This window comes from Xiphias gladius, chromosome 15, assembly GCF_016859285.1.
Source record: "Xiphias gladius isolate SHS-SW01 ecotype Sanya breed wild chromosome 15, ASM1685928v1, whole genome shotgun sequence".
Classification (NCBI taxonomy): domain Eukaryota; kingdom Metazoa; phylum Chordata; class Actinopteri; order Istiophoriformes; family Xiphiidae; genus Xiphias; species Xiphias gladius.
Window position 1 is genome coordinate 19007817 of NC_053414.1, and position 231700 is coordinate 19239516.

At 41.8% G+C, this 231700-nt stretch overlaps 10 protein-coding genes, 2 long non-coding RNA genes and 3 pseudogenes across 33 annotated transcripts; 9 read left to right on the forward strand and 6 right to left on the reverse strand.

The window, feature by feature from the left end:
• The first annotated feature begins 14236 nt into the window (after nt 1–14236).
• fdx2 (ferredoxin 2) lies at nt 14237–18801 on the forward strand. Its single transcript, XM_040146714.1, has 5 exons — nt 14237–14444; nt 14793–14844; nt 17114–17220; nt 17318–17405; nt 17521–18801. Exons 1-5 carry the CDS (start codon nt 14258–14260, stop codon nt 17675–17677), a joined length of 591 nt encoding a protein of 196 aa, XP_040002648.1. The 5' UTR covers nt 14237–14257; the 3' UTR covers nt 17678–18801.
• Nucleotides 18802–18895: 94 nt separating this feature from the next.
• Nucleotides 18896–26441, forward strand: zglp1 (zinc finger GATA like protein 1). 3 transcript variants are annotated; one of them, XM_040146711.1, is made up of 6 exons: nt 19902–19917; nt 20365–20428; nt 20607–22064; nt 22170–22282; nt 23457–23550; nt 25243–26441. In XM_040146711.1, exons 3-6 carry the CDS (start codon nt 20620–20622, stop codon nt 25373–25375), a joined length of 1785 nt encoding a protein of 594 aa, XP_040002645.1. In that variant the 5' UTR covers nt 19902–19917; nt 20365–20428; nt 20607–20619; the 3' UTR covers nt 25376–26441. The 3 variants fall into 3 exon arrangements, with proteins under 3 accessions (XP_040002644.1, XP_040002646.1, XP_040002645.1); XM_040146710.1 differs by lacking the exons at nt 19902–19917; nt 20365–20428 and adding an exon at nt 18896–19229; XM_040146712.1 differs by lacking the exons at nt 19902–19917; nt 20365–20428 and adding an exon at nt 19239–19385.
• A 1265-nt stretch (nt 26442–27706) lies between these two features.
• LOC120800549 (forkhead box protein D2-like) lies at nt 27707–28896 on the forward strand. Its single transcript, XM_040146736.1, has one exon. It carries the CDS (start codon nt 27707–27709, stop codon nt 28622–28624), a length of 918 nt encoding a protein of 305 aa, XP_040002670.1. The 3' UTR covers nt 28625–28896.
• Nucleotides 28897–32650: 3754 nt separating this feature from the next.
• Nucleotides 32651–39510, reverse strand: LOC120800665 (annotated as a pseudogene).
• Nucleotides 39511–39930: 420 nt separating this feature from the next.
• Nucleotides 39931–40953, forward strand: LOC120800666 (annotated as a pseudogene).
• Nucleotides 40954–46514: 5561 nt separating this feature from the next.
• On the reverse strand, nt 46515–47204 carry LOC120800674 (annotated as a pseudogene).
• A 20317-nt stretch (nt 47205–67521) lies between these two features.
• Nucleotides 67522–75828, forward strand: lyl1 (LYL1 basic helix-loop-helix family member). Of its 3 annotated transcripts, none has more exons than XM_040145956.1 (5): nt 67522–67846; nt 67943–68198; nt 69548–71108; nt 72675–72772; nt 73540–75828. In XM_040145956.1, the coding sequence occupies exons 3-5, from the start codon at nt 70360–70362 to the stop codon at nt 74058–74060; spliced, it is 1368 nt and encodes a 455-aa protein (XP_040001890.1). In that variant the 5' UTR covers nt 67522–67846; nt 67943–68198; nt 69548–70359; the 3' UTR covers nt 74061–75828. The 3 variants fall into 3 exon arrangements, with proteins under 3 accessions (XP_040001890.1, XP_040001891.1, XP_040001889.1); XM_040145957.1 differs by having other exon boundaries at nt 67522–67737; XM_040145955.1 differs by having other exon boundaries at nt 67522–68198.
• Nucleotides 75829–77262: 1434 nt separating this feature from the next.
• Nucleotides 77263–82724, reverse strand: LOC120800682. The gene is made up of 8 exons (XM_040146954.1): nt 82392–82724; nt 81939–82049; nt 81442–81564; nt 80606–80972; nt 80448–80507; nt 80178–80329; nt 79935–80087; nt 77263–79726 (listed from the first exon to the last, which is right to left on the reverse strand). Exons 1-8 carry the CDS (start codon nt 82722–82724, stop codon nt 78146–78148), a joined length of 2880 nt encoding a protein of 959 aa, XP_040002888.1. The 3' UTR covers nt 77263–78145.
• Nucleotides 82725–85191: 2467 nt separating this feature from the next.
• On the reverse strand, nt 85192–92544 carry LOC120800608. 7 transcript variants are annotated; one of them, XM_040146833.1, is made up of 9 exons: nt 92462–92544; nt 89290–89430; nt 88791–88830; nt 88346–88461; nt 88026–88082; nt 87557–87940; nt 86088–86210; nt 85515–85944; nt 85192–85413 (listed from the first exon to the last, which is right to left on the reverse strand). In XM_040146833.1, the coding sequence occupies exons 2-8, from the start codon at nt 89356–89358 to the stop codon at nt 85900–85902; spliced, it is 834 nt and encodes a 277-aa protein (XP_040002767.1). In that variant the 5' UTR covers nt 89359–89430; nt 92462–92544; the 3' UTR covers nt 85192–85413; nt 85515–85899. The 7 variants fall into 7 exon arrangements, with proteins under 7 accessions (XP_040002767.1, XP_040002765.1, XP_040002763.1 ...); XM_040146831.1 differs by lacking the exon at nt 92462–92544 and adding an exon at nt 90602–90885 and having other exon boundaries at nt 89290–89414; XM_040146829.1 differs by lacking the exon at nt 92462–92544 and adding an exon at nt 90602–90885.
• A 402-nt stretch (nt 92545–92946) lies between these two features.
• LOC120800607 (heme oxygenase-like) lies at nt 92947–95190 on the forward strand. Its single transcript, XM_040146827.1, has 6 exons — nt 92947–93105; nt 93279–93338; nt 93866–93977; nt 94107–94322; nt 94457–94729; nt 94880–95190. Exons 2-6 carry the CDS (start codon nt 93286–93288, stop codon nt 95066–95068), a joined length of 843 nt encoding a protein of 280 aa, XP_040002761.1. The 5' UTR covers nt 92947–93105; nt 93279–93285; the 3' UTR covers nt 95069–95190.
• A 673-nt stretch (nt 95191–95863) lies between these two features.
• Nucleotides 95864–100529, reverse strand: rnf11a (ring finger protein 11a). The gene is made up of 3 exons (XM_040147488.1): nt 100079–100529; nt 98988–99160; nt 95864–97946 (listed from the first exon to the last, which is right to left on the reverse strand). The coding sequence occupies exons 1-3, from the start codon at nt 100175–100177 to the stop codon at nt 97775–97777; spliced, it is 444 nt and encodes a 147-aa protein (XP_040003422.1). The 5' UTR covers nt 100178–100529; the 3' UTR covers nt 95864–97774.
• Nucleotides 100530–101991: 1462 nt separating this feature from the next.
• On the forward strand, nt 101992–104615 carry LOC120800357 (branchpoint-bridging protein-like). 2 transcript variants are annotated; one of them, XM_040146421.1, is made up of 4 exons: nt 101992–102195; nt 103285–103452; nt 103535–103684; nt 103773–104615. In XM_040146421.1, the coding sequence occupies exons 1-4, from the start codon at nt 102193–102195 to the stop codon at nt 103836–103838; spliced, it is 387 nt and encodes a 128-aa protein (XP_040002355.1). In that variant the 5' UTR covers nt 101992–102192; the 3' UTR covers nt 103839–104615. The 2 variants fall into 2 exon arrangements, with proteins under 2 accessions (XP_040002355.1, XP_040002354.1); XM_040146420.1 differs by lacking the exon at nt 101992–102195 and adding an exon at nt 102233–102513.
• Nucleotides 104616–109064: 4449 nt separating this feature from the next.
• nfixa (nuclear factor I/Xa) lies at nt 109065–218953 on the reverse strand. Of its 10 annotated transcripts, XM_040147047.1 has the most exons (14): nt 218848–218953; nt 211519–211602; nt 181453–181984; nt 129614–129676; nt 129205–129279; nt 128757–128880; nt 128245–128280; nt 127739–127866; nt 126358–126432; nt 121784–121912; nt 118272–118441; nt 116240–116387; nt 113872–113960; nt 109065–110341 (listed from the first exon to the last, which is right to left on the reverse strand). In XM_040147047.1, the coding sequence occupies exons 1-14, from the start codon at nt 218848–218850 to the stop codon at nt 110327–110329; spliced, it is 1671 nt and encodes a 556-aa protein (XP_040002981.1). In that variant the 5' UTR covers nt 218851–218953; the 3' UTR covers nt 109065–110326. The 10 variants fall into 10 exon arrangements, with proteins under 10 accessions (XP_040002981.1, XP_040002982.1, XP_040002987.1 ...); XM_040147048.1 differs by lacking the exon at nt 128245–128280; XM_040147053.1 differs by lacking the exon at nt 121784–121912.
• Nucleotides 132785–134608, forward strand: LOC120800751. Its single transcript, XR_005709013.1, has 3 exons — nt 132785–132863; nt 133448–133505; nt 134581–134608. It is a non-coding gene; the product is annotated as an uncharacterized LOC120800751 (long non-coding RNA).
• A 123-nt stretch (nt 218954–219076) lies between the features above and the next one.
• On the forward strand, nt 219077–223771 carry LOC120800750. 2 transcript variants are annotated; one of them, XR_005709011.1, is made up of 2 exons: nt 219077–219181; nt 222569–223771. It is a non-coding gene; the product is annotated as an uncharacterized LOC120800750 (long non-coding RNA). The 2 variants fall into 2 exon arrangements; XR_005709012.1 differs by lacking the exon at nt 219077–219181 and adding an exon at nt 219199–219291.
• The last annotated feature ends 7929 nt before the right edge of the window (nt 223772–231700 follow it).

Sequence of the window (231700 nt, forward strand, 5' to 3'; positions counted from 1 at the left end):
ATTTAGCAAGCTAGTTAGAGCTCTTGAACTCTTGTAACCGTTGAGCTAGAGCGATTGTGCCTGACTGGTGGTAGCACTTTCCCGGCATGCTAATGTGTTAGCAATTAGCTTGTCAGCTAGAGTAGTTCACCGAGCCTGAGAACAACGGGTCACTAGGTCACAACTTCTCTGTGCCGCTTTTCGGTGTGGCCAGGCCTTTGAAATGCATTTTTACACAGAGCGAGGTCTGTGGATTTTGTCACTCAGCCACAAGTTCAGATCACTCTGGAGCTGTATGGTGGATTACTGACAGCAAAAAGAAAAACATAAAGTGACCAATGAACCAATCCATGCTGTCATCATCTTAACGATGCAAACTGTAAAGCTAGCTGAGTCCCACTACTCTGTGTAAATAAACTGTGTTGTTCAGTCCTCCTAGACAACTGGAGCCATTACCAGCTACCGCAGAAACCCAATGCTCTCTCTTTATTAAAGATTGCCTTCATCCACGGTCATTTTCCTAAGCCCCTCTACTCCCTCCTCTCCATCCCTTCCTCCCTTTCTCCTCCAATCTCATTCTTTGTGGGTTTTGGGTTGGCGAGTGCTAGGCGTCACAGAAATTGAGGCCCACTGTTTCTCTCACCCTCTCCCTCTCTCTCTCTCTCTCATTTTTTCTCTTTCTTACTGCTCCCCCCTTCTCTCTCTCTCCCTCCTTCCCTCCCTCCCTTTCTCGGGACTGGGCGTTAACGTTCTTTAAAAAAAGGCCTTGCCAAAGCACATGTCAGAGAGAAACAATGAAGGAAGGTTAGTTTGAGAGAAAACACAGGAAGCCAAGATGTATAGACTCCAACGGGCATGTACCCCAGTAAGAGTGTGAGCCAGCCAGAGGAGAGTGTGGTTCGTGGGTGCGGCCCACCGGGCTTTCTACCCAGGAACAGAGTGATTTACCTCACACAGACAGAACCCGCTGAACTGAAAACACACAGAAACATTCACTCAGACACTTGCCAGAACAATAACACACACACATTGATTCTCTAAATTCTCCATTTCCTTTTGTTCTCCGACTACATTTCATGAAAGCAAATCACCATAAATGGTCCAGAAAATTCTCCCCTATTTCGACTCTAACTTTTGATAGATCAGCAGATAGTTAATGGAAACCTGCAGGGACAGATAAGGAGTAAGCATGGTGTCAAGGGTGGAGGGCACACACAAACACACACACACACACACACACACACACACACACACACACACACACACACACACACACACACACACACACACACACACACACACACACACACACACACACGCACACACACACGCAACATTTTATGACCAGTATATGAGTGTAGGAGGGCAAATGGACCCCTGTAGATGTCAATGAAGGAAGTCTTTGTTGATAACAGTGATGGATGATTTTCTCAGGCGTATGAAGTTGTAGATTGTATCTGTTTTATACAGACCTAAAGCTGGGTCTGTGGGAGATGGGAAAAATGCCACACTCCATTCATCATGTGAGGAAAAGAGGAGAGAAGGTCAGAGGGAAAAGGAGAGAGGAAAGAAAGAGATACTAGTGTTTGAACATAAGTTGTTTATGGTGAGTCCTGCTCCTTACATGGGGCTGTCCACTGAAGGCCTTTCAACATAGTAACATGAAACACATGAAAATGGGAGTTGGGAAGAGAACAAGAGTAATCTTTGGCACAGTGGGAGTTATAGAGTCACGAGGGAGGGCAGTGTGTGTAACTGGCATATCCTCCCACTCTGCGGTTTCATGTGAATCATTAAGAGGAGTTTACAGAAGAATTGCAACTCTAGTTCTCACACATGTACTTTTTATTGTAGCTGTTTTACAAACTCACAGAATGAACCTGCTAAAAGGACACATGGTGTTTTTCATCTCCATGCTGCTCCAGCTTGCACGCTTGGTATTGTGGCTCCTCATCAAGCATGTCTTCATATTATACACAGATGGCAAGGCTGACCTCTCGGGTGGAGGCATCCCAAACCAAAAGGCACAAACTATTCATCTTCTTTGCAGGGAAAAACTTACATCAGTAAAAAATTCAGATTTCAAAAAACATCTGCTCGGAGTTGCTTCAAACTGTGCTGGATGGGTCTGACTGACAGCCAGCCACCTCTGTGTGCCACTGACACTTGGCATTTGCAACACAGGAGAGGTCACGGGGGAGAGTTTAAGGTGGCAAAGTGCCAGCAATCAGGAAACATGAGCCAAGACGCCATGCTGCTGGACCAAGCATCTGTCCTTCAAACACAGCTGCCAGCAGTTATGACAATACACAATCTGCAACCTGTCTGTGTAAAACAAAAACAAATTTACACCAAAACTGAAGTCGACCCGTATATGGAGCACCTAAAGTGACAAAATGTAGTCCAAGATGGTCAAATAAGCCAAAAATATAACTGGATCAATAAATAATATTGTTAGTTAAATAACATGCACAAACCCTCCAACTACATGTTTCCATTGTAGTCGTTGACGAAAAAAGGAGCATGCATTTGAAGATAACATTATGAAGATGGAAGCCTGTTGCCTGTGTAAAATGCCTTTGCTGCTGTTTTGCAGTGATGCTACAGCAGTATACCGTATGTATGGCTGATTAACATTACATGGACTGCAAATAATGATTATTTCCTAACTGATTTATAGATTAATTTATAGATTAATCTGAGCATTCATTTCTCAATTAACTGACGAATCATTTTGTCCATAAAATGTCAGGAAATAGTGAAAAAAATGCCTTTTATAATTTCCCACAGCCCAAGTTGACGCCCTCAGATGTTTTTTGTCTGACTAAGCGTCCAAAACCCAACCTATTCAGTTTGCTACAGTATCATGTGCGATTAAGAAAAGCATCAAATCCTCACATTTTAGAAACTGGAACCTGCACGTAGACATTTCTGCTTGAAAAAATGTATAAAACGGTTATTTGATCACCAAAAATAGTTGCTGATTAACTTTCTGTTGATCGACTAATCGTTTAATCGACTAATTCTTGCAGCTCTAGTGCAATGGCTGGGATAGTTTTATGACAAATGTTAGCTTCAGCTAATAAGCCTGCTGAAAATGATGATCCTCGGTGGGTTTAGCTACGAGTGCTTTCAGTTAAGCTAGCTAGCAAAACAAGTGTCTCGACTGCTCCACTCATATTACACACACAAAAACCCCTGAAACAAAAACTGAAAATTTGATGAGGAAAATGGAAAATGATGCATGGGGAAAATAGGAAAGAGACAACTGATTAAATGTACCAAGAGAACAAAAAAGGAATGACTTCTGTTGAAAAGTGAGACAGTGAAAGATAAGCAGAGGAGTAAAATGATGTAAAAAAATATATTTTAACTAACTCACTAAGAGAAACTTTGATATGTTAGGTGAGGAAATGCTTTGAGGAAAGTGCAAAAGTAATTTCCAATGAATTCTTTCCATACAGGGAATTTCCACATGGTGGTGGGTTAGTATTAGACTTGTCTAAATTGTATATCTTCTGTGTCAGTGGAATGTGCAGCAATGCCACACCCCTTTCATCTACTGTACACAGCCCTGACTATGAGAAATAAAACCCCGGATCTACACAGCAACCTTAATTAAAAAACAGATTAGCGATGGGATTTTTGTCAAATGACTGTGCTACCATAGAACTGACTGACATCTCTGTGGCTAACCTTCCAGTAAAGATACAGTCATTACACTGTCTTTTCCTTTTTTTTTTTCTTTTTTTTGTATGTAATCAACTTTGTCTATTAAAGTTATCTGTTTAGTTATTAATCTGTTTATTTTCATCTTAATCATCTGTTTGCACTTTTGACTTCTCTGTAAAGAATTTTTCCAGCATTTGTTGTTTTTTAAATATGATCTATAAATAACTCAAAATGACTTGACTTGACTAAGAGTCTGACTGCTTGTTTGCACGTGTGTATGCACGTGTTTATTTTAGTCTTAATGAAGTAATTTGACCAGGTGCTGCTTTATAGACTTGAGAGAGAGGATGAGGTAAGTGTATCAGGATAATTAAAGGCCCCTGTGTATGTATGTGTTAGTGCAGCAGGGGTTTGTACGCTCATTTCTTTGTCTGTCTGAGTCTGACTACTTGTTTGGATGTGTGCAGTGTGAGTGTTCGTGTCTTGGAATGTGTATGACTAAAGCTGCGCTGTGCACTGGTCTGATGTTGGAGTGACAGACACAAATAGTAGCGTCTGACACACCTGTTCACGCCATGTCACCTCCTGAAGTGTCTGGTTTTGGTTCTACTCAATTATGAGGGGACCCTAAAGACAGATATACTGTATGTTTCTGTGAATACACTTCACTATAAGGCGATAAACAAGTGATTAAGCACCACATGTGACTGAAAAACCCCTCCTGGTTGCGTGCGTTTACAGTGTGGGTATACATCATTCGGTTGACAGCAAGTGTGTCTGTGAATGTGTCAGCAGGAAACCCCAAGGTAATAACTCACACAGTGAAATGACATGAGCTGCTGTGATGCCCAGTGCAGATACACTATCCCGGCTGAGGTGATGCCGTTCACTGCTGCAACTTTTCCAGAAAAAACCACACCAGACCGTTCAACTGCCACCTGCCAAGCCTTTATCATCACCTCCCTGTCCTGGTGTAAAAGTGTGTGTGTATGTGTGTGTGTGTGTGTGTGTGTGTGTGTGTGTGTGTGTGTGTGTGTGTGTGTGTGTGTGTGTGTGTGTGTGTGGACATGCAGGGGAAGGGGTGCAACGTGGCCACTGGTAGACTATAAAGTGAAGGAATCAGTTTAAAGAATTTTCTCATATTAATGGTGCAAAGAGCAAAAGTGACGGAAAAGCTGGTGGAAGGCAGATGTGTGTGTGTGCGTGTGTGTGTGTGTGTCTTAATTTCCATAATGAAAATCATGCATACCATTAATTATTTCCGCACAATGAGCACAGTCTTACCAATATGATAGTCTGTGTTACGTTCATTTACTTAACAAATTATTATCTCAAATGAAAGGAAAGCGTTGGCTGTTCTTTGGATCACACCTCATGTAATGTAATATCTTTTTCAGTGCACATGTCTGGTCTGAAACCACAATATAATGAGTGTTAGGTGCCAGTGTAAACTAGATGACTTTCCAGAGTTTGATTTGACCCAGTTGGGCCTTTTGTATTCTTCTCTTGCACGCTCTCCGATCCATCTCCCTATAAATCTGTCCTGTCTTAATCCTTCTCCAGCCTGCCGCACAAACCCCTGAGATGTAAAAAGAATGAAGGCTTTGTTTAAGTTTGCTTAAGCGCTGCTTAAATCTCAAATCATCACAGCTTTCTTACAGCTTGGAGAGACTAATCTTCTCACATGTCTTCAACTGCAGCAGAGCTTTCAGTACAAACACCAACATCAGAGAGAGACCTAGATTAAATCTGAAGCCCAAAAGAGAAAATCCTCTGCAGCTCGTTCAAGCTCTGTCAAGACAGCAAAACAAATTCACTGAAGAATTGTGTGTATGCCGAACTTCATATGATTCCACACATGTTGGGATCTTTGAAATACAGGCGGTGCTTTTTATTGTCTTTCAGTAGTCTGTTGAGTTTTCTTTACTTTTTAGCACAGCAAATAAAATGAAATGGATGAATTTTTCACATTTAGACAATCAAAATCAGAGAGGAGAAACTAATTCGGAATCAAAGACAACTTGCCTACATCAGACATGTGAAATAGGTGCCAAGATTTCCTCACATTAGGCTGTCAGATATTATTTAACTTAAGATTTCACACAACCTCTTAAAGGGTCAGTTCACCCACATTACAAAAAGAAAAAACGTAATGCAAAACTTACCACAACCTCACTCACCTTAAGTGGTACATTTTTAGATTCATTTGTCCAGGTTTTAAATAATCTGCCTGTTTTCTGCTGTCACCCCAACACAACGGAGGTGCATGGAATTTCTTTATGATGTTCACAGCACTGAGGCAACATTTTAAAAGTTCAACAGCAACAAATCGTTGCAGACTCATTGGCCCTTTACTCTTGATAATCCACAGAAAGCTGGCAACAATTTTCATTAGGACTTTTTCTTCAGTATAAGTAGTATAAATCAAAACTGCTCATAGACTAAAGATTTATTATCCTGAGGACAATGACTGCAATGAATCCATCAAAATGTTTTTATGTGTGTGTATCGCTTTTTTACGGGGTCACATTTAGGTGCCAGATTAGATTTTAAATTACTTATTTAGGAATTGCATGTGTGTGTACCAGTGTGAGCATTCATGTGCCTATTATGGACAGAGACAGATCCCAGACCGGCCTACGCCACGTCCTGAGTTGTCTCTTATCATCTCTGCTGTGCAATGATAAAGCCCCGAGCTCCAGATAATAACAACCCCAACATGTGCAATACACACTCAAACCACACACACACAATCAAAAGAAAAACATACCACATTTGGATTATAAACAGGACTAGACTTAATCAATGCTGTTTTTTTTTTCCCTTAAAATTTTGCAGTTGATTTTAAACGTGTTCCTGAGGATTTCCCTTTCAAGGAAATAAAACAATAAATGCTTGGAAATCTGAGTACGTACAGTTATCATGAATATACTCTGATGCCTGCTGTCAAGTTATGCAACAGTAAAACAACATTTGAGCCACACACAAAATAGGTTTCCTGTCCCATGCTGCTTTGGGTTGTTTCAGTCTGCGACCAGCACTGATAACACTGTCTAGACTGGCTATTCTGCAGACACGACTGTCTGATTCATAAAAGGAAAGAAGAAAAAAAAGGGCTTGTGTTTTGTTTTGGTCATGCACCGGATGTAGGATGGGGGATCAGAAATGGAAAGGGAGAATGTACAGGGTGTAGAAGAGAGACAGAAGTGAAGTACACCAGGACAAGCAGAAATTATGTACTGAGTCTTGATGTGTCTGATACCAGAGTGACGCTTTTTGCAAAAGTTTTTGAGGCCACAAGAGGAAGATAAGACTTTAAATGCACCTAACACATTAAAATAATCATCAGACCATCAGGTATGCATACACCCCGATGCCATCCATGCATATAGTGCATGCAGAATAGTACATGCTTGGAAAGGAAGAAGGCAGAGTGGAAAATTCACAAGTAGAAAGTGAGCATCAATTTCTTCCCTGAATCTTTTGTTTCCCTGTCTGCTCTTTTGGAGCCCAAGGCAGAAAAATGTAGCTGTACCATGAAGTGGAAAGAAATTATTAAAGAATATGATCTGCGTGTAAAGATGCAAACAAAAAAACAAATCCAAATGGACCCAGAAAACAAGACAGATGCGAGACTTTGTAAGGCGCTGATGTTCGGTTTGGCCAAGTAGGCAAACCAAAACCAGATTCTGTTCATGTTGGTTTGGTTTGTGAGTCTGGACTCCCTCTGTCTTAAATACAGTGTAACCTGACATTCTGAGAATTGTTAGTGCTCAGCTAGATCCGCAATTAAGTTAGACAGAGTGGGGTTGTGTGCTCGCACATCCTGGCATGGCATGCACCCATACTTTTATTGTGTTTTTAATTGAATGAAAATTACTCGTAAAAGTAAAAGCAAACAACTGTGAACACGAACATGGTGTTTTCTAAAGGCCATTCAGTCATTTTGAAATATATTGTTGACATGAAGAAAATTTACTGCTGCAATGAAACGTTGTACTTGGATCATGTGGAGTAAAACAGTCGAGTTAGTCACAGAGTTAACACCTCTCAGTCCCCAGAGAGACATTGTACTCTGTTTTGGACTAAATGTTTCACAGAGTATAGGTCTGAATCATGGAGGGTCAATTACAGTCACTTTTGCAGCCATAATTCAGCAACAAAACACAGAACTCCACGAACAGACAGACAGACATACACACATGCAGGCAAGCAGCCAATCATTTTAATTTGGACTAAAGTGCTTGTAGACACATATACGGTACTGTGCAAAAATTTTAGGTTTAGATGTTTAGATTTTTATGCATCATGCTGTACCATCAGGGAGGTGTCTGATGGGTAACAAATTCATTCTGCAGCATGACAAAGACCCCAAACATAAAGCCAGATTCATGAAGAACTATCTTCGAACTATCTAGGAGTCCTGCAACAGATGGTCTGGTCCTCAACATCATGGAGTCAGTCTGGGATTCCATGGAGAGACAGAGGACACAGACAGCCTGAATCCACAGAGGAACTGTGGCAAGTTCTCCGAGATGCTTGGAACAACCTGGCTGCCAGGTAAAACTTGAAGAACTGTGCAGAGGCGTGCCTTGGAGAATCGATGCAGTTTTGAAAGGCAAAGGGTGGTCACACCAAATACTGGACTTTGTGTGAAGTTAATTGATAAATTAAAACTATTCATGGCATTATATTTTGAAAGCATGCTCACTTTACTTTTACTGCCTAAAACTTTTGCACAGTGCTGTACACTGCATCTGCATACACATGAACAAGTTGATCTACATAATGTAACGTAATGCTATCTCATGCTCTCTTGCACTCTCCGTCTCATACACACACATAAACACACACTCTATGTTCCAGTAGAAGTGGCTTTTCCCTACCTGCTGTCAACAAAGAGAGGAGGCCTGGAGCTGCTCTCCCTCCCCAAGGAGCTTGTCAATCATTCTGCTGCCATGACAACAGGAGTAGGCCTGTGGTTGGCTCACAATTACACTATAAATGTCTTATGGTCATCCAAAGCCTGATAGAGCTTATTCCTCTGTGCCATAGACCTCAAATGTCTTCCACCTTCAGTAGGAAAGAATGGGCCCGAGGCTGAGTTGCACAGATAGAGCAGGGAAGTTGGAGAATCCTGAGAGATTCACAATTGCATTGTTGGTTTTGGTCTTTTTGTGGGATTTATTGACAATACGAAAAGTGGGGAATAACACCAGCCTTTTCTTTTTAGCTTAAATTTAAGTTGGCAAGACAATCTCACCACAAGGTCTATGTAGGCTAGTAGCTGTTCTTGAGCACTAATATGTATTAATCTACCATGGAAATCCCTAACAAATGCATTATTTACTCTGCAGTGTTTGCTAAAATCTGTTGCTGTTTTCAGCAGTTTTATGACATTATTTAACTTAAAAAAAAAAAATGCAAGTATATACTGGTGACCTATTTTTTATAGAATTTACTTGGAAGAAATGGGCTCGGCAGACAGGCTGGCATGCTATATAGAATATAGCATGCCTTATTCTTTAAATGTTAGGAAATTTTATCAGCATACTGTATATCCCTCTTCAACGGGCGTTTTATTTTAAACTCTTATCAACATTCCACAAACTTTTTACCAAAATAAGCAGCAAAAAAGCCTAATTGGAGAAGATCCATGACTTCCTTGGTGTGTTAGGATTTGTTGACATGATTCGTTGAACCACAATGACCTCCCTAGTCTTTGACCCCTCTGTGCTGCCTTTCTTTATCTGGTGTCAAAGGTCAACAGTCAGCGGTCAACGCTGTCTATCACAGTCCAGACGGCAGTTGCTGAGACCACAGACTGAAACCACTGAACCACATCCAGACCTCAAGCTAAAACAAACATCTCACTGCTGCCTGCTGTGCAGTTTTTAGAATTGTGTGTCATTAATTCCTATTTTAGGGGGAGACTCCTAAAATATTCCTACCTTTAAATGTGTGACTCACAAAAGAGAGAGTGTCACAGACGTTTAAACATCACAAAAGTTTGAGTAAGAGGTTTGTTTTCCCTGTAATAATGCCAGCTCCAAGGCTATGGCTGTGTTTACTCACACTCCCTTTTGTCTGGCTGAGAAATAAGCATTCCCACACAGCAGATGAAGCATGAAAGGGCATAGGGCACTTTTTTTGTTTAGTTTTGTTTACCTGTTTCTAATTAGTTACTCCCAGAAGCATCTGTGAGTCACCTGAGAAAAGGGAGTCATGACATGGCTTGCATAATGCTGATAATGCTAGTCATGTAAACAACTGCATGTACGCACACACACACAGACACACGCTAACACACACACACACACACACACACACACACACACACACACACACACACACACACACACACACACACACAATAAGATCATATGATAAGATTACAGTAAATGGAACTCAATGGTTCAGACATGTCCTATCGAAAATAAATTCTCCTCTAGATTCTCTAGACGCTCAGCAGGATGTCAGCTTTAAAGTTGTTAAATGTTACATTAACATTTCAAGGAAATCTGTTTTTTTCATTCGCTGGGCACCAGGTCAAAAGGAATCTCCACATTTAGTTTTGGGCTGTAGATGTTTGCTTGCACTTCTCTGCGTCATTCAAAGATACTTTAAAGGCAATGTTAATCCATGAAATATCCAAACTCTGCACTCCTTTAAAAGCACCCATCTGACATCCATCTAACTCTGAGCAGACTGTTCCCAAGGGAGGGCAGTAAAACAAGGGAAACCAAAAGAAACAGTTGCTGTCATTCAACTTGGTGGCCTAATATAGTGTAGACCATCATGGCAGATGATGTACTTACAGTAAAGCCTGAACCAGCATTAAATGTGGTGAGTAACGTGCATGCAGAGAAATTAGTTAACATGCAAGAGACATTTGCAATCATTCACACACTCTTACACACTTTGAAACACCTTGCATTCCAACTTCAGACATTTTCATGTTTTGACTTTATTAATATTCATTATTTTCTACCATTTCTACAAACCTCTCAGCCTTTAAACCCTTTTAAGCACCAGGGAAGGGCGTTTAGGAAGGGTGGACCTCAGCCACAAGCCCTTTGGTTTCTACTGAATATGTAAAACTTTAAAGACGGGTCCCAAATATATAGTTAGTTCTTTAAGAATTTCCTAAATCAGTTGGGTTCTGCGATTTTTCACAGAAAAAACAATCAAACAGGAATGAATACCGAATTTTCTGCAAACTATTTTCAGCTGTGGATTAATAAACACTAGGTGCTCCAGTGAGTACTTATGGCAGCAGGACGATGTGTGTGGGATTGAATCAAAATAAATTACAGTGCCCGTGTTTATTGTAATGAAGAAACATGTCACCGTGTGGTTCACTGATGTGTTTATAATAGCTATGGACAACTATGGGTCTACAGAAGAATTAGCCAGGTCAGGCTTTGGCTACACAGACAATACTATTTAGTGGCGATTTGTTGAAAATTACCAGAGAATTGCATAAAAGTATAGAATAATGAAAGACTTACCTTTTAAAAGAAGTTAATAGAAACCTGTTTTTGTGGTTGCAAATGGTGACTTAAAAAAAAGTATATATCTTTAAATAACAAGAAGTAACGAGAATACTCACTGTAAATCCTCAGTGAGTGGCAAGGTGGGAAAAGATTACAGCATCAAAAAAAGTAATGGGAGCACTGATGGGAGTGAATGAACGGCACCCAAAGGACTGCTTGTAAATGTTGTGTTTTTTCATCCTTTATATGTCCTTGGAAACATTAGCTGTTCATAATACACATGGTATACTCTGGGGAGATTCATCAGATCACTATATCACTGCTAAAATGTCCACACATGTGCGGGCTCTGGATGAGGGACGTGTTAGAAGAGTGCTTGTGATCTGTGTGTGAATGTATTTCATGTGCGTGTCTGCTTTAAGAAGTGTCTCGTTTAAGTATTTCAGTGTGAATGGCTTAAGGAAGTTAGAATGTGTGTGTGTGTGTCTGTATGGGAGTGTATGAGTTATTGTACTGCATAGTCATCAGGGAGTGAGGGGGAATGCAATCTGAAGGAACTGCTAGGGGCCACTTTATATCCAAGTCAAGCGTGTAACAACCTCCAGCCACCACACCTCTTCATACACACACACACACACACGCACACACATACACACACCTGCAGGACCAGAGGACGGGAAGGTCCAATGATATACTAAGTGCTCTGACTTCACAGACACACAGGTAAACTGTCCCTGGACACTAATCCCATGCAGGTGTGTGTGTGTCTGAGAGTACATACTTGAAAGAGTAATTGTGTTTCATTATGTGGATTCAGAGTATAGAAAGTGCAATAATCTATATACCAGTGAGTTAAATCCCAGCACTCACTATTAAATAAAAACGTAGACATGAGAGTGCCCCATTTACTTTTTGTGGCCATCCACATGGGAGGAACCTCACCAGTCAGATACAGATGGGGGTTAGTATACATTTTAAGACCAACTTTAAGAGCGTGCTTTTCCCTGAAAGCACAGATCATTAACAAAAACTGAATCAGATTTCATGTCTAGGTTTGTCTTCCTCTACAGCAAAACATGTACTTACGGTTGTGTGATACTGGTGAGCATGGAGGTTAACCCTGGATGGGACTTTGTGGAAATATGAAATATTTTGTCTGGGGAAGACCCACTTCCTTACCTGGAACATGACTTTAATAGGTTTAGACTGGTCAGAACTGCAGCTGCAACAAAATACAGTAGCAACAAATGTAGTATGCTTATGTAAAGTAAGAGCATTCAGATTCAATTTATATAGTTAGAGGTAGATTATTATAATGTATTCTATAAAATTGGATCATAATTAGTGACGTAAATTGAGGTAGAACTAATTTGAGTCAGTGAAGTGAGATAAATGCAGTGGAGGTTTTTATAGGCTACTTTATTTATCCCTTAGGGGCAGTTTGGTTTAAAGACAGAGGCCAAACGGAATAGAAAAGCAGCAATGAATAAAACATTGACAATAAATTAAGAAAATTATGCAAATAAACAGGTTGATGCCCTGTCACATTTGTCGTCATCACTTATCACTGAAAACATATTGAGAAAGATGAGAAAATGAGAAGAAAGAAGAAATCAGAAAAGTCCAGTCTCATTCACAGCTGGTAACAGACCAAATAACATGCTGATGTGGTGAAATAAGTATTCAAATCTCTTACCTCATTTTATTTCATTCTCAGTTCTACTTAAGTTATAGTCCATCACTATTATTGGCAAAATTAGGTATCAAAAATAAAAGTACTGGTCGCAGAATGGCCTCTTTTAAATTGTTTTATTATTTTACATTTTACATTATTATAATTATTATTATACTATTATTTTTGATGCATTAACATTTAAACAGTATTTTAAACTTGTAGTTGGTCATAGTGGAGCCACTCTCGAGGAGGTAGGCATATCATTGTCAAAGTCTAAAATCAAGAGATGCCTTCATGAATGTATATGCAGAGGGTTTACCACAAGGTGCAAACCACTGGTAACACTCAAGAACAGAAAGGCCAGATTAGATTTTGCCAGAAAACCTCTGAAAAAGCCTGCCCAGTCCTGGAACAGGATTCTTTGGACGGATGAAACCAAGATTAACTTGTACCAGAATGATGGAAAGAGAAGAGTAGGGAGAAGGAAAGGAAGCACTCATGATCCGAAGCTTTCCTCATCATCTGTCAAACATGGTGTTATGGCATGGGCATGTATGGCTGCCAATGGAACTGGGTCACTGGTGTTTATAGATGATGTGACTGCTGATAGAAGCAGCAGGATGAATTCTGAAGTGTATGGCGCTATAGTACCTGCTCAGATTCAGCCAAATGCTGCAAAACTGACAGGACGGTGCTCCACAGGACAGATGGATAATGAACCAAAACGTGCTGCCAAAGCAACCCAAGAGTTTCTCGAGGCAAAGAAATTTAATATTCTTCAATGGCCAAGTCAGTCACCTGACCGTAACCCAACTGAGCACGATTTTCACTTCCTGAAAACAAAACTGACAAAACAAGCAGCAAATGAAGGCGGCTGTAGTAAATGCCTGGCAAAGCATCTCAAGGGAGGAAACTCAGCATTTGGTTATTTCCATGGGTTCCAGACTTCAGGATGCAAAGGATTTTCATCCAATATTAAAAATAATCCTTATAATTATGTTGGTTTGTCTAATTACTTTTGAGCCTATGCAAATTGAGGGATGGTTAATGAATGGTTAATGTGCTATTTTTGTTAACTAAGTACATTTACTCAAGTAATGCACTTAGGTACAAATAGGTACAATTTTGAGGTACAGTATTTGTACTTGAATATTTCCATGTTATGCTACTTTATACATCCAAATCACTACATTTCAGTGGGAAAGTACTTCATGTTGATGATACTTCTAAAGGACTAATGCAAGACTTTCGTTTGCATATTTAAAGTATGGTATGACTGCTTTTACTGTAGGAAAAGGTCGAGCGATGTTTGTGCGCTTGCTCCCTGTGCAGCCAACAGCGCCCTCTGCTGTCGGGGCGTATTACGCCAGATACGTCACGCCGCCAGCGCTCTTTTCCCATTGGCCGACTTCGACAATGTGACCAAAACAGAATCATGGCGGCCGCAACGGCAGTCCGGTCGAGCGTGGGGCTGACTTTGAGACTTTCTCGAGTTATACCGGACTGTACCACATGTCCCCTGTACAGGCTAAAGAGCTGTGTGAACAGTGTGGCTAATCTAAACAGGAGTGGTTCCTTTGATAGCTTCCGGACGATAAATCGACATCTGCAGACGAGTATAGGTGAGTGGTGCAGTTTGCTAACGCGTTTAGCCTTAATCAGACGCTGGTCAAACACTCGACTCTTATTTGTTTACGATAAGTCTGAATAAGTGGTAATATGTTATCTATATTTTTTGCTAGATTTAAAGTTACGTTTGCCAGCAAAGTTTTGCTTGCAGTCGGTCGAAAGAGTTCAGCAGTTAAAGTCGATAGTCCGCTCAATAACACTTGTGTAACTTCACTTTAGCCTTCCCAGATGGGGTTGTGAAACTTTGTGCAACAAGTCAAAGATCCCCCTTATCCTTTACGGTCAGGAGGAGCTGCTCTCACCACATCACTCTCCTGATGACAGTGCTTCTTTTTCCAAAGGTCTTTACCACAGTGAGGAGGGGAGCTCCAATGCAGAGGACCCAGAGGATGTGTAAGTTTACTCGGGGCTTTTTATTGTCAATCGGTGCGGTGTTGTCATTTGGTATGAATCAATGCACACATCATGCTTTTAATCAGAGCTGTACCGCTACAACAACTACTCTTTAACACTGAAACTCTGAAGGCTACATTTGATCTGCAGGGAAGGAAAGTTAAAATTGTTGCCCAGTCATGCTAAACTTGCATTTTTTTTCCCCCCACATTGACCACATCCTGAACTCTGACTGAACCAGCAGATTACATTTAATCTAAAAAACAGCTAGTACTCTAAACCAGCAGTCTACATAGGATCCATCTGAAGGACAAAATGGTCTAACTACACACATATGTATGTGTGTGTACAGCTCTGGAAAAAATTAAGAGCCCACTGCAAAATGATAAGTTTCTTAGATTTAACTATTTATAAGTATGTGTTTGAGTAAAATGAACATTTGTTTTATTTTATAAAACTACTGACAATATTTCTCCCAAATAAAAATATGGTCCTTTAGAGCATTTATTTGCAGAAAATGACAAAGATGCAATGTTTTCACACCTCAAATAATGCAAAGAAATAAAGTCCATATTCATTTTTAAACAACACAATAATAATGTTTTAACTAAGGAAGAGTTCAGAAATCAATATTGATTTTCAGTCAGCTTTCATATGTCTTGGGATGCTCTCCACCAGTCTTCCACATTGCTGTTTGGTGACTTTATGCCACTCCTGGCACAAAAAAATCCAAGCAGCTCAGCTTTGATGGCTTGTGACCATCCATCATCTTCTTGATCACATTCCAGAGGTTTTCGAAGGGGTTCAGGTCTGGAGATTGGGCTTGCCATGACAGGGTCTTGATCTGGTGCTCATCCACACCTTGATTGACCTAGCTGTGTGGCATGGAATATTGTCCTGTTGGAAAAAAAAAAACAATCTTCAGAGTTGGGGAACATTGTCAGAGCAGAAGGAAGCAAGTTTTCTTCCAGGATAACCTTGTCCTCGGCTTGATTCATGCATCCTTCGCAAAGACGCATCTGCCCGATTCCAGCCTTGCTGAAGCACCCCCAGATCATCACCGATCCTCCCCCAAATTTCAGTGGGTGCGAGACACTGACTTGTAGGCCTCTCCAGGTCGCCGTCTAACCATTAGACGATCAGGTGTTGGGCAAAGCTGAAAACTGGACTAATCAGAGAAGATGACCTTACTCCAGTCCCCTATGGTCCAATCCTTATGGTCTTTTGAAAACTTCAGCCTGGCTCTTCTTTGCTTCTCATTGATGAAGAGCTTTTTTTCTAGCTTTACACGATTTGACCACTGCCCCTAGGACCCTGTTTCGAACCGTTCTCGCCGTGCACTTCATCCCAGCTGCCATTTGCCATTCTTTTTGTAGGTCACTTGATGTCATCCTACGGTTGCTGAGTGACATTCGAATGAGTTGACGGTCATCCCAGTCAGTGGAGAGTCGTTTTCGCCCTCTGCCGGTCTGTAGCTTTGTTGTCACCAATGTCTGCTGCTTGACCTTTTTCTTATGAACCGCTGTCTTACAAAGCAACCTCATGCTCAATGCATCCCTCTGCCAGTAAAGCCAGAATTTAACCTCTCTTTTCCTCACTCAAAACTTCCCTTTTGCCACGGTCAATAGTTATTTTTTTTTTTATTCCAATTACTTTCGAGGTACTACTAGTAATGTTTTTGCCATCCAGCTGGTCCTATTGCAAGAGGATAGTGATGACCACAGCAGTGGTTTTTATACTTTTGCTTGATAAATTAGATTTGGTTCAGGTGATCACCTAATCAGTAACTCATTAAGTAGAATGAGGTGTGCTTGTGTTGGAATTCAACTGACACTGGAAGGGAATGGCTGTCATACATGTAGAGATGCCGATTTCAGAAAAATTTGCAGTGGTCCTTAATTTTTTTCCAGAGCTGTCTGTCTGTGTCTGTGTCTGTGTGTGTGTGTGTGTGTGTGTGTGTGTATGTGTGTGTGTGTTTGTGTGTGTGTGTGTGTATACATGTGTGTGTGTGGATGTATATGGATATATGTGTATGGATAAAGATATAGATATATATATAGATAGATATAGATAGATGTATGGATATGGATATATATGTGTATATATGTGTGTGTGTGTGTATAAATCTATCTATCTATCTATCTATAGATAGATATATAGATATAGATATATATAGATATGTCCAGATAGATAGATATATATCTGTTTGGGTTAAAGGCACAAGATATTTTATAAGTCTTTCAAAGAGGCTTTCTTGTTTGCTGTTTAGGGTAAATGTGGTGTATATAGATCGATCTGGCCAGAGGATCCCAGTTAAGGCCAAAGTGGGAGATAATGTTCTGTATCTGGCTCACAAGCATGGGATTGACCTGGAAGGTGAGGATTTTACACAGTTAAAGCTCTCTGTTAAATACTTCATTGAAGCATGGTTTTAAGACAAATATTGCTAATTATGTGTACCTGTTTTATTTAGGAGCCTGTGAGGCATCGTTGGCCTGCTCAACATGTCAAGTCTATGTGAGCGAAGCCCATTTCGACAAACTGCCAGAACCTCTTGAGCGGTAGGTCTGCTGCTGAGGACATCTTCTTTAACCACGACATTTGAATTTCAACAAATGTGTGTGACGAGGTGAAAGGAAGTTCACTGTGAATATTGACAGATTTGTTGGTTGTTAGGGAGGATGACATGCTGGACATGGCACCCATGCTTCAAGAGAACTCCCGGCTTGGATGCCAGATCATTCTCACTGCTGAGCTGGATGGCATTGAGCTCACCTTGCCCAAAGTCACCAGAAACTTCTATGTGGACGGCCATGTTCCCAAACCTCACTGAGAAGAGGCACAAATGATAAAGAGAAAAATGAGAAGGTGTTGCTGTGAGCTAGACACCATGTGTGCTGGTTGAGTGAGGGGGTGACCATGAAGAGATGCATGGCTAGGACAGTAAAGTCCGTAGCAACTCCCAAGATGTCTTGCCAACTGACAAATTCCAGAGTTAATGATGAGATTACGCATAGTCAGACACTGAGTCTCACTGAAGGTGAAATTAATGGTTACTACCAAAAAAAAAAAAACTGTGATGGTTTAACTGATACAGTATTTATTTATGTGGCGCATTCTCATGCCCAATTTAAGACACCATTCAATCTCACAAACTGTTCTTTGTTAAAACATCAGAGGATTTAAGAGACATTTGATGAATTTGTCATACTTTGCTAAGAATTTTTTAACCAAGTCCATCTTTGTGCCCTTGAATGGAACATTCCTTGTTACAGCTCATATACGCACAAGTATCACATGAAGATGTTCTTACTCATTTTGACCAGTCCATCATTTTCACCCAGATTCACTTGTCAGATATTGTATGCATTACATTTATTTTCATTTTTATGTACCAAGTTCATTCGTAGGCGTTTCGATGACTAATCAATATGTTCTCAGTGACTTTATTTAGCCTATGTCATAAACCTCAAAAGAGTTTTCTTCTGCTTCGTACTGCAGCCAGATACAGAAGAAGAAGCCATATGTTATAACGAAGTGTGTCTGAAAGAAAACGAGTTGCCTGGAACTTTGCAGGTTGGGCTCTCAACAAGTCAGAGTACAGACTGTTAAAACTTGAATTTTATTCACTACAAACCCTTCAAAACCTATTCAGTTGAGTTGTTTCAAATATCAAATGAAAATGCATTCTAAAGCACTTCCTGTCTGATGCCAGCAGTAATGGCTTGAGTAGTTGATCTGGTTCAGGTGTGCTTGGATCCAGAGCAGGATGGGGGTGGAGACAAGTCTGTTATGAAGCTGGTTGGCTTTAGTTACCATGGAATAAGTTTACCACATCTACCCTTGTTAGGTCTACTGTACTGGTCCAATTTACGCACAAATATAAGTGAATTGTGTATACCATGTCTTAGAAATTAAAATTATTCAAAGCTGTGCAATAAAATCAGTTTTAAAAAGCGTTTTTGTACACTGGCCTCATTACCCAGCAACCCTTAAACACTTACTATAAAGGACTCAGAGGGGACAAAAACTAAGTTTCCATAGATTTATCCAGACTTAAATAACCAAAGCATGTCATTGCTATAACGGCGATATGCCATTGTTGGTACAAGGCCCCACACCTTTACCCAGCAAATATCTAAAAAAGGCACATGTGTTGTTGCAAAAAGCGTTCTGCTGCAGCAGCTACCAAGCGAAACTGGCGCGTGTAGCGGGCAACCCTTTTATGCCGTGGCAGGTGTAATCTAGCAAACCAAGAACACCCGCGCAACTCCGCCTGGTCCAAAACAACAGCAGCCGGTCATAGCAACCCACTCCATCGGCTCGAGTTCCCAGAGAGTCGGCACACTTCATTGATTAGCCGATGATCGATTCCAGGATCTAAGGTGAGCACCAGCAGTGCAGCCCCGGCTGGTTAACTGGGTGGACTTTCCATGTTGAATTTGATCTTGCCCACATTTTGAACTGCTCCTCTCCGGGCTTAAATGATAAAGGCGTGGTTGGCCATAGAGGCCTGGATAAGTCAAAACATAGACATAAAGGTGAGGATCGGTGAACTTGAATACAGGGCCCACCTGCTGGGTGAGCGTCGTGAGTCAGAATATGCGACTGTGGAACTTATAACTGTGCGCTTCAGACTGCCAGTAGATTTAACACATCAAATCAGATCAGCTGTAAAAATCGTCCACCGACTGGAATATGTGGTGTTGACCAGCACTCTATGTTTTGAGTGGTCCAAGGTATTAAGGCCTAAGTAAAGTCATAGCCCATTGATGTATATATGAGAGGATCAATGTGGAGTTTATAGACAGTTTCAGTTAATGTCATGTGCGTGTAGGAACGCGACCCCCCCCACCCCACTATAGTCAGGTTTAATCGTTGTTTATCTTAATGCCGATTAACACTTTGCCAGTAAACCTCCGACCTGCTTCTGTGCTCGCGACACCCAAACTCAAGACACCCGCGAGAATCTTCGACTCTCTAGAACACCAAGAGCTACATTTGTGTTCTAGAACACCTTAAAACTACACCGGAGGCCCGTTTTTTGTTGTTGTTGTTGTTACATCCCTTCCGGTGAGTTAAATGAGTTACATTTTAACAAAAGGCCACACTTTTCTTAAAACGGGCGGCTTCGCGTCACGTCTATTTTCATGGAAAATGACAGCTCGGCCTTGTTAAGCTTTTACATAACAAAAAGAAAAACAACAACCAAAAATAAACCAGCTGGTTCCCGTCAGCCCACATGGGCTACAACAACGCGGGCCCTTTGTTTTCAGGAGTACATTACATTTTTAAGGCAAATATCCCAAACTCTCAGGTTCATGTGGTCACTACTGACACCGTTGTCCACGGTCAACAGGAAAAGGTCAACCGGGCCGTAGCACTAGCTTGTGTCTATCGTCACAGCGGTATTTGCGTGCGCGAGTAGCTCGTGTAGCCCAATTAAAGGCGCTGCAGATATTAACACGCCTCAAATGATGTCACGTTCTATGCTGTGCCGATGTTTGAAATTCCATTTAGCCTCCGACCACTCGGGCGCGTTCGTGTGAAGCAGTGTCCACCTACCACGTCACGTCACAGAGCTGTGAGTAGTTCACTTGACAAACTTTTAGTAGCCTAAAGAGGTAGAACTATACAGTGTTTTACAGGGGAGAAAAAAAACCCCCCAAAGATTAGGGAAAAGTCTGAAAAATAAACAAGCAAGCTTTTGATCATCCCCTACTGCTGATCTAAAGGCTGTTTGTTTTTTATTTATGATGCAGACACTGCCTCATCATGAGCACAGGACCAAGGGCACAAGCTGCCTTTATCCAAGGAAACCAGAGCACGGCGGAACAAGATGCCTCGCACCCTGCACTCTTCTACCTTTTCCAAGAAGTTTCCAGGCTAACATCTCCTGCCCACAGCAGTTTCCTGGAAACAAACTCGCCCTCCAAGTGGCTTAATGAGAAATCTAGGCAGGATAATTTCATTGTTAGAAAGGAGGAAGACGATGAATGTTTATTTCAAACCTTTAATTGTTCCCGCCATCACGGTTTGTCTGGTATGTTGAATTATAATCAGGTGAACAAAGTGAAGGGGGAAAGCCACAGCAGCAAGGTTAAAACTTTGGTTGAGCCACATCACGAATGTAACAGCCCCTGGAAAGTGCTGAGTCTGATCAACCTGCAGTGTGAGAAGCTCCTGCATCGAAGTGATGTAGAGGAGTCAGACCCGGGTTCGGTATCATCTACCACAAGATTAGGCCACCCGACAGCCAAGTCATCGACTGCTGCAGCAGATGTTACAGAACAGGGAGTTAGAATTGACAGTGTAAATGCCGAATACACTTTAAGGCCATCTCTTCTTAACTATAGGAGGCAAGAAATCCCAGGCTCTGTCAGTCATGTGGAAGATGTGAGAGGGCATTGCAGCGGAGGAGCCTGTAATTATAAACCACAGTGCTGCGTGAAAGGCCTCAAGGTGGGCTGTAGTGTTCAACCACAGACCGCTGAAAAAATAGACACTGTTATAACAGAGCTGGTGGAGGAAAATGCAACAGCATCTTCTCAACCTCAACACAGGGACAAAAGGGAGGTCAGGTTAACTGTTAACAGGCAATTGGAGTGGAAGAATGAGTGTTTCTCTACTGAACCGGATTTTTTTAATGTACCCTTCTCTGAAAATGCCTTGTCACAAGCTGATATCCCCAATGATTCCCTTAATACCCAGCTGACTTCTAAATCCAATGAAGATACAAGTTTAGCTCTGTCAAAGACGGCACTATCACTAGACTACAATGCAAACATTGCTTTGACTACAGAGCCCCCATGTGACACCCAGCTGCCACCTCCGAGCGCCATCCTGGCGTCTTCACCATCAGCATCTCTCTTCTTTAGGTGTCACTCACACCTAAAAAAAGATAACAACGTCACAGGATCTAAACCAGGATGTTTACATGCTCCCGTAGAGGAAAAATCACCCCCAGTCGAACAACTGAAATCCTCAAGCTATAATGTGCCCTCTGCGACGTTAAAAGCAGAACCCAGGCCAGTGGAAAGGGAGGAAATTGCTCCTCCGCCTTCCAAGCAGTGGAGAACCAAGACTCCAAGAAAACAGCCTCATCCCAGGCGGAGTGTTGACATCCAAGACTCAGACATCCAGGGAGTGACGTTCAGGATGGGCACAGAGCTGGACGACAGCAGGGAAGAGTGTCGGCTCCTCATAACTTCAAAGTACAGGTACTGACAAATTTATTACATTTTTGTGTGGGAATTTAGAAGATGGTGGTGTAAACTTAAAGTCACACACACTATTTTTGTCTGCTGCGTGCCTACCCATTACAGCAAGGAGCTCTGCAGGAGTGAAAGAAAGCCGAGGCTGAGGACACGAACATCCCAGAAATCCCTTAAAACTTGCAGCTCCGATGAGGAGAGTGACCCGACAGCCACTGTTTCCAGTGAGTAACACTTGGGTGTCTGCACTGTTCAGTGAAGCTGATGTCAGTTGATGTTGACCTTACCACACGCTCTCCAAGCACCAATGTGGAGTCCTACAATTTCGAACAATTGTCTTATTAATAAAATGTTAATGAATCATGCTAAGTCAAGTCAAGTTCATTTCATTCATTGAGCCCAATGTCACAAGTTTGTCTCCGAAAGCTTTACAGCCTGTATAATACAGGGAGAAAAGCGAAAAGGGGAAAAACTGTAACAAGTGTAATAATTTTAACGAGTTTCAGGCACATGTCCAAATGTAAATGCTACTATGTTATATGTTTTAAAATGAAAGCAACAGCAGCATTACACTCTAGTTGAAATAAGTGTCATGAGGATTATGTATTTGTACGAAATGCCAATTCCTCCACTAGGGGGAGCCACCGCATCAAAGCATGTAAGTCGACAGCATCACTTAGGACAGGTGTTAGACATTTGATAAGTATTTAGGGAAACTGCTGTGTAAACATTTTAAGACCGTTAATGGGTATCATGGGAACTAGCCTTAAGGCCAAGCAGTAAATTCAGAGAAAACGAAGTAGAAATGGATTATAAATTCAAACCTGCGATTTTGACACAGTGTTTTTAGTCGCACTATTTCAGATAGGAATATCAGAATTTACTTTAAGCCATTTCAGATTCATTGCAGCAATTAACATCTGTTCTCCCCAACACATTTGAAATGACAAATCTTTAAAATTTGACATTTTGCATATTCTTCTCCTATTTGTCTTTAAAAAAAAAAAAAATAAAATAAAAACACGAGCAAGTGTTTATCTCTAACATTCAGAGACCAGACAGCTAAGACTCTTATCTGACACCAACAAAATATACAGCCTTATTCTGTTAAGTTAGTCACTAACTAGAAAATGATCCAAAGATATTACAGTTAACTTTTGCATTCACTGTAAGAATGTGAAGTTGTATATCTTTTACAGATATAGAATGACATCAAATAATGCATAACACCTTCAAGGTCATACAAATATCTTATCGCTGAAATGTATCGTAAATGTCCTGAAAACTTTTTGGCTGCATAACAAGTACTTTCTTTCTTTTTTCTTCTTTTTGTAAGTACATTTCAGTTTAAAATTACCTAAACACGAACTAAAGATGTTTTTCTTTCTGTTCCATCAGAGGGTAAAGTTTGTGCATCATGCTGCACAAGTAGGACCCCCATGTGGAGAGATGCAGAGGATGGGACCCCACTCTGTAATGCTTGTGGGATAAGGTAGCTCATATTAATACTACTGGCTGTTAAATATTTTTTAAAACACATACATTAAGCTGTGTCACTATGGCAACAAGTACAGTCCTGGTTGAAATTATTGGCACCCTTGAATCTTACGTACGGAATCTAGAATGTCTTCAGAAATAAATGCAAATAAATAATCTGAATATTTATATAATAAATATATATAAAATGTCCAAAGTTATTGGGGGGAAAAAATGCTTTCGCATAGTGAAATAAAAATACAGACATAAAATGTACGCTTGACACAATTATTGGCATACTTTTGATTAGTTTCTCAAACAAAATAAAAAAACAAATAAGACTCACCTCTGCTTAATTTTCAGTGTATACATGACCTGAATTAACCACTGAATGATGGATTTACTGCATAAAAAGGGACAGATTGTTTCCAGTTTCTTTTTCACAATGGCAAAGATGAGAGCTGTCTGAGAGCATCAGAAGTGCTGTTATCAAAAAACATAAGGCAATCGCCAAAGATCCTGAAATCCCTGTTTCAACAGTTCCTAATGTTATCAAGAAGTTTCACAGTCATAAAACAGTTGAGACACTTCCAAGACCCACGTCTTGGAAGTGTCTCAACTGTAAGTGTCTCAACAAGCTAAGAAGAAACTCAATGAGAGAAGTCTGTGAAGGTTGATGTGGATTGTGGAAAAAACACCACATCTACACCGCAAAATCTAAAGAGCTTCAGGCTGACCTGGAGCAATCTGGAGTGGCTGTCTCAGCCCGTACCATACGCAGCACACTAAACCAAGTGTAGGGCTCCACTACTCAAAGAAAGGCACAAAAGGCAAGACTCATGTTGGCAAAAACTTTCATAGATAAGCCACAGGCTTTATGGGATAATGTTATATGGACAGATGTAACTAAAGTAGAGCTCTTTGGGAATGTAGTGCATCAGTTTGTTTACAGGCAACAAAATGAAGCCCATACGGACCTACAGTAAAACATGGTGGAGGTTCTATCCTGCTGTGGAGCTGCTTCGTTGCCTCTGGTACTGGAGGCATTTATTGTATCAAAGGAATGATGAAATCAGAAGATTGCCAAGGCATTTTAGAGCAAAATGCGTTAGCCAGTGTCAGAAAACTAGGTCTGAGATGAAGGTCTTGGGTCTTTAAGCACAAAAAAATAGTTGAAAGGGAAAACAGAGACTGTTTTAAACTGGCCAGCAGTGAGCCCTGATCTAAATCCCATTGAAAACCTTTGGAGAGAGCTGAAATCTGCCACTGCAAAAAGGACTCCTGAAAACTTAAATGAGCTTGAAGGCATAGCAGTGGAGGAGTGGGAGACACTACCAGCAGCAGGAATACTTTAGATGGCTACAAGAAACATTGAGAGGCTGCCATTGTTGCCAAATGTTCTTCAATCAAATATACATTTTGTGTTTATATTATTCTATTACTATGCAAGTTTTTTTTTTTTTTTTTTTTTTTGGTCCAGTAACTTTGGACATTTTATTATAATATTTTGATTATACAAAATTGGTTGATTTGCATTTATTTCTGAATATATTCTAGATTCTGTACTTAAAATTCAGGGCTGCCAATAATTCGGCGATTGATCCTTAACTTTCCAGCATTTATTGTGATTCCTGAACATTAAATATGAAAAAAAGAAAGGAGTTTAATCACCCCTGTATTTTTTATTTCTTTTTTTATTTTTAATAAGGTATAAGAAGTACAGAGTGCGCTGTGTCAACTGCTGGCATATCCCTAGGAAAGAGGGCAACTCCAACTCATGCTGCCTCAAGTGTGGAAACTTGGTGAAGCTGACCTCAGCTCAGCGGAAACACACCACCTAGGGAACATACACGGAGCAAAGGTTTTTATGTTCACATGTGACAGAGTTGTGCACACACACTTGCACACAACAGTTCAAGACTATATACTCTCTGCCCCTGTAGGTCTTAGTCCTCCACAATTCGCTACAGATTTGAATGCTAAAATGAAGGACCAGCTCCAGCCTCTTGTATTTTACTTGACTCAGGGTATTTAAATAAGTTTTCCTGCTACAATGTTGCACCTCAGGCTCAGAAGTCATTTGCTTCAGCCCTATGGTTGCTCTCAAGGTGCTTTGTACATCATGGGAAAACATTAACAGGTAAAAAAACAAAAAAAAGAAAATGTAAAACTAAAATCCTCTGAAATTCTGTGCTCAACACCTAAAAATGGAGGACGTCTAAAAATGATCTGTACTTCAGCCTTTAGTGCACTGACCCTATTTGTGCAACCTAACCTGCATGTAGCATGTGTGACAGAGCTTATACAGTCGAGGGGTTTGTTTTTCGTCTATTTACAAAAAGACGGATACACTGAGCACATGGCACAGACAGAGTTTGTAGCAGAGCTGAGAATAATTTGGGACAAATAAATGGGAAATACTGTAGTGCTACTATAAGAGCTAGACACATGCAGTGGAAAGTTGAGTCATAATTGTTGACAGTTTTCATCTAAATAGCTTCAGTGTCGCCTGTGTTTAATGGCCAGCAGTGCCCGACAGCTGCAATAGAAAGTTATTTCTGTTCAGGACCAAAAACTGCAACCTGAGCTCGGTGCTGTGTTCACTCTTATTAACTGCAGAACAATTTACTTCTCTTGACCGTGACAGCGAGGCTGTGCCCAGTTCAGCAGACATACGTAGTTACACAAGTTAAATTAAGTTATTTATTTTTGTTGTCTTCATCATCCTTTCTAATTGTGTTGTTGGTGTTTTGGGGGGTTGTGTTTTTCTTGGTGTTTATTTGGGTTGTTGTTTGTTAATTGCTGCACCGATTTCCTTAGCATTGCTGTTTTCTGAAGGGGAAAAAAAAAAAAAAAAGCATTTTGTGTGAGCTTGCATGGTCTGTATTAAAGTCAGTATGAAACATCCAGTTTCTTTCCTGGCTCTTTCATGTGTGTAGCTACATACGTAGGACCCAGGCTGGATATAAATACCCTTACTAAAAAAAATGCAATCATTAGAAAATAGTATAATAGTTTCGGAGAGGTATGCATATCACATTAACTATACTTTGAGGTACAGGGAAGAATTGTTCATTAATGAGACTTACCACAGTTTCCTCAGCCCACCCTGCAGTACGGGCCTGTGTGCCAAGTGGGTGGCCTCACACGGATTGATACAGTGCAGCTATTATTTCAAAATGGATTACGTATTCTTCTTATTGGAAACAGCCAGAGAGAGAGAGAGAGAGAGAGTCGCCTCTCTCACCATGAGCCAAAAACCATCCAGCAACGAGGAGCCCCGAAGGAAATGAGCGCCGTGTAAGCCAAGAATAGAAACAAGCTCCATAAAATTAATGCGCTTGTTTCATTTTCACATTAAATATATTTCGGTCCAAAACAGCTTCACCTGCCTCGGTCATTTCGACATCATTTTAAAACCATAAATGCACAGTGATCTAAAATCCCTGAGTGCATTTACTCGAGTACTGAACTTCAGGTCAGTTTTGCGATCCTTCTCTTATACTTCTACTCTTCTACATTTCACAGGCTAATATTTCACCGTTTACTCGACTACGTTTATTTGACAGCTGCAGTTACTTTGTGGATCAAGTTTTTTTTTTTTTTTTCCATATAAAATATTCGATCAGTTTATAAAATCGGATTAATTGCTACAGATTAAACTGGCTCCACATTCACCCAATGCATCATAAAAAAGGAGCTCACAAATTAATGCATTAGTGATGATAATCCAATAATAACATGTCTTATTAGAAACAGACTCCGTTGAGGGGCCATTTTGCTTAATGTACGTTTTATTCACTATAAATCTAGATAAATATAAAAGTTCCATTTCACCGTGGTGATGACGAGCCCATTGAAACGAGTGGACGATCATCGCGATCATCAATCAATGGTCACTGTCATAGTCCGAGACTCTCGGTCGTCAGTCAGGGCTCGCTGCTCTCGGCTGGTATCTGCTGTTTTGATGGAGACGGACTTTGCAGGAGGAGGAGGAGGAGGAGGAGGAGGAGGGGGAAGTTTGGAGTGGGAGGCTGAAACGTCGAGGACTGCGGTCGGATGCGCAGCTTTTTGTGAATGAAAAGGCAGAAGGGGGCCTGCGCCTGTTCTGTCTTTGACAGGCGCCCGCCTCGCACGTTGGGGTCGCCGTACCAGCGGACACTCTGAGGACTATGACCCTGGACTGCGTACTCATGGAGGAGACGGACGTTGACGTGGAGGGACAGACAGGCGGTAGTGAAGATGCGAGGAGCACCTATTTTTCACTCTTAACTAGTACGAACGCAGACTCGGAGCACAGCGCTTCATCCTTGACTCCTGAATCGCGGGAGCGGGGAGACTTTGCTGTCCGGCTGCAGGACGGTCCGGGCAAGAGAACCGCCTCGGTGAAGCCCCCGTACTCGTACATCGCTCTCATCACCATGGCCATCCTCCAGAGCCCCAAGAAGAGACTCACCCTCAGTGAGATATGTGATTTTATCAGCCAGCGCTTTGTGTATTATCGGGAGAGGTTCCCGGCGTGGCAAAACTCAATCCGCCACAACCTGTCTCTGAATGACTGCTTTGTCAAAATGCCCCGGGAGCCTGGGAATCCCGGGAAGGGAAATTACTGGACCCTGGATCCCATGTCGGCCGACATGTTTGAAAACGGGAGCTTTCTGCGGCGGAGGAAACGCTTCAAGAGGCAACATTTCTATTTGGGAACCCCGAAGGACTCCAGCGCGCAGGAGCGCGGCCTCGTGCCAGTTTTTCCTGTCCTCGGAGCGCACAGGGTGGGTTCCTGTCTCCAGGGTCCCGATGTGTACCGCGATCTGGGCATTGGGAGCCGTGTAAGCTCCCACGCTAGTTCCAACATCCCACCTGTGAGCAGCATCATACCTGCGCTCTCCTCGCTCCTCTCCAAGAATTTCCCCTCTTGTCTAGCCTTTGAACATTTCGACCCGGGTCGCTGCGCCCTCGTCCCGCCTTTGGCTCCGAACTCCTCGTTCATGCCTCCCGCCCCGCTGCACGGAATGATCGCCAACTACCCTGTTACTCAGTTGTCCAGCTTTCCCACTGGGATTCTTAAAATTTCGTCCGATTTAATTTAATTGAACGGTGCCCCCCTCGCACGCCGCGAACTCGCGGAGAAATGAGCGGAAACTTCTTTCCCTTCAGCCTCAGAATAAACTCTCGGTACTTTACATAAAAATACTACAGATTTTAGCGTCGGCCCAAGCTTGCAAACAGGCCAGTACGTTTAGTTCTGTTGTTTGCTCGAGGCAAATGTGTTTGAATAACCGGTATTTTAAAGGCTCCTAAAATGTTTGGAATAAAAAGTGATGGAATTTGCACCGTGCCTGTGCAATTTGAATTTAATGTCACGGGGTTTATCATGATCATAAACACTATCAAATAATGTCGGCCTGTAGCCCATATTCAAGGCTACTTTTTGAAATATTTTTATTGCATGTTTTAGATATCTATCGTTTTTTAAAACTTAATGATTAATTTATTTACTTAAATGAAATGTTTGTGCGAACTGAAGCGCACCAGAGAGGGAGAAAAAAAATGTAACACCATGTAAATTACTGTTTCCGTATTCCTAATATAATTTCATACAAGAACAATAACAACAGCAATATTATCATAATGTTAAACACACACACACACACACACACACACACACATTTTATTTTGCTGTGGATGGTGTATCGGCTTTGTTATAAGTTATGAGTGGGATGTCAACGCCGGAGATCAAAAGATCTGAAGATACATTTGGACAGTTTCTCTCTCCCTCCCTTGTTTATTGGTTATTATTGGGTGTGCGTGCGTGTGTGATTTTTTTTTTTTTTCTTTCTCCACGTCGTGTTTGAAGGAGGGCCCGCCTAAGTCAAAACAGGCCCTTCATGTTACCACACATTCTGGTCTTGTCAGTCTCCGCAGCTTAAATAAGTAGCACATGGCCGTAGCAGTGTTTGCTCTGTCCACTGTCAGCATGGCTGTGAAACACATCTGGTCATCTGGCCGTCAGGTGTTGTTACAAGTTAAAAACTCTGCCTGCGCTGGTTTTCATAGCGTGCACTTGGTGCTGTTTGTTTTGTCAGGTGGAAACATGAGATTTTCAGTGTGCGTGGAAGAAGAATGCAGCAACTGAAAAGCACACAATCCTAATTTTATATAAATACTGTAAATGTAAAGGCATGAGCGGTAAAATATATTGAAGGATAAAAGGTAATCATTATGCAGAATGGCATCTTTCAGAGTCATGCATTTATGTATATTATCACCATTTTTATGTTGTCCCTTCAAGTCGAGTTTATCTGTTAGCTGCATTAAGATCATCATATATGTTTTCCCAATGCAAGATGCCAATAGCTATTTGTGAAGTAACTACAGCTGTCATATAAATGAAACTGAGGAAAAAGCACAACATTCATAATTTATTAAACATTTGCATCTGTGTGTGTGTGTGTGTGTGTGTGTGTGTGTGTGTGTGTGTGTGTGTGTGTGTGTGTGTGTGTGTGTGTGTGTGTGTGTGAGAGAGAGATTTTAAGAGTGTGAAGCACGATGAGTGTGCAAGCAGATGCAAAACTGACCTAAACAATGGAAATGTTGTTGACATTAAAAAGCAGTATGATGGATTAATGGGGTGTTAGAAGAAATCTGCAGTGGCGATTGTTAATCTGCTTTTCCTGCAGAGGGTTCCCCTGTCAAGCCCATTAATGCATAGTAACATTCCTCAACAGGGGTGAAGAAACCCAAGCTTTACATGCGGTATCTATAATAAACATGCATTTTCTTCTATTTTTCAGCTTTAAAATTTGACCTTTGACATTTAAAATATCTCCACTGTCTGAAATATGTGAAGGTGCAAGGGCTTTTATTTCAATCACTCTCCCTAGGTTAAACACATTTTTTCAGTTTAATACAGTTTTGCATTTTTTTTTTTAAGAGCGAAAAAAGTACAGTCAATTTACAATCCACGCTGGCTAAGACGATGGGAACATTTTTTTGCACTGCAGTTACCTTTATCGGCTCGAGAAGGAAACTAGCTAAATGTGTGGAGGATATCTCTCCCGGGATTTAACTGCTGGTTTAAGACTTACGTGGTTCACAGAAGATCCCCTCTCACCTGCAAACAGGCAAACACCTAAATAGACCCTCAGGGAGCAGTTTGCTTTTCCTGGCACGCTCGGTCATATTTGACTTTTATTCAATTACAGCACACATGCACGCTCACAGTCCTCTCCTCCCTCTTCATGGAGTGTGGCTCATTAAAGTCAGTCAGTCAAGTGTGAGCCACAGCCCCTGAGACGAGCTGTAGCACGAGCCCCGTGACAGGAGGTATGATGGAGTGTGTATATTTGAACAAAGGGGGACCCCTCTCCAATCCCTAAAAGCTGCAGAGCCACCCATGAGCTCATAATTTATGCATCGGTCTGTGCAGAAAGAGAGAGAGTTTATTGAAAGAGTGGCATGGAATGGCAAAAGTGTGGAAGCCCATTTTGACCAGTACAAGAAAAAAATGAAAAGATGAAACTTTAGTCACGATAAAAATAAAATGCTCATAGTAAATCAAAAGTATGAGATATAGAGTCAAAGGTTTGACTTACTATCTCATAATTTCAATTTAGTAAATCAAAAGGTTGACATTTTATTACATTGTTTCGATTTACCAGGAGCCTTTTTTTTCAGTCGTGACTAACTGCATTTGTACTCTTCTTTACCTGGTGTAAATGGACTTCCATTCAAAAGACAAAGAAAGTGAGTGCAACATGTGGAGAAAAAAAAATCCACAAGGCCGAGAGGGAATGAAAGAGGACTATAAGGTAAAGGGGACAATCCCATTTATTTCCATAGACAACTTTTCATCCAAACAACAACGATCAGAAATGCTCAATAGATCCTGGGCTCTCTTTCAGAGCTGTTGGATGGCTGACAGGGACAAATGTATCTGATTATAGTCAGGGCTCAACAGCGATAGCAGAAAACGAGAGGATTGTAAAAATAGTCCTATTTTCTCCAGCTGTGCTCAACCTCCAAACAAGCGGACACTGAAAGCAGCCAAAGCAGAGAGCCGGAGACATGACGTAACCAACTCACCCTCAGTCACCCATTAACTCATCCAACACATTTGAGAATTTGTCTTTGTGTGTGTTTCTGTGCTTTGTTCAGTCAAAGGTTTAGCATGTTTGACCATTTTTACCACACATCTCCGGAAAACGAATTTATCGGTCAACAGACCACACACAGAGGGAAGATTCACAGTTGGACTGAGAAGAAGAAAAACCCGTCTGGAGAAGTGAACCGGGGGCAAGCAGCTGGACCTCTACAGGTTTTTGTGACATTCTTTGATGAAGGGACATTTGATTTCAATTTTTCTTTTTTTTTGTTCTCATGCAACTTGCTGCTGGCACTGGTGATTTTTTTTTCTTTGGCATCTTCCCCACCCTGTATCACCTGAATTCTTAACATGACCTAAAGGGCCATTTCAATCAAATTACAAAATGCATATTTTATCACTTAGTATATGGCGTCTGGTTATATAGATATTTTCAAATTCAATTCAGTTTACTTTCTGGATAATCCACTCATTACGGTACTGTTTTCCAGGGAGTCACAGGTACATACAGTATATTAACAAGACTAAGAGTCCAAAGCCAGTGGAAAAAACTTTTAGAAATGTTCTTCTAAGTAGACTGTTTCCATGCATTTTTTCTTGCAAGTGAAGGCTACACATTTGCTTAAAAAATGTGAAAAACTGGAGAAGGAGGGAAGGATTTGGATTTGATTTACCATATAATCTGCACATGAATATTCCAGACACTTGAATGTCTCAAACCAAAATAAGTGTCATATTAGACACCTATTACAATTATTACTAGATCTAAATGATGGAAAATCGTCAAAACCCATAATACAATGGTGATTTCATGAATGAGAGTTGAAAGCGGCTGACTACTCAAAGTGACTGAGTAAACTCTAGACTGGCGGACCAACTTGATATGAGCAACAATACCCACCTCAGTGGCACGGGTAAAACTTGAGAAAATATTGTTACCGTTGTCAAAATGTAGACAATCACTGAATTTTGTCTTTTTAAAATTATGTTATCTGGTTTAATTTAGCCTGCTTCACAGCTTGTTTTCCTGGATCAGCATGAGTTGATGTTTGTGCTTCAGCTTCAAGCCCTTTACCTGTAAAAAAAAACAAAAACAACTGCATACATCAATTTTTTGTGTGAGCTAGTGTTTGGAATACAGTGCATTCAGAAAGTACTCAGACCCCTTCACTTTTTTCAGATTTTATGTTGCAGCCTTATACTAAAATTGTTTAAATTAATTTTTCCCCTTGTCATCCTACACTCAATACTCCATAATGACAAAGCAAAAACATAATTTTAGAAATTTTTGCAAATTAATTTAAAAGGAAAAAATTGTAATATCACATTGACAAAAGTATTTAGACCCTTTACAATGACACTTGAAATTTAATCCAGGTGCCTCCCATTTCTCTTGGTCCTCTTTGAGATGTTTCTACACCTTGACTGGAGTCCACCTGTGGTAAATTTAATCGATTGGAGCCAAGACATGAGGTTGAAGGAACCGCCTGCAGAGCTCAGAGACAAGATTGTGTCGAGGCACAGATCTGGGGAAGGTTACAAAAAATTTCTGCTGCTTGAAAGGTTCCCAAGGGCATAGTGACCTCCATGAATCTTCAATGGAAGAAATTTGGACCAACCAGGGCTCTTCCTAGAGCTGGCCGCCCGGCGAAACTGAGAAATCAGGGAGAAGGGCCTTGGTTAGAGAGTTGACCAAGAACCTGATGGTCAGTCTGGCTGAGCTCCAGAGATCCTGTGAGGAGATTGAGAAACTTTCAGAAGGACAATTATCACTGCAGCACTCCACCGATCTGGGCTTTATGGTGGAATGGCAAGATGGAAACCTCTCCTCACTGCAAGACACATGAAAGCTGCTTGGAATTTGCAAAAAGCACCTAAAGGACGCTGTCTGTGAGAAACAAGATTCTCTGGTCTGATGAAACCGAGATTGAACTGTTTGTCCTCAATTCTAAGCATCATGTCTAGAGGAAACCAGACACCGCTCATCACCTCCCCATTACCATCCCAACGGTGATATCCTTAATGAAAACCTGGTCCAGAGCGATCAGAACCTCAGACTGGGCTGCAGGTTCACCTGAGTGGACGTTTCTGGAGACACCTGAAGATGGCTGTCCACCAATGGTCCCCATCCAGGCTGACAGACCTTGAGAGGATCTGTGGAGAAGAATGGCGTAAAAAGAAACCAAATCCAGGTGTTTAAAGCTTGTCGTGTCATAGCCAAGAAGACTCAAGGCTGTAATCGCTGCCATAGTTGCTTCAACCGAGTACTGAGTAAAAGGTAAAAGGTAAAAGAGATATTTCAATTTTTCCTTCTTTAATAAATTTTCAAAAATTTCCCAAATTCTGTTTTTGCTTTTTCATTATGGGGTATTGAGTGTAGATTGATGAAGGGAAAAATTAATTTAAATAAGGCTGATACATAACAAAATGTGAAAAAGTGAAGTGGTCTGAATACCTCCTGAATGTACTGTAGTAACTCCATCATCTGAAGAACTATCAGCTATTAAGACACGAGAATTTCCATGTATTATCCTGTAAACCCTCTCTAATTGGTCTTGCCTCTGTTCATTGAAGCTAGCATACAAAACTCCATTTGCTGAAGATACAAAATTACAACACTGCTGTCTTCTTTTACTGACGTTTAGTTACTTAGTGACAAACCGCTCAAAGTGGGTATTATTCAGGGGCTAAAGAAAAAATCTTCTGGGCTACAGCCCCGAATGCCCAGGCCAGGCAACACCTGTCTACAGCCATGCTAGTGGCTCTGTGAGGCTGTGGGCACAGCCAGCAAAAAAAACAGAATTATTTCAAAAGGCTGCAAATGAAGTTGGCAAAGTAAAAATAGGAATTACATTAAACAATTGTTTTTTAAATTCACTTTATTGAAAAATGTACAATTAGCCCTCTTCAAATTCCCTCATCAGTTTTCCGTGTCTGGGTCGCAAAACGTTCTGTTACTGTTAATCCATCCCCAGCTAGAGTTAGACTTTACATCAGTATTGGAGTTGATTATACAGAAACAATGGAACTTTTTGTATCTGACATTAACTCAGATGTTCTGGGATTATGTTACAGATGTTTAAATAACTATTTCTTGCTGTAAATATAAAAATATTTTTTTAGTATAATTTCTTTGAATTCAGCCAACACGTCAATTTGCAATTGCAACCTTATTTCTTTATATGCAGCTGAGGTTTATATTCCAAATGTACTGGTGTAATAAAATTTCTAGGCTGCAGTGTTCATAATTTACTACTTCATGCAGTATTGATCTTTGTGGATGTACTGCACAGCTTCCGCCACCAGGTGGTGCCTTTCTGTAAGTAAATCAAAGGAAATCAAGGTGCTCGCTGTGGGCGGAGTCAATCGTCGGACCCCGCCCACATTGAGCCCACAATGCAATGAGGAGTACGTGGATGACGTTGCTAGATGAAACGTGACAAAAAGTCAGAGGATCACCACGTCATTAGCACCGATTTAAAAAAGACAATTAATACAATTACTTTAATTCAGTCCGCTGTCTATTTGCAGAAATGCTCTTAATGTTCACGACAGTGCCTCAAGATCAGGTAATAAAGCAGGACAAACCTTTATCTCGTCAGTTGATATTGTGCTTTTGTGCGTATTGCCATATACCTAAACAGAGTTACAGTTATCAAGATTGCTACAACCTTATTGCTACATAGTGAATATATTGGTGATGTATTAAGGACAGAGGGCTTGACTGCAACAAAGGCTCGTTTTATAAGAGACAGTTATTTTTCCAACCCAGCCAATTTTTCCGTTAAAAACAGGAAACAGAAGTTTCCCACTTCTTTTAAATCAGTATAACTTTTGACTTTTAACTTTTAACTCTTGACTGATATGTAAACAACTTGTGATGGGATTTTTTTGTTACATCATCAATACAAGGAAAATCCATTCATTTGTTATTAAAAGAATAGTTAGACATCCTCGGAAAAATTCTTATTTGCTTTTTTGCAATGAGCTAAATAAGAGGGGGAATACTGTGACTCATAAAGTATGGACCTAGAGCCAGAATACAGTTAGCTTAGTTTAGCATAAAGCCTGTAAACGGGGGAATCAGCAAGCCTGGCTCTGTCCAGAGTCCAAAAACACAGCCTGCCAACACAGCTAAAGCTCAATAAACAACGTGTCATGTCTGGTATGTTTAATCTGTACATAAACAGAAATACCAAAACCAAAAAGTTGTGGTTTTACACGGAGTTATGTGCTTTACTTATTTCTTGGCAAACATTAGCCAAACACAGGGACTTCCTGAAATCTTATTGTGACCTTGAGGCAGAGACTCCATTGTACCGGAGACCAATTATACTTTAATGTGTTTAATAACTGATAATAAATGTACATAATTGCAGACTTGATAGCTTATTTTTAAATTACAAACTTTTAAGCCTTTATCAACAAATAACCACTGATCTATTACTAATAGCTGATGCTAATAATTGTGCAATTCTGCTAATTCTGCCTGATCTTAGCTCAGCTTCTCATACTGTTGATAATGTGATTTTGTTGGATCACCTTGAAAAATGGGTTGGCTTTTTCAGTAGTTGTTGTAGATGCCTCCTCTTCAGGGGGCTCTCTGACCCACGGTGGTCCCCAAGGCTCCATCCTTGGTCCCCTTTGGTTCTCCATTTACATGCTCCCACTAGCACGTTATCCACCAACACAAGATTCATTATCTTTCTTGTACGGCTGACACTCAGATCCATGTCCCATTAAAAAACAATGAATAAGGCAACCTACATCACCTAATCACATTTTCTTTCACAAATCAAGTACTGGATGTCCTAAAAATTCCTCCAGCTAAATTTAAATAAATCAGAATTAACTGTATTTGTCCCTCCAAAGTCCATATTCTTTTTAAAGAACAATCTTGGCTCCTTGTCTATTTATATCAAACCTGCAGCCAGACACCTGGGTGTATATTTGGACGGTGATCTCTCCTTTGACAAACAAGTCAGAAGCATTGTCCAACCATGCTTCATCCAATTGAGGAGCATTTCAAATACCAGGTCCTTTCTCCCTTGCAGTTATCTTGAGAAGGTCATCCATGCATTATATATCTTTGTGTCTTGACTGTTGTTACTCATTGTGAACCAGGTTAAGTCAAAAAACTATCTCAAGCCATCAGTTATTACAAAATGCAGCTGCTAGGCTTGAAATAATTCAAAAAGATATCAGTATTGGCTCCGTTCTGGCTTCTCTTCAATGGTTACCAGTCGGCTTTAGAATTGATTTTAAGATTTTACTGATCACCCCTATACCCCTTCATGGCTTGGCTCTGAGCTATTCTGCTGAATTGCTGCTTCCCTATGAGCCGGAGCGCAGCCTCAGATCCCAGTAAGTCTTGGCTCAAGACTAAAGGTGACTACAATTTTGCACTCAGGGCTCCTCAGCTCTGGAGCGCCATGCCTGATGATCTGAGACCTGCAGAATCAGTGACATCTTTTAAATCACCCCTTAAAACTTGTTAAAACTTATTATTTATTATATTGTTAGGTATTTTATTTTTTTATCTGTACCTTTAGTGAATTACTTCTACTTAGTGTTATTGTATTGAATTATTTTATCTGGATTTACCTGCGTAAAGCACTTTGTAACTCTGTTTTTGAGAAGTATTTAATTAATAAAGTTTATTATTTAAAAACTCCAGGCATGATGGCTTTAAGAAAGTGATAGGGAGTATCAATCTGGGAATGATCGTGAAGTCTTGCGAGGCCTAAAATTCACTGATGAAGTTACTCACTAAAATATAACATATAAGCCAACTTGATCTGAGTCACTGTTGCATTTCCATTGGAAACAGGAAGAATACTTTTCCTGCTGCTTTTGTTTTTGGCAGAACATCAGTTTCTTGTGAGTGGAAATTGTGAGAAGAAACCATTGTTACTGTAAAACTATTACACGGTCCCATTCATTTTTCAGAAACAAACTTTAATTATTTTACATAAGAAACATTAAGCTCCCTTTGAATATTACATCTACTGAATTACACATCATTAGTAACAATGGAGTCTCAGCATATTATACACACTTTTCATGGTTGGTTAAAAAAATCAAAGTCATTGAAAGTTTCATATTAGATAGTAGCAATGATTTGTTTTTACTCTCCAATGCCTTGCTTGACCTTCTTGTAGCTAAAAATCACAGATGCTATCTGCTCAATTCCTTTCTTCTCCCCACACTACTTTAGACATGCAAACCAACCAACAGCAATGTAAGCCAGGTCTGAGTAACCACTGGGTCCACGGTTAATGATTCAGGGTTCGCACCACGCATTTAGATTCTGTGGAGATTGTTCAGTTAAACTCCTAAATGACTCCTTTTACACACATCACTTGGATGAGTGAAGCGCAACCACTTGTTTTGGTTCTGGCTTGGGTCACCCTCTGTATTTGTATCTTCAGTTTGAGCTGGAAAGGAGACCACACTTCCCTGACAGCCTCTCTAACAACATGTACCGTAACATTTTAACGAGCTTTCCAGCACTGCTCATCCTGGAAAAGCCCACCATCTCTGGTACCCGTCTGAGTAAGCGTTTTTAACACAGATGAAAAACAGGAAAATTGTTCTGCTGGTCTTTTCATACACCGTGCAGGGGCTAATAGGACAGTGTCCATCAATATGTTCCTCTTTCACTTCTTTGGGATCTGACCACTAGAAAAGATATTATTCAGAGGTGTGTAAATTTGAAGATTTGATGGAGTTAAAAACAGTACTGCATATTCACATGTAATTTAGCCATGAAACTATTGCTGGGGTTGATTACCTCATTTGTCTTCATATCAGGGGAATCCTTCTTCAGCTTTCCGGCCTTAATTACCAGCTTTTCAGTACTGGTATCATCAGCAGTCTTCCGCTGTAAAGGTTTGAAGAGTTTCGCTTTCTCTGTCGTAGAAAAGAGCAGGAATCCTGTACAGACATCCTTCATGAGCTGTAAAGACTGGTTGGAACTTCCTTAAAGGTACATTACCCACAGTTAGTGTCCGTGTATAAAATGATCACTCAATAGACAAGAAAGACTTGCAGTGTGTTGCTGAGGGTTTTATAAGACTTGGTGGCTGCAGTTTGTGAATGAGTGAGGGGTCTTCATTGTTCACGTATGAAGAAATTACTAATTTTTAATGGGTTGAACTGTTTCTTCAGGCAATAAGAAATGAAAAGGAAATAAATATCCACCTGGAAGCTGGAGCAGGACTAGCAAACCTCTCTTAAATTTGGGGCCTGTCCTGCCTCTTGATTTTGTGCTGCCTGTCTTTCCTACGCTGAAAGTCTCTCTCATGCATCTTGCTGCACTCTGTCCGGACATCTTTACCTTTCTGCACTCCTTCCAGGTTGAAGGGGGATTAGGATAGTTCCTTTGAACTGACAGTAAACATATCAAATGTGCAGTATAGAGGAAGAATATCTAAAATAAAATCACTTGTATGGTAATTTTCAAAATATTTACCATTAACTGACAATGAGCTCAATCTTCTTTGTAAAAACTTTCCTTGTTAAAGGAGTTATTAAAAGCTGCTCAACAATACACCCTAACCTCTCGTTGTCACACGTTACCCCGTGTGCTTAGTAAGGCAATTTATACTGATTTGAGATGATAAATCAAAGTGTAATTTGCTCGTTTATTGCTACTGCTACTTCTTAATGCTTAGAAAGTGAAGACTGTTTAAGTAATTTTCTAATATGCAATGCACTTTCCACACACATCTACGCATGTGTATAACGTGTGCAATATAATAACTGATCTCAGAACGGCGGAAGCTGAGTGAAAGGCAGCTTGACAAGCACACTGTAGCTATCTATAAACAGCCACCTGGCAAAGATCCCAGGATTATCCACAATGCGCATGCATAAACGTCCCCGAAATGCTGCTACCCCCTCTGCTTGACAAGCCCAAACCTCTGTCAATAGGACGTGGCCACACCCACGAAAATGACAGAAATGATAAGGCTGGTGGTCAACCTAGCTTCCAGAGACCATAGCCTACTGCGACCACAAGAGGGCAGTAAATTACAAGATGAATGCAAACAGGCAATATCAGATCTTATATCAGATCTTTATGGGACAGAGATGTAAGGAGAAATATCACTTCCACTTCGGTATCATTCTAATTGAGATCTATTTTTAGCTTTAACTGGTCAAGTACTGCTTGCCTTGCTTGTCCTGACGGAACGCCACTGATATTCACTAAATGTAAATAGGATTTCACTGCAACAGTATGACTTGTACTACACAGAGGAAGAGGCACATATTGATGGACACTGTCCTATGAACCCTTGCCCAGTGTATGAAAAGACCAGCCAAACACTTTTCCTGATCTCTGTTTAAGGTGCTGCCTCAGACCATTGGCAGATAATACATTTCACCAACTAGAGATCATCTTGCGAAGGAATCACACCAGCCGCAACGCCCATCAACATGTTGATGATCTGACCCATGAGTAGTCAGTAACCATTACTAGATTATGACATGAGTTCTCAGTAGTCATCCATCTTTGAACTAGGCCTTCATTTTGATCTCAACTACACACCAGTTAAGTTTCATGACTGCTTCTTGCACAGTTGTGACGCCATCATGTTGACAAAATCACTCCACAGACAGGCACCTGCCAAAGTATTCAAAACCACCACAGTGGTAGTTCCTGCTACGACCTCATTTTATCATGATGACACACACACACACGCACACACACACTCTGGCAAGGTGAAAATAATACCAGCCTTGGTGTTGCGGCTGGTAACAAGGCCTGTTTCTGCTACATCACGAGTGGGAATCTTGGACATAGTTGGACAAATTTGATGGACACACTGTGTGAAATCAAGAACTGGGCCAAGTTTGGTGTTGGGCCAGGTCATGGTCTTTAAATGAAGGATGGTAGATTGATTGTACCTGTTTATGCTGTTCCCAATAATGCTGTTGTCTTATGATATGTAGTTGCTCTACTCCACATGCAATCACCCTGTACAGTGATGAAACTGGCAGTTGGCAAAATGCATAAACAGTGTATAAATGGCTGTAGTGAGGGAGACTATGGAGTGGAAGCTGTCAGTGACCAAGTAATGTGTGTAAAAGGAGTCATTTAGGAGTTTAACTGAACAATCTCCACAGAATCTAAATGCGTGGTGCGAACCCTGAATCATTAACCGTGGACCCAGTGGTTACTCAGACCTGGCTTACATTGCTGTTGGTTGGTTTGCATGTCTAAAGTAGTGTGGGGAGAAGAAAGGAATTGAGCAGATAGCATCTGTGATTTTTAGCTACAAGAAGGTCAAGCAAGGCATTGGGGAGTAAAAACAAATCATTGCTATTATCTAATATGAAACCTTCACTGACTTTGATTTTTTTAGCCAACCATGAAAAGTGTGTATAATAATATGCTGAGACTCCATTGTTACTAATGATGTGTAATTCAGTAGATCTAATGTTCAAAGGGAGCTTAATGTTTCTTATGTAAAATAATTAAAGTTTGTTTCTGAAAAATGAATGGGACCGTGTAATAGTTTTACAGTAACAATGGTTTCTTCTCACAATTTCCACTCACAAGAAACTGATGTTCTGCCAAAAACAAAAGCAGCAGGAAAAGTATTCTTCCTGTTTCCAATGGAAATGCAACAGTGACTCAGATCAAGTTGGCTTATGTGAAAGGCAAGTCTATCATTAACATCACATCACTAATTTGTTAAATATAAAATAGTCACGTACATTTTTTTAAGCCCAATATTATGGTAGAAATTTACTGTTGGGTGAAAATGACTATGTTGCCTTCTTCATTGGTTTTTTCAAACTTTATTTATGGGTTTTTCAGAAAATATACACTCAAATATATAAGCAAAGACAGGCTCATCGGCACTGACACAAGGGTAAGGCACTTATTTCTGCCAAATCATCCTGAGTTAGTAAAGCATCACCTATAGCTGGACCTGATACTTAGAATAAAAAGGATAGATAATTGAGAGGGAGCAGATCTGTTATAGTATCTGTGGAGTGCTTGTAATAGAATTAAGGATAGCACTTCTTGATCCAAGTTGTGAATGATGGCGGCTTGTCAGCTTCCAAATGCGGAGAACAAGTCTGCGGGCCTGTAGTGAAGTTATACTGATTTAAAAGAAGTGGGAAACTTCTGTTTCCTGTTTTTAACGGAAAAATTGGCTGGGTTGGAAAAATAACTGTCTCTTATAAAACGAGCCTTTGTTGCAGTCAAGCCCTCTGTCCTTAATACAACACCAATATATTCACTATGTAGCAATAAGGTTGTAGCAATCTTGATAACTGTAACTCTGTTTAGGTATATGGCAATACGCACAAAAGCACAATATCAACTGACGAGATAAAGGTTTGTCCTGCTTTATTACCTGATCTTGAGGCACTGTCGTGAACATTAAGAGCATTTCTGCAAATGGCTCCTATAGACAGTGGACTGAATTAAAGTAATTGAATTAATTGTCTTTTTTAAATCGGTGCTAATGACGTGGTGATCCTCTGACTTTTTGTCACGTTTCATCTAGCAACGTCATCCACGTACTCCTCATTGCATTGTGGGCTCAATGTGGGCGGGGTCCGACGATTGACTCCGCCCACAGCGAGCACCTTGATTTCATTTGATTTACTTACAGAAAGGCACCACCTGGTGGCGGAAGCTGTGCAGTACATCCACAAAGATCAATACTGCATGAAGTAGTAAATTATGAACACTGCAGCCTAGAAATTTTATTACACCAGTACATTTGGAATATAAACCTCACCTGCATATAAAGAAATAAGGTTGCAATTGCAAATTGACGTGTTGGCTGAATTCAAAGAAATTATACTAAAAAAATATTTTTATATTTACAGCAAGAAATAGTTATTTAAACATCTGTAACATAATCCCAGAACATCTGAGTTAATGTCAGATACAAAAAGTTCCATCGTTACTGTATAATCAACTCCAATACTGATGTAAAGTCTAACTCTAGCTGGGGATGGATTAACAGTAACAGAACGTTTTGCGACCCAGACACGGAAAACTGATGAGGGAATTTGAAGAGGGTTAATTGTACATTTTTCAATAAAGTGAATTTAAAAAACAATTGTTTAATGTAATTCCTATTTTTACTTTGCCAACTTCATTTGCAGCCTTTTGAAATAATTCTGTTTTTTTTGCTCCCCGTGCATTCCAGTCCATTCATTATTTTGTGAAATATAGGTCATCTATTAATTTTGATAAATCTTAAACTTTGTAAAATCTTTAAACATTGGTTTAAGACTATACCATTCATCATATGACACCTTCTACCTGTATTGTGTTTTGTTCTTGCTGCCTTTTTCGATCTTACCACCTCTCTTCTTCAGACTGGTGAGTGAATGCCATACATTACATGGATTCAGTATGCAAATATTTTCAGGTCAGGCTGGCTGCAGTGAAACAAGTGATTTTAAGGATGCAATTGAAAAGTTTTCATAATGCTCAAGACACTTGCGGCATTTGAAAGTTCTACCTGTGGGTGCTTTTGAGGGGCCACTGGGTGCTCTTGAGGGGCATCTTGGTGCTCATCAGGGGCCACTGGATGCTGTTGGTATGTAAAGTGCTTCAGAAACTGTGCTCTGTTGATTATTGTTGCCGTGTAATAGCAACAATGAAAGGCTATTGCATTTCTACAACTCAAGCCACACTTTATGATTGTGAACCTCTAAAAAAAGAGGAATAACAAAAAAGAGACAAGTTATAAAATTAAATAAAATTAAATACATTGTGCTGTAACTGTGAAAAAATAGGGCAAATCAACAAACCTGAATGTCAAATATATACATTAAACAAAGGAAGAAATAGTACCTCTGTGTCTCACTGTAGCATGACCTTTGATGTGGTTGGTGTCCATATAATGTGCAGAAGGGGCGTTGATGAAGTTGACTGCGGCTGCATTTTTCTATTTTGGGACTCTCGCCCTCCAATAACACACTGTCTGTCTCTCTATACAATAAGACAATAACATTAGTGCAGTGGTTGGTTATATACCACATCACTGGTTTAACATGAATATTACAAAGTAAATTATACTTAATGACAGTCTCACTTACTTCCATGGTTTATATTTTTATCCCTGTGGGTTCGGTTCAAGTAAGGTGCGCTTTTGTTGACATTCGATGCCTTCGACATGAATCTCTAGTGAACTTGGAACAGACGGGAAGGGCTGTTTTCCACCCACACTGAACACAGCCTGAACTGCACACTGCAATATTTCAGTCCGTTGGTTTATGACCAATTGATTTTCCGATGACAATACAACCAGCCTCAGCTGTACTTTGCATTTAGTGGTTTATTAGCAAATGTTAGCATTTTTACATACTATTCTAAGCTTGTGAACATTGTACAAACTGTACCAGGCTAAACATCAGCATGCTTCTAGCTCAAAGCACAGCTGTGCCTACAGCCTCACAGACTCATAGTCACCTGTGACTCCCTGGAAAACCGTACTGACACTGAGTGAATTAACAGAGTAAACTGAATTGAATTTGAAAACATCTGTATGACCAGACGCCATATACTAAGTGATAAAATATGCACTTTGTAATTTGATTGAAATGGCCCTTTAGGTCATGTTAAGAGTTCAGGTGGTACAGGGTGGGAAAGTTGCCAAAAGAAAAAAAAACATCACCAGTGCCAGCAGCAAGTTGCATGAGAATAAAAAAAAGATTAATTGAAACCAAATATCCCTTAAATAATGTCACAAAGTCTGTAGAGGTCCATCTGTTTTATCCCAGTTTGCTTCTCCAGACGGGTTTTTCTTCTTCTCAATCACTGAACCCTCTGTGTGTCATTTGTTGACCAACAAACTAGTTTTCTGGAGATGCGTGGTAAAAATGCTAAACCCTTCACTGAACAAAGCACAGACACACACACAAAGACAAATTTTCAAACATGTTGGATGAGTTAGAGGATGAGCTGGTTACAACATGTCTCCGGCTCTCTGCCTTGGCTGCTTTCAGCGTCCGCTTGTTTGGAGGTTGAACATGGCTGAAGAAATTACACTGCAAAAAAAAGTCTGTTGTATTTACATGAAATAAACATGTACATCTGTTGCAAATATTAAGGTTATGTTTACTCAAAATGATTTATTTATGTTCAATATACTTAATTCTTACTTGTTAAACCAATTTGACTTGTTTATGTTAATCTAAAGCTTTTCTTTAATGTTAAGTATATTCAATTACCCTATGTTAAAGCAACATATTTTAAGACTACTGCCAAAATTGGCCCATTTTGAGATAACCATTTTCTAAAATTCAAGATCACTACATTCTGTATATCCTACTAGCTGGCAGGCTGTTCCATGGTGGTTCAATAACTAGATTTTTTAAAATTTATCAAAATATGTGGATACATTCTGAAACTACCGAACCCCAACAATTATACTCACCTTGTACTCTCACCGGATTTTGTGGGTTCTTACTGAGATAGGCACACAGCCCCTAAAACAAAAAGAACAAAAACATGATCATGCAAGATCAGTGTCATCGGACGAGGCAAGGGGAATACGCAGGGCAACAGATATGATTCCTTTTTCCTCGATCAAATGTGTGCGCAAACGAAACAGTCCTTTTTTTTTTCCAGAATGCACCCAATGCAACCATTACTTCAACCGTGGGATCCAAAATGCTCTGCAGTTTAAACCTATCTGTCCTGCTCCCTTTTTCGAACAGCTTCAGACGTCTGCCAGACAGGACATCGAGCTGTGAGCGGAGGTACATACTTGCTGCACTCAACACCTCCCATGTACTGCAGTTTTTCAGTTGTCACAGTAGGTTTCACAGTAAGTAAAAACACCTCTTGATTTCATAAATACATCGGGGGGAGGGGGATAACAATGCATATTGTTTCATTTCCACTTGATACCGGCACTTCATGTTAGGTCCTGATCATACCCGGCATTAACATGCGTCTTGGGTGGATCCGCACACAACTGGACAGCTCCAAGTACAGGTGTGAATAATCCCAAGACGCATTGAGGACGCACTGAGATCTGACCACTCAGACCACATCCGGAGGTGGTCTCGGCCACACATGGCCGCATTGTTTTAGAAATGTGTACGCAAATGGTTCCTGGGCCACACTGAAGGACCGCGTACTCAACTGACGTCCCCTGCGTAAGCAGATGTACGTACTCATTCGTAAACAAATCAAGTCGCACAAATAGTGTAAACTGTCGTTGCCTGCTACGTCCGAAAGTTTCAAAAAGCCCAGAGAGATATATCGTGAATGCGCCAAACATCTTGGGCGATTTGGTTTGCCTTGAACGCGCCAGAAAGGCAGGAGAAGTGCATTGCTACCTCCCACTGGTTAAAAACGACAACGCATCTGGTCTTTGAAGTACGAATTTCCATATAGACTGGGGCGGCGAGATCTGACCAGTGACCTGTCTTGTGACCTGAGAGATTTAGAGCCAGTTTAAAATTGACATCCCTAGGAACTAAAATGCTTGCACTATAGAGCCATCACCAGTATTAAAAAAAAATGCAGTTGCACTGTGTAATTTTTATTAATATGCCCCCGCCTGATTTAACTAAATGAGCAGTTCACGTCTCATTTTCTCAATTTAGGAAAACAGAAAAAAAGCTAAGTTATTATGTGATCTATCAGTCTCTGAAAGCTGCTGAGGTAAACCAGACAGATTCTGACGTTCCTTATCTCATTATCACTTTAGTTATCATGGTGGTATAAACAGTTTTCTCGCTCATTGAATGTATGGTCTATGTGTCTGTAGTTGCTGTAGGTAATACTTCATCACAGGATCATTTTTTTTTCAGAGGTTAACGCTACATGCAGCCTACATAAGTAAAAATTGGGGCATTTGAATGTCAAAGAAGAATGACACTTATTGTGAGTTGTCACACTCGACGAGGTCGAGTTTCACAGTGCTTCCTACACTCCATGCAAACCAACCGTCATCAATGTAAACCTGGTCTGAGTGACCACTGGGTCTCCAGTGGTTGATCGAGGGTTTGCTCTGTGTGGTGGGATCCTGTGGGGATGTGTTCAGTTACACTCCTAAATTAATCCTTTCACACTTACTCCACTTGGGTGGACAAAGAGCAGCCACTTGTTTGGGTTATGGCTTGGGACACCCTCTGTATTTGCATCTTCACTTTGCCCTGAAAGGAGACCACACTTCTCTGACAGCCTGTGCATAGTTCAGCAAGCTTCGCAGAACTGCTCAGTTTGGAAAAATCATCTCCATTATTGTCGCTGACAGCTTCCACTCGACAGCCTCCCTCACTGCGGGCATGGCAGTAGATGGACCTGATGCCTTTGTCGTTAGAAACCTCTGCCATTTCACAGTCAACTGAATTTGTATTAAATTTTGAAGCATATTGCCAAATTGCCACGTGTTGCCCTTATCGTCACTATACAGACAGAGTGCATAGGGAGTAGAGCAACTACATATGATAGAACAACAGCATGAGTGGGAGCAGGAAACCAAAGCATAAACAGGACCAAAAACCCTACCCGTCTCTGTCTGAAGACCATGGCCTGGCCAAACAGCAAATGTGGCCCAGTCCACAAGTCAAATCAGTTACTTTGCTCAAGTTTTGGCCAGCTTCAGATGCAGCAGGGACCGACCTTGTTGCAGCCCCAACCATATCTGCCACTGCTCTGAGACAGTATCTGCAACACAGATGAAAAGGAGTAGAAGAGACTTGAGCTGCTCAGCAAAATAGACCCGGATACTGAAGCTGGGAAACGAGTGGACACACGCACACACCGGCTAAAATGGCAGTGGATCACGTCTGGCAGCCGCAACGCAGACCCTCTGTGCATTGGTAATATACTGAAGTAAAGGCTTCATGAAATGGCCAATAGGGAAGTGATTTTTACATTTTAGAGGTGGGTTACATGGAATTTTAACAGACCACATCAATTCTAAAATAGGACTGTCTAAAACCTGTAAAATTGTACCTGCTTGTAGAGAAAATGGCAGTAATACATGCACAGTTCTGCTTTGCATGAAGGAGTTTTCTGGTCCAGATTTTTTGCTGCATCACATAGTCTTACTTACATATCGATTTAAAGGCAAGTGTTGAGAGTCCAACGTGTGCTGAAGTCTTTGAATAATAATTGTCACTAATTGAATCTTAGATGGATTATAACTCGAGAAAAACATCCTTGAAGGCAGTTGTTCCTGTACTGCAAGAAAGAGAAAGTAAGATCTGTTGGAAGAGCTGCTCCCTGAAAGCTTCTGCAGTGCCATACAACGCTATGCTGTGTGCTGCACTGTGTACCACCCTGCAGCCCATAAATATCACAAATATCCCCCTTTCCTCTCCTCCTCCCATTTCCCTGCTTCTCCTCCCTCCAAACCACTCTGCCCTGCTGCTCTGTATCCACTCCTGCCTCCAGTGCTCATAAAAAAGTAGAGCTGACAGGTGCTGGAGACCCAAGCCAGGGATACGAGAGGGGGGTGGGGTGGAGGGCTCATTAATAACTTCTGACTTGATAATTCTTGAGTAATTTTGGATCAAAAACATCTCAACTCCAGACTCTTTCCAAACATATTCACAACAGCAGCTGCCATTGGATTCAAACTGGGTAGTTTGAACTGGTTTTTAGGAAACAAAAGTAGAAGAATCAGCAAAAATAAAGAGCTTTGAGGTCTGTGTAACGGGAAGGAGAAGTAAACGGGAGTAGCAGGGAAGGGAGAAGTAAGACGGAGGCAGGGGCAAGTTCAGTGTGTCTATAGGAGCTTTGTTATGTTAGTGTAAGTCTGAAACATCGCTTCTCCTCCTCCTCTATCAGGTCTCTAACCTTATACTGTACTGGTCAGCTGATGCAGGGTTTGCAGTGAGAACTTAGAGGAGCTGGATGACTTTTTTTTTCTGCTGTTGTGCTGTGTTGAAAAGCCTCCCGTTTAAGCATGCAGCGAAGGACCACCCTGGTTGACTCTCTGCACCCATAAAAGCACACTCTCATTCATCCCTGCTTGGTCTTTCCTGTGCTCATATATGAGCTTTTGAACTTTTTTTGTAGTTGGTTGCCTTTTTCTGTTTCCTAATTTTGTCTGTGTGCATCATGCTGGTCTTGCAAGTTGGTAATGATGAATCCAAGGCTCTTGCAGGTCAAGCGAATCATATCTTCATTACCTCTCAAACAAAACAACAATCCCCATTGCCATTGATCAGTCAGTTATCTCACCAAGTACGGCACAGCAAGGCCAGAGGGGTGATGATGCTAAAGCCCTTTCACACTGAAAGTGCACAGTAAGTGCTAGTTAGGCATGTTAGAGTGTTAGCGATTGTGGGAGAGGAGGTGCTCTTGGAAAAGATGAGTCTTAAATAGTTTACTGAAGACAGAGAGGGGATGCCCCTCCTTGGATAACATTTGGTAGCTCATTCCACCATCAGGGAACCACAAACAAGAACAGTCTGGACTGTGATTCTCTTGTGTTCAAGGATGGCAATGCCAGATGGTGTCCCTTGGAGGAACAGTGGCCGAGAATGAGAATGAGCCTGTATGATTGAGTTCAAGTAGATCGGTGCAGACCCAGAAGTCACTCTGTGGGCAAGCATTAGTGACTTGAATTTGATTTGTGTGCCTATGGGTAGCCATTGGAGGTCAATGAGCAGTGGCATGACGTGTGCCCTTTTAGGCTGATCAAAACCAGTCGCATCATACTGCTCTGGATGATCTGTAAGAATTTCACTGTGCTGAAGGGAAACCTGCTAGAAGGGTCTCCCTTCACACACAGGGAAACCTGCCTTAAGATTGTTGCGGACCAAGTACACCTCTTCATGGCAACGGTATTCCCTGATAGCAGTGGCTTATTTCAGCAGGATAATGCGCCCTGCCACACTGCAAAAATTGCTCAGTAATGGTTTGAGGAACATGACAGAGTTCAAGGTGTTGTGGCCTCCAAAATCCCCAGACCTCAATCTGATCATTCATCTGTGGGATGTGCTGGAAAAACCAGTCCTATCCATGGAGGCCCCACCTTGCTACTTACAGGACTTAAAGAATCTGCTGCTTACGTCTTGGTGCCTGATACCATAGGACAACTTCAGAGGTCTTGTGGAGTCGATCCCTTGACAGGTCAGGGCTGTTTTGGTAGCATAAAGAAGACCTACGCAATATTAGGCAGGTGGTTTCAATGTTGTGGCTGATCGGTGTATACATTAATTTTATCAACTTTTGTGGAAAATCAGTTGAGAAACTGTTTACAGATTAAAAAAAACAAACAGGAAAGGCTGTTTTCAGCTATTGTAGCAATTTAAATGCTTGACAAATAAAGGTACTTCATCATATCGATAGAAAGATCATATAATATATCCTATTATGCCATTAAGAAGTCCTGCTCATTCATTTGTGGCATTGCTCACCATGTCCTAATACTCTCAGAGATATTTAAATAATAGCTGCCACCAGAACCAGATCAGCCCACTATGCTGCCCAGAAGCAAAAATTAGCTGTTGGCATACTACTGACCCCCTGTTTTTCCCATTCTGTCTATTGTGTACAGTATAAATTAATCAATTTTCTTTTAACTCAATTAAACACAATTTTATTCAGGAATATGCTCATTGTAAGTACAATATAAACTTCTATAATGAAGGCCTCTTCAATTAGATTTTAACCAAGGGTCCCTCTACAAGACGAGGCTGCAAAATTAGGTAGCACAGGTCTCACCATAAGGACCCAAACAGCATATCTTTATCAGCTTCTTACTATGAGTGATGGAGTTTTAATTGAGAACACTTTTTTTTTGGCCTAGTTTAGAATAGTTTTAGTTATTTCACATGAGGGGGCCAGCCCTATAGACGCAAATGTTCCTTGACTGACTGAGTGAGATAGCGAGTGAATGAGTGAGTGATAAGTTACACAACTGGTCAGCCAAATGCTGTGTGACTAAGGTCTGAAGTTACAGCATTGGTTGGCTGGCCGAGTGTTGGAGTTTCCCCATTGGTCGTTGCTCTTTCAAAATAGATTGGCGCAAACAGTTTCTATTGCGTCATCATCAAGAGTTCACAGGCAGTGTTGCCAATTTACCACCTTTGACTCTAGATTTACCAAGTTTTCACCGAGTAAGTTTTCTTCACAGAAGCACCTAGCGAAAAATCTAGCGACTTTTTGGACAAACCTTAGCTACTTTCAGTAGAAGAGAGTCACCAGTGTTGCCCTGTAAGTGCAAGGTCGATTTTTCCCTCTGCAGGCACACCTCACTATGCATCTTATTCAATTCACCGCACAGCAGCTACCTAGATGTGAATGAGCTTCTAACTTTCTCTCTGAGTGATCATTATACAAGTAAATATTGACAAAAACACAGCACAGCTGTTTTCTTTAACTTATGTGTATGGTGATTTTGTCAGATGACATCCCTGGTTATAAAATCAGGATTTCAGCAGTGCAGAGCAGCAGCTTGGAAATGAGTTGGAAGTGACTGCTGTTTAACATGTAGTCTTAATGGGCCGCGTTTCAGTCACGATTTCATACTTGTTCCGTTGTCTGACAGCAGAAAAGAAAAAATGTAAATGAGAACAGCTTTATTGGGAATCTGGCTGCATATGTGAGCACAGAGAGTAGGAGAAAAGCAAACAGATGAAGGGCGGTCCAGCCACATACTAGTTTTTGACCCTGTCTTGTTTTCTGAGCTCTTCTCACTGGTTTGAAGTGGGAAGGTCTCTGTTTGAAAAGGTCAGGATTTAGCAACAGCTGAATCACAATGTGATGACAGTTGGTGGGTTGCTCGGTTACTTTCAGTCATATCTGATCAGACCACACCCACACAGTCCTGATGGAGCAGATTAGCAATGTTTTTGAGTGTTAAACACTTAACAAATAAAATGTTTTTTTGTTTTTTTTTACTTTGTTGAACGTCATAGTCATGAATCTTAAGTGTTGTGGAGAAATACTATAGAAAAGAAAATACTGTCGAAAATAATAAATACTAGACAAGATACTATGGTAATGATTTCATGGGATTTAGGGCCCCTATCATTCCAGTTTATATTTTGTTTTAGTGCATACAGTTTAACACATTTGTCATTAAATACATTTTAAGAAACTTCATGTTCAGAAACCACATTTTGAACATGAAGTCTTCAGGGACCCTGAGGATCTAGGGCCACATGGCAGTGCCCAATGATAATCCAGCATTGGATTCCACAGTATAAACGATATACAGTTTACAAAGCTATATTGGCCCACGGCATATACCATATTTGCACTGTATCTGCACTTAACTTCATGTCTCATAAACCGACTGTGCTGTATCTATTTTCTGTGCTCTTAAAAGTTATTGGTGATCCGAAAAAAAGGTCAGAACAAAAGAGTAATGTCAGAACCACGGAACAAAGATATGGAAACAATCTGCGATACATTCCCCATATACTGTATTGACAACTTGTAACAGAAATAAGTGAATGTGCAGGCCAGAGTCGTCTGTACAAACTTAGCACAGCCCCTTTGAACCATAATCTCCCAAATGTTCACTCACACAGCAGAAGGCCTCCCTAAGTGGAGCACTTTCAGAAACCACACAATGCTAGGATTCACTTCAAAAACAATAAGAATACGAAGCAAGGCTGATGCACATGTGTGGAGAAGCAGACTCTTACATAAAACTAAAAAAATGACTTAGTTGAAAGACATGAAAGCTGAATATGTCCCAGCATATGGTTGCCAGATTTGTAGCAGATTTCTGACTATACAAATACACAAATACAACCTTTCCTGGTTTTTGGGTGAGGAAGGATGAATAGGAGGGGGATAAGGATGTGAAGGAGTCTGTCTCATTTCAGACTGCTAGTGACATGTGACTCATGTACATGCAATTCTGCGTGTGTGCGTGTGTATGAAATCTGACAGACAGCTCCATTGCCAGCAATACGTGCTTTGAATCCGATGCTCATCTGTTACTGCAGCAGAGTAGAAAGATCCCGTCTGTCAAGCTGTGTGTTTCTATGAAATGCTCAGTATTTGTTAATGTTAGCTGCAGTAATGATTTATGTGGTGGAATGAAAGGAAAATGACAGATGAAAAAAAAAAAAAAAAAGGATCCATGCTTCAGTCAAAAGTTGAGTGTACTTTTTATTCTGATTTGTCTGCCAAAGCAAACAGGTAATAAAAGTACAAGAGTTGCGTCTTCATGGAAATATCTGACAAATTATTTTAATAAAGCAAAGTTGATGGTAGCCTACACAGGGAGAAAGTGTGTGGCATGTAATATTCTTCCATGTGTGGAAAAGAGCAGACTTGTGTTGCGTTAGCTGCACGGACCTCGGTTCACAGGAATGATTAGCAAGCACTGCTTATGTGCAGATTGTAAATGGTGGGAGCATCACAGTTTATAGATGACTGCCTCTCATATATTGAAGATACGTTTGTGAGTCCTACAGGGCTCTCACACACTAATGCATGGGTTCTACCTTTGGTAGTCGTTTTGATTAGCGAAACATGCAAAAATGAGAAACTGACAAACTGATTTTATGTTGCAAATCAAAGGTCTATCAATCTAAGATTGTATTCATGTTAGTCCTGTTTGGGAGGGGTTGTTTTGTTTTTTTGTTTTTTTTGGCATACCTCAGTTGCAGGTGAGGTATGCATCCTGCAGTCAACATGACAGCTCCAGGAGCGGTCGTTAGGAGCAGTTAATTTAAAGCGGCTATAATCAATATTTTTATAATAACAACATATCAAATGACAATGTGAAAACAATGTGACAGTGTGAAAGAAGTCACTCTTAGTGATGAACCTACAGAGAATTATTAGCCAAATCTGCTCTATAGTGAGTTTCAGCTCATTGTGCAGCCTGCAACTTTACTGTTTTAGTTGTTTTCAGTGAAAAAAACTTCTGCAAACCCTTTTGTACACTACCTGCTCAGCACCAAAGCGTAGACAGACACACTTAATGACTAGCTGGTGAGTATGGTGGAGTATTTAGTAACTAAAGAGCCAGATATTTCCCTCAGGAGTTGTTGGAGACCAAAATCAGAGCTTAAACAGAGTGATGTTCACCAGATGGACACGAACATGTCAAATGAATGACAATGTTGTTCTGTAGCTGGTATATGTGTAAATAAGCAAGTGTTTGCTTACACGTTTGCTATATCAACTTAAAAGGTGATGACATGTTGTGTTCACAACTTGTTTCTGCTGTTCCTAAGAGACCAGAAAAATCAGTTTAGTGTTTGACATGTCGATGACAGACATATGCTAATATAAGAGTTGTTATTTCTGCGATCAGACTTAAAAGACCCTGTATAGCTTCATCAGTTTAATTAACACTTGTCAGCATTTTCCTGCCGCTATTTTTCTGGCTCTTTCACAGACGATGACATATTCATTCCTGAACCCACATCCTAAGCTTCGATTGACTGTGTTGTCTAGGGAAAACAACTGTCAAAGACCCCAGCACCATATGTACGTGAATTGCTTAGAGGACAGATTTCTGCTTTTGTGTCAGATGTTGCCTAAGATGTACCCTAGAGGATAGTATTAGTTACATCGTTCACACCCCGAGCCAAAAGACATTTTGTCCAGGTTTGAGGCTGCCACCACCCCTAAGTATTTGCCTCCTACACATTAGTACTCTGGATAGAGAGTAGAGATATAGTAGAAATGCTTATAACACTTACACTTTACAGATGGTAAGAGATGCTTAACACTTCATGAACTTTATAGATATGTATAGCCACACTCATGTACACACACGGGCCTAAAAACCCACACGAGCCCACACACTTCTCATATCAGTAAGCTTCTCTATATTCAGAATCCAAGTAATTACATGAGATAACACTGTGTTTTTAGAGGAATCCAGGCACTTTATTTCCCAGATTCGATTGCTCTATAACTTGTGCGAAAAAGGTAAGTTTCACCGCTCAGCTCCGTAAGAACAACAACTATTACAGTGCCAAGTGGAATAAAACCTAATAGCACCCAATAACCAGAGCATCAACGAAAATAAGTTTTAACAGTGCCAGGTAACACACCTCACCATCGTAGCTTTGCTGGAGTCAACGTGGATTGAGGCCTCAGTTACTGTAATCCACGTGTGTTTGCCTTTCCATGCTCGCTGGTTTAACTTAATTAATTATTATGAGAGAGAGCTCTGCGGTCAACTGAGCCAGCGGGGAGAAGTATGAAGGATCAGGTAAAGGCCCTGTAGGGAAAGGGCAAAAACTTAAAAGGTGCTACATTTAGGTTTTTGCTAGCATCAAACCATCAAACCTCATTCCTTCACTAAGCAAGAGCTGTTTCCAGCTGTGGAAAGCAACGCCAATGTTAACTCTTGTTGTGGTTCTATTTCTATCACTTCTATCACTGTTTTTCTTTGCCCTCTGGGCAGCGCTCCATCTTCATCCTCTCGTGTTTGACTGAGGGCAGACTGGACACTACAGTGACTCACTATTGCCTCTTAAGCTACAACGCGGGACAGGATGGGCTAGCTGGTTAGCATGCTAGCTGGTTAGCATGCTAAATTCAGTAGATATCTCTGCAACACAATAAATAGACGTCTTTGACATAACGTCCAAACTTTTATTTCTTCACATTCTGTCAATGCTTTTAGTTCATTTTTGAATGTTTTAAATTAAAAGACTTAAATGTAGCACCTTAAATGGAAATAGGATCTATATAAACACAAACTCTTCTTTATGTGGTGTTCTATGGCCAGGAACTGATTGTGTTTTTGTCATTTAGGCGGGCAATTTTAATGTCGTGCTGTGTAGCAAGCCACATCTTTATCCTGTTAAACTTTATTAATTTGGCTTCAGCTTTCATCCAGAGTTTATAGCCCTTCAGAATGCCTGAATCCCAGAGGCATGGCTTGTTGAACAGGGCTCACCCACTGTTAGCTATGTAAACAGCTGTAAACCACACACACACACACACACACACACACACACACACACACACACACACACACACACACACACACACACACACACACACACACACACACACACACATGCACTGCAGAGGAAAGGAACAGTGAATCCATAGGAACTGAGAAAAGATACTCAACCAAAGCTGAACCTCAAAGGGGCACTGTTTAAGCATCACGTTTACTGGCCAAATGCAGGAATTGAACACTGCAAATATTCAGAGGTGAGGTTAGAAAAGTTTGACATGTTTATACTATATGTTTCAGAAGGCGGGGTACAAGTTCTAATCAAAGTAATGAAAAATGTCACAGTTTGAGTCATTTGTAATTCATTTAGTAGTTTTAACACAATAATTCAGCATTGGGCAACATGTTTGTATAAGACTGAATGTCGATTCTTGACTTTGGAATCAGTAGCTGACAAAACAATCTCACCACAAGGTCCATTTATGATCATATCCTACACTCCTCCTCGGTAGATGGAGTTTGTCCTGCTGTTGTGGAATTGTAGGTATTCTTCTGAGCAGGGTTTGTGTGATACGATTGTATCGTTTTGTCGACCTTTAGCTGGCGACAGAAAAATAATGTTACCATACATTGTATTTCAATAAAAAAATTATGTATTCTGACTTTTTAGGCACCTGGTTTTCTTTATTATATATTTATAATAAATAGAATCAGTTTGGTATATTTAACTATATATGCATATGTAATGATATCTTGACGTGATCAGATTTGATTCAGAATGTGAGTTTTTGAACATTGTACAAGATGCTAAGCCATCAGATGTGTGTTTGTTCAGGTAGCACTAAAGCATTAAAAGTAGAAATTACAAAAGTAAATATAGAAGATCAAAAAAATCCAGAGATAAAAACATATAAATATATGCAATATTTTTACGTGTATTTTTAAAAATAAGTATAAAAATGCTGTCGAGTTAGGCATTTATGATGTTTTGTAGGTTAGAAGTAGAAAAGTGTACTACTGGAAGAAGACTACTTAATTTTTTATCATGTTTAATACCAAAAACTATCATAATTACTTTACATAGGGTTAAAATCCATATTAAAATCAGTCTTTTTTTCCTGTGGAAGTTCAACCTGCTCATTCCCTCCTATCAACACCTTCCTAAAACACACACACACACACACACACACACACACACACACAGTAACTGGACATGTTTTGACAGGTGGTCATCACTGGTTTATACTGTATAATAGCAGCCTACACAAGTTCCTCCGGGAACGGAAGAAGAGATGGAAAGAGAGAGCGAGTGTTTGTGTGTGTGGATATGTTTGTGTCATGAATAAAACCAAATGACAGACAACCAGAGCAAACACACACGCGCACACACAGAAAAAGTCGAGAGAGCCTCACTCTCCTTCTTGATTGAGCAAGAGGCAGAGTGTTATTTCAGTCACAATGTGTCCAGTTGTCACTGAGCCCCGAGACCAAAAGCCTTTTCATTCCCTTCGCTCTTTTTTCATAAACCACCAGACCTCACATCTGGCGGACAGATGTCTATCTCTCCTCCATCTCTTGTTTTCTCTATCTCTCTATCCTTCATTTTCCTTTAGGCAGGCCTGGTGTTAATTCCCCTCTCCTCCACCTGGTCCAGACCACCCACACACTGAGCGATGCAGCAGCGGCCCACCAGCAGAGAGCATGTGCGTGCGTGCGTATGTGTGTATGTGTGTGCATGTGTGTGCGTGTGTGTGTGGCAGTGTGTATTACACAACATCATGCGGACAAAAGAAGAATTGTACTTGCATTTACACAGAGGCAATAATAAAACGCAGAAAAATGGAAATGAAAAAACATAAATTATTGGTGTACAAATCAAATGAATTCTGTTTATATGTTTCTGACAGCTCATAAACGTGATGATCAAATCCTGCCAGTTTATAACTGTAACAAAAATATCATGGGACTCAACTTGACAATCCCCAGTTTACAAACAGTCCAAGTTGATATACAGTATGGAAATATGGGCAGAAAACAACAGTGTCTAATTTTTTCTTTAAGAGAGTGGAAGCACTTGTTCAGGCTGGTGAGTCAAGGCTTTTTCCACAAGAAGCAGGAAACTTCAGTTTCACCATGTTGATTTAAAAATATTAATATCATAATATATAATATATAATTATATCTTAACTTACATGCAAAATGTTCTAAATTACGGAGTGAAAGGATCACAAAAATTTTCATCATTATCTTTGTGTAAATGGCATGGATTGATGTTTTCCTTCATCGTTACACTATTATGATTGTAAGTGCTGAGTATCTTGCAGGAGAACTGTTGCCCTTTTAAATCATACACCTAACGATGCATCAGCAGGCTAAAAAGATTTACAAGAAATACTGTATTATTCTTGGTTTAACATGAGCTTTTCCTGTTTTTAAAGTAATCTCATAATAATAAGAAGTGTAATGAGGACTATACGCATCCCATACTGTGACAAATACACAGAAAAAAATACCTAAAGCTGGCAATATATCTCTCCAAAATCTCAAGCAAGTGGCTCGGAGGTTGCAGAAGTTTAATCATTAACCTTTGTCTCCATCTAGTGGTGAAGTGACAGAAGCACAAAAACAATAAAATCTACACCGTGTAAAAGTGAGAGACACATCAGCTGCATCTTCCTCTTACATTTCAGTAACTGAAATAGTGAAAACCCATGCTGTGTTCGCAAAATATCAGCAGTACGGATGTTAACAGGCATATATGCAGACATATGCAGAGGCTGGCCTTGTGGGTTTAAAGACTTTGAAGAAGATATCTAGATGCTCAGCTTGCAAGTTGGCCTGCATTTATCCTACTGAAGTGCCTCAGAGCAAATCACCTCACACAGATCATCTCCAGGGATGTTACTGTTTCATTATTTTTATTGCTGTTTTATAGTTATCGCTGCACTATTACTGGGCTGAATATGGTTTATATTGACAGTAAATAAGGTCAAATCCCGAGTACTGAATCTGCTGTATAACCCTGCGGATCAAAATTCCTTACAGGGAAATGTACAGAAGACAAGTGGAGATTCAGAATTATGACAAGAGACTGGTGCAGATTGGGTTAATGACTGGAGACTCTAGATTTCACCAGACCGGCAGGTTGAGGAAAAGTGAAACAGTAGCACATGCTACTCCCTAATTAACACTACTGAGGTGCCCTTGAGCATGAACCTGGACTCACAACTGCTCCAACAGATGCTCAGGGGCCAACAGAGCAGACTTGGCCTTGGTCATGGCCCTGGTATTCTGTTGAATATGTGGGTCTTTTTTGCAACCTGTTGCTATGTGTAACCCTCGATTCTGGTGAAAAGCAGGTATAGAAATATCCTTCCAAGGCAGTAAATGATGACTATACCCACATGCATTTTGAAATTTGGGACAAAGCTCAAGTAAGTCAGATCATGTGTTGGACAGCGAAGGGAAAACAGAACAATGGTTATGATGAGACAGTATAACGTCCATTATTTTACCAAAACCTGACAAAAGTACCTCTTATCCGTACAAGCTGATTGCAGAACCTATGATGTCAGTAATTCTAAAATGATGGATTTGGCTCTGAGGGTGAATGTAACTGTTTGAGTGTGAACAAGGTGTCTCTTAGTAGTGGAGTAGGAGGCAACCCCTGTATTTCAGAGTGATTCAGTCAGACTGACAGATACAGTTTGGTATGTTTCTTATGACAAGGGAGAGTTGTGTACATTAGTGTGTGTGTGTGTGTGTGTGTGTGTGTGTGTGTGTGTGTGTGTGTGTGTGTGTGTGTGTGTGTGTGTAAAAACAGAGGAGGTGGTTGCTATATTAAAAAGGGTTCCCAGCTCTCATTCATATACAATAAAAGAGCCGCAGATTATGTAAAACAAAAGCATTTTAGATAAGAAAGCAAACTGCATGTAGCCTTAATCCAAAACAAATAATCAAGTCCAGAGCGAGGGAGCTCCAAACAGGAACTCATATATTTTGAATTAGCAGTGAAAAGTGAGGGAGAAAGTGGAAAAGTGATGCTGTGTTTCCTATTATTGCAGGATGGGGGCTGACAACAGGGCCGAGTCCCTCCGCCACACTGTGAACACACCAATGGAATTTGGATGGCGGCAGTGCTGATGATGAGAAATATGAGAGAGGAACAGACAATGCGCTGTTGTTCCACGCAGTGTCATCGTGACCCACACACACACACACACACACACACGCACACCCACACACACACACACACACACACACACACACACACACACACACACACACACACACACACACACACACACACACGCACACACATAAAAATGCACAGTTTATGTATGTGTGCTTGGTCAAGAAAACAAACTCAGCCGTGCCCTATTAGGACACACACTTCTGGCACTCTTATGCAGTGAACACACACACACACACACACACACACACACACATGAATATACACATACACACTCACACAGGCTATTGTCAGTGCACATCTCATATGGAAATAATTGTAGCTGTGTTGCCAAAAGTGGAAGTGGATGCGTGTTGGCTGTTTGAAAAGTCGCAGTGCACTCGTAAAGCTCTGCACGTAATCCCGCGCAGGTGATGACGCTTCAGCGTCAATGGTCAGACTGAGGCCTTGAGGTCAAACGAGTCACCCCAGTCCTCCCAGTGAGAGGTACTGGGCTGGCTCTCAGCTGTGGCATCTCATCTCCTGTTCATATTTACTGACCTTTGCACTCTGATGAAACCCAAATGAAGAATCAACTTGGGCTAAAATTATCTTGAAAAAGTCTCAACCTAGTGCTGATTTTCTTCATACATGTACTGTTTCCTACAGTATAACCACATTTTACAGTTAGAGTGCTCATCAGTTGCATGGCACTAATACTCTCTCAGGTTTGGTTATATGTATGTTTGCCACAGGGCAGTATAATTCTACCAGCCTGTGTGGTGGTTAGATTTCTCTTCTTTTACTCAAACGGACAGTACCATCAAGCTACACTGAGTATTTATTATTGAGGATATAATATTATTTTAAGAGCAAATGTGCAATGGGAAAAACAGAGAATGGAGAAGTGATTAAACTTGTACTACAATCAAAAAGTAGTAAAAATAAGGGGTTGAAAAATAAAATGAGACAGAGAGTAAAATAAATGAGTAAATAAAGTTTTGATTTATTATATAAACTTATTGGATGTAAATAAAATAATAAAAAGGCTTTCTCTTTTGTCAGTTCCGGGGCTCCGTACACTCATCTCCTTTTAACTGGATAAAAAGGTTGATGCCGTACAAAAAATATATATATTCAGTAAACTGCATTTTTAGGTATTCATTTACTTTTAGACTTTACTTTCATAATTTATGTCTGATGGAATTTGCTATGTTCTAGGAGGAATAAAAAAAATAGTTCCAAAGACGAGGTCTTACTGCAATGTGTTAATAATTAAAAATCAAATGCACCAGCTAACATATCTAGCTCCAGCTGAGCCTTCTCCCAGACTTATATTTACGCCTTCAGCAAAAATAGTAAAAGTCTCCTCATCTTCCTCAGACAGCCTTTAAAGCATGATCAGTAGCTAAACGACTGTACTCATGGGTCAAAAGTGCCAAGAGTTGCCTATTTATCCTCAGTATCAGTAAATATTTTCCTCAGTGACAGTGCACTGCTTGTGCACCCACGCTATGCGTGTACAAAATTAAATGATTTTTTAATCAATTTTGGGAATTGTACGAACAGAGTGTCATACTCTTTGTACTTGTGAAAGGCCATGCCTTGAATCACGGCTTTGTAATTGTTGCGCTCCTCGTGAAAACAAGTTGCTGTGCTGCTTTTTTGGCTCCTGTACAACTGCTGACGCGGAATGTACAGTATGTGTGCAATCAAGGAAACTATTGATTGAGCCCATTATGCTCTGATTAGCCTGCCAGCCACTCTCTCCCTCCCAGCTGGGAGACAATAAAGGAACCCTTTCTCTCCCCTCCCAGTATCTATTTCACTTAACTTTCTTTTTGTCTCCATATACTTTCTTTCTCATCCTTCTCTAAATTTTCTTCCACCTCCCTCCCTTCTGATCAGTAGGGCCTTTGATTCATTTTTGTTTTAGAAATGTATGTATATATGAGGTTGTGGAGCATCTGTTCCCTTACACCTGTGGCTGTGGCAGACATATCCTGTTTGGAAAAAGGCTCATCAAACACCCAATCCACCCGTTTGCACACCCCTCTACCCTGTAACTCTCTCCCTACTAAAAGCCCCCACAACCCTCCTCCCCCTCAGCTCTGCCAAACCAGGAAGTGTGCACAGGAAACAGCTGTCCCTCACGTCCGCCCGCTCGCCCCTTGCCAGGTGCATCCTGGGAATGGAGCGATGTGTGACCGTCGACATGTGGCTGACACTGTATGAGGTGTCGTTACAGTAATCAGGATCACCGTGAACCTTATACAGCAAGAAGATAAAAATAAAGCTCCCTGCTATCTACTCAGCTGTTTTAAGTTCTATTTGTGAAGCAAGTCTTTGTTGGAAACATCCAACTAAATCTACAGTTTCAGGGCCTTGATGCTACAGGGCAGTAATGAGGATAAAATGAATAAGTTATGTTTGATCTGCTTGAGATGAAGTGGATACACTTGTCTCACAAATGATCGCTTCTTGTCAATTTAAAGGGGAACTCCAGCAATTATGCTCATCGAAGACTGTTTACAGGTGTTGGGGAGTGCCATTACGAATGTGAAAAAGGAAGAGTGTGTGCCAAAAACAAATATATTTTTTCTTGGTGTAACAGTATAGCTGCAATAATGCTCCTCACTGACTCACAAATAATGTCTTCAACTCAACTTTTTCTTTAGTTATTTGAACAGATGCAACCAGGTCGTTCCTGAAACGTACTTTTTTCTTTATTCTCATACATATTTCAGGGCAGAAAAAAAAAAATACTGTCCAAACTTGTTTGCTTTAAGTCTTTTTCATCTACAAGACTATTTTAATATCTTACAACAAATTCAAAATAAATCTGTTTGCTCATGTTCCTGTTGTTTTAATAATATTTCAACATGCTCCTGAACTGTTTTTCCAGTAATCCTTTTGGTACCTGTAGTTTAAGCAAACACCGGCTGTTTGCTGATATAGTAGACACAGAGTCTATGTCATGTTAATGTAGGCAGTTGAGATCAGACTCAAGGCTGGCGGTGTAAACCCATCCTCACGTTTTGCCCTAAATCTTCACCACAACCTGAAACTCCTCAAGCTGTCTCTACTGTTGCTGGAGGGCTGGTCTCCAGGACAATCAGGAAAAATAAACAGAGTTGACATCTGTTGCAGCGGAGAAGGAGAGAGAGCGTCTGTCCCGACCGGCGCTCGCAGCATTGTTTGTCACTTTCTCCATGAAATGCATTGCGAATAGTGCCTCAAACAATTAGGTTCCAGTGATCCCTATCGCCAACATACAATAGTGTTTATATGACGTGGAGGAAACATGGCCATGGAGCCCACTTTGGGGAGTGTGTATGTGTTTTCTTGGGCATGTGCATGTGTGTGTATGCGCTCAGTGTATGTTCATCTGACATTTAAGACTCTGAGCTCACACTGTATTCTCCCATGGTGAAAAATATTTCTGGACCAAATGAATATTGCTTTTAAAAATTCAAAACTTGTGTTTTCTCTGTGGCCTATTATTTAACTCACCAGTTGCTCTTAGTTTTTAAAGTGAAACTATGTAACTTTTAAAAGAAGAAATTAAACAATCATCCTTTTACAAATGAAAATCTTAATTCACAAGCAATAAGATGTAACTCACTCAAATCAAGACCATTAAGGGTTTTTCCACCATAGCCTTACTTGGTGTGATATGACGAGCTAATGTTAGCGAACTTTACATCAATCAATGTGTAACTAACATTTCTTTATCAGTTTTTGGATTTCTCTACTGGTTAAAAAGTATTTCAGCTCAGTCACGTCACCTGATGGTGACGTCGTTAAATTAAATGAATTGAGCATTTGGGCAAATGAAAAGATATTTAATGTGCTGTTAGCGGTCATGTAATTGGTGTCCACAGCTCAGCAAAAGTTATTCAGAAAAAACTTTTTCGAACCAATTTAAAAGCACAGTCACACCAGAAAGTGGCAGAGCAAAATTCATCCGCATGTCTCTGTGAAATATTTCAGTATAGAAGCTTTGTGATATATGGATTCCTCGCAGGGATAGTTGGTGAACTGTTGTAGGAGACAAGCTGACTGCTAACACATTAGCCATCCAGGGACACACTATCACTAGTGAGTCACAAAAACTCCCTGAGCTTTTTTCCATTTTCTGTCACCTTGTGTTATACAATAAAGGCTTGCTGAAGAAGAAAAAAAGACAGAAATCTTGCCAACTGTCAATGGGCAAGGTTGTTAATCTGGTTGCAAACAGGACAGCATAAGTTCCACCAGTTTAATCATAAGATGTAGCCTATTTGTACCAATGACTGTACATAAAGATGGACGACATGACACCTCCCCAAAAGTGAAGCCAAAACATCTCAATCACCCACTGGTGGCTTGCTGCAGTATAAGTCATAAACCCCGCCCCCTCCATGTTTGCACATGGAACACAGGACAAAATTTAAAAAAAATCAAAGAACATGTCAAATAAATTTTACCCAAATACGGTTTCTGTCATTTTAGGTAGTTCGTATTACGCTGATGTCTGTTCGAGTCTTAATTTTTCTGATAAGTTTGCTTTTAATGAGTTATTTGATGCTATAAGGAGGTGGTTTGGCGTTATGATTGACAGCTGTGTGTGTGCTCTCGATTGAGTCAGGCGGGTGTATGGGTGGGACCTTGATACTGTGGCGCGATCCACTGATCACTACTGCGCAGACCAGGTCTCCAAATGATGTCACCAGCGCAAGATGGCAGGCACCTGTATCTTCTTTGGCTTCATATCTGTACAGCGGGAGGAAGTGGAGATGCACCACCCATCATCTTCCCTGATTTGTACAATCAACTCTTGTCTGAAAACCATTTTCATTTTGGAATCTACACACATTCACACACACACACACACACACACACACACACACACACACACACACACACACACACACACACACACACACACACACACACACACACATTAAGAGAGAGAACCTTTACATTTACCTTAATTTTTACTGAAGTCTCCAGGCTATTTTAATAAATAGCCTGTCCCTGGCTGTCACGCATAGTACACACAAACACACACACACACACATTTCAGTCATGCACAAAGGTTCCCCCATCGATACTCATATTATTGAGTGGGGTATTTTGTGGTAGCCAGGAGGAGGGTGTGACAGCGTGGCTCTGAGATTAAAACAGTCCTTTCTTGATTTCTTCCTCACTCAAGGGAGAAGCGGAAGCTGTCTGTTATCGTTTGTTTCTATTATTATTATTCCCCATTTACAGTTTGGCTGTTCACACGGGGCCTTAAATGACAGAGTCAACGATTTGTCTAATGTATCTTTTCACTTTCCAGGGAGGTGCACAGAAAACAGTGACTGTCAGATGAGAAGTCAGGGTTGTTACAGTAAGAGGGGGGAAACCCAAGACGTACACTAATTTTTTGTCCAACAGATCACAGGTTTTCATCTGAGTCACCTTACAATACAGGAAGAACTATTGTAACATACTGTGACCAACAGCTTCTTAAAAGTTAAAGCATTTAAGAGGCTTTTGCAGCCAAAAGTGCATTCTCAAACCATTTGGAGTCTAGGTTCAGTTTGGTTAATTTTTGCCATTTTTCTGTGCACTTATTTTTTTCTTTGTATAGCACATTAAATACTGTCTATACCCCACACACATGGTATGTGTTTTTCATCACAAACTCAACTTATCATTTTGTCGATTCAACAAACTTGCCTGCACAGCAGCCTGTAAAAATCTCTTCACCATTTATGCTCACAAATGCAGCAGAAAAAAAGAAATAAGAATATGATGTCTATTTGAGTGTTAAGTGCTTTAATCCCAACACACATCATCTTTTCCATCATAAATCAGTTGAATTCTATTCAAAACAATTATTTCACTGCATGTAAATGTGACAACAGAAATAAAACTATAACACAATCCATTTACATGTGAAGTGTTTTTATTCTAATCCGTCTATGCCTACAAAATATTAATGACAAAACACTTGAAGGCTCATTTTAATCATTCTGTCTTTGGAAAAATGTATTTATTTATCTGTGTTTGATTTCGTAGCAGTACTTGCAGCCACAAATAATTATGAACGGTCAGTGAATGAAACAAAGCTTAGCTTAGCTGCGTTTAGGGGCAATTTGCATTTGAGTCGTATAGGCACAAAATGAACGCCTGTACAGATCCAAAACCGACTGATAAGACAATGTGACAATATTAGATCAATTTACTTTTAACAGGAGCTTATAAAGCACAGGAAATGCTAATCCCAAAGGATATCTCTCTGTCCCTTGTGTAGCTTTTTATATGTTTCAGGCAAATTCATGCCACATCTGCAGGCGCAACGGTGCCACTACAACGTTATTCTCGCACACAGAGTGTGATCAACTGGAACCACAGCTGCCAGACGCAAAAGAGTGTGACAGACCAATAGATGACACTGTCTGCACCCTGATTATACATAGACTATTGTTAATTTCAGCATGTTCACACCCCAGGGCAGTTTATTGTTTATAATGATGGAGATGATGATGGTGATGACGATGACGATGATGATGGTACATGACAGATTTGTTGAGCACTTGCTGACCAAACTGCTTTCTTTCCCAGGACCTTGAAGGTCACGTAACTGTAAAGCCTTATAATGTTTGTCTTTCAGTTTGTCTAAGAAGGAAATGACTGAGGGAATGTAAAAGAGGTGTTGACCCTGAGGTTGAGAGTCACACAGAAAGAGAGAGAGAGAGAGTGAATATTAATGGGTGAGCGCAGAGGAAAATGGGTGAGAGATAGATTTAGGAAGGAAGTTTGGGGGCACTTGGAGAGGAAAGTTACCATGATGACGACTTGTGTATTGGTCATCAGTGGCACAGGTGTGCTCTGATGTCATAAGAGAAAAGCTCCACCCGGGACCCAAAATCTGTCTCGAGTCCGATGAATAATGACCATTCGTGTTTCTATAATGTTGTCACTAATATACTGATGGAGATTAGGGCTGCAACTCACAATCATTTTCATTATGGATTAATCTGCCTATTATTATCTTGATTTAAGTGATTAACCATTATGTCTAGCCTTCAAAGTGTTGGAAAATAGTGAAAAGTGCTCATCATGATTTCCCAGAGCCCCGCGGTGACATATTCATATTGTTTGTTTTGGATGCCTTACGATCCAAAACCTGAATATATTTACTTTACTATCATATATATAAAAGCAAAATATCAAATCATCAGATTTCAGATCAGTTAATTGACTAAATGGGGTAAGAACCAGGTGAGACAATCAGCTTCAATAAAAGAAAAGCTCGATTCAGGCACTCTCTGCTCGTCACATCAATTTGTCCCAAATCTGGTGAATAAAATATATTTGTGTCTTTATGCAATTCTGCTACAAATACATATCATCGGGGACTTTTCCACTTTTAATCAACAAATAAAATCAAACTTTAACAGCAGAAATTTTTAAACAAAGATGTTACACTAGGTGATTCCCCCAGTAATTGTCTTACTTGTGGCATTGTCTATATGTGCACATTCGCTGTATGTGTGCGTGTATGCACGCGTGTACAGATGAGCATAAGCACGTGTGTACAGTACATCATTGTCCGTTTATTATATTGTGATATAAGTGCAGTTGCGGATATTTTCTTGGAATCCGTTCAGGTCCCTTCAAAGAGAGGGACTGACCGGTCTTGTGTCGTGTGTGTGCGTACATGCATGAAGGCATAAGCCTGCTCGTGCGTGTGAGTTAGTGGTGTGTTATGAAAAGTGTGTGTGTGTGTGTGCTGGTATTGCTGGTGGAGTGGGAGGAGGAGGGGTGGTGGAGGTTTCTTATCTACAGGCCACAGGCAGCTTTTCAGGCTCTTATCAGCAGCCACCATATTGTACTAGCACATCCTCTTGTCCAGCAGAGAGCGGAAAACTCTCCTTGCGACATGGTTCCCTCTCTCTCCCTCTCTCCCTCTCTCTCTCTCTCCCACCTCACATTTGCCAGTACCAGAGCTCTCCGACTGGCAACCACCTAGAGCATTGTGTCCTCCTGGCGAAGAGAGTGAGAGATAGACAGGACAGAAAAAGAGGGAGAGAGAGAGTGACAGAGGTGAGAATGACATATGGACAGGAGGGATGGAAGAAACCCGCACCATCCATCTCCATGCTTTGAGTGTGTCTGCGTTCAAAGGAGCAACTTCACAACAAAAAACAAATATGTACGGTGGGACTGTCTTCCCGTCTCAGTCTGTCTTCATTTCTTTGTGAATATCTGGGACTTGTATTATTTTTTATTTCTCATCATTAATTTTCAGAGGGACTCATCTGAGTATGAGGAGTTATTCTGAGTCGTGTCAGACACTTTGGCTCCAGTTCTGACCTCAGAGACTGACAGACAGACAGTGACAGGCTGCAGTGGAGTGTGAGCGACCTGAAGGAGGAGGAGGAGGAGGAGGAAGAGGAGGACATTAAACACTGAGGAGATACAACATGTGCGTTCACAGATCACTCTGACTCTGACGGATTTTGTATGACAAACAGATGAGCCACGCTGGATGTCATAATGTATCTGTGAGTACCCAAGGTTACTTAACTTTTTATTTTATTTTGCATAACTCATGTTTTAGTACATGAGAGGTTTGAAACAATTCGTTTAAATCATAATAATAAACATTTGATAGAGGTTTCTGTCATAGGTGCCATATGTCATATAAAGTAAATTTGTTAAAATATTCTAGCCATGTATATAAATCTGTTGATAATAAAAACTTTGGTGATTTAGTGGTAAATAGATGAAGATAGAAATTAAAATAAAATCATGTACACTGATTAGATGGATGGCCATTTATTAACTCACACACTGTTCTGCAAAAAAATGTATTATATTTTTAAGAGACAGTCTACTCTTTGCAGTAAATATACAATATATTTTACATAATGACACAATAACAAATACATGTATTCAAAAAAAAGAAAAGACAAATATTGGACAAATATAAAATCTGGTCTAATTAAATAACTAATTATTAATAATTAAGGAAGAATACTTTTACTTATATATTGGCAGCAGAAAGGTTTATCAAATTTATCAAAAATGTTTAATTTGAGTAAATGATACAAACTATTAGACAGCTTGTTGTGAAGAAATGTGCAAGTTAAACTGCCCAAGGATGCAGGCTTGACTTGAAAATGCATTGAGCTATATCATCGATACTACACCAAAATATATGGGTAGTTGTAACTATTTTGTTTCTTAACTACCCCAGCGAAATGGTTAAAAACGTATTCTTTCGGCGCAAATAACCCTGTAGTGCTCAATATTTAACACTGAAACATTTTAAATATCCCTCTATAACTCTGTTAGTTGCTCTAAAGGTTCTTTTAACTAAGATATTTTAGTAAATGTAAAACTGCCGCAAAATCGATTTTACATAAACCTACGAATGCCTCTACACATCACTGTGAAAAACGGAACTGTCAAAAAATAAAGTCTCGACCACTAGAAAAGACAAAACAGGAACAACTGTGATCGCATAACCTGAGGAATCATAAGAGTTTTATGCCTTGCAGTGCAGAGTACAGACAAATGTAGAAGTACAACAGCAAGTCCACTTGATGTCCAGCATTTTAACATGCCATCAGAACTGCAGTATGAGCTGAATCTGTACATTTCCATGGACTGAATTTAGATTTAAACTGTAGAACAACTTCCACTGAGGATTCCCCCGACAACAACTACTCGTTACATTTTAGTACAAACTCTTGTGGTGTTTCTGTGCACATTTTGACCTTTTAGCACATTTTCACATCTTATTGCCTTTACTAAATATACAACAAATTAAAAATATATACATATATGTATATATATATATATATATATCCTGAGTGCCTTTTTAAAAAAAATTTCTTTTGTTCAACAGACTCTTTGATATCCATCCGATCGTCAGTGGTCTGGGACATTTTGAATGCTAAAAAGGATTTTGACTCACATCCTCAAAATACATACAGACAGACATATGGACAGACAGACTCATTAAGAGAAGCCACTGGAGACTCATTCAAGGTAGAATCTGCTACTCAGGATGTACTGTAAGAAAAATACAAACATTCAGTTCAAATCAGACCACGAAAACATGCTCCATGCTGCACCTAGAGACAATACCACAGAAGTAGCCCTTCATTCATGATTACAGCTCACAAAAATGAAAAACAATTAGTTTCACTGGAACGGACTCACGTTTACTCACTCTCCAGATACAGTGACAATCAGACGGCAGCCAGCGTAGGTAGGAATGACGGGTAATAAGGCTGGATCAGAGTGTAGCTGTAGCTCCATCCAAGGCACATATAATCTGGATTGACAGATTAAAAACTCACATGCTGACCCAAACAACAATAAGAGCACCTGATGGATTTCGAGTTGGAAGGAAAATCTACATTTTTAGTGAGGTAGAGCAGAAAAATATTGCAAAATCTGCAGGAAAGTGGAACAAAGGAAGAGGAAATAAAGGGTTATCAGTTGCCTTTTTGGAAAAGACACATAGACTTGGCTAGGAGAGTTTTAAAGGGTTCTGTAGGACTAGCTGCAGGTGGTACACATGAACATGTTCGTTACTCTCATACACATGTAAAGACACCACAGGGACAAGACACTCTGAAACACACTCACGGCACAAACGCTGGGAAGCTGAGAGGAACAAGAGCTTGGGATTCCCCCAGAGACTTCACCACCATGATGGAAAAGCTGAACCCCACCGGCCCACCTGCCTCACCCCCTGACCTACCTCGCCCCTCTTCCTCCGCTTCCTCTGCCTCCTCCCCAATCTGTGCGTCCGTGGATAAGCACAGTCCCCCCCAGAACCGCACTTTAGCATCCTCAGACGCTATCAGCAGCCAGCATCCTGCTACCAAGACAGGGCACACGGATGTCCCCACCGCTGACTTGATTCCGTCCTCCGTCACCACAACGACGGTGTTAACCAATTACCACGCAGATAAAGCTGCTTCACCTGAGCCCAATTTCATGGAGACCAAGCAAGAGCAGGAGGAGAAGCAAGGAGGACCAATGACCACCGCGGCCCCTGCTGCTTCTGCCAACAGGTCCCCGACTCTCTCCTCTCCCCCTCCGCTCCTCCCAGCACCAGCCAAGACCTCACCGTGTCCTGTCCCACCTCCAACCTCCACATCATCTCTCCCCACATCCTCATCATCCTCTCCTCTTCCTCCCCACATTCCAGTCATCAGTCTCGGTCACAGCAAGCCCCCGCTGCCGCTCCCCAACACCCCTTTGACTGCCCTCCATCCAATTCCCAGCCTGCTACATGGGCCTCATGGGGACATTCGCCGCAGCCAGCTGAAATGTTTGCCTGTGGCAAGCCCTGGAGGCCCCGGAACTTCTGGAGGTCCAGGAGGCCCTTCAGCTCCCTCCCCAGGGCCCCTGTTGTCTCAGCAGTTCCTGCCTGGTCACCCCTTCTTCACCAGGTGAGATTTGCCCTTTTTGCATTCATCTATTTTGCCATTGTTTCCCAGCGTTTTTTCCTTATGACCTCAGTTTATACTTATACTGTTTATACCGCTTGTCAAACATTGCATATCAGAGGGTGAGCAGATTGATTTTCCCTTCTCAGATTGTTTCATCTGAATAATTTCTGGATGCCTACAGATTTGCTATCTATTCCACAAGAAAGAGAAACAGTGATTGGTGAAAAGTCAGAAAACGATCAACATAATTGTATGTTTTCATCACACTTGCAACACCTCAGGTTTATCTTGTGACACCAAGGAGGGGTTCTGACCCCAAGGTTACGAACCACAACGTTAGCAGACAATACTGATGGTGTTATCCAATATCCAGATGTTATGAGCTGACAGTGTATTAAGTAACCTTGTTCATGACCTGTCAAATAATGCTGGATATTGCATTTGAACCTGTGTCTGAATTATGTAACATCTTTATATGACTTCAGCTCCCTACAGAACATCATGCAGTATATAAAATAAGACAATCAAATGCCACAGACTCATGCACCTCCTTTTTTTTTTTTTTTACAAACAGATGTGTGACACTAAACTATAGCATTTACTGCAATATGGCTTCCTGAGTTGTTAATAGTAATTATGATGCCTCTTCGTTGGTCACAATGCCAAGTTTCTGTTTCATATGAAACTTCAACTGCTGGGATTTCATGACTTCCCATTGTGATTAATAGCGGCTGCGCTGCACGGTTATGTGAAATTGACAGCAGGATGTGTGCTGTTATGTAGGGACCTCACATTTCTCACGTTAAATTTGTTCATCAGAACCCTTGGTTACTGAGGACGAAGTTGCATTATTTAATTTTTTTGTTTGCATCTAGTATCAAAAACTTATCAACCTATATCACTTTTGAAACTCTACACCCAGTTTTAATTGCAGCTAAATTTAGCCGTTGAACTGACAAAAGCCAACAGACCAGAACTCTTAAAGCTCATTTTGGGCTTGAAGAATTGGCAACTGATGTTTTACACTCATGAAGAAAAGCATTCGCCAAAGTCCTCCTACTGTTCATCTATTCTCTACTCCAAAAAGGATTATCCACAAGGTTTCTTTCTGTAACAGACCAGATCATCTATGTTAAATAAAAATTACTTTTTTTTTCTCCACTGCGGTTACATCTATGGCTTCTCTATCTGTCATGGAGGTCTGGGAATAAGATTCCCTCCACACTTCTCTCTGGTTTGTTTGTAGCAGGAAGCATTGATGTATTTCATCCCCCTGAAGAAGAATCAGCTAGTACCCAGGTTTAATGAGACTGGGCTAAAAAACAGCATGCACACTCTATCAACGCCACCAACATAATCGCACCTCAGTTAATAGCTTCCACCATCTTCTTGCTTTCTCCATCCATTCTCTAAGATTTCCCTCTATTTGGTGTTATTTAAGACAAGAGATGCCAGAACGACCTACACTGTTTTTATATTTAGCTGCATTTTATTTTTCAGGTTGATTGTGCATCCAGTTACGTAAATGTCACATTTTCACACATTTTGCTGTATTTTTACCTCTAGTTCTTACCTGGGTCCCTCAGGAGGAAACTATGGTGTCATCAACAACAGTCGGATCAAGAGACGACCCTCGTCACACTTTGAGGTGGAGATCAATGAATGTGAGTTTCTCTGCATCAAACTACAAAATCACACATTGATATCAGTATAGCCACAGTTACTGTAGATAAATGGTTGCATTTTTTCAGAGTTTGTTGGTGGAATTTGCTGCCCACAGCATGGAAAATGAAGTTTAATATTTAAGGTATTTAAAGGATAAGGTTGGCGATATTCTGCATTTTTCTCATTGTCATCAAATCCTGTGAAAAAAACACCAACAATGTGTTAGATCATCTCTCAATACTCGTCTACTTCTACCCAAGCCTACTGGTTTCTGCTGCAGATGTAAATCTTTAAAAATGGATCTCAAATACATACTAAATAATTCCCTAAAACAGCTGGCAACTGTAGATTTTAGCAATCATTGCTCAAACAGGCGTAAAAAGCACATGTGTTGGAGGTTTAGGTTCACTGGTGGATAAATACACATTTGGTACTCTACTGAGTATTTACAGCAGGACTCAGTTTACAGTCTGTGGGACTGACTCACATTTAAACTACAGTTTACATGTTCATGGTAGTAATGGAAACTAATGCGCCGGTGTGGCTCATTGATGTGTTTTCAATATTTTTGGAAAATTGATAGATTTCTATTGCACAGAGAAATCAGGCCATCAGGCTTTGGCTACTTGTTCGTTCTGTTGGATCAATGCATTGTTGGTTTTGGTGTTTTACTGGGATTTACTGACACTAAGAAAAATATAAAATGTACATTAATTTATCCATTAAGGCCGCGAACACATACGCAGTGTTTATGTGTGTCCAACAGGCCCCCCTCAGAAACTCGCTCGCCGTGTCTTCACCAACAGCCGTGAGCGCTGGCGACAGCAGAACGTGAACGGAGCTTTCTCTGAGCTCAGAAAACTCATTCCCACACACCCGCCTGACAAGAAGCTCAGCAAGAATGAAATCCTTCGTCTGGCTGTGAAGTACATCAACTTCTTGGTCACTCTGCTCAATGACCAGGCCCAGGACAAGAGCAGGGACTCAGCCGAGGATGAGGCTGAGGATGAGGGTACCGCATCAGGGTTGGACGGTAATAAACTGAACCCTCTTTTTCAGTCCCACGCTGCCCTGCCATCTTCAGCCGCCATGGTGGCGGTCCACAGAGACAGAGACTCAACTGACTCAGTCATCGCCCTGGCTAATTCCCCAGCAACGTCCAGTTGCTATGGTGACACCGATAGTGAGGAAAGCTTTGGGGCTAAGAACTCTTTGGTGACCGAAGGCATTCTGGGAAAGGTCAAGGGTCAGATAAGGATGGTGGCAGCAACAAATGATGAACGGTGACACCAAAGAGAAGCAAAAAAAGATATGTGCTGAGTTAAATAAGTTAAATGTCACACTGACGGACAAGACGAGACAGGATACACAATCGTCTCAAAGTGTGTCAGGGGCCATTGTGGTTCTCTCTTCAGTCACACAGTGCTTGAAGATCAACTCCCAAGTAGTCTGAATAAGTAGGAGATGGATTTCTGATGATATTTTGTAGTTTTTACTGTCTGTTTTTTTCAGTGGTGTGCAAACATTGAGTGTGAGGCTCTGTGTTTTAGTAAAATACTGAAATATGCTCTGGGCAGGCTTCTTTCCTTTGTTCCTTTTGTTCTTTTGTTAAACATTACACGTCAGTGTCAAACCATTTAAATCCATAACATGAATGAATTATGCAAAACAGCATCCTGGAAATCTAATTAGATTGCCTCAGGCTGGATTTATGTAGCTGTGCGTTAACATGTTTTAATAAGTAAAATCTAATAATCCTTTCTCTGCCAAGAAATTCAGGATCTTGAATTACCCCTCTGTAGTCCCACAGAAATGTAAAATCTCTCACAAGACGGTTAAAAGTCTGATTTGAAAAAGTCGGACTAAATGCAGCCTAAGAAGTTCACATGTAAATAATCAGGATTTCCCCACTACAGTTATGGTAACTACGAGTGCCACCTATTCGATTGTGCCTGTAGAGAAATGCACAACATGCACTCACGGATCGAAGTTGCAGTTTTTAATTTTCCTGCTGTCTTACTGTCAGAGAAACAGGGCCGATGGTCCCACCCTGACATTGTGACACACTTGTACCAGACAGAAATAAAGTGTGTTTTAGTTTGCTGTTCCTTATTTGACATCCTCTTATTGCGCTCCAAAGACTGCTCTTTGTCAGCACGATTTCTCAACACTTCCAAATGTTTTGCTGCTTTCAGTTCGGGGGAACATTTATGTATCCTCAAAGTGTTAGTAAGTAGTAATTTCAGTGTGAGATGATGTCAGTTATAAAAATGCAGTGCTATTAGATTAGGATTATGATAGGGATGGAACTTGGATGGGAATGTAACTCTTTTAACTTAACTTTTGAATATTCATTTTTAACATAAGTCATGTGCCCATATGTTCATAACCCAATGCAACAAATTTGTCACCACATATTATATGGGCTGGATAGCCAAAGCCAAACTCCATGTTGTTTGTTTGTGCTTTCCACCAGGATGACTGATTGATAACGGTACTTTTAACAAGGGAAAATAAAAATAGTGGGTGGTGTGACACCCTGAAGTTGGATCAAACCGTCCGCTGACATTACTGTGACAATCCCAGCCCTGGAAGAAAGAAAAAGAAAAACTGTTGCCTTAACGGTCATCACATGAACTGTTGGCGTTTTCCCAGGCAGCGGATTTGAGGAGGAATGTTGCACATGTATTGTACATGTTTTTGATGTGTTTGTGCATACTGTATGTGTGTGTGCAAGTGACCAAGTGGATGAAGTAAAGCATTAGCAAAAGACTGATGTAACAGCAACATTTGTAGGTGTGTGGTTATGTGTGAGGAAGGTCAGGGTGGTCAGGGTGGATGTTGGATGCGGTTAGAGCTGGGCTTCGGCATGGTGGGGGATTGTATAAGTGAAAAGTTGGGGGGTACAATTGCAGCTGTGCGATGGTGCTGGTGTCTCTTTGCCTGCAAGCTTGGCTCTATCAAGTGGCCAGGAAACGCCTACAGTTAGTGCTGTCTCATTGACGGCCAACGAGTTTCCTGGAAGAGGGGTGGTGGCGTCGTATGTATGCGTGTGTGTGTGTGTGTGTGTGTGTGTGTGTGTGTGTGTGTGTCTGTGTCTATGTTTAATGGGTTTTTGGACATGTGGGGTGCCAACTGCTGCATGGAAGAAGGGAGTGCCGAAAAACAGAAAGAGAAAACAGCCACCAGGATGCTCTGGGAACCCCTATACACCCGGTTTCGGGACCACACAACAGGAAGAGTGGCTTTCACAACATTGCTACGGCTGCTTCTGCCCGCTCTGCTGTGCCAGACTGGTGTGTCCCCTCCCTGCTTTGCTCTGAAACCACAGAGAGGATTACAGACGGATGCAGGGGTCACACAAATTAAAGGAGTACTGCAGTGTTCTGCAACTGTACACTTTAAAGTTTTTGCCAGTTTTTTGTAGCGACACGATTGACAAACTCTCATAAAAGGCCAGTGTCATGTGTATTACAGGCTAAACCAATACTTTTTTTTTTTTTTCACAGCAGACATTTTTTGCCAGTCACAGCAGAAAAAACAAAGGTGTAACTGACAACATTAAAAACGGCCACATTCCAGTTACATGAGCCAGTTCCAGGGTCCTTGTACTGTGCATACCGACTCACTGTTATGGCTTACTGAGTCTCTTGATGGACCTGAGCCTTCACTAAAGCCACTATAATCTATATTTTTACAATCTATCAAATGACAATATAAAAACATTGTGGCCACCTACAGAGAATTATCACCTGAATCTGCAGCTCTTCTCAGTTTACAGAGCTTTATAGTGAATTTCAGCTCACATTTACCATTTTGGTTCACTCCCATCCCTCTCACAGGGTAGTTTTTGGATGCAGCAGGCAGCTGCTTTCTGATATAAACTGTAAGGTGTTTATTCAGTGTGAAAATGCTAGGAACTCCTTCTTACTTCTGAAGTGAATCCTGTTGCCGACACTCACTTTTTAACCCTTATTGTAATCTCTTTAAATTAGGTCATTAAAATCAACAAAACATCACATTTTGTCTAAATTCATCTGCTCAGCCTGTTTAGAGGAAAATAGGAGTTTTTCTCATACGTTGTTTTTTGTTTGTTTGTTTGTTTTGTTTTGTTTTGTGGATCTAGAGTATTTTATATTAAATATTGCAGTGATGTACAATATTGGTCAAAATGGAACTTTACGTTAGTGGGGGGGTGTTAACCTTCTCACTTTCTTCTGATACAGGAGGCTGAGCAGGCTGATGCTCGCCAGGCTGGAACTTAGAGATAATGGCCTTGCCTCCACCCCGTCTCTTCCAACCCTCTGTTGTGCCCCTCTTGCCATCAGAGTTACACCCACATGCACACAGAAATGCCAGTAGCTGTATTTTGCCAGTCACGAACAGACTAAACCTGCACATCTCGTGAGGAGTGGTAATGCTAGAAGGTTCTTGGTCTTCATGCCACTTTAGCTTGCCGACAGTGAGGAAACAAAACTAGTCATTGTAGAGTGAGAATATTTTAATATATAATAACAATATTAAGTTTTTGTAAAACAGATCATACTTGCAACAACATTCTTGAGACCTCTTGGTTTAAAGTTTGAAAACAACAACACTCAATACAGACATAAGAGCAATAATTTCATAATGAATGTTTTTTTAATTAAGTATTGAGGAAGATTAAACTATTACGTGAAAGTGCTGAGTGACTGATGTACGGTACAGCATGCGTATCATATAACTTGCTGAAAGACTTATAAAACTTTACTGTATACACTTAGTGATGGGTGGGAAATAATACATTGCCGGTTAAAGACTTGGCAAAATTAAGAATTGCATTACTTTTTTCTTAGAGAATTTGACACACCTTAAAAACTGTTTATAAGCAACTAAATACTTTTCATGTGCCCTAGCAAACCTATGTAGCCAAGTTAATACGAGTTCGTTTTTGCCAAAATCTAGAAATTTATTTTCATATATATATTGCTAGGACGGCCCAAATATCAGCTTTATTTAGTGTAGGTGATATTCACCCTTTTTAAAAAGTCACAAACATCCTCCTCCATTAACTAGTGGAATGAAACTAATGAGAATACTGGGATAAAACTGAATGATTAGAATCACCTCAACGGCTTGTTTCTAAAATAGTTTATCCAATTTGATATTAGTATTTTCAAAGAACCCTTTTCTGCATTTCTGTGAAGAAAGAAAGAAACAAAGAAAGGCTCACAGAAAAGTGTCTTTTTCTAAGATCACCAAGTTTTCAAAATAAGAGTCAAAAAAGATTTGGCACTGTTTTTGAATTACATATTCTGATGGTACTAACTCACTGCAAAAGTCATGTTTTTACATTTGTTATCTACCTTTATAAGCATGCTCCATTCAGTTGTTCATTCAGTTTTCAGTACTTTCACTCCTTGTTTTACCATTGAGTCCACACTGTCGTTCACGGTTCTCTCCACTTTTTTTGCAGCTTCATCTGTCTTTTCTAACATGTTTCTGTTGCTGAGTTTTCGTCTGCCCACTTCAGTTAACACCGATCCAGCTGCTGCACCGGCAGCTCCGCCAATGACACCCCCCAAAAACACACCAAGCAGGAGACCCAGCAACGCACCCCCGATGACTACCTTGGGCACCTGATTAGCAGTAGTCCCCATTTTCTCCCACACTGAGCTCTCAGACACCATTTTGGCCCCTGCTTTGGCCCCAGAACCCACCTTCTCCCACACCGGACTCTGTGCCACCTTCTTTGCACTGGCACCGATTCCAGCTCCAACTCGCATATAACTGTCAGCCACCAGTTTAGCTCCAGTTTTGGCCCCAGATCCGACTTTTCCCCACATAGGACTCTGCGCCAAATTCTTTGCCCCGGCTCCGATCCCAGCCCCGACATGCATGGATCTTTCTGCCATTAGTTTGGCCCCTGAACCAACTTTTTCCCACATGGGACTTGCTGATGCTGCTTTTGCTCCAGATCCCACCCATGCAGAACCATCCGCCACCACCTTGGGCACTCTATCTCCTACTAGTTTGGACACATGTCCGGCACTAGCTCCCACCTTCCCCCACACGGAACTATCAACCACCATCTTCTGGACGTTTTGTGCTCCGCTGCCAACTGTCCCCCACACTGGACTACTTTTCACCTTCTTTGCTCCCTCACTGACCCACACAGAGCTATCTGCCAACAGTTTGGGTAACATTTTTGCACTAGACTCCATTTTCTCCAAAATGGAATTAAGGAGTGACGGGGACAAGCTCGAAAGCGTAACAGGAGGAAGGCTCTCGATATTCATGGTTCTTACACTCATCTCTGCCTCATCCCTCGTTTTCTCAATCTCATCTTCTCTCACTTCCTCTTCCATCTCAGCCACAGGCTGCATGTAGGGATAGAATACAAGCCTCTCAGAGCTTAGTTGTCCATTGTCTCCTAGTTTTTCTTGCTCTAGCTTTTTGCCTCTTTTCTCCCTTGCTATCTCTACCTGTTTCTGCCTCACTCGGTTCTCTGCCTCCTGAAAAGCAGGACAAGAATAACACTGTCCTCCAGCCTCCTTCACTGTCTGCTCCACCTTCTCTAGCAGCTCCGCCACATTCCCCCTCTCCCTCCCACCTTCTCCATTCTCCATAACATGAAACCTGTCCCGACATTTCTCAACCAGGTTTAACAAATCCCCCCCCTGACTGGCAATGTATGCCTCCACGCTCTTGTTTCCTGCCTTCCCACTTGCCCTCAGTCGATCTGCGTAGGTAAAGAGGACCAGAGTGTGTTTCTGGACTGCTTCTGGGCCAAACACAGTTTCGAGGGCCCTGAGTGCCTGGAGCTCAGTCTTTGCAGGCTGGTCTAAGGGGACGCACAGGAGGAAGGCGTGGGGACCAGGACTGGACAAAGCAACACAGGAGGAGATCTGAGCTCGCACCTCATCTGGAGTATGCTCTGAATAGAACCAGTCTGGGGTATCCACCACTGCCACCTGCAGGTGAGAGAGGAGACACATGCAGCACTATAAAAACAAAGTCAAAAGATGGGAAACCTGCCAGATTCTATTGTTTTATCACACAAAACAAGAAGAGGGCGTCAAAGATTAGATTTTTGGGGTTTTGGCACATGGTGGAATCAGTGAAAGGAAAATGGAAAAAAAAAGGGCAAATGACATCTCAGTAACCTTTTAAAACACTAACCCTTCTTCCTTCAACCAGTGCTTTCTTTTTCTCACAATCCTGAGTGATGGCTATGAGGCTGTCCGGGTGCGACTTAAACTCCTCCCGCCCCAGGATGTTGTTGCCAGCTGCACTCTTCCCTGCTCCAGATCGCCCAAGCAGCACCAGACGCAGCTCCGGAGAGGACGAGGAGGATGAGGAGGATGAGGAGGATGAGGAGGATGAGGAGGATGAGGGGAATGTGATGGGAGAAGTAGCAAAGGCTGATGAGGAGGGGGAGGAGGATAAGGGGAGTGAGGAAGGAGAGGCAGGCAAGGTTGGGGAGGAGGGGGAGGGGGAGAAGACAGGCGAAGGAGGAGAAGCAGTAGGAAACGCCTCAGGAAAACTCTCTTCTAAGCTGTTGATTCTGTTATGAACTGAAAACAATCAGGTGAAATCAAGAGTTTAATATGGAAAAATGGTAATTATTTTTAAACTTCATATAAGCAAACTTTCAAGTGTTATAATATGAGACAGTCAGGTCCTGTGACTTACAAGTAGTGGTCATTTTTGGAGTTGATTTAACCTCAGACATTTGTGAGAGCATAGCTCCATCTACAGAGGAAAACGAGTAAATGTGAGTCCTACAGATTTTCTGCTTTTTTTTTATGATATTGTGATATGGAACAAAAGTGGGATCCATTGGCATTTACCTGCATTCAGTTTGAAACTGGGTGTCCTCTTCACCTGCCTGTCATCGTCCAGCTCAGAATATGACTTTCGCTCTGGTACTGGAGTTGAATGAAGCCCTTGACTTACACCCACTCTTCCGTCCATCTCATCCCTCTCTTGTCTCCTTCTCCTCTCCAAGGCGATGCTGTACTCCCCTCCTCTATCAATACTCCTCTGTGTTTCTGTGTTCGTGATGCGCGTTGATGCGACCGTCTCTCTTCTTTCTTCCTTTTGAGCTCTGTAACTTTCCAGAAGTTCTTTTTTTCTCTCTTTCACTCGTTTCTCCAGCTCTCTCTCCTGGACTGTTTTCATGTGGTATACCCCATTTTGCTGCACCATATTGTCCACCTGTTACATAAAAAACAAAAAATAACTGACAGACTGTATACAATTGAAATGTCACATTTTATAATTCCTGCATTGTGGGAGGAATACCCATGTCAGTCAAAGTTACAATATTATTAACCAGAACACTGATACCCAAACCGGTCCTGACGAGGGGCCAGTCCTGACAGGGCACCCTGGCTGGGTGTGATTGTATGGGTGTTGCTGGGAAAACTACAGCATGCTCATACAAAAACAATTATAACGACTCCAACACATGCAGCATGCAATAAAACTGAATTGCCTAAAAACGTTCGACAAAATCTAAAAATCCACTGTACCTCATTACCCCATTCCAAGTGTTTTTAAGTACACAAAAAAACTGACAAAATTGTGAGATGACTATTGATACTCATTATGAAAACAGATATGTCATTAGCAATGCAAATTCAATATTGAAGCTATTCTGTAAGTCGTTCTTTTTCTGTCTTACCTTCTCCAGCAGCTCACGGACCTGCTCCCTGTCCTGTCGCTGACGATTATTGATGACATGGCACCTCCCCCCACAGCGCTCGATTATCTGCCTCAGCCCTGGGTGTTCTTTCTGCAGGTATTCCTGTGGGAAAGTTTGGTTTGTGTGAATTTAAACTTGCAATGGTTTGCCTCTCTCCTGCTTCTAAAACCAGCGGCTGATTAGTCCAAATTTGATACAATGAATGGTGAGGAAATGCTGCAAGGATGTTTGAAGGAGAAGCTGCAGTCAGTATGAATTGCATCCCCATAAAAATCAACGGTTAAAATCGGGTATGATAGCACACTGACAAAAAAGGGGCAAGTAACGTGTTTTACTTGTAGTGCACTGACCCAGCAGCAAGATTCACTAAAAGGCAAATTTCTGCCCTACTTTTTCAAATATTGCATGGTACCAAAGTGTATACAAAAGTTTAAATAAAGATGGCTAGAAAGAGGCCAGGTGTACATCTCAAATACCTCCACTGTTCTCCCCATCAAGTAGTCCCCACAGGTAAGCAGCACCAGGGTGTGATCCAGTGACTCCTCCCCAAACACCTCCTCCAGCATTGCAGGCACACAACTCTCCATCTAGGAACACCAGGGAAAGAGGGAGAAGAAGAGAAAAATTCATTATCAGTATATTAATTGATAAGTGCACTGCCACCGTGAAAGAAATTTACCTTGACACTGTGATAGAAATTATTCATATTATATATTGGCTATATTTTGTTCATTGTCGTTTGATCAGACCCTTTCATCTTCAAAAGGAAACATGGATGAATACATATTAGGAAACACAAGAATGTGACTTTTAAAATGACTTCATTCCGAAGAGTTATTTTCCTCCACTTCCAGATGTCATCAGTGATTACAAGGGATGAAATTAAAAGAAAAACAAAAACAAAAAAACATACAAAGACTAAAACCAACCTCTGTGAACTGGCTAACTGGCACCAGCAGCAAAATACCATGTGGACCTGGTGCTGCTAGATTCATTGCTCGCTCTGTCTCCTTCCTGACACTGTCCTCCATCTTGCCGCCGTTCCAGTACCATCTCGGCGCCTCCACCAGAGTCACATTCCTGCCCTCAGAGAAGCCCTGTCGCAGCTGGCAGCTCCTGGAGGCAATGGGTGAGATGGGGGCCAGCTGGCCGAGGATAGTGTCTGCTGATGATGTCTTTCCACATCCAAGGTTCCCCAAAAGAACAAGTCGCAGTTCTAAGGGCGAGGACCCATGGTAGCGCCCGCTGAAGTTTTCATTCATAGCTGAAAAGAGAGAAAGGATGACGAAGAGGTCAGATGTGCCAATTCAGTACCAAAGATTACTGTCCCTATTTGGTAGGCAGCTACTGTCTATGAAGACTTTGAGAAGCTGAAGCCGCATGAAAATACGACTGGAAAAACTGAGAACTGGACAGACTGAGTAATAAACACAAGAACGTTTTGATGTGCATTTCATCTGTAATTATGCGATGCCTTTCCTATCTGTCCTGAGTTTCTGCTTTTGTCCCAGAGTTAAAAGATGTCTATTTATTTAGTTTCCTTACCTATTTTTCTATGTATTCACCCTAACCTCTCATATGTTGTGTATGGGTTAATAAGAACTAAAATAACTGATAATGGCTGTGCTCTCACTCAGCGATGCATTCATTTCACCAGAACCTCTCTTACCTCTGTCAACACATCTTAATTTTCGCAGTGTGCATAATATGCCACACCTTGTCAGTCCTGTCGAACTACATTCTGCCTGGACTTTTTAATTAGAGTGATATGCAAACATGTACAAAACACATGCACCTACAAATGCACAAAAAAAGAATATCCCCAACATATGGCATTGCAAGTTCACTAAGACACCACAGAACAGTGCAGTATTTCATAAAGACTGCACACATTTAGCCTTGAAGTGAAACTCAAACTTGGCATTGAACTAGTATGAAAGTAAAGAGTATTTGTGCTGTAGTATGTTCAAAGCTGACATAACACTGGCAACCCTTTGCTCAGACCTATGCACAGCTGGTATAAATACACAATGCACATTACATACATGGGTAAATTCTGGTGACCAAAATAAAATGGCCTGCAAAGCTTGTGTGATTGATTATAATCGATAATTTACTGCAACAGTTAACTCCCACTTACTCGTAAATAGATGCATTATACGAACTAGAGGAAACGTACTTACTCAGCCTTGTGAGGTCACGGATGCTGTGTTCATGTGTTATGGTCTCTGAGTGCTCTGTTTGTTCAGTTGGCACTGAACTATGTCTCTCATCCAGGCAACATCAGTAGATGTTGGCTCCCAGTCGACTACTGACAGTAGCCTCTGCAGGTGAGGTTCCCCGTCTCAGGGAAGTGCCTGTCTTACCACTCCCAATTTTGAACACATGCACACACTCGTAAGAATATTTTTTCGTGCACAACAGGTTTCTTTGTTTGCAGGCTGCTAAGAATTCCAAGATGGGGTGGAGGAGATGTGTCTCAGGGCAAATGTGAATCATTCAACCTAAGTTTTATCTACCACACCCACGAAGCATCAAACCCCATGGATGTCTGTCAAATAAGCTGTCATTTCAGGTTTATAGTCATTAAGGTTAGTAAAAGTAAAAAACACCTGTACATATTCCGATATGCTGCCAGTGGTGGGAGAAGTATTCAAATCCTTACTAAGTACCAATACAGCAATGTAAAAATAATCCATTACAAGTAGAAGTCCTGCATGAAAAATCCTACTTAAGTAAAAGTACATGAGTATTAACAGCAACAAGTAGTTACAGTATTAAAGTACAAGTACTGGTTAGGACCCTCTGACTGATATGATATAATTAGATTATTAATACTGAAGCATCAGTGTGTAAACAGCATGTTATTGTTGCAGCTGCTGTAGGTGGAGGTAGTTTGAACTACTTTATATACAGTTTTATACACAGAGACACCAGATAAGGGGTCGTGAGATGATTAATGGGAGAGGAAAGAAGGAAAAAAAAAAAGGTTGTGATTCACAAATCTGTCTTCAGGATCTTTGATAAGATATGGGATCATTTGAACATTTATTTAAATTAAACCATGTGAGGAGTTTACAGGGAAAAATCCCTATATGATGGAGCTGTTAACAACTCATAGACATCTGAAATGTGACCCCCGGCTACACACTGCTTTTTGTAAGACATCAGGGGCCAAAAAGGTCAGAAACCACTGGTTTTTAACAATGTGTTGTATTTTAAAAGCTTGTTCTATTATCCATTGTGTAAAATCTTCATCTTAAAAGCAACTAGTAACTAAATCTGTCAAATAAATATAGTGGAGTAGAAAGTCCAATTTTTTCCTCTGAAATGTAGAGGAGTGGAAGTATAAAGTAGAATAAAATGGAAATACTCAAGTAAAGTACCTCAAAACTGTACTTCAGTACAGTACTTGAGTAGATGTACTTAAGTTATTTTCCACCACCGTATGCTGCAGTAGTCATCCCGAGGCAGGACTGAGAGCAGGTCCCAGACAGACATGACAAATTGACAGTATAAATAGGACCTTCTCTCTGCTTGTGTTGTGTGTCAGTGTCAGAGGGGAACCCGCTAAATTGTTCTTTGCAGTTTCATCCTTCATAGTGCATAAAACCCTTGAAGCCTCAAGCTTCAATTCTTCAGAGTCCGGGCCTTTTGGATCATCTAGGAAATGTTTTTAAAATCACAGGCGTTGAATTTATTGCTAATTAGAGCAATTACAGACAGATAATTGACCTCATTATGAAATTTGTCTTACAGTTACATTTCAAAAGTAAAGATTTACAGTACGAACCAGAGGTGATTTAGTAATTTATAAAACCACATGGAATTGGCTTTAATCTCTCATCATATATTTAGGCTGACATCAGTCAAGTGGTTATGTTGCAGAATTACAGATCTGGAAACACAAACACCTACAGCTTGAGCTCCTGATGAGCTCCGGTCTCCCATCTAGAAAAAAAAAAAAAATTACTGGTATAAATTACGACTTAAATGCACAGGGAATAAGATAAGCCGTTACATGTCTGAAAATTTAGAAAACGTTGAATCACCTATGGTTGCTCTTGGCTTATTGGAAGAGCTCGTCAATGCAACGATCACACATGTAAAGGAGAAATTAATTAATTAATGAGTGGCTTCTGCATCTCAACTGTCTCCTATGAAGTGTCACTATTCTAATGAAGAAAAGTTAGGGAATTTAGTGTTCAAATATATCTTTTAATTAAACAACCAATACAAAAATGTTAACTGATACATTCAAGTAAACTTACATACTTGTACGTAACACAAAAATAAAGTGTAAAGTGCAAACAAATATTCTTTTAGAACAAAATAGATACATATTGAAATAGATTTTCTATATGTAAACTAACCTAAAGTGTCTTTCAGCATATGAGAACTTGCTGTGTATGTGGCCAGTGGGGTCTTCATCATCAGTCACAGCCCAGGCATCACATAAGAGATGTTTTCCATAGTTGAGGCCTTAAGTAAGAAATAATAAAAAACAAATGTTTCCTCCTGAAGTCCTAAAATGCTGGCTGAACAATCATGTCAGTTGTGCACATGTACAACTTGTGGACAATATGCGGTGTGCGTGTGCACGGCCAAGTGTCAGTGCCTCTCACCATTGTGTGTTTTGTGCAGCTCCTGAGCTCTGGTATCTGTGCGGTCAGGCAGATTAGAGGAGCCAAGGCACACACTAGGGAGTCCAAGAGCAGAGACAAGCTACTGGACATGCACACCATTTTCTGCAGAGACACATAAAGAGGCCGAAGATTCCTTAATGCAATGAATATGCTGCATGTTCTCCAGAGGCTAAATGAAATGCCCCCCTCTTGATCCTGATCTTAGTTAGTCATTAGACAGAGGAATGTAGCAAAAACACATGTTCGTGTCAACGCTGGAGCAGACTAACCAGTCAAGTGTTTTAAATTTTAGGACTGCATTATCTCACAGCCTTCAAAATGTCTTTCCACAACTTTTCCCAAGATACTATTTGTACAAATTAGTTGTTCATTTTCAAAATCTTTAAAAGAAAACAACTCTGAATATATTCACCCTTCTACAGTAACAGGTATATTGTAATAGAAACACAGTTATTTCTGTAGTTTCTTAATTTCATCTGTAATCATAAATACATAAAAACTGTTTAACACTTTCTTGGATTTTTAAATATATTTTTGACTACGCATAATATATTCTCTTAAATGATGAGGGGAAAAAAAAAAAAAAAAAAAAAAAATCAGCCGTACTATAAGCAGATCCATTTAAACATAAAAAATAAATTTAAAAAAGCCTGAATAAAGAGCAGTTTTCGACACTTGGTGGGAGGAACATTGTCTGATTTCCTGTACCTCAAAACCCACTGTAAACAGCTTCAGAAACTGTTCACTGTTCACGTAATTTAATTTTGTCCTGTGGCTTTTATGTGCATTGAATGTAAATTAAGTGTTGTTTGATGTACACCTTAGATGGGTGCAAAAGAAAACAAGATCACGCAAAAGTTGGATTTTAACTTTTGTCTTATAATGTACAAATATCAAAACAACAGGTACCTTCTGGGAGTTTTAACTAATCAAAATTAGATTGATGTTTCGGTATATTTTTCAGCTCAAGGATGAAAACTGACTTTTTTTTTTTTTTAAATTACAAAATATTGTGCGAGTATTGTTTTCAACTCTATCTTGCTCATTGTGTATTTTTGTCCCCCAAAATCCATATGCCTTTGTAGTTTTAATTTGGTTGGGATACTGCTGGATGTCTGGTATAGCGAGCTGAACTCACTAATCTCCAGTTGTTGTATTTGCCCACTCATTTGCTCAGCCACTGTGCCAGATAGGCATGACATCCCCCATCTGTGTCAGTTTAAAATGTTAATAGAGAAAGATGACAAAACATGTAGTACTATGGGTTCATGAAGCAACACTTAGGGTTACATCGTGATTTGAAAGATTCAAAGTGTGAATGCAGAGCCGCTTTGTTATATTTGTAATACACTCACAGTATCAAAGAAAGCACCATTGACCAGCATTCAATAAAAATCAAGCCCAAGGTTTTGAGAAAATTTTGTTTTATCTTCTCTGAATCTACTTACATCTGTCTCCTGAAGATGGTGTCCAATCAGGGACAAGGACTCTCCCAGGAGGTGTAGGTGAGCTGCAGCACTGACTGGATTCCTATCAGAGCAGCCAGGACTCTTGGATGTGGATCTGAGAGTGGCCCAGGCTGAGCCAGTGGGACTGCACATGGAACTAATGGGAGTACAGGTGTCAGTCATGGGGCCAGATACCGCTGGATTACCTATAGAGCTAACTGTAGTGGCCACAGTTGCCACTGAACTTGGAAGAGGTATGAACGGACAAGCTCTGTGGGTTCCTGGAGTAACAGGAGGGGTGACAGGTCTGGTAATGGTACAGTCTGCTATGTTGTGCTGGTCATCTAAATACACCAGGTACTCTAGCATGGAGCTTGAACTTGCCTGGGAGAAACGCACAGGTAGAAAAATGATGATGAGTACAAGTCAAGGCAGAAAGTGTTCTTAGACGAATCTTTTGGACAATTACCCGATCAATGCTGCCCTCTGCTGTGCAACATGAATGCAACACGTCGTCTTGGATATCCTGTGAGAGAGTTCATACACTATATTAGTCCTGAGGCTAGAAAGGATGGGTGAAATCACAGCCAGTTTATATCAATCCTGAGCAATGAAGAGTTTTAACAGCTGTGGATTTGTATTGATCATTCATTTTGAGTAAAGTTTTTACTAACAAGAGTCTCCAGCCAAAGTTTGTCTGGCCTCTTTGATGATTACATTTTTATCGATCTTCTTACGATGCAAAAATGGATTTAATCCTATGTTCTCACATCTCATATATTCTCTCACCTCTCCTCCCCCTCCTCCTCTGTCTCCCCACCTGTCATGTGGCATACACACTGGATAGGCAGGCAGGAAGCCCGCAAACTCAGCTCCATAGAGGTCAGGCTCAGTTGCACTGTTACCTGCACTTAGGGAGGTTAGAAATGACAAATTTTACTTTAATTAATACCTTACAATTTTAGGTATGATTCACAAGCTAGGCCAAAACCTGACATCCCGATCTAGTTATTTATATACAGATTATTTATAAAATTACATACGGTGTGATAAAAGATTTTTTCTGCAATGTACCTTGTATTCATATGTGATTACAGACTGTTTTCCCATTATACATTTCCTCATCTAATGAAATGTCCCCTTTCTGCACCCTTAGACACTGTGGTCTTTTAATAAAATTATAATAAAATTAAATTACATAAACAGAACTTTACCCTCAAAGTTTACACCTTACCAGACTGTTGTCTCATCTTACTGAGGGTGCCTTTTGGTTCCTGAAAAAGTTGAATAATAAGCCATCCTATTTAAGGTAACCAGGGAAACTCACAATACAATCATAGTATTTTGCCCACATCAACAATGGTACCATGATAAAGTGATTGTAACAGTCTTTAAAAATACATTTATAATAACTGGGAAAGTGAAGAGGAAAACATAACCCTGCATTGTCATAACAAAAAAAGGGCACACCATTCAAATTAACTTTGAGTTCTATAGTTTCATAGAAAGCTGAGATGAGACAGCTTGTACCAAACTGCACAGTATGAGCCTACACACAGCCATAAACTTTTAAAAGGCTGCCACAAAGTAGCAAAGTTCAGCAAAATTCAACAAGATTGATGCCAGTGCATCAATACGGTAAGGCTTGGAAATTGGATGTGTATTATGATTGGTCTCAACCCCACATCACAGTTCAGTGTTGAAATTCAGTTGCAGCGGAAAGATCATTTCACCTTGTAAGGCCTCGTCGTGCCATGTTCCTCAACATCTGACTCTGGTTCCTCCAGGTCCTCCACATCCATCACAAAGTAACTGCGAGACTTTTTCTTCTCCCTCTAGCTGCGTCCACTCACCAGGCCTGCTTTGCCATCCACCTATACAGGCAGCAGTGAGAGGGAGAGGGAGTCAGACAGCGGCAATATTGAGTATAACATAGATGGAAAAAAACGAGGTCCAGTTAAGACTGTAAGCAGAGTTGCAACGATTAGTTGATTAGTCATTCTGATGCTCGATTAACCACTATACTAATTTTTCAAGTAAAAATGCCATACACCTGTTGGTTCAAGCGTATTTCTGAAATGTGAGGATTTAATGCTTTTCTTTGTCATACATGAGTGTAAATTGAATATCTTTGGGTTTTAGACTGTTGGTCGGACATGAGAAAATATTCAGTATATTAATTGGTAATGAAAATCGTTAGTTGCAGCCCTAATTTTAAGGGAAAGTGTTGCTTCGAAAATAAATAAATAAAATAACGTTAAAGTATAACTAGAAAACTTTTCAAACTTATTATGCTGATGCTACTGTTTGTGTAACCCTATTTGAATATGTGGCAAAAAGTGAGGGTTAACAAAATGTATTCTGCTAAAACGTGTATGAATTTAGCAGGGCATGATTGCTGAAAATATGGCACTGGCACCTGGGCCAGTGAATGGACCATTACCTGTCAATTTCAACTTTACAGTATTGTGGTATGCATCTGGAAGCAAAAAATGAGAGAAAATAAGACAGTTGTAGTTGCAGTGTTGCCAGATTGGATGGTTATGCGGCCCCGGCCTTCTTCATTAATTGGACAGGGACAGTTTATTTGGGCGGGTTTTTCCCCAATGGTATCATTATTTCGGATACCCATCGTAACTAAACGCCCATTAAATGCATTTAGAAATGAAAGAAAATAGATGCTTGAGACCTTGCCTGGGAATCATCAGATTTTTAACTTTTCTGCAGCATCAAAGCAATCCAGTGATGGTTATCTGAAAACCCATGAGCACACTCCAAACAGGAACTGCTAATAGCTAATTCGGCGTATTATTTTTTCCCCCCTGAATGTAAACAAATATATACGCCGACTGGAAAGGTTATAGGCACCGACTGAGCTACTTATTATCGGTCAAACGTCTGGCAACACTGGCTAGCAGCTTGGTCACTGACTTTATTGCTTTAATGCTGCTGATAAAACCGGGTGAACTTGGGACTGACGGTTCCTCCCCTGATACGATAGATATGTTCAGATATGAGGTACCAGGTTTTTACCGAGCTCTGCACCTGTTATCCGAGGCAAATCGAGACCAACGCACACGGAAGTGAGCTGAGGACAGGCTGTTCGTGTCGGCGTATTTCAGGTCCAAAGTTTAGTCGTCGGCGTTTTCCCGTTACACGCTGTGAATGGCACCGTGGGACTGAAACTTCCCCAGAAGCTAACGTTCATTTTAGGAAACCTTTTGTGTGGGCGCATGCGTCTACTTGAACAACGAAAAAACCGTGTAGCCGACGACTTGTAGTAAAAGCCTCAGCTCCGTAGCATCTTATTCGCCGGCAGCCTCGGGTTAACTCACTGAACGGCGTGAGGGAGAAACTGCCGATTCACGTTTAGCACTCCTCCGGGCCCTCCCTCCTCCCCTTCCCCCGCCGTCGGTCTCTCTGCTGAGCCAGGCTAGACCAGGGCGAAGATTGGCAGACTTAACGGATCACCGGCCATGACGTGGAACTGCCGCTGGCCGAGCAGACGCACGTTAATGATTCGCCAGTTCCAAGCGACACATTTCTCGTGTGCTCGGCAGAGCGCACACGTCCGCCAAGGCCAGTGCCAAATAACATACACCGGACTTCTGAGGAGGGGGGGGGGGATCCTAATTCATTGTAATGGTCTGGATCTGTCGCGAAATTGAAAGGGCCCATCCACCAAGTTCGGTGCAAAATCGGTTCTGTACTTTTTGCGTAATCCCGCTGACAACAGCCCAACAAGCAGAGACGGGTGATTCCTCCGAATACATGTTTTTGATCTTTGCAGATTATTAATATGCATTCAAATGTGCGCAATTTTAAAATATCATTTTTATGCGGGCCTTTACTCAATGGGAGTATTTACACTCCATGACCAAAATATGCATGTCCTTATATGTCCTTATACTTCTGCTATTGTGGGTTGAGTTTGGCCCCTTGTTTCCGGTTAAGAAAATCTTTGATATCGGTCATATTTTAGCAAAGTCAAATCAGTTTTTATTCAGCCTATGTATCCCAGAAATTACAAATCACAAATTTGACTCAAAGGGCTTCTCGATCTTCGCAACATATGACACCACATATACAAATAGGCATTATTGTCTTTCCTGTTTCAACATGAAATGCACCTGTGCTCAAAGGGGGATCCAGAAAGAAATGGTTTTCCAAAGAAATCTGACTGGCCAGCACAGAGCCCTGACCTCAACCCCATCCAGCACTTTGGGAATAACTTTTGGGAACGTCAACTGCAAGCCAGGCCTCATCACCCAACACCGTTGCCTGACCTCCCTGATGCTCATGTGGCTGGATGGGAGCAAATCTCTGCAGCCAGTGTAGAGGTTTTTACATCAGTACAGTCTGGGGATGAGGCAGTCACATATAAGTTTTATGTTCAGGTGAAGTACAGTTGGTGATTTCGGGGCCATTACTAAGTTTTTATTTTGTCTCGTCTTGACTGTTGTAACTCCGTCTTCACCTGCCGGTTGCTCACAAGTAGCCCAAAAATGCTGCTGCTAAGCTTTTAAACTGGTCGTCAGAAAGATTTTGATTTCTTTGCATTGTCTCCCCATCAAATTCAGAATTCAATTCAAAGTTCGCTCCAGGCTTAAAACTAAAGGAGTCTTTTGAGCTTTTTGCTCCTTCATTTTGGAACTCTGGAGAGAGTCCAAAACGTTTTACCATTTTTTAATCTATTTTACAGAATGAACACGTCATGATGAATGCTGCACAGTTATATTTTTTAAAATCTGAGCTGTTGGTGTAATTTTATGAGTTCTGTCATTGACTTCAATTTAAATAAATGAAAGAAGTTTGGGCAGAATTATAGCAAAGCAGCTTGTTTGGTCCCATCCTTTAAAATACATGTAGCCTCCACTCCCTGACATTGCACTGCATCTACTGTACCTGTATACGTTCCCGGGATGACCTCTTGTCCTACTGAAACTTTTTCTTTTCATGTGAAGGTTGTTAGCCTCAGTAATCTAGTAATGGGCTTAAACTTGTTTCTTATGAGCTGAAAACTGCGGCTCTATCATCTTGATACAGTCATGTGATTGATTTTCTCCATGATTAGTCACTGTTTCAACACTTCCTCCCTCTCCGCCTTCAGAAACTCACGCTGTCATGTTTAGAGTCGGCTCCTCCTCTCCTCTGGTTCAACTTTGGAATTCCAAATCTGCACTGTCACGTTTAGCCCTCCTCCCTCCGGTTTTTCCAGGGCACTACTAAAACTTCCTTACTCATGCTAAGTCCCTCCCTCAGCATTTTTCCTAGCCGTGGTCAGAGTTGCTACATCATGTTAACCCTCCTCCCTCCTACTATTTTTGCTGAAGTTGCCAGATCATGTTTAGCTGAGGTTTTGTGACTCTTGAGTTCCTGTTTTCATTCAGCTGATGGAGGGAGGAGACAGAGGAGCAGGGTATAAAAAAGGGAGAAGACTGTACTGCAGACACACACAGCACAAACAGCACTGGACCATCAGAGACGAAACAGTGAATCACTGTGGACCTAGATCAAACTACCAAACCTGAAGGACTTTATCCTAACTGGTGAGTAAAACACATTATTTACATTGCTGTTTTTTTCTCATACTTTGAATTTCGTAGCCTCATGTTGATGTTTTATACCTCTCGAATCACTGTATAGTGTTGATGATCGTGCTAGCAGACGTTTTATGTTCCATAAAGTCATATTTCTGACATTTGTAAAAAAAACCTTCCAGGGCCAAAATGGAGACAGATCAGAAGACTCAGCAGACAACTGCAGGACAGATGACAGACAGGTAGGAATGAGCAGCACTTGGATCTCTAAGTCCTCTCTCCAAACTCATTCACATTGTGGATAATACCAATCTGTGACATGGTCTTAGAATTCTAAGTGTTCAAACTGGATTTAGTTTTACTGTGCACAGAGAAATTTTTTTTTAATTTAATGTCATTAAACCAGATTGTGTTGATCATATTTGCATTAGTGCTGCAGCGACCAAATGTAGGTCTCTAGTACAGTATGTGTAGACTTTATGTTTGTGCTTGTGAAGTTTTATCAGCTGCATGTTGCCTACATTAGAGAAACATCTGCAGGGGAAGTGATTCATACAATGTATTCACATAATTTAACTCTACTTTGGAGTTCTCTACTTTCCTTATGTTTATTTAGTTCCGACCTCTCTAAACCCCTTCACTGCTTTTCTGTCAATGGTGCCAAGCACAGTAACCATGGTGAATCATGACTGTGATCAGAAAGTACCTATTTTCAATACAATCAAAAGTTGATCTTTCTGTCTTGACTGTGATTCATTTCTTTTTGCAGGGATCTGTCAGAACAAATCAAAAAGGTGACTAAAGAGAGTCACGTCAGGGCAGAAAACACAGAAATTATGCTGAGCTTCCAGAGGGGACAAGTCACCCTTGCACAATATAAGGTAACATACAGTAGTACAGCTCAAATATTTAAATAATTTTACTTTTTCAAACCTTTACGTATGGTGGTTTAGTGGATACTGGGGTCCGGTGGCTTTTGGTCTGACACCGCCTCTCCTCCTTCTCTTCAGCTCCTCCTGTGCTCGCTGTACGAGATCTACCAGGCCCTGGAGGAAGAGATGGACAGGAACTCCAACCACCCTGGTGTCGCACCCATTTATTTCCCCGCTGAACTGGCCAGGGTGGAGTCCATCGAGAAAGACCTGGAATACTTCTACGGCCCGGACTGGAGAGAGAAGATTGTTGTCCCTGCAGCCACTAAAAGATACTGCCACAGACTCAGACAGGTTCGTTGCATCATATCATACATGTTACACATGCTTATTTAAACACAATTCTTTAATTCATATGTAAATGCATCTCTGCTCGTCTCCTTGGTGATACTGAAATAACACTCTTCATCCCTGATTTTTTTTTCCAGATCGGTAAAGAAAATCCTGAATTTCTGATTGCCCACGCTTACACCCGGTACCTCGGTGACCTGTCTGGAGGGCAGGTCCTGGGTCGAATCGCCCAGAAGTCCATGGGGCTTAAGAGCAACGAGGGTCTGTCGTTCTTTGCCTTCCCCGGAGTCTCCAGCCCCAACCTGTTCAAACAGCTCTACCGCAGCCGGATGAACAGCGTGGAGCTGACGGAGGAGGAGAGGAATGGCGTGCTGGAGGAGGCCGTCAGAGCCTTCGAGTTTAACATTCAGGTGAGGAGCAGTGATGGTTAAGCAGAGTGAGAAACCTGAAAGCAGAAATGTCACTTTGCTGACAATTCTACCTTACAAGTCAACCTTTTCCCTTGCAATTGCTTATGAAGTTACAAGCAGCCGATAAACGCTCTTGCCTTTGTTTTACAGGTCTTTGATGATTTACAAAAGATGCTGAGTGCCACCGAAAATCAGCTGCAGAATGGTACAGCACACTCCAAACCAGTGCAGGCAATCCAGACCCCTGGAGCCATCATCAGCACTTCCCCACTGCTGAAGATGGTCCTGGGACTCTTTGTGGCTCTGGCTACCGTCAGTATGGGAATCTATGCTTTTTAGAGACAATGCACAACTATAAATACCATGTATAGATCTGTTGCTGTTAAGATTTTATGATTTTTACTTTTGTGCTGTAAGATTATTAAAAACCATTACCTGGTTATAATTTTGTAAGATTTTAACTGTCTGTAAAAAAACAAAATATTGTGTAATATTTTTGTAATTTAACAGAGAACCACATTTATATGTACATTGAATGTAATGGCTTTTTAATTTTACAATTTTTATGAAGAATGCGTTAAATTTTGAAATATGTATGCTTTTAATACTGTAAATGTTATTTTTTTAATAAAATATTTTGTTGAAAGAAAATTCTCTGTCTCTTGCAATTTTGTGAAGTATCTGTATGTGCTTGGGTTGGCACTGTTCACGCATGCTATTTTGTTGTAATGGGTATGACACTGATGTTCACGGTCCAGCTGGTTGACATTTCCACTAATGTTTTGGCATCTGACTATGTGCCAGCTGTTCATCTGGCCCTTGGACTTATAATGGTCCCTGTTCATGAGATTGCACAATTACTGCACACAATTGCTTATAAGCACGGGTGGTGATGATTTTTTTTCATTACTGATTAATTTCTTAATTAACATTAAGAAATCAATCCATCAATCTTTGTCTAATTAATCAAGCAAAAAAAACAATCTGTAATCAAATCCAATGTAGATTTATGTAGTGTAATGCAGTGTTATGTAATGTAGATTGATTTTTGTCAGTCCACTGACTGGCAAAGTGTTTCACCTGAAACAATGCAACATATCCGTATTAGTCAAGAATTGTAATTTATTCCATGGATTCAACTACAACACCACATTCAAAACTGCTCTATAAATGAAACGGTCTGTCCATATCGCATGTTTCCCCTCGTACAGCGAGTTGGTACAAATAAGTTGTTAGGAATGGGAGTCACAGCCATTTAATTGAACAAATTTGGTAACTGGAGTCACTAAGCAGTGTTCCAGCTGTTGTGTGATTACGTCCTGTCACAATCAATTAATGCTAGTGTTCATATAAGTTAAAAAGGACCTATGATTTAGCCAAATAAAAAGAAACCATGCTTGTTCGCCACAGTGACCTCTTCCGCTTTAATACATATGTAAGAAACAGCACACCCGTGTAAAATTTGGTATTCCACTTTTATTGTGTTTTCATGATTTTCCTAAAACCTGTGCACTGGCGGCACACACATTATAAATTAAAACACAAAATGACTTAACAGCAGCCAGAGCAAACTTCTGGCTTCATCCTAGGCCTGTTTGACAGTGACAAAAATCAGTACAGTGCTGGTATCTGTCTCTCCCTAGAGGATGACTGAAAAAAAGCAAAAGTCATGTCAGAAATGATTGTACTTCACTGGAAGTGACTTACCTCAATCGTAAAAGGCACAGCAGCCTGAGTGAATCAGAAATGTCCTCTTATTTTCACTTACACTGTCCAAATCCTTAAAAGCTGAAATAATTCTTTACATTCAAGATACATTTCTTTCTACTGCTGTGGCTTCTCTGTCACATTTTTACTTGTTTGTGCTATACATTATGCGGTCAGTACCAAAAGATATAAGAATTTTGTTGGACCAGACCCAGGAGCTCTGGAAATGCATCACTTGCTGTAGGAAAGCCATCAACACAAAACAAAATCCAACAGCTTCACACTAGAAAAAGAGCGGTAAATACAACAGGGTTTACAACTGACGGGGTTAATTCACAACGTTAGCTACTTCAACATGCCAATCTCCGCTAACCATCCCCTCAGAACACACACACACACACACACACATACACACACATATCAAAACATACAATCATCTATGAAATCTCTAAGCTACATAGTGCCAGATGAGGGGTATCCCAAGGTGCTTTAAGAGGGACTGCACAGCATATCTTGTCTTTGTAAATGTCACTGACAGTAAACAATGAAAAGGGACCACTAAGGACTGGTTTTTCAAAACAAAACAAATAGCACAAACCCGAGGCAAAGCAAAGGACAGGATCCATATTGTGGAAAGGCAAAAAAACGCAATCCATATTCATAAAAGCAGCTTCAAATAAAAAACAGTACAGACAACAAAACCTAGTCAAATAAAATAGAACCAATCTTCAGATATCTCCAAAAGCTGAAATAATGATTCTCATGAATTATGATGCGACCTCTTCACATATCTTTGCTCAGAAAACTTGAATTATTTTTCTGTGATTTAATGACTGCATTTCAGCGGGGAGGCCTGGGTTTATGTGACATTCAAGGCCATGGGTTCTTCTGAAAACCACAGAACTTTCACTTCATGTTTTCACTTCAGTTCCTGCATTTTCTCATTTGATATAACATATTGCACATTATGTCTTGAAAGGTGAAGTAAATGACATTGATGACATGCATTTAATCACCATAAAAAAAAAAATCACAAATTAAATTTGACTGTCAGTCATAAAAAAGTGAAATTACTTTGCAGTAATATTTTGCTACTTGTACAGCTCTCCATATTCTTCATCTAGCTTGATTTGGCACATTGTCCTACTATTAACAGCAACGAGTCAGACCTAAGCGATGTACTGTAGGGCACAGTTTTCCACATCTGACTGCATCCTAAAACACCTTCCAAAAATCTGCATAATGCCACATCAGCTCGGCTACCTGTCTGAACAGCTAGGACAGTTTTGGCTAAAAAGGTGCGGTTACTTTTAGGCAGGAGCAGCCACCTGGGGCTGCTCAGATGGTTTCGTAAGTGGACAGCAGGGCTGCATCTACCGGCTCCATGCAGGAGGGGCAGGTGAAGGAGCGCATCAGCCATGGGTCAATGCAATCCACGTGGTAGATGTGAAGGCAGGGCAAGAACCGAATGGGATCGCCATACTCAAAATCCATCATGCAGATCACACACCTGTAGGAGAGAGAAACTCATTGTCTATCTTATTCATCTTCAAACATGAAGAAAACAAGAAGAAAACTGTAAAATTAGGTCAGGTTATTCACTTTTACAAATTTTTAAACAGAATACAAGAAAACTGCCACGAGCAGTGTTAAAAATGAACATCCTCATTGATCTAAATGCCCATTTCAACCAACAGCAAGTATGACTACAATTTGTGTGTCATAATAATATCAGACATCATTCAATTTAGTTTTTGCCAAATTACCAAATGATTTATATTAATCATTTACCCAATAATTTTTCCTAAAACTCATCTCAGTGGTATAAACTTTAGATGAAATTTACTGACAAGTGGGTGAGGATATGGTAAAAAGAAGAAACAAGGGGTAGATCGCTCCTTTATTCCAGGCTGCCTCATGTTGAAGGTATCCAATGTACTAATAGGTTAAGCACCTGATATGACATTCAATAGTCATAGGTCCATGTATAGCTTATCACCACAACAGTGGTGGTAGGGCTGTGCATCTGTGCATGCTGTAAACGTTTTTGCCGTTGACCAAAACCCTACATTATTTTAGTCAGTGAGCACTTTATTCACTTAATATGATGTGATCACTTTCTGACCTGTTAGAGCCATTTATATAATAGATACATATTTGTACATACTTTATAGTTTGCAGTATTTAATTTGCAGCTTTATAATTTAATTGAAGTATGCTAAACTAGGACCAGTGGTGACTGCAGCCAGCTATGGCTTCTGATAGGATAAAGGGTATAACAAACTGTGATTGTTAGTTTATTTAGAGCCTGGAGATCACACTAGTCTTTGACTGTGCGTTATGTTCTTATAGTGCTTAGGTGACTGAGCCAAACAACAGTGACTTATCTTTCCAAAGACTTTAGGCGACAGCTTTATTTAAAAATGGTAATAAAATGAACCCGGCCCATTATATTCCATCAACACCACATGAAAATTAAAAAAAAAAAAAAAAAGAGAATTAAAAAAGACCAAACATATAATGGGACGAGTTTTGCTTATTAAAGACTCACTCTTTAACTTTTTTGTCAGAGGGGTCGGAGCCTGGGTCAAAGATGCCTCTGGGCAGGTGCTGAATGAGACCGATACGCTGGGCAATGCGAACCTGCTCCTCCTCAGTCAACTGGCTGGCCAGACGACTCTCACCTGGGGTGGGATGGTACACTGGCACTGGTCGGGTGCGCTCCTGAAAAGAAGGGACAGAGGAAAACCTGCGTCATCTATGAAGCAAGCCCTCTTGGAAGGGGGATTTTACATATACAGAAGAACAAGGAGAACGAGGAGACCCGCAACATCATGGAGTCAGTCTGATAACATGAAGAGTCAGAAGACAATGAGACAGCCTGAATCCACAGAGGAACTGTGGCAGATTCTACAAGATGCTTGGAACAACCTACCGGCCAAGTACCTTGAAAAACTGTGCAGAGGTGTGCCGTGGAGAACTGATGCTGATTTGATTTAGGTTTTTCCCTCTTTACTGCACTTTGTATGGAGTTAATTGATAAATAAAATCTATTCATGGCAATACTTTTGAAAGCATCCTCACTTTACTTTTAGTGTCTAAAACCTTTACACAGTGCTGTATGTCAGTGTTCCTGTTGCATTACAGGCTGAAACATACTGGATTTCTGAGGCTTATACCGAAATTGATCATGTCAGTTTGGTTTGTTTTCATAGTAATTTGGAGGACATGAAACACCACGATGTTCCTGTGCTTTTGTCAATACTAGGAGAATGGCCAACTTATGAGCAGTGAAGGATGACATAAACACACTGTTGTCTGGGATTTTGGTTGTAACAGTCTTTTAAAATATATCTTATTTGATGTCTGCATTATAGTTACGGCTAGATCCAGTTTTCTGAATGTGCAGCACAATGTGACAATGCCTCCCCCAACTTTTCTAACACAACCAATTTACGATAATTTACAGTATGTAAATGTTGCTTTGCAGATACCGAGATTCTACAGTCTGCAGTATGATGGCAGGTATAACAATCCCCATCACTGATTAGTGGACTTTATGGTAATGGATTATTAAAAGTAATGAGGTGAAATGCTCTTAAATCCCCGGAGTGTATTTAACTTGAGCCCAGGGCTGCTCACCTGGTAGGGCGGCGGAGGCTCTCCGGGCAGACTGCCCCCCTCGGACTCGTTCAGCAGCGACAGGTCATCCGCCCCTTGCGAAAACAGACAGTTCCCCATTGAACTGAGACCACCATGAGAGGCTCGACTTGTTTCTGAGGCTGGCACCGACACTTAGCGAGTGTCAACTGGAGCTAAGCTAACTCACTGCAGTCTGAACGATTTGGCTTGGCGTTGGCTTAGCTAGCTGTTAGCTGGTAGTTTGTTGACATTCCGTGAAGAGCTAAAAGGAAAATCGACGGGAGAAGCGACGTCGCTCACTCGCCCAGTGCTGAGTTGTACGGTGACTGGTAAAACAACCGGTGACTTAGATTTTAACCGTAACAATAATGTGATTTTTCGTGTTGCATTCTTGTGTTTACAAAAAAAAAAAGAAAATACAGAACGGAAATACCGTCATCAGGAAGCTTGCATACTGTCAGAGTAGACAATCAAAATAAAAGCAGGGACTTTTAAAATTTAAGAACTTGCTATTAAGTACTAATATATCCCTCAGGGGGAATTTGAGTGCTATATTTTCTCTTGTGAAAACATTGAGTCAACAGATCATTTGTTTTATGACTGTATGTATAGCAAAACATTTTGGGATGATGTTCATTACTAAGATACTTGGATGGACTGATTTTACAAGGAATTGTTTTTACATTTTTGGTATCATCTGGAAAGACAAAGGACATGAGCTGGTCCTACATAATATTATCATACTATCATTAGTAAATTCTATCTGCATAAGTCAAGATTCAGAAAAGTAAACCATCCCTCTTACCTTTCATAAAGAATCTGTCTATTAACTTTGGTCTGTCTGATAAACCCCTAGTACATACCTCCGATAACCCTTTTTTTTGTCTCTCTTTTTCTTTTTTGTGAACTTTTATCTAGCTCTGTCTGGTGCCTATACATCTGTACAATTAATTTTTAAATGCCATAATGGTTGTAAATTGTTATGTTCATTGTGTTGATGAATTTAAAAAAAAAAGTTATTTGATGAAATGATACACACAATATAAAAATATTATAGGAAATTATCAAAGAAAGAGATGCAGGTTATATTTTCTAAAGGCAGATCAATTCTGATTTACTAATTTTAATGTATTGTAATGAAATGTATCTGTGGTCTCAATATGTTATTCAGCTGTAGTTTGAAGGGAAAAAAAGTTGATTGGATTGGTTGACAGATGATCAGGATCATGAGCAAAAACAAACAAACAAAAATCAAAGAAAACGAAAAATTGTAATCAGGACATCCCTACTTTTTAACTGATGTCTGTGACATTTTTAAAATGTCAGACATTTCCCACAACCCAAAATGAAAGAAAAAGCATCAAACCCTCACATTTTAGAAGCTGGAACCAGCAAATATTTGGCATTTTTGCTTAAAAAAATAACTAAAGTGATTATTAGATTAAGAAAATGTTTGCTAATTAAAAAGAAGAAACAAGAGGTATATCGCTCAATAGTCATAGGTACATGTATAGCTTATCACCACAACAGTGAGGTAGGGCTGTGCATCTGTGCATGCTGTAAACGTTTTTGGTGTTGACCAAAATCCTACATTATTTTAGTCAGTGAGCACTTTATTCACTCAATGTGATGTGATCACTTTTTGACCTGTTAGAGCCGTTTATATTTATCGGTTACAGATTAATCTTGGGATAGAGCAGGGGTCAAGAAGAGTATTCTTTATTTTTAATTTTATTATTAATGAATAAATGTATTTATTTATTTCATATAATGCACTTTTTTTTGTCTCTTGGAACCCAAATTCAACGTTTGTGAGGCTAATGCTTTTATTCTGAAGGACTGTTACCGGATGTACAGAAAAAAATTCTCGCACAGCCCCCTCCACCTGCCCCCCCCCCCGCCCCCCGGCGACGCCAGAGGTTTGCAGCCGCTCGATAGAAACTGCATCTTCGTTTGCATAACGTGCGAAGAAAACGTCCCCGTAATTTTGTCGGTTAAAGTTGTGAGCGGAGCGGAATTTTCCGGTTTGTGACGATCTGCCTGCGTTCCGTCCTGCTCCGTTTCCGTCCAGGGCGAATTTTATTGATTGAAGAGAGACTTGAAAGGGCTTAGAAATGGTAAGAAGAGGCGACACATGCTGTACCATGGCGAAAAGTTAGCCCCACTGTAAGAAATAGCTTTGTGTGGCGACATAAAACAGCTACTGTTGTCATACTTGGGGCAGTTAGCTTCTGCGGTGTTGTGTGATGGGCTGAGCCTGTTTAAACACCGCATCGAGCGGCCGGAAAAGGGGACACATTTTCTACATCCTAAACATGCCAGGCAACACACCTGACGGGTCGCACGTTTCGTGAGTCAGTGCAGTCGCGAACCTGCGAACCTGGAGGGGTATTCTCCCGCCGTTACCACGCGGAGACGACGACAAAATGCGATATGTAATCAAGCTAAAAAAAAATATCGGCAGTTATCTCCATCAGAAAGTGTAGCTCCTGATCGCTCGCGTTAACGGGCCACATCTGCAAGCGGGCCAAACGGGAATAAGGGGTTTGCAAGGCTCGGCAGGGAGACTTGTAACGTTATCTTGAGTTTTAAAACCAGTCTCGTGTCGAAGTCTTCATTTATCTGTTCAGTGACCGCAGGTCGTCCCTCCTCTCCCCTGCAGCTGGCTGCCAGCCTCACCGCTCTTCCTTCATGCCATTGGTTGATTTGGAATTTGAGAGGTTGTCACTGAGAAGCTGGAGTATACTGAACTCCTTTAATTTGATTATATTTAATATTATTTATATATATATATAATTAATATATTAATTTCAGTCAGTGTTTTGCACACACACAAGTTTATTAACAGGTGAGTACAGCAAGCGGAGAAGGAGATGAGGGACTGGTGAAAACAGGTGTCTTTGAATCAGAAGATTTGAATCAGCCTTAAAAGCCACCCATGCTAAATACATGTGCAGTTGTTGAGTGTAAACACCTCCTTGTGTTATCATTAACCCCCTGGATTTCCAGAAATATTACAGAGGACATGACCACCTTATCCCCAGTGGTAGTTACTGCCCCTCAGTACTAGATACTCATTTAGTTTAGAATATGGACAGACGACCCCTGTATCATATTTCAGTTTTCCAGAAAGACCAGTCAGAAAATTCACTGTCAGACAGAGACTAGTGGATACAGGATGATTCTGTCACTCTTCATACGTTTAGGCCACAGCTCCTCCTCCACCACCAGCGCCGCCACCGCCGGCACTGCCAGGAAACCTGGCTCCTAAAACCCCTCCCAAACCGCACCCTCAGCCTGCTGCAATACCTTTTAACGGGTACCCTCCCATCCAAGAGACGTTTCCTTCACCAGAGACTCTACCTGATGCTCAGGTAAGTGTCTCCACCACCATCTGGAGTTAATATTGGTGTGAGAACCTTGAAAGATCTCATTGTGAAACCTCTCCACATCCAGGGTGAAGAAGCTCCTCCACTTTTCCAAGTGCAAAATGGCTCCCTATCTCAGTCGCCAGAAGGACAAGAAGACGTTCCCTCTGAGAGTGAAGAGAAATGCCATCCAGTGCAGGAAACTGACCCTGCACCACAGGCACTTAATGGTCCACAGGTAGATTATCTTTAAGTAGATGTTCTTTTTCGCTTTCCCTATCACGTAAAACGTAGGAAATAACCATTCAGTTTCTTTCTTTCTCAAGGTAACAGAGCAGCAGGATGAACAAGCTACTCACATGGACCCGGCTGGAGAGGGACAACTGGCCTGAGGCACTAACGTTAACTAAAAACTACTTTTACCAGCACCGGAAAATGGCGCTCTGAACTTCACCTGAAACATTGTAACTAGGTGTAATTGAGAAAGCACATTGTTTTATGTTCTGGCTTTGTTTCTTTCGTACAAATTTCAGCCATATAATGTTATAGTGCCTTTGAGAAACTTTGAACTGAAATGAGCTGAAAGATAGATATTTTAGTGACATAAAAATAAAAATCTAAAGTAAGCTTAATGTAAATAACATCCAAATTCTAAAATATTAGGACTGAGTAAAAGCACTTCTATTGTATATAGTTTCCACTATTTATTATTTAAAGGGAAACTTTACACAAAAAGCCCTGTTTCATCATCATTGTTAGTACTACTCAGTGAAAAACGGTCTGCGTTACAAACTCGGGGTGTGGAATCTGAAAGACGTGGACATTTGTCGGGCGGGGATATCGGCTGAATTAAGGGAATTGTGGTTTTGTCTTGGAGCTATACCTACACTACTTGAAGTCAGGATTTCTCGGCCACTGCCGTTTCAAATTTAACCATTCTGTTTTAATCTGTCTCTCATGAGTTCCCCAATTCTATGGAATTATATGCAATACTAAATCGTGGAGTTACCCTGTTATTTACAGTATATACTCTAAGGTTATAGTACTTAAATCCCAAGTAACATCGCTTGGGATTATTGATGTCGTTTTGTTGTTTATTGTATTGCACATTTTGACCGAATTTTTTTTTTTTTTTTGACTTTCCAAAATGTTTCCATAAATTAAACTCCAGCCTGCTTGGAACATTCACAATTTCTTTGCGTTACTGCTTCAAGGAAATCTTGAAAATACTTTGGTGGTAGTGCTTTAGTCCCCATATGTAGGATTTAACAAAGAGTCTACAGCCATGCTAGCAGCAGAGCAGTACTAAATGAATATATGCTGATCTTTAGCTGGTATGTTTACCATGTTTACCATCTTAGTTTAGTGTGCTAGCATGCTAACATTTGCTAGTTTAACGCTAAACACAAAGTGCAGCTAAGGCTGATGGGAATGTCTGTTTTACAGGTATTTGGGCAAAAAGCCAAATACTGGACAGATATCAATTTTAACCTGATACTAGACAAAAAGTCAGGGATCACTGTGATTATTACATTCATCATGTAGGGACCACGAATCTGTGTCCCAAATTTCAGCATCCATTCAATCGTTATTGAGACATTTCACTCAAAACCAAATGCTGGCACTAGAGGAAGTGTCATTTATTTTTCACTGTATAAGTGAAAACTTTGACCTGCTGTTGGCGCTAGATGAGAAGTCAGTGGATGGATGTGTATACCGAGTTTCATGGTGATCCATCCCGTAGTTTGGGTATTTCAATCATGACCGAAGAGGTGGTCTCTCAGACAGACCAACATTGCTATCCACGGAGCCACGATTCTAGTGTGGCTAAAATCCCTGGATTCTACTTAGTTACATGAAGACGATTGTACTGGCATTTGCTCATTAGCATAGCGTATGTCTGCTATATCATGTGATTAATGCAGGACATCAGGCAGCTCCAGAGCTGATTCTTTATTTTAGGCATTAGGCTATAGAAAGAAAGACATGGCACAGCAAGATGGTACAGTCAAGAACATCCTTTTTATTCAATCAGGTGCTGCTCTTCTCAAACTGTGTTTTTCTTCTTATGGAAAAGAAACTGTAATTAACACATGCATTTCACCTAGAGCTCTGGGGGTGTTCTCACAAAGAAGTGGTGCTGCACTGAGGGTGTAGACAGAGGCATAGAAGAGCTGGGAGTAAGGGGGCCTAGGGTGCTGCCTATTACACCAATAACCATACACGCTTAAGAAGATAAAGAACAAAATAGACAACAGAACGAGGACGCGGAGCAGTCCAGCATGAGGTGGTCAGAGGAGAAAAATGGAGGGACTTCCCTGAATCCTCAAAAATCTGAGAGATCAGGTTCATGCTGGCCTTTTAACTATCTGGTTGTTGTGCTGTAAATGGCTAATACTGCTGGGAGTTTCACTGTGTGAAACCCGCTGTGAACAAAAATACTTCACTTTAAAAGATTGGTTTGAATGGATGTGGGATATGTCCTGGAAATGCAACACCCCCTCTTTCAGCCTCATGCAGGACAAGTCCGGTTATAAGGTGCTTGTAGCTTTCATTTACAGTTTGAGGCACCCTCAAAGAGAGCCGAAACGACAGCATACCCTGATAGCAAATATTAAAAGAAAACCCAAATTAAAAGGAAACAAAAAAGAGGGGGAATAAAACGAAGCCAAAAAATAAATAGCTAAAACAAAAGAGCAAACTCTTATCCTAGTCCAAGCAGCCCCTTTCCAACATCCCAAAGCAGTTCATCCAGCCCTCTCAACCCCATTAATCTTCTATGTAAACCTCTTCAACCCAAACCCCTGAACCCCTGTTGTCCCTTCCTAACCCACCCAAGGACACCCCCAAAAGCCCATCAGCGTAATTTGTTCACTTACATTAGCTGTTGAATGGAGAAGCTGAAGAAGATGGGTATGGTAATACAATGTGAAGCATACAGACAAGAATAACATGTGAGCTAACTGCATTCTGCTCAGACAAAAGTTTTTCGGCAATATTTTTTTTTTTCACCCTCCCAACAGGGGAGAGGGCAGGAGAGAGAGAGAGAGAGAGAGAGAAACAGAGAGTGACGGACACACAGTTACAGACTACTCCAGTGTCTAAGAGAAAACAGACAGTGGAGACAGAGGGGAAGAAAAAAAGCAAGAGCTGAACGAGAACAAGTTTTTTTGCCTTTTCAAAAATTTTTTTTGTCATCATTTATCAATAAAAAGTAAAGAACTAATTCACACCAGTTTCCTTTTGTACTATATATATATATATATACGGCTTTTGAAAAGGAAGAGAGGATATAGGGGAGGTACAATGGAGGGGATTCATTTCGAGCCGGAGGAAAAAGTTGTCCCTGAGCGCTGAGTGGGTGACAACTTTTTCTCTCCTTGCAGCACTCAGGGGCAACCTGCTACCTCGAGCCATTTCGAAAAAAAGGGCGATCTGGATTACAAAATGGAGTCTGTGAACAAAAGGCACTTTTAAGGGACAACCTTTAACTGCTGGGAAACTATACACTACAGCACAAGCACTATAAGAGTCATTTACAGAGGAGGGGGTGGAACAGGGGAGAGGCCCACCTGGCTGCCTGTTTCATAAATGGTTCAGACCTCAAATTTTTGCCTGGATTTTTCAGCTACTTTTTGCCCCTTTTTCTGTTGTTTCTGTGATCTGTTCAGGAGACGAAAGGTCTTAACATAATACTCTTTCCACTTCAACTCAGGTGTCTCAACACAACCTGCTGAGCTCTTTCCAGCTCTAGATTCAGAAATTTATTAAGATGATCATGGGAATAAAAAGATTTCTGGATGTGAAGCATCTCCCACAGCACAGGGAGGAACTTGGTATGCATTTATGCCAATGCGGGTGATAAAAATGAATTTTATTGGGAGGATTTTTTATTTGTTTCTGTTTTTGCTGGTGAGTTTCAGGCAGTGCATGGGTAAGTTATCTGAAGAGTTTCTTAGGCTTGAAAATTAAGGGGTTTTTTTTCTAAAGGTTGAACCAAAATGCCTTTTGTGTCACAACCTTAGGAATAGGAACCTCTCCCCCCGCTCAATACAAATAGAAGAAGAATACAAATAGAGAGAGGGATAATGCTGTTTCCTAAATGGTCTGTTACTTTTGTTCATTACCATTCATTTATAATAGTTCTGAATGTACTTTATAGTGTTAAAGCACCAGTTTTCATCTGATGATAGAGAATTTTTTTTCTGAAGTTGTGTAGATTTTTTTTTCCTTCAGCCCTCCCACATTTTTATAAACAAATGATTACACATAAAACATTAAAAAAAGAGACAAAAGGAAATAAAAACAAATACCCCCAACTTACAAAGACTAGGATTTTTCATGGCCCTCTGGTTTAGAGTCCCGGAGCTTACGGACTTGAAACAAATACATTTTTTTTCTCTTTTCTCTTAGCTTTCTTAAAAATCTCTAACAGACAAACACAATGATCTACCCAATGCATTGCACGTGGCTCAATCGACACATATTTTCTCAATAATAATACTTTCCATCAAAAAACAAACACTTTTTTCTTCTTCAAACCTACTGTCGATTTTTGACATGTTCATCTAGGTATTATAATGCTGCGCTGCAGATGGCGATGGCGTGTGTCGTTTGATTCGTACTGGTAACAGTAAGGTGGATGTTACTGAAACGGGTCGTGGGGGGAAGGTGAGAGTTCAGAAAATAACTAGACTGCCAACAAGCTCATGTAGTAAAAGTTAAAAAGGAGCATATATCATAAATATATATGTATAAGATCTCTCTCTCTGTCTTTACAAAAAAGTTTGCAGTCCTCTATAAAGATCTGTCCTAGGCCAATGGTTTCCACATGCACCAACGCTACCATTCCCTGTAGCTTAAGCTTATATGTGGGAAGAGAACCTGAAGTCAAGTTTATTACTAATTGCATGAAGGGAATACAGAGGCACTTTCATATATTGTTATAGTCTTGATATATGGTTTTAGTACATAGAGCTAATGTTTCTAGAGAGGCTGAGAACAGGGTCTCATCCCTGTGTACTATCCCTGCAAAACAGAACCAACAGCTAGGCAGTCCAGTTATTTTGTGAGGTCGGCTTTTGTTGGATCGTGTCATGATGAAAATAATACCAATAGCAATTTCAATGAGAACATTTACATAGAAAAAATATCTCAAATTAAAAAGACAAATCTTAAGTGAATGAAAAACCATTAACAAAGGCAGTTTGGAGAACCAAATATAAAGGCTTCCCTTTATTAGTTTATGTCAGGTTGTTGATAGTGTTAGTGTACATTTTAATGTGTGTGTCTCTGTGTGTGTGTGTGTGTGTGTGTGTGTGTGTGTATGTGTGTGTGTGTGTGTATGTGTGTATTCCTCTGGGTTTTCCTGTGACTGGACTAAGGGATACAGGGTGAAGCAATGCAAGGGATGCATGTGATAAGCTGTTGTTACTGTGCTGTCCATACGTGAGAGAGATTTGAGAAACTGCTGCTACTGTTTCGTTGAAATCTGTTTCGCTGAAATTTGCGCATGATACTTAACGTATTACTGCAATCTAACAGAAAATGTTATGACATGCAAGAGAAGGTTAAAACAATCCAAGTGAGACAAAACCAAAACCAAATCCGGCAAGAAGGAAAAAAAAAAAAAAACGCAAGAAAACACCTACAAACAAAATGAAAGCTAATAATATGAAGCTGATGCTGCGTGTGCATTCCTGTAAATTAAATTCCATGTCTATGAATAATAACAATATGATATTGTGAGTGGTTGTTTGACAGACTATTCTAGAGAGGATGGTCTGTATGTACTGTATGCAAGCGTGAGCGTGTTAGTTTGTGAGCGTGTGCGTATGTGTGCTGCATGTTTCAGGGCCTAGACTCGAATGTCAACACAGCCACATTCCTGCCGTGGCAGCCAGCCTCGATTCACTTCTCTAATCGCTCATCTGACCATCGATGTGCAATACTGTTCATCCCTTATTAAAAATTAATAGTGCATAGGTGAGGGGACGAAAGAGCACATGTGGAGTTAGTGTTATGACTGTCTGTCGTGTGTTCACTCGCTCGCACTCGCCTCATGGCTATCACTTCTCCCACAGCAGGACGCCCTGATACTTTGACAGGTAAACAAAGACCAGCCACTTAGTGCATATATGTCACACCATCGGGTGGTGTCACCATGATTGGCCAATCAGAAATGAAAGAGGCTCAGGGCTGAGCGAATGAAGCGGCAGAGTGTGGCAACACACAGGCGTGTGGCTGTGGTTTCGGTCTGGACCCTGAGCAGCACTGAGCTCCAGGTGAGGTGGCAGGGGATGTGATTTGGGTGGGACCATGGACCTGGAGGTGAGTTGGGTGGAGAAATACATAGATATGGAGGCATGCAATTTGGGTGGAAATCTTTTCAACTTGCACATCCGACTTCATCATTTACCACTACTTGTTCTTTTTGGATCTCCCAGCCAATGCATGGAGTTTCATTGTGGAGACAACAAAATGGAAATAAAACATAAAAAAAGAAACAACAAATGTATAATTGGTCATTTGTCAGGTTACCATATTGCGTTTCCTTTCTGACATTTTCGTGGTGTGTGTGAGACAGTTCCTCATCTTCCTCTTCCTCCTCCTTGCTTTCTGAGTCTGTCCACTCAATCTCATTGAAACCTCCTGGATAAAGGGGGACGAACGTTCCTGTTCAAATTGTGTTGGATTGGGAGTCCTCTAGGGGCAGGGTGGGGTTTTTTGGGGTTCTGTAGTAGTACTTTGAATAGTGTTGGCGAGAGAGAAAGACCTTTTTAGTGTCAGCAGTCTGTTCTTAATCAGCAGTGAGTGTGTTTGTTTTTCAAATTTCCAATTTTCATGACACAATTTTAGCTGTTGATTCAGAGAGGCCTTGTCAGAGGAACCAGGACTGTGGAGGAGAAAAGAAAAGAAAGTTGGTTTTTAAACAACATCTGCAGATATCCATTTAGATTCAGGCTCGATTCTCATCAGTCTCGAGCTGCAGCATACAGTGCAAAAAAAAAAAACCCAAACAAACACAAAGTGAAAAAGACAGAAAGAAAAGAAAACTTACGAACACGCATGCACGCACGCGCGTACGCACACGCACACACATACACACACACACCGTTATTGTTATGAATGAAGGAGGTAGAATTGGTGGGACATAACAGAATAAGAAAAGGTATGAAGTACGAACACAGTACAGCACTGTACACGGTTAACTTTGAAGCATGGTATAAATCGCTGACCTCCACAAGACCACAAGGTCATAAGATATATCTGAGGTTGCATCGTGATTAACAGGACAGGAGCCAGAAAAACCTGCTGCTGCACAAAATTATGTTTTTCTTTCTTTTTAGACAATAATTTAATCTTTGCCTTTTGCCACTGAATAACTGGATAATTCCCCCTCTTCAGGCCTCTGAAAATAAAAGTAAGAGACAAATTGCTCTGTAATGTAACTGCTCACATCCAGGAGGCATATGCAAGCAGAAACAAGGAGTCGCAAGTAGACATTCATTTGTTTTGAAGGATCACAGGCAAAACAGTTTGGGAACCAGCAGTGTAAATAATCCTTCATCCACTAGGGGGCCACCTACTACTCCTTTTCTCTTTCACTTCTGTACTTGCTGAGCTCAGCTGTCCCGCACAGTGTTGAAAAAGTTACCACCTCAACTTAACCACTTGCTGTTCTTAGGAGGGCTGACTGGCTTTTTACTTATTAAAAACACTTGTGTTATTTCAGAGCTACACATAGCATTGTGGCAGCAGTTTTTGTATCCGTCTGAATGGCTTTCCAGTGAGCAAACACAAGACTATAACCGCTCTGTCATGCACTACCAGTTTACATGTAAGGCGATCCTCCTAATATGTCTCTGCTCTTTGGGCCCGAGTGGTCTCGGGCTACACTGTAAAGCTATTGAGGGCAGCTACTCCAGGGATCCAGTTTCTCAGTTTGATAAGAGGGCAGAATGGAGGCTTTGGCACCGGCTGCGCTGTTCTGGCTGCTTCTGACATTCCACAGGCCTCGGCCCGGGGAGAGCAGCGAATCACCCCATCTTCAACAGCAAACTCTCTGTTGTCCCCCATTCTAGCAAACTCAGAGAAAGCTTTTACCCCCCTCAACCTCCATCTATCCTCCACCACCGCTGCCTCCCTCCTTCCTACCCATGATTCTTTGGTGTTTGTAGATAACTCCTCCTCCTGGCTTCAACTTCCCTTAAACCCCTTCTCTTTTCCTCTCCCTCTCTTACTCCGGCTCTCCCAATGTAATCCTTGGCAGTGGAAAGTGACCCCCCTTCTCTCTCTCTAACCCCCCTTCAAGTCCAAGTTCAACTGCCTATGACATCATGTCTGGTTGCTGCGGGCAACCAGACAGCCGGGACGTGACTGTGGAGTGCAGCGAGCTTCAACTAACTCCCTCTCTCTTTTTTCCCTCCCTTTCTCTCAGTCCCTCTTACTTTTTTCATACACGCTTCCCTATCTCCCTCGCTCTTCCTGCATAGCGGAGGTCTCACCACCAGAGAGCTCCTCAGTCCAGCTTTTCTCTGCGTCTTGAGCTGACAGCAGTGGGAAGACTCTCTCCCTCTGTCTTGGCTAGTTGGCTAGCAGGCGGCGAGGCGGGCTGGCAGGGCCATCGTCTGAACCTCTCCATATGCCAGAGAACAGCAGGACAGGCAGAGACCTCTGTTACTCACTCTGGCTGAGGCTGTTACTGACCTACTAGGCTCAGCTAACTGCGAGCAGTTGATACCGTTGCCCAGGTTCTCGCTATGTGTGCAGCAAGATCCGGCAGAAATGTTCAAAGGGGACATTTTTCTATAATGTTTGATAAGCAATAGCAGGAGATAATAATCATTCTGAACAGATGTAAGCTGTTGTAATACCCCTGTTGTTTTTTTAGGAGAGAAAATGAGGGGCAAGAGTTTTGGCACAGGGCTGAAGCAATGTGTGTGTGTGTGTGTGTGTGTGTGTGTGTGTGTGTGTCTGTGTGTGCATAGGCGCTAACACACATTTGGATGATGTGTGGATGTCCCCTCAGTGCCAGGGCTACATCTGTGGGAGAGTGGTGCAGGTGTGGGAGCCTGAAAATACTAGAGGGAGTAGCAGGCGGAGAGAGGGACAGAAAGGGAGAGATGGTGGGCTGCTGATGTATAAGGGGAGGGAAGGAGGGGGTAGGAGGGCGGGGGGCGGTTGGGGCAGCCGAGCAGAGCTGTGCCGAGGAGGAATGCAAATTGTTTCCATGTGTGGGGAGGACAGGAGAGCCGAGTTGGCTGCAGGCAGGTGCGGTTAGCCCCTAATGAGAAAAGTTGTGTTGGTGATGGAGGAGGCCCAAGACACTGCAGCCCAGTTACAGAGCGCAGCCAAAGCTGAAACCACAATGTAGTGCACTACTGGCCTCACACGCTGCACTAATACACACTGTGGGGCCTAGCAGAGATAAATCAACATTGCTGGAGCTGAAACTAACTGGCACTGCTTACATTCATTGTAGGGAAACTACTGTGGTGCAAAAAACTGTAAACCAATACTGAAACTAAAGGCCTTGATACATGGGCAACACTTTTGTGTCATGGAGGGCTAGTTTGCAAACAAGTGATCAGCAATACCAGTATGCTACATAATTTCTACCCTGGTCCATTATAATATCCCCCATCAAGCATTTCCTGGATGGCAATGTGTAACGTGAACAAGTACAATGTCAACTCAAACAAGCAGCACATTTTTCAAGGTTGTAGCATGTGGTAAGAGGCTTTAAAACTGGTATCAGCTTATAAAGGTCTTTTGAAATAGCGTTTTGTTAACACAATCCTAACTCAAGGTCTACTCACTAGCATTTTCCAGAGATTTTAGTTGAATCACATGGTCTGCGTCAGCGGATAAAGTTTTCATTGAGATGGATATATCAACATGCAAACTCACAACATCTTATCTTCGTCAACAGCTACTGAGCTTGAAAATCAACAGATCTGTCTCCATGAACACTGAGCAAATTTCATTCGCTGATGATGACACGTGTGATATGATTGCAAACTCTGGAAAAAGCTAGCAAGTTGATTCTGAGTTTGGATTATGTTGTCAAAATACTAAAGTCCCGATGCAGATAACAGTTATGGGTTTAAAGTAGAAAAATATCCATGCAGTTGATCATCACTGGTGCCATGGGCGGAATCACTGACTGTAGCAGGTTGCTAATGCAGAGCCATTGTCTGAGTTTTCCATCTGTTTCACGGCCTTTGCTCTGAATGACATGCTTGTCCCTTTAAACCCGAAGATGCCTGAATTAACGGTGTGCTGGGAAGTCGCACCTACGTACAGCACTGTGCAGTCACGCTTGCAGATAGTAATGAGGGAAAAGGAAGAAAAGACATAAAAACACAGGAGGAGGAGGTGGGTGGGTGGATGTCGATTAAATGAGGGAGGTTGGCGGGGTACCTGAGTCTGCTGGGGGATATTCAGAAAGTTGTCCCGTGTTCCGATGCCGACAAACCGGTTGGGAGCTGTGGAGCCTGGCGTGGAGTATGCTATAAAGAGAGAGACAAGTGTGTACATGCTTTTACACATACACATACACACTGAGCTTATAGTTGAGTTTGATGCTCTCATCATCGTCATCTATATATATTACTATAATATTAACTCACTACAGGACTACGAATCACTGTCAAATGAATTATTGGGAAAAGACAGTAAGGGTCAGGGATACTGATGCCCTATTAGTCATATGAGTGATTGGTTCATGCTGCGGGCAGGTTCTTTGCTATTTTCACTTAACCATTTAATCTGTGGTTAACAAGGGGGTGTAAAGTCTGTAATGATTAGCGCTAACATGAAGAAGCTATTTCCTGCAAATCTGGCTACACTGTTAGTCACAGACGCTCCTCAGCAACCCCTGGCCTCAGTAATAAGCCATCATAATCATAGAAAAACCACTGAGGACTCACTGTGGACTTAATAAAAGGGTGACCGATGGAGGAACTCTATTCATCACCAGTGGTAACCAATGCTCCGTTTAAATTTAATAGGCTAAGAGGAGCATCTTGCCTATAAAGTGACACCATTCAGTGATGCCACAGGATCAAATTTAGGGCAGTTGTGCTCACTGGACTCCAACATGGCAGCTGAGTAGAACTTTTGCTCTGCATGACTTGAGTGAGGTTGTGGGGATGGGGATGTGTGGGGGTGACAGTGAAAGGGCTGGAAACTGATGCATGAGTGAGGGTGAGAGTGCATCATGTGCATGTGTGTGTGTTTTTCTTATGACTGTAGTTACGATATCTTGAGAATCAGAGACAAAATTATAGAGGGAAGAAAAAAAAATACAGTCATAACAGTCACCGGAATGAGAAAAGAGACTGAAATTACGATATTTATTTATATTGATGTTCATATAAATAAATAATAAAGTGACACGTTAATCTGAGAGAGTTGGAAGGGGGAGGGGAGGAAAGGTTGATAGGACAGGAAGAGGAGAAAAACTCAAAACAAAAAGAGGAGAAGGTGCCCCGGTTGCTCCGTCCAGTGCCCCCTCTTGGTGTGCCTCTCCCATGGCCCGACTCTCGCCCCGCACCTGTCTGGGTGGAACCAACCAAAGCCTCACCGCTCCCTTAAGACACTCCTTTCTCCCGCTCCCCCAGTATCGCACTAATTAGACAGGTTTGATTAGATTTTATCATTCATGTTTAGAGAGACTGGGTTGGTCTTGTTATACTGTGATTTCTATGTTTTTTGTTGTTCTCAATTTTTAATTGTTGTGAGATTTGTGTGAAAGTGGCGAGGGGATTGGGTGGGTAAAGTGGGGCATGATGTTTTTTTGGAGTCCACGCCAACTGCCCTAATTTTGTTCCCTTAAAAAGAAAAAAAGAGAGAAATAAAGGAAAAGAAAGGAGGATATGAGAAAGGAGAATATGAGAATATATCGAATAAAGAAAAGAACAAAGCAAAAAAGAAATGAGAGAAGGGGGTAGATTGTATTGCCGCTGTCACAGACACGCAAGGTCTGTGTTGATCAAAGGCTTGCGGCTACAGAGGCAACGTGCACAGGGCCCTGCTCTGCTCTGCTCCCCCCAAACTACAAAACACATCAAAAAGAAGTGAGAGAGACTACAGTGCCTCTTGTGGTGCTAGCAGGAAACCCAACACCAGAGAGAGAGCAAAAGAGAGAGTAAAAAGATTTTTAGGAAAGAGGAGGAAGAAGACTGGGAAGGCTTGCAAAGACATGAAGAGAGAAAAGGAGCCTGAACTTCAGAGCAAGTTAGAGCAAGAGATACAGAAGAGCTTGAAAGAGGATCTCTGGTTTGGCAAAGGCGTGGCTTCTGCCTCGTCAGAATTGGATCTCGCTGGTAAAGTACAGTACAGTACAGTACTGTGGCGTACAGTCCATAAGGTGATGGATGAAATAGGAGTGAAGCTTCTGGGGCTGCTGAGTGTTTGACTGAGCAGACTGCAACCTTACTGGAAGCAGAGGGCCAGCTAAACTTAGAAAAACTACAGCAGCAGTAGTCATTGTAGAAGTCCCAGATCTGTGCTTTTCCAGTAGTAGTACTACAAGATTACAGAAAAAAGCCCAGTGTAGCTGCAATGCACAGAATTACAGGGACTTCTATGATGACTAAATCTGCTCTAGCACCATAGACTTGATGTAGTATTCCTTGGGACAGAGGACAAATTAGCTGCCAGCTAAGAGCTAATCAACCTACGGGAGACTTAAACTGGTTTGGACCGGCCTTTGTCAGAAGTCTGTGGGGAGACTGGAGCAGTGATGGGGGTTTGTGGAGGGGAGTGGGAGTGGGGGGTGACTTACACGGAGATGCGGGTGAGCTGAGTCCGCCGTCAGTGGGCGTGCTGATGGTTTTAGAGTCGGGCATGGGGAGGGGCACAGGGCGCGCCACCGGGGGTGGCGGGGGCAGCAGGAAGGAGCCCGGCATTTTGCTCTGGCCACCTCCATTAGGCTGCAGATGGACCATACAGACAGGGTGAGCAGGACACACCCCGAGAATATACAGTGCACAGGGAGCCAGACACACACGCACACGCACACACAAACAAACACACACACACACGCAGGCACACACGCACGCACACACACGCACACACACACGCACACAAAAGTCACTCTCAGAGAGTCCCATGTAAGGGTAAGACGCATATATAGACAGACATCAACAGCATCCTCTCAAGTAGTTTTACATACACTGACCAATGAAGACACACACACACACACTTGCACACAGGGACATGAGAGATAACCAAACTCACACAATTTTAAAATAAAACACACAAAAATATCAGACAGTCTGGCCAAAAGTAGTGAGGTAAATAAGAAGTGGAAAAGTGATGAACATTGTCACACAAAAGGGGAAAAGAAAAATGGAGCAGTCACAAGGGAAGTTGTTATAGTGGAATGTAAGAATTTAAAAAAGGAGGGAAAATCAGCAATGTTTCAGGGTGTCTGTGTAAGTGTGCAGTGTATGTGCGTGTACAATTTTACAGTTTTTACTGTGTCTTTTGTTGTTGAAGTAATGAGAACAAACGATAATAGGACATGTGATGTGTGATAAGTGGTTTTAAAGTTGCTCAGAAGGCCAAGTTTACAGTAGAGGTTTACAGTACTACCAGCACACTGCACCTTAACAAATGTGTATCAAAATAGTTCTGAAATATCCCCATGAGGCCAGTCGACGTATAATGTGCCTATGCTTTGATGTTTGGAAACTGTAACTTTCAACATGAGTCTGGGCATGTTATTGGCATTATCAAAGGGGCACCTCCCTGCACTGATGTTTGACTGAATTAGGCCCATGATACCTCAAAAAAGCTCAACGGTGTCCCAGAAACATCCCCTTCTGTGCCTCATCCGCTTGTGCAGTTTGTTTCCTCCTCATCCACAACCACACACTAGCTTCTGTAGCTTAACCTGACACATGGTGTGTTTTAATAACGAATTTGTCATAGTGTGTTACTTTCATATAATTGTATAGATAACTATTTTATGTTACATATGTATATTACTTAATCTTCTACCATATATTGTGCAGAGAAAATGATTAGAGACTGAGTAAGATGTGCCGCTTGAGAGAAAATCATAGTGGAGAGTAAAGGAATGTCTCTAAAAATGGCAGAGGGTCAATGAGGGCTTGTTAAACAAGTATTGCATCAGGAGTCTTAAATGTCTGCTTCAGGTTTCTTCCACGAGTACCTAACTCTCCAAACACTGCCGGTCTCAATCCGTCTTCAAGTTCCTTACCGGCCTCTTTCATGTTTACATCCTTGCTTCCCTATAGTAAATCATCTGCCAGTTTCCATACCTACCCTATGTCCTGTCCGCCTAGAGGGCTTTTTGATATTTTCTTCCTGAACACAACTGGCAGGCAAGATCTTCTCCTACCTTACTGTGGGAGAAGGCATTACATTATATGTTGAACCAAAGATGAGTCCAATGTGGTTCACCCAGTTCTCTCCAGGTGAGTTTTTTCTAATGTTTAATCACATCTGACTGCCTCCTCCTGTTGAGGCATTTGCCCTAAAGCCATTTTCCTCTTCCCTGTTGAATTTGCTTCACCTCATAAAGATTTCTATTCCTTGTTTTAGGATAACTTGACCTTGTTGCACCTGTTTATCTGACAAGTTATATATGAAACGATGTAGCAGTAAGTGTCTATATAATTATGATGCTGTTTTTTTCTTGTAGACTTGCTTTCGGTAGTTCTGCATCTTCTTCAGTATATTCCACACAAATAAACTGACTTCTAATCAGTGTCCACTTTTCTTTTATGTCAGTTTGCAACCATCCCACTATCACATCACCTTTCTTGATGAACCCAAAGATCACTTACCTGTGCGCTGGGCTGTCCTGTGCCGTCAGTGCACACAAACTGCACAAACTCCTTAAGCGGGTCCTGGTGGTGATGGTAGCGTATGGTGGGGTGGGTGAAGTACGGGCTGGACTGCTGGATGATGGAGGAGGAGGGGAAGTGCAGGGCTGAGGCTGAGGCACGGGGACTCCCTGGGGAGAAAAGCAAGAAGGAGGGATAGGAAACAGGAATGGGAAAGGGAGAGGGAAAGAAGAAGAGGAAGAGGAACGTGAGGAGAAGATACAAGAAAGACCAAAAGTGGGGAAAAATACAATGAGGCTCAGATCATTCTAGTCTCTTTCTACTCAAACACAGCACGCATATTAAGCATACATAACGCTCTAGACAGTGATATTCAGTACATTAACATACACACCTATGACAGTATATAAGACATGTATATGTTTTAATTAAGCACTAACACAGCTGGCATCAAAGTCCAGTTTGCCGCTTAGGCCTATTATTGTCATAACACAGAAAATAGCTGTGACATTCTCTTGTGGTTGACTGACTGAAGTTGTTCTGCTTACAAATGACTGGCATTATCCCCAGCTAGTGGGAAACATCTGGTCCCATTCAGTTTATAAATCAGCCCACTAGATTTCTCTGTACCTCTGGCCTGGCATTACTACACATGGACACACACTTTCACAGTACCCATACAAGCTAGAGTTTGTTACAGTATTTTCTGCCTTCTGCTCCTTATCCATTTCTCTCTCTCTCTCACACACACACACACACACACACACACACACACACACACACACACACACACACACACACACACACACACACACACACACACACACACGGACCACTGGGGCATGACAGATCCCCACACACATACTGAATTTTTCCACTTTTGTTTTATTGCTTGTCGGTGATGTGTAATCAATCAGCAGCATATCATTGCTGTGCGGTTCTGCCCAGTAGTTTGAAGCTTGAGAGAGAATCTCCCCTCTGCTCCCAATCGACCACAAAACACCTCCCGGAGACATTAGTCAGACAGCCCCACATGCGCGCACACGCACGCACACACACACGCACGCACGCACGCACGCACGCACACACACGCACGCACACACACACACACACACACACGGCTCCACTGTCTGTCTTGTCTGCTGAGATTCTATGGCTTTGGCAATTTGGCACACCAAACTAAAGAGGCAAGCTGCTAGGTGAGGGAAGCCTGGCGAACAAGCATCTGTGATTATGTCTGTCACCTACTATCTCTTGTGTATAGTATACTCACAAAGTCTGTAAGTGCATGTTCGTTCAAACTTTTGTATTTTTGTATTGGTGTCCTTGTCTTTTTGTGTGTGTTTGGTTTTGAGTGAATGTGAATTTTTTACCTCTCTTGGTTTGTATGTTTTCTTGGTCTCTCTCTGTATGAATGTGATGCTATGTCTGTTGCAGCTTACGTGTCTTTGTACATATATTGGTGCACGTGTAACCGCTGCCAAAATGGCAGACTCTCCAGACTAGTATAATCAGACAACAGTCAACCTGGCAGCTCTCCATGTCAGTCCGGAGCCAAAAACAGGACATAAACTATCCCTACCCATGAACACCAGCACTTACTACACCTATACAAGAGCTAACAGCTCGAGTCCATCCAAGTCAAGCCATGATTGCTAACTGCGTCTTCCCCCTCTCTGTCTACCCCCATTTCTCTTTTCATCCCTCTCTCCGTCCTCCCTCCCATCATCCTCCAGTCTCTTTATAGAACCAAGGCCTCCGAGGGACATTCCATTTGGATGGCAGCCATTTTAGCACAGAGAGTCCTCCGCAAGAGGGTAAATTTACACACGCACGTGTGTGTGAGTGTTTGTGTGTGTAACTGTGTGTATGTGCACAAATGCACCCATACACAATCTCTAAATACTGTCTCATCACAGCCTCTCTATTACATGAAAACCTCTCAGCCAACGGTCCACATACACAGTTAGTTGGAGACCAAAGAAACCTGAGCTAGTCCCTCACACCTCTTCAACTCACGCACAAAACAGAGAAGCAAATTTCAGAAATCAACTCGAACGTAAAATTCAATCTGGTGTTCTGGATTCTCCAGGGGGTATGGGACTGCTCTGTTTAGATAAACAACGTGGCTTAATGGTGTGAGATCCGGCCTGGACTACATTTTCTAAATATACCGAGGGGAGCTCCGCAAGTAAAATTCAATACGTTTCAGCACGGAGGGCAATGAGTCCAAATGACCTTTACATGGTAGGTCTGGTTTGGCTGTGGACCAAACCATCCCTTTGAGAGACAAATGGAATGAGAGGGAGAGAGAGAGAGAGGACATATTTATTCCTTTGAAAAGTGAGACCAGCCTTCAGGAACTTGTTGGCAAACTTGAGATCCTGGAGACTTTGGGAATTCTCTGACTAGAGATGGACAAACCATGTCGGTTATCCTATAGGATTCAAAAGCTCTTTTGAGGACTACTTGCCCTTAGTGACTCTGTTGAAACAAGAACTTGGAAACGCTGGAGCTTACACTAAGAATTTTATCCACTACAGTGTGCGTCCGTCCCACTTCATGCGTTCAGATTCACTATCAACCCCTGCTCCTTCTTCCTTCTCATTTTCATACCTGTATTTGCTCTATATGCTCAAGAAAATCTAATCTGTGTCTGAATGTAAAAGAAAAACAAAAAAAAATAAACAGTAGTTGGCTTTAAAAACTGGAGTGCACTATGGTAAAGCAACAAACCCAGTGGTAACCTAGTGCTTATATGCATTTTCCCTTTAGCTGTCTTGTTCTTGCCTATATAATAAAGAGTTTTTACATTTTCACTTCAGACAGTGTGTCATGGAGATTTTTTCCTTGGTATGTCAACTGTTTTGACCATTTAGAGAACGAATTTTGTATGTACAGGACAGAAAAGTGTTTGGCCTTATTATAACATAATTAAACTTTTAAGTGCGCTGATAGCTCCATCTGGTAAGTTACACACCCAGTCAAGTTCATTATATCAAAATAAACAGTTTTGTCAGTTTAAATGCAAGAACTGACTTCTAAACACATTGTAAGAAATGCAGGAAGCAGTAAGATGTGAGGCAAATCAGTCACAAAGGCATGGAGGTAGCAATGGTACCATGCAATGACAATATTAAAACAAACAGGCACGAAGATGGTTGTAAAAATGGATGGATGGAGAGATGCTGAAAGAGAGAGAGAGAGAAATTTATGCCAAGCCATGATGATAGCAGTAACACTGAACCGGTGAAACTCTGCGGGCATATTGCTTCTCAGCAGTTGAAGCTGTAGGATTGGAAAGTTTTGTTCTGCTTTCTCAGCAAGTAGGTTTAGCATTTTCATTTTCAGTCACACGGTTGCAAAATGAATTTTGTTTGTTTCCAGGGAAGTTTTGGGGTGTAAATATGGCAATCTAGGATCAAGTTTGACACTCCCTTTCCTTCTCTCTCTTTTTCAGATTTTGAAGGGGGGGGGGTTTGGGGTTGTTGGGTTCATGGCAGGGCTCTCACCTGGTCTCACTCCTGCCAGCACAGGCAGCGGGTGGTGTGTGAACGCCATGCGGGGGGACCTCGTCTGGGAAGTCAGGGCGTTGAAATCAAACTTCCCCGGCTTCTTAAGTGAACCAGGCGAGGACAGTCCTGGCGAAAAAAAAAATGGGATCAACAAAAAAAGTGGGGGGAAGAGGGAGGAAAAGAGAGAGGTGGTTTTAATCAACAAAATGTTGGTTACTTAATTGGCTACACTAAAAAATAAAAAAAATTTAAAAAATTAAATTAAATTTAAAAAAAAAAAAATCAGTCTGATTCTTATTGAAGGGGATTTGAGAACAATCATGATTTTCTGATTAGATTGTTTAGTTTCTTCACTGCTTGATGGCAGTGCATTGCTCCCTATCCTTATGGCTGTTGGTCATTCACTCCCGACAGTTTCAATGAGTCAGTCAGAGGACTCTGTAAATGATGCAGTCAGAAAGCATAAAGATGTTGAAAAGACCCAAGAAATCTTGACTGTTAATCATGGGGTTTTGCTGCTCTTAGGCTGTAATAACTCATTCAGAGATTCCCAACTCCCAGCTTTGTAGTCATATAATATGGACTGAGCAATATTTCATGGCCTAAGAGCATATCTTCAAAGTAAAAAAGGGGAAAAACAGCTAAAGCCAATCTGAATCTGGTCTTTGTTTCAGAGCCAAAGCACATCTGTAGCTATAATAAACTCTTCTGTGCCACTGTATGTTTTTCTGTCTCATCTCTTTCTTTCTGTTTCTCTCTCTCGTTCAGGTGCCAACTCCAGGCTTTCTCTGTGTATGAGCATGGTCACCATACAGCCACAGTCAACTAGTTGTGGTCTGGCTTCAGTGAAGCTCACAGGCTGGCTGCACGAGAAGAAGGCTTCATTCAGAAATAGCACACACTGTACAGTATGGACACGGCAGCTGTTGAGTGCGAAAGACAAGCAGACGGACAGAGAGAGGAGACAGAGGGAGAGAGAGACAGAGAGAGGCGAGAAGAACGTGGGAGACATGAAAATATGCAAGGGAGCGAGAGAGCAAAGCAGAACCTGTGAAAAATGCAGCAGTGTCTTGTTTTTCAATGCGTTGCTCTGACGACATGTATGAAATTGGAATGTCATAAGATGTTAAATATGGTTATTATCTCTCGCTCACACACACTCACACACTCGATGTCTGAACACACTCGAAAGCACAAGCACATGTTCAATCAAAAAAAAACAAAGACCCTTACTACCACGTTTAACTCATGAAACAGACAAATTTCTTCCTGAGTAAGTTTTCTTCTAATCTTCCTAACAAGTGAGTGATGTGATAATGTTCTCTTTTTAAACTTTTTTTAGCCTGTTGTTTTGCAGTCTATTTCTGTGGCCCCTCCGCATCAAAAAAGGCATTAAATACGATTCCTCCTCAGTTCTCCAGCTGGAGACGTGTGAAAGTCTATGGGAGTGTGGGGGCGTGTAAAACCTTCCCTCCCTGTGTGAAAGAGTTAAGTCTCAAGCAGGTGGGAGTGAATATGTGTGAACCATTTATGTCTTTAGCAGACATATATTTCTTTTTTTTCTCCCCCCACTACAGTGGGAGTGTGGGGGCGTATTGTTCTGTCAGACAAATTCCAAGCATGAAGACAACCCCGATCCCACTTCTGACACCAGTAGTTAGCAGTGATTGCTATGACACTGTCACACTGGTGGGAGCAAACTTGAAATAAGAACAGTCTGCAGACACTTTAACAAGGAAAGGCACCCAGAGGGGAGAGCTGGGAAAGACTGAGATTCGGAAGAAATTGTGAAAACCAGAACCTTATAGATTAAACCATTATGGTTTCAGAGAGGTAGTTATGTACTTTAATTTTCGAAAGTATATTGTAAAACATAAGTATAAAAATCTGAGCCAGGAAAGATCTGCTGAAGACTGACATCTGTATACACAGGTAGTTCTAGCACTGTCACTATCCCTAAGTTAATATGAAAGACAATATCTCAGTATTTCAGAGAGTGCAACGTCTGATCCGGTTTGTCTGTGTGTGTGTGTGTGTGTGTGTGTGTGTGTGTGTGTGTGTGTGTGTGTGTGTGTGTGTGTGTGTGTGTGTGTGTGTGTGTGTGTGTGTGTGTGTGTGTGTATGTGTGTGTGTCACAACTGCACTGTTTCCTCTCCTGGCAAGCCTTAGTATTTCACTGGCAACCAATCAAGCGCTCCCATGATGACCCTTCTGTCTCTTTGCACTAACAGGCCTGCCACCAGATGCGCCTCTGAAGCACACACAGAAGCAGACACAAACACAGACGTACACGCACACACACACACACACACACACACACACACAAACACACAGTTGGAAAAGACAGGAGATAGTGATTTAAACAAGTGAAAAAAAGTCAGGGAGTTCTCCTCTCTCCAGTGATTTAAAGCACATATGTAAGTCCAGCCGTATCCCTCTATGGGCCTGTAACATCTAACTCAAAGCCCCAAGCAAGGCCCCCACTACCATAAGTCTCTGGTGTCTCAGGAAAATTTCCCAATCATTTGGAACTAATATGAAATCATGGTTGTTTCATTTGCCTCCACTAACCTCCCCCACCCCTCTTCTAGCCCCTGTGGAGCAGATGTCTCCAGCATCCTCACAGATCCCAAGGCTACACATACACGGAAACACCATCTGGGACCATGCTTCAGCTGTGCATGTGTGTGTGTGTGTCTATGTGGGCTGTGTGATACGTGTGCAGAAATCAATCGTGTGTGTATCTGAATGTAACCGTGTTTGTTTGATTTATATGTATGAATGCATCTTCATACAATTGTGTGTGTGTTCTGTTGGTTATGGAGGAAGTCAGAGGGAGTACATAGTGCTTTGGACAGACGGTGAGGCACACCTGTGTGTGTATGTTTTCTGTTTTTTTTAGAAACCCCTTGGTTTGTTTGTGAGTGTGTGTGTGTGTGCTTGCTTGTTTACATACCCCCAACCTGGACAGGAATTCCCAGATGAGCTTTGCCTGTGGCAGGTGGGATCCTTTGGAAAATCGGATACACACCGTACCAAAATCGCACATTCTCTGCTTGCTCCATCCTTGTGCTCCCGTACCTATCGGTTTCTCCTTTTTGCCTTGGATTCTCAAGCGTGAAATATGGTATTTATATTTTCTGGTAGCTACTGTTTAAAACTATTTCCAACCTCACACAAAATTAAGAAAAATGGCTGATAATTACAAAATGTTTTGGCTTTCTAATTTTTCAGTTGGATTATGTAAATAAATTGGTAAAGGGTCCAGATTTGCATGCTATTCTACACCTCTATTTGCCAAACTCATTAGGAGGTGTACAAGGCTATGTGCTGCACTTTGGAGAGTAAGGGGCTGGTACACATACACAGAGAGGAAGAGAGAGAGCGGGAGAGAGACAGGAAAAAGATGGGAAGTGAGGCTCTGGTGCACTAAGGCGTGCAGCAGACTCTGTTGTGGCTCTGATGAGCAGCCTCTTAATTACATTTACAGCTAAGTGGAGCAGGAGCATGAGAGCAGCCGCTGAGGCTCGAGTGAGAGTAGACTGGGGCAAAACCTAAACAGGGCTCTTGGCTTCTTTTGTTCACATCCTGACAACCTCTCTCTCTCATTAGCTATCACCATTTAAGTCTTCTTCTCTCCTCTCTTCCCGCTCTCACCTCCCATCCACTTGCCTGCTTTCTGCTTCTCTCTCCTCCTCCTCTCCTCTGACATGTTTTCTCCCTCCCCAGGGTCCTTCCTGCTGTACACGTTTTCAATTAGACAGAAGGGAGACAGGGATGGAGGGTTGAAGGGAGAGCTAGGGAGCAGGAGGAAGGGTTTTACACCTCTGATCCACAGACGGTAAGCGTCTTAATGAGGGATTTGAAGCAAGGGAGGGATGGAGCGACAGAGGGATGGAGGCAAGGCAGGCACCTGAACACCTGCAGGGGTGGGGAGTATGATAAGCATGTGTGTTTCAATGTGTGAACGTCTGCATATGAGAGGGGTTGGAAGTGTGTGAGTCACTGTATCTGTGTGAGGGTGTCTATGTATGTACAGTATATGTGCATGTCTGACATCTGTCAGTTAACGTGCTGCTGGGAGGACCGACTTCAGGGAGATAAAGCCAGGAATATTAGGTGAGCTTCTTGTAGCCTCATGTTTCACACAGAAAGTAAAGCCTGAAATGAATAATCCTTTACAATCCTACTACCGAACATCACAGGAAATGTAATGTCAATAAAAGAAACTTTAAACAGCAGCAATGACATCAATCTGATAACAACTAAACATTACTGAGGTGAATACACAAGTATAGTCCCATTTTTGTGCACGCTATCTTTGTTCTTACCACAGACATTCATACAATTCACATACAAACACACACACATACAGTATGTATAATAAATATGTATACATATTATATATATATACATATATATACATATATATACATATACATACATATGTATATATATGTATATATAATATATATACATATGTATACATACGCATACACAGAGGAATGACTGAGCTACATAAAGGCTGGTAAATAGCAAATATATATGAGTGTAATCAATGTTGTTCTAACCATGGTAAGGAAACTGCACGCCATCGTTTTCATGTTTTATCTTCCTCTCCTGCACACTCGCCAAATGGTGCTGCACTGAAAGTGGAGAAGGGTATTGTTAACAATGAGATAGGGGAAGAGTGAAAAAGAGACAGAGACAGAGAGAGAGAGAATGAAAGGAACAGGGAGAGAGGTAAGAGTGAACATTTGTGTATGAAGGAGCTGGAGGTAACTGACACGAAATCAGGTAAACTGTATGTTTGACTATGGCTTTAAGGTGATGGTGAGGAAGCCTTGGGATTTGGGAGTGAGGACTCAAGTGAAGTGAACAAGAGAGGGTTTTTCTTTGCATTATTGGGTTCTTGGAGGGATGAGGTAGAATAAAGAGGGTAATGTCCAAAGCTGAATCACAGAGGTAGTGGTTACTGCCAAAACAATGGAAACACCAACATAAAGCCTTACTACAGGCTCCTGTAAGCTGTTATTTCATCCTTGATGCATCTTGGCACTTATATTCCCAGTGTCTGGAGCTATTTGGTGGAGAGCATTTAGCACCATTTATCCATGATAAATTCAATTTTCTGGGGTTATAGTGACGGTGTTGAAAATATTCTGACCAAAAAATGGCACAGACTGTAATTTAAAATATTTTGATGCTTTTAAACCCATTTACTGAACAATAAAGGAAGAGACTATTCCAATTGGTCTAAAATAGCCTCAGCGTAAGGTGAGAGTGATGACTGTGTAATGTTTTCATTGCCAATTATGTTTTTTCTTGATGAGATCTAAACCTGGCCTTTCATTATTTATCTAAGGCTCCTTTATTTTGGCAGGTATCCTTATGTCTTCGTCATAGACTGAGACAAATCTGAGAAAATCATGTATTTTTAAACATTTGTATTTCTATAAGTTTACATATATTTACATGCTTAAATATATGGCAGGGTATTACATATTTCAACTTCTTTAGTGCTTCTTATTCATATTGCTAGATACTGTGACCAATAGATCCTGGTCAGTCATGGTCATAGCTTTAAATATTAGATAAATTAAGCACTCCTAATGTTTGTTATTTCTCAGCAAATTATCAGTTGGTTAGTATGAGCTGCAATCCTAGGTGCTGCTGTTTCTGTAAGTGGTATAATAGTCAGATTAGGGGACAGGGTCTTGAGGAAGGTGGCATTTGGTTGAGTGGGAGGTTCTGAGGGCTGTCCAGGGCTGTGTGCATCACCAGAGGGAAGGTACTGTAAGTGACTGAGGTAGGGTGTGAGGAAGAGACAAAGTCAGATGGAAGCATCACTTTGGACTTTGGTGTTGGTGGGGTGGGGGTCAGGCAGGAGTGGGAAAACTTTCATGATGCTCGCTTAGTGGGTGAAAGGTGTGGGTTGGGATAAGGGGGTACCTGCATCCATGTCATTGGGCCACGCGCTGGACTGGGAGGAGCTGGCAGCAGGCGAGCGTCCAGGGTAGAAAACATCATCTGTGGGGCTCTCCAGCTCACTGTCATCTAATGACTTCCTCTTGGTGGAGCTGAGGGTATGGAGAGGATGTTTGGAGGGTGGAGGAGAGGTGGGAGGCAGAAAGTATGGATCAAGTAAAAAAAAAAAAAAAACCTTGCAAAGATAACAACTTAAAAGTAATCATATAAACAAGCATTTAAAGATTTAAAGAGGCTTCAGGTTTTGCATCTTAGTGGAAACAATAGTACTATTACAAAGTCTTGGAGCAGAACAGACATAAAGCACATGATATGTCAAAACCACAAATGAAAAAGGAGGAAACGGAAAGAAAAGTTAGAGAGTAGAAACAGCCACACAGTATGACTCTCTCTCTATGTGTGTGTGTTTCTGTGTGTTTTTCTGTGCATGTGTCTTATTAGTTTGTGTCTTTGTAGGTGTTTATAACTACCTCCGTGGAAGGTTTGCGTACAACTCCACCTCAGACCTAAAGTGACAGCAGATGACAGAGGTAAGAGGAGAGAAAGAGACAAGTTAAGAAAGACACAAAGAGGAAACAGCAGAAAGAGCCATCACACATCACATACAGAGGAGAACAGCTAACAAAGAGAGACATACACATATATACAGTGAAGAGGTTCAGGACAGATTCCAAGAGTGGGAATGGGCTGTGGTACTAGAAGTCATTCACAGCAAGAAACCTCAATGAAATGGTGCACTTAACTTGCTAGTAACGTCACCCTTGCGATAACAAGCGATATACCATTGGCAAATATTACTGTGACTTCACACTTTCCTCCAGTCTGCCAGTGGCATCACATTGAATCATATGCCAGGGTAGCACTGCTAAAGCCACAAGGTGGCTTCACGGACAAGGGATTCTACTAATGGCAACCAGCTGGACACCTCCATACACCTGTAGACTAATGTTGTCTGTGTGGAATTATAGCTCGGACTGTGTACCTGGTGGAAGGAGGGGAGGTGAGGGAGCGTCGCCCCAGAGCCACCTGGTTGATGTTGTAGTAGCTAGGACTGCTGTCCAGGTCAGCCAGTGAGAAGTTAGGACCTGATGCTGTGGCTACAGGAGCTAACAGGGAGAAAAATAAAAGAAAGTGGGGGGAGGCAAGGAATGAGTTGAGATGATATGTATATTCCAGAGATATTCAAGAGATTTTCAGTGAAGGAACATAGTCATTCATAGAGTTACACTGTGTCTCAATAGTACCTATACTCAAAAAGTATACACTGGATAGTACTGGGCTCCTTCAGTAAACATCAAATTAAAATTGAACCTTTTTTTTTTTTTTTTTGGCAGTTTTTGTCCAAATCACAAAACAAATGTACTTCAAGCCAGAAATCATACTGTAGGTACTGTATTCGTTCCTCTGTGTGTAGTGTTTTTACTACTTACTCTGTGACACTCTGACAAGCTCTGCCACATTCCACACCCCTGAGGTGACGAAGCAGTCCTGGAAACTCAGGTGCCCTGCGCAGAAAAGGATGTGATCAGGACTTACATAGACACATCAAAGCAGCAGAGAGGTGAGGTAAAAAAAAAAAAAAAAACTGTATCAGAAATTCATGGAATTGTGTTTGGAACAAACAAAATTTTTAAAGAGAAAAACAAAAAAGGAACCCTGAAAATCCCATCCCTTTGAGAGGGCGACCATCTGCAACTATGTTTGTGGATCAACATCTGTGTGAGTGTGTTTGCTAATTGGATCCGTAATTGGAATATGTTAAGACTGATAAGCATGATGGAATCAATTCTAGTATGCTGATTTGACAGTGTTTGGACATGGATACGTGTGTGTACCTACCATTGGGCGGTGGTTTAATGTCTGTATCCCCCTGTTGGCTGGAGCTGTCTGATTGTCCCGATTCTGCAGAGAAACAGAGGGGGGATAGTTAGGATCAGGTTTATATGCTAAAAAACTAATAACTGGGAAGTGTACAATGTCTCGATGAATCATAGCTATGTATCCATGTGGCCAAGACTGTGATATTTAAGGTGTTAGAGGGAATAAGAGTGACTGGCAGGGTGTGCTGGGGTATGGTATACATTTTGTGAGTGTATGTGTGTGTGTGTGTGTGTGTGAATTGACACATTTTTCTGTGACAGTATCTAAGAATGTTCTCTCCCATCTCCCTCCTGACTTAAGGTGCAATGATTTACAGTGTGCTGCTATGCCATTTAGTATCTAACCACGCAATCATATCCCTCTCCCTAATCCTATTTAATACCTTCTTGCTGGTAGGGATTTAGTCTGCGTAAACAGAGCACCTTACACATACATACACACACACAAATATGATCACACAGCCACACAACCATGCACAAACTCTCTCAATCCGTTTCTTCTAATTTAATACATGTTGTAATCATTGCCTGGATACATACACATGAATGCATAAACACTCACATTAACCCTGTGAAAAGGCTGACCATGCCAGTCTGGCTGGCCTGGGGGATTTGAGATAGAGTATCTTAAAGTAGAGGCAAAACTGTTCCTGTCTTGGGATCAAATGACACCAGAGCAACACAAACAAATGCACACACACATCTGAACAAACACACACCTGTTATGACTGGTCTAGGAAAGCATTGGGGCTTCACACAAAAGAGCAGACACAAACATGCCAAGTCTTGGCAACAAAGGGCCACAATTAGACCTGGAAGAGCTACAGGCAGAAAGGGGAGGTTGCAAGATGAGGTTTTGTAATATGAGTCCTGGGAGTTGGTCTAGAGAGGGTGCATTCTTGTCCAGGCCGTGAAAAAGATGTCAGATGTGTCTATGCATATATGTTTATGAATACTTGACACATGCTTGGCAGCTGTACATATTTCCTCGATCTTTGTGACCACATGTATGAGTTGGTGAATGAGACTGATCTCCATATCGGGGACCAGTGTGGTGTGGGGGCTAATGCTGCTGACCATTCATTCAGGCCTAGCTAGGGTGTAGCTAGCTAGCAAGCTAGCTAAAGGAGGTGTTTATCTGCAGGCTGTAGGTGATAACAGAGCACACAGACTCCTGCCAACAGCACTTGCCTTGCAGCCACACTAAGCCACAGATTACTGAGCAGAAACAATAACAGACCTGTCTCGCTGCCTACGAAGCACTGCTTATCCACAGAGAGAGGGGCGAGACAGACGAGAGTGAGAATGAAAGAAAGAAAGAGACCAGAATCGAAAGAGAGCTTCTTTTTCCCCTCTCTTCACATGCAGAATCTCCCGCACTCCTCTGTCTCTCACTGGCTGGGTGTAATCCTGGCAGCCATCTTAGAGCTTGGCAGCCATCTTAGCATTGGCGGTAGCGCCACATTCCAGCTAACTGACGGCACTCACTCCAAACATACGAGGCTGCGCCCCCGCCGCGCACGCACCCAGACACATTCAAACACACACACTCATACGTGGACAAACACTGAGGTACACACTCAGAGTAAACATATATGATGGCCAATGAAAGCTGTTGAGAAAACAACCTGACTTCAATGGACTTTATACCGTCGTGTAGTATTTCACCACAGGGCTCTACAATATTGTAAACACTCTATTTCTCACACCATACATGCACTGGTTGGATACACAGCCACCTTACTGTATGTGCAGTATGCTTGAGAGATATCTCATAGTGTAATGTGTAAGTTACAGAGTATGATTTCCTGCCACAAAACTTCACAAGGCTTCAAGAGAACATACTAGCAGCACTCGATGTTCAGTTATGTTCATTTTGCAAGTGAAGAAAGTTACAAATTTGCTGATCCTGGTACCTGCTAAATGTTTAAAAAAAATCTGCAATATATAAGGAACAGAAATGGATCCAGGATCTTATTTTTTTTCTTGTTTACTAAAATAACAAGTTCAGGCCTTCTTACAATACCCAATTGACACCATGGAGCATTGTGCAATTGACCATGGAACTCCTATCTCTATTATATTTTTCTTTGGAGGCCTTTACAATACCATAATATCCCCTACTTTTTAATCATGTACTGTATATTACTGAGTAGCAGAGAGAGTTTTTTCAATGTGGACATAACACTTTTTGGACAAATCCTGCACATGGCAACCCTGCCCTTGGTGTTTCTTAAATTGCCTTTTGTTGGCCTGTCATGACCCTGATATGTTCTGCTGCTTTCCAGAGGTGTAAAAGACAAGAGTGAAAACTGAGGCTCATGATAGATAAAAGACCGTCAGGCAGATAAGTGCAGTACAGTAGCAGGGACACTGATAGCTGTCCTCAACATCACCCTGAAGTCGAGCAGCGAAACCACATCAGTTCTCAAATCACATAAGACAAAAGAGTACATTTTCTTGGTTGACAGCAGATACAATGACTTTTTATTTTTTAATTTGAAATTAATTTCAATTCTAATAGAATAAGTTTTGATCATATGTTCTGTGCCCTGTACAGAGAAAGAGTTTACTTGGCTCTTGAAGAGCTGCCATGGAGACTGTACAAGGAGATGACCTGGCTTGATACTGACTGACTTTCAACAGTTCTGGCACTAGTTTTATGAGCTCAGGCAGCTTAGCCAACTAACACTGTGCTTGCAACACAGCACTACATCATTCTCTGGAAATCAGTGCCACTGTAGAGTTCAACAGTGCATCATATAGCTTTGTAGAGAAGTGAGGAATATGGGGGAGATGAGGTAAGACGGAGGAGGTCTGTTTGGTGATTATCACTGCTCTGCCAGCTGCAGCCTACAACAGCAGCAGAACCCCCCCCGCCAAGCCTCCTAACCACACATCCAGCCCCTTATCTTCCCACCACAGCCCCCCAAAGCCCTCCCTTCAGCAACCCCAATCATAGTCTTGCAGACCCCCGGATCCCCGTCCACCTCCACCGCCAGCAACCTCATCTCTAACCTCAAACCTTTCAGCCTACCCTGCAGCCCTCTCAAACCAGTGAATTAAAAAAACTACGCACAGAAAAAAAAAAAAAAGAGTGTAAACAGTGTGGCCTGATGAGGTAAACATATAAACAAGAAGCACATGTAGGACTGTTAGGGCTGTGGAATCCTCTTGGATGAGAGGTGAAACGTCTTCAGGAGTCTCATGTAAGTCCAGTTGCTTTCATAAAGCACTTAGAAATACCATGACCTGGATGACTGAAAATGTTCACAAACAAACTGGGTATTCCCCTCCAACTTGGTCTAAATTTTAAAGTTTTAGTAAATATTTTACTTTTTACTCAGTTTCTCAATTGCACTCATTTGTATTCAATAATGTGAAAAGGGCCTGAAGCATCCTGCAAGTGAGGAAGAGAATTCTGAGGTTGCAAGTCAGTAAGTAAATTTAAGAAGCAAATTTTCAACAAATGATCAGAAAAGACTGAAGATTCATGCTCTTATGCTACTAAATCTTGCTCTGTATTGTAGAGCCAAAGTAAATGAAGGGCTGGTATAGAAAGTAAGATCCAGTTCTAATAAGATGAAAAGATTGGGATCATTTTTGTGGGGGTAGGCAGAACAAAACCTATGCTAATATTGGACCTAAATTTGACATGTAGCAACAAAGACAGCTAAATGTTTGCTAACACATTAGTCCTTTAGCACTTGATAAATTGAAAAATCAAGGCTGTTTGTTGTAAGTTTGTGCTGAGAGTCTGCTTTCTAACTGCCGTCGCTCTTTGTGGTTGCAGCTTAATGACGGCTGCCATCATTGGTTGCTGATTGCAGAATTTCCCTACAGGCTCCAGGGTAAATCTCACGACCCCACCACAATCAACATGGCCTTGACATACAGTACTGTACCCCCCCCCACACACACACACACACACACAGTGGTTGCTCTCTCCCTCTCACAATCCTTCCATCTATCACTGTGTGGCTTAACTCTTACTGTCTCTCTGACATCCAGCACATATTTCTGTGGCTTTTCTCTGCATCAGTTCCATCTGTACTGCATTCTCCTCATCATCATTTTTGTCTTGTGTGACGTTCTCATCCGGTCTTCTATAAGCACCTCCATTCCTGTTCTCAACCTACGCAACTAATCATTTTCAAACTCCACCTCATCCTCTTCCATTCATTACTTGCATGACTCTACTCTTTTCTGTGATCCCCTGCTGCACTGTTGATCTCCGGGGTCAGAGAAGAAAAACTTGTCTTTTACATTGTTTATCAAAGCAACCCACCATCCATCGGTTGTGGATGAGATTTTGGCTCAGTGACCTGTTGGATTCTGCTGTTGACCGACTGGTGATAGGGGTCAGGCAGAGTTGCCAGGCAGTCATTCTTCGTGGCCAGCAGAAAGCCAGCGGGGCAGAGTAAAGCAGGGAACTAAAGCTCTGCTGAGAAAAGCCCAGATTAAAACACATTCGAACAAAACCTTAAAGCACTGCGCACCCTTCAGTTAAAGACAAAACGGAAAATGCACAAATTACATTTCTGTGGAAATGTAGGAGTTGATGATTGTAAACATGTCACAAAAACAAAATAAAAGTCAAGGTCAAAATTGAAAGAAGTGACAAGTGGGCTCTGCAGTGGCGGTTTGACAGATTCATAAACAGTGCTGGTCATTTATGAGTATGTGCAGTACAGGCATGCACACCCCTAACATCAACATACAAACCAACAAGTGAACTAATGTACTCTGTAGCCACATCAAACCAGTGTGTGTCCATATGCGCGTGCATGCATGTGTGTAACTACATGTATGTGCACATATGGTCGGTTCACACAGATTCCCCTCCTTGCTGGAACAAATGTCAACTCTACTCTCCCCCTCCTTCTCCTCTTCCCCCTCTCCTCTCTTCTCCTCCCCAAAACACAGGATAACGCGGTACAGCCTCCCAATTGGGTTTCGCTTAAGAGGTTTATCGGTATGTTGCTAAACATTCTGACCTTTTTTTAATCCTTAATGCGCTTAAAATGTTCCAAACCCTCCTAATCCCCCTGGCTATCCCACACAGATGTTCAGTCAGCTCTTTTATTGGACGTTATTTTATTATTTTTTTCCTTTTTATTTATGTATATTTTTTTTCTGTTTTATTTTTTAATTATTTAAGTCTGTGTCATACGAGGGTATATTTCTGTTTCACTGTGTTAAGAAGTCTTTATCATAGCTACTGTTTAGTGTATGTGTGTGCGCGTGTGTGTGCGCGTGCGCTGTAATGCTTTTGTCCTAAAAGTGTTAACCAGATCCCCATGCAGTGAACCAAGAAGTGTGAATGTGACCTTTTCAAATGTTTACTGTTAGAAACAAATTCTTATGTTACTTAAGTTACTTAGAAGTGAAACTTGAAATCTTAAAAAGGCATAAAAGAATAAAAATGTCAGTGGAAACTGAAAAATTCTATGATGAAATTAGGTATTGTGTGTGTATCATAACATCCTGTTTGCACTGATGTATGTACAAATCTATATATGCACAAACCTTTGTATGTACGTACAAATGAATGTATGTATGTATGCATGTGTGTCAGTTTGTATTTGTGTGCCTGTATCACTGTGCCACTGTGCCAGGCAAGCAGGCTGTGTGGCGAGGTGGCAGAGTACGGCTCTGTGTGAGTGTGTGTGTGAGTGTGTGAGTGTGTGTGTGTGTGTGTGTGTGTGTGTGTGTGTGTGTGTGTGTGTGTGTGTGTGTGTGTCTGTGTGTGTGCGTGTGTGTATGCGCGTGTGAGTGGAGCAGGTGTGCCTGGCCGCCCTGCGCAGCTTGCTGCCCATCTGTGCTCCCGTCTGTGTGCCGCCTGCGCCTACGCTCTGCCAACAGCACCACACCATGGCAAGAAGACCCAGGAGAGGGAGATGCTGAGAGATGAGGGGAGGGATGGAAAGAAAGAGAGAGAAAGATGGAGGGGAGGAGGTGGAGAAGAGAGGAGTGAGGGAGGGAGCAAGAGGGGGATTACAAGGCTGGGAGTATAGAGGATAGGAAAGGAAGCGAAAGAAAGTGGGAGAGAGAAAGGGAGGGGGTTATGGGTCTAGAGGGTATGCATGAACTCGCAGGGATAGGTGGAGTGGGTGATAGTGAGAGGGTGGGGTGCTGAGTGGAGGTTTGGGGGATATGACACTGGCTGGATGCCCATACATACCCCCCCCCCCCCCTTCTTTATCCAATCCCTCCTTCCCGTTGTCCCTCCCTCTCTCCATTCATCCTCTTATCCTCACCCCACAATCACCTCTTGGCTCCGTCAGTGCAGATTACCGTGGACCTGTGTGACACAGCTACACAGTATTCTGTAATGTTTCTTCATCTCTGGGTTGGGACCCAACAGTGGGTTGTATGGGCTGCCTAAAAATGGTACCTCGAGTCTTTCTTGAGAGACGTTTATATAAAGATATTGGCTTTGTAAAGTTACCAGGGTTTTCCCAAGCTGCCACAATATAAGATAGGTTAAGCATTAGGCTGTAGGCTCAGAGGTGGTATCCCCAAAACAGGGTAGATTATATTAGACTACCCAGTGGTGTATAAAAATGAATTTTGAGAAATTCCAAGAGTGAGAGCATGAAAACCCAAAGTATACCAGTTACACCAATTATATGTCCTTCATTACTGTATATGGTAAAAATGGCAAATAAAAGAAATTCAGACTTTTGTTAAAAGGGTTCAAAGTCAATGGATATATTCTGCATACCAAAGTTGAACTCAGTCATTTGCATCATTTAAAGTAAGTAAAATGCTTTCTCAGAGGGGTGTAAAATGACTTCCCATGGGAGTTATGAACTCAAGTACAGGATGTGTAAATCTACTGTTATGTGTGTGTGTTTGAAATAGGCCTGCTTTGGAAGTGTAAAACTCTCTGTTGTTGCTATACGTTGGGTTCTTCTGCCTCAGGCTGTCTGGCCCCATGACATCAACATTCACTTAACATCAAGTTAAGTCTAAAGTAAAGGTTTGATACTCAACTCCCACCATTAGATCAGTTTAATTTGAATCTTCTTCTTTAACAAGGTGGCCCAAAAAACCAGTTTACCAAGGTTTAGAATATTTTTTTTCTCAACTAACCCTCCATCAACCACTTCACTATACTGAGCTGAAAATGAGTCATGGATTTGGTATCCACACACATGTCATGGCTTGTTTCCTTACATCTGAGCAAATTAAACAATGCGTTGTGTTAACATTGCCAGAATTGGGAGCTTGTCAGCTTGTTCTATGTTGCGTATGTTGACACAAAAATTAATTCAGAAATTAAGAATAAAACAACATCAGGATAATTATTTTGTACTGGTAAAGGGGGAAATCTGGGGTATGGAATAACTATGTTATTGCCAAGAGTGACAAGATAACTGAGTAATGTGCTGAATGTTCACCCAAAAAAAAAAAAAAATAAAAATAATAATTATAAAATAACATATGTTGTTGCACACTATCTATTTGTATGCCCTCATGAAAATTTGGGATTGAATCAAATTTGAAATCATTATATGGTTCAAAACTCATCATCGATCACATTTGTATGCAAAATTAAAAACTTTATGATAAAACACATGAATATGTTCACTCCAGCCGAATTTTGCATACAAATGTGAACGATGATCCAGGACCAAGATTTTTTTATTATGGTCCAGTCTGAATTTATGCAAATAGTTGGCGTAGGACTATATGGGAAATCATCTATCTGCAACTCTATATTTAGAACTCCACGTTCTGGGTTTTCCCTGTTTGTTGGTAATTTACGTCAGGTGCAATTTATGTAGGAAGGTTGTATCCAAGACAGACAGTAACAATATAAGCAAACCTGGAATTCGTTCAGGAGCCCTATGTAAAACTAAACAGGAGACTACGGTATATTATATATGTTGTAATTTCCTTCAGGTAGCTCAAAACATTTAGTGAGGAAATAATAGAATAATGACCCTGTTAAGTTCCCCATTTGGTTACTGTGATCATTGCTATGCAAAGCGGTCACAGATGCTTCCAACAGAACTGTGATTCATAATTAATATGGATAGTTGAGTGTAAATGGGATTCTGTGCTTTGGAGTCATGCTGACAAGACTTGCTTTTGGACAGTCGCTCAAAGTCCTGAAGGACCGCAAGGGCTCAACGAGCGAGAATCCTACTTAATCAGATACAAGAAGACACACAGCCTCACACATAAACACACACAGCCTGACACACACACAAACATGGAAACACACAGTTCTACAAATGTACTCTTCGAGTTGCCACGTGGCAGGGAGAGAAAAGCAGACAAGGCATTGATATGAAGTGCCACTGACTAAGCTGTTTAAATTTGAATGCATCAGACTCTTTAATTTTGAGTGGGAGAATTATTTTAAAAAGTCACATTCACATGTAATGAAGTAATTAAAAGGAACATATAAGGAAAAAGTGCAAAAGTGTTGAATTAATGGCTTTAGCTTGTGTGCATGTGTGTATAAATTTGTTTTACTGTATATGACTATGAGCATTTTGCATTCATGGACGTCTAAACTGCTTCATTTGCAGAGGCTCGAGCATACTGCATGTGTGTGTGTGTGTGTGTGTGTGTGTGTGTGTGTGTGTGTGTATGGCTGAGGCTGGGGGCCCCCAGCACGGTTCACGACCCAGCCTAACAGAGTGTGAACGTCCCCCTGCCGAGCTGATACTGATATAACTGTCCTGTAAGTGGTGTTGACACCAGCATTATTACCCTGTCAACCTCCATCTCTACTCAGCTTAAAGGAGTCAACCGGGGCGGGGGCCTGAGCGTGTTAAGGACCAGTGTCTCTGCATAGCCCTGCTCCAGCCCAAATAAATACAGCTGCACAAAGGCCGGAAAGGGAAAGAGAAGGGGAATGCAGGGGAGGGAGGAGGAAGGAGGAAGAAGGGGGGCTAATGGGGGGTACATTTACTCTCGCCGCTACCTACACGGCTTTCACAAGATACAAACATCAGAGAGACACACACTTGCTGAAGGGGCGGCTGCAGTAGGGGGTTATCACCACCAGGTGGCATTTTCCTGGCACATGGAGAGCATGGTGAAATGCAAATAAAGCAACAAGGCCTTGGGCCAGGCTTCTCAGCTAGCTCAGACTTAACTCTCTAGACTGTAGAGAGAGGCAGGCCAGGAGTGGAGAGAAAGGAAGACAAAGAAATGAAAAGGGATAGAGATGTGATGTGAATAAAATCAAAGTGAAATATGGAGCCATGAATATTATTGAGAAGGAGTCTATACATTCTGCATTGTGCCCTTGGATAGCAAGATCCAACACATAGTGTACACTCTATCATGTTCAAAGAAAGTGTTTTAAATCAAAATGCCTTACACTCTGCAGCATCAGGAGCTGAATGCTGTAAGACAAAGAGGCAGTTAGAGAGGGGAAAACCTACCAGAAAGTACAGAGACACAAAGATATGTGAGCTGAGGGAACGTGGATTTGCAAGAGAACAGAACATGGTCAGAAAATGAAAAAAAAAAAAAAAAAAAAAACCACATAGCACTGTGACAGAATGCGTGTTTGCGGCAGAAGGAAACAGCAATAAAAGAATGAGAAAACTTTGCAAAAAGAAAGCAGAGAGAAAATAAATTACAAGGGGAGTCTGGGACAATTTATACGGCACAGCAGAGTATGAGAATAACAAAACTGTACATTAATTTGACATTTCACAGCATTGTTTCATGTTAAGATTTGCAGTATCCAGCACAATCTATTAAACATAAACTCTTAACTTTAGAGGAATACAAGACAGTGGTTGAGAGAACAGCAGCAAGCAGCAAAAAGATTAAAGACTGATAAGTGCTTGCGAGACTTGGAGTAAAGTAATCCAGTAGCATTGCCCAGAGCAGTTGGGTGCAGCTTTGCAAAAAAGAAAGCTGGAAATGTTGCAGAGAAAGTACAGTACAGAGCTGAGTATAGAGCTGGGGACCGAGGGAAGGCTTGTGTTGAGACTTGGATTTCTCCTCCCTCGGTCCCTCTTCCTGCTGGCCCAGATACACACTGTGGGTCTTTGTGCTGAGGCTGTTACATACACTTCCTGTCTGGCGAGCAGAGGGGTGCTTTAAGGTAAGCCTCTCCCATGTTCTAGCACTGGAACTGTCATTCTCTCTATTCCTCTCTTTTCCTGTGTTATACTTCATATTTTTCGCTTTACCTGTATCCATCTGTGTGGTTCCAACACATCATTCATTTCAATTTTTGAACAACTTACACGTTTTGCTTTCTGCCCACATCTTCCATATTTAACATCATATTTGTTTAGAGTGTTATCTTTTACTGCCCACTTTCACTGGTACTCTTGTGCTCATTTTTATCTCCCAAACTCTTTGCATTTCTTTACAAGTTACATAAAAGAAAGTGAATTACACTAATAGAAGGCTAGTGCACTCGCACAGCCAAGGACACGTCGATAAGAGTGAGAAAACATCCTCAGCACAGACACCCATGCACACACACGCACACACGCACACACACCCGCAAAGTGATACTGAGCAAGGCTGCCAACTCCTCCAAAAGCACCACTGAGATAACAGTGATAACAAACATTCTTCCTGCAGCCAAGTCTTTTTCTCCTGAGGAACACTTCAATGAAAATTCAGAGTAAATGTGCCACTTTATGAACATAACAATACCTCAATAAGTCAGCTGGGTGAATGTGCTGCATTGGAAAGCAAGAAACCCAATTACAGAGGAAGTCTTAAGTTCTTTGCTCCAGAGAAATGCAGTGATCAAAGTACAGAGAGAACTCATCCATTTGAATGCATTTGAAAATAATGATTGTTCAGTTGGGAATGCACAAAAGTCATAATCAAAATTATTTTCTGTTGGAAAAAACTTTTCAGTGTATTATGAATTACGTCATATATTTAAAAACTTGGAACTGTGTGATTTCAATAAACTGTAAACATATAAACACAATGTTTAATTGAGTTCCAAAGAGATACGGGCAGGTATATACAGTAGGCATTAGACAGTGTTGCTTCCTGCTGGGTTGTACACATACAGTGCAGCACTCAGTGGGCTGGACATTGACACAATATGTGTCTCACTGGGAAGTACGGACAATCCAAGTGACTCAATCCTGCCAATCAGTGCCAAGAGGACAGAGGGAGGGTGGGAGGCAGAAAGTAAGAGGGCTTTAGGAGGTGGGTGGGAGGGAATCAAAAGAAAGCGAGGAGCGGGTTTGCTAGCAGGAGGAGGAAAGGAGCTGTTGGAAAGCACAGGAGGAGAATGAAAACAGTGAAGGATTTAAAGACGGCGTATATTATATTGTATATATACATGGAAGAAAACCCCAGGAGAGCAAACCTGATCAAAGAGGTCATGCTGTCATGTTGACAACACACACGCACACACACACACACATACCCGCAGAAGAGCGGAAGGACATGGAGCTGGTGCTGCCAAGCGGTGGTTACCTTTGACCCTTTGGCACGGTAGCTGGAGATGATGCCAGCCAGACAGCTCAGTGCAGGAAGTAGAGCAAACAGTGTGTTTGAACGTCCTTATGTCTGTGTGTGTGTGTGTTTGTGTGTATTTGTGTGTACACAGGGGTGTGGACACACATTGGCCAATCATAGCCATGAAGTCAGATCGTATGAGCAAATGAAAGCAAAGTTTGACGAGGTTGACAAGGGCTGATGTTCGCTCATTTTGCGCCATGTCAATATGTATTAGTGTTGGTGGTTGTGTGCAATTGTATTAGTGTGTCTGTGTGTACGCTGATGTGTCTGGGTGTGTTTAAGTGTTGCTATGCAGACTGAGGATTAAAGACCACATAGGAAGAATGTAGGTGAGGTGAGGAGAGGAGAAGAGAGGACAGGAGAGGACAAAAGAGGAGAGGCGATGAGAGGGGTTGGCAGGGGAATGGCAGAGGAGACAGACTGTGAACTTGTGCCCTTGAGTGCCAGGTCTCAGGGGCAGACCTAGCATCTTATCAAGTCGGTATCAACCACACATAAACACAATACATGTAAGAGATGAAAGAGTGACATGTAGCTTGGTAATGTTCACACACTTTACATAAGCACATATACATGCACACACACTCTTTGTCCATTGTGTGGCCTGGTGAGGGCAGAAGGAGAGAGTGCCGAGGGGCGAAGGGTGAGGTCATGTGAGGGAGTTGGAGCCAGGCGCGACAGACAGCCTGAAGTCAGCCCAGTAGTCAGCATCACCAATGGGAGACCCTGCGTGGATGTGCTTGTTTGTCTGTGTGTCTTTGGATGTGATCCTTAATGCAGCTGAGGGCCACAAGCACAGATAAATTGGTTGAATTTCCATGTGTGCATGGAAGTAGAAAAAAATGAATGAAACGGGTCTGTGAATGAACAAGCTGCCTGAAGCATTCTAAGCAAAACATTCAACCAGGAAATTCCTCCTAACTACATCACCCAAACACAGGTGTCGCCACAAATGCTATTAAAAGCGGGGTAAAACAATTAAGAACAAGGGATTATTCAAAGAGATGGGTGATGGGTGGGTAAAACTATCATACACATATACAGAAATGTTCCAACACACAAAAAAAGCTGCACATGAAAAAAATGAAAGAGAGGACTACTAATTGAGGAGCGGATGGTTTACCAAACAACTGAACATGCATAAAAATCCCTTAGTCAATATATCTCTAAGAGAAAGACACAGGATAAAAAACAATGCACAAACAATGTCAACAAGCTAATCCAACAAATGGTGACGATTGTAACCCTAAGAGCTAGGATAGCGCCGAACAGCTTGGAGTCCAAACAAACAAGTGATGGCACCGACACAGACAATCATTAAAATAATCAGGATGTAGATGTACGGGAAAGCAGACCACCATCTGTCTGGCTGTATAGGTGCTCACTGGGGAGCGGCATCGCTGCCACATAGGGTCAATGTGTGTGTGAGAGAGAGTGAGTGAGTGAGTGAGTGAGTGAGTGAGTGACTGAGTGAGTAAGTCAAAGAGAAAAGGAGATGAAACACACCTGAGATTTGTGTTTATGAGTGGCCAATATATATGTACACACACGCACATATTTTCTTCTCATAACCTTTTGCCATCTTCACTCTCTGTCTCCAGAAAAGAGCACTCAGTCTGGGCAGAAGACAGCAGGCGACTCAAAGGCTTGTGCCAGACAACAGAGGCCTACAGTCTTTTTAGAGTTTGGATCCCAGACAAAGCAATGTGTGTACCCACAGAGCACAAGACACTAAAACACCACACACTGAACATTTGTATATGTGTATGTATGGGTCTCTGTCTTCATTTGTCTGCTCTCTTCAGCCATTTCTTTTTCTTTCACCCCTTCCTTTTTCTTTTGTCGTCTAGCTTCACCTCAGTCAGACCAGATAGGCATTCATCTACTGATTGATCTTGCTGAGTGTATTTGCTTGTGTGTTTATGTAAGGATCACATCCCCCCACCACCTCGCAGCGTTTAGCCTGTAAGCCCATCCCGCTTAACGTCTCTCACTAATTCTAATTCTAAATCTAATTCACCTCCTTACCACAATCACCCCACACATCATCCCTGTACTCGGCCCCAGCTAAGCCACACACAAACACACACACACACACACACACACACACACACACACACACACACACACACACACACACACACACACAAACAATATCTGACTGACCACATGGCAACTGAACCAGGGTATTTGACTCTGCTGTATAGTTGATCCATATTAATAGTGCTTTGCTTATCTTCAGCCTATGACCCTAACCAATTAAATTTAGTGTAACACCACATCCAACCCCTGCCAAAACATACAGGTATGGCCTTCCCACAAACACACCCGATACTCATTTTGGATTCTGACACAGGGCAAAAGAACATAAACATAAACAATATATTAATACCACAGTTTATTATTCTCTTCACCAAGTTACTAAAATTCATTAAACAGACATATGGCCTTTTATCCACACTATATAGAGCTATAAAACGGGAAGCAACGTGTGTGTGCGCAGGGGAGAAGTTGTGTGTGAGCAGACCTGATCCCCAGTAATCTAACCAGTGATGTAATGCCTGGTGCAGCCACCATAATATGTTACATAACCTTATAACAGGCTTACATACCCTAGGGTTCACAGGGTTCATTCTAAGTATGAATGGCTGTTCTGTCATGACCAGATGTATAATGATCAAGATATAAAATAATTCAATAATCAATAATGAGCTATTGAAATCAACAAGACATCAGTTTTCATGTTACTGAAGACACTGAAGAATTCCCACTCTACACTGCTGAATAGCTTGATTATGTGAAAATCAAGTAGGAACAATCAGCCCAGAGTATTTTCAAAAAGTGTCAAGAGTCTTCATGCAGCTCCACTCTGAAGAGGACCTGTTATAAAGACCTAGCTCAACTAAGGTCGATTAGATTCAGAGCAGCAGATTTACACAAATGGCTACATTCAGCCCCCAAAATGGCTATAGTCAAATCAGTATTAACATACCCACTCACAGCATACCTCATCGGCCCCCAACTGTCCTTAGCTTAGAGGGAAAAGCTTTTGATTTGGTTGTGACTGGCAGCTCATGTAAACACTGCATCAGCCAGTGAGCAATGGTGGAGACTGGGAGAGAGTTGAACGCCTGCCAAAAGCTGCAAAGCCAAGTTTGGCCCTATAGCACTCTGTGCGTGTGTGTATGTATATGTGTGTGTGCATGTGTGGTGAAAAGAGGGTTTGTACTGTATGTGCAGGCATGAGTGTGTACATACAGTATGTGAGCACATGTGTGTCTGTGTTTAACCCATTTATGTAACTGACAGGGTCCCTGGGTTCAAGCAAATTTAAAGACTGAGCAAGCAAGCAAGAAAGGCAGAGAGAGAAAGAGGTAGAGGAAGGAGCTATACGCGGAGGGTGAAAAGGGGGGCAGGCTCGCAAGTTCTGCCAAAATAAAAAAAAATTGTAGGAATGAGGTGGGTCGAGAATCATAAGGAAAGACAGCAAAGTGGAAGGAAGGAAAATGTAGGAGTATAGACTTCAGGGTGGATAAAGGAGAGAGAGAAAAGGAGAAAGAAAACCCTCCATTTTTCCACTGCTTCCCATGTTTCCAAGCACAGGACTCTTACTCAAAAGTGCCGACACAAAGCAACAGGCACCTGACAAAAGGATTTTGATGAAGGAAGTTTGACGAAGCAGCGGCTGAACAGACTTTCGAGGCCAGACACTGGGCTGTTTGGACGACACTCTGCAAAGAGATTAGGACACTAAGATGTTGCCCTTGACAGAGAGGAGGGGAGAGAGTCAGACAGAGAAGAGAGTGTGAGAAAGTGTTAGGAGAATGAAAGACCAGGAAGAAAGACAGGGAACCGGCGACAAAAAAGGAAGAGAAGAGACAAAAAGCATGAAAGTGAGAGAGAGGGAGAAAAAAGACAGAGAGGGAAAGAGGGAGAGGGAGAGGGAGAGAGAGAGAGAGAAAGAGAGAAGCATGATGGCTTGTTTCTGGTGGGACTCCAAGAGCCAGCATCTGTTTGGCTGGGGCTCAGAAAAGTCTAGTGTTTCACCCTGCAGCGCCCGGGGGAATGCTATTCCAGGCTGCATGGGCTTCTATGAAAAACAGCTTTATGTGGAAAAGGGGAGATGGAGGGAACCGGAGAAAGAGAGGCAACAAGGGAAGGAAGGAGAGCAGGACTGAGAGGAAGGAGGGAGGGAGGGAGAGGGACAGAGAGGAAGAAGAGGAAGCGAGAAAGTGGGAAGAAGAAAGGAGTAACATACGGGGAAGAGATGAAATTATAAGGAATGGAGTCTGAGTAAGAGGAAGATGATGAATGACAAAGTACAGTGGTTTATGAGATATTTAGAAAATGACAAAAAGTGAAAATGAGAGAAAGGACAGAAACAAAGCACAGAGGAAATTGGGGCCATGCTTTTGTCTGTCAATTTCACCTGTTTACATTCGTTATTCAAGCACACCCCAAAAGCCCCTACTTATTCAAAACTCAAAAAAGCGGGGATGGGGGCTCAAAGAGGCAAGCCCAAAAAAATAAATAAATAAATACACATGCACACGCACGCACGCACGCACACACACGCACACACATGCACACACACACACACACACACACACACACACACACACACACACACACACACACACATATTCACGTACTGGATTTTGTCCCTCCTTGGCATCTGGGCTAGGCCAGCTGTGTTGTGGCTCTCAGCCCCGGGCCTCCTCACCTGTCAGTCAGAAGGCTGAAACCCCCAAGGGACAACAAACAGCTGGCAGACAGGTGCTGCTGCCGTCCACCTCCCAAACCAAAACCGGTGTGTGTCTGTGTGTGTGTTTGTGTGGAGATGCATGCTTGTACACTGATAACTGGGTATTCCTTCATCTCTGAGTGTATATATACAGTGTGGACAGGCACAAACAAACATGTCATAGCAAATCTACGGCTTCTTTGGAGAGACAGACATATAGGCAGTCAATCAGTATCTGGTTGCAAAAGCCAAAACACTCTACTGCTCCACAGCAAAGCGAGATATGCTAAATGATGTTGGTACCATGTGTGCGTTTTTCTTTCTTTTTTTTGGGGGGGGGGGGCTTAATCAAGAGCAGAGGCACTTTCCCCTGGAAATACAATGAGAGAAAACAGAGTTTACATGAGCTAATTGACAGAGAGCGGGAGGGAGTAGAGGAAGGAGAGACGAATGAACGAATGAGGGAAGTTGGAAGGGAAGAAAATAAACATACAGGGGAGTTAGAGCGTGGAGATAAATGGAGACGAGAGAGACAGAAAGAATGGCGCGTTAGTGTGACGGAATGAAATACTGAAAATGTGCTTTTCATTTCTTGATACCTCACCACCACCCTCTCTCTGCCTCTAACCCTACGTTACCGTTTCCTGTCCTTTGTTCTCCTTCTGTCTCTCTTGCTTCCATCCCCAACCGCATGACTCTGTTTTATTATATGTTTCGATAATACAAGTCATGCAGTACACGTGTACTAAAACACACTGATTCTTGTATGTTAAGTCCCAATTGAATTCTACAGTGGAACAACTCCCCTCTCTCTCCCATCTCTCCATCTAACACCCTCTAGATCCCACTGGAACACATAAGCCTGTACTATCCCAGTGCTATCAGCTTTGGGGGGATTTCAGTCATTTTAAGGCATTTCATTTGTCCGGCCGGGATTGATGTTGAGCAAAGCAGCTCCCAAAACCACCAAACCCTCACATAAAGCTGTTCAGCGATGGCTGAGAAGATACCAAACAGAGAGAGCTCGACAGATAGACAGAGAAAGACAGAGAGATGGTTGTTGGGAGGTGTGAGATGACCAGAAAGTCTTGTGACTGAAATTAATGTGGAAAAGTTACCAGATTGATCCCATGTCCAGCCGTTCTTTTTTTTTTTTTGTTGGTTGAAGTGTTGAGGTTTTACTGTGGTTTTACGCAGGGTGGACTGGTATAAAACTTCTACCAGCAGTTAATTGGGGAAATAATAATTAATCACATTCTTTATCCACCAATTAAGATGAGGATTATGGCAAATTTACCGAAAGTACTTTGTAATAAATGATGCACTGATGCATATTTCTCTATTTTGTCTCTTTTCAAGTGCAAAAGTAAAAAAACCCAACAAAAACTTTGATTGTATTATAAAACACTGTTGATGATAAGGCTTTCTTTTTCTAATTATCAACAAATCGAATGCAAAGACCGAAACCAACAGTCCGTCTTCACTTTTCAACTTTGCTACCCTATCTGTGGTACACAGTCTCAAGCCCATCCGTTTCTACTGTAGATGTAAATCTTCACGAATTTGTAGATTCACAAATTTGTAGATTTGTAGATCCTTTTTTTAAAGGCTGAGTAATTTCTTGAAATAGCTAGGCAGCTCTTCATGCTTGTTCATCATAATGAAGTGACACAGTTACCCAGTGCAAAAGTGTGGTGCACTGATATGTTTTTAATAACTTTTTTACAACAATTAAGGACTACAGTATGACACACGGACAATACTTGTTAGTAGGATCAATTAATTGTTGGTTTCGATCTTTTAATGGAATTTGTTGACAGTAAGAAAAATACAGAATGTCACCAGCTTTATCCTTTGAGCATGGCACTCAATCGCCACACCGCTCCACACATCAATCAACAGTACAAGGCAGTGGTTGTACTGGACAGCTCTCAGGTGTGTTAAATGATTCCTCCACTTGTACATACTCCTCCAGGCCACTGCCATAAATGAAAACACATAATCAGTCAATCTGCCTGGTTGAATAAGAGTTAAAGAAAACCACATAACACCGCTACAGACCCAGCATTCTGCATCACCTCAAAGGCTGGGGCTTCTCATGTTATCTCAAAGAAACACATCATTACTCTTCTCCATTCAGCTCTTTCTGTTTTTAAGTGTCTCCCTAAGGTGAGGCTTTCTCTAGAAAACTGCAATATCCCACGTAAGTGACTGGTTTGAGCTTACAAGTGCATTAGCGTTATCTCTGGCTGTGTAGCTCTTCTGGCAATTTATAGCCTAAGACCTTCACAGTGAGTAAAGAGAAGATGATTGCAGACAGTGATAAAGAAAAGACTTCACAAGAGCCCACTGTTGGAGGTTAGAGACTGAAGAAACAGTATAACATTTTCTATATTTTTCATTCATTTGTCAAAACCAAAATGAAACCCTTCCAAGACAATGCTAACCTATTTATTCTTTTCTATTTTAATCTTGACTGCATGTTCTTCAAATACCAGACAAGGGTGAAACTTAAGGGCCCAATGAAAGATGTAAACAAACTGAACTGCCTAAAAATGACAACTTTTTTCACATTTTTAATATTACTTTGAGCTATCAAAATAATATCCTAACAGTATATTAAAAGTAATTAGAAATGTGGTTTGTTAACATATGAAAGTTTTGTTACAGGGTTTACAGTTGTCGCTAAGTCGTCACTTTCCAGGCTGTTTTCAATTGTTATCAATACGTATTGGTTAAAAAACCAAGTCATCTGGTCTTTCGTTGTCAGGAAGAGAGACAGATGATGACACACAAATTTAAACTGACATGTTTGTGGGGAATTCATCCTTCCATGAAGGAATGAATCTTCGTTCTTGAGACCAAGTGGACGTTTGTGCCAAATTTGAAGAAATTCCCTCAAGGTGAGATATCGCGTTCACGAGAATGGACAGATGGATAGACGGACAACCCGAAAATATTATGCCTCTGGCCACGGCTGTCACAGCACGGATGTATAAAAACCACATGACAAAATCTGCAAATAAAGAATTTGCATCAGAGGAAGTTAAGACACACTTACACACTTAAACACACTCATTCACAGAGCCATATGGGCCATAGCATAAATGAGTTGGCTGTTTTAATGAGCGCTGTTGAATGAATGTTTACTGCTAAGCAGAAACCGTCTGCACTCATCAACACTCTCTCTCTCTGTGTTCTGTGATGAAACAGCCATATGATTTCACTTATCCACGGCCTTGGTCTGAGAGTCTCTAGACTGGGGATAGTGACGAACTAATAATCCCCCTTTCCTGCAATTATCCTCCTCCCCCTTCTCCATCATTCTCTCCCTCTCTCTTAATTCTTCTCTTTCCCCCTCAATCACAGCTCAGCTTTGCCTACTCCTCTTTTCCCCTCACTCAAATTCTCTGTTTATTTCTGTTTCACAAGCTAACCTCTCCCTATCTCAAACATATTCAGTCTTATTTTTTTCCAGTCCTTTGTCCACTCTATGCAAACATTTATGATTACACCTAATTTTTGATATCCAGACTCACTCTTTCTCCTTTGTGTATAACCTGCTTTCCCTTTCTCTTCCAGCCTATCGGGGAAAGCAGACTGAAGGAATGAGAATACAGTATGTGTGTCCCATGGTTTATATAGATAGGTTACTAAATTCCACATCCTGTTACACAATCCTGCAGATGTGTGCTGTATGGGACTGTGTTTACCTCCAGAATAGGTGCTCATTTTTACATGAAAGAAAGAAAGAAAGAAAGAAAGAAAGAAAAAAGAAAAAGAAAGAAAGAAAAAAACAAAGAAATAAAGAAAGAGAAGAAAAAAAGACTTGTGATTTTTCAAAACCACTGCAAACAATCAAAATCCAATGCATCTCAATGAGAAGAGGGTCTTGATATAACAGGTCACGCCTGTGTCTTTCAATGACTGGTTACAACTGGTTCCAATATAACAATAAAGTTGAGTAGAGGACTGTATGAAGTCAACAACATGCTGATGGCTTGTGACAGACAGCGCCGTTAACAGAGGTGGTGATGTAATCCACTCAGGGGCTTTGTGGCGAAACTACTGACGCCCTCACTGATTGTCTCTCTGATGGGAGACAGCAGGCAGAAAAGGAGACAAGAGAAGGAGGAGGAGAAAGGAGGTATGGTTAATGTGAAATAAAAAGTTTATGACATACTGTGTTAGAGTTCACTCTGACATCAGGTTCATGCATGCGGTATTAGCACTCACTCCCATGCTTGTTCTAATCAATGTGCGTGATCAATAAGCCTGTGTCTGACTGTTTAGCTCAGGCTGGCTGGTGGTCAGTGCTCAGCCAGAAATCAAACAGCTCAGCCTGGAGCCTAAGGCCCGGTAAGGCCATATTATTAGCTCTTGAGTTGGGTTAACAGCAGCAGATCCTCCTGCTTTGGCTCCTTAACAGTTGATAGTGATTATTTGAGCTTATTGACACGCTAATGGTGAATCAGGGCTGTGAGGGATTGTTTAGAGAGGATTACTGACTGAAGTAGTGGGGATATAGGGACCATGACGACAGCAGTGGTGATGTTGATAATGGAGCCAAGCTGATCATTACTGGGATAGAAAATAGGAGAAAGGCAAGAGATTTACACTTCGGGATGGAGAGAGAGAGAAACGCAGAGAAGGAGGGAGAAAGGAAAGGAAGAGATACAGTATAAGGTGTAATGCAGATCTTTCTGTTAGTGCTAGGAATCACAGGTTAACCCACAATACAATACTATGAAGGCATTTTAAATCATCATAAGAATGGTAATACAATACAAGCAATTCTGTGACATGTGATTTACTTAGGGCTGGATATCGATCTTCAGTACTTTTTGGGTATTGATCAAAATATGTCCATAGCACCGAGTGTAAGAGACGATCAAATACCAAAAGTTGGCGTCAGATTCTTTGACTTGTTACTTTATTCTTTGATTGGATATTTACGGATTTAATAATGATTTTGCTCATTTTAATCCATATTTCATTTAGAAGAGGTTTTATGCAGCTGCCTCAGGTGAAGAATTATATTAAGCACTGATGCATTTGAGTTTGGCTTATTTTGTTAAATAGAAACGAAAAACACTTTTTTAATCCTCAATTTGAAGTATCAAAAAACTTCCTTTTGGTATTGGTATTGAAGCTGAGGTATCAGTGCCAGTTTGGAAAATTTTCAAACTATACTGAGCCTTGCTTCCATGAAAATAATATAAAATTCATCATGATGTCTAAACAAAATATACTCATAAAATGGAAAAATAAACTTTCAGAAAGCGGAAATCAAGAAGAAAACGCTAGACTGTATTACAATTTAATGCAATAAGGATTATTTGTCTCACCCCTACTTTCTACTGTATGCAACTTTGTATTTTGCTTGTGGTCATTGTTGAATGTACACAACTTACAGCCAAAGACCTCATATGCTCAATGAATGAGTGTACGGACTGACTACTTGAAGCAGAACACAGCAGCGCGCAGGCCGAGCTGAGATGCCGAGCTGATCAAACGCAAGGTGGAGTGACTCGCTCAGATTAACTCTCCTCTGGCTTTTCAAACAACACTGACAGACGCATACCCCTCCGCACTCTCGTTTGTCAGAGATCTATTCCTGCACTTAAAGCAGACTCTTTCCATAACCCCCCCCAACACACACACACACACACACACACACACACACACACACACACACACACACACACACACACACACACACACACACTCAAACGGCTTACGCTACCTTTGTCACCTCCCACACACTGGTTATCTCCAAGGACACAAAACCCACAAGATCCCCTACCCAATTTCCACGCATGCAGCCTAAATGGAGCTGTAAGCAGGCATTAAGCCTGACGGGGAGAAAGGGAACAGGGAAAAAAAAATTACCAATGCTGGAGAAAAGGAGGAGGAGATGGAAGGAGGAAAGTAGGAAGAAAGGGAGGGGAAGGAGGGAAGAAACAGGAGGTGGATTTCTATTTAACACACTGACTTTCATCTTTGCTTTACTACATACTTACGCAGGGTTTTTTGGGGAAGGTTTATGCTCTCTGGTTTGTGCACACACGAATGCTCCCCCTCCTCATCCAGACAGACAAAGACACAATGAACCCTCTGTACTTTCTACACCGGGGGGACACGCACAAAAATACCACCGCAATTCCTGCCAGATTTAAGAACGTCTTGGTTGCTAGCCAAGGTATCTGAAATAATACTCCACAGCTCACAATAGTTTATGTAACTTTTTTTAAAATCAGAGATTAGAGGTGATCTCCTTTCACTGTTAATGCTCCAACCAGTCTGATTGGTGTATCTGCTGTTTAGAGTGGATGCAAGCCAGGAAAGGAACCATGGGCAGCACTGGGCAATAGTCCAGGTTGAAAATATATAGCTGGATATTTCAGAAGTAGATACACATCTGACTTAAGTCTCCACTTGACCGATGTTTTAAAATTCCATTATCTTAGGATACGTTATAAGTTACACAAGAGATTATTTTTGTTTTTTACATGGCTCTGTATCAAAGGAATTGACTGTTGTTTCAAATATTTTAATGTTTACACTGTTGGCTTCAAGCTTCAAGTCTTAAGCAGTTATCATGAGACAGATCACGCATTTTTTTTTATATATATTGCTCCAAAAATTCAATTTGCTTTCCAATAGGTTTGTCAAGAAATACATTCATGCATTTGTAGACTGCCTTACAGTCAGGATATGAAAAGGTTTTGGGGGAAAAAGAGAGCAGGCTTTTATGCTGTATACCTTCAGAGACAGACAGGCATAGACACAAGCAAGGTTAAGAGACGTGTGAAAGAAAGCCATAAATGCCCACAAAAACCACATAAGGGCTCACCCTGTTTCAAACAACCAAACACTTTATTCTGCAGCCTCAGTTCAGAGCTCCCACACACTTGTTCAGACCTTTGACTGATCAAGGACAAAAGTTAATGCAGTTTCTCTCTCTCTCTTTCACTCATTCACCCCTTCCTCTATCAAGACCCTGTGGGCCATCAGTGCATCTCAGTCTCTCTGTCTGCAGCTGTGTTGGATGGCCCTTGATGTCATGTCTGGTGAACTCATCTCCCTGCTCTCTGCATCTGTCTCATTCACCATATTTACACGCACACAAGGTTACTGAAAAAAGTCAGGTCAAGGCACAAAATCAGAAAAACAAGTTTTCATTCATCGCATTAACCTGGTTACAACCATTTTCAGAAATCACATTTTGCCAACTTTATTTCCTCAGAGCATTTAGACTTGCGGTGCACACAGACAACAGGTTCAGTGGTAAGAGAGCCAACAGTTTTTTGTTATAGTACAAATGTGTTTCATAAAAACATTTGTGGAAGCTATATTATGCAGGCTATTTATTTTAGTGTCAGTTTCAGTTGTATTCAGACTTTAAATGTATTAATGTGGATACAAGGAAACGCCATTAGGAGTAATTACCTCTCCTTTCATCCTTTCCCAATCTAAAGTCTTTGTCATGCACATGTGCACTGAAGAAGCCATCCCAGTTAAGCATACATAGGGCCAAAAAAATCAGGTTTCTCTGGCAGAAATCGAGCTTTTTATTCAACCTGATAAATTAAACCAATCCCTTCTATACATGAAGAATCCCTATAAAAACCTGGTTACTTAGGTACATGTAAACACGCAGAATATTACTCCTTCTTCTTTGGGGGCAGCTAATGAGACATAAACAATAACTGCCTGACTCGGACAGTGCCTAAATAAAACACAGAAGACTAAAATACTAGCCTGATATCTGAGAAACCCACAGATTCCAAAAAACCTCCTGACTGAGTGACTAGCTATCTGATGTAGTCGGCCTGCCGATTAGCAGGGTTAATGAGCTGTCTGACTTTCTGGCTATCACTTCATGACAGAAGCTATCTCATCCTTGGCCAGGACAGTAGTCATACTGTTAACAGAATTCCCATCTTGGAAACTTCTGACTTTATCAAGACCTCTGCTATCACAAGGATCTTGAGCTCTGATAAGGTCTGAAAACTGAAAATCAGATACATTGGTTAACTGACAAACTAAATGAATCATTTATGTACATGCTGACAAAATTACATCAAGAGCTGCATGAGACAGTTCTATGTATATCTGCTTTATCACTAGGGCTGTGATCCACACTTTAACACAGATATTTAAACTCTTATGTCAAAGCTTGCGGGTTCTCCAAACTATCTTCTACATTCTGTACATTTTGAGGGCAATAAAGGTTAAAAATGTCTTATTTTAAGCTGCAGCATCCATTACTTCAGTGTCACTCACGATAAAGTCATCGCTAGAGAGAATAAGACTCCTGCAGTTTCTTGGTTGTGGTAATTCCAACTACGTCTTCCTACCCTAACGGGCTTCATGCTTAGCAAAACTATGCGTAACTTTCTCTTGGCAGCTCTGTTGCCATTGGTCTATCAGTATGTATTTGCGTGGGTGAGTTTGACTAATAATATTGTCAATAATGTACGAATTTAGAGTGTATTGTATATGGGGTACAGTAAAGTCCTTTGCTTTGCTGGAACAGAAGGCTATATGGCCACGGCATCACCACTGACCAGATTCACTAACTGAAGCCTTTCGATATAGTCTAACAAGTGCACAAGTTGTCGCATTAGCCATTAATGTCTCCTCACTTTATCTGGCATTAACAGTAGGGTGTCTGTATGTCAGCTGCCCTTTGCCTGACCCAGTCAGTAACCCAGAGGAAGGAGTGATTAGCAGGACTGTAGTAGCAGGAGCCCACCTGCTCTGACTCAATAGAAGCCCTCACATAGCTAGCTCGCTAGAGTCAACAGAATTTTAATCACATATTCAAAGACACACTTGCACAGACAGAGACACATGTACACACAAAGACAGATAGGTGCACACACACAGAAAATTATACATATAGGGAATGCTCCCTCACAAGTGCTCCCTCACTGACTCTTTCATCCTAGTAGATAGATAGAAAGAGGAAGGAGGCAGAGGAGTGATAAAGGCCCAGACAACAGTGAAGGGGGTTAGAGGGGAGGGAGGGAGGAAGGAAGGGAGGAGGAGCGTTTCCTGGAGAGACGGGGCAGGCAGGATATGCAGAAGGAGAAGGAGGAGGAGAAGGAGGAGGGGAAACACAGGGGTGGCTTGTTCCAAGCAGAGGTTGTGTCCTTACAGGGGCTCTGTACATGCTAGTGTCAAACAGGGGGTGACAAAACAGTGGCATCACTTCCTGACGTACAACACACTATGGAGCACCCAGACAAATACAAACACACATGTACTCATATTCATGTACACAACACATGCAAATGCAGACATGCAAATCACACACACATTCAACAATTTTCCCTGCAGGTGGCAGTTTGGATTCAGGTAATGAAATACATTTTCTGTGTTGCAACTTCAATGGAGACAAAACCCTGGAGGACTCTACAGTTTGTCCCATATGTAAGAAGATCTCTCTCTTTCTCCTTCTCGGCCTCTTTTTTTTTTTCTGCCAAGCCTGTTTTGTTGACTGCTTTTCTTCAGCCTGCTGCCCTTTCTATCTCTCTGTCTGCTCCCTTTCCTTCTCCCTGTCTTTTTTCGTCTCCCTCTCTCTCCCTTGGCACAGTCTGGCTTGTCAGGCCTGTAATAGAGCTGCCATTGTTTGATCGGGGAAGCAACAGGAACTGTACCCTGTTAGCCCAGCTCTGTCGGTATGTGTGTGTTTGTGTGTGCGAGTGTATATTTCAGGAAGGTGCACATCATTGTGTGTGGTTATGTATATAATGTTCGGCTGCCTGCAGCGTGTGTATGTCTGATAACAGTATACATTTCTCACCAGTGAGTATGCAGGCTTTCTTTTTGAAAAGTAAGCACGGATGACATTAGGCTTATTGTTGAACAACTGGCTCTCTTCATTGCTCGTTAGGACTACAAAACCCCCCATGTGGTCTTAAAGGACTTGACTTTTTAACATGACCTCTCTTTGCTCCAGCTCTTTCACTCACACACGGACTTATTTAAACTCCACTTCATTTCATTTCATTTTCACTCATACTTTCTTTACCCTGCCCTATAACCCCTTCTGTAACATTGTCTCTCACTTTTCTATGCTGTTAATATCCCCATCCCAAATCTCCAAATGTCCCCATCTCAAGTTGCAGGACCTGCCTCTCATTTCTGTGTGCATGTGCATGTGTGTGAGAGTGTGTGTGTGTGTGTGTGTGTGTGTGTGTGTGTGTGTGTGTGTGTGTGTGTGTGTGTGTGTGTGTGTGTGTGTGTGTGTGTGTGTGTTGAATGCACACATGTGATGCTCCATTAACTTTAGTGGTGACAGGACTTTGATGCCGCCACCGCACCTTAATCCCATCCTGGCGGGGGTTGTTGGGGTGTGGGTTTGGCATGACTGGCAACTGAACAAGTTCAAGTTCAAGCTCAAATTCAATCTCAACTAACTTGATCTTTTATCATTATCTTGGAGGATGTGGCATTTTTCAATCCAGTGATCATTAATAATTTGAATACATAAATATGAATACAGTTAAATGTAGAACTAGTTTTTATGGACGTCATTTTTATTCAAAATTTGAACTACTGTTTTAATGTTGGAAAAAAATAAATATAATATATGTAATGATCTGTTCAAATTCAAAATTCACAGTATATATGACAAATATGAACTTAAAAGTCCACTAACTAGCTATTTGGGGCTTAAAATACATTTCATGGTAAAGAATGAACTTCTATGTGCAAAATTTACAGACTGCAGTTGCAACAGCCTGTGCCTTCTACTCCATTTGGGGGCGATCATAAAACCCATGGTCACTCTGATCTATTGCATGCACTGTTGCGTTCAGAAAATTAAGTTGTTGTTGTTCTCTTCACTAATGCAAAACGGAGCAAAATTAGCAAGTCCAGCACGACCAATAAATGGTACAACGTCAGTCCCACACAGTGTCAGGATTAGGCTACATTCATTTGAGCGATATATGGCTTAGTTCTTGTGTGTTCAAACCTGATTTTTTCAAAAAGTTCATCTCACATTGGTGTAAATGGTTATATCCGATTTACTTTTTATTGTGTGTAGTTTAGATTGCCCCATACGTGATGCAAGCTTTGGGGTCACAAAATTGGATTTTAAACATGTGCTTATTGTTTTGTCTTGGTTAAAATACAAACTTTATGGTGTACCTTAAAATGTACCGTTAACTTGGCCAAGAAAGGTAACCTAATTAATTGAGAAAACAGTAGATATGACAAGACACCATACTCATTTGCTTTCTGTGGGTGTCAAGGGATACACAGGAGAACACCACGACATAATGGTGCACTGATAATGCTGAGGAAAATACAAGATACTTTGGCTCCATGTCCGCAATGATTGATGTATTATCTTGTTTGGTGTGAGTTGGTTTTCATCCAATTCAAGAATGGATGGTGGCAAATAGATTCTTCTGAGGGGAGGAAAACATGCTCCGCTATCTCCACCTTCACTGATCTCTCTGATCTCTCCACCACAAATGGTGGAGAGATGAGGTGGAAGCAATGAAGCCTATAACCGAAAGGGTTATGACAGACAGGTCTGGACTGAATTAAAATATTTCAATACAATATATCTGAGTTACTGTTTCATATATGAACATCTGTGTTGCGTTTTATTAATCTTGTCATTTACCTCAACAGCATAAAAACGAAAAATGGATTGGTAGATCATTATAAATCAGTCAGCGCTCATTATGCACTTTCGTGAATTTAGATGCTATTCATGATTAAACTGGTATAATTACTCTATCTAGTAATATCTTCAAAGAGTAGTCAGTATTGGTATTTAACGAGTTTGTGATTGATTGTAAATGTTTTGTTTGGATAAGGATAAGTATTGCGGGCCGCTGGGTGTGGTGGAATCATTATTGTAACGCAGAAGACTTCCAGAAAGACACTCTGCTAGCTCTGCACTCTGAAAAGACAGCTTTGACATGTGTTTACCATTTTGCCATCAAACACGGGAAGATTTACGACAATCCCCTCGACTTCTAATCAGGAGGGTATTTTTTGTTCTTCGTTTTTAATGTCTATCTTCTGTGAGAGAAGTGGTTGCTTCACTCTCCCAGGTGGTGTGTGTATGTGTGTGTGTGCATATGAGTGATGAGGTATTTGGCAATCGGAGAGCAGGTTTAATAATAACTGATATATCCCTAGATGCTTTCAGACCCCGTTCCAGCTGGGAGCGGTCTGTGATGCCTCCAGACCCCAAAGTGAAAGAGAAAAGATGAGACAGGGAGAGAGGTTAGGAGAAATGATTAAGAGGGACAGAGACAGAGACTGAAGAAAGCACAAAAGATGAAGAAAAAGGGAGGGAAGGTGTGAGCTGACATCTGCCTGGCATCCTTTCACCTTGCATGCTCTCTGACCATTCACTCTCCTCCTCCCTCATCTTTCATAAAGTAGGAGGAAAAATGACATTGCTCATCTGACAAAGGCAAAAATCCAAATCACACAAATCCCCCCCGACACCCCTGTCTGACACTTTTTCACTTCTCCAAGGCGCTGTGTATATGTGTGTGAGCATTCGTGTGTGTGTTATATTCTGAGAGTGTATTTTTTTCACAGGCCTCTGGTCTCACACAGAGAGACGTTGAGATGAACCCAGTGCCTCTGCCAGGTTTCTACTCACAGAGAGATATTGAGGCCTCTCATACTCTCTAGCTGGCTGGCTGGTCGTGTGTGTGTGTGTGTGTGTGTGTGTGTGTGTGTGTGTGTGTGTGTGTGTGTGTGTGTGTGTGTGTGTGTGTGTGTGTGTGTGTGTGTGTGTGTGTGTGTGCCTGTGCGCGTTTGTGAGAGAGAGAGAGAGAGAGAGAGAGTGTGAGTGTGAGTGACAGAGAGAGAGAGAGAGAGAGAGAGAGGGCTAGGGATGACTGGATAAGTCTGACTCGTACACACAGCTAAGAGAACAGTATAGAACATTACACACATTGGCAAGTCCTTGTGTACTTTGCAGACGCAAAAATACACACACGGTGCAAAACAGAGAACCATAGCAGCATGGGCTCCAACAGTGCCTCTTTGACAGATTTAAGTAAATAGCAGCAAACAAGCGATTATTTTTGGCAGACCAGGCTGCGGCCCATTCCAAGAACTAGGGGAGGTCCAATGGGAATGGAGGCAGATGAAATCACATAAACAGATGTGATTAAAGTCAATATCATATGTGTCATTACTCATTCAGACGTTGTACTCTTTCACTCATCCACACTTATACAAAAGCCGGCAGACACAAAATCTCTGCTCTTGACTCTTTGCTGCTACTTTTTCATTTGGTCTTCTTTTACTGCCATTCATGTTCAATCTAACCCTCAGGATATTAAACTCAAACACTTTAAACAGTTCTGAGGCTAAACAGACTGCTAGGTCTCAACAGCTGCAGCACTAACAGAAAGCAGGGTGGCCGTAATGCACTACTGTCAATGCTGTGTGTGTGTGTGTGTGTGTGTGTGTGTGTGTTACTCTCGTATACACATGCTTCATGCATAGCAGCTAACCACTTGGGAATTCATCATGTTCATATTGGTTCTTTCAAACATGAAGCAGTGTGCAAGGGCAGCAGGATCAGTTTGGGATCTGCAGCTGACATAGTCAAGTTGACCCACTATAAGTGGATTTGTAATCCCTGAGTGGATTTAAGCTGTGTTTACTGTCACGGCCGTTGTGCATGTGCATGCATGTGCGCTTATTTGAGTGTCTCTGCACAGCTGCATCTGTTTCCCTTTGTCACTAACTCTTTTGTCCATACTGCTTTTCGATTATATGCTACTAATCATATTGCAGACTAAAGCACAGCTCTTTCCTAATAAATTTAATGGTATTATGAGTGGCATACAGTACATACAAATATTTCTTTCTTGTACCTTGTGATGGAGAAATCTACTCAAACAGCACAGTGCTACACAAACACATTCACACATGTGCAACACAAACACAATCACAGGGTGCTCTGGCTTTGCCCCGGACAGGCTAAGCCGCTTTGGGACTGAGGGGAGCTCTGATACGGTCACCAGTCGATTAATCGGCCATTACCAACACCAGGCCATGCCAGAGAGTCCTAATGCTAATATGGCTCTGCCACATACACACTGTTAACTGAGGGTGTGCAGGGTCAAAGGGAGATCAGACCACTGCAAGAGCTGAATGTGCCATGACCCTAAATGTTTGGTTGAGGCAAGAATCAACGTAGGTAAATCAAATCAAATTCGAATTAGGTGCAAAAGGAGCTGGAGTTTAATTATGGGTACAGATGGAGCTGCAGGTGACAGTCTAAACACTTGAGGGGTAAGGAAGTCAAAACATTACATCCAAAAGAGCTTATGTATGTACAGTATGTGCGGATAAGATGCCTTCATGGTTTCCCTTATAACCTGATTTTTGGACCTCTATGGACATACTGTATGCATTCTGTTTATTTAATTCAATTTCATTTCATTTTTTTGATGAGATATAGCAGCTTAATTTGTTAAAGACTGAGGCTGATTGCCACAGCCTATGGAATGGTGTTTAGATGAGAAACCATATCAAAGTTAAATTTATAAAAAAGTAGCCTGCTTAATAATGTGGGTAACTGGGGAAAAGCATAACTAAGGTGATAATTTCACAGTTCACTCAGGAAAGGCTAAGCTGCTATATTTCCATAAGCACTCTGCTGCCACCAAAGCTAAAGTTTAAAGATCAAGGTAATGTGAGAGAAATTATAAGATTTGCCACCTCAGACCACATTCTAGATTTGCACGGGATGACGTCAATGAGCTTAAATCTGGGGAAAATCTTGTCATGTTTGTTTACTGAAAGCCTCATGAATCATTAAGTAAAGTCAACACAGGACTGCAGGAAAAAAAAAAAAAAAAAAAAAAACAGGTAGAGAAGTAAAAATAGGTTAAAATAAATTCTAATTCTTTACAAGGTGCTTCTGGGCTTGTGGAAGCAGACATAATGTAATTAGTCCTATTAAAAGTATTTAAGGACCTAAACGTGAAATTACTAAATTTGTGTTGAGATGGTAAGGAAAGAAAAATCTGAGATGAATTTAGCGAAGGGTACTTCTGGGTCTGCAGTGATAACATAGGCAGATTAGTTAAGGGTATGTTTTGGGTCAAAAGGTCAAGAAAGCAGATGACTGCACTTGGTACTGTTTATCGGCTAAGTTCAGCTTAACAAGATCACATTTAGATCTCTTCAAAGGTTTTATATGTTTTTTTGCAGTTTTGAGCCAATCAGAAGGTGATGAAACTACAAGGATTTCTATTTAGGATGAAGAAAAGAGGACGACATGGAATCCATATTTTAGGATGGCAGATTGTTTTAGTTAAACTGAGGTTAGTTTTGTTAAATCTACATTAGATTAATTTAATTTATTTGGCACTTTCTTAATGCAGGTGCAGTTTATGTATATAAAATGTATCAAAGGGAAGATGAAATGAACAGAGATGAGTTGTGGTTGTTGGCAGTAGCGATACCAGTGCCACACAGACAGGGCCCTCAGCGAAAACATTTACTGGCCCCTTACTAACACCTCTACGTGTGTCAGTATGTGTGTGTGAATGAGAGAGAGAAGGAACTTGTGTTTGTGCTTTTGTGTGTTTGTGTGCGTGTGTGAGAGAGAGAGTGAGAGTGAGTGAGTGTACATTTATTGGCCCCCTGCTGCCACCTCTAGGGAGGAGCCGTCCAAGTGCTGAGTGACACACGCTGCTTAGTGTCTTAATGGAGGGAGAGGAGGGCCAGCCAAACCACAGCCTCTAGACTGGGATCTAACAGCCTGTAATTATGGAGAGATGTTAAAGTCACTCAGTGTGTGTGTGTGTGTGTGTGTGTGTGTGTGTGTGTGTGTGTGCGCGCGTGCATGTATGAGAAAGACGGAGAAAAACAGAGAGGTGGGAAGATTGACAACATCCTTCTCCTCACAATCACAACTTAATTGTAGGTGTGTGTGTGTGTGACAGTGGACCTCTGTGCCTTTGTTATGTGTGATTGTGTGTATGTGTGATTTTTTTGTACAGCGGTGTATATCAGTGCCATGTGTCTCCTGCTGCTCCAGCTGTGGCCATGCTCTCATCCACACACAAAAAAGAAAAGGAGAAACGAAAGTTGTTGGGAACTGGAGCTGCGTTCAATTAGGGTAACCACATATTTACAAACAGTGGGGGGAAAGCTGCCTTTCTCTGACTCATTAGCCAAGCGGCACACTTGCACTTTTGACTCTGGGCCTGCCTCTCCCAACTGCACAGCTAAGAGCGAGGGAGGGAAAAAACAGAGGGACAGAGGGAGAGAAGGAGGAAGATGACAGGGTGTGGACAGAATGAAAAACACACACATGCCTGCTGGCTGTACATGTGTGAGCAACCGCATAAACAAATACATGTGTGTGCATACAAACACTTGCGCAAATTAAATGAGCTCATTTAAACTCCTGTGGTGTGAACAAAAGCACACAAATCCACACAGAACCTGCCTCCTTTTAGAAAATGACTGATAGCCTTAAACGCAAAACATAAATTCTGGTTGGGAAGAGTCCCCATAGGACAAATGTTGCCAATTTACACACTAGATCTTATCCATTTTAGATTTTTTAATGACGAATGTGTGATAACATTTTTACAGTAGTCTGGTTGCGGACCTCGAGTGACATGAACCACTTTTGCTGCATTAGTCTGCCCAGTTTTGAAGAAAAATGTGCCTGTACTACTGGCAGAAAAAGGGACAGCCTTGTTCCACTGAGCAAACTGTTTATTGACATGTTTATTGTTAAGAGATTTTTAGTTTAGCTGAAATTTTAGAAATGTTATGTTCAGATATTAGAGCTTGCTACCTATGCTTCCAACCCCCCGACCTATGATGTAAAGCTACAGATTATTTTACAACTACATGACCTGATCTTACTGGTAGAGTATAAAGGCAGGGGTTTTCCACAAATCTGAGGTCCTACTGATTATTTCTCATCTGTATAAATAATGTTTTGTCTTTCTTTACATGCAAAATATCCAAGTTCTTCATGCACACACAGTGCGCATCCATGTAGCACAGATGGACCTCTTCCTGTGTCTAAGGGGCTGTTGTCAAAACCTGCTCATGTGCATGTGGCAAAAATGAGAAAACATCAAAGTACAGAGACCAGCACTGAAAAGCCCTGGCCTTGTTTTTTCTCCTTGGCTGTAAGCGCCTTGAGAGAGAGCAAACGGAGGCACAAGGCCCTAAGTGTGAGTGCTGTTTGTCTTGAATTGACCTTGGTGTGTGCGCACACGTGTGTGTGTGCGCGCGCATATATCTGTGTGGTGAACCACATCAAAGACCGACAGAGTGGCTCAGTTGTTATGACCTCTGACCCAGGCATGCTCCGAGACAGAGGGAGGGTGGCGTAGGAGGAGAAAAAGACACAGTCATACCCACACACGCAGAAGCACATAGGAAAAGGGTGGGATGCAAACTACAGCCTCTAAATTTACAACAGCTAGAAAAACAACCATGGACAGAGATGTAGCAATTTGTCTTGTTAACTTTTATAGGGACCTGTGCACACATGTAAATCATTAGGACACATATATGCACACACACTTAAACGGTCACACAGTCATTCCTATATCCTCTTTCTGCTCTCTGTGTGTCTTCTTCTGTGGCACAGCCCAGCCTTCATCCTGCTGAACCTGTCTGAGTCTGAACGTCTGTATTGCAGTGCCTCCTTGATTCAATCATTTACAAATGTTCAGAATTATTCTCATTTGACTTTGGTATGAAAATTGAGGACAAATGGAAGAGTTTCTTGGCCCTTGAATGAGCACTGTATCTGTCTCTCTTTTCATCATTTGTATGAAGTGAGTTCTTCAAAGGTGATCTCTCGTCTACATCTTTGCTGTATTTATTTTTAGCCGACGGCGGATATAACGTAAGTTCTTGACCAAACATCAAACGCTGGTTTAGCATGTGTGTGCATGGCATATGAGTCACTGGATCAGTGTACGTGTGAGTGTGTTTTAACATGTTTGTCCCACCTGCAGTAAATGAGTCATTCACTCTGTGTATAAATGCACATGCGCGTGTATTTTCTGTGTGTGTGTGTCACAGCTGTAATAACTTACAGCTCCCTGCATTTCAGCTATGCTGTCCCGGTCCATTATAATATTCCTTCTATACACACACACCCACACGCACACACACACACACGCACACGCACACAACCACACACACACACACACACACACACACACACACACACACACATACAAAATGGAAACATTTCTGAATAACACTCATTTGAGAACAAGAATATCCCAGTTGAGTAATCAGAGAACTGCAGTTAAATGATACCTAAAGTTGGCCTCTGATCACCATAGTTCTGTGCCGTCAGCTACAGTTACAGAAAATTACTTCGTCTGCAAGTGCTGACACCATGGAGGATTCTACAAGTATGTGTATCTGTGGGCTGTGCAGTATATATCCAGTCTCAGTGTGCATTGGGTATATATGCTCATGCACATATATGACTGCATGCTTGTATGTCTTTGTGTGTATATAAAGCAGCCCTTTACAGCCATTGGGGGCGGCGGTGGTGCGGCCGGTGTGTTTGCCTTGGCAGCAATTCAGCATTCCACATTCCTCTGTGATATTCAGTACTGTGACCTCAGGAAACCCGCCCTGCAGAGAAGCTCTCTCTCTCTTACGTTCCTCCTCTCTCTGCAGACTCTCTCTTTCTTTCTCACTTGCCACCTCGCCACTTCTCTGTTTCTCTCTTTCCCTCCCTTCCTCTCTATCTTTCACTCCGCCCTCTTTTCATATCTAAACTTGGGAAATCATCTGTCATCCACCCCACCACCCAACACCCCCCACCCCTCCCCCAACCCTTGGTTTATTTTCCCTCCTTCCTTCTCTCTGAAAGTTTCTCCTCAACGCTCTCCTTTTTTCTGACAGAGGTCCCCTGACGAGGCACCTTTCTCAGTGCTCCAAGTTTGAACACACATCTCACTGCTGTCACCGAGAATTCACAACATTTCAGACTGTCCCGGTCACTCTATGTGTCACTCAGATGCATATTTTTCCTTTATTAGGAGCTCCTTCTGCATCCACTGCACAGCCAGAGGCCAGAAGGAGCAATTCCCCTGTCTCCAAGCCTCTTTACTTCTTTCTCAAGACTTTAAATTCCAGCCTATGTAAAGTTCATACACATGAGCTAAAGAATATAACTGCATATGTTAAAGTATTTAATCTGGACTTCATTTGGCAGACTTTGTACTAAGAATACATGAATATCGGTTATGACTGTTTTCCTGATCTCTCCTCCTATAACAAACTTTCTATCCATCTTGTTATGTGTCAGCAGACTCCTCCTCTGACCCCTCCCTCTTCTCTTCGAGGCCATGCCCACATGCCCAGAGAGACACTTCACCTGAGATGACCCTACGCCCAGGCAAGGCGGTACCTCCTCCCTTCCTCCCTCCCTCCCTGATTGCCTCCCTCTTACCTCCCCCTCTTAGCTTGGGCTGTTAACTACTACACATACTTAAAACACATGGCCGCCACACCTGCCACTGAGAGGCAGAAGGCTGAGAGAAAGACAAAGAAAAGAGAAAGAGGGAGACCAGTGGAGAAAAGCTGGTGAAGTTTAAATTATGAATAAAGTAAGAAAAAGAAAGCTATCAACAGGTTTTGGAGGCCCGAAAAAGCCTGTCACTGCATGGTAAAAAGAATGATGATCAAATTCTTTTTAAGGCTGTACATTTATATAACTTCAGCCAATAAAGGACTAACAGATACCCTGAGAATACCCTGAGTAAAACATGAAAGCCATTATAAAGTTAAACGGAAAAAAAAGTCAAAAACATACAAACTCAAAGAAAGACTATGGGGATTTTTTGTGCAGTGAAAATATTTCAGATAGAGCGTGCTTAAGTTCAAGAGAAGCAGAAAAGAAAGACTACTGCAGACGGTAACACCCCCATCTTCCCTCCCAAATGAGGCCTCCCCACGTTATACTGTAGCTATCTACTGTGTGCACTATGTGGTTGACCCACATACAGTAGAGAGGAGCCGAGCAAGGGTGAACTGAGGTAAAGGGTGGAGCAACCAGTCAACCCTCTTATCTCCCTGTCTCTTTGACACTTTCCTCTATCTCAAGTGTACCTGTATATGGCCTGAGTGTGCAGCAACAACCCCAGTAAACCACTGAAGTCATAAAAATAAACACAGGAGAGAGAAAGACAAAGCAAAAGAGAGGGAAAGAATGACATGGATTTACATGAAAAAATGTGGGACATGTTTGTTTGTGTGTGTACAGAGGTGTAAGACATGAGGACAGCATGCATCATCAATTAAAGCTATCCTACACAAAAACAGCCATAAGACCGCACACAGATGCTTAGTCCATCAAGAAAAACAAACAGATAAAAGTGCATCTGCTGGGTAAGGTCAAACTCGTGAAGTTACATATGTTTATGTAGGAGTGTGTAGTGCACGTATTGCCATACTTCTATGCACAGTTTTATGTACGATACAATGTTTGAGGCATTTGCAAATAAGTGAACAGTTTTCTGGGAATTTCAAAACCTTGTGAGCATATGATTAACAGAGAGAAATGAGAACATGTGTAGCAGCATATGTGTGTTTTTGGGTGGATGTGTGTAACTGCATATGTGTATGTGTGTGAGACTATGAGTGAGCGTATGTGTGTGTGTGTTTCGGATTAAGAGCTTCACCCCTGGACCTCGAAATTAGATAGGGGATTAGGAGGACATATCCGCCACCTGGCATTTTAAGCCCCGCAATTACAAAAACAACTTTTAATCAACAACAGCCACACATGTGTCACATACAGTCAGCAACTCAGCAACTCATTCATCTTCTTCCTCATCCTGCTCTCTCTCAGGCTGTTGTTGGCCTGACCCCGCAACAACACCAAGCCACACTGAGGGGCAGCTGTATGCTACTTTTTAGGCTGATCATGACCCACTGTATTAATAGGGATCAGCCTAGATTGGGACTTGTTAGCACTGTGCACTAGGCAAGGATTTAGCATCCAGAGTGACTTTTACTTGGCACAAGACTAGGAGATAGGATATGAGGCAGTTGGCGGTAGGCTAGGAGGGAGCATCCCATTAGCACCTGTGCAAGGCATTTACCATCCAAAGAGCATGGAGCTATCCTAGGACTTACTAATAATGTGATGCCTCATTGATCCCCTGTAAAAATTCTTTACTCTATTTGCCACGCTCAGGGGGGGTCAGGGGTCAGGGTTGGTTACAGGTAGCACCTCCGGAGCTAGTAGGGATTCAGTGTCTTGTTCAAGGCCACTGATAGAGGTTGGGTACTTGCTGCCCAACAGGGCTTTTACCTGACTAACTAAGCCACCCTGTTGTTTTTCAAACCCCCGGTGCCAATGCAGTTGAAAGCTTGGACCAAGCCTTGACAGTAAAATGTCATTCAGTTTTTATGAAAAAAATAAATAAATTAAAAAAAAAAAAAAAAAAAAAATCACATTTTAATATGATGTTAAACACACAGAAGGACAAAAATGCTTAAAAATATAGGTTAACAAATACGACTAAAAACAAATTTTAATGTAATAATCTCACTTTGCTAAAATAGTCTCCATGAAGCTTTATACTCATTGCACTAACAGACCTATCTATATCCTCCCGTTTTCCTGACGAGGCTGTAACAGCAAGGGGTGGGGGTTTTCATTCTGTACGAATACGTTCTGCCAAAGAAATAAAAAGCATCAAGGGCAACCGAGCCCTTGACAGTTCTGCTCCACTTCATGTCCAGCGCGCAGTGGGGAGGAAGACACAGCAGGCTAGCAACCAAACTAAACACAAACAGCAGCCAGACACCATGAAAGGAAAAGAAATCATGTTTTTTTCATGCACACCTCCAGTTAAACACACTAATACATATACACAAAAGTTCCTCTGTGTTCAAGAAACAGTTTAGACCACAAAGTGAGTGAGTGGAAACAAAGAATTAGCCTGTATACCAGGATTCACTGCCAATAAACCAATAACCAAGACTCATACATGTACAGTATGGAGTAAAATACACTTTCCAAACCTCATTACATATAATAAAAGATGTACTCTTGATTCTGAGAAACTCTGATTCAGATAGCATTCAAAAGAAAAAAAACAAAGAAAAAGGAAAACTATTTTAAACCCAACTATAGAGAAAAACCACAATAAAATCCCAATCAAATGAAAACAATGGAAGGAACAAAGCGAAAAGGAGCACAACTCTGCATTTTTTCTTTATTAACAAGCAGCGTTTCCATCCAACATCTAAGATAGCAATCTACCACAAATAAGGACCAGATTTCTTTAATTGACCATCATGTTGCTTTTAAAGATGAAGTGTCACCTTGATTTACCACTACTCTCAAAGAGGGTGACAGTAAAAAACTAAGAAACAGAAGAAAGGGGGAGAGAGGGGAAACAGAATGATTAGGCTGAAAGAGAAAATGAACAAGATGAACAGACAAAGCTAAGCAGAGAACTTGAGAGGGAAACAGAGAGGGGCAGAGAGAATAGGAGAAAGAAGGGTAATTGCAGGAAAGGGGGCTCATTAGTCCGTCACTATCCTCAATCTAACCCTTAATTTTAGGTCAGGAGGAACACAGAGAGAGATTAGAGAAAAAAAGAGAAACAAACAAAAATGGAGCAACTTAATAATACTCCATCTCCTGTTTATCCAGTCTAAAATGATGTAGTCTCAAACTTTTCTCCCTCTGCTCAACTTTCTACCTCTGGCCTCTTTACACTAGCTGGAAGCGCTGAGCATGCACACAGCCGCCAGCACCGTCATGGATCACACACCATATCTCCTTACACACCTCGCATGACGAATCCACTGTTTCCCTGCCACAGGCTGAACTCACTTAGGGTTGAGGAAGAAACACTGACTTTGTCCTCACAAAGAGGGGAAAAAAATACAAAGTCAAAGGAGTGGTTAAAATGGATGAGACCAAACTTGGAGACATTCACATTACCAAGTTCTGACTAAACTGTCCATAAATCCCTTTACAAACTTCCTTGTCAATCTGAACCCAAGCTCAGGCAAATTTTAAACTGCTAGTTTAATCAAGTGGAAACCTACTGTAGCAGTGATTGGCCCGTGACCAATTACGGATACTGACTCATAGTTTAAGAAAGCAGGGTGATGAGATATCCATTCCTTCCCTGCAGAGTCAATGTGTTGCCCTACCCACCCTCTGTGCAGTTAAGATCTGGAATGCACTGTACAGGGAGCAGCAGACTTTTAGTCAGGCTACACCACAGAGTCAGAGTCTCTGTCGGCTGGGGAAAGAGTGCTGCCTTAAATGCATTTTGTGACGATAATATGAAAAACTGAGTCACATGCAATTTCTCTCATTACACTCTTAATGTCAAGAACCACTTTTAGGATCTCATAACTTGTGTTTTTTAGTTTGCATTGGAAAACAATGCCTGCTGAACCATGGCAGCCTGCTACCTACCTATGACCATAATGTCAACTCTCTATTGGTGTCTCACACAAAAGGGCTGGGCCCCAGATTATGTGCGCTAAAGACTATGAAAAGCACTCTGCTCTGCCTAAATATAGACACTAGGTAGAGCTTTCTCCCAAGTGCTGATATTTTTGGCAAACTCAACTGCCAGGGCAGAGGAAACTCAAAAGACATAGTGTGAAGATGCTCTAACGCCTTGTTCAGGCTGCCAGCCCAAATCCGTTTTTTTTGCATATCCGGACTGATTTAAGAAAGCCTGGACAGAAAAAAACCACATGAAATGTGTTTTTTGCAAATCGGATCCAAACCACATTTGGAGGTGGTCTGAAACGTGATTTCGTTAGATTTCTACAGATGTGTCTCAGTCTGGACGCTCTGACCGCTGAAATCGGATTTCAAAGTTTCTTTTGCGTCACTCGCAACTAAACACACAATGACGACGTCAAATCAAGAGTGACGGAGTAAGCAGAATCCATGCTGCTACAATGAGAGTGCTATCCCAGAGTATATGTTTTTGATGCTATGGAAGACTACAAAGCAGGAGTTCTGCACTGCAACTTGAAAGTGCGATTGTTTGGAGGGTGAGATAATGGACCTCCATTTCTCATTTTTCCACGTTGGAAAGCCGTGTCACCAGCATAGCTACGCCTACGTTGTTACCACAGAAACCCATGCAGATAGGTTGGTGACTTCTGGACACACAAATCCGAACGTGTGTGTGTGTGTGTGTGTGTGTGTGTGTGTGTGTGTGTGGAGGGGAGGATGGAAGCACCAGGTTCCAATCCATGTACTACCGAAAGTGTTGCAGGATTTCTACAGTATCTGGGGGAAGTGCAAATAAATACAAACAGGCCAATGTGTCCTTTCTATTTAGCATACAATCTGGATCACACTAGCAAAAACATCAAATTAAGTATGAGTAGTATGTGTGTAACCTGTCTGTTTTGTTTCCAATTAAACAGAGTGAAGCAGATGACCATACATTCACTGACACACAGGAAGCCATGCACTCACACACACACACACTTTGTGGAGAAAAAAAGCATCCGTAGGAAAATACAGGGAAACAATAACCCCCTCATGAATAAATTTCATCTCTCATTCACATTGTTGGTCTACTGATGCTTTTCAGCATCAGTCATAAAACCATATTGCCTCAACAGATGTACAGTGCTGTCCACATCATAATCATGCATTTAAATATCATGCATGTTTCGGCAAGACACACAGAGCCAAATATGTGCAGCTGAATATTTATACACCACAGGAGAAAGGCATTGTTCAAAAAACGTATATGTTCATATATTATACATTGAAAATGCATCTCTATGCTGTATTGCTCCCTCTCGTTCTCTCGTTTCGCTCTCTCTCTTGCTTTCTCTCATGTGGGAGGCAGCAATGGGCACCCAGCCATGCCACATCAATATGCATACTGGTGAAATGCTTCCCCTGCTTTCCCGTGCTGCTGTCTCTGAGGCCTGCAGCGGTGGAAGCGGTGGCTAATGTCACCGGATATGGCAGGTCATGTTAGCTGGTAGTTAGTTAACGGAGGTTAGCAAGCTAGCACTCCCACCGCGGCTGTGGCATGCCAGAGCCAGGCTGGCCTTGTCTTAGCAACCTGCCGCGGCGACAGCCCGTTGACGGTGACAACGCCAGCCAGTGCCACCCTGGAGGCACCTTGGATTCTACCCAGGCAAGGTTCCCTGGGAGCCTTGGTTGCCATGGAGCCAGCCGAATTTGGGTCCAATAAACGTGAGGAGAACAGGCGGTGGGCTGGGGAGGGGGACTTTGGGGTGGCAAGACAGAGGCTAGAGAGAAGAAAAGGGGGGTTCCTGACTGCTATGGCAACCTTAAAATCAATCCCGTGGTTCTAAAGAAGTCAAACAAAAAAGGCCTGTTTCGATAAATATCTATTAATGCAAGGACATTAAAATAACATCACTGAAAACCTATAAATGACAGCCAGCAACAGAGAAATTGAGAGAGAGTGCATGCTGGATGCTTCTGATAACCTAGACAAAGGGCTTTTAAAAGAGGCTCTTGGCTACATGAATGAAAAGAAAGGATGAATTATGTCTTCTACTACTCTGAAGTTGCAACTGTCAGATTAGTTGAGTTAAAGTGACTGATGCACATCTCATATCTTCCTGTGCAAGGCCACTTCTATGAACAAGATGTGCACTCAAACGAGTAGAGGCAAGTTAAAAAGGAGTAAGAATTGTTAACATTCACACTAAAGTGTGGCACAATTAAATATAAGCTAAATTAAAGGTTTTGAAAGGTAGCACTTGGCTTCTCCGTCAGTTATAATTCACTAAGTGGTTGGAGGTGACTTAACCTTGATCTCTATATTCATTATTTCATCTCTTCTTAATTAAAAAGTTTGCATGACGGAAATGTGCAAAAGGACTTTTTAGCACTTAGTTTACACTTGGCTGCCATGGCCAACAGGCTGACGAGCTGAATTATGAACAGCTGAAGCAGAGAGCAATGCACACCACCTTGCTGTGGCCAGTTTACCGCAGTGTCCCTGAGACCCCGAGACTCTGCTCCTCCCAAACTCTCAGTCGCCCGAATAAAGACCTGCTGCTTGGGTCATAGGACTGTAAATCATGCAAAATAGAGCATGGCTCTCAGTCTGGAAAAAATAACCATGTATAATGAGCAAACAGAGACATATGCACATATGCACTCTCACACACATGCACGCCTGCGCATACAGGCACATAAGCCTTGCCAAGAGCACACCACCCCCTACACCGCTTTGTACTAAACACACAAACACATACTGTCATCGGACTATCCTGCAATTCTAACTCCGAAAACACAATCCTTCCCTGAATCCACGCTGGTGAGAAAGAACAAACAAAAACACACTATCTCTACCCCCACCTTACCCCACTTGTTAAGACTGTGTCCACCTCCCACCTGCTCTGCACCCCCTCCAAACCATTCCACTCCAAACTCATCCTGTTATCTAAACAAGCGCCGTCCTCTCGTCAGCGTCAGTGGGTTCCTTTCTCTGTCTCCTCAGAGAAAAGAGAGACTCTCCTGTTCACAGATGAATGGAGTCTTTTGATGAATCGCCGAGCGTTGTTTACTGCCACTCCATTTATTTACCGGCCTGTTTTTCAAGTCGTTATTGAGGGACACTCCACCAAACCCCCCCCCCCCCCCCCCCATCCTCCTCAGCCCCTCAACCTATCCCACCTACCCCCTCCATCTCATCCTCTACTTAACTACACCCTCCATCCGCTAAACACACATACACATATACACACTATCCCCCTCTCAATCCCATGTCGTTCCCTATCCCGTTTCATCCTGCTTTCTTCTCTCCGTCTAGTGTCCTAGATCTGTGTCCAAACTGATTTGAAGCTTACTCGCTTACACAGACGCATGCCAAATTTGATTCTCTGCATTCTGTTGTGCTTCTCAGCTAGCTCACTCATTCGCCCCCCACCCCACTTTCTGTATTCTCTAAACTGCTCTTCTTCTCATGGTGTAACCAACACCAAACGATGCTCTCATGAAGGTTGTCTTTCAAGGAGATAGGGCTGTCAACGAATATTCTACATTCCATTTTATAATCAAATTGTAAAAAAAAAAAAAAACAGACATTCGACTGTTAAAATTAAAATCTAATTGTGAAAAAAAAAAAAGCTGCTTTTTTTTTTTCTCGTGTGGGCCTGGGGCGCTGCACTGAATGCACTGCATGACGGACAGGAGTCCAAGCTGGGGATAAGATGAAACTAGCGAATAATTCAACAACAACCATGTGGTAATGATGGCAGAAAGGTCACAACCCAACTCAGCCGTTGAGAGAGTAATTTGCACTTCGAGCAATCTAAAAAGCCATGTTTGGAAATACATTGGAATTTGGTCAGTAGACGGCAAAATTGTGGAACCTCGAGATTGTATACAAAGCTGTATACAAGCTATATAAGCTACAGTTAGCCATTCTATACCGTAACCTAATCATTTTATTTATTTTGTAGTGTGTAGATACGTATCTCTTTCAAAAGACATGTTTATGTTGAAAAAAATATACCAATACAAATACTTATGTCTCTAATTGCATTGGTTTGCCCTCTTTTGGGACATAATGGGCAAAATTAGAGCTAAAATGTTTTTAACTGAAAAACGGACATGCGCAGTCACCTGACAAAAATCCATGTATGATGTGAAATGTTTTAACACAAAGAAATAAGTGACCAAACTTAATCAGTGGTCAAATGAATTGTTCTGAAAATCTCATAATGTGAAAGCAACAAATTTATGGAAAACAAAAGAGAAACTAAACTCCAATCAAGCCTTACCCATTATAAAATGCTTATACTGAAAATTTTTCATCTCAAAAAATTAAAAAGCACTCAGTTTTTGAATACGAAATGTAAAGATACCATTAAAAAGGCAGAAATCAGTCTTTTTAAAAGATATATCAACCGAATTGCTGATGGCAAAACATCTTTGCATACTAAATGAAAGTAGCATCGGAGAATTTAAAAAAAAAAAAAAAAAAAAAACTCAGTCATGGCCTGCTTTCATGAAAAAAAAAGGATAATGGTCCTATTGAGCGCTAAAATGTTTGTGCTTACAAGTTATTATAAATTTTTCTGTAGCTGCAAACAGGAGTCCAGGGTGCTAATGAGGCTAGGGGAGGGCATTCATTTGAACCCTAAAGAGGAATAAAAGAAAAGGGGAACAAGTGAAAGAAAGAAAAGAGAAGAAAGCGAGAATCAGAGGGAGGAGGTTGGCAGGAGCTGTGTATGAAAATTTGGCGTCTCCCATACAGAGAGATAGCATCGTGCCAAAAACGGCCGCCGACACAACTCCTCTCACACTCACTTTCTGAATATCAAACTCCTTTGCTGGGTTAAACTCACCCACATAATAATTTCTTTATTGAGAAATGTGCAAAATAAAATGAAACAGAGGTTATATATATTTATTTATTTCTAAATCAGAATCGACATAACTTTTTAGTCAGCTGCAAAAACTCAGTAAAGCCACTTCTTATAGTAAAAATATAGGGAAACATCTGAATTAAAAAAAAAACAAAAGGAAAAGCATGGATGCTTTGGATTTAAAATGTAGTATTGTTACTCTCATTCTAGCATGACTGTGGCTGTGGCTGTGTGGTGTTGAATAGCGGTGTTAGCCAGACTAAGCGGCTGATGCCAGGGCCTCGATGTGAGTGCAGCCCGGTGAATAAGCCATGTTCCCTGGCTCTCCCTCCTTTCTGGCTGGCCTGCCTGATAGCGAGTATTGGCCACTGCACTCTTTCTCCTGCTCCTTTTCCTCCCTTTCTCTGTCTCTCTGAGGTTGGGAAACCCTCCTGAGTGGGTATATGGTTTTTGGGGACAGACACATTTCATGGTTGGCGCTGCTACAAAAGCCTGAAAAGAGACCCGGCACTGGGAAGACACAGTATTAATACAGACAATACCACCCCCTCGCTGCTTCTGACTCTCTCTTTTCTCAATAACCTCTTTCTTTTCTTTTCTTTTCTTATTCTCCTTTCTCTCCCCTTCTTTCTCCCTTTTTCTTGGTCCCTGGGTTTTTTTTTTCCCCAAATAAAAAAATGTAAAAAAAAGCACACTCAGCTCAAATAAAAAATACACTTTTTAATCACTGCGTGCTTAGCTTAGCCTACACCCATTTTTATATGACAATCGTTAATGTGTTTTAATGTGTAATTAAATCTCGACAGTAGGTATTATAGTGAGTTCAGCAGTGTGTGAAAATGCAATTTTTTCCCTTCGGACAAAGTGAAAAAAATTGGTAAGCAGTTATCTAGATACCATTCCGTAAAGATAAATATAATAACAGAAAAATAGTAACCATTATCAGTTATCATTTTTTTTTAATAACAAAAAAGATAAATGTATTTTGTTTTCCATAATTTATATCTACAAATTAATATTAACACATTATATCTGGCCTTACTTCTAGATTAAAAAAAGCATCTGGAAACTTTAAATTTGACAGTGAATAATACAACCATCATTTTGTGGAAATTGAAATTACTACACAAACAAGGTAGCTGAAATTCAAAATGATAAATGCTGTATAAAAGTGGAATACCACAAAGGAAAAACGGTATGCACCATTAGTTATGAAAAAAAAAAGTTTAATAGTTAATTTGACACTGCAACTTCTGCAGAATACAAAGCTCAAAAATATCTATATCAATTCCTCTGCTCTTCTACCTGTGCTGCCTTTACAATGGAGGACTTCAGCTGAGGGGAAACAGAAAAAAATCTGACAGCTGACTTCATTCAAAAAGACAGAGGGAATAGGAGAAAAACTGATAAAAGAGCCAAATAGCACAAACTGTCTCATTTGTCTGTCCCACCACAATGAGGGTCTCCCGATTTCACTGGAATAATCTATTTACTGCATATCTCCCAACACTGAAACTCTTCACACAAAAGGGAACAAATGCGGGAAGACCAGAAATGTTCAGGGGTTTAACTTTCTCCCGAGTCAGGCACAGCCAAATAAACTGAGGCTTATGATCGCTATGTAAAAACCAAAAAAGCAGGGAGCTGTTTCTAGGACAAAGGCACCATACTATAGAGCATGCCAGTTTTCACTGGTCAATTTAATGGGAGACCAAACATAACAACATTGTCTTTGACTTGCCTTTCTCGTGTTCTTTTTTTTTTTTTTTTTTTTTTTTAATTTTACCTCGAGTCTGCTTCTGTCATGATGGTCTCACGTGATAAATGCAGACCCTGCAGTTTTGGATCAATCTATTTACGTCTGTGACACCCCAATGTTTGTTCTCTCTCTGTGTGTGTGTGTGTGTGTGTGTGTGTGTGTGTGTACGAATGTTTTGGAGTGAATGAGCACACAACAGGGCTCTGGCTAGTCCGATACCATTAGCTATCCAAATACACACACTTTTTTTCAAAGCCAAGAATAGGGTGAGAACACTCCCGCTCACTATGTCTCTCTAATGTGACGGGGCTCTCCCTGTATCTTAACCCTTCAGATTCAATATGTAGCCACCCCAAACCTGCCCCTGATGCCAGACAGAAAGTCGGAGACACGCAGAAGAAGATGCAGACCCGTCTAAATGAGAGCAATAGCGAACGTTTACTGATGCCAAAGCCGCTCTGCATGTGGAGAGCTTTTCTTAGCCGTCGTGGGCCCCGTTCCCACCACACACAATACAAAAGCCTCAGACCTGACCGACTCCCTCAGTGTCGAGATTTCATTTAATCAAAACTCAATGCTCACTTCACTGCTGAGGGTCATCCTAAGCTGTGCACACACACAGACACAAACAAAAACACTTACACACAAGGACAGTGCACCCAGCCCTTGTGATGTCATGGGAGCCAGAGAAGAGATCCAGGAAGTAATTAACAACAGATTATTTTCACAGGGAAAAAAAAAAAAAAAAATACTGAGCCGCGGAGCAGTGGGAACCTGTGGAATCCATCAGAGTACCCCGTCAACTTTTAACACGTCACGAGCCATTCATCATATTAGCTATGACTGTCAGGATGCTTCTCTTTTTCTCTGTTGCACTCTCCCTCTCTTATTCCTAGCCCCCCCACACAACCACATTTCTGCCCTTTTTCCCCCCATAAATCCAGGAAAGTCAGGGAGTTTTCCTCAGTGATGAACACAAGTGGGGTTTTTATTTGTGAATCCTTCCTGTGGTCAGTGAGTTTGCCGGGGGGGGGGGGGGGCTGGCCACAGTACTAGGGTTTCTCTGGGCTTTCTCACAGCGTCGTCCAAGGCCTGACTACTGCTATAGCAAGAAGGAGGCGGGATCTGGCACCGTAGAGCGTTGAGTGAGGAGCGGTCATGGCAGAAATGGCACGGTGAGCACATTTCACACCTCCCTCGGAGTGACTGCAAATTTCCTGTACTGCACTTTTGATTGGAAACACATTTGAAACATCTTTTCATGATCACACTTATGGTGTACAAAAGAAAAAATAAAAATAAAAAGCAGTAAGAATGAGATCCAAAGTATGACTAAGTGCACTGAGCTAACTTTGGACCTGAGAAAAGTGTCTTTTTTTTAGTCTTCTATTTTTCCAACCTTGAATAAATCAAAAATGTGCTGAGTTTAAGCTAAAACAGCACAAAGATTATAAAAGAAAAATAGTCCACTGAACACTATGAGAAGCAGCTAAATGATTTCTACTCTGATGGTGTACAAGTCGGCCCATCTATGCAGTAGTCAGACCAACAGAGGTGAGAATTACATCTAAACTAGTACTGTGAACTAAGCCTATCCAACACACTCCATTCATGGGTTATCAAAGGGACTTTGCCAGTTTGTGGTTCTCTGGCAGACCTTTGGCACTTCCGGGCCAAGAGATCACTATCTCCATTATAATACCAGTCATTCACTCTTAATAAAACACTAAAAATAATGCACTACTCTGTGTACTGCTCCACAGCTACTCTTCCCCTCTCCTCTATTCTCTGCCAGTATTTCAGTTACAAGGTTCAAAGATACGTTGCTCTGTCTATTTTGTTGTTCTTTTTCTGAGGTGCCTGAGAAACAGGGGGAGAAGGTTGTGTATTGTGGCCGTGTGGTTTGTTCTGTTACGGCTGCGGTGTGTTATGCTCCGTAACAGAGAGGATCTCAAAGGCTGTCTGGCTGCAGAACAGCCTGAGAAAGCCTGACGGCAAGCCCAGAGATTCCCCGTGGCAGCTTTTGCCACTCTGTCATAAACAAAACACAAGACGTCTTTCTCTTCTTCCCACACCAACGGGGATCGGGTGCTGCCAAACAGAACAATCACTATCGTAGCCTCTTCTCCTTTCCAACCCGCGCTCGCTTCTCTCTCTCTCTCTCTCTCTCTCTCTCTGTCTCCTACAATATAAACAAAAGAGATCAGCAGAGGCTTTACCTCTGTGAGAGCAACAATGAGGGCGATGTTTAAGGAGACAAAACAAAAGTGTGCACGGGATCAAAGAGGAGCGAGGAAGACAGAGATGCTAAAGACTGACAAAACGCAAACCAAACAAAAACAAACAATGAGCACATCTTGTCATTCATTGTGCAACTGCGGCAAAAACACAACCGCACATCACTGTATGAGATAAATTCAGGCCTTCATGTCTGTTTGCTCACGATTATGCATTTACAACTTAAACGTAAATGAGAGCCAAGTGTAGTAACAGTGGCGACCTTATGACGATAGGTTTGCAGACAGTGGTTTGCCCTTTTGTCACTCTCTCTTACCATCTCCGTCTGTCTGTAGACCCCAAAGAGTCTCTTCAACCAGGACTTAAACTGAACACAGGCTTTTTGGAGGCAGATAAAAGTACCGAGGCACACTGTAATAGCCAGATAAGATAACAGAAAGCAAACAGTTAAGGCCACATTATGAATGGCCAGTGCACTGGGCAGCCCCTCCAAGCAGCCATGTCCTTTACTGTACTGCTGTAAACCAAAGTACTGTAGCAACGAGTGCACAGCCACTAACCAAAAACTGGACAGCTAACCACATCAGAAGAGATAAAAGAAAATTTGTCATGATACGTTTAAAGTGTGTATGTGTCTAGTTTTAGAATATATATAAAACTAAAAATACGATATATTTTCACTTTTTACTATGCAATCTTCCCTCAATTGCATAAAAGCAATTGTCAAACATAATTTCCTGTAGTGACCATCACTCGCTGTTTAAACCTTTAAATCAGTGATTAGTAGTACATGTAGTATAATACCACAAATAAAATATTTACTGCAGTTAAGTGGACTTGTACCTTGATCCAGCATGATAGGAAAACCATTTTCGTCTTCTCAATACATTTTGAAAATTTGGTAGGTCAAAAGATACTCAGGAAAAAAAATGCACTAATTATACAGATTAAAATAGCAAATACTATCACGATAATTTTTTCCAAAACTAAAAATGCAAAGGTAAGGTAACATCTTTCTAAGAGTATTATTTAATTTACTAACACAATTTGTCCTGAACACATATCCTGAGCCAACATTAAAAAAAAAAAAAACTATAATTTTTACAGTCAGAGTATAATTTACTAGAAAAATAATGCTTTCAACAATGCTAAATGTTAAATGTTATTAAATCACAACACACAACTCACTGACCCAGAATCTTCAATAAGTCATAGTAAAAACCCTTTTTTTGCAGCAATGTCTCAGATATAATCACTTATAAGTCAGTGAAAAAATAAAATCAATTATATTTTAGAGCAAATTCATCTAAAAAAAAAAAAATTACTGCTAAAACAGTAAGACAGATTTCCTCGGTCAACATCAAGACTGCCTGCTACCTACGGTTTATCACTGTCACAGGCAGACCAACAGAGTGAAGCTGGAGCTGCTGCCAGGGTTTGGCTCAAGCCATGTGAGGTGTTTGGCCTGGACTGTGATTTTGTGAGAGTGTGTATGAATCAGAGTCAGAGTCAGAGTCCGAGTCTGTGTGTGTGTGAGAGAAAGAGAGAGAGAGAGAGAGAGAGAGAGAGAGGAAGGGCGGCTGTGATAGCATTTGGCTACACTCATTTTAGCAGCTACCATAAGAGTTCTGCCTAGGCAGAGAGTGAGTATGTGTATTTGGGCAGTGACTGGGGTATGCTGTATATATATGTGCATGTGTGTGTGAAGCAGGTTGAGTCACTGTTTGTAATTTCCAGAAAATTCCAGCTGAGATAATATTAGGTCATGAGCATGTGTTTGTATACGTAGCCAGCAATGGTGAAGTAGTGTGTATTTGGAAGATTTGGCTGTGAAATGCCTTTCATGTGTGTGTGTGTGTGTGGTTGCTGTGACAGTGTTTTTTTGCAATGTGGGGAAAAAACTACAACACAGCCAGTGTTTTGGCCGTGTGTTTGGAGTACGCGCACTGGAGGCTACAGCGATGTTTGGCCGGGTGTGAGTGTGTGTATCCATGATGGTGGCTGAGATACAACAATGTTTGGCTGTATCAGACTGTATCTATGATAGTCCTTGGCCGAGTGTGTGTGCTGTGTGGGCGTGTGTACGCAATCATGACTAAAACCGTGCTTGGCTCTACGTGTGAAAGTGCGCTACAAAGATGACAGTCGTTTTTTTTTTTTCTTTTACCGCATGTATCTTTTTTTTTTTTTAGCTGTGTTTGTATATGTGCGTATTGGTGTGAAGGTGGCTGCAATAGTACTGGCTGTCTGTGAGCACTGGCGTTTTGTGTATGTTTGGCAGCCAGGTCCAACGTGGTGCTAGCGTTCAGGCAGACGGTGAAAGCGGCAGCAGCCTGCGGCCTGAGAGCAGGAGACCAGCGGCTCTGCTGCTTCTCTCTCTCTCACACACACACACACACACACGATGATCTGGGCTGTGGCCAAATGATGATCCCTGGCTACAATGGCCTTCTCGTGGCACATCCACTTTGAAAGACTGAGTACAATATCTTATAAACAATGATTATCTCATAAAAAACACTCACACACACAGGCATGCAAATTCCTTCCTATATAAAATGCAAAATACATGCTTGTATGAGGCCGCAAATGCTTTGCTCAGAAAAACGAACATGTACTTGCAGGAGCACGCTGGCCGAATGCCCTTGCTGGACATTTACATATTCTTTTTATTATTGCTGATACTACGTTTTTATGTAAACAGACACCAACCATAAGAAAATAAGTAAAAATACGAAAAAGTCAAAAAGCACAACTATTTGCTGTTTGTTAACAGCAATCAGAGGATGTTTAACAAAAGCAAGATGGGTTTTCACTTTTTTTTTCTCAGAGGTAAATTGTGCTTTATTTATTTAACTGAACTTTGTTAAATAAAAACTTCTCCGAATTCAAAATTTTCATATATATTTATCAGATAGCTTAGTTAGAATCTTGATTTTCTCCTAAATATTAAACACCTTTTAATTGCGTTTCTGAAACTTAATACACTTAGGTTTGTCTTTATGTATTTCTGCCATTCCCTCTCTATTTAATTACGTGCCACACAAGCAAGTATTGAAGGCTGTTTCTGTGTGTGTACATGCGTATAATTATTCAAATATGTGTGCACATCTATGTGCACATACATGGAGTGTTTATGTGTTGGCATCCCTTCCTATTAGTGTCTAGTATGCAGTTGGCCACATACCTGGCGTGTGGACGAAGTAGGCCAGGTAGAGGTCAAGCTCCTTGACGGACACTCCGATGTGGTGCGGCTGGACGCACAAGCCAGGGTTGGTGCACTGTGGTGACTTGACCAGCCGTTCCCCGTCCGTGCTCTCCAGGGGGCTGCCCTTGAACAGGATGACCATCACCAGGTCCAGGCGCCACACCTTGTCGGCCTGGCGCAGGCAGTCGATGCGACGGATTTTGCCCTTCTGGTCGGGGTTGGACAGCACGCAGCAGGGGGGCTTTTTCCCCGTGATGGTGAGCACAAAGTCCTCACGGAACTCAGGCCGGATGTCCTTACGGAGCTTGGCCAGCAGGCGCGAGGCCCACTTCTGCTTGATCTCTGGTTTCTCCCCCAGCAGTTCATCCTTCACTGCACGCTCTTCCTCCTTGGACATGCGCTTCTCGTGCTTCTTGAAGTACTTGCGCTTGCGGGCCTGCAGGTTGAACCAGGTGTAGGCAAAGGCGCGGACATGGGGCAGCAGGGCCTCGATGAAGGGGTGGAATTCATCCTGGATGAGGGAGGAGGATGGGGGAAGGGTGGAGGAGAGAGAGGAGGGGGGGAAGCAGGAGGAGGCAGTGGAGAGAGAAGGGGAGAATGGGGGAGAGAAGGATGGGGAGAGAGGGAGTGGGGGTGAGGAGGGGAAGAGAGAAGAGAGACAGTTAGCACCGGCGCGCAGCATGGAGGAGCGGCGCCTGCTCTGTGTGAGCGGAGGGAGAGAATGAGCGAGAGGCGCCGGGAAAGAGAGAGAGAGTGTGAGAGAGACAGAGAGAGAGAAAGAGAGAGAGAAAGAGGGAGAGGGAAAGATGCTTTACACTCTCCACCTAACACCTAACGCAGACACATCACACTGAAGGACACATTTTACAAAACACTGAACAACACAATACTGAAAGACTGAGGTGAGAGATGAGGAAAAATTAAGTATCTACTGTGAGCTTTTTTTCCCCGAATAATATTAGTGTAAAAATTGATGTGCCTGCCGAAATAAATATTTTTTAAAATGTGTCATTTATGAATAAAAATATTGCCAGACCTGCCTCTAGGCATTACAAAACTACATCTAAAACAGTATTAATTTCAGAAAATACTGTATTGAAAAAACATTTTATATCGACATCTGGAAAAATGTTCAAAATTGTAGCACTTATGAAACAGATTGACTACATTAACTATAATATGTCATGCATACAACACAGAAATAATTTGAGAACTTAGAAACCAAAAATTAATTATTGAAATGAAAGCAAAAAGTTACATTAAAAAGATACAGCATAAAATATTTGTCCATAAATAACATCACTGCATTTCCACTCAAATTTTTTTTTGTAACAGTCATCATCACAAAACACATTGGAATAAAACAAGAATAACATGGTAGTTACCATTTTGCTCTCTCATCATAAATTCACCCGCCGATTGAAAAGAAACTTAAAATGCACCACCAGTTTAGAAACTGGATTGTTGAGTCAAAAGGTGCTGAAGTAATTCTGCGTATAATAGGAATCAAAAGACTGAGGAAAAAAAGTGAAGCAAAAAGAGAAGCTGAGAAACTGTCCAACAAAAACAGCAGGGGGGAGAAGCTGAGAAAGAGGAGACAGGCCAAGGGGGTGCAGTGTAATACCAGCACAGGAACACAGGAGGTACTGTAGCAGGAGCTGCAGGAAAGGTGCTGTTCAAGAGTACAACAGAAGGAGAGTGTAGAGAAGTTCAGCAATCTCTCTGTCTAAAAGGATTTTTTTTAAAAAAGGACTGGCCGTGCACAAACAAAATAAAACAGATATCGCAGTAAAAATAATAAAATTGTCAAAAACTTAAACAAGTCTCTTTCTCTGTTTGCAAAAATATGTAGAAAAAATATCTTGATGAAAAAACAACAAAAAAAAAGCTTGGCAAAGCGGCGCGTGCTATTGGTTCAATTCTGTAGGATCTGCATAAGACTCACGGAGAGGGAGAGAGAGAGCTGGACAAGGGGGGTGCGCACAGAGGAGAAGAAGAAGAAAAAAAAAACAAAAAAAAACAAGAGGACCGAATCAATGTTGGAAGAGTGTGCACGACCGCTGGCAAACCCGAGTGCAGCTTCTTTTTTCCCCCTCTTTCTCTCCAACTCTGTCTCTCTCTTTCTCTCTTCCTCTCCACTTTCCTTCTCTAACCATTGACTGAGTCTGTGCCAACACGCAGAGGGCCCACCTATTTGGCACCGAGTCTCAAACAGCCCAGCCAATACGCACGCTCCCAGCGCTGAAAGGGAGGGAAGAGAGAGATGGCAGAGGGAGAAGCAAAGAGGTGGGGGGGGGGGCTGGTAGTGGCGAGAGAGAGAGAGAGAGGGGGAGAGAGAGAGACAGAGGGAGAAAGAGAGAGAGGGAGGAAGGGGAGGGAGGGGGAGAGAAGGGGATTGTGTGTGGTGCAGGCAGAAGGCACGTCATTAGCCAAATAGACAAGTTCCAATCTAGTGCAAAGGCAAAGTCCAGAGGATATTAATTTTACATGCATCCAATCCAGACAGCACCCGCTTTCTAAAGCCCCCCCCCCCATTGCCTTCGTCACCAGCGTGGTCACAGCACTTCCAACAAACCAGCTCACTCTCCAACTGCATCCCCCCACCCTCCTTCCCCTCCAGAAACACCCCTTCTCTCCCTCTCCCTCTCTCTCTGCTCGCGTTACACCACCTTGGCATGGGATGGCATGAGAAAACACAGGCCCAAAATCCCACTAGACCCTGAGACCAGCAGCTGCTCCTGGATTTACCACACAAACAAAGAGAGGAGGGGGAAGAAAATGCCCGTTGCCCCCCCTCGACAAAAAATACCATCCAAAAACATGCTCTCCTGTTTCAAAATGCACTCTCACATCCAAACTGGCCCCTTCTTTCCCTCTTTTTTACTCCACTTTAATACCCCCAACAGCACAGACACAGAAACACATTAAAAGTTTCTGTTACCAAATTAGAGAGCAATTCCATTTGTGAGTGAGAGACGGGATTCAGTGAACAATGACAGCTGAAAATGCTGTGGTGGACAGCTTCATGTAAGTAGCCTATACATGTTAAGCTGTTTACTAAGGAAAGCGGATATGGAAAACTGTCTAAAACAGACTATTCCGCCTCCCTGTAATTCACAAAGCTTAGTCTAATGCTTTCAGATTCAGATATGCTCATCTTTGTTACAGTGAAACGTATTATAGTTTCCTACTGCAGTCAGTAAATTGCCCGTATTTTCATCTTGTTGCATTATGTAGGACACAATGACACATAATTTGGACTGAACAGCAACAGAAAGTGAGCGAGCAAAGGGCTGTATAACTGGCCTGGCAAGCACGTTGTCTCGTCCTCATTGGCTGACCCACATGACCTCAGAGGGGCAAGCTGTGCCCAGTGCACCATGGGAGAAATATTTGTGAGACAGAGACTCTCACCTAGGATCAATTCAATATAATCTGATGTATTGATCAGAAAAATAATTTTGCTGTAATGGCTTGTAATGAAATACGTACGGACCGCTCTGATCATTAGAAGTGTATTTATATATCATTCCTCCAAATTCAAAAAAGACCACATTCGCTCATTAATGCTGCCCAATTTACATTAATTATTCCAGGAATTATAGAGAAATTGTCAAAACTGGAATCTCAGCAGTGGGAAGCCACAAAAAGCTAACTTGTCATGTGGCAAAGTTGAGGGCCCGGCCATTTGATTGTGGGATGAAGCCCCCTGCTGTGCAACGGGACAGGCTGTCTGTGTGAACACTCTACAAAGGCCAGAGTCCTCTGGTTGGCTCCCAGGACCATCAGATTTAGCCTGGCCTGCTCTCTCTGTCAGTGTCTGACAGAGGAGCTACAGCCTGGATGACTGGCTTGTCCACTGACTGGCTGGCAGGCTGGCTGTTAGGTTGGCTGAAAGGCTACATAACTGGCTGGGTGAATGACTGGTTGGCTACCCAGGTGGGTAACTAGCTGTTTGACTGGCTTGTCACTGCTACCGCTGTGGAAGGTGTGTGTGTGTGTGTGTGTGTGTGTGTGTGTGTGTGTGTGTGTGTGTTGGGGGGGCAGACCCCATCTGGATCAGGCCGCGCCAGGCTGGGTGCCGATTGTTCATGCTTACATACGCCCGCCTCACAGAGCCACACTGAACATGTGAAAAACGTGGGAATGAGTGAAGATGGAGCATGAGGAGAGGGAATAAAAGAGAATGTGTGTTTACTTTTGTTTTTGAAGAATAATGATGGAGGTGTGTTTGTCACTTATTTGAAAAGACTGAACGGATCTAGACTTTTTGATGAATGGGCCGTAAAGAAAAGGAGTGATATATGCCAACTAATAATGTCACTTCCTGTAATATCATCATACAATAACCGACAGGCAAAATTATAATAACCAAGAGTACTGGGAAATCCAAACCTCTCCTTTGTTCATTCAAAGTAGCAACACATTTGCTTTGCAGTTCCGGCCCTTTTTCAGTAACATGACTCTTAATAACTCTAAAAAGAGGATGAAAAGCTGACCGAAACCAATTATGAGACTACAAATTAATCCCTATTATAATTAAGCAAATACTGTTTGTATGAAACATGTAATTCCTCAATAAACAAACAAACAAACAAAAAACTTCTTAAATTTACTTTAAATCTGATGCCTGTCCTACTATGACCATAAGCTGGACCAAATACAAAATTATACACTACAGCATAACACAGGCATTGAGGTCTGTGCACAATTTGCAGTTAAGGCAAGATCTTTTATGATTTTGGACAAGAAATGAGTCTTTGTGGCACCCTACTATTTAATGTCCTTTTTTTGACGTTTTTCAAACCCACATTTCCTTCAGCTCATTAGAGAAGGTTTCGACTGTTTGCCCAGAGTTCTTCGGGGCAGAACGAAGGGAGGCAGTTTCTCGGGCCTCTGCCACTGGCCTCTGTAGGTATCTGCTCTGCAATAATTTGAGTGAGCGCTCATCTTATCTCTGCGTGCCATGCTCAGTCTTTCAGAAAACGAAGACCTTTGTCCGCCAGGCTGGGTGCCGATTGTTCATGCTTACATACGCCCGCCTCACAGAGCCACACTGAACATGTGAAAAACGTGGGAATGAGTGAAGATGGAGCATGAGGAGAGGGAATAAAAGAGAATGTGTGTTTACTTTTGTTTTTGAAGAATAATGATGGAGGTGTGTTTGTCACTTATTTGAAAAGACTGAACGGATCTAGACTTTTTGATGAATGGGCCGTAAAGAAAAGGAGTGATATATGCCAACTAATAATGTCACTTCCTGTAATATCATCATACAATAACCGACAGGCAAAATTATAATAACCAAGAGTACTGGGAAATCCAAACCTCTCCTTTGTTCATTCAAAGTAGCAACACATTTGCTTTGCAGTTCCGGCCCTTTTTCAGTAACATGACTCTTAATAACTCTAAAAAGAGGATGAAAAGCTGACCGAAACCAATTATGAGACTACAAATTAATCCCTATTATAATTAAGCAAATACTGTTTGTATGAAACATGTAATTCCTCAATAAACAAACAAACAAACAAAAAACTTCTTAAATTTACTTTAAATCTGATGCCTGTCCTACTATGACCATAAGCTGGACCAAATACAAAATTATACACTACAGCATAACACAGGCATTGAGGTCTGTGCACAATTTGCAGTTAAGGCAAGATCTTTTATGATTTTGGACAAGAAATGAGTCTTTGTGGCACCCTACTATTTAATGTCCTTTTTTTGACGTTTTTCAAACCCACATTTCCTTCAGCTCATTAGAGAAGGTTTCGACTGTTTGCCCAGAGTTCTTCGGGGCAGAACGAAGGGAGGCAGTTTCTCGGGCCTCTGCCACTGGCCTCTGTAGGTATCTGCTCTGCAATAATTTGAGTGAGCGCTCATCTTATCTCTGCGTGCCATGCTCAGTCTTTCAGAAAACGAAGACCTTTGTCCGCCAGGCTGGGCAAGACAATCTCCCCTCCTGCCCTGACAGGGTACAACACTGAGAGCAGGAGAGAAATTAAAACCACCTCAGGTTTTTATTAACAAGGCCAGGCTAGGAGCAGCAGCAACTGCCAAAAATACAAGACAAAGGAAACCCATAAAAAAAAAAAAAGAAAAAAAAAAGAAAACTGGAACTGCTGTATTCAAGACTTTGGTGGTAATAAACAACAAAACAGAGACTAAAAACAGGGCTTAGTGCAAATTCACCCATTACACCATTTTGTCATATGTGCGAGGCTGACTGAGTGAATATCCTAAACGCCCTGTTGTTAAAAAACACAATGTAGTGGCCAGAGCGCTGTAAAAATAGGCCTAAAAATGAGCTATTCTGTTTATTCAAATGTATCCGTGTAACAGAGGAACACACCAAAACCCCTCTGTGTGGCCTCTCCTTCAGCTCAAAACGGCCAGCAACCTACGTGTCTACACTTCCAAAACAATATAAAATTATTACCCCCACCTGGGGGGGAAAAAAAAAAATCATAAGACGCCTACCTCAGTCACCGTGTTCACTGGCAAATTATCGTAGCTTTAGTTTTAGCTAACACTGGCCGCCTTTCTCTGTCTGTTAACCTTGACGGACTGTGTTCACAACCTCCGTCCGTCTGTCTGTAAGTCACTCTTTGTATTTGTCGCACTTTAAAATAAACAAAAGTGCCTCATTCCTTAGCGGAAAACTGCTCTAACTACCAGAAATGTCCAAATCGTACGGCCCTTTTCTCCTGTCGCTTCGCCGACGGTTCCACGAACCTGTCTGTCCGGAGCGGCCTACGTTGAACGAGAAGGGTCAACATTAATCCTAAAAGTCAAAGCGGAATTAAAAGGAGGTGGCTGTGTAGAAGAACCGGGGCTAATAAATAAAAGCCGTTAAAACCATGCATAAGTGAAGGCAAACATTCATACATTCGCACTAAAGCGCTTATGCAAATACTCCTAAAGTTAATGCATAGTTATTCAGGTGGCCTACTTAACCCAAGAACATTTTTTAAATGGACTATTAACACCTTTATGTAAATCTAAAAGAGGACTAATAGTTCCTGTCTGTGGGTTATATTAGCATACACTTAATTTTAACAACTGTAATTTAGGCCTGTTTCCCACTGTGTTGTCAGTACCTATAAATAGGAAATTACCTGAGATGAATTTGTGGTATTAATCTTCTGTATTCAAATAAATGCCAGTGGGCTGACATCTGCATGGGACACGTGGGAAGAAAGATCAGGTCATACATTTATTTGATGCCACATCCTGCATGGTGAGGACGCCTTGGTTGTGAGTCAACAGGCATTAAGTTTGTTCTCACCAGGCTGCAGGCAAGAAGAATTCAGGCATGTGGCATCATAAAATAAAAACATGAAGGTCACTTGTTTTGTTTTTTTCACTTCTTTTTACTGTTAAATTTTGATTCAAACAAAAATACAAAATTGCATTTAAAAAGCACGAGAATAGAAGAAAAAAAAAAATCAAAACACATTTTAAAAAATTTGGTCCAGCCCCATCGAAAAGCTTAGTCAGCCCTAAAAAGAGGTCTCCTTTAAATTAAACTAATAAATGCACCTTATTCATATTTCATGTTGATATTATAGTATATCATGTTATTGTATAATTACAACCAACATGGCCTAAATAATAAAAAATCCTTAAAGATGTGACTAGTTGGTTTAAAAATTGTAATTTCTTGCAAACAAAAATTCATTACATACAATTCAATACATTTTAAAACCTATAAACAATTGCTAGAGTAAATTAATTAACAGTAAAATTCTGAAAATCTATATATCAAAGGTGTTTTTAAACAAAATTCAGTGTTTAATTAAAATTCAGACAAATGCATAAATTTGCAAACGTTCAAACTGGCATAAATATGCCAACTTTTTATTTTTGCAGTTTAATTTGAAAATTCACAACATTTTAGTATTAACCATTTTAACTTGCTTTAATACATGTTCATAAATTATATCTAATTCATAATGTTTTACAATTATAATAATAATAATAATTATAGTAAGCCTTTTGCTCACATTTGATCAGCATTTTATTTTAGCTACATTTATTCATAAAATCTAATTATAAAGAGGGAAGCTAAACTTAGTTTTGATTTTAAAAACTGCTACAAGCATGTAATTGAAGGCCAGATTTGTCTGAAGGAATTAAATTTGTCTTTTAAGTTTTTTAAGTCTGATCAAGATGATCCTGTAAGATGAGGATATGAAACACACACACACACACACACACACACACACACACACACACACACACACACACACACACAAGAACAGAAAGCTGATGAATGTTACCGCATGTCAGGACACGTCATGACTGGAATTAAACTTTGACATCTGCTGTGTAAAATCACATATTGACAAGCACTGTGGTGATGTAAGGGAAAGACTGTGAGAGATCTGAGCAATTTTCCCTTTGAGCTTGTGTGTGTGCGTGTGTTTGTTTGTTTGTTTGTGTGTGTGTGTGTGTGTGTGTGTGTGTGTGTGTGTGTGTGTGTGTGTGTGTGTGTGTGTGTACTCTAATCACTTCAGATGGTCTGGAATAATTTGGGTTGAGGTTTCTTGAGCTGTTAGTGCTTTGTATATAAATCAAATGTTTTCTCAAAGATGGCCAAACTGTTCTAAACTTTACATAAAACAAGGACCCTGTACCATTTTTATGCAGCACAGGCATAATGCCATTTCTGTCCACTCGATTACAAAAGAAAAGGGAAGTGGTAGAGAAAAAATTTTGAATGGGCTGAGCAAAGTTTCCATGTTTTCTTTCCATTTGAAGCACGGGAAAAATAGAAAGGTAAGGTGCACTGAGAGCAGGCCTGACCAATGGTTAGTAACACCCTGCCATTAAGAGGTGATGGGTTAGTAACCTCACAAACCTCAGGGATAGAAAATAATTACGGACAAGTTGACATAAACTACTATTTCCTTGGAAACGCTTGTAAAATAGAGAAAAATAAGTGTCCTTTTTTTCTTCTTCTTTCATTCACTTAATCAAGCCTACACACACGCTTTCACACACAGACCAACATTATCCTCTTTAAAATTTCCTCCTTAACTTCTCATCACTGCCAGTCCTTCCATTTCCACCCAGCTCAAAATCCTTTTCATCCATTCTGCTGCCTGGAAGAGGAAAAAAACTTTCCCTCTTTCTGCTCTCTTTTTCCCATCAGCACACATTGATGTTAAAAGTGTGTCTGTGCATCCATTGTAATTACACCTGTTTACACAGTGAAGCATTACTATGTGTGAAAGTCTGGAAGCCATTTGTGGCATGAGGCTGAGGGGGAAAGACAGAGCAAGCGAGCTTTAAACAGCTCCAGAGACACAAGGACTGATAGCAAGCCGGGGCTTCTGACATGACTGCAGACTTGGGTAATATTATACTCAAATATGCTTTCACGTTTGTGTAATGGATTTGTCTGGGCAGACCGTTTCAGCCTTAAATGTAAGCATATCAAAGATAAGATCAAGGGCTCTTCATGATTTTTTTTAAGTATCCAAAATTTATTCAGACAGGATTTTCTTGAGGTTTGTGTGGTTTTTCTATGGGTCTGGCACCTTGTACAGTTAATTATAAACATAACTGTAACCCTGCAAGGGAATTATAATCCCAATTTATATTCTGAAAATATTTGGAGTTCCAAAGTCAATTTGGATTACTGAGAATACATTTTGTGAAGATCACTTCTTAAATATATTTGGGTTTTTCTGGCTTAGATTTGGTGGACAAAATTCAAATACACTTATACAGCAAAATGTATTGTGGGAACTGCAAAGAGAGCTGTGTGAAACTTTATACATTTACTCTTCATAATGCAAAACTGACTGCTGTCAGTTAGAAAGAATGTCTCTCTTAGCGATGATGTTATCACGATATAAATAAAACTGGGCAAAATTATAGATTTCAAACTTAATTAGGAGATTCTGGCATTGCATGTTACAAACAATGATCTAATAAAATCATTTCAACATGTGGCTGCAGCTAGATGAGGCGGTATAGGATTTCATGCAGGCATATGCTAAGTGAATACATATAGACTACTGCATATGTGTGTTTACTTTACAATGGTTTTCTGTATTGTCACCATGGCAAGTACACACACGCACACATAAACCAAGTCCAACACACACACATACTGTTGGTGTGGCATTTTCCGACAGGACGTTGCAGTAAAACTGAGAGTACAGCATTTCCCCCCGACCAGGGCGGCCATTCCTGATAAGGTCAAGTAGGCAGTGTGATACATGGAGTATGTGTGTGTGTGAGGGGTGCTAGAGGAGTGTGTTTGTGTGTGTGTGTGTGTGTGTGTGTGTGTGTGTGTGTGTGTGTGTGTGTGTGTGTGTGTGTGTGTGTGTGTGTGTGTGTGTGTGTGTGTGTTTGTGAGGACTGTGACTTTCTACTTCAACTATACAGGGAAGGAGAGCGTGTGTCTCACACTTTCTGTCTCACTCCTAACCGAAGCGCATGCCGCACACACCTACAGTGTTCCAGTCGGCACATGCCAGCGGCACACACTGGCTACAAGGCCATGCCTACAGCTGCAGCGAGGGCTTTGAACCTCATGGTTAGCAAATACAGCAGGAATCAAGCAGATAATGAAACCCGATATCCCCTCCCCTCCATGCCCTGCTCCAACAGCAGCCAAGGCCTGCTTCTCCTCACACAAGAGATGCACTATTGAGAGACTTTCTCTCTCACTCTTTCCCCCTCATTCTTTTATTTCTCCCTGGTCCTCGTTCTGCCAGTCGGCAAGGCGAGATGCCAACCTCTCCCCAAAGCCGGGCAGAGTGCCCTCACCCTTTATGCAAATGCTTCACCACAAGCCCCACTCACACATTCATTCTGTGCCCCCCACCGTCACCTTCCCCGCCATTCCTTCATTTATTTCTGTCACCTCTTACTCTGCAGTCCTTCTCTCTCTCCGACACTTTTTCCCTTTCCTGTACTCTGTATTGTTGTTGCACTTCAAGCATTCCTCCCTCTGCTTTTTGCTGCTTCACCCCTTCACTTCTACCAGTTGCCTGTGCTCTTTCTATCTCGAATAGCTATCCATCTTCTAGCATCTCTCACTCCGCCTCCCCCCTCTCCTTTCACTGTGGAACTCCCTCTCCCCTCCTTTTCTCGCGGCCTCTCGCTCACACAGCTTGACTCACCCAGACTCAAACTTGTACACTCATTCCTCGGCCGGTGCCAGACAGGCAAGTGCAGAAACTCCCTTTACCGCTCTCTCCCTCTTTTTCTATCTCTTTCACTCTCTCTCTCACACACATACACACAGTCACTCATGCCACAACCCATGCCCTGGTACTTCCCTTAAAGGGAAAGATTCTCCTTTATAAATGATACTTTACCTATTGCAGTTTTTTATAACTAGTATATGATCTGTCAGCATTTAGCATTAAATGTATAATTTGCAAGAGGCGAAATTGGCATGCTTCCCTGTAAATTTCTTCCCTCCTTTTGTGTGATTGATTGCTGCCCCGATTGTTGAACAGGGCGTTAGTAAGGTGGACAAACACTCTCCCTTCACACAAGAAAAACATACTAGAAGTGGAGTGGTTTAAACACGTGTTAGGTCACGTTAACATGCTTTGACAGCAGCAAAATTTATTTTGAAAAGTGCAGCAGGATCCATGTTGTCCCATGGGACAACATGGATCCTGCTGCACTTTTTTACAGTTGGGTAAACCTTGCTGATTCCAATCTTGGTGATTGAAGAATTATTAACCGTGAAATGAGATTCTACAACAACTGGCTTTATGTAACCCTTTTAAAACCTACTGGTACAGCTCATAACTCAATGGTTTCCAAGCTGGAAATAAACCTTTTTTCTGTGTTCCTTAAAAGCTGACATTTTGTCAGGACATGAAAACAAGTTTAGATTGAGAATAATCGGGCAAAATGTTTATGTAGGAAATACTTTTTCATTGTTGTGTTTTGTTTTCTGAATAATTTAAAATTTCTGTAAAAGTATTTCAATCTCGAATTTTTTTCCCAAATAAAATATTTAATTAAAGTGTTTGTTGAGTTGTCGTCTTTGACTTCCTACAAAAAACAAATAAAAGTGAGTTCTGGAAAAGGAAAAGAACAAAACTCTGGATGCCTGGTGATCGCAATTTGTCATTTACAATCAGAACATTACAAATGTTTGTGGCATGCTACTTTTCAGATGGAAAACCAACCCTGTTACATTAATATCCTATTTCTGCATCAGTGAGCTCCCTATCAGGAACACTGAAGCTTGCAGATTTAATTCTGTTTATCATGTGAGCTGGAGTTTTGCCTGTGCTGAGTTGGCGCTGCGAGGGTTAAACAGTGCCCGCTCCCTGTGGCATGATATGAGCTGGGCCTTTGCCTGTGCACTCTGCCTTGTCTGTGCTGAGTTGGTAGTGTTAGGGGTTAAGAGTGGGTGGCTGCTCCAAGTGGCTTCCTTTGCGACTCTGATCCCATTAGGGTTAAAAGGTGTCTGTTCCAAATGGCTTCCCGAGAGCTGGGTCTTAATCTTTGCTCTGCTTGACAGAGTTTGGGTTAAAGGGAGACGGGCTCTTGATACGGCAGCAAGTTATGCCTGACTCTGAGCTGGCAGTGTGGGGGTTAAAGGTCGCTCTGCCCATTTTGAGTGGCATTCCCTGTGGGGCAGACACCGTGCCAGGCCGGAAGAAACAGAGGAGACACACAAACACATGCAAGGCGAGAAACAAAGAGCCCTCACAACCACACACACATAAACACACAAAGACACGTGCGCGCACACACACGCACGCACACACACACACACACACACACACACACAACAACAACTAAATCATTTTGAAACTTTTATCCTCTCAAACCAGCTTTTTTTTTTTTTTTTTTTTTTTTTAAAGAACAAGAGGACAGACAGACACATGATGCAGATGGGCGCCTCTGGGCGAGTGTGTGTGCAGTTATCTCATCTGTGACCACGTTCACTGACTTCCCCAGCCTAAACTACCACCTCGCACAGACCTCAGGAGCACCACAGTACCACAGGCAGACAGCCATAAGTACATGGAGGAAACCCACCTCGCTAAAAAGGCACCTCGCAAACAGGGCGGGGAGCAAAAAAAAAAAAAAGTTGCTGTATCATTAATCCAAGCCTCAAATCAGGTTAGTGTTGAATTTATCCAAATGTATTTCATTTAAAATGTTATCGGAAAATGTGAAAATGTATATGTGGAAAGCAGACATCTCCACTCTCATTTGCAAACAACAGGGTACAACTGCAATTATAAAAAAAAATTTTTTAATTTTTGTAACCAAAGAATAGTATATGCTCTTAATACTACAGTGATTGATAAATACTTAACAGCTGGCATCTGGTATATTTATAGGTATTATAGGTATCAGTATTTTGTATTGGCTCTTAGTTACTTGGAAATGCCATACAATTGATCTGAGAGATGGAATAGCAAGTAAGTGAAATACTATATAGGTGTAAGCAAATGTGCCCTTGCTGGCCTCAGATTGAATCATGCCATAATTTTTTTTAAATCTTTTTTTTTCCTTTGCCCAGTATCCTGCTCCGATATACAGTTGTTTCATTGAATATAAAACATACATTTTATTTTTTACTGCAATAAATTTTCAACTAGTTAATTTGCAGCAAATAGTGCAGTGTTTATCAACTCTAAGCAAAACTGGTCCTGTGTGAAATACCAGTCAGTCTCCATTTATAAACATGTCATCGTATGAAAAGATAGTATCACGGAAAAGTGAGCCAGAAAGAAAGAGCTGGACTGAAAGCAGCAAGAGCTGCCACGTCAGATGCTGCTGAGGCTTCTTGGCTGTCAGGACTGAAACAGACACACACACTCGCACACAGTGTAGACACACATGCACATGCAAATGTAGAATGGCCTGCACATGCACAGATCCACACATCAGCACGAACGCACAAACACGGACTCATATACATGCGCACATGCACGCACAAAGAAGGGTTTGCGTTTGCAGTGCTGTTGAGGGAGTTGGAGTCATCAGCCAAGCCTGACACTCCTGCTCAGCATAGCCATTGACGCTGTGTGTCTGTGAGTCAACATGGATGGGGCTGCTCCATCAACAACACACACAGGCCCCGATAATAAAACCAGCAAATCACTCACTCACTTGCCAGAAAGGCCAGCCCTGGGTCTGATCATATCCTGTTAGGATTGCTTCTGGATTTACACTTATTATTTGGCTACACTCTTTAGGCACTGAAATAAATATTTTGTTTTCCAAATTTCAGTACAGTATTTGAATGCTCTCTAAAAAAAAAAAGAAAAAAAAAAGACAACCAAACTGTAACAGCACTATTGCAAAACATTCGAACATGTATTCATAGCTACAAAGAAGACAACACAGTATCCTCTGAATCCTGTTTCAGAGAACTACATATAGGGAAATGTTGTGAGAAATATTCAAGCTCTTAGGCTACACAAAAAAAAAAAAAAAAAAAAAAAAAATCAGACACAAAATAGGATTTGGCCTCATCTTTATTTAGGCTGGCTTTCCGATTCCTGGAGAAATTGCATTATTGAATACAAAAACGCCATTGTTTCAGCAAATTTTAGAGGGGCTTTCGGCTTTATATATTTCCAGAGAAGAAAATCAAAATGTATTTCAATCTGAAGGGGAAAGAGGGCCCTTGTGCAGAGATTTGATTCTCCAGATAGCACTTGGCACCATTTGCCTCCTGTAAGTACTGTAATATGGTTATGATACATTAGCATTCCTTCACATCACCAAAGAAACCCAATATGTGCACATCAAGCATTTTAGTCAGTGGAAGAAGAGAAAAGAAGCAGATAGAGAGAGACGACAGAAGGGATAGGAGGGGGGAGGGAGTCCAGAAGATGGAGAGTCAGGTAAAGGATTAGCATTGAGAGGCGATAGCCTGACGAGCAGGATTCCAACAGGCAAAGCCGGGCGAATGGTGAAACTGTTTAAGATAGCCTGCGCTGTTCTCAGGAGAGGCAGACAGGGAGTTAGTAAAGTGGCTTTTAAGCTCACCAAATCCAACATATCCCAGATAAGACTGTGGCTCTTCCTGAGGGAGTGAAAGAGAGGAGTTGTGGAGGGGGCTGGAAAGAATGAGGTAAAATGGGGAAAGAGACGGTTGAAGTAAAAGATGTAATGAGAGAGAGAGAGTAGGGCGAGCTGCGGGATGATAGCGAAAACAGAGAAAGATAAGCAAAAGCAAAAGAAAGAGGGAGGCTGTGAGAGAGAGACAGAAAGTTTGAAAAAAACATAGAGATGAAGTGTGAGGAAAGTGAAAGCATATTTTCAAATGAGAGCACATGTGAGCTTTGGTGTTGGTTGATCCTGTCTCATACAGTGCAGCAAATGAACCCAGAGACACTGAACAGCCCTGCTTGCCTCTCCAACAGGATTTTATCACCTGTGTGAAAGTGAATGAGTGAGTGAGTGAGCGAGCGAAGGCGGCTTGAATACACACAAGCCAGCGCCATAAATCTCTGCTCTGCTCTGTCGCAGAAAGAATCTGCGGAGGCTTTTTTATGTAATGTTTCGGCTGTTTAGGCAACAAAGTCATAATGCCGAGGTTCAGGAATCACCCGCCACGCACACGACGCATACAAAATTGCACTAAAGCATGCGCATTGTGAACCAAATAGTACATGCATATGCATAAATATTCAAACCTGTCAGATCTCTGCTGCCACATACAGAACTGCTAAGTCGCATTCACCTTTGTTAGACTCACCTGTGTCGCTGCCTCTAATTTAGTTTCATTTTGCTCTTTCATGTGTTTTTTGCCGACTTTCTGCATGCATACACTGTTGACTGCCTGGCACATGCGTGTGCATAAAAAGACAGGAGACAGGTGCACACACACAGGCCAGAAAGCAGAGAGTCAACAAGCAAGGGTCAGTTTTTAATCATCCCTAGTTTGTTTATCTAGCAGTGGTCGGGTTTTCACTCATAAACCTCCCAAGCTCCGTTGCAAAATTCCTCCTTTTTAGACCCCAGAGAGAACATTCAAACAGTATTAATTCCTCTTGCTGGGAAAAGGGACGGCCTTTTCCCGGAGCAATCCATAACATCTGAATATAAAAATAAATACGAAGAGCCGGCGCTCTCTTAACCCCAAAGTGAGGAGGGAAAAAACCTGCCGGGAAGTTTGACGGCAGTGTATGTTTTTCCTCTGTTTCCCCAGTGTCTGGGACAACATTTTTTTTCTGTGTAGTCACCCTCACTATGCTGCAGCTCCCTACCACCTTTTTTCTTTCAGTCTTCTATTCATTAATTTCTTTATTGAGCCTTTCCTTTCTACCTCTCTCTTCTCTTCTTAATATTTACCCTCGCTCTATCTCCTTCTCTCTCTGTCTCTCTGTCTTTCTGTCTCTCTCTCTCTCTCTCTGCTGGACACCCCTGTGCCAGTTAACTCACCACAAGCCAGAGGGAGGACCGCAAGAATGCTTAAATCAGCATAATTAGGCCTGTGTGTACTTTAAACACACACGTTTCCCCAAGTCTGGACCCCTGCCACCCGTACAACACTGTGTACGCAGCCACGGCCCGTCTCTTTGAGTCAATAAACACAAACATATCAGCAGTCAGCCTCACACGCATTCACACAGTATACACACGCACAAATACATATGCAGTACAGGAGGTGAAAAATGATCCCGTACTCCTCTCCCACCCCGTCTACTGAGGCGACCTCCATCACAAAGCTGTCACACCCCCAGCCCAAATCGCCATCGCCACGCTAACACAGTTTGACCCTTTACACTGTATAGCTGAAGGGGAGGAAAGAAAATGAGTTTAATATGGACGGCCGTGTGCTGAAAAGTTACACATTTGTTGAAAAATTTCCATAAGCAAGCCAGTAAAAATTAAGCATGAGCATGCACTAAAACAATGGCCTGGATCTCAATCGGGTTTGTGGTTTTGTCCCACACACATCTGTATGTGTTTTAGGTTGCGGTGGTGCATTAACAAACAACTGCCTCCCAGCGAATCCAGGGTACTTGGCTGCATATGGGGATTATCAGTAGTCATTACAGACCATTTAATAATAATCACCACCATCAAAAACGAATCAATCCAAGCATGTGATATTCGGATAGCCAATATCGCGGGCTGAGTAGATCATATTAGCGAAGATGAGAACTGATTAGACGGCGTTTGGCATTTCATCTCATTTCAATTATCAAAGAGGGAACCACACACTTTGTGAGCAGCAGCTTGTTATTGTCTTTCTCTGCCTTTTTGAGGGCAAGGTGCTGCTGGACACACGTGTGTCAGTATGTCTCTGTGTGAGATAAGAGTCATAACAGAGATGACACCCTTGAACCTACAGGATCAAGACACTCAGCCGAAAAAGTTTGAGAGTCAGTGACTGAGGCCTACTATAAAGGCATCCAATTAAAACATTGCACTCCCCTCCCTCAGGAGCTCAGACACTCACAGCTCCCGAAGAAGCTTCAGGTGCGGATGGACACTGCAAGAGAGGCTGGTACTTGCACAACCAAAGCCCCAAACACATTAAAACAACAAAACCCAACCTTGTGAATCTGTGAATAAGAAGAGTCGTGAACATGAAAGGCCTGGTAGCTGCTCAGCCTGGGGCCTTATACATTCATTTCCATTCTGAAGTTATGCATGGAGAACAAGTAACTCCAGTAGAGAATATTACTTATGCCACTGACTTTGCACAGTACAGTGGTGTTGCCATGGAGTTTATATGTCATTAAAGCAAAACATGAAGTTAATTTGATTTCCATTTTTAACATCACTCGTCTCAAAAACAGATAAATTTTATATGGCCTCAGCTTACTTTTTCTCTTGGCATTACACTCCAGGAAGTGATCAGAATGCCATGATCAGTCTACTTGGAAAAATATTTTTCCAGCAGCATTTGATCAAAATGGTGTGATACTGTTTATATGAGGGTGCATACTGAAAACTAGCCACAAAGAAGCCACTCTGTGTGTCCCTCTCCCTATGTCTGTCTGTCTCTTTCTCTCTCTCACACACGGAGAGAGCCACAAACACACTAATTTCTCTGTTTCTGTGCTCACACAGCTGTGGATCTTGTGCAGGGTTCAACCAAGGTAAAGATATGGTATATTACGCAATGGCTTATAGATTTTTCCACCCCTGGCAAGCTGCCAGCGCTCTCAATGGGAGTGAGAGAGAGAGGATCAGAGAGCAGCACACTTTGTTCCACAAAGTCTGACTCACTAACTGGATTCACTGGCTGCTTCGCTGGGACTGCAGGCCTCTATGACCAGTAGTTACACTGAGGAAATAGGGCTGAACAAAAGTGTGTGAAAGTGTGTGTTTGCATGTGTGGTCTAGGTATTACTCATGTTGTGAGGACCTTACTCTGTTTACACAGTCACATTAAGGGGACTTGTCTTCCTTATAAGGACAAAAAGGAAGTCCCTATAATGTAAGTCATTAAATTTTGAGGTGAAGACATGTTATTAGGTTATAAGGTTAGGGTAAGGCTAGGTTTAGGTTGGGGTAAGGGTTGGCGTTAGGGTTAGGCAAGTAGTAGGCTTGGTTATGGTTAAGGCTAGCGTAAGTCTCCAGGAAATTACTGTAAGTCCATGTAATGTCCTCTGAAGTCATGGAGACACAACTGTGTGTGTGTGTGTGTGTGTGTGTGTGTGTGTGTGTGTGTGTGTGTGTGTGTGTGTGTGTGTGTGTGTGTGTGTGTGTGTGTGTGTGTGTGTATGTGACTGTATGTGTGTGTGTGTGTGTACGTGTGTATGTAAACTACTTAATCCTATTGGATTGGTTGATGAATGTGATTGGAGGACTGTCACTGCATTTGCATCAAGTATCAGATATATTTGTTTGTTGCTACTCTATATTGGTCTGTCTCTGCAACACACACAGTCATGTCTCCATGACTTCAGACGACATTACACTGACTTACAGTCATTTCCTGGAGATTTACTCTAGCCTTATAATATATCCTCGCCTTAAATTTTTTATTGATTTGCGTTCTTGCTTTTTGTCCTCATACGGAAGACTAGTCCCCGTATTGTGAGTGTGTAAACAGATTTAGGTCCCTGCAACACGAAAATACCCACACACACACACACACACACACAGTGCAGGCAAAAAATAAATGACCTTAGCTAGTCATTCAACACAGTAAGGTGTCATGTCTATACAGGCCGACCTATGTATTCCCATCAACTACAATTTAAAGATACAGTAAACATATTGACACAAGTTAAGGCTTTACATGCAGAGCATTAATTTGTTTTTGCTTATGATGGTTTTATTCTAAAAGGCCAGGACTATTTAATGCATTATGGTTCTAGGAGCATGCAAACTTACTTGACAAAGCAAAACAGTCATCAGACTCCAATGTTGTACTGTGAAATTGCCTAAATAAAGGCTTTTGACATGAACAGCAAAAAATCGAATGTGCATGCATGACAGACATTTAATTGAAGACTACTTCCAAAATGAGACTTGAAAGAGTCAGCTAGAGCGGTCCAGTCTGTTTTGAATCACAGGCTCGCCTGTCGGGATGATCAATCCCACTGTTTTCGTGATTTACTTACCGAGTACGTGACATGCATATGTTAATTAAACTTGCGCATTTCTCATATAAGTCTTGTACATATTCTCCCGCCTGGTTTAAGAAGGTAGAACATACTGTTCACACAAAAGGCAGAGAAATGCATTCACAGAGCTGATTTGGTCTAGATCTTGCGCATAGAGGTATCCCCTACTCTTTTAATTGGGCTCTTGATGCTCGACATAGGGTGTACTTCCTCTAATTAGCTATATCTATAGTGTATGGGAGAGTGTATGAATGCATGCATGTGTAAAATCCTCTTTTGAGCAACTCCAAACTAACTAAGAGCTTTAATTTCACGCTAGGCTGCATTGTCCCATTCAGTGGGGTTACCCCCACAAAAAAGCCTCTGAGAAAATCAAAAAGAACGAAAAACACACCACTGGGCGACTGAGGAGGGGGATGGAGAAAGAAAGAGAGGGAGGGAGAGAGGGAGAGACAAACAACAACAACAACAACAACTGAAGCTCATCCTTGAACAATACAGATCTCTCAATAACCGTTACTTCTTTTTTAAAGGGAGCTAATTGAGTAGGCGGAGAGGGTGGAGGAAGAGGAGCAGGACGAAGGTGAAGGGCCTGTCCCGGGCAGCTGCAAGAAGAGTGCAGTACTTTGGCTCTTGTACCTTCTCATCTCTCGATTCCTTCCAGGCTCCTCACGTTTCCAGTGTCTGATCATTTCATCACTTGCTGGCAAACCGAAGTCTTTTCACTGTAAATGACTATAAACCTCAAGCTGCTGCACCTCTGATTCTCAAACCTGAGAAAAAATAGTAACAGTGTTGCACAGGGAGGACGTGCAATTATTAGTCAATCGCGAATTCATATTACGCATCTAAATCTTAGCCCCCTGCCAAAAATAAAAGTATATTGGGTAGTGAGCACTGCAGCAGCAAAAGCTCTGCAGGATAACTGAGTATAGTTAGTTTCGGGGTACTTTCTTCTCCCATGACAAACTGAGAGAGATGTTCCCAGCATCAGCACACTGAAGTGATTTTGACTCTGCTGCTCCACTGCCACATGTCTGTCTATCTGTCTTCAACATACATGAGTGTTCAGTTTGATTTCAGAAGAGCGTGCGTCTGCGCGTGTGCGCACATTCATGTGTGAGTCGTATGGTTTGGTAAAAACAACTATAATCACAGACCAACATAAGATCGCTATAGGGGCTGCCTGCTTCCACTGGCCACACATCAGCCTAAACCTAATCCACACTAGGAGGCAGAAGAGGACAGGGGGGAGGCGACACGTATTCACATGGACACACACGTATTGGACGCACACACACACAGGCCGATCCATCCAGGGAACAGCCACCTATTACCCTATTGTGCCAATTGCCTCAGTTAAGCATGGTAAACCCATTTTTTATAGGCGGTCAGGAAGACTGCACAGATAAAGGATGAGTAGAGCAACACAGTGCTGGATTTAACCCACCTCCAAGACAGATTCACACACATTCACACAATCGCACAGATGTACAGGAGGACTGTCCACAAGGCCACCTCGGGGTTTTGCTCGGGGCCTTACAGGCTCTTCCACGGTAAAACTTTAAAGTGCTACAAAAAAAAAACCAAAACAATACTTTTATTTCGTATACACATTTAATTCTTGACAAACATGTGCATCATGTTTTTTTCCTCTCCATGTAATCAGAATTTATTCAGATGCTTTTTAACTGACGTGGACATGTTGTGCCATTTCCCACTTCCCTGCACTCTTTCCTCCATCCCATCCCGCAGTCCCTGCCTACCAGCTCTCACTCTAGGCCAAGCAGTATAAGGTGGACCTGGTCTGCCTCCAGCATAAAGGATGAATAAGTAAAAGGAACACAATGTACCCCTGGGTTCTGCCTGCAACCCACTGCCTGCCTGCCTGCCTGCCGTCCTGGCACAGTTGGCAGGCCACTTTTACCCTGCCTACCGTCCACTACAGCAAACCTATTCTCTGCTGCCTGTGCTGTGCCTACCAACTAACTCAGTGTGAGCAGGATTAGAGTGTGTGTGTGTGTGTGTGTGTGTGTGTGTGTGTGTGTGTGTGTGTGTGTGTGTGTGTGCGTGTGTGTGTGTGTGTGTGTGTGTGTGTGTGTGTGTGTGTGTGTGTGGTACAAAGTGACACCAGTAAGGCTTGGTATGTTACCAGATCATGCAGGCCCACCTCGGCTTACCCCCCGCACCTCGGCTTTACACAGTCCGGCCCTGGTGAAACCAGAACTGAGGGCTGATGCAGAAGAGCCATCGGCTCAAAACGGGGAAGGAGTAACAAAGACACATTCTGTATGCATGCACACACACATACTCTCAGACGTGGACAGCTATGACATCCTGGTGTGGACTTGGGTCTTGAAAGTCTGACTTTTAATGAATTGATACTGGTGACTAAGACAAAATAAAACACATTTTGGGCTAAAGAAGGCTGTGTTTAGTTTAGACGATATTTAAGACAATATATTGTATGTAAACTGATTGTGTGGGCTCCACACATATTTCCACCGGCTATTTGCATCTCCGTGTGCACTAATTTTCAAACACTGTCTCGTCGAGATGATAAGTGCCTTTATCTCCATCACCAAAGACACCGACTACAAAATCTCCACATTCTTTCTGCCGCTATGGTTATATGGCATGGCTACAGTATGTATAGCTTTCACTGCATGCTTTCAAGTGCTTTGCCAATCTGCGCGGTTGAGCGAATCTCAAGGGCTCATTTGATCTCCAAATCTAAGAACACTTCAGAACTGCAAATAATCGGGCATGGAGCGCTTACGAGCGAGAGTCGAGCAAGCAAACCAAACTTTTTTTTTTTTTTTTTTTTTTGCGCGTGAACCTTGCGGGAAACGGTTAAACAGCCTCCCGCACAGTGTTAAACATCGCTTACTTTGCAGCAAAGCTTCAAAAGCTGGCAGTGTTTGCGAGACGCGCTGTATATTAGCAGCCCACATCTCATTTGGATAAGCGGGATTTAACCGGAGTCTGAAATAATTGATTTCAAAACGCAGCACATAAAAGTTTTAATTAACGACGCCTTCACGACCTTCAAAGCACATTAAAACTTTATGCAAATGCATTTCCGTCACAGGGATGTGAGACAATGCAACGCAAGGGCCGTAGAAAACCTCCCGGTGCTGTTTGGCAAGTGCACGTGCACCACTTCTGGCTGATCGGGTCCGTCACCTACCAGGCCATTCCAGCAAAGCTTTTATCAGCATTAATAATACATTGTAAATTGTTTACGCCCGTTTTGCGTGTTTCCCGTGATTTGTGAATTATTCACAGGACCAAGATCGAAGAGCACAGTCTCGATGCAGTCACAGGATGGCAATAGCAGCACGGGTACAGGTAGGGCCTTCCTCGTGCACGTCAGTATAATCCACCCATGTGTGCACGGGTGTGGACGCACATAAAAAAAACAATAAACTGTTCCGCCTCTTCGCAGAATTGGACCACGGATCATTAAAACAAATTAAAGGTCGAGTTTTAATTACAGATGTGAAACAGGGTGGGCGTCACTCAACGTGCAGGCAAGATGCGCGGACGTTTTTCTCGAGTTATTTATTGCCTGGTGTCATCTTAATGTCCCCTAAACGCAAACACGAGCTCCCACTGAGATATGAGGGAAGACGAGCAAATCAGCTCCGCTTGATATCTGTCAGTAGGGAGCGGGAGACGCACGAACAGCAGCCTAAGCAGATCAATATGTATCGCGCATATGGGCAGCACGCGTCCGCGCGGCGCTTGTGTGAGAGGATCTGCTGCCAATTAATTTTAATTAATGGAAAGAAAGGGGAAACTCGATGCGGACCTCTGCCTCATACCACCAGGCTTGGAAAATTATCTGTAGCCTACTAAATATGCAGTGGAGCCGTTGGACTTATTTTACGGAGCAAATCAAACAGACTATTGATTATAAAATGTCTCCCTCGCTGTTTCAGACCCACGGACGGCAAAGAGGCTAAGAGGAAATAAACAGGCACAGAAATGAAAAGGACAGAAGCAGAAGAAGTGACGTGAATGAGTCTGATGCAGCCACGGCCTCTGTCTTCGTTACTGCAATAATGGAAAAAAAAAACACAACTTTTTACTGTTGTTTGTGACAACTATATGGAGTCAGAGAAAACATACTGACGTCTGGTCAGAAGGCCTGAAATAACACCGAGAAGGAATCCTGCATGTTTTCCACCCAGCTCGTCAGATGAAGACAGTTCTGTTTAAGGAAAGGAATGATTACAATTTCTCTGCTGCATCACGCATGGTGTACAGCTCTAATATGATCTCGGATACATTTAGAAAAACTATATATACACACACATAATAGGTTATTATCCAGTTAAACAGCGGCGCTGAACGGCGTACCTCAGAGAGGAGGGCGGCAGGTCTAAAGCTGAACAGCTGTGAGTTTATAATGTGAAACTATTTCACATTGTAAATGAGTGCGTTGAAATGATAGTGTCTGATAATTACATTTCTTGCACTGCATAACTCCTGACTAACTGAAGCTCAAGACCTCAGATTTAAAACAAAAACAAAAACAAAACAAAAGACAAAACAAAACACATTTCCTTGTAGTAAATAAACTTGATCTTTGGGTGGGGGGGTAAAATACAGAAACACAAAAAAGACTTTTAGCCCGGTGTCTAATGTGATAAGCCGAGCGGCAGAGGGGGAAAACGGACATGCGGCGGCCTAAAGCTGAAGTTGCTGCTCACATCTGTTAACTCTGCAGTGGCTGCACTACACACCTAAATCTGTGAAGTACGTTCCAATTTAAAAACATAAAATTCAGATATGTAGTATGCATATACTGTGATCAAAGACAAGTGCACGGAAAACAAACCAAAATAAAAGGTCATTTACAGTTTGACCTTTGCTGTTGCGAGCTGCGATCTGGTTTAATCTACAGATAAAAGTCCCTGCATTGAAACAAGGCATATTCAGCACAAAAAGAAAATTTACTTACTGAGATTAAAAAAAAAAAAAAAAAAAAATAGGAATTAAACAACAGGCGTAGGCTATATCTCGCTCTTGTCAAAACGGCTTAATGGTTAACATAGCCCCGTATTTTTATAGTGAAGGAATGAATCAATTAAAGATTATTTTGTAGTGGATATTTTTGAATAGAAATACAATAATATCTAAAGGTAATTCCAGGGTCTTTGAGCTGATAGAAAAGATATTTCTAGACTTTTCTGTATAGTGCCAGAGGTGCGTATAGGGTTGAGGCCCGAAAGGTCAAAACTGGCTCTATAATTTTGCATTTAATTCCAAAAACGTGAGCTGAATTTTCAAAGCAGATACCTTCATTATAAACTGGAATTTATCGTATTGATTTAACACAGGTAAAACAAAAACTAACATTTATTCACCTCTAACTGAACCATTACCCCAAACGGCCTCTGACAATGCGCACCGGATAAAGCGAGATTTTATTTTTTTTAATTAACCGAGTGAACCTCTTAAAAGATCCGCCCGAATGCTGTCCTAAATGTAACGAGCATGTAAATAACATGTAGTAGCTCTGCTGCTTCTTTAAAGGTCAACCGTATTTTGTCATTAATCAAACTGCAACCGCGCAGCTCGGACACACGCCCACCAACCCCCTTTTTCGCCTTTGGGATGCCTGGAAAACTTTATTTATAAAGTCGTATTTCAAACCGAGGCGTACGGAGGTGGAATAAGCTAAACGAGGGACAGTTGCGAGGGGGTCCACGGTGACCCTACAGGCCCCCACGACCGAGCGTGGCTGAAGACCGGCAGACCTCCGTAACAGCCGAAAGTCAGAATCCCTCCTTCATATAAAAACACACACCGTCCTACAACTCAAGAAGCCGTATTAGAGCTCGATCTGGGGTTTATTATGTTTGCCGATGAAGCCGATTATTGCCTCAGGGTGACTGTAATTAGTCGCCAACTGTCAGGGAACCGAGTCCTTCTTCCCCTTTCTCCTGCCTCTGTTTTATATAAAATAGATTTGGGAGAAGCGCCATTTTCTCTCCAAACCATGCGCAATGAGACGCACAAGAAAGCCTGCTGGAGGAGTGCCATTAAAAAGAAAGGGGGAGAAAGGGAGCAAGCGAGGGGGAGAGAGACAGGGGGAGGTTAAACACTATCGGGGAAAAGGGAGCAGAGCTGGAAAAAGGTCCTCAAAACGCAACAAATGACAAGCAGCGGCACGACGGACAGCACAACACTGTAACCACATACAGTAGAAACAAACCGGAGGCGCGCTACACCGTAGAAAAAGCACCGAAGAGGAGCGTGAAAACGGCGATTTTTTTTCATACCTGTGTCAAGCAGTAAGGGGAGTACATGGTTGTGTCTAGAGATGAAAATTGGAGTAGTTGATAATAAAGTTGGATGGAGGTTCGCTGCGGTGCCGCATTGCAAAGCCGCTGTGGCTCAGTCCAGGCTGTAACCCCGCCTCACTCACAGTGAAAGCTCCGCACCAACTTTAGGGGAAAGTTTTTGCAGCTCTCTCTCCCTCCCTCCCTCCCTCTTTCTCTCTAACTCTCCCTCTCTCTCTCTTCCTACCCGCTTCTCTTTCAGATCGACACGAACCTTTTAACGTTATAGTTTTTCTTTCTTTCTTTCTTTCCTTTTTTTTTTTTTTTAAGAAGTAGTGCTTATTTAAAACCCCAGAGAGGAATCGTTTGAGAGACTGTATTCCTACAGTATTGTGGTGGCTTATACCGGTACACAGTGGTGTGTTCAGTGACCCTATCGTATTTTAAAGTTGTTGTTTTTTTAAATTATTCCCATTTGTAATATTCCTATTATTTTCATTTGGATTTACAGTTCTGCAGCGTTAGTTATTCTGCCTAAATGTGAATACGGGATTTATATTTTTCGTGAGAAAAATGATTAGACTGTGCTTTTCATCAATCTATCTATCTATCTATCTATCTATCTATCTATCTATCTAATAATTATGTTTTTAGGCTACAAATCATGAAAAGAAGACCAAAGCTCCAGTTTAGACAGATTAAATTAAACGTTTGTCAATGTTTGTTCCTCACAGCTGACAGTTACTCAGTGGTGAATTAACAATGACTTTATCATTTTATGGTACTTATAAAAATTTTTTAAATCTTTTGTGGTATCAGTTTAATATTCCAAAGAGACCTTGCTAGACTGTGATAACATTGAATCTTTCTAGCGCAGGCCTATAGCATATTTTTGACTCTGCTTTATAAATCAGTCTTTAAAAGCTTTAAATACGGAGAAAACATAAATGGTCGAGGGGTCAGATTTCCTCAAAATTATCTTTTTTCAACTTTCATATCCTTTGCTGTTAAGCAAAATGCAGAAGTAGACCCAAGCCTGACCAAAATAGAAGCACAGGTTTGAAATTTACAACTCAGATTTTGCTGTATTGTTTTGTCAGCGAACCAGCTGGAAGGCAACACACAGCTTTCCACACACACACACACACACACACACACACACACACACACACACACACACACACACACACACACACACACACACACAGTAAACTAATTCAAGTGTCTTAAGTGGAAGAGGCTCCATATCCTTAACTTGACCATTTGTTAATGTAAATCAAAGGTGGGCCGTGGACAAAGCATTTGATACAGCTGTGGACCCAACTTTGTGTTGAATTCAGTTTACAACGTGTCATCTGAAACTGACAGTCGATCCGAGGCTCGACTCTGTCAGCTCCACTTTTTCCTGAGGACACTTCAGTGCTGTTCATTGTGGGACATGGAGCCCCTCATCTAAGAGTTATAACCAGCCACATAAAACTTTTACAATAGCAGGAGCCTTCAAATATTCCCAATATTTCTGGGAATGTCTTTAAGGAACTAGACAAGTCCAACGTTATTGCAGGAAGTTGTAAATTTACTGTGTGTAAGACTGTAATTTATTCAGCTGCGATACCTTTTAGATTTCTGTTTCTCTCCTTTTTAACCAAGTCCAAGTCATATTCTAGTGTACTGTATGCGTATATGGAGACAAAAGATACCTGAACTTGGGCGAAGTGGTCTAAACCAGTTTCATTGTGACTCCTATTGTATGGAAGCGATACACTCTGTTTCTAATCAGGCTTGGCTTTATCCTCGCCCGCTGCCTGCTCCTCAGCCTAATCAAACTCATATATGCAGGCAGAGTGCCTGCAATTATACATAAGCTCCTGCCTTGTGCATGTGAGTGAGAGTGTGTGCGAAAGCCTTGTGAGAGGGTTTGGAAGTGTGTGTACAATTCTGTGTGTGCATATGCCTGTGAGAGTGTGTGTTCGAGTCTTACAAAACGTGAGCGAGCACACGTGTGTATGTGTGTGCGCAAGGGTGCGGTTTCAGGGGTTGAACTCACCCCAGTGCTCGAATGCCAAGTTTTTCAGGGGGATATGAAGCTGCGCAGCTTTACGAGACCTCAGCCTATGTAGGATACTCCGACGCTCGCACCACAGAGGCATATGCATATAATGTGCAGTATATACACACATACACGTACAAATGCATATACATACAATGCGCGAAATGTCTTGCGGGCAAAGATACACTGGCACAAGCAACTACAAAAAGAATTAGATTGAGAAAGAGAAGGAACACACTAAATAAAAGTGAAAGAAAGTGAAGCATACTGAGGTGTAGTCTTTTCCTTACCCAAAGTCTCTCCTCTTTCCAAACCACACCCCACCACGGCACAGGCCCAAACCCCAAAGCCTTTGTGTGCTCCCTTGCTTTCCCTCTTTCTCTTTTCGTCTACCCCTTTTTCTATTTCTCACTGCTTCTTTTTACTGACCTTTCTCTCCTTTTTCTATCTTAGAGTCTTTTGCTGTTCTTCCTCTCTTTCTGCCATCTTAATCACAGACACCGTCCTTTTCGACTTAACTGGTTGTCTTTGTCTCTGGCTTCAGTCTGGCTTGAGACGTCAATCTCAGTATTCAACACCGGTGCTTGGCTGTGACAAACAAACTATAGCAACCACAGAAGTTACAAAACACTGACGCTCAGGTTTTCTTTCCAAACTCTCTCTCTGCCCGTGATCAAACAGTCCAGTCTGACAATCACCTATGAAAGCCCCTCGTGCGCACAGGGCTCTAGTGGTTTCTGAGTCTATGTTTGCCATTAAAAAGCACATGAGAAAACCATATGGTGTCTCTAAAGTTAGCATGTTGTGGTCTTCCATTGATACACGACACTAGCCATATACTTGCTGTTTACCATCGCCTGTGGCTAGGCCATTAAATATTGAAAGTGATGTAGCATACTGATACTGCCATTAGCATGCTAAATGTGTGAGACAGGTGGTTGAGGCTGCCTTTCAAAAGGCTGGAAATACGTGAACGGAAAATGTGTGTAACTGTACAGTTTACTACATTGTACAGTGTAAATATTGTTTGAGTAAGCTGTTTATGTGTGCTCTGGGAGGGAGCCTGTCAGTCAAATGCATACAGGCATATGCGGTCAGAGAGAAATGGCTGACTGGCCGTTATGGCTAACAAGCATATCATACACAGTGTGGATCCCAGAGACTCTATGGATCTGTTTGCAATCCGAGTGTGTGTGCAGAGCAATGTGTCACGCCGGCTGCTTTTACTGTGTTTACTGTGTGCTATGGCTGCTCATACGTTTCACTCCAACTGGTTTGGATTACTGCGCTTCTAACGTTTATTTGTATTCAACAGGGAGAAAACGTATAGATTTATTTTTCTAGTCTGATGTCATCATTACTTACTTTAAGTGGCAAATGCTGCACGTCATATTACAGCATATAGGCCAAAGGAACCATTTTACAGGCACTCCAACAGTTATCTATAAACTCAACTTTTTTTTACAAAGATATGAAAATGACCACATGCAGTACACGTCACACACAGAAAGCGTCCTGCAAAAAATCCTCCGTTTGGAGATGTTTTGCATTTTTTTTTTTTGTCTTCACTGGTTGCCGGCGACGGCCTCCATTAGAAGAAAATGTGTGCGGACTCTGCAACAAAGGCAAAGTTCTGACAAGCATAAATCATACTTTGTGAAAATACATGTCACAGAAAAGTTGACATTATGAGGAAATAGAGTGTTTTTGCAGGGCACTGCTGCCACACATCAGCACAGTCGACAGATGAGTTCAGGACATCCATGATGACATGTGGGAGATGTTACAGGAAATGGATATAAGAGCATACTAATGGCAAAATGTCAACACTCAAAAATGTGGATGTGTTTCCTGGACACATTAACCCCCGAACCTCCCATTCAAGATCTGAAGAATGAAGATAATATAGTGGTTAACATCCCCATGGTGAAGTGTGACCGTGTAAAAATGATTCTGTAGCATGCTCTGCTGAGTCTTTTGTACTCTGAATCCCCTTCTCCTCTCAACTGCGGTAAATCTTTACAGAGGAAAAAGGAGATTATTTTTAATGGACGGGGCTTGTTTGTGCGTCCAGGAAATATGTCGTGGGACATCAATACAATCACAAGGACAGATGTAGAGAGCATGTACGTGTGTGTGTGTGTGTGTTTGTATATACCCTATATGTATCAGACACGAGGAAACATTCAGGCATCCCTGGGCCTCTAGCAGGATCGTCGTTTACCAGGTAGGTGTCAGTAGCCTAAAAAAACAGAGAGATGGTTATTTAGTTAAAATTTTATTAACTTGGTAGCACAGTGATTTTACCATAATATTAGAGACTCCTTTAGGAAGCAGATCTCAACTGTGTTTGATACTAGGTCACCAGAAATTCTAGCGTTTGCTAATTCAGTGGCTGCTTGAAACCTGTTACTTTGTATGAGGCAAAGGTTAAGCTACAAATGTTGAGCTTCACTAGGCCTGAGAAATAATGCAGTTTAAAAAACAAACAAAAAACACTTACTATTTCAAAAGATCCTGGGAAGTTATTAAAATCTGGACAGACATTTGTGAACGATCGTGTCCTGAAATCACCCTGATCAAACATGGATTTTCTTGCTTCCTCTTTGTGGGACAACCCTAAAATGTACCTGTTCTGTGTTAGACAATCTTATAACCCCTACTTGTTTCATTTCTCCACAGAAAGCACAGCGCCTGTTAACAACTCTTGCACTATACATCCCCAGCCAGGCTGTCTGTAAGTATCAGTGTGTATGCATGCATGTGTGTGTAAGTGTGCATTCAGGGAGCTTCATTTGTATTCTAAGTCAAGCAGGCAGGCAGGCAGGGTTCTGGCAGGGCCTGGAGCTGTGAAATGGGCTCTCCTTGCAGTTCTGCCGTTGATTGGATCAACCTATCCCACTCTACTTAGCCGAAGGGAGCCCAAATCCCACAGCCGCTGTGCCGTTCTGTGAAATCCTATTTCATTTCACAACTTTAACGGATAAAAAAGCGTGCACACACGGTTGTGCCAGCCCAAGACCCCATGCCACATTTATTTAGCTGAACAGGAGCAGAGAGAAAGCAGTGTATCTGGTTGTGTGGAAACGTTTAAATGCACGCGCATATAGTCTGACCCTCTTGAAATTATAATCACCTGCATGCATATACATTTTCTTTCCACGCCCATGTGCTCTTTGCCTTGCACACAAACACACAGCAACACACACGAGAACACGCACACAGCAACGCACACGTGCATGCCACTTACGCAGACACACAGACACAAACCCCATAATAAGAGCCAGACGTTGGCAGACCACACAGCCCTGAGTTGTGGTGAAAACAAAGGCTATTCATATCCTTCGCAATGAGAGGTCTGTACAGCTAACTCTCTTTCTCCCTCTCTCCCCCGTCTCTCCCCTCCGCTTTTTATTACAGATAATCTGCACTCGCAAACCTTCCATTTTTCTGCAATTGTGCGATTTCTAATCATCTTTATTAGTCCATAAACATGTTTTTTTTTTTTTTATTTAGTCTCTTTTTATTGCCGAGGCCCTCGGCTCCTTAAGGGGGCAACACAGTGCCCATTGTTGAGTCTCAAGAAGAGGATGAAGCCAGGAACGGGTTGAGCGAGGCCTGCTGATAAGACAGCAAAGCATTATGGGAATGGGGTAGCAGAGTTCCTCAGATGCACACATACATTTACATGCTGATGCACACACAAACAAACACGCACACACACACACACACACACACACACACTAACACACCCACAAAACATAATGCAAACACTCAGAGTCTGCCAGGCCACATGTGTCTGATAACGAGACGATGCATCTGATTGGCCGGCGGTCAGAATAATGGCCAGGATCCACGGCACCTGTGTGGGGATCCGCATCAGTGCGAGCCTGCCGACTACCAGCAAGCGGACCACAATGCATCAGGTGTGCTGGAGCCTCTGTGATTGGCTGTCCCCAGTCAGAGACAGGGTCAGGTGCACTAGCAAGCCTCCGCGGATTGGCTGAGCCAGACCCAAAAAGCTGCGGATGGGAAAGAGCTGTTTTCACTGGCTGCCACTGCCTCATTCTGCTGGTGAATGGGTGTCTGGGTGGATGGCACTGGGACAACCGGTACAACTGAGAGTGTGTGAGATTACATACTGACTATTTGAGAAAATCTTTTGTACATGTTTAGGCCTTCATATACAGAGAATCTCAATTATATTCATTCTTTAACTTGACCCGAGGAGCTGTTTGAAACAATGTGAAAACACACAAAAAATCAACTGCACTCCAACAATAGATCATTTGCTCTCTTTTCATATTAACCAGCCAACAAAGAGGAATTTAAATGTCCCCTTTATGTTGTCAGCCACAGAGAAACAGGTGTTGATGAACCGCAATCCCATTGTGCAACAGCGAATAACATGAAGCTAATGAATTGGCTAAGCTCTGTACCTGCCACTAGGGAGGCCAGAACATACTGACTCCCTTTGTAGCAAACCCCAAAAAAACTCCAGGCCCCCAAACGCTCTCTCCTGCAGCAGTGTATGAATTATATATTGTACTATATATATAGAACATATGCCCGGCCCATATGGCCAGCCCTGAGCGAAAAAATCTCAAAGCCCTTCTTAATTAACATTTTAGAGGGAAGATTCAGAGGCGGGAGATTGAGTCAGTGACCTATTTGGAGTCCATCATCGCCCAATGCAAATGTGTTAATTGAGACAGATTTTCCCACTCCACAAATATGTGGAGTACTGGATGTGGTGGAGAATTTTTTTTTTTTTTTGTCTTAGCCATCTGATCTAGGGTAGGGGTATAGTGTCTGTTTTAAACTGCCTTTCCTGCTGCCTCCACCGACAAAAGAAGACACTTCTCTTTCACTTACTCCCTCACTATCTCACACAGTCTTTCCTTGGCTCGCTGTCTCTCTCTCTCTCTCTCTGGGTATGTGTTGGCGACCATATGGCCAAATTCTTTGGAGGTGAGATCTCCAAAACCTGCTCACACACTCACACACACACATGTGTACTCTCACGCACACACACACACACACACACACGCACGCACACACACACACACACACACACACACACACACACACACACACACCTCCACAGAGCTTTGTGTATGAAAGGCCCTGATGGTGGAATTTGTTCTCAGATGGCTCCATTTTAAAGCACATGAATGGCAACATATCAATGATACTCCTCTCTATCTTTCTGTCTCTCTGCATCTCACATTAGCAGTTACGCACAGGCACACACACTTACACATTAATTCACCACCTACACACAAAAACTTACTCTGTTCACACACCCTAGTGCAGTGCTGTCCTTGTTTCCAGAAGCCATTTATTCTGGCGTCCACACAATCATCAACCACAAACACTATCACCGTTGTCAGTCCATCTTTTAAAAACCATAATTATTATCACCACCATTGTGTCTTAAATGTGTTTTTATCATCATGATTTGGTGGCTGAAAATAACGTTGCCAGGTTTAAGGCACAGGATGAAAATGGGGGGATGGGGAAAGAGAGAGAAAGAGAGTCCAGCCAACCTGCGTGAGATGGCAACCACTTCAAAGATGCCGGGCCGCACCGGCGATCTGTTCCACGGTGTGTGAGGGGTGTATGAAAGGCAGATATGGCCGCCGTGTGAGTCCCTGCCAAAGCTACCTCAGGGAAAAATGTTAGAAAAATACAGTTTTTCACACAGGCATCTCAGGGGGTGAAGGGAAAACGGGGAGAATGAGAAAGAAGATGAGAAACTGGGGGGCTGCATTAAAAAAAGAAAGATAGATGGATGGCTGAGCAGAGTGGGGCTAATTATTTCACTCCACTTGCGGGTCCTGAAAGTTTTGTTGGGTCAGAAGTACAGCCAAGATGCAGTGCTGAAGATTGCACTTGGCTTAATTATGCAGTTGTTTTTAACACAATAGTAAACGGTGGGATTCTGGATAAGGCATGAGGCACACAGTGTGAACAGTTTCTGTTAAGGAGGGCTGACGGCAGGAGGCAGGAGCATAAAATAATTTCAGATGACTTAAGCAAAAAACATCTGACTTTTTGCCGGAAATTCACCCCTGTGTGTGTTGTGTGTGTGTGGTTCAAATGAAAGGTGCTTGCAGTGTATGTAAATCAGCTGGGTGAGGTGAAACTTTTGTCTGAGTAATAGGTGTGAAACTACGCCAGCCCAAACACTAACTCTCCTGACTCCATGTAAAAAAAAAACAAAAAAAAAAACATCCTTTCACCACAACTGTTACAGTGAAACAAGTTTGAACAGAGCACACATTGTGACACACCCCAAGATTCGCTTGGCTTGGCACCTTGCCTGTCAACTACTGATCTTGCTCGACAGGCTAGGCTATGGACTGTGGCCTTTAGATAATACCATGCCAATTGTAACACTGAACTTCCCGGGCTGCAACATTTCGCTGCCACACTGCTTGAACCGTACGCCGCCTCCGTACACTAGGTAACCCAATGCCACTGGCACCCCTTTTCCTACATGGGTCCTTACTCTAGCCTCTTTAATGGCCAAACCACACTCAGTTAAGGCCCAGCCGCACTGGCTAAGTGCATTTAACAATGAGGTTTGCGCTGGTACAATCAGCCCTTTGTGTCACAACAAGGACTGATCCATGGGGAGATTTTCTTGTGGTTATGGTTCTAATACAGCAGAGTTTACCACAAAGACCAGGAAGCATAGAGTTACATTACAAAACACACACATACACACACTCAGAATGACTCAATAAGGCGGCGTGTTGAGCTCATTTCAACTGTCTCACCCACTTCCAGCTCAAGTGAAATGATGCTCTAAAAATTAATTTAATAATATGGTAAGGTTTACACCCAACTCCCTGCTTGGCACCAATAACAGCCTTGGCTTGTATTTGACTGACAGGTTCTGCGGTTGGCAGGTTTTCTCTGCAACAACTACAGTTCAACCAACTGTGAAATCATAGGCCCACAATCAAAACAAAATGAGGATTGTAATATCCCTGCCAATTATGAAGCATTGTCTAATGGTACATTTACCTTAAGAAATATAGACAGATAATTGAACATCATACTCGACATGATAAATCACGTGACCTCGATTTGACGTTTGTCAAACCGCTCGAGGCCTGTGTTGTTTTGCAGGTATGACTGGATGTCACTTCTGCTGGGGCAAAGGGGGGGGGGGTTCGGCAGGTGACTTCATAATAAAATTATGTGACACAAATATGTATAAAACGCTTGAAAATATGTATCCTTCTGACATGACAATGTGTGGGGATCATATATCATTTATCTGAGGGACAGAAATGAAGTTGCTCCTGTAAAGCTGGGTGATGATAGGCAGAATAATTAAAACTGTCATTTGTGCCCTGAATAACATTGCTGTATACGACAAACATTTGCTTCTTGTTGCTGACACTTAACTTCCCCTCCAGTTTGAAAAGCCCACTGAATGAACTATAGAATCCCCCTGGAAGAATACCTCCCTGAAAACGAATAAACAGATCTAAAACATCCTCCTGACAGGAGCTTTTGAGTCGCAAGTGTTATCAACTATTGCCCATATTTTGATTTATTGCTTTGCTGTTTGCTTTTGCTTTTTTATTTTGCGATGTATATTGTTTTTATTGGCGAGACAATGCCATTGCCACATGCCAGTGCCACACGTTGCCATTTCAAAATTACATCCAGGTAGTGTTTCACTCTATGTGAAGTATTTTTGTTTTATTTTTAGGGACCAGGATGTGGTGTGAGTCTTCACCTCGGACTTGCCAGAGGCCTGTTGAAGTGTTTTTTTTTTTGTGTGTAACAGCATTATTACACACAGGCAAACTGCTTGGTCAGTTGCCTTTAAAGAGCTATATTGTTTGTGCAATAGCAATATTGTCTTGTTGGTAAAATTTTGAATAATTTCTGATCATGTGTGTGCTTTAGTACTGTGTTGTGTTTCTAAGTTACGACAAAACTGTCCATTGTCACCTTAAACTATTTAAACAGGTCTTACTAAAACCAAAAGCACAGAACACAGGACATACAGGCAAATTGTGCTACCTTTACTGTAATCTCTTGGGTTGATGATAAAAGATCAATTTAATGTAGGTCACAATATCAGCCTAGTGCGATTTTAATTTTAGGCCATTATAATTCAAAAGCTTTGAAGTGCAGGATGATAGAGACTGTTTAATGTCAGAGAATCGTTTTCCAGATATTAATCATCTGATGCACTGAGAAAAAGCCATAAAAAGAACAAAAGGGCAGCGATCACGGTTCAAGTAGAAGCTTGTAGTGAATTGTAATATTTAAAAAGATTATTAGTTCATCGTCATCCGAGCACAGATTCTTCCCTTTCATTTGCAGATCAACATTAAATGCTACGGAGGCGCCCTTATCCCTGCTGCGTACCCTATAAGCACTCTCAGCACTTGTTCCGGGGGGCACAAAGACGGTCTGTGTGTCACCTCGCCTCCCCACCCCCTTGTAGTTGCTATAAAGTGTCATCAACTACGCAAATGAAGTGCCCATTGATACAACCAAAAAACAAACAACAACAAAAAAAACCAAAAAACAGCAGCGGCTTCGGACAGAAAAGACACGGGCCGGGTGCAAGGTGGAGGACGGTGCAGCAGCCCTGCGCCACGCGGACTTCAAAGATGCTTGCAGAGTATCATCATCATCATCATAATACACACACTAATAAATACCGCCCACGTGCCATCTCTATATACTGGCTTTTCAGATCTTCTCGGTCTGTGGTCGCGTGTGTGTTTTATTCTGTTTGATCTGAGCAGCGCAGGAGGATGAGCCTCCACTCTGTCAATCGGTGTCTACCGGGCCACTTAAACGCCTCTGCAAACATTTCAGCCCGCACGTTGTTAACCCATCAGACACGGCAAATTGATTTAAATCAGGAGACAGATTTTGGTTCGTATTATACCAGAGGCATATTTATAGCGTTGTTGTGTCTTTGAGGAGGGTTTAAGGATATTACGCACAAGGGAGAGCAAGAAGAGAGCAGTTCACACAAAAATAAAAACAAGCCTTTTTTAGACTCCCAAAATTCAGAGCTGCTTTAAAATACATTGTTGGGGAGGGAGAACTATGGCACAATCAGCATGCCAAATGTTTTTCAGAATGTGGTTAGTCAGAGTGAGTTTGCATTATTCATAATTATCAAATTTGGCAGGCAAAGTGCGTGCTTTTAAACATAACACCCCCACACACTCTCTCTTTCTCCCTCTCTCTCTCTCTTTCAAACACACACACACACACACACACACACACACACACAGGTGTGTTGTATCGTCATCTATGGCCTCACACTCCGCAGCCAAATCCACCGCAGTTCTGATCTTTCACGAAGAAGCTAAAAACCTAAAAATAACTGCAGGGATGCGGTTAAACAACATGCAGGGTCTGGTCCGTTTTCAATCCTATAGACTTCGCCCTATAGACCCAACAGAGGGGAACTATTGAGTTACACAGCACGTACCATTATAGCGTGGGGAGATCTGCCAACCCTCTCAATGCCCCATTTTCCTTTAAAAGTTCAGCTTCCAAAAAAGTGAGAGAGGGAGAGCGAGGGCTGAGGGAGGAAGACTTCGTCTCTTAGCTGTTGCCGGAAGCAAAAAAAGGACCTTTAAACAAGTCGGCCTTAGGCCCAGATAGAAAAAAAAACACGCTCTTTCAAAAGTGGGTCCACTCTGCAAGAGATAGGAGGAAAAGAGGACAGCCGCTCCGAGCCCTCCGTCTACGGCTGTTTGGCCTCAGATGCGCCCATGTCCACCGGCAAGAAGTCAGGGAGACGTCTGCGTCAAAGTCCCGAGGTGCGTCCTTCAGCGGCCAAACTTGTCCGGAAGATCGGGAGAAGCTAAAAAACTCCCCGAAATGATGTTAATAACACGATAAAATTAATGGACGGAAGGGGTGAGGCAAAGTAAGTTTTCTTTATATTGTTTTTCCGTGTGGAGCATTTGCAGTCGCGCGGCTTCTGTCTCCAAAACGTGTCCAAAAGCGGCTGTCTCCTGCGCCGCGCATTCGATCTGTTTTACCCTCGTATCGCTCTCTCTCCTCTCTCTTGTTCCAAACACACACAAACACACGAGCGCACACACACGGAGTTGCACACAAACGGGGGGACACCCCGGGTCCCTCGCCGCCTCCTCCTCAAAGCCGACGAGATGAAAGAGCAGCCTGCGTTTTGCTTCTTCGAAAATCGTTGCAGCCTCGCCGATAGCAGAATGCCTGCACAGCGACACGTCGTCGGCGCGGGCTTTCGGCGGGGCTCCGGATCCCTCGGTGCGTAAAATGGAAGCTCTCCGTGCGCTCCGGCAGCGACGACAGATAGCCTGCACTTCCCTCCCCAAAAATATCAGCCACTAAATAGCTCACCTCACCAACTTGTGCCCTGTTTACACACACACACACACACACACACACACACACACACACACACACACACACACACACACACACACACACATACACTCACACAAATAATAGACGGGGAATTAGGGCAGTTGTTTACAGTGAAGGTGGGGGGTGGGGGGGTGGGGTGGGGGGGCAGCTTCAGCCGGCAGCGTCGATCTGGTGAATTATTAGGTGAATTATTAATAAAGCGAGCGGTGTGCAGTCTGTCGCGGAGAGAGCGGGGCGGCCAGGGGAGCAGCTGGGGCTTTAGGAGCATTAGGAGGACCAGGGGCTAAATCACGGATGGCGCGGGATTAGGGCTGCACTGGCTCCTGCCTACCGCCTGCACTTACCGAAGGTTTCAGAGTGGCACTGTGGGCACGGCACGACCCGGACCGCTCCGAGCCTGGATAGATCGAGCTACCAGAAAAAAAAAAAAAAAAAAAAGTCGGTAGCTTCGTTTAAGTTGAAAGAAGCCACTGAGAACCAGTGACCTCTTCGCTACCGTGTAGCTGATCACATTCAGTAAAAGTACCGAAAAGCTGCCAGTCATCAGTCATTGAACCCAAAGGCATTTAGTTTGTATGAGGAGGTTCAGGGGGTCGCGGGGGCAGGACTTGGCGTATTTTTGAGATCGGTAGAGCTGTGACACACATGTGGGGTGAAATGTCTTCTGTTGATAATGATGATAGTTGTAAGCTTTCACTTGAAGTCTCTATTAAACGCTCCACTAACAGGGTTTTACAGTCACAGTGCCTCCCAACACAAGTGACGCAGTGAAGCAACAGGATTAAATGGGGCTGAGACAGGCTGCTTGGCTACGTAGCGCTTGTACTGTAAGACACGAGGGAGCTGCGCGTGGCGACGTAACTCCAAAAACCGCGCAAAATGCACCTTTTAAAGATAGCGTTCATCGTTGATAGTTTGGGAGCGCGCGTGTGTGTGCGTGTGAGTGTGTGTGTGTGTGTGTGGGGGGGGGGGGGGTTAGAGGCCTGCGGCGACCAACAACAGCAGCAGCCACAACAGCAGCAGCCAGGACCAACACACCGGCCCGAGACAACAGAAAAGGCCAGAGTAAAACACACGTTGGACATGATCCGGTCATTTAGGAAAAGGCCCAAGTGGAAGCTCAAAACGTCGGCGGACGTTCAAATTAGGAAAGCGAGCCATTTATGGAACCTGTACATCCCGTCCCGTGATGAGGAGTATCAAGTTGAGCCCCTCTGACAAACCTGAATGTGGCCTGCAGGACCTGCAGGGACGCCCTGCTGCCCCGCAAGAGCGCGGGACAGAGCAAAACAGACGGCAGTTAAAACCAAAGAAAGCACTGCAGCAGTTTTAGAAGGCATGTTGAAATAAGAAACGAAAAAAGATCGAAAACCATTGCGCAGCCCCTTGGCTCCGCACCTGCAAGGTCCAATCAAATGGAAAAAAAATCCAGCTCTTTCTATTTCTTGTCTGGTTTCATAATCAGAGTTTCACATGCCAGGCTTCGCTAAACAGAAACAAACGGTTGGCTTTCACGAAAACAACCAAATAAATCTTTTCTTAGTTGCTGCAGATGACTGTGCCACTGCCGATCTTTACTGTCTGGTTAAATCAGTTCACCCCTGTCTGTAAAATCTGTTTGTTTTCAGTTGTGCGTGTGTCGTTATCTGTCTTTTTTTTTTTTTTTTTTATAAAGTCAGACGTCTAATGACATTCCTCCAACATGACGGCTCATCAATAATTAAATGCTGACCTCCCCACACATTTGGCCACATCAATTATTTATCTGTCATTGAATTTGTGATTTAAGTTTATGTTTCAGACTTATTTGGATGATTCAATTTAAGAAGAAAGCGTGTCTGGGGTGAGATGACAGTGTGTGTGTGTGGGGGGGGGGGTTAAAGTTTTTTTTTTTTTTTTTTTTCCTTTTGGTAACGGAGGCCCCATTGGCCCCTTTACTCGGCAGCAGTGAGATAAAATGTATAGTTTTTGTTGGTGTCATAGTTTCAATGTTGTTTGACATGGAAGTCAACAAAGACTCTTTAGTTAAGAACGGATTCCGTTGATTAGACCAGAGCAATAATACACATAATGTACCGTGGTTTAACTATAGGCTGCTCTCTCAACGAGTCAACTTAATGCTGCAGACTTTCACATATGCAGCTAAAAGGCCTTTTTTTTTGGCACTGAAACGAGAGAATCTGTTCTATATTTCGATCCTATATTAAAAAGTACATTTTCTTTCTCCCCCGATTTCATTAATTGGAAAAAAGGTGATCATTTAAATGTCCATGTGCTCAAATATGATCGCACAAATCCTCCAAATTTTGGTTGTTTTGATTTTTTTTTTTTTAACTGTTGATATTATCATTTTTAAAATGAACAAAAGTTATTAGTCGAGACATGGAACAAAACTACAAGTTGCCGCAGTGACACGTTAACAACGTCGGCGAGAGGCTGAATTAAAGGAAAATGAAAATAAATATCAGTATACGCTCACAAACAAAAAATAACTACAGCATAATCATTAATAGCATCGAAAGTAATAATAATATAAAAATTATAATAATACAATAATATATACAACAACAACAACAACAACAACAACCATAATAATAATAATAATAATAATAATAATAAAAATAATAAAAGCCGAAAAATACAGTCTAATTCATAATTCTACACGGTTTGATGATTAATTGATTGAATGACATATCTGCCTCAAGCGGCTGTATAATTTTCACACTGTATGCCATGACCTTCTTCAGTTTGTTTTTTCATATTTTTAAAATATTAACTCTGGTGTCTTTTTACAGATGCTGGTGACTGGGAAGCTCACACGTGCCCGACGGCCTGTTTGGAGACTGACCAGTTGACTGGAAATACACCAAAGGAAAAAAAAAAAACAAAAAAAACCGCCTTTAAAACCCCAAATAATCCCACGACACGATTTTTTTCTCAACCCGTAATTCATTTACAACCAGCGGTTAGTGCAGTTGGACCACACCGTGCGCTCAGCACGGCCAGCTCGAGCCCCCGAAAGTTGCAGGAGGCCAGACAGATTTTCCTGCGGGTCTCAGGTAATAAAACGGCTTCTGAAAAACGTGAATAAACTCGAGCAAATGTGTTTCTGGAACGAAAAAATCGGAGGCTTTGTTGCATAGTTGCTCGGCGCACAATCGAAAAATAACATTTATTAGCACTGCAATGAGACAGCCAGGTTGTTGATTTGCCAAACAACTCACCACCAACCAAACGTGGAGTGCGAAGCTTTTCAGGTTTTGTTTTTTTTTGTTTTTTTTAAAAATGGCCAAAGAACACAGGCTATTTCTGAAAGCTAAAACCTGCAGAAAAAAAAGAGATGGCTCTCGCGGGTGCATTTACCTGCAAAGCACCTTTGCAATGAAACTGTGCTGGGAAAAAAAAAAAAAAAAAGGATAGGTAAAGACGTTGTCAAGTTTAGTCCCAGATCAAATCTATGTTTATGAAGAATTTCAAAAAATGGGCCTAGAGCAAAAGCAGAACTACACCCGGGCTACATGTTGATGAGCATTAAAATGTTGCTGTAATGATTCAAGTATGGAATAAAAACCGGGAAGCTGTCTGATGAAACAAGTCCAACCTGTGTGAATAATAACTTCCAAAAGTCTGATCGCCATCGCAAAACAATCGGCCCAGTTCGATGAAACTGGCTCGTTACATATCTGTACACTCAATCATTAATGCTACACAGAGGAAACCCACTTGCTTTTGTCTGTTAATGTGGCTTAAATAATAATTTAGACTCCCTCCTGCTGATGCTGATGCACCATATGCTTGTAGCAGCTGACCTCGTTTAAATTAGGCAATAATTCCCATGTTTTTCTTAAAATAATGTTTAAGAAAATGTGGCCTGCTGGTCTGAATTTAACATGGTTCCCCGACACGATTTTTGTTTATAAAATTAAAACCATCCACAGCCATCAGATTGTTGTATTTTGTGGGGAGGAGAGAGACAATAATAAAATAACTCAAAACATTTTGTGATAATCTCTTGACTCATATTATTGAAACAAAATTAAATGGACGAGCCACCCACAGAAAAGTTCATGTGTTTTGTTCCTGTTCAGTGTTTCTTGGAGGAAAACATGAAACATCAAATCTAAAAAAAATAAATTCAGTTGATATGTTGCAAAAGTTAAAAAAAAAAAAACAAACTGCAGGAAACTTACTGGGCCTAATCATGTAAGGCAAGCTATAAGCGTCAATTAGACTGAGCTTTGGGTTAATGAAAGCTCTGAGTAGTGTGTCTCACCACAGCCCCCTTAACCAGCCATTACTGCAGACCACAATGGCTCTGATACCATGCTGTTTTAAGACCCAGCATTATGTGGGCAATAAGTTCCCTAAACCTCACTGTGAAAAGAGAAGTGCACATTGTGGGATCAGGCAGGCAAAGGTCAGACAACATGCGAGAACGTTTTCTAAGTCCTAAATTCTTGTTTCTGAATCCCCTGAATGAATCGGGGGACATTTTTTACTCCAAGTTTTACATTGCGGGCGGGAACACAACTTCAAGCCCTGACTGACGTGTTGACACTAATTATCAGAGAAGAGGTGATCCTATAAGTTGCCGGTCGGCCGGCGGGGGCGAGGAATATTCACTTCTCAAAGGTGGACTTGGTGCCAACATGAGTTTATAAGTTTAGTGGCACAAAAGAAAAAGGTTCAAGCCAGAAAACAGAGTCTGCAAATGAGTTGAGCAGCCATATAAACTGAAATCAACAGGTACGCAGTCTTATCAAAGAAATTAGTACATATTGAGGTGTATAAGAAGGATAACAAAATAAAGAAACATCTTAAATTAGTGTTAACTAATTTAAGATGTTAAAACAATTAACTTAAAAGTTAATGGTTGTTCCCTATATCACAACACTGTAATTTGTGTCTAAATGGATTATTTATTTATTATTGCAAAAGATAATGAATGACAATAAACCAAAGCAAAAAAACCCCAGGGTGATTTAAAATAACAGACAAAAAAAAATCTATATCATCAGAAGTTCTGAATAACCTCGGTGAAACAATCAAAAAGTCATTCATTAAAACTACCCCCCCCCCAAAAAAAAAGAGAAAAGCGGAAACAAAGAAATGCAAAAGAAAATGGCACCTCACCCCTACAACTTCAGTGTTATTTACAAAATGTACATAAGCCTATTCTATATACATATTTACAAAGATACTCACAGTCAAACTACAAGCCAGAGGATCACACACACAAGCAATAAGCAAAGGCACATACAAAAACTACAAACTACAAAGGAGCAATCGAGCAATAGAGATACAATCAAACAGATGTACGACAGAAAGGAAAGCAAAGATAGCTGAGCTGCATTTTGAAAACTAGACTGCACAGCTACAAAGTACAGCAGATAACAGAAATAAAACTCAGAGGCCTCAGTCCTACTGCCACTCTGACTCCTGGCTGCAGCACTGCTGACATCTATACTCCCACTGTCCCTCTGCTGCAGTGAGGTCGGGGGGAAAATGAAATGCTCTCTTGCCCTTATACAAAATATACTCTATACCAAGACCATATATCTAAGTCAGTGAAGCTTTTTTTTTTTCCTCTCTGCAATCTTCATTCCTCTCCCCTGAGCTGAAAGAAATGGCCCGGAGAATTCTGCGTCTCCATGCGAGAAGTGCAATAAGCGGTGGAAAGGAAAGGAAAAAACAAGGCTCTTTTTGTCTGCGGCAGCCGAGGTTTTATCCCTGCATTGCCGAGTGTTGTCTAGCATTACAAATCTCAGCCCTGGCCTGGATGGACACAGGAGGGCTCTGCTGGCCCTGCTCGCTCTCTGTCTGCATCCTTTACGCTCTGCCATGCAAATAAACCCCAAATGAGAGAGCAGCTGAGGGAGAGAGCAGTGGAGATGGAGGGTTGTTGAAGGGGGGGAAAAAAAGATGGTAGGAAGGAAGAGAAAATAGAAGAATGAAGGATGGGATGGCTGCAAAGAGGAAATGAAGAAATGTATGTGGCAAGTAAGCGAGGAAGGAAACGGTGCTCTGAAGTAGTTGCATAGGGACAAAAAGAGTGAAGTCTGTGTGTTTGTGTGCAAGAAGGAAAGAGAAAAAGAGTGGGTACTAACCGGCCTTTGGAGGGGTGAGGAATGCCCGGCCCTGGCACAGGAGAATGGGATGGAGGGTGGAGTATGTTCACATTGCTGCTGCCAGCCGAGCACATTCCCTCTACAGAGTCATGGAGACTTTTTAACCTACAGATATTGAAGCAGCAGCAGTTGTGCCCCGGTTCCCACTGGGGCACAATAATGTAGGTGTTGTTTGTTTTTGTTTTTCTGTACAAGAAGGCCTCTAAATTTACCCCAGGTGATACTGAAATAATCTTTGGCCCTTCTGTGTTTTTATTCTATAGCTGGCAGCAGAGAGAGACAGGAAATTTAGCAAGAGAGTGAGGGGGGTGGCACGCAACCAAGGTCCCTGGACTCAACCGTGGAACATTGTCATTATGGTCTGTGCCTTTGACCACTGGGCTCTGAACAGTATGCTTTTAACAAAAGATGTACCACCCTTCTTCTGGAATGGTGAGCCCCCCATACACACACACACACACACACACACACACACACACACACACACACACACACACACACACACAACACACACATACTGGCATACACAGACAAACACATGTCCTGATGAGTAAAACGGTAGTACAACGCTAAAAAAAAAAAAGAAATAGTATGAGAGATTACAAAATAAAGGTTCGTCAAGTCTAAGTGGAAAAAAATAATGAAATGAAAATGTTAAGGCAAGGTTAGGTTTTAGCCAAAGACACTGATTACCTTGATATCAAAATCATTATTTCACTTCAGTTTACTTCAAAATACTTTATTTTCTTTCCCTCGAGGGACAATTTGGGGCAAGAGAATTTGCAAACACAAATACACACAAACGATTCATCCACACTGATAAAAACAATCTAATAATGCACAATGTGATAAGTCTGACAATATTATGACAACCTTGTACGATGCTTGATTATTTCTATATTATGCTGCCTCACACTTCTACTCCACTGCATTTCAGAGCGAAATATTTGTTTTTTTTTTACTCCGCTACATTATGAGTAGCTTATGAAATATGATACTTTATTGCAGCTCATAGTCAATAGTTCACCAGCCGCAACATTAAGATGCCACTTACAAATGAATGCATCAGTCATAATAATTCATCAATATAATATAATATAATATATAATAATGTAACATTGATATGGGTCATTCTTCTGCTTGATGAGTAATTATACGTTTGATATGTTGAGTACATTTTGCTAATAGCAAAATACTTGTATTGTTTTTTTGCTACTTTTACTTAAGTTAAGGATCTGAATACTTCTCCCACCACTGCGTAAGAGTACTTACATGGTTTTGACTGCTTTGTCAAACTATGCATTTGACAGAGAGAGGTATGCAACAAAGGCTATGAGCCAGAGTCAAGCCAGAAAGGCCAGGAGAATGTGACGTGAAGGACAGGACGAGCCGTTGTCTTTCTGCAGACAGGTCTCAGCTTTCCAAGAATTTAGCTGTGGCGAGTGTAACGTGTGAATGTGTGTCTTTGTGTTTTAGTGAGTGCAGTGGTTTATCTGTGGCTGACATTATGCTCAGCTTTGATAACACACACACTAACACTAACACACACACACACACACACACACACACACACACACACACACACACACACACACACACACACGCACACACACACACACACACAGAGTTTAACATGTAAAGCATAAGCTAAGTTGTGAATTAGATTTTTTGTATCAGCAAAAAATGTGGCTTACTCAGACCTCAACAACATTTTTATTAATATTATTTTGAGCTGAAATTATCAGTCTTATAATCGATTGGCATAAAATTTATATGCAATTATCTGATAACTTTTGAATTGTTTCAGTCACTTTTCAATCAAAAATGCGCTGGTTCCAGCTTTGCAAATGTGAGGATGTGCTTCTTTTTTGTCATATATGATAGTAAATTGAATATCTTTGGGTCTTGGATTGATGCTTGGAAAAAAACAAGCAATTTGATCCTATTAGCTTGGATTCTGAGAAACTGTGTTGGGCATTTTTCACAATTTTTTTGCATTTGACCAAAGAAATAATTGATTAATCGAGAAAATAATGGTCCAATTAACCATTAATGAACATAATTGTTAGTTGCATCCTTATTGTTATTATAATAACAACAATAACAATACTAATACTAATACTACTACTACTACTACTACTACTACTACTACTACTACTACTACTAATAATAATAATAATAATAAAAATAATAATAAGAATTAGGAAAAAAATATAATACTAATAATAATAATAACAATGATAATATTAATAATTTTCTCCGTAGGAACAGAGCCTACTCTCAATCTGTGTGAATGTGTGTTTGTGCTCGCGCTGAAGCAGGCGGATACTCCCTCACATCATTCCTCTTTGTGTCATAAACAGTTAGCAAACGTGACCTGATGTGAGGTCACCTAAACTACAGCACACACTGGCTGTCATTGTGTCACCATGCCCCCACCCTTTCTGTGAGCGGGGACGGTTTTGGATTTGTTCTGGGCCGGGCAGGTCAGTGGCGGGTGCAATGTAAAAGTTAGTCAGTTTTATATTTGTGTGAAAAGGGGGGGGGGCGGTTGAATGGAGGTTGTGTGAGTGTGTGTGTGCTCCCCCAGGAGAAAAGAGGACTCCTAATCTGTTTTCCTGGCTCTTCTTTAAAGGGAGAGCAAGACACACTAGAGGCTCCCTCTGATCTGCTGCCCCATCCATCCCTCACTTTCTCTCTCTCCTCCATCTCTCCTTTCCTCGCTTCCATCATCTGTCTCTCGTTCCCTCTGCTTTTAGCCCTCGTTTTCTCGGCCCCCCGTCCCTATGCTCTCTCATCTGTTGTGTTGGCCCGCTCTGGTCTTTGTATGGCGACAGCCCCCATCTCCAGATACTGCCTAAGAGCTCTGATTCCACTTAATCACTCAGTTTTTTATTAGTTTTCCCTCGCAGGGTATTTTGTGTTCTGAATTGCGTTTATCTATTATGCTGTTTCAGATTTATTGCTTTAGGAGGCAGACTGTGTGGCACACTACCCACCAATACGGTACATGATGCTGTGATCTCTCTACGTCTGCCCCTCTTTATGCCTGTCTGCTTTCATCCCTTCAAAATTAAATGAACAAATACACAAGTAGGGTGCTGTGCCACACTCAAAACTCCTCTTGTACTTTTTTGTATTCTCTTTTTTTCATTAGTTTTGTTTTATTGTGCGTCTCAACTGCCTTTATTTAGAATACAGTAAAGACCACAGGGGAAGAGTATGTGGCATAAGTTTCTCGGATGGTAAACTACACTCGGATCCATCTGTCCTGGCATCTTTTATACCTCGTTGCTTTACTTTTCCAGTTTCAAAATAAAAATGAAATCCACAGGTATGACTTTCTCTGCAAGCACAGATGTCTGTCTTTGAATGAATTTTTAGTCATTTGCAGGATATTTACATCGGCTTTGTAATGACTGTGGCACCTATAAAAAGGCAAAAATATACAGTTTATTATTCATTCATTAATCGAGCGCTATTGAAAATTTTTAGTAAACCAACACGAATGCTCGTCATTTTGTTGCCACGGCTTTGCACTGCATTCTGAACCTTTTATTTCTACTCAATTAGGAGACATGGCATGCATACTCAAAATATTTTGCCCCAAAATGGCGGCACACCATCCCAGCCCTCCATTTTGTTCTGTCACTGGATCGAGCCTGTATCCTGCACCTGACTTGTTGGACCAGTGTTTGCATTTGAAAATACCCTCTCTCCATGCCCCGCTGTTACTATGCCTCTCTCCTCTGGTTACTGGTCACCACGAGTGTCGTTAACCTGCTGCACCAATCGGAGGGCGCCTTCCGACTGGCATTCCCTCCTTCTCCTTTCTGCTTCCAGGGGCTTCCTGTGTACGGGGGAGGGGGTATATGGGCACTGGCCATCACCTCGACCGATTCTAGAACCAAATGAGGGAGGGAGACTTCCAGAGACAGGCAGATAGAGGGAGACAGAAACAGAAACACGGAGTGAGTGAGAATGCAATAAGGAATAGTGATTATATATTGATAATAGAGACAAAGCTAGAAACACAATGGCCGTATAAACCAAGGCAACTCCATGTTAGGATGGGAAAAAAAAGAAAGAAAAAATGAATATTCATGACCCTGTCCCTCCCATCCAAATTCACTACCCTCCCTCCCTCCCTTCCCACCCAAATCCTCCCTCCTCCTCACTTCCTCTCCCCTCCATTGGGTGGCAACACTTGGTAGGGCACATGGTGAGACAGCTGTTGCAGGGCAACATGGGCATCTGTGGTGCTACGTATAGGAGAGGAGATAGTACGAGGGGTGCGGGGAGTGTTTCTAGGAGGTGCAGATGGTATCAAGAGATGGAGATAGTATCCTGACTCTGCCCTGTGTACATATGTGCTTGTGTCTGACTGTGTCCTAAAGTTTCAGCGATTACTATTGGATCAATGGGGAAAGGTGGAGAGGTATTTTGGGGACAGACAAGAGAGAAAAAGAGAGTAAGAGGAGGGAAAAAAGAGGAGGGATCGCTTCTTCTTCTTCTTCTATGCAAAGCTTTGAATGAAAAGTAGCACCTGTCCTCTAAGCTATGACAGAAATGGCATTAGCATAAGGATGGACCTCTCCAAGACTGAAGTCAGTGCCTTCAACATCCAAACCCTCACACACACGCACACATACAAACCCCTCTTCCCTGCCTGAATTTCATTCTGTCTTTCTCACACACAGAGAGACTACCCCCCCCTCCCTCTGTACCTTTCTCTTCAGAGGGAATGGGCATTTTCCCAGGGTTATTATCACATGCCAGGTGCCCCCCCAAAACCCCCCCACCCCCCCACCCTCATCCCTTGCCTTCATATATACACACACACATACAAACACACACATAGATCTCATCCCCACCCATCTTTTCCCCTTGTTCTTCTCCCCTCCTCTCTCCCAGCACCTACCACACACCCTTGCCATTTCTCTCCCCCCCAAAACGCCAGCGCAGCCCCACCTTGCGGTGCCAAAGTGGGCAGCCTCTGCCTTGGCGTTGCCTGGGCCTTCTGGTGCCCTAGATAGCTGTGTGAGTGTGTGTGCGTGTGCGTGTGTGTGTGTGTTTGTGAGCACTGGCCCAGCTCTGTGCGGACAGAGCCAGCCCTTTAAACTGTGTCAAGGCTCCAGATGCTGGAAAAGACTCGGATTAACAAAGGCGTTTGTATGCAGACACATAGGCACAAACACACACACACAAAATAGTCGGTCGGTCCATATATTGCATCATGCTTCAAATGCTTTCGTGTTACATGTTTTGACCAAAGCCTGAGGGAGTCTTAGACAGAAAAATAAAGTATGAAAAAGACAAAGAAAAGAAATTGTACCTGCTTCTATATTTATCGAAACAAATTCACTTTTAAAGCAGCACCGTATCAGCTTCCCTCTAAACTTAAGGACCTTCTTTCATAACATTAATAAAATGCTGGATCACACTGAAATGTATGAGATGGGATGCAACGGTATCAGAGATCCTATGGCGAACCAACAGACTCTGGCAGTGCTCTGAGATGATGTACCGATGCCAACGCAGCACCTCAGAGAGTGGATTTGGATTAGGCAGACAGAGAAAAGGACCTCGGAGACCTGACATACACACACACCCCAGTGTCCGTACACTAGCCCTTTAGCAGCATGCCACTACCCTGAGGGCATGAATACACATACACGCACACAGATATGCAAAGGCACCCACGAATACCAACCAAGTGTCCACCTACTGTTTCTTTAGTGGCGTGCCACTGCCCTTAGGGTATGCAGCTCTACACACACACACACACACACACACACA

Coding starts and splice junctions, on each gene's coding strand:
- LOC120800549 (XM_040146736.1), top strand. CDS start 27,707: ATGACCCTGGACTGCGTACTCATGGAGGAGACGGACGTTGACGTGGAG.
- fdx2 (XM_040146714.1), top strand. CDS start 14,258: ATGGCGGCCGCAACGGCAGTCCGGTCGAGCGTGGGGCTGACTTTGAGA. Junction 14,845..17,113: donor GCAGAGGACCCAGAGGATGT/GTAAGTTTACTC, acceptor TTTGCTGTTTAG/GGTAAATGTGGTGTATATAG. Junction 17,221..17,317: donor GCATGGGATTGACCTGGAAG/GTGAGGATTTTA, acceptor TGTTTTATTTAG/GAGCCTGTGAGGCATCGTTG.
- LOC120800607 (XM_040146827.1), top strand. CDS start 93,286: ATGGAGACAGATCAGAAGACTCAGCAGACAACTGCAGGACAGATGACA. Junction 93,339..93,865: donor GCAGGACAGATGACAGACAG/GTAGGAATGAGC, acceptor TTCTTTTTGCAG/GGATCTGTCAGAACAAATCA. Junction 93,978..94,106: donor TCACCCTTGCACAATATAAG/GTAACATACAGT, acceptor CCTTCTCTTCAG/CTCCTCCTGTGCTCGCTGTA.
- LOC120800682 (XM_040146954.1), bottom strand. CDS start 82,724: ATGAATGAAAACTTCAGCGGGCGCTACCATGGGTCCTCGCCCTTAGAA. Junction 80,973..81,441: donor TCCGTGAGCTGCTGGAGAAG/GTAAGACAGAAA, acceptor TTTATGTAACAG/GTGGACAATATGGTGCAGCA. Junction 79,727..79,934: donor CACTGGTTGAAGGAAGAAGG/GTTAGTGTTTTA, acceptor TCTCACCTGCAG/GTGGCAGTGGTGGATACCCC.
- nfixa (XM_040147047.1), bottom strand. Junction 129,677..181,452: donor CTACTTCGTCCACACGCCAG/GTATGTGGCCAA, acceptor GTTTCTCTGCAG/AATCGGGACAATCAGACAGC. Junction 129,280..129,613: donor CATTAAACCACCGCCCAATG/GTAGGTACACAC, acceptor TTTTCTGCGCAG/GGCACCTGAGTTTCCAGGAC.
- zglp1 (XM_040146710.1), top strand. CDS start 20,620: ATGAGCACAGGACCAAGGGCACAAGCTGCCTTTATCCAAGGAAACCAG. Junction 22,283..23,456: donor CCCGACAGCCACTGTTTCCA/GTGAGTAACACT, acceptor CTGTTCCATCAG/AGGGTAAAGTTTGTGCATCA. Junction 23,551..25,242: donor TGTAATGCTTGTGGGATAAG/GTAGCTCATATT, acceptor ATTTTTAATAAG/GTATAAGAAGTACAGAGTGC.
- lyl1 (XM_040145955.1), top strand. CDS start 70,360: ATGATGGAAAAGCTGAACCCCACCGGCCCACCTGCCTCACCCCCTGAC. Junction 71,109..72,674: donor GGTCACCCCTTCTTCACCAG/GTGAGATTTGCC, acceptor TTTTACCTCTAG/TTCTTACCTGGGTCCCTCAG. Junction 72,773..73,539: donor TGAGGTGGAGATCAATGAAT/GTGAGTTTCTCT, acceptor TGTGTCCAACAG/GCCCCCCTCAGAAACTCGCT.
- rnf11a (XM_040147488.1), bottom strand. CDS start 100,177: ATGGGGAACTGTCTGTTTTCGCAAGGGGCGGATGACCTGTCGCTGCTG. Junction 99,161..100,078: donor AGCCTCCGCCGCCCTACCAG/GTGAGCAGCCCT, acceptor CCTTCTTTTCAG/GAGCGCACCCGACCAGTGCC. Junction 97,947..98,987: donor TCTGACAAAAAAGTTAAAGA/GTGAGTCTTTAA, acceptor TCTCTCCTACAG/GTGTGTGATCTGCATGATGG.
- LOC120800357 (XM_040146420.1), top strand. Junction 103,453..103,534: donor AGACTCTACCTGATGCTCAG/GTAAGTGTCTCC, acceptor CTCCACATCCAG/GGTGAAGAAGCTCCTCCACT. Junction 103,685..103,772: donor AGGCACTTAATGGTCCACAG/GTAGATTATCTT, acceptor TTCTTTCTCAAG/GTAACAGAGCAGCAGGATGA.
- LOC120800608 (XM_040146833.1), bottom strand. CDS start 89,358: ATGGATGTGGAGGACCTGGAGGAACCAGAGTCAGATGTTGAGGAACAT. Junction 88,462..88,790: donor TAAGATGAGACAACAGTCTG/GTAAGGTGTAAA, acceptor CCCTAAGTGCAG/GTAACAGTGCAACTGAGCCT. Junction 88,083..88,345: donor GAGGAGGAGGGGGAGGAGAG/GTGAGAGAATAT, acceptor ACTCTCTCACAG/GATATCCAAGACGACGTGTT.